Here is a 288,358-nt window from a genome sequence, read left to right as displayed (position 1 = left end):
GTTGTTGTTGCTATTTCTTGGGCCGCTCCCACGGCATATGGAGGTTCCCAGGCTAGGGGTTGAATTGGAGCTGTAGCCACCGGCCTACGCCAGAGCCACAGCAACGCAGGATCCGAGCCGCGTCTGCGACCTACACCACAGCTCATGGCAACGCTGGATCGTTAACCCACTGAGCAAGTGCAGGGACCGAACCCGCAACCTCATGGTTCCTAGTCGGATTCGTTAACCACTGCGCCACCACGGGAACTCCCCAATATTTCTTTATATTCCTTCTATACAAATTAATTTGCTTCTTATTCTTGGAGTTAGGTTTCATCTTACTGACATCAAGCTTTTAAAACATGCAGTAGTCAATGTCTTGTGCTTCTTTGGGTCAAATAAAAAAAAGTAGAACTAAAGTGTATTGAAGTCATTCAAATGCAAGCTACATAGATTCCTTTAAGTTACCAGTATCAAGAAAGGAGGAGTTCCCGTCGTGGCGCAGTGGTTAACGAATCCGACTAGGAACCATGAGGTTGCAGGTTTGGTCCCTGCCCTTGCTCAGTGGGTTAACGATCCGGCGTTGCCGTGAGCTGTGGTTGGCATTGTGAGCACCGCGTTGTGAGCGGCGTTGCTGTGGCTCTGGCGTAGGCCAGGGGCTACAGCTCCAATTCGACCTCTAGCCTGGGAACCTCGAATCTCCATATGCTGCGGGAGCGGCCCAAAGAAATAGCAAAAAGACAAAAAAAAAAAAAAAAAAAAAAGATAGAAAAGAGATGTAGGAAAAAGGACAGCACAGAACTTATAGGTTATCGAAATATTGGTATACAGTCTGTCCTAACAGAGAGTAGCTCTCCCAAGCCGATCCCAAAATACTAGTAAGAAGAAACCAATACAAAAATAAGGTTTTTGGCTAAATTGACCCCGTGTCATAATTATTTTCCACGCCAGAATTCTCAAGAAGATCTCTATGATATAGGCACTAATAACTGCTACATCAAAATCTTCCCACTCTTGATTGTCTGGAAAAAAGAATGCAATGAATTAATTGGGTTAATAATTCAAATAATGAAATGGATTAATTTTTATCCCAAAGAGATATAACACTCCTCAAATCAAATGTTGGTTATTCAAATGGGTTTTGGAACACAGAACACTTAAAAAAAAAAAATCAAAACCAAAAACTTTGTCAGAAAAAAGGAAGAAGGATTAAAATGTATGGAGAATGCCAAATTATGCGTCATTTTGTTATGGTAACAGCTGCTGATTGTCAGTCCGTAAAAATATGTTCCTAGGAGCTTCTTTGTGGCACAGAAGGGTAAGGATCTGGCATTGTCACTGCAGCAGCTCAAGTAGTTGTTGTGGTGTGGGTTTGATCCCTGGCCGGGAACTTCCGCATGTCACTGGCAGCCGAAGGGAAAAAAATGTTCCTCGTGTGAGTTTTCTGAATGCCTTAAATGTTTTTTTTTTTTTTTGTCTCTTTTTTTGTTGTTGTTGTTGTTGTTGTTGTTGCTATTTTTTTTTGGGCCGCTCCCGCGGCATATGGAGGTTCCCAGGCTAGGGGTCCAATCGGAGCTGTAGCCACCGGCCTACACCAGAGCCACAGCAAGGCTGGATCCGAGCCGCGTCTGCGACCTACACCACAGCTCACGGCAATGCCGGATCATTAACCCACTGAGCAAGGGCAGGGATCGAACCCGCAACCTCATGGTTCCTAGTCGGATTCGTTAACCACTGCGCCACGACGGGAACTCCTGAATGCCTTAAATGTGACTCATTCAGCTACTGGGCATTCTTTGCTCATGTATTTGCTCTCTTACTACACGGTATTGTCGGGAGCATCATGTTTGCCATAGCTCCTGAAAAAGTACAAACATAACCCCAGGACTGACCCCTTATTTAAACTATAGGTTTCAGGTGACCATGTGCCCATGTAGGTTCATCAGCCGTAATTATGTGCCCTCTGGTGGGGGATGTTGATAGTGCAGGAGTCTGTGAATGTGTGGGGTCAAGGGGAATACAGGAAGTCTGTACTTTCTGCTCAATTTTGCTGTGAGGATAAAACTTCTCCGAAGAATAATAGATTTTAAAAAAATTATAGACATGAACTGATTTCTCCAGAGTTACTGGAGTTTCAGGAAGTCCTTTCCTCCTCTCCAAAAACACCAGCCAGAGGAGTTCCCTTCTGGATTAAAGATCTGACATTGTCCCTCCAACAACTCGGGTCAGTGCTGTGGTGTAGGTTTGATCCATGGCCTGGGAACTTCCACATGCCATGAGTGCGGCCAAAAAAAAAAAAAAAAAAAAAAAAAAAGCCTTTAAAAGTCATCTTCAGAAAATGATAGTCGTTTTCTTCAAAACTGGTAAGTAAAAATAATTGTGGGTTTTTTTTGTTTTGTTTTGTTTAAATAACAGGAGTTCCCATTGTGGCACAGTGGAAATGAATCTGACTAGTAACCATGAGGTTGTGGGTTCGATCCCCGGCCTCACTCAGTGGGTTAAGGATCCAGTGTTGCCATGAGCTGTGGTATAGTTTGCAGATGTGGCTTGGATCCTGTGTTGCTGTGGCTGTGGCATAGGCCGGCAGCTGTAGATCCTATTTGACCCTTAGCCTGGAAACCTCCATATGCCCTGGGTGCAGCCCTAAAAAGCAAAAATAAATAAATAAGTAAATAAAATTAAAATTAAAAAATAAAAAATAACAAACCAGATACCCACCCACATAAAATTTCTATTTACATCAACTTCCTTCTCCTCAGTTCTCTTTAAACAGAGGAAGTGGGTAGAGATCTCGGTATTTCATAATTGCTATCACCCTCTCCACCCTTTCTCTCCCAGCAGTTATTGTCCACACTCCACCCTTCCTCCTGTGGACCGTGTCTCCACCAGATCCTGTAACTCTTTTCTCTGTCCTGTCCACTCTGCCAAGGTGGACATGCTGGCGGAAAGGAAGGGAATTTGGCTTTAGTGTTGAGAGTCAAGTCACTAATAGGGAGTTCCCATCGTGGTGCAGCGGAAACGAATTCGACTAGGAACCCTGAGGTTGTAGGTTCGATCCCTGGCCTCGCTCAGTGGGTTAAGGATCCACCGTTGCCATGAGCTGTGGTGTAGGTCACAGATGCGGTGGATCTGGTGTTGCTGTGGTGGCTACAGCTTCGATTAGAACCGTAGCTGGGGGAGTTCCCGTCGTGGCGCAGTGGTTAACGAATCCGACTAGGAACCATGAGGTTGCGGGTTCGATCCCTGCCCTTGCTCAGTGGGTCAAGATTCCGGCGTTGCCGTGAGCTGTGGTGTAGGTCGCAGACGCGGCTCGGATCCTGCGTTGCTGTGGCTCTGGCGTAGGCTGGCAGCTACAGCTCCGATTCGACCCCTAGCCCGGGAACCTCCATATGCCGCAGGAGTGGCCCAAGAAATGGCAAAAAGACCAAAAAAAAAAAAAAAAAAAAAAAAAAAGACTCAAGAGGAGAAATAATCATGTAACAAACTGAAAAATTTATTAAAACTTAACTCTATAGAATGTACCAGGCCATAAGGGTTTTAATGGTTGTTACTAAGAAATTGTCAAAAACAAGATATCTCATATGCTTTAAAAAAAAAAAAAAAAAAAGAACCCTAGCTGGGAACCTCCATATGCCATAGGTGCGGCCCTAAAAAGACAAAAAACAAAAAAAAAGTCACTAAGGTTTTTTAATTAATACTCCTGAGATTGGTTGTGAGGAATCTTCCTGGGAATCTTCACTGGCCATCTAAGAAGATGCCAGGGTCCAGGCGAGTCCACTTGGAGCCTAGACACAACTTGAAGCTCCTCCGAGATCTTTGGGTTCCCCATAAGGTGATGCTCAAGACCTTCAAATTGCTACAAAGTAGCCTGAAAAGAACTGTAAAGACTAAAAAGAGTGAGAAAAAATCCAAACCCCAACCAACTGTGGTGAGAGAAAGAACTAACCTCTATATGTAATTTGGAGGAGGCGGGAGTGGGGGGTGGGAGGACTGCCAGATTGTTTTCCACAGTGGCTGCACTATTTGACATTCCCACCAGCAGTGTATGAGGGTTCTAATTTCTCCACATCCTCACCAACATTTGTGTTTTTGGTTTTTATAATAACCATCCTATTAGGTGTGAAGCAGTATCGCATTGCAGTTTTAATTTGCATTTCTCTAAAGACTTGCAAGGTTGAGCATCTTTTTCACAGGGCTGGTTGGTCCTTTGTGTATCTTCTTTGGAGAAACATCTATGGAGGAGTCATTTCCAGTGGAGAGATGATGTCAGCTCAGACCGGAGGAAGAGCAGGGAAGGTAGTGTGATGTGGTCAGCTTCCAGGTATTTTTCGAAGGTGGAGCTGACAGGGTTTGCTGATGGACTAGACATGGATGTGGGAGAAAAGGCAGAGTCAAAGTCTCCTCCAGGATCTCTCCTGAGATGCAGAAGGTTTCTGGGAAGCCAACTTAAATGGAGAAAGGTTTTGTTGGATTCCGAGATCCCTGGAACCTGAGAATTGGAGTCTTAAGAGGAATTTAATGCTTCAAGAAAATGGGCAGAGAGAGAAGAGAGGTTTCTTATATTTCACCACCAAGTTGCTTGTCAAAATCCTCCATGGTCATTGCTTTTTCAATTTCCTATCCATCTGAGCACCCCTCAACCCCAGTTCCATTCTTAGTTTGAGACCTGGAGGGTAGGGACTGTTCCTAAGACTGCAGATCCATCTGTAGCCAGTAGATGACACTGCAGTGCCAGAAATATCAAAACTCCTGCTGGCTGAGTAGACAGAGGACCTGGGACCAAGACCTGGAGTTTTCAAATAATTGAAACGTGTAAAAGCACAATTCTAGAATCTTAGCATCAGCCAGTTCAAAAAATCAAGACAGGGAGTTTCTGTTGTGGCTCAGCGGTAATGAAACCAACTAGTATCCATGAGGATGTGGGTTCAGTCCCTGGCCCTGGTCAGTGGGTGAAGTATCCAGCGTTGCCATGAGCTGTGGTGTAGGTTATGGACACGTCTTGGATCCTGCGTTGCTGTGACTGTGGTGTGGGCTGGCAGCTGTAGCTCTGATTAGACCTCTAACCTGGGAACTTCCATATGCCTCGGGTGCAGCCCTAAAAAGACAAAAAGACAAAAAAAAAAAAAGAAGGAAAACTTGAGACAGGAAATGCCACGCCTGAGCTCTATGAAGGGAAGGGTCCAGTGGGTAGCTAGTTTCACAAAGTGTTTACCTCTGTGGCATATACATGAGTTAATTCCTTGCTTGTCAGTGAGGTTATTCACTGAACACCTGCTGTGTGCCACAAGCTATGTTGAATACTTTGGATTCAGCTGTGACCAGAACAGACCTAATACTTGTTTCAGAGGAGTTTGGAGGTAGAAACATCAACAAACAAATGAAAGACAAAGATAATTATAGATTGTGTCATCAAGGAAATAAACAGGATTATGTGATGGAGATAATGAAGGGAGGGAACTAGGTGAAGGGGTGACATTTGGGGTGAGGCTTGAAGTGTGAGAACAGGGCTGCCCCGCTCCAGGGGTCCTCCTGTAGCCCTTTCCAGATAAGTAGCCAGGGTTGAGAAAGGACTCTCAAGGTCACACAGCTAACACTCCCAAGAGACAGGGGCCTGGGAGCTCTGCCTGTCCCCCAGGAGTGTGAGTAAGGAAAGAGCAGGAGGCCAGGGGCCCTTAGGGCCCAATATGGTGCTGGCCCTGGGCAGGGGAACTTTGGCCTAGTATGACCTAAGACTCCCTGCCTGGGGGCACCTGTCTGGCACAGCCCAGGGTGGAAACAGGGCTGTATCTCCAAGTTGTGGCTCACTTGCCTGTCCAGACCTGCGGGTATCCTCTACACATACACTCATCTCTCTCACACACACACACACACACACACACACACTCATGCATGCACACACTCATTCGTCCAAACATTTACATCCAGATGTTCACACTCCCAGACAATTCACCCACTCAGACATGTGTGCTCACAGCTCACATATATACTCATACATGTGCTCGCACATTACACACTCAAACTTTAATTATCCAATATCCATTCACTCATCCACACATTTGCACACTGCAAATGTATGCACTCATACATACACACTCAAATATTTAAATGCACATTCAAGGGAGTTCCCCTGGTGGTGCAGCAGGTTAAGAACCTGGCACCGTCACTGCTGTGGCACAGGCTTGATCCCCAGCCTGGGAACTTCTGCATGCTACAGGTGCAGCCAAGAAGATAAATAATTAAATAAATACACAATAATACAGCCACACACTTTTACACTCAAACATACTTAAATCTGCTCCCACACACATATGCATCAAGCATTCACACACATTTCATTCACATATATGCATATTCATTTATACACATATACCTACACAAACAGGCACTCACACGTGCTTATATACCTGTGCGCATTGATTCACACACATTTAATTAATACATACTCATACACATGCACTCAGATATTCGTATACCTCACACACATTCAGACTCCCAACACTTATATTTGCACACCCACATTCCATTCCTTAACATGCATTTATTCCGCACAGTTGTCCGTGCGGACATTCATGTGTACATTCATACACACTTGCCAGCATGTTTACTTACACATATAGCCATACACTTATACACACTGAACATTCACACAATTCATATTGAAACCCATATATTTACACACATGCTCAAGCATTACATATTCACACACACACACACACACACACACACATCCATGATCACACACTCAAATATTAACGAGGTCACATATTCACTCAGGGAGTTGTGTCCTGTTGTCAACAGTCAGTAGTATCCAAAAGACATTTTCTTTGTGGTCCTTTCTGTGCCATCTGTGTTATGGGGTTAGTGTGCTGATCAAGTGATGAGAAACTGCCTGAGAACAGGTCCTGGACCCTGCCCAGCTCTGTACCCACTGCCTCTCCCCTAGACAGTGTTTCCCTCAGGGAGCAGCCTCCTCACTACCCATCTCAGGGGCCCTGAGAAAAATCCTGGGCTGAAAGGTGATGGGGCAGTGGCCAGACCCACTGGGAATGGCCATGGTGGTTGTTGATCCCTGCCAGGGGCCAACATGTGTGTGGTCTGATAGATGGGAAGAGACAGGAGGAGAGAAAATCATAAACAGAATATCTTAGGAAGTCTTAGGACCACATTCTATGAAATCTTGTTACTGCTCTCCCCCAAGTGTTAACAACTTGGCACAAATAAATGAATATTTTTAGAGGGCTGTAGACCACAAATCTGATGGCCCACAGACCATCTCAATCTACAGAATCTTTTGTTTCAGCTGCACATTAAATTTTTTTTTCTTTTTGCATATTTAAAAATTTTTAAGTTCAAGAGTTTTTGTGGGAGGGGAGAGAAATTCCAGAATAGTGGAGTGAGTACCCTTGAAAATCCACTCCTGCATAAGAGCAATGAGAATCCTGGCAAAAATAGTCAAAATTAACTTTTTCAGTACTCTAGAAATTAACCAAAGGTGTACAGCAATCCCAGGACATTTATTTTCAGAAAAGCAAATTGAATCTCAGTAAGAACAGGAGCTTGGTGGCATTTAAAATTTTCCTCTTCAGCTCTGCAGTAGCCTTGAAAACCAAGTTTTACAGTTATAGCAGCCATGAAAACAAGCAACTAGAAGAGGAAGAAGGGTTTGGCACTCCCTAAAATACCCTGTCCGCAGAGCATTGTCATTATTTGACCTGCTGGAAGTTACTTGGAAATCCCCACTGTCAGAGTTTGTTTTTATTTGACCTGACTTAGCTCTGTTAGTGTCAACAGCCTTACCCTGGGGGACATTTGTCAATATAGAAAAAAAAAAAAAAGATCAGCAGCGATAATTTAACATCAAAGCAGCCAGTGGCGTGATAACAGATGGAACAAACAAGAAGCTGAGCAAAAAAATTTAAAAGAACATCTGGGGAATGAAATATCCATAGAGGGCTTTGAATAGCTGCAATATATTCTTGGAGATCTAGAAGTACACACACATGGTCAGGGCTGGGTGCTTGCCAGGAAATAGCTGAGATGGCCCTAATCCCTCACCTCTCCTTGAACTTGAGGCTCTGCTGAAGCAGAGAGTGAGGGTTGTACATTGTCTGACAGAACATTAAAAGTGTGTCTCCATACACACAAAGCCTCTCATCAAAGGCTGGGAGACTAATTGGTTCAAGGCATTTCAAGAAATCTCTGTTCGATCATTAGCTGACCACTAACCTAACTAAGCAGAGTTTTTAGTGGCCACACATGGCAGAGAATACAGATTTTACAGTTTGTTTGGGAAAATCACTAAATAAACAGCAGCAGCAGGAACAATGAACAGCAACAATAACAAACCTGGGCAGTGAGGGAATCTGATTTCTAGAGTTGCCATACTTATTATTTACTTTTTTTTTTTTTTTTGTCTTTTCTAGGGCCGCTCCTGCGGCATATGGAGGTTGCCAGGCTAGGGGTTCAATGGGAGCTGCAGCCACCGGCCTACGCCAAAGCCCCAGTAATTCGGGATCTGAGCCAAGTCTGCAGCCTACACCACAGCTCACAGCAACACCAGATCCTTAACCCACTGAGCAAGGCCAGGGATCAAACCTTCAACCTCATGGTTTCTAGTCGGATTCGTTAACCACTGCGCCAGGATGGGAACTCCCCCCATACTTATTATTTAAAATGTAAACATTTCAGCCAAATCATAAGACATACAAAGAAACAGGAAAATATGACCCATACTCAAGGAAAAAAGCCAATTGAAACTGTTTCTGAGGAAGGCCCAACTGTGGACATACTAGACAAAGATTTTATTTTTTATTTTTATTATTTTTAAAAATTTCCTAACAACATTTTATTTATTATTTTACTTCCCTATTTATTTTTTTAATTACTTAATGAATTTTATTACATTTATAGGTGTAAAACAATCATCACAACCAAATTTTACAGCATTTCCATCCCAAACACTCAGTGCATTCCCCCACCCTCCAACCTGTCTCATTTGGAAACCATAAGTTTTTCAAAGTCTGTGAGTCAGTATCTGTTCTGCAAAGAAGTTCACTGTGTCCTTTTTTAAGATTCCACATGTAAGTGATAGCATTTGATGTTGGTGTCTCATTGCCTGACTGACTTCACTTAGCATGATAGTTTCTAGGTCCATCCATGTTTCTGCAAATGCCATTATTTCTTTCCTTTTAATGGCTAACATTCTATTCTGTATATTACCACTTCTTCTTTATCCACTCCTCTGTCAGTGGACATTTAGATTGTTTCTATGTCTTGGCTATTGCATATAGTGCTGCAATGAACACTGGAGGACATGTGTCTTTTCGAAGTCATGGTTTTCTCTGGAGAGATGCCCGGGCGTGGGATTGCTGGATCAAATGGTAATTCCATTTTTAGTTTTCTGAGGCATCGCCATACTGTTTTCCACAGTGGTTGCACCAATTTCCATTCCCACCAACAGTGTAATCCGATCCCTTTTTCTCCACACCCTCTCCAGCACTTATTGTTTGTAGATTTTTTTGATGATGGCCATTCTGGCTGGTGTAAGGTAGTACCTCATAGTGGTTTTGATTTGCATTTCCCTAATAATGAGTGATGTTGATCATCTGTTCATGTGTATTTTGGCCATCTGTATGTCTTCTTGGGAGCATTGTGTGTTTAGATCTTCTGCCCATTTTTTGATGGGGTTGTTTGTTTTTTTGGTATTGAGTTGCAGAAGGTGTTTATAAATTTTGGAGATGAATCCCATGTCAGTTGATTCATTTGCAAAGAATTTCTCCCATTCTGTGGGTTGTCTTTTCATTTTGTTTAGGGTTTTCTTGTCTATGCAAAAACTTTTAAGCTTAATTAGGTCCCATTTGTTTACTTTTGTTTTTATTGTCATTACCATAGGAGGTGGATCTAAGAAGATATTTCTGTGGTTTATGTCAGAGAGTGTTCAGCCTATGTTTTCATCTAAGAGTTTGATAGTGTCTGGTCTTCTATCTAGGTCTTTAATCCATTTGGAGTTTATTTTTGTGTATGGTGTGAGGGAGTGTTCTAATTTCATTCTTTTCCATGTGGCTGTCCAGTTTTCCCAGCACCACTATTGAACAAGCTGTCTTTTCTCCATTGTCTGTTCTTGCCTCCTTTGTCGTAGATGAGTTGGCTGTAGGTGTGTGGGTTTAATTCTGGGCTTTCTATCCTGTTCCACTGATCTCTATTTCTGTCTTTGTGCCAGTACCATATGGTTTTGATAACTGTTGCTTTGTAGTATAGTCTTAAGTCTGGGAGCCTTATTCCTCCAGCTCCATTTTTCTTTTTCAGGATGTCTTTGGCTATTGTGGGTCTTTTGTGCTTCCAAACAAACTTTAAAATATTTTGTTCGAGTTCTGTGAAAAATGTCCTTGGTAATTTGATAGGGATTGCATTGAATCTGTAGATTGCCTTGGGTAGTATAGTCATTTTGATAATACTGAGTCTTCCAATCCAAGAGCATGGTATGTCTTTCCATCTGTTTGTGTCAACTTTGTTTTCTTTCATCAGTGTCTTATAGTTTTCAGAGTACAGGTCTTTTGTCACTTTAGGTAGGTTTATTTCTAAATATTTCATTCTTTTTGATGCAATGGTAAATGGGATTGCTTCCCTAATTTCTCTTTCTGATCTTTTTTTTTTTTTTTTTTTTTTTTGTCTTTTTGCCTTTTTCTAGGGCCACTCCCGTGGCATATGGAGGTTCCCAGGCTAGGGGTCGAATTGGAGCTGTAGCTGCCGGCTTGCATCACAGCAACAGCAATGTGGGATCCGAGCCGTGTCTGCAACCTACACCAGAGCTCACGGCAGTGCCAGATCCTTTAACCCACTGAGCAAGGCCAGGGACTGAACCTGAAACCTCATGGTCCTGGTCAGATTCGTTAACCACTGCACCACAACGGGAACTCCTCTTTCTGATCTTTTGTTGTTATTATATAGAAATGCTGTCGATTTCTGTGTATTAATTTTGTATCCTGCAACTTTGCCAAATTCATTGATGAGCTCTAACAGTTTTCTGGTAGAGTCTTTTTTTTTGTCTTTTGTCTTTTGTCTTTTCTAGGGCCACACCCACAGCATATGACTAGGGGTCTAATTGGATCTGTAGCTGTTGGTCTACACCACAGCCACAGCAACATGGGATCTGAGCCATGTCTGTGACCTACACCACAGCTCACAGCAATGCTGGCTCCTTAACCCACTGAGCAAGGCCAGGGATCAAACCCACAACCTCATGGTTCCTATCATATTTGTTAACCACTGAGCCACAACAGGAACTCCTCTGGTAGAGTCTTTAGGATTCTCTAGGTATAGTATCATGTCATCTGCAAATAGTGATAGTTTTACTTCTTCCTCCCCAATTTGGATTCCTTTTATCTCTTACTTCTCTGATTGCCATGGCTAGGACTTCTAATACTATGTTGAATAGTAGTCGTGAGAGCAGACATCCTTGTCTTGTTCCTATCTCAGTGGGATTTCTTTCAACTTTTCACCATTGAGAGTGATGTTCGTTGTGGGTTTGTCATACATGGCCTTTATCATTTTGATGTATGCTCCCTCCATGCCCTCTTTCTGAAGGGTTTTTATTAGAAATGGGTGTTGGATTTTGTCAAAGGCTTTTTCTGCATCTATTGAGAGGATCATATGGTTTTTATTGTTCAGTTTGTTAATGTGGTGTAACACACTGATGGATTTGTGGATATTGAAGAACACTTGCATCCCTGGGATAAACCCCATTTGATCATGATGTACAATCCTTTTAATGTATTGTCGGATGTGGTTTGCTAGTATTTTGTTGAGGATTTTTGCATCAATGTTTATCAGTGAAATTGGCCTGTAATTTTCTTTTTTTGTGGTATCTTTGTCTGGTTTTGGTATCAGGGTGATGGTGGCCTCATAGAATGAGTTTGGGAGTGTTCCTTCCCCTGTAATTTTTGAAATAGTTTCAGAAGGATAGGTGTTAGCTCTTCTCTGAATGTTTAATAGAACTCACTTGTGAAGCCACCTGGTCCTGGACTTTTGTTTGTTTGTTGGAAGTTTTTAAATCACAGTTTCAATTTCATTTCTTGTGATTGTCGATTCATCTTTTCTATTTCATCTTGGTTTAGTCTTGGAAGATTGTACCTTTCTAAGAATTTGGCCATTTCTTCTAGGTTTTCCATTTTATTGGCGTATAGTTGCATATAGTAGTCTCTTATGATCCTTTGTATTTCTGTGATGTCTGTTGTTACTTCTTTTTCTTTTCTAATTTTATTGATTTGCGTCCTCTCATTTTTCTTGATAAGTCTGGCTAAAGCTGTATCAATTTTGTTGATCTTTCCAAAGAACCAGCTTTTCATTTCATTGATCTTTTCTATGGTTTTCTTTGTTTCTGTTTCATTGATTTCTGCTCTGATCTTTATGATTTCTTTCCTTCTACTAACCTTAGGTCAAGTCTGTTCTCTCTCTAGTTGATTTAGATGTAAAGTTAGGTTGTTTATTTGAGGTTTGTCTTGTTTCCTGAGGTGGGCTTGTATTGCTATCAACTTTCCTGTTAGAACGGCTTTTGCTGCATCCCATAGATTTTGGAGTGGTGTTTTTTGTTTTTTGTTTTTTTGTCTTTTTGCCTTTTCTGGGGCCACTCCCGCATCACATGGAGGTTCCCAGGGTAGGGGTCTAATCAGCGCTGTAGCCGCCAGCCACAGCCACAGCAACACAGGATCTGAGCCACGTTTGCAACCTACACCACAGCTCATGGCAACGCTGGATCCTTAACCCACCGAGCAAGGCCAGGGATCGAACCTGCAACGTCATGGTTCCTAGTTGGATTCATTAACGACTGAGCCATGACAGGAACTCCATGGAATGTTGTATCTTTGTTGTCATTTGCTTCTAGGTATTTTTACATTTCCTCTTTAATTTCTTCAGTGATCCATTGGTTGTTTAGTAGCATGTTGTTTAGTCTCCATGTGTTTGTGTTTTTTACAGTTTTTTTCTTGTTGTTGATGTCTAGTCATATAGCGTTGTGGTCGGAAAAGATGCGTGATATGATTTCAATTTTCTTAAAGTCACCAAGGTTGGATTTGTAGCCCAGGATGTGATCAATCTTAGAGAATGTTCCATATGCACTTGAGAAGAATGTGTATTCTGTTGCTTTTGGATGGAATGTCCTATAAATATCTATTAAGTCTATCTGGTCTAATGCTTCATTCAGGGCCTGTGATTCGTGGTTGATTTTCTGTCTGGATGATTTGTCCATTGCTGTAAATGAGGTGTTAAAGTCCCCACTGTTATTGTGTTATTGTCAATTTGTCCTTTTAAGGTTGTCAGCAGTTGCCTTATATATTGTGGTGATCCTATGTTGGGTGCATAGGTGTTTAAAGTTGTTGTATCTTCTTCTTGGATTGATCCTTTAATCACTAAGTAATGTCCGTCCTTGTCTCTTAAAATATTTCTGAAGGTTTATTTTGTCTGATATGAGTATTGCTACTCCATCTTTCTTTTGATTCCCATTCACATGGCATATTTTCTTCCATCCTCTCACTTTCAATTTGTATGCATCCCTAGAAGTGAAGTGGGTCTTTTGAAGACAACATATATCTGGGTCTTGTTTTTGTATCCATTCAGCCAGTCTCTGTCTTTTGGTTGGGGCGTTTAGTCTGTTAACATTTAAGGTAATCATTGATATGTACATTTTTCTTGCCATTTTATTAATTGCTTTGGATTTGTTTTTGTTGCTCTTTTTTCTCCCCTTCTTCTCTTGTTCTCTCCTCTTGTGGTTTGATGACTATCTTTAGTGCTGTATTTGAGTTGATTTTTCGTATTTGTGTATCAATTGTAGATTTTTGGTTTGCTGTTTTTGAAGTTTTGATATAAGACTCTATATATATATGAGATTGCTTTAAGTTGTTGGTCTCTTAATTGCAAGTGCATCTCCAGTGTCCTGCATTTGTACCCTCCTCTTCTTATGATTTCTGATTTCTGATCTTGGTGGCATAATTGTGCATGGATGATTTTGTATCTTTACTGTATATATACCTTTACTGGTGAGCTTTGTCATTTGGGATATTTTTATTTCTAGTTGTGGCATTTTCTTTTCTTTCTAGAGATGTTCTTTTAGTATTTGTTATAAAGCTGGTTTAGTGTTTCTGAATCCTTTTGATATCTCTTTCAAATCTGAATGAGAGCCTTTCTGGGTAAAGTGATCTTGGTTAGGGGTTTTTTCCTTTCATCACGTTAAGTTTATCATGCCAGTCCCTTCTGGTCTGCAGAGTTTCTGCTGAAACATCTGCCAATAACCTTATCGGGGTTCCCTTGTATGTTATTTGTTTCTTATTCCCAGCTGCCATCAATATTTTCTCCTTGTCTTTAATTTTGGTCAGTTTGATTAATATGTGTCTTAGGATGTTCCTCCTTGGGTTTATTTTATATGGTACTCATTGCGCTTCCTGGATTTGAGTGAGTGGTTCCTTTCCCATGTTAGGAAAGTTTTCGTTTATTATGTCTAAGAATATTTTTTCTGTCCCTTTCTCTCTCTCTTCTCCTTCTGGCACCCCCATAATACGGATGTTGGTGTGTTTAACATTGTCCCAGAGTTCTCTGAGACTCTATTCATTTCTTTTCAATCTTTTTTCTCTTTTCTGTTCTGCATCAGTGATTTCCACTAGTCTGTCTTTCACCTTGCTTATTCGTTCTTCCGGCTCCTGTATTCTGCTGAGGGCTGCTTCTCATGATTTTTTTATTTCAGTTATTGTATTTTGCATCTCTTCTTGTTTAAGTTTTGTATCTTGTATCTCTTTGCTCAGTGTCCCTGAATCTTTGCCTCCAATTTATTTCCAATGTCTTGCATCATCTTCAGCATCAACAGTCTAAAGTCTATTTCCTGGAGGCTGATGATCTCCTGATCACTTAGCTGATTTTCTGGGTTTTTTTTTCTTTCTCCCTCATCTGAGTTATAGTTCTCTGTCTTTTCTTTTCTTTTCTTTTTTGGTCTTTTCTAAGGCTGCACCCATGGCATACAGAGGTTCCCAGGGTAGGGGTCTAATCAGAGCTGTAGCCGCCCACCTACACCACAGCTCACAGCAACTCTGAATCTTCAACCCACTGAGTGAGGCCAGGGATTGAACCCGCAACCTCATGGTTCCTAGTTGGATTCGTTAACCACTCAGTCACAGTGGGAACTCCTGTCTTTTCATTTTTATAGGTTTTTGGTGTGGTGACCTTTTTGTAGATAATAGAGTTGTAGCCTCTCTTACTTCTGGTGTCTGCCCCCTTGTGGCTGAAGTTGGTACAGGGGCTTGCTGTAGGCTTCCTGATGGGAAGGACTGATGTCTGTCCACTGGTAGATAGAGCTGATTCCTATCTCTCTGGTGGGTGGGGCTTTGTCTCTGGGTGAGATTAGAGGCTGCTGTGTGCCTGGGGGAGGTGTCCTTAGGCAGCCTGTTTACTGATAGGTGGGCCTGTGGTCCCCACCTAGATTATTGTTTGGCTTGGAGGTTCTCAGCACTGATGGATGGGCCCAGATTTTCCCCAAATGGCCACCTCCAGAGAAATGCACACTGATGAATATTCCCCAGATCTTTGCCTCCAATGCCCTTCCCCCACAACAAGCCACATTCACCCCTTGTTTTCCCATGAGGTCCTCCAAGAACTGCAGTCAAGTTTGACCCAGATTCCTATGGAGACTTTGCTTTGCCCTGGGACCCAGTGTACGTGAAAGTCTGTGTGTGCCTTTCAAGAATGGGGTCTCCATTTCCCCCAGATCCATGGAGCTCCTGCGCACAGGCTCCACTTTCCTTCAATGCCAGATGCTCTGGGTGGGGGGGAGTCTTTCTCCTAGTGCCGGATACCCATGTGTGGGGGTTTGATATGGGGCTCAGAGTTCTCACTCCTGTAGGTGAGTCTCTGTGAACCAGTTACTTTCCAGTCTGTGGGTCTTCCCACCTGGGAGGTATGGGGTTGTTTATATCATATAATCACCCCTCCTAGCTCTTGATGTGGCCTCCTCTTTGTGTTCTGGAGTATGATATCTTTTTGAAAGTTTCCAGTCCATTTGGTTGAAGATTGTTTAGCATTTGGTTGTAATTTGGTTGTTTTTACGAGAGAAGTTGAGTTCTAGTCCTGCTATGCCATCTTAATCCTGTCTCACTAGACAAAGATTTTAAATCAGCCATTTAAAATATATTCAAAGAACTAAAGGAAACCATGTCAAAAGAAGTGAAGGAAAGCATGAGAGTAATGTTTCACCAAACATAGAGCATCAATCAAGAGTTAGGAATTATAAAGTAAGACAGACAAAAAGAATGAAGTAAAGATTCTGAAATTGAGAAATATAATAACTAAAATGGAAAATTCACTAGAGGAGCTAAACAGTTGATTTGAGCTGGGAGAAGAAAGAATCAGTTAATGTGAAGATTGATCAATAGCAATTATCTAGTCTGAGGAGAAGAAAGAAAAAAAAAAGAATGAAGAAGCAACAGAGCCTTAGAGACCATCAAGGACACCAACATACATTTAATGAGAATTTCAAAAGGAGAAGAAGGAAGAGTGAAAAGAATAAAGGGCATTTGAAGAAATATTGTCAAATGCCCAAATTTGATGAAAAACCACAATATACACAACAAAGAAGCTCAACAAACTCAAAGAGATAATCCCAAAGTAGGATAAACTCACAGAGACCCACACATAGACACATAATCAGACTGCTGAAAGACAAAGAGAAAATCTTGAAAGCAGCAAAAAATAAGAGCAGCTCACCAAATACAAAGGGTCCTTGATAAGCTTGACAGATAATTTTTCTTCAGAAACCATAGAGGACAAAAGGCAATGGGATGACATGCTCAGAAGATACTGTTAATTAAAGAAAACCAGGTATCTTAAATTAATGAATTTAGCACATATCTGTGTATGGAAAGATGCAAGAGTCTGGGATCATTGAAATCATTCCTTTACCTGCTCTATCTAAGGTCAGTATCCTGTGCTTTCCTATCCTGAGTCCCTTGAGGGTGTACCATTGAGAGTGGCTGTGGTGGCTTGATGACTGCAGCATCCTTTGTTTACTGAAACAGCAGATAAAGTGAGAGCCTTCTTCTGGGAGGAAGAAACCTTGGTCTCAGAGTTCTGCCAGAGCCAAGAGGTGGCAACTTTGAAGAGATTGTGGGTTTTTTCTGGGTTTACTGCTCTGGCTGGGGCCTCCCTGGGGAGTGAGGATCCCTAGACTCTGGAAAGAGAACACAGGATTCTGATGGCATGGCCTCGCCCTAAAATGAAAGGCAAACTGAGAGAAGCAGCCAGGAGGGGCCTCTATGGCCAAGTTCTCCAGGATGGGAGCTGGCCAGGGCAGAGAAGCCTGCTGACTAGGTTTCAGCCTTCCTTTCTGTCCCTCGGGCTTTCAGCAAAATTGTGTAATGACTCCAGGCGGACTTGGGTTACTCAGAGGAGTGTGGGAAGGTCCCAAAACAACCAACAGGGCCGCCCAGAGCAGGAGGTTAGAGGCAGCTGATGAATGGGGTGGACATTCAGTTCATCTCTTCATGACGCCTCTGGGACAACAGGCTCCCACTGCACATGGGTGATCGTGGGGGGCTGGGGGTTCTCCTGTCTACTTCAGAGGTGGGTGCATGGTGTGCTGCAGCCTGAAGGGTTGTCAGACTTTGGGGAAGTGACACAGCTTGGAGGCTGACAGGCTCTCTGGAGCCAGCCTACCTGCGGGGAGTCTCGACTCTGCAGGTTAATCCATCTCCCTCTGACCTCCATTTGCTTATCTGTAAAATTGAGGCTGTTGGAGGGTTAAGTGAATGGGTCTTGGGAAGTGCTGAGAGTAGAGGCTGGAGTGTATGCGTTTGTGCAGTAAATAAACTGCTGAGTTAGGGGAAGATGCAGCAGCATGGCCAGGATCATGTAAGTTACAGTGTAGGACCATCCAAGGCCCTAAGTGAGGGTGAGTGTAAGCAGGTGCATGGGTTTTGAGGGCAAGTGGGAGGAAATCCTGGGTCCCAAACAAGATATTTTCAGGGTATCTCAGGCCTCTCATGGGCCCTGGCCTTGCTTCTACTGCTGAGAGAAGAGGGAGGGAAAAAAAAAAATAAGAGGCTGTTTAGCTTTTTCTCAAAGTCTTTCCTTCCCTTTGGTGGTGTTGTCAGGCTAAGCAGGGTCATTCCATTTTTGTTTTTCTCTGATCTGCTTCCAGCCCAGTGGCAGGCGCACAGTGGCTTAAAAATATTGTGAGCTGCTAGACTGGATCACATCAGCCTCTGGCCGCCAGACTGCATGGCCTCTGCTTGGTGCTCAGCCTTGGGCTTCATTCACTGGCAGCTCTGGGGCACCTACTCCTCACCCCAAGAACGGGGGTAGAATTTGGAGGGACAAAGCCTGAGATCTGGGGCTCTGGGATGGGGGTCTCCTTAGGCTGAGGTGGGGTGATGGCCTCAGGGACCAGAACAGACAGTGTCTCCAAGGTCATCTTGGCCAACACTCCCCTTTGCACAGATGGGACCACTGAGTCCTGGAAAGGGGAGGCTTTGTGGTTTTCTGAGCTGCACTGCCTTCCCTTCCCCTGCTTTCCCCACTCTATTCAAAGCTGTTATTTCCCAGAAAAGCTTCAAAGGATTCTGGGGCTGGGAGTTTGAAGTCCTGGCTCCAATCCCCTTGGAGAAGTGGGCCCCCTTGTCACTTGTCACTTGCTTCTGGGCCTCAGTTTCTTGAGGTGAGGAGTGAGGCCCTGGTGGGTTCTGCAAAGATGTGAGGGAGGGCAGCAGCAAACCTGGGGTGAGGGTGGTGTCCGTGGGAACCATCCCTACTTCACCTGCTCCATCTGCTTTCACCTCTTTTCTGTTCTAGGAATCACAAAGTTTTTCTCCTCCTAAAATAGAGAGGTTCTGAGAGTATGAAGTTTCCTTCTGGCTCCCATGGTCTGAGATAAACTTCAGCTGCTGTCACACCAAGTTACGCTTTGAAGACTTGTAGCCCCCAGAGGCTGTCTCACCCTGGTTCTTTCACATGACCCCTGATCTCCTTCACCTTCTCACCCAGTCACCTGGCAACTTCAGCTCATCCTTTTTTTTTTTTTTTTTTTTCTTTCTTTTTTTAGGCTCACGCCTGAGGCACATGAAAGTTCCCAGGCTAGGGGCTGAATTGGAGCTGCAACTGCAAGCCTATGCCACAGCAACCCTGGATCCTTAACCTACTGACCGAGGCCAGGGATTGAACCCACATCCTCATCGATACTAGTTGGGTTCTTAAGCCGCTGAGCCACAATGGGAACTCCCAGCTCATCCTTTAAGTCATAACTCAGGTACCATCCTGGAGACTTCCAGACCTGTCCCAGACCTACCTAAAGACTTTCTGAGCCACTAGGGATTACAAACCATCTCATATCACAGCACTAACTGCCTGCACAGTTGTTTGTCTATCATCAGAGAATACCTGAGTTTAAATTCTAGATCTGCCACTTCCCAGCTGTATAACCCTGAGCAAGTGACCTAACCTCTCTGTGCTTCAGTTTCCACATCTCTAAAATAATATCAGCAAACACAAAATACTTGGTATGTGCTGGTCCCTCTCTCATGTGCTTTATTTATTTTATCCCCACAACATTCCCATGAGATTGGTACAAAAACATTTATTTTTATTTTAAACAAATGAGAAAATTGAGGCATAGAGAGGTTAAATAACTTGCCCAAAGTAACACAGCTTGTAAGTGGCAGGGGCAGGATTCAAATCTTGCAGCCCAACTGCAGAGAGATTCTACTGCCTCTCAGAGCTACCTCAGTGGATGTTGTAAGGGTGATATCACTAAATAAAGTTGCTTGACACGTGTGGGTTCTCAATAAATGCTATTAACTATGTTTCCCTGGGTCCCCTTCTGTCAGTTTATACTTGGGGATTTAAACCTGGGGACTTAAAATAGGAACTAGCCTTATTTTTATAGTTTTTTTTCCCTTGCCATGCTTGGCCATTTATTGTCATAGGATTGTTGCATATCAGCACTGGATAGGGCATATGAAATAATGGAGATAGTCATAATAGCTAGCACTTTTTGAATACTTATTATGTGTTACTATACTGATGCATTTTTAAAAATTAGGCTCTATTTTTTAGGGCAGTTTTAGGTTCACGACAAAATGAAGCAGAAGTTACAGAGAATTCTCATATATTCCCCTGCCTGCCCCCAACTTCCCCACTGTAACATCCCCCACCACAGTGGCGCTTTTGTTACAACTGATAAACCCATATTGACACATCATTATCACCCAAAGTTCATAGTTCATGTTAGGGTGCACTAACATGGGATTGTACAGTCTGTGGGTTTTGACAAATGTGTAATGAGCTATATCCACTATTACAGTGTAATATAAAGTATTTTCGCTGCCCTAAAGCTCCTCCATGTTCCACAGATTCAGCCCGTCTTCCCCCTCATCTCCAGCAACACTGATCTTTCTACTGTCTCCATGGTTTTGCTTTTTTTCAGAACGGCATATGGCTGGAATCATGCACTATGTAGCCTTTTCAGATTGGCTTCTTTCACTTAGTGGTATGCATTTATGTTTCCTCCAGGTCTTTTCACTTCTTGATAGCCATTTCTTTTTAACACTGAAAAATATTTCATTGTCTAGAGGTACTACAGTCTCTCTGTTCACCTCCTGAAAGACATCTTGGTTGCTTCCAAGGTTTGGCAGTTATAAGTAAAGCTGCCATAAATATCTGTTTTTACTTTGTTTCATGGACATAAAATTTCAATTTCTTTGGGTAAATACCAAGGAGCGCAATTACTGGATGGTAATTGGTAAGAGTATGTTTAGGTTTGTAGGAAACCACCAAACTTCTTCCAAAGTGGCTGTCTTATTTTACATCCCCACCAGCAGTAAATGAGAGCTCTCGTTGCTTCATAGCCTCAAAAGTATCTGGTGGTGCCAGTGTTTCATATTCTGGCCAATCTAATAGATATGCAGTGGTATCTCATTGTTTCATTTTGCAATTCCCTAATGACATATGATGTGGAACATCTTTTCATGTGCTTTGTTGCTATCTCTGTATTTTCTTTGATGAGGTGTCTGTTTAGATCTTTTGCTCATTTTTTTAATTGCTTGTTCATTTTCTTATTGTTGAGGGTTTTTTTGAATTATAGTTGATTTATAACATCCTATTACTTTCAGGTGTATAGCACAATGATTTAGTGAATATGTATTTTTTTTATGTACACATAAATATATATATTTTTAGTGAATATATATTATTTTTCACCTTTTATAGCTTATTACAAAATATTGAGTATATTTCCCTGTGCTATAAAATAGGTCCTTGTTGACTTTTTTTTTTTGCTTTTTAGGGCCACACCCATGGCATATGGAGGTTCCCAGGCTAGGGGTCAAATTGGAGCTGTAGCTGCCAGCCTACACCACAGCCACAGCAACGCAAGATCCAAGCCGTGTCTGCAACCTAGACCACAATTCATGGCAATGCTGGATCCTTAACCCACTGAGCAAGGCCAGGGATCGGACCTGTGTGCTCGTGGATGCTAGTCAGATTCGTTAACCATTGAGCCACGATGGAAACTCCATTGTTGACTATTTTATATATGGTAGTTTGTGTATATTAAATCCCAACTTCTTAATTTATCCTAGCCCCCATCTCCCTTTTGGTAACCCTAAATTTGATTTCAAAATCTGTGAGTTTGTTTCTTTTCTTTTCTTTTTTTATGGCTGCACCCACAGCATATGGAAGTTCCCAGGCCAGAGGTTGAATTTGAGCTGCAGCTGCAACAACACCAGATCTGTGTGTTGATCTGGGTTAAAAGTATATAGGAGTTCTTTGACTTATTCTTCCAGATGTTTTGTAGTTTTGAAATTGTTTTCAAAATAAAGAGTAAAAAAAAAAAAAAAAATCCCATGAGCACACAGTTGCCAAGGGTAGAGTTGAGATTTAACTCCAGGCTGTGTGGGCATTTCAGGGGACTCTGCTGTCTCTCTAATCAGCTGGCTCCATCACTTCCATTTTACAGAGGAGGACACGGAGTCCCAAAGAAGGAAGGAGATTTGCCCTGGGTCACAGCCTGAGTTGGTTGCAGCTTAAGGACCAGTCTCTGATCCTCTTCCAGCCTGGTGAGATCCCACTGCTCCCTTGCACCAGTCCTGTTGATGGAGTGACTGTCCTGAGTTGAGAGAGGACTGAGTTTTCCCTGGGGCTTCCTCTGCCCACGTGCTGAGGGGGTTGGCTCTCAAAGGTAGGACCCTGCTGGCCTCATCCCTTGACTGACAAAGTTATGTTTAACTAGTTATGTTTAAGCAGCCCAGACCTCAAGGATGAAGTTGTTCCACTGCTGCCCACCCTGTTCAGCACTCTCACTTCTTTGGTAGTAATACCTTCCTTGGGGCTCTGTTCCTTTCTACTTTCTAACCATGGGAGTTCTGGTGGGTGTTTCTAGACAGAATGGCCATAGTTGATTGGTCTAGGGGTGAACCGGACTCAAAATGGGCCAATCAGAGCCTTTGCCTGAGATTTTTTTGGACTGGATTTAAGGGAAGCAGGATGTGATCTTTCTAGTGCGAGCTTATCATGTGTAAGAGTCAGGAACTGATGGCAGACACATTCTCTATCACAAGGAGAAAGCAGCTCTGAAAGAGTAAGCTAAGAGACGTAGGGAACGTGCCCTAGAGTCCAGGCGTCACTGAGGCCCTTCCCTTCCCTGTTATGTTCCATAAATACACCAGCAGCCTTCCAATATATTGCTCTGCTTTTGTAGAAGCCTGCTTGCTTTGGATCTCTATCATTGAAACCAAAGTAAACCAATACACCTGAGATCCCAAACACTAGAAATTCTGACCCAGCATACTCTTGGCTCTGCTTGGATGAGGTGAGGGCCATGGGTGTGGGCACCAAGGCCTTGTCTCACTGGCAGTGTCTAATTCCCAGGGAGAACCATGGGTAAGGCCACTTGTATACACATCCCCAACTTACCTCCTGTAACATGGCCTTGTCCTACCCCAGTCAGGGTTAAGGCTAGGTCACTGTTAGGAATCTGTGTTTTATTGGGTGCCAACAGAAAGAAACAAGGGGAGGGAGTTCCCGTCATGGTGCAGTGGTTAATGAATCTGACTAGGAACCCTGAGGTTGCGGGTTCAATCCCTGGCCTTGCTCAGTGGGTTAAGGATCTGGCGTTGCCGTGAGCTGTGGTGTGAGTCGCAGATACAGCTCAGATCCCGTGTTGCTGTGGCTCTTGCATAGGCTGGTGGCTTACAGCTCCAATTAGACCCCTAGCCTGGGAACCTCCATATGCCATGGGAAGTGGCCCTAGAAAAGGCAAAAAGACAAAAAAAAAAAAAAAAAAAAAAAAAAAAAAAAGAAAGAAAGGAAGAAAGAAAGAAACAAGGGGAGAGAAATAAAATTTCACCAAGGCTCCCCTCTGAGGTTCTTGGTGGGAGGGAGAGAAAGAGTTGGGGGAAGTTTTTTATGCCAAGATAAAGGAGATTGGTCACAATTCCTTACTTCTGCCTAAATTTAAAAATGAGGAGGAGTTCCCATTGTGGTTCACTGGGTTAAGAACCTGATGCTGTCTCTCTGAGGATGCAGGTTCGATCCCTGGTCTCATTCAGTGTGTTAAGGACCTGGTGTTGTTGCAGGCTGTGGTATAGGTCACAGATGTGACTTGGATCCTGTGTTGCTGTGGCTATGGCGTAGGCCTGCAGCTACAGTTCCAATTCAACCCTACCCTTGGAACTTCCATATGCCACAGGTATGGCCATAAAAAGAGAAAAAAAAACAAAGTTAAAATTACATGCAGTATAGAGTTCCAATTGTGGCTTAGTGGGTTAAAAACCTGACATTGAGAGGATTTGGGTTCAATCCCTGGCCTTGCTCAGTGGGTTAAGGATCTGGTGTTGGCACAAGCTGTGGTGTAGGTCACAAAGGCAGCTTGGATCCTGTGTTGCTGTGGCTGTGGTGTAGGCCGGCAGCTGTAGCTCCAATTTGACCCCTAGCCTGGGAACTTCCATATATCATGGGTGTGACCCTAAAAAAAAGAAAAAAAATTACATTCAGTAAAACACATAGATCTTAATATATTTCTATGTGCACACTCACGTGTGCAGCCACCACCCAGATCAAGATTCAAGATTTCCAATACCCAAAAAGACTGCTGTGTACCCCTCCCAAGTCAGAATGCTGGCCACCTACCCCCTCTATTCTGATCTGCCTCTATCATCATAGCTTTGTTTTGCCTGTCCTTGAACTTCATGAAATAGAATCATACAATACATGGTCTTTTGTGTCTGGTTGCTTTTTAACTCAACTTAATCTAGAAGGTACTTAATCTAGAAGGTAATATTGGCCCTGTCGCTCTTGATCTTCATCGTATTCCTGTATCAATAGCTAACATTTAGCAGGTGCCAGGTTCCAAATGCTTTTCATGTATATTTTCACTTACTTGTCATGTGTATGTGTACCTGAGAGGTAAGAACAAATCAGGGGATTGGAGCCCAGAGAGGTGAGGTCACTTGCCCAAGACACAGGTGTGCAGTGGCAGAGTTAGGACTGGAAGGCATGCACCGCTCCATCTCTAGTCATGCTTGATCTGAGAGGCTGGAGATCTCATATGCATTTTAAGGGCTGAGAAAAGCTAACCAGGTAGATCTGGGTCTTTGGAAGCTCAAATGGGATAACAAAGGAGTTCCCTTGTGGCATAGTGATTTAAGGATCTGGTGCTGTAGCTGCAGCAGCTCAGGTCAGTTCCTGGCCTGGGAACTTCCACATGCCATCCATGTGGCTGAAAATAAAAAAATATGGGATAATAGAAATAAAAGTTTACTAACAAGAATAAAGGGTTGTACACATAGAAGGCAGGGTCATGACTCTTTTAATGTGAATAGAGTCACCACTTAATCATTTATTAACCCAATAAGCATTTATTGAGCACCTAAAGATAAATGGAGGGTCACTGGGCTCAGAATGACAGGGACCAAGTTCTTGCACTATGGAGCTCACAGTCCAGAGAAGAAAGCAGATGTTTAAGGGGAAGTTACACGTATGCTGGGCTAAGAAAGGGGAAGTTCATGATGATCTGGGTGTACGTTAGGAGAAACTAACCTTGTCTGTGGGGTCAAGGAAGGCCTCTCAGGAAATGAAATGAAAGGTCAGCAGAGTTAGGTATACCATGCACAGGAAACAGAAGCAAATGCTGTGAGGTGAGAGACAGAAACTAGCACAGTAATTAGAAGTGTAAAGTCACTAGCATGTGGGAGTTCCCTTTGTGGCTCAGCAATAATAACCCGACTAGTATCCACCAGGATACTGGTTCCATCCCTGGCCTCGTTCAAGTTAAGGATCTGGCATTGCTGTGAGCTGTGGTATAGGTTGCAGATGTGGCTCAGATCTGGTCTTGCTGTTGCTGTGGCATAGGCCGGCAGCTGCAGCTCCGATTTGACCCCTAGCATGGGGACTTCCTTATGCCATGGGTGAGGCCTTAAAAAAAATGTCATTGGCATGTGGCACTTTTCTGTACAACAGTTACTTGTTTTGCTTTTATGAAAATAGGCAGTTTCAGTGCTTACCTGCGCTAATACATCACGGACACTAGATGTGACAGTAGTCTATGGTCACTCTCGACCCTGAATAGTTTTTACCAAATTTTAATTTTGTGAAGCCATGTTCTGTACTGGTTACCCATATTAGTAAAGTTAAACACTTACTGACACGAGAGTATTTGGAAATGTGATAAATTATTGCTGCAAAGATTTTGCAATACTTGAGTGGAATTTAGCTGGATTTTATCAATGTAAGGTTTTTTTTTTTTTTTTGGTCTTTTTAGGGCCACACCCATAGCATGTGGAAGTTCCCAGGCTAGGAGTCAAATTGGAGCTATAGTTGCTGGCCTACATTACAGCCACAGCAACGCTGGATCCAAGCTGCATCTGTGGCCTATACCACAGCTCAAGGCAACTCTGGATCCTTAACTCAGTGAGCAAGGCCAGGGTCAAACTTGCATCCTCATGCATGCTAGTCAGATTCGTTTCTGCTGAGCCACAACGGGAACTCCCCAAACAATTTAAGGTGTTTAGCTCCTCTGCCTTAATTTCTTTTTTTTTTTTTTTTTTTTTTTTTGTCTTTTTGTCTTTTGTTGTTGTTGTTGTTGCTATTTCTTGGGCCGCTCCCGCGGCACATGGAGGTTCCCAGGCTAGGAGTTGAACGGAGCTGTAGCCACCGGCCTACGCCAGAGCCACAGCAACGTGGGATCTGAGTCGTGTCTGCAACCTACACCACAGTTCACGGCAACGCCGGATCGTTAACCCACTGAGCAAGGGCAGGGACCCAACCTGCAACCTCATGGTTCCTAGTCGGATTCGTTAACCACTGCGCCACGACGGGAACTCCCTCTCTGCCTTAATTTCCATCAATATTATTGCTAATATTCCTTAGTTTCATTTGTAAATTTTTAATATTTGTTGCAGTTCATGTTCATTGTAATTTTTCAAATTATATGTCATCTGGCCCAGTGCTTCTCAAACTATAATATGTATATGCATTGCATGGGGGTTATATTAAAATGTTGGTTTAGGAGCTCCCGCTTTGGCACAACGGGATCAGTGGTGTCTTGGGAGCACTGGGACTCAGGTTCCATCACCTTCCCGCCACAGTGGGTTAAGGATCCGGCATTGCGGCAGTTGCAGCTTATGTCTTGGCTGATCCCTGGCCTGGGAGCTCCATGTGCTGTGGGGTAGCCAAAAAAGAAAAAAAAAAAAAAAAAAAAAAAAAGATGGCTTAGCCTATGGTGATCTGGAGTGGGACTGAGGGTCTACGTATGTAACAAGCTCCCAGGTGACATGGATGCATCTAGTCCAGGGGCCACATTTTCTTTCTTTCTTTCCTTCTCTTTCTTTCTTTCTTTCTTTCTTTCTTTCTTTCTTTCTTTCTTTCTTTCTTTCTTTCTTTCTTTCTTTCTTTCTTTTCTTCCTTCCTTCCTTCCTTCCTTTCATTCTTTCTTTCTTTTTTTTTTATTTTTTAGGGCTGCACATGCAGCATATGGATGTTCCCAGGCTATGGGTCAAATCAGAGCTGCAGCTGTTGGCCTACACCATAGTCAGAGCTGCAGCTGTTGGCCTACACCATAGCCACAGCAATGCCAGATTTGAGCGGGACCCTGGCCTCACTCAGTGGGTTAGGATGGAACCCACATCCTCATGGATACTAGTTGGATTTGTTACTGCTAAGCCACAACAGGAACTCACTGAATTTGTTGTTGTTGTATACACTTTATTTGCTGTATTGTTTCATTTAAACCACTCATTTTACTTAGAGCATCATGCCAAGTCAGTACTAGGCTAATACACTTAGACATAGATATGTTTGAAAGTAGATCTTTGGCTGGTATTATGGAACCCATGTTCTTAATTAATATCAACATAAAGAGATATTTGCACACTGTTTGTAATTGAGTTTTTATTGGCATGATATTATCGACTTGACTTTCCCATCATGTTTAACAGTGGCTTCAAATTTATACTCAGTGTTTTTTTGTTGTTGTTGTTGTTGTTGTTTTGGTTTCTTTTATTTATTTATTTATTTTTTGTCTTTTTTCTATTTCTTTGGGCCGCTCCCGCGGCATATGGAGGTTCCCAGGCTAGGGGTCGAATCGGAGCTGTAGCTGCCAGCCTATGCCAGAGCCACAGCAACGCGGGATCCGAGCCGCGTCTGCAACCTACACCATAGCTCACGGCAATGCTGGATCGTTAATCCACTGAGCAAGGGCAGGGACCGAACCCGCAACCTCATGGTTCCTAGTCGGATTCGTTAACCACTGCACCACAACGGGAACTCCTTTTTTTTTTTTTTTTTTTTTTTTTGGTTTCTTTTTTTTAAATATTTTAAGCTTTAAAAAAATTTTTTTAACTCAATGAATTTATTACATTTATAGTTGTACAATGATCATCACAATCCAATTTTATAGGATTTCCATCCCACAACCCCAGCACATCCCCCCACCCTGCCGATCTGTATGTATCCTTTGGAAACCATAAGTTTTTTGAAGTCTGTGAGTCAGTGACTGTTCTGCAAAGAAGTTCAGTCTGTCCTTTTTTTCAGATTCCACGTCATTGAAAGCATTTGATGTTGGTGTCTTATTGTCTGACTGACTTCACTTAGCATGATAATTTCTAGGTCCATCTATGTTGCTACAAATGCCATTATTGCTTTCCTTTTAATGGCTGAGTAATATTCCATTGTGTATATGTACCTCATCTTCTTTATTCACTCCTCTGTCAGTGGACATTTAGGTTGTTTCCATGTCTTGGCTATTGTAAATAGTGCTGCAATGAACATCGGAGTACATGTGTCTTTGCGAGTCATGGTTTTCTCTGGAGAGATGCCCAGGAGTGGGATTGCTGGATCAAATGGTAGTTCCATTTTTTACTTTTCTGAGGCATCTCCATACTGTTTTCCACAGTGGTTTTACCAATTTACAATCCCACCAACAGTGTAATAGGCTTCTTTTTTCTCCACACCCTCTCCAGCACTTATTGTTTGTAGACTTTTTGATGATGGCCATTCTGGCTGGTATAAGGTGGTACCTCACAGTGGTTTTGATTTGCATTTCTCTAATGATGAGTGATGTTGAACATCTGTTCATGTGTTTTTTGGCCATCCGTATGTCTTCTTTGGAGCATTGTGTGTTTAGATCTTCTGCCTATTTTTTGATAGGGTTGTTTGTTTTTTTGGTATGGAGCTGAAGAAGGTGTTTATAAATTTTGGAGATGAATCCCTTGTCAGTCGATTCATTTGCAAAGATTTCCTCGCATTCTGTGGGTTGTCTTTTCATTTTGTTTAGGGTTTCCTTTGCTGTGCAGAAACTTTTAAGTATATAGTCAGTGTTTTTTAATACATTCAAAAGTTTCACTGAAGCTGAAAAGCACTCACATAATTATTGGAAGATATTTATCAAATTCAATAAGTTTTTTTTTTTTTTTTGTCTTTTTGCTATTTCTTTGGGCCGCCCCTGCAGTATATGGAAGTTCCCAGGCTAGGGGTCCAATCGGAGCTGTAGCTGCCAGCCTATGCCAGAGCCACAGCAACGTGGGATCTGAGTCGTGTCTGCAACCTACACCACAGCTCACGCAACGCTGGATCGTTAACCCACTGAGCAAGGGCAGGGACCGAACCCGCAACCTCATGGTTCCTAGTCGGATTCGTTAACCACTGTGCCACGACGGGAACTCCAAATTCAATAAGTTTTAAAGAGATTTTGTCTGCACTAGTCACTATCAAATTTAAAGAATGCTTAAAAAAAGAAACAGAATGGCATATAATTTTTTTCAAAGATATACTGCAATGTTAAATTTTCCACATATATTTGCACCACAATTATATTTCTGGCTTCTCAAATTATTTCTGTCAAGTTCACTATTAGTAAGTATTTAATTTAAAATTTTAAATAAACTTTTCCAGTTTGACAAAAACCTCTTAAAATGTTCAGATATAAAAGTGTTTGAATTTAGAAATCTATAAATCTGATCATAATTATCTGTGCCAGATATATACATTAGGTATTGAATATTAAAATAATGAGTAATATTATTTGGCATCTCTTAACTTATCGCCAAATATTTTCATACCACCTGCTAATGTTTTAATTAATAAGTTTTGGAGTTCCTGTTGTGGTTCAGTAGAAACAAATCCAACTACGAACCATGAGGTTGCAGGTTTGATCCCTGGCCTTGCTCAATGGGTTAAGGATCCGGCGTTGCCGTGAGCTGTGGCGTAGGTTGCAGACTTGGCTCAGATCTGGTGTTGCTGTGGCTGTAGTATAGGCCGGCGGCTGCAGCTCCAATTGAACCTCTAGTCTGGGAACCTCCATATGCTGCCAGTGAGGCCCTAAAAAAGCCAAAAAAAAAAATTGCTTTTGTATTTCATCCCCTGAGTAATATGTAATAGTTTTTTGGTGTGGATAATTTATTTCTGCATAAATGTTTTACCATGATGTTACTAAATTTTGCCAAATGAATAATATTTCAATTTCCACAAACTTGAAATTAATCAGGTAAGGGTCTGAATGCTGTGTTTTGATTCATCAAGAATAGAATTACTTACATGTTTTCAACGAAGACACATTGGTATTTTTTTCCATTTTATTTTAGTCTCTGTTCTGTAGCACTGTTTTTTACTCTGTGCTATATCTCTGATGTTCTTTTCTGTGTTTTCCCTCTTTTTCTCTTTCTGAACTTTGATGAGAATACTTTCTGCTGTGAGTCTTTCAGTTCATTAATCCTCTGTTCTGTTTGTAATCTGATATGGATCCCATCAAATGAATTCCTTTTTTAACAACAAGTTTATTAAGGTATACTACATGTACAATAAACTGCACCTATGTTAAAGAATACAACTTGATGAATTTTGACATATGTATACATCTATGAAACTACAACCACAGTGAAGATACAAATCATTCTTATCACCCTCAAAAGTTTCCTCTTGTGCCCAGGGCAAAACTGAACTGCTGTCACTATAGACTCATTAGCATCTTCTAGAATTTTATATGGAATTATGCAATATGTATCTTTCTGCTTTCAGCTTGTCATTCTTCATAATGATTTTGAGATGATCCACATTGCTGAGTGTGTTGGCATTTAGTTCTTTTAAATTTCTGTGTAGCAGTCCATTATATAGATTGTATGGATTTAAGGCTTTTTTTTTTTGCTTTTTTAGGGTTGTGCCTGAGGCATATGGAAGTTCCCAGGCTAGAGGTCAAATCAGAGTTGTGGCAGCCAGCCTATACCACAGCCACAGCAATGCAGGATTTGCGATCTTGGCTCACAATAACGCTAGATCCTTAACCCACTGAGCAAGGCCAGGGATCAAACCCACAACCTCATGGTTCCTAGTTGGATTCGTTTCTACTGCACCACATGGAAACTCTGGATTTAATGCATTTTGTTCATCCATTTGCAATTGATGGTTCTTTGAGCTGTTTCCAGTATTTTGACATTGTGAACAAAGCTGCTATAAATATTCTTGTACAAGTCTTTTTATGGACTGTTATCATTTCTCATGGGTAAATATTTAGGTGATAGCCTTTTTGAGGTGTCAACTTGGCACTATAGTCCCCAGTTATTCTACACTATTCCACACTAAGTGTTACAGTGAAGGCATTTTTGTAGATATGATTAGAGTCCATAATCAGTTGACTTTAAGTAAGGGAGATTATCCCAGATAATCTGGTTGGGCCTAATCCAATCAGTGTAAAGTCCTTAAAAGCTAGAGTTGAGGCTCTACTGAAAAAGAAATTCTGCCTTGGGACAGCAGCTTTAGTACTGACCTGAGGGTTCCAGTTTGCCTTTCCTGACAGTCTGCCCTATGTCTCAGATCTGCTTAATCAGCCCTCTTTCCCAACCCTAATAAATCAACTTCTTAAAATAAATCTCTTTATATCTATATCTGTATCTATATATATATATATATATATCTTCTTTGGTTCTGCTTCTCTCTTTGAACCCTGACTGAAACAGATTTTGGTACTGGAAGTGTTTCTAGAGGAACAAAATCTTAAGGATGACTTTTCTGAATCAGCTGTGGGTTTTCTTGAGTTGGTTCTCTAATCTGGTTAGATTTTAAGGCACTAATGGTTTTATTTTCAGTGGTAAAGCTGGCACAGGGAGTCCATGGCATGATGAGGCATTGGATACTATTAATCAGATGTCTATAGAAAGTGAGGTCCTGAGTGATGGTGTATTTCCTCCCTTAGAATATTTTAGTTAAACTAAGGAATATCATGGTATTGGCTGGCTGCTCCTAACTGCATTGGAGAAAGGGGAGAAAGACAAGGATGAGCTCAAGGCTTTAGATTCCCAGCTCAAGCCATGCAGAGATGACCTGAAATCTATATCTGCCTTGAAAGAAACACTTAAGGCCAAGATTTCTGAAAACCAGGTAGTTCTGGTAGTGGCATAGCAGAAATGAATCCAACTAGGAACCATGAAGTTGTGGGTTCGATCCTTGGCCTTGCTCAGTGGGTTAAGGATCTGGCGTTGCTGTGAGCTGTGGTGTAGGTTGCAGATGCAGCTTGGATCCCGTGTTGCTATGGCTGTGGCATAGGCCAGCGGCTACAGCTCCGATTGGACCCCTAGCCTGGGAACCTCCATGTGCCACAGGTGCAGCCCTAGAAAAGACTAAAAAAAAAAAAAAAAAAGAAACAGGGAAATGCAAATTTAAACATCAACGAGATCTACACCCACTGGAAAGGCTAATACTGAAAAGACTTTATGTGGTGAGAAGAACGGCCCTCAAAGAAGCCCCCTTTAGTCCCCTAGAATATGATACCTGATGTGGCCGAGGGAATCTGGAATTGGAGAGGTTTTCCTGGATAAGCTGGTGGCCCCATTAATCACATGGTCCTTAAAGTCAGAGAACCTCCTGGGCTGTGGTCAGAGGATGTGTGGCTGTGGGAGAGGGCCAGACAGGAACATGGCTGGGCTTCTTGGAGGGAGGGACCGCAAGCCAAAGGATGCTGAAGAGACATGGCATGGCTTCCAGGGAGGAAGGCTCTGCTAACACCATGATTTTACACTGTGCTAGATTTTTAACCTACAAAACTGTGAGACAGGAAATTTGGGGAGTTCCCTTGTGATGCAGCAGGTTAAGGATGTGGCATTGTCACTGCTGTGGCTCTGATTACGCCTGTGACTTGATTTCTGTCCCTGGCCCAGGAACTTTCACATGCTATGGGCATGGCCAAAACAAAAAATCAAAAGCAAGGGGGAAAACAGCAACAACAGCAAGAGATATTTGGGTTTTCATGACACCAAGTTCATGGCAACTGCTGTGGCAGCCACCGGAAGTGAAGGCAAGTGACAGGACCCGTTCAGGTGAGGCTGTGGGCAGTGGGACTGCACCCTGCTGACTGGACAGGATGATGATCACTGCAAAGCCTACTCAGTGCTTTTTTAAGAACATCCGTGCCTATCCTGCGACCCAGCCAGCACACCAAGCCCTGTGCCCAGGAGAACCGGGCACCCACCTCCACAGAGACGGGCCCCTTCCCAAAGGACCCTCAGCTGCCAGGAGGCGGTGGCCTGAACCTCCCTCCAAGCAAGGCCCTCCTTGGAGCCCCCAGGATCCACTCCGCTCTCCCTGGATTCCGTCCAGGACCTGCACTTCACCCAAGGATCGTCCAGGACTTCCCTTCACCACCACCTGCCAGAGACGTCAGAGCTGCCGTGCCACCTGGAGGCCTGCCCTGCGCACCTCCCATCAATCTCACACCTCCAGCTCTGTCTTGGCCTCTAACAAAACCCCTAATGTTCATCAAGGGTGAGCAGATGGATAACTTGTGGTATATTCTGATAATGGAGTACAACTCAGCAATAACAATAAACTGCTAAGGAGTTCGCTTCGTCGGCTCAGTAGTTAAAGAACCCGACTGGGATCCATGAGGATTCGGGTTCAATCCCCGGCCTTACTCAGTGGGTTCAGGATCCAGCGTTGCTGTGAGCTGTGGTGTAGGTCACAGGCACAGCTCGGATTCTGTGTTGCTGTGTCTGTGGTGTAAACCAGCAGGTGCAGCTCCGATTCGACCCCTAACCTGGGAACCTCCATATGCTGCTGGTACTGCCCTAAAAAATAAACTGTTGATACACATACTGTGGTGAATCTCAAAAACACAAGTGAAAATATAGAGGAACACATATTGTGAGATTCTATTTATAGTATGGTCTGAAACAAATAAAACAAAATCAATCTATGGTAAAAGAACCGCTAACAGTGGGTGCCTCTGGTGGGCAAGGGATTAACTGGAAAGCAGTGATGGGGACTTTATAGAGAGAAATTTTGTTGTTGTCCTCACTGGAAAATAGTGACAGGCACCTAACAACTGTCAGAACCCATTGCTCCATGCACAAGAGACCCGCTCATTTTATTGTGGGTAAATCACACCTCAATAAAGTACGTTTTTAAAAACACCAACTCAGGAGTTGCCTGGTGGTGCAGGGGACTGAGGATTCAGCGTTGTCACTGCTATGGGCTCACGCTACTGCTGTGATATAAGTTCACTCCCTGGCTCAGGAACTTCAATATGCTGCAGGCACAACCTGCCCCCACTCCCCAAAAAATCTACTAACACAAAATACAGGAGCTTCCAATGTGGCAAAGCAGAAATGAATCCGACTAGGAACCTTGAGGTTGTGGTTTCGATCCCTGGCCTTGCTCAGTGGGTTAAGGATCTGGCTTTGCCGTGAGCTGTGGTGTGGGTCACAGACGAGGCTCGGATCTGGCGTTGCTGTGGCTGTGGTGTAGGCCGGCAGTTATAGCCCTGATTGGACCCTTGGCCTGGGAACCTCCATATGCCATGGGTGTGCCCCTAAAAGGACAAAAGGCAAAAAACAAAGTTTTCTGAAAACCAAACTGAGAGCCTCATTCTGCAGGAGGCTGATAAATATGCTAGATAGACTCTGGGCAGGCCCTTCTAGGTGAATCGCAGTGCAGAATCTCAGGATTTTGGAGCAAATCCCTGCCATTCTCTGTAAACATTGTTCTCTTTTTGATGAACTACAGAGCCTTTTTGGTGTACTACAGAGCCTTAGTAGAGACTGAGCTCTTAACTATCAGTTTACCTTGTGAACTGAGCTGCTTACCATGAGCTGGGTGTTGTCTGATCTACCAAGCTATGAACTTGTGTGTGCTCGGCAGCACTATATTATCAGTGAAGTGGCATGTAGGAGACTGGGCTTGAATGAGCCCTAACAGCACAAGAAAGTTGTGTGAGGAAGTGGCCTGAATGCCCATGGCCCCTACTCTTGCTTCAATGTCTTCTCTCTCAGCGCACACCTCTAGTCTCATGTGGCATTCTCTAGGACCTGCTGAATGGGGAAGAGAAAACTCAGTCTTGGTTTATAGCCTGGTTTACGAAGGTCCTACACAATATGCAGGCTTGGTGAGGATATGCAGTGCTGCAGCCCCTTTCTGGGATACTCCTAAAGAACAGCAGTGAAGGAAAAGCTACTGTTTGGCAAAACCTCAAGCAGTGCACCTGCTTGTTCTTTTGGCTTGGAAGGGGAAATGGCCAGAAGCTCTGCTAGTCTAGAGGTCTTAGTTCCAAAGGGAAGAATACATCCATCAGGAGACACAAAGATGTTTCTGTTGAATTGGAAGCTGAGACTGCCACCTGGTCCTGTTGGGCATTTCATGCTTCTCAATCAACAGGCAAAGAAGGGAGTTCCTATACTGGCTGGAGTGACTGATAATGATTACCCAGGGGAAAACCTGATTGCTGCTACACAGTGGAGATATATTAATAATATAGTTAACTTTATATCGTAGTTTTTTGTCTTTTCTAGGGCCAAACCCGTAGCATATGGAGGTTCCTGGGCTAGGGGTCTAATCGGAGTTGTAGCTGCTGGCCTACACCACAGCCATAGCAACGCCAGATCCTTAACCCACTGAGCAAGGCCAGGGATCGAACCCACAACCTCATGATTCTTAGTGGGATTTGTTAACCACTGAGCCATGACGGGAACTCCTATATCACAGTATTAAGTTACAGGATGTCAAAAGCGGAAAGGGAGTATCACAGGAAGGTTGCATCCTCTTTTGGGGAAAGTGTGATGCTTTTTGGTTGTATGCAAGTTAGTTGTATCATGTCAGGTGGGAGTATGACTTTGTTATCATCCGTATTTGGAGCTTGAGTATAGTACAGTAAAGGAGATGTGTAGGGATGTGGTTGGTGGGTCATCAGTCTTTTTCATTCTAGCTACTGTAATGAGGGTAGAGGCATCTCATTTTGGTTTTAGTTTGCAAATCCCTGTATGGCTAAAGATACTGAGCATCTTTTTGTTGCTTATTAGCCATTTTTATATCTTCTTTGGTGAAGAGTTTACTAAAACCTTTTGCTCATTGTTTTGGGTTGTCATTCATTTATATGAGTTCTTTATATATTCTGGATTGTCAGATATATTGTATTCCAAATCCACCCCCTCAATCTTTTCATTTTTTCATGATGTCTTTCAAAGAACAAAAGTTTTAGATTTTAATTAAGTTCATTTTACAAATCATTTCTTTTACGGTTCATGATTATGGTGTCCTAAGAAATCTTTGCCTATCTCAAAATCACAAAGATTTTTTTTTCCTCTGTGTTTTCTTCTAGAAATTTACTTGGTAGTTTTAGTTTTTACGTTTATCATCCGTTTTTAGTTATTTTCCTCAAGGGTCTCCTTCAGAGCTCCTGAGATCTATAAATGCATCCCCACCAACCTCAAATCTAAGAGTCAACCTTGCCTCCTCCTTGGCCACAATCTTCAATCTATCAACTCCTGTCCATTTTACTCCCTAAACAGTGCTCTTCTCTACCATCACCAGTGCCTCGACTGTTCAGGCAGCCTCCTAATTGGTCCCCTGCCCCGTCACACTCCGCTCCACATTGAATGCTCTTTCAGCGCCCCATTCCAGCCACGCCAAGCTCTCACTCCTTGGAGGTAGTTAAGTTCTTCCAAGTCGGCCTTCAGATTCCACAAAATCAATCTCCTACCACCCCCTCCATCCCTCCTCCACCCCGCCCCAAAACAGGCTCTCTGGGAGCCACGCACTTCTCAGAAGAGATGACACTGTTTGCAAATTTAAATTTTGTGTGATTCCCCCATAACAGTGTCTTTAACCCGTTCTAACTTCATGACTTCGTTTCCATGTTGTACTTCCAGTAACTCATACAGGGCCTAGGACATGAAAGGAGCCTCAATACATACGTGACGAACGAATAAATCAATTAGGAAATTGGAATAATAAAGGGATAGGCTGATGACTGCTTCAGTTCCCTTCAGCAGTAATACCAGATGTGAAATAGTGACAGCCCCAGTCCTTTTCCCAGCAGCAGCCGAAAACTTGCTGGATTTGAGCATGAAAGAAGGCCTTACGATTGAAGACAGGGAGAACAGGTGAAAAACCCGGAGCGGCCGCCAGAAATCCGCTGAGCTGCCGTGGGCCTTCGCTCTCCAGAGGAACTGCGTTTCGGGAGCTTTCGCCTGGAACAGCCCACGCGGAACAGCCCCCGGCCACCTGCGCTGGATCGACTCAGAGCATAGCTACCGCGTGGGTGGGCGGGCGGGTGGGGCGGGGGTACGCCTTCCGGAGCTGTGCCCGCCTCCTGCGGCGTGCGCGCGCCCGCCGCCACCGCCTTGCGCGTGCGCCGCCAGCCGGGGGCGGAGGTTGTGGGTGGTGGAGGCGGGCGCGCGCGCTCTCGCCCCCTCGCGCTGGTTCGCGTTCCCGCGCCGGGACCGTGGCGGCGGTGGCGGCTGCGGCGGCTCAGGCGGCGCGGGGGGAGGGCCGGGAGGGGGGTGGTTGGGGGGGGATGGACCGGGCGCGGCGGCCGCAGCGGCAGGAGCCGGTGCTTGAGCACGAGCGACGGTGCTGGCGGAGACGCCGGCTGCTCCTCCCCTCCCCGCCGGTGAGTGAGTGCCCCCGCCCCGGACACGCTGGCGGCGGCCCCTCATTGCCCCTCCGCCCGGGGCGGGGAGAGTCGTGAGGGGAGCGTGGCGGGGTGGCGCCGCCGACGCGGGCCGGGCCTCCAGCTCGCGGCCTGGCGCGGCTCGGACCATCGGTCGCCCCCGTTCGGGCTGAAGCCCCGGGCCTAGCTAGACTCGACCCCCAGCATCCTCCCGGGCCTCTTTCTCCCCTGGTCTGTTTCGCTGTCATCTTGACCCTGGGTTTCTCTCCCCACCCCCTCGCCTCGCCCCCTTCCCAGCACCCCCTCCAGGGCCGCGGGGAGGGAAGGGCGTGTGGGGGAGTTGGGCCCAGGCCCGAGGGGCTGTTCGGTAGCCGACTCTGGGGGGCCTGGGGTCCTACGAGCCCTCGCTCGCCCTAGCGGCCCCAGAAGTTGGCCACAAGGGCTCAGCCATTGCCACCTGAAACCAGTTTTGCACCTTTTGTTTTGATTTTGAACTTGTTCGAGGGGAGAAGGGAGCCCGCTGTACTGGGAACAGGGAGATTAGGAGGTGCGCGGTGGGATGTGAGTCTAAGCTAGCCAGACTTGGCCCCAGGTGCCTTTCTTTAATCCTTTTAGGAAGGGAAAAGGGGCTCATTGAGTTGCATCTTCCCTAAAGGGCCGGAGATCCGTTTACAGCTCGCAGACTCCAGGTTTTTTATTTTTAGCACGGATGTGTAGTCCTTGTCCAGGGGTTGGTTGGTCCATCCCTGACATTGATGGTGAACATCCCCCAGGTGAATTTGCAGCAGAGTTTCTTCAAGCAGCCCCTTGAGCTGTTGGCTAATTCCGACCCCCCACTTCTTTGGTGACACCTTACACATTAAGTCTTGGTAGATCTTAGCCAGTGCTTTTGCACACTGCCTTTCCATCCTGACTTGTCGTAGAGGAAAGGAAGATGAACACACACGCACTAATCCAAAATGGTTGCTGTAAGTCTGACATACTTATCAGAGGTACCTGTACCATAAGCATCTCTCAGGAAGGTCTGATTTCCTAAATTATTAAAAAGCGGGTAGTTGCTTTAAAACAAAACAAAACTTTGTTTATGCCTTCTGACCAGTATCTTATCTTTGGAAGTTATTGACTAAACCCAATTCTTGTCTTTGAAGTACCTGTGTATAGAAATAGTTGCAAAGCCAGGAAGGAAAGAACCTTATGAGAGTGTTAATGACAAGATGCATATTGTGTTAATGACAGTATTCCTGTTATTTTTTCCCTCCACCTGTAGATTAGAACAGTGAGACTCAGATGGTAGTTTTACTAGTGTCATATAACATATGATGCTTATAGGTGGGATTATAATGCAGCAGCACCTTGTCCTCTACTAACAGAGTTTGCTTGTGATTTTTTGAAATCACACACCCACTCTCTGGCTAGTGTAGAAGGATTAAAAAGCTGCTTCTGGTCTGTGGGTGGTAACCTTTTAATTTCTAAAGAGTTTTCAGCTGCTTACAGAATAGATCGCTGATCTGCATAGGAAAAATTCAGATATTAAAATAATTCATTGGCACGCAATCTAGATCTGTTAAAATTATGAGCACTTATTAAGATTTGGCATGGTGTGGGTGCTGTGTACTCTGTATAGAAATGAGATTTCTCATAGTATTTGCATATAGATAAACAGAAGCACAATCAGCAGACAGTGTGACACCTTAGAGTAGTTGAGAGAGTCTTTTTTCAGCACACATACAAAACTACAATTCAATGAAGAAAACCCAGTGTGACCTGCAGTAGTTGGTGACCACTGTTATTTTAAACTCTTTGCTCCTCCCCTGCACTTGAATATTTCCCCTTTTCTGCAGGAGGTTTTTTTTTTTTTTTTTTTTTGTCTTTTTGCCTTTTCTAGGGCTGCTCCCATGGCACATGGAAGGTTCCCAGGCTAGGGGTATAACCGGAGCTGTAGCCGCTGGCCTCTGCCACAGCAAGGCCAGATCCGAGCTGCATCTGCGACCTACACCACAGCTCATGGCGACACCGGATCCTTACTTAACCCACTGAGCAAGGGCAGGGACGGAACCTGCAACCTCATGGTTCCTAGTCGGATTCCTTAACCACTGAGCTGCGACAGGAACTCCTACGGGAGTTTTTTTTTTTTAATACCTGTCATATATATACAAAACCTATAGTCACTGAAAGCTTAAGGTTGAAGTCCTCAGAGTGACATTTATGGATCACTTATTAATTTATTAATCAAATATTCACTGAGCCCTTACTTTGTTCCAGGATTTTTTCTAGGTAAGTACTGGGCTACAGTGGGGGGAAAGTCCCTGCCCTCATTGAGTTTTTATTCTGTGTCTTTGAGAATGACAATAGGCAAATAGAATTTCAGTTAATGCTATGGATTAGCTATTAGGAAACTTTTTTTTTGTAAAGGACCAGAAAGTATTTTAGGCTTTATGGGCCATACAGTCTCTGTTGCAAATACTCTTGTTTTAGTGTAAAAGCAGCCTCAGGCAGTATATAAACGAGTATGTGCACTAATTAAATTTGGACACAAGTTTTAATTTCATACATTTTTCCCATGACACAAAATGTTAGAATTATTTTGGATCTTTATTTAAACCATTTAAAAATGTAGAAACTGGAGTAACCTGGTGGTGCAGTGGGTTAAGGATCTGGCATTGTCACTGCTGTGACTCAAGTTGTTGCTGTGGCGTGGGTTTGATCCCTGGCCTAAGAATTCTGCATGCTGTGGGCACGGTCAAAAAAAAAATGCAAAAAACTGTTTTTAGCTCATAGGCCATACAAAAACTTGGGGCAAGCCGGCTTTGGCTTGTGGTCTGGCCCTTTATAGAAAAAGTGGACTCCTATTGTGAACTATGAAGAAAATAAAACAAGCTTATGTGCCAAGTGAATGACTGGTGGGGTTGGTGGGGAGGCCTCATGGAGGAGAAGATATTTGAGTTGTGACCTAAAGGATGGAAGAGCTTTCTTGGGAGATGAAATAGTAAATGCATACATGTGCATATGGAAATAGGCTTCTATATTCCCCAGCATTGAACTTCTTCACATACCAGGTCATTCTTGCCTTTGTGTTGTCTTCATTTAAAAGTCTATTCATTATAGAATCAAAGACTTGGAGAGTCTTAGCTTCTTACCCAGTTCCTCTCTTCTCATGTATTCTCAGTTTTTTTAGCCTCTGAACACTTGATAACAGAAAATTCATTACTTCAACATTACTTCAACCTGTGCCATTTTTAGGTAGCTCCGATTGTTGTCAGAATATTCTTCATGTTGTAGGATTCAACCTCTTTACCTCCCTGATGTTGCCTTGCAGTGCCCATGGAGTAAGCTTGCAGTGGGGTTGCACCTCATCCCCAGGTTTCGGTTTGAAAGTCAGTGCTTGACACAAAAATCACCTAAGATGAAAGCTATACTGGAATCTCTCTTAAAGTGCTTTAAAAGGGAGTGTGCATATTTTTGGATATATAATAGTGTATAATTCTTATGCACTTTACAGACTGAGAGCCACTAAGCTTGATTGAAGAAAGGAGCAAGAGGAAAAAATTACTGTGTAGTTTTCAAAAATTATTATGTAGCCTTCAAAAATTTTTTCCTTTTTGAGAGCCATCACATCCTTATCAGAGTTGGAGATGGTGGAGAATTAATGTCTTCCGGCTTCCTTTCAGATTCATTTTGTTGTATTTATACATTGTCTTAAGCTATAAATACAAGACACTGATACATGTTTATAGATGTGCTGTAACTATTAAACAAGATAATGTTTATGGAAGCACCCAGCACATGGTAAGTGGTCAATAAATGCAGGATTTGAATCTGAATTTCTGCTTCATTAGATTCACATGCATACTGTCCTTAGAAAAGTTGTAGAGAAGAACTTGGCCACCTGCTTCCTGTCTTTCCAAATTGGCATTTCCTGTTGTGGCTCTGTAGAGCAGCTGTCACTCTCTGTGTCCTTGAGTATTGGTCACATTTTACCAGAGGTCAGCTAGTAAGTTAAATGGGCATATGATGTAACTCAGGTTTGCCACATGACCCTTAAAGTATTTGAACAGTGCTATTGTGTCTCTTATTTAAGTCTTCATTATTCAGGGCGAAATATTTTCATTTCTTTTAGTTTTTCCTTATTTCTTCACCCTTCTGGTTCTTTTAAGTACCAATTTATCATTGTTCTTTTTAACTTTGTTACCCTGAAGTACATTAAGGTACAAATTCAAGTTTTACCTCCTTGATGAATCTTCCCTTACAATTGTAGAGCTTCTCTATATTCCTAAATACCTTTATCTGTATTTCTCAATATTTTCTTATTTTTGTATACTTCTTTCATGAGCATATATCTTGCCTCCCACTGAGCCAGTGAGCTTCTTGAGGCTAAGACCATGTGTAAATGTTTACTCTTTTCTAAAAATAAAACTTTTAGGGAGTTCCCATTGTGGCACAGCAGAAACAAATCCGACTAGGAACCATGATGTTGCAGGTTCGATCCCTGGCCTTGCTCAGTGGGTTGAGGATACAGATACAGTGTTGCTGTGAGCTGTGGTGTAGGTCGCAGACACGGCTCAGATCTGGTGTGGCTGTGGCTGTGGTCGGCAGCTGTGGCTCTGATTCGACCCCTACCCTGGGAACCTCCATATGCCACGGGTGTGACCCTAAAAAAAAAAAAAAAGACATAAAAATAAAACTTTTAAATGTTTTATTTAGAGCAATCTTAGATTAATGAATTATTGTGAAAATAGTACAGAGAATTCTTATCTATCTCACATCCAGTTTCCCTTATTAACATCTTACATTAGTGTGGTCATTTTGTCACAATTAATGACTCAAAATCAATACATTATTACTAAGTCTGTACCTTATTCAGGGTTCCCACAGTTCTTTCCTTAATGTCTTGTTCGTGTTCCAGTATCCCATTCAGGATTACATCTAGTAGTCATGTCTCTTTAGCTGCTGTTGGTTGAGGTAATATGTCAGCTTTCCTTGTTTTTAATGACCTGGGCAATTTTGAAGATAATGGATAAGATGTTTTTGTAGAATTAAATTGGGATATGTCTGATGTTTTTTGAAGGGTTATACTAGATGTATATAATTTTGGAAGGAAGACCACAGAGGTAAAGTGTCATTCTCCTCACATACCAAGAGTACACACTATTGCTATGACTTAGCAGTGTTATTGTTAACCTTGATCACTTCACTTGTGCTAGTGTTTGTTTTCTCTACTGTAAAGCCATTGTTTTGTTCCTTTCTCTACTATGCTCTGGAAGAAACTCACTTTGTATAGCCCACACTAAATGAGTGATGGGTTAATGTTCTGCCTCCTTAAGAGTGGCCTATCTGCATAAATTTCATTGCTTAAATCGTTGCAGCTTTGGCCATTGGGAGCTCTTTCCATTGGTTCATGTATCCTGTCCCTTTGATATATACTCCTATGGTTATGAGTGTGTGTACTTTCTTTCCGGCAACACAAAATACTTCAGGCCCATCTTTTATATATTATGCCCCAGTTGTGCAATTGTTTATCCAAGGAGCTCTGTCTAGTTCCTCTTGTTGGAAAATGGTATTAGAAACCAAGGTCTGAGTGCTAGGTGTGCTGGTTGCAGTCAGAGTGTTACTGCTTTGAGGCCCTCTGAGTGACAGAGCAAGGAGTTAGGTGTATATATTAAGCTGTGTAAATATGCATATCTATAAATATTTCTGTATGTAGCCATTTGTCTCTATTTTAAGCTAAGCATGAATTCATACTGTTAAATCTAACGCCAGTTCCTTACCACATGGATTATTCTAACCTCTTCCACTTTACCAGTGAAAAAATCTGATTCCCACCTTCTGGCATCCATTTACTTAATTCGTCAGTTCCAGTAAACATGTGTAGTGGTTTCAGAATTGTTAATCTGTCCCTCTGTGTGGGAAACAACTTGATCACCTAGAGTACAGTGCTCATGGATAGTTCTTTTGCCTTTAGTCTGATAGACTCCATTTATTCCAGCATCACTTAGGGGTCAGCACTTTATTCCTCCACCCCCCCATATTTGTAATAGATTTAGATTATTTTGTCACATTCTGTCTTCTTGCTTTCCCTCTCAGATGATTATTTTAAAATTAGCATACATTAAGGTTTATTCTTTGTGCTTTAAAATTCTATTTGGAAAGACTTATATTCACCATTGCAGTATCATCTAGAGTAGTTTCACTGCTCTAAGAACTTGTGCCTCACTTGTTTAACTCCCCACTCACAGTTCCCTGGCAGCCACTGGTCTGTTTACTGTCTCTAAACTTTTTCTAGAATGTCAGTATATTAAATTTTTTAAAAGTATTTTTGAAAGATTTTTGTGAACGCAGCATTTTGTTAAATAGTGGGAAATATAGGTACTAAGTAATTAACACTTGGAAACATGCTTCTTTTTTTCCTTTGAGGTAAAATTCACGTAACATAAAATTCATCATTTTAACCATTTAAAATGTGTGGTTCAGGGGCTTTTGTACTTTCATAATGTTGTACAACCACCACCACCACCATCACTATCTAATTCTAGAACATTTTCATCATCCCAAAATGAAACCTCATGTTCATTAAGCACTCCCTTTCTCCATCATCTGGCAATCAGTGGTCTGATTTTTGTCTCTATGGACTTACCTATTCTGTGCATGTCATTTAAATGAAATCTCATATATATATATGATTTTACTTAAGAATGTTTTTAAGGTTCATCTGTGTTGTAGCATGTTTCAGTACTTAATTTCTTTCTTATGGTCAAATAATAATCTGCTGTATGGATATATCATATTTTGTTGATCCATTCATCAATGAGGGATATTTGAGTTGTTCATCACATTTGGCTACTATGAATAATGCTGCTCTGAACATTCGTGTACAAGTTTTTGTTTGAACATATGTTTTAAATTCTCTTGGGTTTATAACTAATGTATTTCTTTTGATATATTTTACTTTTATATTAAAAGGAAAGCTACCTGATGGCTTACTTGGGGTAGAGGCCCAAAAGAATGCTTTTGGGGAGTTCCCGTCGTGGCGCAGTGGTTAACGAATCCGACTAGGAACCATGAGGTTGCGGGTTCGGTCCCTGCCCTTGCTCAGTGGGTTAACGATCCGGCGTTGCCGTGAGCTGTGGTGTAGGTTGCAGACGCGGCTCGGATCCCATGTTGCTGTGGCTCTGGCGTAGGCCTGTGGCTACAGCTCTGATTCGACCCCTAGCCTGGGAACCTCCATATGCTGCGGGAGCGGCCCAAGAAATGGCAAAAAGACAAAAAAAAAAAAAAAAAAAGAATGCTTTTGGCATCATAGTCATCAGTGAATACTGAAATCATATACTTTGCCTGTTGTCTTTATAAAGTAAAGAGTTTTGGTCCACATGGGGTAACAGTCGTAGTTTTTCCTTAGAATTCTTTTAGCATAATATCCTGAATTATGTTGTGGACCATTAAGTTGGATTATAAGATCAGCTTGTGGTCTCAAGGAATCTCTGAGTGTATGTGTTGTGTTTAACATTATGTATTCAGAGGGATAGTAGGCAGGATTCCCATTCTGTAATCTATTTGGCATCAGTGATATTACAGAGGTTTTATTCTTACTAACCACATTCCCTCTGAGGTTTGTACTATAATAGAGTGGCATTAAATATTAGTGTTTTCTTATCTCTATTTCAGCACCCAATCCTGAAACTTTGTTTTGTAGTTACTGCTTTGACACCTCAGATTTGATAAATTCATTTTCCTCAAGAAAACCTGGCAAAAGTTTTCTTCTTTTGCCAGTTTGGGGTAACCTGACCAATTTATTGAAAGCTAATGCTGTTTTTCAGACTTCTTGAAAGCAAGGAACGTTCTTTGCTGTCTTTGTAACTTTTAAGTGACTTTGGGATTTGCTAGCAATGATGGAAAATAGATAAACTATATATTAACCTCCATCACACTTTATTCTAGGGAAATTTGCTGTAGGCAAGCCCTTTAAGGGGGTTTGTGGAGTTTCTGTTGTGGTGTAGCGGAAACGAATCTGACTAGGAACCATGAGGTTGCGGGTTCAATCCCTGGCCTCGCTCAATAGGTTAAGGATCTGGTGTTGCTGTGAGCTGTGGTGTGGGTTGCAGACATTGCTCAAATCTGGCGTGGCTGTGGCGTAGGCTGGCGCCTACAGCTCTGATTAGACCCCTAGCCTGGGAACCTCCATATGCCGTGGGTATGGCCCTAAAAAGACAAAAAGACAGAAAAAAAAAAAGGGGGTTTGGGTAATAGAACACTGGGCTGGAACCAACAGTATTGTAATTTTACTTCTTTAAAAGACTCTCTGTTACTGGATCAATAGCTTGTACCTTGGGTCTTCTATCTGTAAGTATTATAATATTGACTCTGTCAAATTTCTCTGAAGAGGACATACAGATGGTTAAAAGGTACATGAAAAGATGCTCAACATCTTCAATTATTGGAGAAATGTAAATCAAAACTACAATGAAGTACACCTCGCACTGGTCAGAGTGACCATCATTAAAAAGTCCACAAACAATAAATGGTAGAGAGGGTATAGAGAAAAGAGACCCCTCCTGCACTCTTGGTAAGAATGTAAATTGGTGTAGCCACCATGGGAAACAGAAGGGAGGTTCTTCAAAAACCTAAAAATAGAGTTGTCATATGATCCAGCAATACCCTTCCCAGGCATATATCTGCACCAAATTCAAGAGGATACATACACCCTTCTGTTCATAGCATCAGTATTTACAGTAGCCAAAACGTGGAAACAGATAAATGTTCATTGATAGATAAATAGATAAAGATTATATATATTATATATATTATATACACATACATACACACGCAATAGACTACTACTCAGCCATAAAAATGAATGAAATAATGCTATTTACAGCAACATGGATGAACTTAGAGATTATCATACTAAAGCTAAGTAAGTCAGAAAGGCAAATACCATATGATGCCACTTATATATGGAATTTAAAATAAGACACACATTAACTTCTCTGCCTAACAGAAACAGACTCAAAGACATAGAGAACAAATTTGTGGTTGCCAGGGTGGGGTCAGGGTGGGGGAGGCATGGATGTGGAATTTGGGGTTAGCAGATATAAGCTATTATGTATAGAATGGGTAAACAACAAGGTCCTACCATACATCACAGGGAACTATATTCAATATCCTGTAACAAACCAGAGTGGAAAGGGATATAAAAAAGAATATGTGTATTGCTTTTGTGTGTATATGTATATAACTGAATCACTTTGCTATACACCAGAAACTAACACAACATGGTAAATCAACTATACTTAAATAAATAAAAAAAAAAATGGACTAATCATAGGAATGTTGTGATGGAATATGAGTTCTATTAAGGTACTTTATTTTGGAAGACAGATCTTTTGGAAGATATGTGTATTAAGTGTATCATGTGTATCTTGTTAGTGCTTTTTTCCTTTATTTTAACAGTGTAGGTGAATATGCTATCTAATTATGATAAAAACCTTTGTTAAGTACAATATGTGTATTCTATTTACCATTTCCAGTGCTCTTAATTTTTCCATGTAGTTCTTGATTTTTACCTGGTATATTTTCCTTCTGAAAGAAGGCCTTTAACATTTCTTGTGGTGCAGATTTGCTGGTGATAAATCCTTTCATGAATTTCGTATGTCTGAAACAGTCTTTAATTTGCCTTGATTTATAAAGGCTATTTTCAGTGGGTATAGAATGCTATCTTGACAGTTTTTCTTCCTCCCAGTACTTTAAAGTTGTTGCCTCACTGTCTTCTACCTTGCATTCTTTCCATTTAGAAGTTGGCTGTTGTTCTTATCCTTATCTCTCTGTGCATAATGTATGATTGCTTTCTTCTGGCTACCTTATATTTTTCTTCAATTTTTAAGAATTCTGTTAAGGGAATTCCTATTGTGGCTTAGCAGAAATGAACCCAACTAGTATCCATGAGGATGCAGGTTCCATCCTTGGCCTTGCTCAGTGGGTTAAGGATCTGACATTGCTGTGAGCTGTGGTGTAGGTCACAGATGCAGCTTTGTATCCCGTCTTGCTGTGGCTGTGGTGTAGGCTGTCAGCTGTAGTTCTGATTCATCCCCTAGCCTGGGAACTTCCATATGCCACAGGTGTGGCCCTAAAAAGACAAAAAACAAGATAAAATAAAAATTCTTTTTTTTTTTTTTTTGTCTTTTGTCTTTTTTGTTGTTGTTGCTATTTCTTGGGCCGCTCCCACGGCATATGGAGGTTCCCAGGCTAGGGGTTGAATCGGAGCTGTAGCCACCGGCCTACACCAGAGCCACAGCAACGCGGGATCCGAGCTGTGTCTGCAACCTACACCACAGCTCACGGCAACGCCGGATCGTTAACCCACTGAGCAAGGGCAGGGACCGAACCCGCAACCTCATGGTTCCTAGTCGGATTCGTTAACCACTGCACCACGACGGGAACTCCAAAATTTATTTATTTTTTTTTGTTTTTTGTTTTTGTTTTGTTTTGTTTGTTTGTTTTTTTGTTTGTTTGTTTGTCTTTTTGCCATTGCTTGGGCCGCTCCTGCGGCATATGGAGGTTCCCAGGCTAGGCTAGGGGTGTAATCGGAGCTATAGCTGCCAGCCTATGCCAGAGCCACAGCAACGTGGGATCCGAGCCGCATCTGCGACCTACACCACAGCTCATGGCAACGCCGGATCGTTAACCCACTGAGCAAGGCCAGGGATCGAACCTGCAACCTCATGGTTCCTAGTCGGATTCGTTAACCACTGCACCACAACGGGAACTCCGGAAAATAAAAATTCTGATATGATACACGTAACATGAATTTTACCATCTTAATGATTTTTTTTGGGGGTGGATTCTTTCTTTTTAGGGCCACACCACAGTATATGAAAGTTCCCAGGCTAGGGGTCAAATTGGAACTGCAGCTACTGGCCTATGCCACAGCCACAGCAATGTGGGATCTGAGCCGTATATCATAATGCCATTGTGTGACATCACAGCCATCCATCTCCAGAACTCTTTTCATCTTGCAGAATTGAAATGCTATACCTGTTAAGCAATAACTCTCCATTCTCCACTCCCCCCAGCCCCTTCCAACTGCCAGTCTACTTTCTGTCTTTATTATTTTGACTACTCTTAAGTACTCACATAAGTGGAATCATACAATATTTGTCTTTTTGTGACTGGCCTATTTCACTTGATGAGTAATGTCATCAAGGCTCATCCATGTTGTAGCATTGTTGGAATTTCCTTCCTTTTTAAGGCCAAATAGTGTTCCATTATATGTATATACCACATTTAGCTTATCCATTCATCTGTTGTTGGACATTTGGGTTGTTTTTATGTTTTAGCTGTTGTGAATAGTGCTGCTATGAACATAGATTCGCAAATATCTTCTTGAGATCTTTTAATTCTCATGAGTATATAACCAGAAGTGGAACTGCTGAATCATGGTATTTCTATGTTTAAATTTTGAAGAATTGCTATACTGGTTTCCACAGTGGCTGTGGAAATGTGGAATGTTTTACATTGCCACCGACAGTGCATAAGAGTCCTGATTTCTCCATATCCTTGCCAACATTATTATTTTCTGGTTTCTTTTTTTGATAATAGTCATTCTGATGAGTATGAGGTGGTATCTCATTGTGTATTTTTTTTTTTTTAATCATAGCTTTCTATTTATTTTTATTTTATTTTATTTTTTTGTTTTTTTGCTGCCCTGTGGCATATTGAGTTCTTGGTCTGGGGATCAGATCCAAGCTGCAGTTGCAAACTACACCAGTTGCCACCTACCTACAGCTGTGGTGGCAAGGGATTCTTTAACCCACTGTGCTAGGCTGGGGAATTAAACCTGCGTCCTGGTGCTGCAGAGACATGGCTGATCTTGTTGTACCATAGTGGGGACTCTTCATTGTTTTGATTTGCATTTTCTTGAAAAGTTATGTTGAGTATCTTTCACATGCTGATTGGCCATATGTCTTTATACAAATGTATATTCAAGTTCTTTGCCTATTTTGAATTGGGATTGTTTGGTTTTTTTGTGATTGTGGAGTTGTAGACATTCTTTCTATATTCTGAATATTAATTACTTATCAGATACATGTTTTTTTATCTGAGTTCCCGTTGTGTCTTAGTGTGTTAAAGAACCCAACATAGGGGAGTTCGCATTGTGGCTAGCATCCACGAGGATGCATGTTCGATCCCTGGCCTCACACATTGGGTTAAGGATACAGCGTTGCCGCAAGCTGAGGTGTAGGTTGCAGATATGGCTCAGATCTCCTGTTGGTATGGCTGTGGCATAGGCTGACAGCTGCAGCTCTGATTCAGCCCCTAGCCCGGAAACTTCCATTTGCTACAGTTGTGGCCCTAAAAAGAAAAAAAAATTTTCTCTCATTCTATATTCTTCTAGCTGCTTTTAAGATTTTTTTCCCTGATCTCTAGTTTTAAGCATCTTGATTTTGATTATTCCTTGTTGGACTTTTAATTTTCTTCATATTTCTTTTGCTTGATGTTTATTGAGCTTCTTGGATCTGTAGGTATATTCTCTTCATAAAATTTGGAAATTTTTTGAATATTATTTCTTCAAACCTCTCTCCCTTCCACATACACTAAATATTCTAATTGTAAATATATTATTAGACGTCTTGAGTTTGTCCTGTGCCTCACTGATGGTCTGCTCTTTTTTCTCAGTCTTATATTCCAGGTTTCATTTTGGATAGTTGCTTTCATGATGTCTTTGTATCAACTGATCTTTTCTTCTGCATTGTCTTAATATGCTGTTAATCCCATTCAATGTACAGCTGACCCTTAAGCAATTCAGGGGTTAATCCACATATAATTGGTCCTCCATATCTGAGGTTCTTCTACATCCTGGAATTCAACCAGCCATGAACTGTTTAGTACTATAATATTTACTGTCGAAAAACATCCACGTATAGGTGGACCCATGAATTCGTGGACCCATGAATTCAAACTTGTTGTTCAAAGTTCACTTGTGTCTCATTTCAGCCTACACTATATTTTGTAATTTGCGGTTTAATAGAAATGTAGTGGCATGGCAGGTATTAGGAAATACTGCCTTAATTTGTTGCTAACATGTAACAGATTCCTTTTTTTTTTTTTTTTTTTGTCTTTTTGCCTTTTCTAGGGCTGCTCCCATGACATATGAGATTCCCAGGCTAGGGATTTAATTGGAGCTGTAGCCACCGGCCTTTGCCAGAGCCACAGCAACATGGGATCCGAGCCATGTCTGTGACCTACACCACAGCTTACGGCAATGCTGGGTCCTTAACCCACTGAGCAAGGCCAGGGATCGAACCCGAAACCTCATGGTTCCTAGTCGTATTCGTTAACCACTGTGCCAGGACGGGAACTCCGCAGATTCCCAATTCTGTAAAATATCTAACAAGTGCACAAACTACTCTGTGTGTCAAATTGTTTGATGTCCTTCAGTTTCCACATTAACCTTACTTTTTTACTAGACCTAAATTATGTATTTTTTTATATGATTATTTTGTATTTTTTGCTGTCATAGACATCTGCAGAGTAGTTTTGTTTTATAAGGCGCTAGAGTGCTTGGTGTTTTTCCCAGACTACCTAATTTTATTTGTTTATGTTTGTTTGAATGACATATCATTATCTTACTATAAAAACATGAAATAGATTTAAAAATTTTCTTAACTGCTTATTTATTACTAATCAGAGAGCTGGATTACCTGTTGAAATGCACTTTTTTTTTTTCTTTGTACGGCCACACCTGCGGCATATGAATGTTCCCAGGCTAGGGGGTCTAATCGGAGCTGTAGCTGCTGGCCTATGCCACAGCCATAGCAGTGCAGGATCTGAGCTGTGTCTGCGACCTACACCACAGCTCACGGCAAAGCCAGATCCTTGACCCGCTGAGTGAGGCCAGGGATAGAACCTGCAACCTCATGGTTCCTAGTTGGATTCATTTCCATTGCACTATGACCCGAACTCCTGAAATGCACCTTTGATTGCTGCTGTCATTGGTAACCTCAGTGCTGGTTGGGCTTGGCCACTGGTATTACCTCCATGTAATCTTCTAATGTTCTTTATATCAACTTGAAAAATTTTTTGGACTAACAATAGGTAATTGTTTGCCAGGCAGACATTTGCATTCAGTATTATTTCTTTGTCTTGTGGCTCCTCTGTCCCAGCAGTATTACTCTCTTGAGAGGACACACCCTCAGTTAGCATTTTCTTCAGATGCTGACAGTTGGTGAACAGCCACTCTTGATCATAAGATTTAGAAGACAGTCTCCATCTTCCCAGATTGGATCTCTTTCAGATGGATCTATTTCTGTGTCTTTTTTAAAAATAAATTTTTTGGAAACATTTTGGATTACAACTGTTCATCCTCATCTATGCAAAGAAGGGAAAGCTATTGTGCTGGCGTTTTGAGGAGGTATGTCTTTTTTCTTCTATTGCAAAGTTTGCATCACTTAGGCACTCAGAGCAGTATAGCATAACACTGACTCTCCCTGGTAGAACTTGGTTCTCATCATTCATTTATTCTATCTTCCTTTCTCCCATTCTTCCTTTTTTAGCAGGCACCATAGCTCAGTAATAACTTTCTTGATGTACCATATAGTGAAGTCATTTCTTGCATACTTGGTCAATGTCATTGGATTCTGGGTTAGCTTGATCAGTAACAGGAAGAAGCAGTTTGAATTATTCCTCAAGTTGAGACTTTGACTTTAATGAACAGTTTGCTCCCATTCTGCATAGGCACTAAGTGGTTTGGGAAAGCTTACTATCTTCAGCATAATATATGGCTATATGATTTTATAATCTAGTTCAGTATCATTTGCAAGATGAAGTGTGATATTGTTGAGTTTTAAACTAAAAATCGAGAGACTTGAGTCTCAGTTTTGACATTATTACTGCCATACTTTGAGAGTTAAAGTATGTTTGTTTTCTCACTTCTAAAATGTGTCATCATTACTTACTTTACACAAACCTTATGGAATTGTTGAGGCTCAGATGAAAAAATTTGTTTGGAAGGCTTTCATCACTATATAAAGGATTGTTATTACATTGTGGAGAGCTGGAGGCATCTCTCTTTTTTCTTCACTTAAAAGACTCAGTTTTTATTTCTTCTGCCAACTTTTTGATGGTATAGCCCTTTCAAAATCAGATTTTTTTTTTTTTTTGGCCTCACCTGTGGCATGAAGTTCCCAGGCTAGGGATTAAACCCATGGCACAGCAGTGACAGTGCTGGATCCGTAACGGCTGGGTCACCAGGGAACTCCTGTTGAATCAGATTTTCAGGTCATAGTTGAACATTAGTGTTTACAGTACCCAATTGCATAGTAGGTGCTCATCATATTATAAAAAGTGGATCTATGTGATGTAATGCTGAAAAACAGTTTGTGTGGAAAGGAACCCTTTTATTAGATGTGTTGGATTGTGTGTGTATTTTTGTGTATTTTTTTTTTTTTTTGTTTGTGTGTGTGTGTGTGTTTTTTTAATGGCCGCACCCACAGCATATGGAGGTTCCTGGGTCAGGGATTGCATTTGAGCCACAGCTGTGATCTACACTGCAGCTGAAGCAATGCTGGATCCTTAACCCACTGTGCCATGGCAGGAACTCCTGTTGGATAGTGTTTTTAAGAGAGACCTTATTTATTTTATGCATTAAAAATATTTATTTCATATTTATCATGTTCTAGGCACTGGGGAAGAAAACTGACAAAAAGTTCAACTTTTATAGAGGTTATTATTTTTTATATTATATGGGAGATAGAATAAATAAGTAAATAAAAATGCAGTTTTTTAACCTATGATGACAAATTCTAATGAGAAAAGTAAAAGTGGGAAAGAGGAATAGGGCTTATTGAGGGGAGGGATTGAATGTCACAGACAGCCTTACAGAGAAATTGACATTTGACTAAAGTCTTAAAAGAGGTGAGAAAGCAGCCATGTAGAAATGTGAGAAGAACCTTCCAGACATAGCAAATGGCAAGTGCAAAGGTCTTGAGACAGAAGTTTGTATGAGGAATGGCACGGGTTGGGGAGGGTGGGTTCTCATCTTATGGTGCCTTATGGAAGTACTTTTCAATTTTAATGTACATATAAATTACCTAGAATGTTGTCAAAATTCAGATTTTAATTTTGTGGGTCTGAGGTGGGGCCATTTCTTTTTTAAAATGTTTATTTATTTATTTATGCTTTTTTAGGGCCGCACCCATGGAATATGGAGGTTCTAGGCAAAGCTCGAATTGGAGCTGTAGCCATCGGCCTACACCAGAGCCACAGCAACGCCAGATCCGAGCTGCATCTGCAACCTACACCACAGCTCATGGCAATGCCGGATCCTTAACCCACTGATAGAGGCCAGGGACCGAGCCTGCAACCTCATGGTTTCTAGTCGGATTCATTTCTGCTGAGCTACGACAGGAACTCCATGGGGCCATTTCTAGTAAGATTTCACTTACTCTTGGTCCTTTTAGGTCTTTAGCTTTTAAGTTGAGTGAAATGAGAAGTCTTTGGAGGGGGTTAGGCAGTTATATGACATGATCTGATTTCTGTTTTGACATTGTCACTGCCCTGACTGTTGTTTGGGTAGTAGACTGGTGGTGAATTGGGCAAGAGCAAAAGCAGGAATACCAGTTAGGAGATTAATGCACCATCCAAGGGAGAGAAGATAACAGTTTACTGGGGGTAGCAGTGAATGTGATGATACATGGTCTGATTCTGGATATATTTTTCAAGTAGAGTCAACTGGTTTTGTAGATAGATTGGATGTGTGCTGTGAAAGAAAGGAATGAATTAAGGACAACTCCAGCGTTTTTGCTCTGAGTTCCTGGAAGGATGCCATTGCCATTTATCAATGGGGAAGAGCACATTTGGAGGGGAAGAACAGGAGCTCAGTTTTGGACATACATTATAGTTGCCTATTAGACTTGGTAAAGATGTTGAGTAGATAGGTGGGTTTATGAGTCTGAAAATCAGGGAGGAGGATCTGCTGGGTATTGTTGACAGATAGGTTGTATTTATTTATTTATTTATTTATTTTTGTCTTTTTGTCTTTTTTTTTTTTTTTTTTTTTTTTTTTTGCCTTTTCTAGGGCCGATCCCGCGGCATATGGAGGTTCCCAGGCTAGGGGTCTAATTGGAGCTGTAGCCGCCAGCCTACACCAGAGCCACAGCAACGCGGGATCCGAGCCACGTCTGCAACCTACACCACAGCTTATGGCAACGCTGGATCTTTAACCCGCTGAGCAAGGCCAGGGATTGAACCTGCAACAACCTCGTGGTTCCTCGTCGTATTCCTTAACCACTGAGCCGTGATAGGAACTCCCAGATAGTTTGTATTTAAAGCCAGGAGGCTGGATGGGAGCACCAAGGGGTGAATAGAGATAGAAGAAAGAAGAGGTTGAATAACATAATTAACTCTGGAGTAGACCAGAGTTTAGCAGTCTTTAGAGGTTGGAGAGATGACGAGGAATAATCAAAACAGACTCATTACTAGCACCAGCCAGAGACGTGAGGAGGAAACCAGGTAAGAGGCTATCCTGAATCTAAATGAGGAAAATGTTTCAAGGAGTAGGGAGTGATCAACTCTGTCAAATACTACAGTTAAGATGAGGGCAGAGGATTTACCTGGGGGGTGGTCTAGTGGTTAAGGATTCAGCATTGTCACTTCTGTGGCTCGGGTTTGATCTCTGGCCTGCAAATTTCTTCTGCATGTCATGGACATGGTCAGAATACAAAAACAGAAAGATGAGGGCTGAGGATTAACCATTTGATTTAGCAGCGTGAAAATTAATTGGTAACCTTGATAAGAATAGTTTCAGTGAGGCATTGGGGGAAAAAGTCTGATTGGAGGTATTGCCTTTCTAACAGCAGAACATTCCTTGTAGAGGTTGGACACTTATGTAAAAATCTGTAATTCTAGGTAAATGACCTTGATGTGGGAGATTTAAGATGTCTAGTATTATTAACAGCTAGCTCTTATACATAGGATGGATAAACAACAAGGTATAGCATAGGGAACTATATTCAGTATCCTATGACAAACCATAATGGAAAAGAATATGAAAAAAATTATATATATATATATATATATATATATATATATACACACACACACAACTGAGTCACTTTGCTGTACAACAGAAATTAACACAACATTGTAAATCAACTATACTTTAAGAAATTTAAAAAAGAAGTTTATTCCAAACACATGAACAAATAAAAACTGTCTTGAAGTTCCTGTTGTGTCTCAGTGGTAACAAATCTGACTAGTGTCCATGAGGACTCAGGTTCGATTCCTGATTTTACTGAGGGGGTTAAGGATTGCTATGAACTGTGTTGTAGGTCACAGATGCAGTTCAGATCTGGTATTGCTGTGGCTGTGGCATAGGCTGGCAGCTGTAGCTTTGATTTGACCCCCAGCCTGGGAACTTCCATATGCCATGGATGTGGCCCTAAAAAGACAAAAAACAAACAAAAAAAACAAAACAAACAAAAAAAACAACTGTCTCAATTGTTTACTTAAATGGTATGGAAAATGTACTTTGAGATATTTAAGGTATCTCAAATTACTGATTCTTAGTTCCTAAATTTTTTAAAAAATGCTTTCAAGGTTTAAAAAATAACCCTTAGCCGTTATTATGAAAAAGAAGAAATGTCAGGACTGCCTAGGAGCCAGTTGGCTGTCCCTTACTCTTTCCTAGGTTATGGGGCTGAAAAATACTTTAAACACTAATATTTCGTCTGTCAGGCTTGTGAGAACCTCCTCACCGTCATCTGTTTTTTAGTAGAATTATCTAGGGAGTTCCCTGGTGGCCTAGTAGTTAGGTAGGATTCGGCAGTTTCACTTCTGCAGCCCTGGTCTGGGAACTGAGATCCCACATCAAGCTGTCACACAATGTGGCAAAATAAAATAAAATAAAATAAATCTAGTCTTTATAGCATCCTCAGCCAGATGAACTTGTGCACATAACCAAGGTTAGGTATATATAACTCTGGTCTTGGCATTTTTGGAAGACTTCTTTTTCTTCATTTGTTATTTTAAAAGTATTTTTTTGAGTTCCTGTTGTGGCTTAGTGAGTTAAGAACCCAACTAGTATTCATTAGGATGCAGTTTCGATCCCTCCCTTGCCTTGTTCAGTGGGCTAAGGATCCTACATTGCCGCAAGCTGTGGCATAAGTTGCAGATGTGGCTTGTATCTGGCGTTGCTGTGGTTGTGGTGTAGGCCAGCAGCTGCAGCTTCTATTCAGCCTCTCACCTGGGAATTTCCATTTGCTGTGGGTACAGCCCTAAAAAGACCAAAAAAAAAAAAAAAAAAAAAAAAAAAAAGTATTTTTATATATGTTTAGCTCTGTTTTATGTGCTGAAGATACAGTGGTTGGGGCCAAAATTGTTAGTGGTCTCAGACTGCTGCTGGTCTTAATGCTGTGTGGGTGCATGTAAATCCAAAGAGGGCTGTTGTGAGCTGAGCTTTGCTCTCTGACAGGACAGTGCTCAAATATTAGGGAGAATATAGAAAACACGTAAGCAGGAGTTCCTGTCGTGGCGCAGTGGTTAACGAATCCGACTAGGAACCATGAGGTTGCAGGTTCGATCCCTGGCCTTGCTCAGTGGGTTAACGATCCGGCATTGCTATGAGCTGTGGTGTAGGTTGCAGATGCAGCTCAGATCCTGAGTTGCTGTGGCCCTGGTGTAGGCTTGCTGCTACGGCTCCAATTAGACCCCTAGCCTGGGTACTTCCATATGCCGCAGGAGCAGCCCAAGAAATGGCAAAAAGACAAAAAAAAAAAAAAAAAAAAAAAAGGAAAATAGGTTAAAAAAAAAAGAAAACACGTAAGCAATTATCAGACCAACCTTGATTGTGAAGAGAGAGTTTCACATATGTTAAGTTTTTTAAGTTATTTGTTTACTTATTTTCTTACTGTTAAGATTCTTAGATCTGTAAGTGGTATGTATATATGAGATCAAACTACTGTTCAAACAGTTCCATTTTTGTGTGCAGAGCCTTTTTCCTCATAAAATATATCACTACTTAAAAATTTCTGTCATTTTTTTTAAACAGATGCTTAGTGTTCCATGTCATGTATTTACCATAATTTTATTTCTTTAGATTTCCCATATGCCTACATAGCATTAAGCCAACCAGGACTGGTCCAAGACCAACAAGTCTTGGCTCCAAATCTGTTGCTTTATTTCCATCAGAATTTAAGCTGTGTTAGTTTCTATGGAGAGACATGAAGTGTATCGCTTAGAATACATTCAATTGTAAAAGTGGCAGAATACCTAACAGTGACTTAACCAGTAAAGAGTTTAAATTGTTTCATATAAACAGAAGCAAGAAGATAGGTGGCTCACCCCTAATTCATTAGCTAGGTAATACTTAGGACCCACAATTTTTCAGACCTTAATTCTATTATCCTCAGTATATTGCCTTTTCTGTTTCCCCGTGTTGTATAATGGCTGCCTCAGCTCTAAGCTGTGCAACTAACTGCATTCACAATAGGAGCTGGAGGGCAGGATATTTTTCTGCAGGAAAGACCCTGTCATTTTCTTTTTTCTTGTTCTTTTTTTAAGTTATTTTAGTTGGTATACACTGTTCTGTCAGATTTGCTGTACAGCACAGTGATCCAGGTATGTGTGTGTATATATATACATTCTTTTTCTCATGTTATCTTCTATCATGTTCTATCACAAGTGATTGGATATAGTTCCCTGTGCTGTACAGCAGGACCTCATGACTTATCCACTCCAAATGTAAATGGAAAGGAAGTAATTCCCAGAAGTCTTCTAAATAGTGCTTTATGAATTTTAGTGTAAGACCCATCTCACACCCAGGAAGCTTGTTAAAATCACAATTCCTGGGATCCATTGACAGAGATTTAGAAATCTGCAGGTTTTCAGTGGAGCCTGAGATTGATCAGTCCTCCCTCCCTCCCTTTTCCTTCCTTTCTTGCTCTCTTTCTCTCACTCTCTCTCTCTCTCTCTACAGCCGTACCTGCAGAGTATGGAAGTTCCCAGGCTCGGGGTCAAATTGGAGCTGTAGCTGCCAGCCTACATCATAGCCACAGCAGCGCCAGATCTGAGCTGCATCTGTGACCTACACCATAGCTCACGGCTATGCCGGATCCTCGCTGAGCAAGGCCAGGGATCGAACCCGTGTCCTCATGCGTACTAGTTGGGTTTGTTACCACTGAGTCACAATGGCAACTCCCCTCCCAGCTCTAAAATTTTATAATCTAAAGTAGTTTCCTTAGTGCTAATATTGGTAATGATGAGAAAGTAATGAAAAGTCTTATTGACTTAGTTTGTTAATAACTGTGGGAAAGAAAAAAAAATGAAGTGTTTGCCAAGAGAGTACAGCTTTAAAGGTAGCTTTAAAAAAAGTGTGTGAAGGAGTTCCCTTCATGGCTCAGCAGTTAACGAATCCGCCTAGGATCCATGAGGGAGCGGGTTCGATCCCTGCGCCACGACGGGAACTCCTCAAGGCTTTTTAGTTCATAATTTTATTCCACATAATAAAAGGTAAAGGCCTCTGTAGTGTAGAAGAACGCGGGGTTTTGTGTATTAAAACTAGGTTTAGTCCTCAGCTCTGCCAGCTCTTGCTGTGTGCAGTGGAAAATTTAACATTGAGATTTAATTTTCTCATCTACCCTTGGGGACAGTGTCTCACTTTCAGAATTGTGTACACTGGAAGTACATTCTCCTAAATTTAATACTTGGTACAAAGCACAGAGATGGCATAAAAGTAGTGCTAATTATTTTTATTAGCAACTATTCTGATATTGCTTAAGTTTGGAGGTTTTCCATTTATGTGTGTGTAGCGAGGTAAGTTCGGAGATAATATCAGCAAATCCATCTGTGTCTTAAAGTTTTACAAATACAGAATAGGAATTAACTACTTCTGTGTGGGTTTTCCCACACCACAACCAGTTGTCCAATTCTGTGACACTGAGTATCCAGCAATTAAATTCAGTTCAGACATTATCTACCTGATGTTAGCGTCAGATCCTTAAGTTAAAAGGCTCAGTTCCATAAGACTGTCCCCAATGTTGACATCAGTTGTAACACTGCTCTATATTATATACGAATGTTGTTAAGAGAGTAAATCCTGAGTTCTCGTCACAAGAGAAAAATTATTTTCTTCTAGTTCTTTAATTTTGTACCTATGTGAGATGATGAATTTTCACTAAACTTATTGTGATAATCACTTCATGATTATGCAAGTCATTATGCATATTATGCCTTAGTCCAATCCATGAACATGGTATATCTTTCCATCTGTTTGTGTTGTTTTCAGTTTCTTTCATCAGCGTTTTATTATTTTCTGAATATAGGTCTTCTGCCTCTTTATTCCTAGGTATTTTATTCATTTTGATGTGATTGTAAATGGAATTGTCTCCTTAATTTCTTCCCTCCCCTCCCCTTTTCTTCTTTCCCACACTCAGGCTAGGGGTCGAATTGGAGTTACAGCTGCTGGCCTACACCACAGCCACAGCAATGCAGTATCTGAATCACAGTGCGACCTACACTGCAGCTTGTAGCAACGCCGGACCTTTAACCCACTGAGCAAGACCAGGGGTTGAACCTGCATCGTCACGAATACTAGTCTGATTCTTAATCTGCTGATCCATGATGGGAATGCCCCAGATTACTCTTAGGTTGTACGTTTTCTGCATTTATAAGCCTACCCTAACCCACGTGTTTAACCTTTGAGCTTAGAGTAAGGTCATTTTAAGATATGAAGGATGGATTTTGAGAGGTAGAGTTGAAACAAAGGAAATGGGAGGATTCTTAAAAATTAAAGCAGAAGAGTTTAAAGAAGTTGAAACAATTTGAAATTCCATCTCACAGGGATGATTACCATTAAAGTTTTGTTTGTTTGTTTGTTTGTTTGTTTGTCTTTTTGGGGCTGCATGCACAGCACATCAAAGTTCCCAGGCTAGGGGTTAAATTGGAGCTGTAGCTCCCCACCTACACCACAGTCACAGCAATACGGGATCCAAGCCACAGCTTTGATCTATACCACAGCTTATGGTAATGCTGGATCCCCAATGCACTGAACAAGGCCAGGGATCAAACCCACATCCTCATGGATACTTGTCGAGTTTGTTACCATTGAGCCAACTAATGGTAGGGAACTCCTACCATTAAAGATTTTGTAAATATCCTTCCATGTGTCTCTTTGAAAGTATGTACACATATAGATGTATGAATATGAAGTAATTCTACACATATAGACTAATATTGTAATGCTGTTTTCCTTTTGCCTTAGACATAGGTTTTGGAGATTTTTGTGTCAGTAAGAGACTAGTATTCAAGATGGTATATTTCAAGAATGATGAGCAGCCTGCCTACTTGAGAGAGTAAGAAGCTGGTCTGACTCTCTTGATTTTCCAGATTAGAGTAGATGTTGCTCCTCTGGGCTTCCATAGCACCCTGGGTGTCCCATCATGGCCCATGCTGCAATTCTGTTGTTTGTCTACCTAAACCAAAGACTCCCTTATCTGTCCTGTTGTATTCCTTGGGCTTAATGTGGTGCCTGATACCCAGTAGACGTTTCAGTGTTTGATGAATGAATGAGTGAATGAATGTCTCAGGTGAAGTAAGACAGTTTGCCATGAAAGGAACTTGCTGCATATATTCTTTAAAGCCTTTTATCTCTTTTTGCCTTGATTATTCATTTACTAAGAAACCTTTTGGGAGTTCCCGTCGTGGCGCAGTGGTTAACGAATCCGACTAGGAACCATGAGGTTGCGGGTTCGGTCCCTGCCCTTGCTCAGTGGGTTAACGATCCGGCGTTGCCGTGAGCTGTGGTGTAGGTTGCAGACGCGGCTCGGATCCCGCGTTGCTGTGGCTCTGGTGTAGGCCGGTGGCTACAGCTCCGATTCGACCCTTAGCCTGGGAACCTCCATATGCCGCGGGAGCGGCCCAAGAAATAGCTAAAAATGCAAAAAAAAAAAAAAAAAAAAAAGAACCAGAGAAAACCTATGTTCCAACTCAAGTTCAAAGACAGTAGACTGTAGAAAAAATAAGACTTACTAAATGCTACAAATAAAAAAAATTAAAAAAAAAAAGAAACCTTTTGGTATTAATTCAGTTTACCAAGGGGATTTTACTGCTAGAAAAAAAAAAAAAGGTACTGACTGTTACCTCGTTGATAGTTATAATTCTGATTATACATGGGGAGAAGCCGGCTGGATGGCGAGTACAGGCATGGGACCAAAAGCAGTTTTGTACTCCAGAGGTTTTGTTGTAGTTGGAAGATTCTTCAGTCACTATGTCAACTGACACAGAAGTTTCTCTTTCTTCATATGATAGAGATTGGGGTCTAAACTTATCTGAAAAGCTAGAGACGCACCATTTGTCCCCATTGGAATGGCAGGTTTTGCTGCAGTCATTGCATGTGGATTATATAAATTGAAGAGCAGGGGAAATACTGAAATGTCTGTTCATCTGATCCACATGCATGTGGCAGGCAGCTCAAGGCTTTGTTGTGGGAGCAATGACTCTTAGTATGGGCTATTCCTTGTATTGGAAATTCTGGGCAAAACCTGAACCTCTGAAGAAGAGATGCTGTTTTGGTCTTGTTGGTGGTGCTCACTTTAGTTAGACATCTCATATTGAGGTTATATGTTTATGTTGAAAATAAATTGTTTAAGTGCGTCAGACATTAACATGGTAATTTGAATACTGGCTTCCTTTCTTGGCCTGATTTGCCTGGTGACCAAGTTACTGGTGACCAGTTTAGTAGCTGGGTTATTCAGGGGAGTCACATTAGCACAAAAGAAACATGTTACCTTTAAATGCATTTGGTAGTGGTAAAATGTCCACCTTCCTAAACTTTTCTGTTGAAATTAGTTCTAAAGAAAACAGTATGCCAATCCTGAAATACTCCCAGTTGCTGCAGAATATTACATGCTTTTGATGTAGTGTAGAAATCCTATTTATCCCAGTTAATTTAACTCTTTTCTGACTGCCCTGTGGACTGAGTGTTCAGTTTTAAGGGCTGGTGCGCTCTTGAGGAACCCTTTCAGAACAGTGCACGGAATATAACATTATAAGCCTTCCACACAATTGATAGTATGTTTTTAAACCAAGCATAAAAAGCTGGTAACAGAACATCTTAGAAGTATTATTTATTTCGGAGTCATACTTGTAAACATAATAATTTAATTACAGATCCCCATTTAGCTCTTTTGTAATTGTAGTTATATTTTGCTGCTGTTATGTTAGAATAATATTTAACTGTCATCTTGAAATAGAAGTATTTTAAGTGCTAATGCAAATGTAAATGAAAAATACTTTTAAAACATGTCCAGTAAGTTTATTTTCTCTGTAAGAATCATAAATGTTAAAGTAAATAAATTTCCTATAATGGAAGTGATTGATTTATGAGCAGGCTGGTTTGGTCAGACATTATACACAAACTTTGGTATACTACAGAATGCCTTGTTGCATTTGTGAAATTCTTTTGTCTAACCTGAATTTACATTCCATGGTGAGAATATGGTAAATATAGTGTTAATTAAGTGAATACATGAAAAAAATTCTGATTATAAACTGATTAAAATATTAATGTTCTGAGAACAGATGGGTATGAGACTGTGGATAATATGAGCCACTTTGTTTCCCCCCAGAGTATAATTATCACTTTAGATAAGGTGGTAGCCAGCTTCTTTGAGCAGAGTTTTAGGTGTATAAAATGGAAGGCTGGATTCAGCTATGACTCTGCCACTTACCAGCTCTGAGATATTAGGCAAGCCCCTTAATCATTTTAGGATTTTAGTTTCTTTATTCATTAATAATTGGCTGTTCAGATCTAGTCCATCTCTAAAATATTGTGACAATGAAAAAAGAGCCATACTTTATTTAGTCCATTGAGACCTAACCTATATACTCCTCACTATCTCATTTAAGACATGTCTGTGACCAGAAGTAAAGACCAGCGAGTATAGTCCCTTAGACCCTTAGAAAAACTGCAGGATGAAGCAGAAGGTAGATCTGCGATCGTTTTTAGGAGTGTGAACCTGAGGACTTCTTTTGCATTCTTTGCATTATTTCACAACCAGTCTCAAGATTCAGTCTCATTGTCTGTGAGGCACAAAGTTTGGATCAGTGATAGAACAGTTGGGAGACCTGTTTTTCTTCTTCATTTTGGGATAACAAAACAAATTGCTGAACTTTTCCATGCTTGATACTTTTTACTAAAAGAAGACAAAGTCTAACTCTTCTTAGATCATGTGATTTGGGATAATGAGGTAAATCTTTTTTTTTTTTTTTTTTTTTTCTTTTTTAGGGCTATACCTTCGGCACATGGAGGTTCCCAGGCTAGGGGTCTAATTGGAGCTACAGCTGCCGGCCTTCTTGGTGTGCTATTGTGTAACCCTGTGAACAGGACCTAACCTTATTTTTCACCTCTAATATTTATTCAACACTTCTTTGTCTGAGGCACTGTTAATTTTTCTAAAGTGTTGCAGTGTTGCTTTAGCCTACCTTAACTTTAGATGTTTATTATGTGATTTTGTTTACTGATTTATATGTCTGTGTCTTTTATTTTAGAAGTTTTAGATTTATGGAAAAGTTAAGCAAAGATAATGCATAGATTATATCATGGATCTAATTTCCCCATTGTTAACATCTTGTTTTATTAATTTTATGCAGCTACATTTCACGTACTTTTATTTATTTTTTATTTATTTTTTTGTCTTTTTGCCATTTCTTGGGCCGTTCCCGCGGCATGTGGAGGTTTCCGGGCTAGAGTTCTAATCGGAGCTGTAGCTGTCAAGCCTACGCCAGAGCCACAGCAACGTGGGATCCGAGCCGCGTCTGCAACTTACACCACAGCTCACGACAACGCCGGATCGTTAACCCACTGAGCAAAGGCAGGGACCGAACCCGCAACCTCATGGTTCCTAGTTGGATTCGTTAACCACTGCGCCACGATGGGAACTCCTCTCACATACTTTTAAATTTATCAATTTAAAGTATACATTTCAGTTTTTAGTACAACACCACAATCTTATTCCAGAATATTTCACCACTCTCAAAAGAAACTCTGTGCCTAGTTAGCAACCATTCCCCATTTCTGCACCCTGCCCTAGGCTACCACCAAGCTGCTTTCTATTTCTGGATTTGCCTATTCTGGACATTTCATATAAATGAACTTCTATGGTATTTGGTCTTTGGTGACTGGTTTCTTTTACATAGTGTGTTTTCAAAGTTTTTTCATCCTGTAGCATGCATGTGTTCTTTTTCTTATTGCCAAATGACATTCCATTGTATGGATGTGTCACATTTTGTTTGTTTGTTTGTTTCTTTTTCTTTTTTGGCCACCCCACGGCATATGGAGTTCCCAGGCCAGGGATCAGATCCAAGCTGCAGTTGCAACCTATGCTGCACCTGTGGGAACACTGAATCCTTTAATCCACTGTGCTGGGCCAGGGATTGAACCTTTGTCCTGACTCTGTAGAGATGGCTGCCGATCCCCTTGAGCCACAAAGAACTACCTTGTTTATTTGATGGATTTTAATTGATTCCACCACTTTTTGGCTATTATGAACAGTGCTGCTATGAAATTTTTATGTAAGTTTTTGTGTGGACCTGTCCCTGCCTGGAAATGAGTCTTGTGGTAATTCTTATGGTAAACATTTTGAGGAACTGCTTGCCAGGGCCTTACCAGCAATGTATGAAGGTTCCAATGTCTGCATTCTCTTCAGCACTTGTTACTGATTTTAGTCATCCTAGGGTGTGTGAAGTTGTGTCTCACTCACTTTGGCTTTAATTTGCATTTCCCTAATGATCAATAATGTTGAGCATCTTTCTTTCTTTCTTTCTTTTTTTTTTTTTTTTTTTTTTTTTTTGTCTTTTTACAGCTGCACCCATGGCTTACAGAGGTTCCCAGGCTAGGAGTCAAATCAAAAGCTATGGCCTACGCCACAGCCACGTCAGAGCCAAGCCTCGTTTGCAGTCTACACCACAGCTCACTGCAATGCCAGATCCTTAGCTCACTGAGTGAAGCCAGGGGTCAAACCTGTGTCCTCATGGATACTAGTCAGATTCATTTCCACTGAGCCACGACGGGGAACTCTGCGAACTCCCTGATGTTGAGCATCTTTTCATGTGTTTATCAGCCAGTTGTATATCTTTGGAGTAATGTTTTTCAAATTCTTTCCCTATTTTTCAATTGGTTATCTTAATTAAGTTTTGTTTTACCAATGAGATTATAAATCTCTTGAAAGATTGTGGATCACTTGAAAGATTCTAGTTTTAAAGAGTAACTTTAAGAATAATTTTTAGGGAGTTCCCGTCGTGGCGCAGTGGTTAATGAATCCGACTAGGAACCATGAGGTTGCGGGTTCAGTCCCTGCCCTTGCTCAGTGGGTTAACGATCCGGCGTTGCCGTGAGCTGTGGTGTAGGTTACAGACGCGGCTTGGATCCTGTGTTGCTGTGGCTCTGGTGTAGGCCGGTGGCTGCAGCTCCAATTCAGCCCCTAGCCTGGGAACCTCCATATGCTGCGGGAGCGGCCCAAGAAATAGCAAAAAAAAGACCGAAAAAAAAAAAAAAAAAAAGAATAATTTTTAGGTGCTTGCCTTTACTCCCTCTCCCACTTCTCTCAAAGCACTAAGGGAAAGTCATGCAGGTCAAGACCCATAAGCCCATTTAGTTTATTTTCCTTCTTATTTGACTACATATAATAACAAAGATGGTTGGGAAAGATGGTTTGTTCAAATCCTAGATAGTCCTCATATTCCTTGGTTAATGGAGTAAAGTTTTTAAAAAACGCTTTTATTGTTCTTTTGATGAGAAAATAGCAGATTTGCATACCAAATGGCAGAAAGGCCAGATAAATATGAATCAGAAAGTTAAAATTTCTTTGATAACTTTCAGTAATAATCAATATGTATGTGCGCTGTAGAAAGATGCAAACATACCTATAAATAAATGTGTATATATTGTTTTGTTACAAGTCCCCCCACTGCAATTAACAATTTATAATAAGCAGATTTCCATCTCTGTAATATTTTGTAGAGTTAAATTTTCTTTAACATTCTTAAATGATTTTTATTTTTTCCATTATAGTTGGTTTACAGTGTTCTGTCAATTTCTACTGTACAGCACAGTGTCCCAGTCTCACACACACACACACGTATATATACACATTCTTTTTCTCACTTACTCTCTATCACGTTCCATCATAAGTGACTAGATATAGTTCCCTCTGTTATATACAGCAGGATCTCATTGCTTATCCACTCCACATGCAATAGTTTGCATCTATTAACCCCAGACTCCCAGTCCATCCCACTCCCTCCCCGTCCCTCTTGGCAGCCACAAGTCTCTTCTCCAAGTCCATGAGTTTCTTTTCTGTGGACAGGTTAATTTGTGCCATATATTAGATTCCAGATATAAGTGATATCATATGGTATTTGTTTTTCTCTTTCTGACTTTCTTAGTATGAGAGTCTCTAGTTCCATCCATGTTGCTGCAAATGGCATTATATTCTTTTTTACAGCTGAGTAGTTTTTTTTTTTTTTTTTTTTTTTTTATTATTTTCCCACTGTACAGCAAGGGGGTCAGGTCATCCTTAGATGTATACATTGCAGTTACAGTTTTTTCCCCCACCCTTTCTTCTGTGAGTAGTATTCTGTTGTATATATGTACCACATCTTCTTTATCCATTCATCTGTCAAGGGACATTTAGTTTGTTTCCATGTCTTGGCTATTGTGCATAGTGCTGCAATGGACATGTGGGTGCATGTATCTTTTTCAGTGTAAGTTTTATCTGGATATATGCCCAAGAGTGGGATTGTTGGATCATGTGGTAGTTCTGTATTGAGTTTTCTGAGGTATCTTCATGCTGTTTTCCATAGTGGTTGTACCAATTTACATTTGTGGAGTTAAATTTTGACATCAAGTTATGAAAAAAATCTATTTCTATATATGGGTGTTTTTTCCTTCCTCCCTCCCTCCCTTCCTTCTTTCCTTCCTCCTTCCCTTCCTCTCTCTCTCTCTCTCTCTCTTTCTTTTGTCTTTTTAGGGCCACACCCATGGCATATGGAAGTTCCCAGGCTAGGGGTTGAATTGGAGCTACAGCTGCCAGCCTCTGCCACAGCAACACAGGATCTGAGCCATGTCTGCGACCTACACCACAGCTCTAGGCAGTGCCAGATTCTTAACCCCCTGAGCAAGGGCAGGGATCAGGGATTGAACCTGCATTCTCATGGATACTAGTCAAGTTCATTACCACTGAGCCACAATGGGAACTCCTATATATGGTTGTTTCTTAATGAGGACTAGTCAATTCCTGAAAGTGGGAGGGTAGAAACTGTTTAAATGTTTAACCAATGTATTTTTCAAATTAGTCGATGTTTTTGTAGGTTAAATTACAAAATTATTTACTAATTATTTACTACTTTGCTTTATGTCATGAAGTACCTGCTTTGGTGTCCAAAATTATTATTATTTGTTTTTTTTAGTTGTCATTGGTGATGGATAGGTTAAAAATTGTACAGTTGCCCTGACATAGGCAGATAAGCTGCAATGTACCTGTATAATCCTAGAATCTGGATTATGGTATGGTAGTTATTAGTAGAAGTTGGAAGTCTCTTGAGAAGCCTGACATACCTCCTGAGTACCAACTGTGTGTCAGGCACTGTGAAGGGGGAAAAAATTAAATGATCAAAGTCCTAGGTATGTTTCTTTTCCAGGCAGGGATAGGGAGGGAGCCAGTGCCAAACTACATGAGAGCAAAGAAGTCAAAAGATAAATTGCCTAAAATGCTAATTATTTTTATGGTTTATTTTATACTCAAATTATTTGTATTTTTATGTTTGTTTCATTATGACTTATTTTCAGTTCACTTAAACAATATAAATGTATTTACATATTAAAATGTTTCTGTAGTGGCAAGGAAATGTGACTTTGTCACCTGATGTTCCTTGAGTGCTTAAGGCATTAATATGATTATCATATAATTGTCATAGGTAGGCAGGGGGAGGGATGGACTGGGCGCTTGGGCATTGGCATATGCATACTGAGGTATATGGAATGATTGGCCAGTGGGGACCTGCTGTGTATCACAGAGAACTCTACCCAATATTCTCTGATAATCTATGTGGGAGGAGAATCTGAAAGAGCATGGATGTGTGTATATGTGTAACAGAATCACTGTGTTGTAGAGTAAAAATGATCACGACCTTGTAAATCAACTATACTTTAGTAAAACTTTAAAAAAATGAAAAAAATTTAAAAAATAATTGTCTATGAAAATTTTGTGGTGTCTATGTCAAAATGAAGGAAATTATACTATAAATAGGTCATAATCTCAATAAAAAATTTTAAAATAGGGACTACAAGATTATTTTTGTTCCTTCACATTACTTCTGTCAGATTATTGTTTCATCACTTTATTTATGTACTATATTTACATTAAATTTCTGCTTTGACATTTTGAGAAGAAATAAAATTTATGCACATGTACGTATTTTTAAATAATGTACAAGATTCTTTTTTTTTTTTTTTTTTTTCTTTTTTGGCTGTGCCTGTGGCATGTGGAAGTTCCCGGGCCAGGGACTGAACCTGTGCCATGGCAGTGACCCAGGCTTTTGCAATGACAATGCCAGAAACTTAACCCACTGTGCAACAAGAGAACTCTGTAAGATTCTTCTTTTTTTTTTTTTCCTTTTTGAGGCTACCTGCGACATATGGAAGTTCCTGGACTAGGGGTAGAATTGGAGCTGCAGTTGCTGGCCTATGGCACAGCCACTGCAACACCAACACTGGATCCAAGTTACATCTTTGACCTATGGTGTGTGGCAATGCCAGATCCTTAACACACTGAGTAAGACCAGGAATCAAACCTGCATCCTCATGGAGACTACATCATACTCTAAGCCATGAGCCTCAATGGAAACTCCTATTTATAAGATTCGTTATAAGATGCTCAAAGTAAAAAGTCATTAAAGCTATCAGAAAAAATCTTAAATTTGTCTGTGAATAAGAAGGTCTGTTTTTTCCAACAAATATGTTGGAAATCAAGAGGCAGTTGGGAAAATTTGGGGTTTGTATATTTTAATCCTTTTTATTTTTTTTTCTCAGCCCCTTGATCTCCACACATGCTTGCAGATGTTAAAATCTGACACATGAAAAGGGAGTTCCTGTTGTGGCTCAGTTACAAAGCCAACTAGTATCCATAAGATGCAGGTTCAATCCCTGGCCTTGCTCACTGGGTTAAGGATCCGGCATTGCCATGAGCTGTGGTGTAGGTCGCAGACATGGCTCAGATGCTGCCTTGCTGTGGCTGTGGTGTAGGTTGGCAGCTGCAGCTCCAGTTTGACCCCTAGCCTGGGAACTTCTGTATGCCACAGGTAAGGCCTTAAAAAAAAGAAAAAAAAAAGTGTAAACAATTTTTTTTGATTCTGAATACTGGAAAAATTTTCGTCTTATAAGAGCATCATGTAAAATGAGAGATTATACTAATAATGATTATTAAAGTCCTTTATTATTTGATGTTTTTCTAATTTTTCAGTATCTTGAAGTTGTTACTGGTTTGTGGGGATGTCCTGGAGCATTGTAGTATTGTTGTAGTGTTTGCATTGCACAGTGTTCCCCATTTAGAGAGACAGCTGTGGGAGTCTAGAGATTGAGGTTCCAGGTTTTCCACCTGTTGGCTGTGTGACCTTCCTCAAGACACTCAAGCCTCATTTTCCTCATTTATAAAATGATGCCACAGCAAGGACCTCATAGGATTATTGTGAGGATCAAATGAGGTAATGTGTGAAGTACTTTGAAACTTCAGTTTGCTATGCAAATGTGAGGGGGTGTTTGAAAAGAAGTCTCTAAATCTGTAAAGAACAGTAGTTTTATGTTAATAGCTTTTTGTCTTCATTGACCTATTCTTCCTGCTTCCTATAGATTTGTTTATAATTAGTCTTGATTGGTAATTTCTTTTTCTTACCAGATTGAGCAAAAAAACTGTGTGTTAAGGACCTCCCACACAGAACGTAAGGTTATTGTATCCCAGGTAATAAGAAACTCCTGCTGCAGTGTTCCGAGCAGGAGCCATGCCTGTATAGGGGCCCAGCATTTCCCAAAGTAAGGTTGGGCTTTTTTTTTTTTTTTTTTTTCCTTTTTTAAAATTGATGTATAGTTGATTTATAATGTTAGGCAGGTGTACAGCATAGTGATACAAAATTTTTGTAGAGTATGCTCCATTTATAGTTTTAATAAACTGTAATATTATAATATTTATAAAATATGTTGGCTGTATTACCTGTGCTGTACAATATATCCTTGTAGCTTTTTTTTTTTTTAAAGCTAATGCTTATGCTGTACTTACTGCATCCCAGGCTCCACTCAAGTTTTACCTTTAATCTTCACAACAACTTTATGAGAGTAGGTACTTTTGTAACACATAAGGAAATTAAAAGTTAACAAATTACTTGTGGTTGGTGTTTCGAAACCTTTTCAGTCTTGTAGTATTTGCACTTCACACGTTTGCAGTCTTACCACATCTCTGCAAAAGGTTACTTCTGTTAGCTTTCAACAATAGGTTATTGTAAATTTTATCTTTGGGATAAGTAAAGGTCCAGGAGTAGTGTTTCATTCTAACTCATAGTTAGAAAACTAATTTGCCATGAAACTAATTTGCAAATGTTAGGTATGTTAGTGGTATTTCATAGATCCTCTATTTTATCAATCTAAGAGGAATGCTTTTTATTTTTATTTTTTGCTTTTTAAAGGGCCACACCTGTGGCATATGGATGCTCCCAGGCTAGGGGTCCAGTCAGAGCCACAGCTGCTGGCCTACACCAGAGCCACAGCAATGCCAGATCAGAGCTGCATCTGCCACCTACACCACAGCTCACAACAATGCTGGATCCTCAATGCACTGAGCAAGGCCAAGGATCGAACCCACAATCTCATGGTTCCTAGTTGGATTCGTTTCCACTGCTCCATGACGGGAACTCCAGGAATGCTTTTTAAAAGATTTTTTTTTTTTGCATCTTAATGCAAAATTGGCATTATGTGCATTTAATATGGTAGCATTTCCCCTCAAAAAGTTGTTACTTAGCTATAGGTATGCCTTTTAGTCAGTTGATGAGGTCTAGAATCAAGACAGGGTAGTCGTGTTTAGTCCATTTGACTTTATTTTTTTTTTGCTAAGAGCCATTATCAGTACACCTTTTCTTGGCCCCATACATAGTCTTTGTATGTTTGATACTTATTGCTGGATTTGTTCTAGCCAGCTAAGATTGGAGTTGCTGTAGGTTCTGAGACTTGAGTTTGTAGCCTCACTCTTCTTTTTAGACTTTCCTATAATGACATCTTGATCACCCAGAGACAGAAGTACCTCACTGCTTGTTTTTGCCTTACTTGCTACTGCTGAGGGGGAAGTTAGCAGATAATTTCACTGAAGACAGGGCCAGAATTAAAACTTGAAAGTCCAAGGGCAGTTAATGTTTTACAGATAAATTCAAAGCATTTTTATTTTGGGAACCTACTTCTACCCATGTCTTTGTCCTTGTTCCCTGGTGACTCTTAGTCAGTTTTCCATCTAAGTAGTTTTCTCATTTTGAGGATGCTATATAAATGGAATCATAGGGTATATAACCTTTTGAGAATGGCTTTTTTTCATTCGCTAAGCATAATGCCCTTAAGATCTGTCCAAGTTGTTAAGTGTATCAATATCAATAGTTCCTTCCATTTTATTGCTGGGTAGTATTTCATTGTACAGATGTACAGAGTTTAACATTTGCCTATTGAGGGACATTTGCCTTGTTTCCAGTTTGGGGTATTGTTAGTATTGCTGCTATGAACATTTCACATACAAATTTTTACTTTACTTTCTTGAGGATAAATGCCAAGAAGTATGACTGCTGGGTGTATGGTAACTGAATGTTTAATTTTATAAGAAACTACCAAACTTTTCTGTAAGAGTGGTACCATTTTACATTCCTACCAGCAATGCAGTGAGTCCACTAATTTTTTTTATTGCTTGTTCAGTTTTTTCTATCATAGGTGGTGGTAGATGCCAAAAACTTAAGAAAATTTTAAGTGAGAAAAATCATAAATAAGGTTTATGCATATACATAGTTATTTTAGCAGAATATACAGTTTCAGGAGATTAAAAGTATAGTTTTTGTAGGAGTTCCCATTGTGGCTTAGCGGAAACGAATCTGGCTAGTATCCATAAGGATGAGGGTTTGATCCCTGGCCTGGCTCAGGGGTTAAGGATCGGTGTTGCCATCAGCTGTGTTGTAGGTTGCATATGCAGCTTGGATTCTGCATTGCTGTGGCTGTAGCATAGGCCAGCAGCTGCAGCTCCGATTTAACCCTCTCCTGGAACTTCTATATGCTGCATCTGTGGCCCTAAAAACTGAGGAAAAAAAAAAATATATATATATATTTCTAGATTGTTTGCTTTGGCAGTCTTCTATTGATCTTATTTGAAGAGATTAATAACTTTGAAGAATGAGATAGGTTTGTACTAAACTTTCATGCTAAGTCATTTGACCATTTGGAATCTAAAGAACCAGCGTTTCTTTTTCTTTAATAATTTATCTAGAAATGTTTATCTTTTACATTTTTCCATTCTTTGAATACTGTACGTTTTTCCATTTATCTTTTTATTTTGTTGTGAATTATTTTACCCACTGTTTTTAATGTCTTAGAATTGTTGAAACATCTTTGAGAACTGCATGCTTAATCAAGATAGGCAATTCCCTTAAGCAGCCATATTTATATCCAGGATTTGGCAATGAGATGTCTAAAAAAAAAAAGGAAATTTTGCTTTGAAAATGTAATCAAATAGTTTATTTTAATTTAATTTAATTTTATGCTGCACCCATGGCATGTGGAAGTTTCCAAGGCCAGGGATCAAACCCATGCCACAGCAGTGATGCCAGATTCTTAACCCACTGTGCACAAGGGAATTCCAAAATTGCTTTATCTGAGAGGTATTCAATAGACTTTGATCATTAAAAAATTAAAATATATTGAATTTTCATTTTATTATCATTTATAACTAAGTTGCCTTCATTTCTGTTGAGCAAATCTTTGTTTGAAGGGATTTATATGACAATCTTTTTTCTATTTACCCTGCTAGAAGTTTGATCCACTCAGCCGACAGCTTTATTTTTCTTTCCTCAAAAGCCAGAACTAGGCCTACAGGAAGGAAAGGAGCATATGTTGGAGCCAAAGGCTGGTGTTGCATAGGTCTGTGGGGGTGCATATTCAGAAGCTTTGCAGTTGGATGGCCTGGATCTGTCAAATCATGTTTGGTCAGCTCTGGTTCTGCCATGGTTTATTTATATGCCTCTGTGTAGTTATCCTGGTAATGAATGCATTATGAGTACAGTTTGGAAAATTGTTGTATAGATTGAATGGGGAGGAAAAAATAAAACTCACCTGAGAAACCCCACTGAACAGGTCTTAGGTTTACTGGTTTAATTTTCTGTGAGTGACGCCCTCTATTAAACCTTTGCCTCATTTAGTGGAACTGTCAGTATTTTGGATGCAAGTTAGTTCATGGAAGGGACTTTGTGTGATAGGAAGACAAAATGTGAAATAAAATATATCTTAGCTCTGATCTAGGTAGATATTGTTAACATCAATGAGTGGGATATAAAATAAGCTTTTTCTTCTGGTTTCAGGAAAGCATAGTGGAAAAAAAAGGATTCTTTTCTAATTTCTATTGATCTAGCTAGGATACTATACTGTCTTGCATTTTAAGGCATTCAGACACTTGTTTAGTTGAATTGTGGAAAAGGATAGATGAAAGAACAGGACATTCTATGGAGCAGTGTAAGCAGAGGAATATGAATTGATGAGTAGTAGTTTTCCACATTTTTTCCCTACGAAGATTTAGACTTTGTTACAGATCATGTATTTATCTTTATAAAAGAAATATAGACATTTCAGTAAAGTGCTTACTATTTTCAAATAACACCTAATCTGAGTGTTAATTAGAGTAGAACTTACAATTTTGCATTAAATACAACTCTTCTTAAATGTTACCGTTAAAATTATTTTTGATTATTTTAACTGTTTAATAATAGTTAAAAAACAATAGCAGCTAACACTTACTGAATGTTTGCTTATTTCTTGCCAGACACTATATGAAGTATTTTCTTGCATTCATTGTTTCATTTTTTTTTCTTTACAATAGCCTGTGAGATGGGAAGTATTTTTATCCACACTTTAAAGGTCAGGTTAAGTAACCTACAGTTAGCAGGCCATAATAGTAGAATATGCTGCCTGTTTTAAAACTTCACTTCATTTAAGAAATATTGAAAATTCTTATGTGAAAGTCTCATTTCCATAGACCATTTTGTTTCAGCTTTGAAGAAATTTTTGTATGTCAGGATTGTTGAGAATCATACAAAATAAATTATTTAGAGCTACAGAAAATGTTTTGTTATCTAATTGTATGTAGGATCAAGATATATTTTCTTAAGCAGGAAAAATTAGTAGCATTAAGTTTATATGCTGATGGAAATAATCCAGTAGAGGGGAAGAAACTGATTACCGAGAAGAGGGAATTGCTTTTACGTGACGTATATCGGCATGTATGTGGAAAAGGTTGACCACCAGCAGTCTGTCCTTCCTGCCAATTATTTGGACTCAGATCCTAGGTGTAAGAGGAGTATGTTCCTTGTTTTTCCACTGACACATGAAGCTAAGCCATTAAAGGAGTGAAGATAGGAGAGAGGAAGTTAGATTGGAAGAGAGTTAAACATGAACTAGCCCTCTAAGAGAATAGGGGAGTGAACTAGAGAATTACAGAATAGCATCACATGCCCATTTGAGGTTAGTGGATGTGGATTTACAGTGTTATTGGTCAGCAGAGATGCATGGTTTCTTTTTGTCACTTTTACTGCAAGAGTTCACATATAGAACAGGCAGTGTTAGATTATTTAGGATTGGGGTTTTGCCAGTTGTTTGAGGGAATGAGGAGACCAGAGAAGTTTAGGGTGTGTATAAGGGAATGTCGATAATGCTGACACAGGAATCTAAGCCAGGGAGTTGTTTTAGGAGAAAGGGTTAAATAGAATGGAAGCTGAATCATTTTCATCCCATGATTAATTATCTTTTCAACAAATAATATTAGGACAATTAGAAATTCATATGCACAAAAAAGAACCTTAACTCTTACCTCACGCCATTTATATAAATTAACCTGAAATGGACTGTAGACCTAAAGCAAAGGGGCATGTTTGAGCCCATAAAACTTCTGGAAGAAAATAAAGGAGAAAAATCTCAGTGAACTTGGGCTAGCAAGGATTTAAAACACAAGACACATGAAGTATAAGAATGAAGATCACTAAATTGGATTTAATCAAATAAAAATCTTATAATCTTTGAAACTCACAATTAAAATGAAAAGGTATGGGAGTTCCCATTGTGGCTTAGCAGGTTAAGAACCTGGCTAGTATCCCTGAGGATGCAGGTTCCATCCCTGACCTAGCTCAGTGGGTTAAAGTATCCAGCGTTGCCGTGAGCTGTGGTGTGTACATCACAGACATGGCTTTGATTTGGTGATGATGTGGCTGTGGCATAGGCCCGCAGCTCCAGCTCAGATTGGACCCCTAGCCTGGGAACTTCCATATGCTGCAGGTGCGGCCCTAAAAAGTAAAATAAAAAAAGGCAAAAAACTTGAATAGAATGTTCATCAAAGTAGATAAATGGATGGCAAATGAGCACGTGAAAATAAGTTCAGTGTCATAAATTGTTAGGGAAATGTAAAAACCATAATGAAATACCACTACATACTCACCAGAATGACTGTAATTAAAAGGATTAGTCAGGTGTTGGCTTCAAGAGAAATGAAAGTAATTAATCCATGTAAATATCTGTATGCAAATGTTCATCGTAGCTTTATTGGTAATAGCTAAATACTAGAAACAACCATCCATCAACAGGTATATAGATGAACAAATGCTGGTATAGTCATACAGTGAAATACTGCTCAGCAATTAAAAGGAAAGAACTATTGATACTTAACAACATGGATGGATCTCAAAATAATTATGCTAAGTGAAAGAATGTCAGACTAAAGAACGCATGTTGTATGGTACCACTAATTTAAATTCTATAAAATGCTAACTAACCTAAAATGACATGATAGATGATCAGGAGTTGTAGTGGATGAGAGTGGGAGTAGAATGGGTTACAGAGAGGCATGCAGAAACTGGGGGATGATGTTAAAAAGATGCAGTTTATTTTATATCTGTTATACCTTAAAGCTGTATCAGAACTAGCAGAGTAGTGGAATTGGTGGAGCATGGTAATCTTTCCTTCCATGCTCTAAAATATATTGCTTATCACATAAATCATTTGTTTGAGGTCTGTCAGTTATTTTGTTTTTATTACCATTTTTTTTCCATGTTAGATTTTTCAGATTTTGTAAGGGTAGATGCTATGTTTAATTACATGATTTCAGCAGTCCTAGCAAAGTTGGTAAGAACTTGGTAGTTTTTGGTAATGTTGCAAAGACCTAACTTAATAGAATAAAAAAGCTATCCGAATATGCTATATATAAATACCTATATTCTATAAGTATATTGATACCTGTATCCTTGGGCTAGAATTCTGAATTTTATATACTTATTTAACCTAAAGCAATATAATTTTTATTTATTTATTTTTGCTTTTTAGGGCTGCACCCATGGCATATGGAAGTTCCCAGGCTAGGGGTTGAATTGGAGCTATACCTGCCAGCTTACGCCACAGTCACAGCAATGTGGGATCCGAGCCACGTCTGCGACCTACACCACAGCTCTGCAATTCCAGATCCCTGACACACTGAGTGAGGCCAGGGATTGAACCTGCATCCTCATGGTTGTCAGATTCATTTCTGCTGAGCCACGACGGGAACTCCAATACAATTATTTTTTAAAATAACATTTTGAGAAGTTTCCGTTGTGGCTCAGTGGTTAACAAACCTGACTAGCATCCATGAGGACGCAGGTTTGATCCCTGGCCTTGCTCAGTGGGTTAAGGATCTGGAGTTGCCATGAGCTAAGGTGTAGGTCGCAGATGTGGCTCAGAGCCCACGTTGCTGTGGCTCTGGCCTAGGCTGGTGGCTACAGCTGTGATTCGACCCCTACGCTGGGAACCTCCATGTGCTGCCGCTGTGGCCCTAAAAGACAAACACAACAAAACAAAAGCAAAAGAAAACCATTTTGAACATTTAGCAAGTACGATACACACTACTGAAAATATTATTGCCATTTGCCTGAACATTTTTGACGACTGATCTCTACAGTTCACTCAATATATAATTAGGTTTAAAGAGAGAATTGACATGTGAATTGAATTTTATCTGGTTAAGGTCTTAGAAGTGAATGGCACAAAAATTATGGAAATATAGTTGTTATATGGTAGGTCAGAAGCTTATAGTAATTAATTGGCTTGTAATTTCTTTCTTATCATATCTAGATAGTTCTAGTACACTTGTGTAGTTTCCTGCGATTGGGTTGAAGGCAGGGAGAGATGCTGGGGCGGAGGTGAAGGTAATCTGTTATTATGAGAAAGGGAGCCCTATGCTTTCATTTTTTTCCTTCCTACTATTATTTCTTTCTTTTTTTTTTTTTTTTTTCGGTCTTTTTGCCTTTTCTAGGGCTGCTCTGTGGCATATGGAGGTTCCCAGGCTAGGGGTCTAATCGGAGCTGTAGCCGCTGGCCTACACCAGAGCCACAGCAACACAGGATCCGAGCCAAGTCTGCAGCCTACACAACAGCTCATGGCAATACCAGATCCTTAACCCATTGATTGAGGCCAGGGATCAAACCCGCAACCTCATGGTTCCTAGTCGGATTCGTTAACCACTGAGCCATGATGGGAATTTCTATTATTTCTAATACTATTTTGGGACCAGTTAGTTTCAAGAACTGTGAAAAATATCATCTTTATGTTATATACTTCTTAGAACAACTTCAGAAAGTAGGTTTCATTGCTTAATTTATCATTAGGAAACTGAAACTTGACATCTAAGACTAAAGATACACAGATAGTAAATGACTTTAAATAACTGGCTTGCAAAGTCCAGGATCATAAGCACTGTGCTAAATTGTCTTAATTAAAAAGACAGCCCCCTCCAGAATTAAAAAAAAATGTCGCTCTGAATGTCTGTCAACCCTGGATAATCAGTTTGGTAACACATAAGCACACTTGACTCCTTATTGGAGAATTCCTATATAGCATTCTGTTATTTTTGGAATATGCTTCTTGGTTAGGAGAAAGTTTCTTAGAATTGGGAGTACTAGGGAACACAGGTTTCAAAGCATTTTTGTGAGCACATAATTTTTTTTTAAGTCAGGTAATATGTAAAAGGCTTAAATAAAACATAGCCTGTGAATGGAATCCCTGAATTATAAACTACTCACTAGGCAGACTCACTTTGACTATATTTCTCACTCTAATAAGACATTTTATCTTACTGTTTTATATTCTCAAGTTTACATGTTCATTCATTCACAAAATAGTTTAAACCAAGGTGCTATAGCTACCTGTTCTTTGTAGTCACTGTGCTTCTAGTAAGGTCCTTTTTCTTTGGCTGTATATATTGAGTAAACATGAGGACGTTTGATAAAACTATATTCATGACTAAAGAGATTACATTCTTCAAAGTAGTGAATGTCTGTTGAACTTAATTGATTGTGTCTTTCTCTTTTTTTTTTTTTTTTTTTTTTTTTGGTCTTTTTGCCATTTCTTGGGCCGCTCCCACGGCGTATGGAGGTTCCCAGGCTAGGGGTCGAATTGGAGCTGTAGCCACTGGCCTATGCCAGAGCCACAGCAACGTGGGATCCGAGCCTTGTCTGCGACCCACACCACAGCTCACGGCAACGCCAGATTGTTAACCCACTGAGCAAGGGCAGGGATCGAACCCGCAACCTCATGGTTCCTAGTTGGATTCGTTAACCACTGCGCCACGACGGGAACTCCGTCTTTCTCATTTTTGTCTCAACTTTTGGGGTTTCTTGTCTGTGCATTTATAAAACAAGGAGGTCGAGACAAAGATTTGTTTTGCATGTGAATGACTGTGCTGGGAAAAGGTGTTGCTAAATCACAAATTTCCTTAGCAGGTAGCTGGAAAAATGTTGATCCTTAGAAAACAGAAGCATGAGAAGAAATAATGACTTCAAGAGTACAACACTTGAATAAATTTTCAGTGTAGCAAAACATAAAGTATGTATTACCATCAATACCAATATCGAATGACTTCCAGTGAAGGAGAAAGAACATACATAAATTGGAGACTTTTTTTAAAATCTGAAAAATATGGCTAAGTTTTATTTCTATGTCTAAACTTTGTGTTCATCGATTTACTCTAGAGAGATTTAAGATTGGCTCTGGGGCACTTGAACAAAGAGTCATTTGTCAAAATTTGTCATTCTGAAGGCATACTGAAATGTAACATTTTATGTATTTATTATGTGTTTTTTCCTGTTTCTTTTGAATGACAAATTGTGAATTCTTGATGATACAGTGAATTTGAAATTAGGACTTAAAAAAATTGAAGTATAGTTGATTTTCAATGTTGTGTTACTTTATGGTATATAGCAAAATGATTTTTTTTAAGGCCTCACCTGCGGCATATGGGCTAGGGATCAAATTGGAGCTGCAGCTGCTGGTTTGCACCATAGTCACAGCCACAGCAACGTTGGATCCAAGCCACGTCTGCAACCTGTGCTGCAGCTTGTGGCAACAGGGGATTCTTAACCCACTGAGCAAGGCCAGGGATTGAACCTGCTTCCTCATGGACACTATGTCATGTTTTTAACCCACTGAACCATAATGGGAACTCCGATATTTATCTTTCTTTGTCTGACTTACTTCCCTTAGTATTAATCTCTAGGTCCATTCATGTTGTTGGCATTATGAAATTAGAATTTTTAAAAGATAAACTCCTTCAAGATTTAATATAAAAGTGTATTCTAGAAAGTATATAGAATGGATTTTGGCTTTTTCTTGATATTCAATAATTTTTTTTTTTTTTGTCTTTTTGCTATTTCTTGGGCCGCTCCTGCGGCATATGGAGGTTCCCAGGCTAGGGGTCGAATCAGAGCTGTAGCCACCGGCCTACACCAGAGCCACAGCAACGCGGGATCCGAGCCACGTCTGCAGCCTGCACCACAGCTCACGGCAACGCCGGATCGTTAACCCACTGAGCAAGGGCAGGGACCGAACCCGCAACCTCATGGTTCCTAGTCGGATTCGTTAACCACTGCGCCACGACGGGAACTCCGATATTCAATAATTTTAATAGGGATTGTCTTCAGTTGGTTTACTTATTCTGCTCTTTATTCCTCTGCTCTGCAGAGTTACCAGGAATTTCATTTTGATAGACTTTTCTATGCTGGATTCTCTGAAGGGATAATCCCTTGTAAAACTAAGTATGATACAGCAGACATTGTTCAAAGCATTCATTGCTGTAAGTGATGGAAAAAAAAAAAGACAATAAAATAACCTAGAATGCATGATACCTACATTTCTTTTGCATATGTTTGGGGAAAATGAGGATTGCCACAAGGAGAAACCTTGTAGAATTGATTCTTAGTTTGGAATGAACACTCGGAAGAGAAACTTAATTTTTTCCCTTTTAGCTGTCCTTACCCAAAGTATTTAGGAAATACTGACCCTTCCCTGACCCCCTTTCTTTCATGTCACTTGATGTTTTCCTGTTGAGAGTGAAATTAGGTAGATTTTTCTGTGTATTTTCCTTGATATTTCAGGACTCTTATCATCATACACTTTTAAGTTCTTTGGGTTTATTTCTGTGATTCCTTCTGAAGTTGTTAGAACTGTCGTCAGAAATGCTTCAGCCTGAATCATTGAGGGTTGACTGAATTTTCAAATGTTACCTCTTTCATCTTTTGTGGCAACAGTATACCTCTTTCCCTTTAGTGGTTATTAACTATGTGCTTTTGATAATAGATAGCTAATTTGTACTTTATGGAGGTTCCCAGGTTAGGGTCTAATTGGAGCTACAGTTGCTGGCCTACGCCAGAGCCACAGCAACACCAGATCCGAGCTGCGTCTGAGCCCTACACCACAGCTCATGGCAATGCTGGATCCTTAACCACTGAGTGAGGCCAGGGATCGAACCCACAACCTCATGGTTCCTAGTCGGATTCGTTTCTGCTGTGCCACGATGGAAACTCCTAATTTATACTTTATAAATTTATTTTATGTCAGAAGATACTTAGAGACTATAGGCTTCTGAGAGAAGCTGAAGGTTTTTCTTTTCCACACCTTCAACTTGTATAACTAATTACTCATAGGAATAAAGAGTATTCTTTTGGGGAGTTGGAGGATATGTCTGTAGACATGGAAATATCTGTACTTTTCCTCAGGCTGTCACCTTCCTTTTTCTTTCTGCTATTAAAGTGGTTCCTCTGATTTTCATGCTTACTCATTCATTTGCCTTTTTTGTATGTATAAAGTTGGACTTAAGCCCTTATTTATTTATTTATTTTTCTTTTTACTGACACGCTTGTGGCATATGGAAGTTCCCAGGATAGGGGTTGAGTCAGATGGAGCTGCAGCTGCAGGCCAGTGCCACATCCGTAGCCACAGCAATGTCAGATCTGAGCAACATCTGCAAGCTACACTGCCAGGGAGTAGGGATTGAAGCCAGGGATTGAACCCTCATCATCATGGATACTAGCTGGGTTCTTAACCTGCTGAGCCATAATGGGAACTCCTAAGGCCTCATTCTTATGAAAAGAGTTCGAGAACATTCTTAATGGACTGGGATTCATAATCTAGCTTTGCTTTTAAAATAGACTACCCTCTATATAGGCTGGGTGTAACTAGCTTCATATACATTCTTTTCCTTTCATTTTTCACTTCAGGAGGGAACAGTATTTGTTGTCAGAACAACACAGGCATCTAATTTTTAAGTAATAGTATCAAAGAAGAAAGTTCTTTTGAAAGTTAAGGGGAGTTCCTGTCATGGCTCAGTGGAAATGAATCTGACAAGCATCCATGAGGACACAGGTTCAATCGCTGGCCTTGCTCAGTGGGTTAAGGATCCAGTGTTGCCATGAGCTGTGGCATAGGTTGCAGACGAGGCTTGGATCTGACGTTGCTGTGGCTGTGGCCTAGGCCACAGCTCTGATTTGACTCCTAGCTTGGGAACCTCTATATGCTGTGAGTGCGGCCCTAAAAACCAGAAAAAAAGAAAGTTAAGGGCTTTTATTCTTCCTAGTTCATGAGTTAAGTCAGAAAGCAAACATAAAGTTTTCAGTTTTCTGTCAGCTGCCTCCTTAGACCAGATTTTGGGATGAGATCAAAAGATGAATAGTATTAAGAGATGAGCAGTAATAACAGCCAAGGCAGAATCATCCAGGACCTTTCTTGTGGATAACCTTCATGAATGGTGAGAGAATAAGGGAGAAGCAGGGAAGACAAGATAAAAATTACCATTGCAAACCCTGGATTTAGTTTGTGTGTTCCTGAAAATGAAATTTAAAAAACTCCTAATGTTGGTTATTTTCTGAATTTCTTACATCTGCATTATAAGAGTTGTAGGTTTCTAACATTTTAGTTATTTTTCTTTCTGTATAGATATACCTAATATAAACTCTGTGTGGGTGCCAGGTGATGAGTAGTCCACATTCTGCATGTTTATTCCTATATCTAATACAGGGTATCTATGAAGAATCTCTAAAAGCTATAAAAAATGTAGGTGGAAACAACATTGCCATTTACACTTTTCTCTAGACTCTGTCTTTTACCTATATTATTTAGAAGTATATTGTTTAATATCCAAATATTTGGGAGAATTTTCCCCCCAATTTTTTGCATTTAATTTTTTCTCTTTTATGGTTGGAGAATGTGCTTTGTATTTTTTATTTTAGAGGTTTGTTTTATGACCCAGAATATGTATGGTATGTGTTTGTGAATCTTCCATGTATACTTGAAAAGTATGTACATTCAGTGGATTTTGGGTGGAGAATGCTTTAAATGTCACTTAGTTTAAGTTTGGTGATTAGTACTGTTGAGGTCTCCTTCGTGATTTTCATCAATTACTGAGAGATGAGTGTTGAGCTTTTCCAGCTATAATTGTAGATTTGTCTCTTTCTCCTGTCAAATCTATCACTTTTTCCCACATGTATTTTAAAGCCCTGATTTTAGGTGCATACACATTAGGATTGTTATGACTTCTTGGATAATTGACCCCTTTATCAGTATGTAATGCGTCTCTCTATCCTTGACAGTCTTTCTTGTTCTAAAGTCTACTGTGTCTGAAATTAATTTGGCTCTACTGACTTTCTTTTGATTAGTATTTATATAGTATCTTTATTTTTTAGCTCTTTTTATCTAAATCTTTATACTTAGTGGGCTTCTTGGAGATGGCATTTATCTTGATCTTGCTTTTTCATCTAATTTGACAATTTGTCTATTACCTAGCCCTTTTAGACTGCATTTAATTATTAATATAGTTAGATTAAAATTTGCTATCTTGCTAACTTTTCCCCTTTTTTTCTCCCTGACTAGCTGTTTTCTATTTGTTATATTTATTTTTTTTTCTTCTGACTTCTCTGATGTGAATTGAGCTTTTTATTGTTGTTCTTTTATCTACCTTATTGACATATTTCTTTAAAGTGGTTTTTAGTGGTTGCCCTTGAGTTTACAGTATACATTTTAAAATAGGAATTTACCTTCAAATGATATTATACCACTTCACATGTAGTACATGTATCTTATTGTAGTATATTCCTAATTTTTCCTTTTACTGTCACTGTGGTACATTTCACTACATATGCTGTAAATACCCAATGCTTTGTTACTGCTTTAAACAGTCTTTTAGAGCAGTTAAAAATATGAAAAGGAAAACACTCTGTTTTACCTTCATTTATTCATCATTTCTTTTTGTAGATAACAAGCCTCTTTCATTTTCTTTCTGCCTTGAAGAACTTCCTTCAATATCTCTTATATTCTTCAATATATTCTTATAGGGTGGATCAGCTGGCAGTGAATTCTCTTTCTGTTTGTCTGGAAAAGTCTTTTTTTTTTTCTTTTCCATTGTGGTTTATTACAGGATATTGAATATAGTTCCCTGTGCTATAGAGTAGGACCTTGTTATTTACCTGTTTTGTATGTTGTAATTGGTGTCTGCCAATCCCAAACTCTTAACTTAGCCCTCCCACACCCTCTTTCTCCTTTGGTAACTGTAAGTTTGTTTTCTATGTTCGTGAGTCTGTTTCTGTTTTGTAAATAAATTCATTTGTATCGTATTTTATTATTTCTTTATTTATTTTAGGGCCACACCCACAGCATGTGGAAGTTCCCAGGCTAGGGATCAAATTGGAGCTACAGCTGCTGGCCTACACCACAGCCACAGCAATCTGGTATCTGAGCCACGTCTGCTTCCTACACCACAGCTCACAGCAATGCTGGGTCCTTAACCCACTGAGTGAGGCAAGGGATTGAACCTGCATCCTCATGGTTCCTAGTCGGGTTCGTTAACCACTGAGCCATGAAGAGAACTCCCATTTGTATCATACTTTAGATTCCACCTGTAAGTAATGTCATGAGGTGTTTGTCTTTCTCTTTCTGATTTACTTCACTTAATATGATAATCTCTAGGTCCCTCCAAGTTATTGAAAACGGCATTATTTCATTCTTAATGGAGTAGTAATCCATCTTCGTTATGCATTTCTCTGTTGATGAACATTTAATTGCTTCAATGTCTTGGCTATTGTAAACACTGCTACAGTGAACACTGAGGTTCATGTAACTTTTCAAATAATAGTTTTGTCCCAATATATGCTCAGGAGTGGGATTATAGATCATATGGCCACTCTATTTAGGAACCTCCATAATGTTTTCCATAGTGATTGCATCAATTTAAATTGGGAAATTTCCTCTTCACTTATGAAGGATATTTTCACTGGACCTTTTTTTTTTTTTTTTTTTTGTATTTTTTAGGGCCAGACCTGTGGCATATGGAGGTTCCTAGGCTAGGGGTCGAACTGGAGCTGTAGCTGCTGGCCTACATCACAGCCACAGCAGTGCCAGATCCGAGCCACATCTGCTTCCTACACAACAGCTCATGGCAACGCTGGATCCTTAACCCACTGACCAAGGCCAGGGATCAAATCGTCGTCCTCATGGATGCTAGTCAGATTTGTTTCTGTTGCGCCATGATAGGACTCCCTCACTAGACCTAGAATATTGGTTGGGCAGTTTTTTTTCTGTCAGCATTTTAAAGTTGTCACCCCACTATCTTCTTGCTTGCAGAGTTCCGAATAGGAAGCTTGTTATAATCCTTATCCTTGTTCCTCTGCATGTGATGCATTTCCCCATCTTTGCCTGCCTTCACGATTTTCTCTTCACCTTTCAGCGGTTTGCATATGATATGCCTAGGTATTCTTTTTGTTTTGTTTTGTTGAGTTTTTGTTGTTTATCTTGTTTGATGATTTTGAAGCTTCGTAAATCTGTAGTTTAGGAGTGTAGCACAGAGGAAGTGAATCCGACTAGTATCCACAAGGATGAGAGTTTGATACCTGGCCTTGCTCAATAGGATGGGGATCCAGCATTGCATTTAGCCGTGGTGTAGGTCGCAGGCTCGACTTGGATCTGGTGTTGTGGCTGTGCTGTACTCCGGGAGCTATAGCTCCAATTTGACCCCTAGGCTGGAATTGCCATATGCCATGGGTACTGCCCTAAAAACCAAAAAAAAAAAAAGAAAAAAGAAAAGTCTGTACTTTGGTGTCTTGTCATCAATTTTGATAAGTTATTAGCCACACACACGTTTCTTCTGCTCTGTTCTTTTTTTCTTCAGGCATTCTAAGTATGTGGGTGTTAATCTGTTTGATATTTTCCCACAGTTCTTGATGTTCTTTTCTGTTTTGTTTTTCTACTTTTTTTCCTCTTTACATTTCCATTTGGGTAATTTCTGTTATCCTGTCTTCAAGTTTGTGGATTGTTTTTCAGCTGTTTCAAGTCTACCAATAACCTTGTCAAAAGCATTTGTTACCATATTTTTATTTATTTATTTGATTGTTTATTTTATTACTCAATGAATTTATTACATTTATAGTTGTACAATGATCATCACAATCCAATTTATAGGATTTCCATCCCACAATCCCAGCACATCCCCCCACTCCCTGATCTGTCTCCTTTGGAAACTATAAGTTTTTCAGAGTCTGTGAGTCAGTATCTGTTCTGCAAAGACGTTCAGTCTGTCCTTTTTTCAGATGCCACATGCCAGTGAAAGCATTTGATGTTGGTGTCTCATTGTCTGACTGACTTCACTTAGCATGATAATTTCTAGGTCCATCCATGTTACTAAAAATGCCAGTATTTCGTTCCTTTTAATGGCTGAGTAATATTCCATTGTGTATATATACCACATCTTCTTTATCTACTCCTCTGTCGATGGACATTTAGGTGCTTCCATGTCTTGGCTATTGCATATAGTGCTGCAATGACCATTGGAGGACGTGTCTTTGCGAGTCATGGTTTTCTCTGGATAGATGCCCAGGAGTGGGATTCCTGGATCAAATGGTAGTTCTATTTTGAGTTTTCTGAGGCATCGCCATACTGTTTTCCACAGTGGTTTTACCAATTTACAATCCCACCAACAGTGTGATAGGCTTCTTTTTTCTCCACACCCTCTCCAGCACTTATTGTTTGTAGATTTTTTTGATGATGGCCATTCTGGCTGGTATAAGGTGGTACCTCATAGTGGTTTTGATTTGCATTTCTCTAATGATGAGTGATGTTGAACATCATTTCATGTGTTTTTTGGCCATCTGTATGTCTTTGGAGAACTGTGTGTTTAGATCTTCTGCCCATTTTTTGATGGGGTTGTTTGTTTTTTTGGTATAGAGCTACAGAAGGTGTTTATAAATTTTGGAGATGAATCCTTTGTCAGTTGATTCACGTGCAAAGATTTTGTCCCATTCTGTGAGTTGTCTTTTCATTTTGTTTAGGGTTTCCTTTGCTGCACAGAAACTTTTAAGCTTAATTAGGTCCCATTTGTTTATTTTTGTTTTTATTGTCAGTGCTCTAAGAGGTGGACCTGAGAAGATGTTGCTGTGGTTTATGTCAGAGAGTGTTTGGCCTATGTTTTCCTCTAAGAGTTTGATAGTGTCTGGTCTTCTATCTAGGTCTTTAATCCATTTGGAGTTTATTTTTGTGTATGGTGTGAGGGAGTGTTCTGATTTCATTCTTTTCCATGTGGCTGTCCAGTTTTCCCAGCACCACTATTGAACAAGCTGTCTTTTCTCCATTGTCTGTTCTTGCCTCCTTTGTCATAGATGAGTTGGCTGTAGGTGTGTGGGTTTAATTCTGGGCTTTCTATCCTGTTCCACTGATCTCTATTTCTGTCTTTGTGCCAGTACCATATGGTTTTGATGACTGTAGCTTTGTAGTATAGTCTGAAGTCCGGGAGCCTGATTCCTCCAGCTCCATTTTTCTTTTTCAGGATGTCTTTGGCTATTGTGGGTCTTTTGTGCTTCCAAACAAACTTTAAAATATTTTGTTCGAGTTCTGTGAAAAATGTCCTTGGTAATTTGATAGGGATTGCATTGAATCTGTAGATTGCCTTAGGTAGTATAGTCATTTTGATAATACTGACTCTTCCAATCTAAGAGCATGGTATGTCTTTCCATCTGTTTGTGTCATCTTTGATTTCTTTCGTCAGTGTCTTAACAGTTTTCAGAGTACAGGTCTTTTGTCTCTTTGGGTAGGTTTACTCCTAGGTATTTTATTCTTTAGGATGCGATGGTAAATGGGATTGTTTCCCTAATTTCTTTTTCTGATCTTTTATTGTTAGGATATAGAAATGCCATTGAGGAGTTCCCGTCGTGGCTCAGTGGTTAACGAATCCGACTAGGAACCATGAGGTTGAAGGTTTGATCCCTGGCCTTGCTCACTGGGTTAAGGGTCTGGTGTTGCTGTGAGCTGTGGTGTAGGTTGCAGACGTGGCTTGGACCCTGCATTGCTGTGGCTCTGGCCTAGGCTGGTGGCTATGGCTCCGATAGACTTCTAGCCTGGGGACCTCCATATGCTGCAGGAGCAGCCCTAGAAAAGGTAAAAAGACAAAAAAAAAGAAATGCCGTCAATTTCTGTGTATTAATTTTGTATCCTGTGACTTTGCCAAATCCATGGATGAGCTCTAACAGTTTTCTGGTAGAGTCTTTAGGATTCTCTAGGTATAGTATCATGTCATCTGCAAATAGTGATAGTTTTACTTCTTCCTTTCCAATTTGGATTCCTTTTTATCTCTTTTACTTCTCTGATTGCCATGGCTAGGACTTCCAAAACTATGTTGAATAGTGGTGGTGAGAGCAGACATCCTTGTCTTGTTCCTATCTCAGAGGGATTTCTTTCAACTTTTCACCATTGAGAGTGATGTTCGTTGTGGGTTTGTCATACATGGCCTTTATCATTTTGATGTATGCTCCCTCCATGCCCTCTTTCTGAAGGGTTTTTATCAGAAATGGGTGTTGGATTTTGTCAAAGGCTTTTTCTGTGTCTATTGAGAGGATCATATGGTTTTTATTGTTCAGTTTGTTAATCTGCTATTTATCACACTGATTGATTTGCAGATATTGAAGAACGCTTGCATCCATGGGATATATCCACTTGAATATGATGTACAATTCTTTTAATGTATTGTTGGATTTGGTTTGCTTAGTATGTTGTTGAGGATTTTTGCATCTGTGTTCATCAGTGAAATTGGCCTGTAGTTTTTTCTTTTTTGTGGTATCTTTGGTTTTGGTATCAGGGTGATGGTGGCCTCATAGAATGATTTTGGAAGTATCCCTTTCTCTGCAATTTTTGAAATAGTTTCAGAAGGATAGATGTTAGCTCTTCTCTAAAGGTTTGATAGAGTTCTCCTGTGAAGCCTTCTGGTCCTGGACTTTTGTTTGTTGAAAGTTTTTAAATCACAGTTCCAGTTTCATTTCGTGTGATGGGTCTATTCATCTTTTCTATTTCATCTTGGTTTAGTCTTGGAAGATTGTACCTTTTGAAGAATTTGTCCATTTCTTCTAGTTTTTCCATTTATTGGCTTATAGTTGCATAAGCGATTGTACCTTTTGAAGAATTTGTCCATTTCTTCTAGTTTTTCCATTTATTGGCTTATAGTTGCATATAGTAGTCTCTTATGATCCTTTGTATTTCTGTGATGTTCACTGTAACTTCTTGTTCTTTTCTAATTTTATTGATTTGAGTTCTCTCTCTCTCTTTTTTTTGTCTTTTTGCTATTTCTTGGGCCGCCCCTGCAGTATATGGAAGTTCCCAGGCTAGGGGTCGAATCAGAGCCGTAGCCACCGGCCTACACCAGAGCCACAGCAACGCGGGATCCGAGCCGCATCTGCAACCTACACCACAGCTCAGGGCAACGCCGGATCGTTAACCCACTGAGCAAGGGCAGGGACCGAACCCGCAACCTCATGGTTCCTAGTCGGATTTGTTAACCACTGTGCCACGATGGGAACTCCCTCTCTCTTTTTTACTTGATAAGTCTGGCTGAGGCTGTATCAATTTTGTTGATCTTTTCAAAGAACCAGCTTTTCATTTCATTAATCTTTTCAGTGGTTTTCTTCGTTTCTGTTTCATTGATTTCTGCTCTGATCTTTATGATTGCTTTCTACCTACTAACTTTAGGTCTTGTCTGTTCTTCTCTCTCTAGTGAATTTAGATGTAAAGTTAGGTTGTTTATTTGAGCTTTCTTGTTTCCTGAGATGGGCTTGTATTGCTGTCAACTTTCCTGTTAGAATGGCTTTTGCTGCCTCCCATAGGTTTTGGAGTGTCATATCTTTGTTGTCATTTGCTTCTAGGTATTTTTAAATTTCCTCTTTGATTTCTTCAGTGATCCATTGGTTGTTTAGTAGCATGTTGTTTAGTCTCCACATGTTTGTGTTTTTTGCAGCTTTTTTGTTGTTGTTGATTTCCATTCGTATGGCATTGTGATCGGAAAAGATGCTTGGTATGATTTCTATTTTCTTAAAGTTACCAAGGCTTGATTTGTAGCCCAGGTTGTGATCAGTCTTAGAGAATGTTCCATGTGGAGTTGAGAAGAAGGCGTATTCTGTTGCTTTTGGATGGAATGTCCTATAAATATCTATTAAGTCGATCTGGTCTAATGCTTCATTCAGGGCCTGTATTTCCTTATTGATTTTCTGTCTGGATGATCTGTCCATTGCTGTAAGTGGGGTGTTAAAGTTCCCCACTATTACTGTGTTATTGTTGATTGGTCCTTTTAAGGTTGTCAGCAGTTGCCTTATATATTGTGGTGAACCTATGTTGGGTGTATAGATATTTAAAATTGTTATATCTTCTTCTAGTAATCCTTTAATCATTAGGTAGCGACCTTCCTTGTCCTTTAAAATATTCTTCATTTTAAAGTCTGTTTTGTCTGATATGAGTACTGCTACTCCAGCTTTCTTTTGATTCCCATTCACATGGCATATTTTCTTCCATCCTCTCAGTTTCAATTTGTATGCATCCCTAGAAGTGAAGTGGGTCTCTTGAAGACAGCATATATATCTTGTTTTTGTATCCATTCAGCCAGTCTGTGTCTTTTGGTTGGGGCGTTTAGTCTATTAACATTTAAGGTAATTATTGATATGTATGTTCTTGCCATTTTATTAACTACTTTGGATTTGTTTTTGTTGCTCTTTTTTCTTCCCTTCTTCTCTTGTTCTCTCCTCTTGTGGTTTGATGGCTATCTTTAGTGTTGTATTTGAGTTGATTTTTCGTATTTGTTTGCATATCAATTGTAGATTTTTGGTTTGCAGTTATTCTGAAGTTTTGATATAAGACTCTATATGTATATGAGATTGCTTTAAGTTGTTGGTCTCTTAATTGCAAGTGCATCTCCAGTGTTTTGCATTTGTACCCTCCTCTTCTCATGATTTCTGATCTTGGTGGCATAATTGTGTGTGGATGATTTTGTATCTTTACTGTATGTATACATTTACTGGTGAGCCTTGTCATTTGTGGTATTTTTGTTTCTGGTTGTGGCCTTTTCTTTTCTGCCTAGAGAAGTTCCTTTAGTATTTGTCGTAAAGCTGATTTAGTGGTGCTGAATTCTCTTAGCTTTTGCTTCTCTGTGAAGCTTTTGATTTCTCCTTCAAATCTGAATGAGAGCCTTGCTGGGTGGAGTAATCTTGGTTGGAGGTTTTTTCGTTTCATCACCTTAAGTGTATCATGCCAGTCCCTTTTGGGCTGCAGAGTTTCTGCTGAAACATCTGCCAATAACCTTATCGGGGTTCCCTTGTATGTTACTTGTTTCTTTTCCCTAGCTGCTTTCAGTATTTTCTCTTTGTCTTTAATTTGGGTCGGTTGATTAATATGTGTCTTGGGGTGTTCCTCCTTGGGTTTATTTTATATGGTACTCATTGCTCTTCCTGGATTTGAGTGAGTGGTTCCTTTCCCATGTTAGGGAGGTTTTTGGCTATTATGTCTAAGAATATTTTTTCTGTCCCTTTCTCTCTCTCTTCTCCTTCTGGCACCCCCGTAATACGGATGTTGGTGCGTTTAACATTGTCCCAGAGTTCTCTGAGACTTTCTTCATTTCTTTTCAATCTTTTTTCTCTTTTCTCTTCTGCATCAGTGATTTCCACTCGTTTGTCTTTCACCTTGCTTATTCGTTCTTCTGCCTCCTGTATTCTGCTGAGAGCTGTTTCTAATGAATTTTTTATTTCAGTTATTGTATTTTGCATCTCTTCTTGTTTAAGTTTCGTATCTTGTATCTCTTTGCTCAGTGTTCCCTGTAAGTTATGCATCTTTGCCTCCAGTTTAATTCCTATGTCTTGCATCATCTTCAGCATCCACAGTCTAAAGTCTTTTTCCTGGAGGCTGATGATCTCCTGATCACTTAGCTGATTTTCTGGGGTTTTTCTTTCTCCCTTATTTGAGTTATAGTTCTCCGTCTTTTCATTTTTATAGGTTTTTGGTGTGGTGACCTTTTTACAGATAATAGAGTTCTAGCCTCTTACTTCTGGTGTCTGGCCCTCTTTGTGGCTGAAGTAGGTACTGGGGGGCTTGCTGTAGGCTTCCTGGTAGGTAGAGCTGATTCTAATCCCTCTGTTGGGTGGCGCTTTGTCTCTGGGTGAGATTAGAGGCTGCTGTGTGCCTGGGGCGTCTTTAGGCAGCCTGTTTATTGATGGGTGGTGCTGTGATCCCACCTCGATTGTTGTTTGACCTGGGTCTTTTCAGCACTTATGGGTGGGGCCATACTTTCCCCAAATGGCCACCTCCGGAGAAAGGCATGCTGTTGAATATTCCTGAGAATTTTACTTCCAATGTCCTTTCCCCACAACAAGCCACATTCACCACTGTTTTCCCAGGAGGTCCTCCAAGAACTGCAGTCAGGTTTGATCCATATTTCTGTGGAGACTTTGCTTTGCCCTGGGACCCAGTGCACATGAAAGTCTGTGTTCGCCTTTTAAGAATGTGGTCTCTGTTTCCCCCAGTCATGTGAATGTCCTGCGCACAAGCTCCGCTGGCCTTCAGTGCCAGATGCTCCAGGGGCTGTTTCTCCCAGTGCCAGATGTGGGGCTCAGAACTCTCACTCCTGTAGGTGAGTGTTTGTGAACCAGTTACTTTCCAATTTGTGGGGCTTCCCACCCGGGAGGTATGTGGTTGTTTATATCATGTAGTTGCCCCTCCTAGCTCTTGATGTGGCCTCCTCTTTGTCTTTTGGAGTAGGATATCTTTTTGAAAGTTTTTCCGGTTCATTTGGTTGAAGATTGCTCATCCTTTAGTTGTGAATTTTGTTGTTTTTAGGAGAGAAGTTGAGCTCCAGTCCTTCTATTCTGCCATCTTAATCCCATCCTCCACCATATTTTTATTTCTAGTATTTCCACTTGATTCTTTCTTATGATTTCCATGTCTCTGTGAAATTACCTGTCTATTCTTTTATGTTATCTGCCTTTTCCTTTAGAGTCTTTACCATACTAATCATGTTTTAAATTCTCTGTTTTATAATTCCAAATTCTGTATCATATTGGAGTCTATTTCTAATGATTGCTTTGTTTCTTCAAGCTGTGTTTTTATTACTGTCTTTGGTATGCTTTATAATTCCTTGTTGAAAGCTGACCATTTTGTATAGGATAGGAAATACTGAGGTGAATATCTGATCTGCTTGGAAAAGCCTGGAAGTTTCCTTCTACTAGTCCTTTAGGGTAAAATTTGTATTAATCTGTTACCGATTGGGCTATGTTTAAAGTTTATTATTCCTATGGTTACCAGAGTTAACATTTGTTGTTGCCATGGAAACTGGAAGCTTCAGATTTTCCTAGTGTTCCTCATTTCCCTCCTTGGCTTTGGTTTTCGCTTTGTGCTGTTTCACACAGTGAGTCTGTTTCTTGCAGCTATATTCCACTGTTATTTTTACTCAAAGCTTGTTAGCGTGGTAGTGGAAGGTGGGGGCAATTCTGTGATGATGCATTAAGCCTCAGTAGGCAGGCACTAGACCTTGGCTCAGAGGTGTGCCTTCATAAAACTTTGTGCTCCACTTCTAGGAGTGGAGTATTTCCCCTTCTTTCTTTTTTCCCAATGGCAGTGTCTAGGTTAGGTTTTTTGTTTGAATTTTATTTTATTTTATTTTTTAAGTGATTTTTATTTTTTCCCATTATAGCTGGTTTACAGTGTTCTGTCAGTTTTCTACTTTATAGCAATGTGACCCAGTCACACATACACATATACCTTCCTTTTTCTCACATTATCATGCTCCATCGTAAGTGACTAGATATAGTTCCCAATGCTATACAGCAGGATCTCATTGCTTATCCATTCCAAAGGCAATAGTTTGCATTTGGTAACCTCAAATTCTCAATCCATCCCACTCCCACACTCCGGCAACCACAAGTCTATTCTCCAGGTCTTTGATTTTCTTTTCTGTAGAAAGGTTCATTTGTGCCATATATTAGATTCCAGATATATGTGATATCATATGGTATTTGTCTTTCTCTTTCTGACTTACTTCACTTAATATAGAGTCTCTGGTTCTGTCCATGTTGCTGCAAATGGCATTTGTTTTTTGAATTTTAAATTTTTATTTTTTAAAAGAGGAGCAATATGTTAGGTAAAAATAATGCTAATAGTTTATATTATGGATGAGCATGGAATGGAAAAAAGGGAACAATTAGTTCAGAAGAATCAAATAGTTTCTCCTCCACACACATATATCAATACTTTTCTTTTTTGGCTGCACCCATGGCAGGTAGAATTCCCTGGGCCAGGGATCAAATCCTTGCCACAGCAGTAACCTCACCACAGCAATGAAAATGTCAGATCTTTATAGGTTAGGTTTTTTTTAAGCTTTTTCTTCTCTTTTCTTTTTTCTTTTTTTCTTTTTACAGCCACACCTGCAACATGCGTAAATTCCTGAGCCAGGGGTCACATCTGGGCTGCAGTTGGAGCCTGTGTCGCAGCCATGGCAACACTGAATCCAGGCTGCATCTACAGTCTGCACTGCAGCTTGCAGCAATGCTGGAAACTTAACCTGTTGAACAAGACACAGGGATCGAACCCGCATCCTCACAGGGACAATGTCAAGTTCTTAGCCTACTAAGCCACAAGGGGAACTCCAGCCCTTTCTTCTTGAGCTAAAGTTTTTAAGCCCCTTTTAAAGCCCTTTCCCCTGGATTAAGATAGTTAATTTAGAGAGATAGTGGAGATTGGGTGTCAGTCTCCTTTTCTATCTTCCAGCTATAGTAAGAGTCTCTCAGTGTTATCAGGGTACAGGCCTTGGTGGGTTTTTTCTCATGTAGATTATGGCTTTTGTTCCATAGGGAGATAGGGGAAATGGGGCTGGACTGATTGGCATTGGCTGCCAACCTCCACAGGGGTGGGGGCAAGGATGGGGAGCTTTCTTTGTATTCTCTCTGATCCCTCCTACCCCATTAGCCTTTTGATTTTGAGGTTTCTGGAGGAAAAACATGTCATAGGGTGGAAACTATCCTATGCTTGCAGCCCCCAGGGACTTGATACTCCTATGCTAGCCCACATTCAGTCCTTAGCAATTTGTCAAAATTTGTGGTTTAATCTTCCTAAGTGCCCTGTCTTTTATGCTCTCGGGGCTATGTTTCCTTTAGTTAGAAAGAAAGTCATCCCTCCTTAAAGGTTTTAGGGGCTTGTCCATACCTTTGTGTTGTTCCATCCCTGTTGAATTCCCTTGAGGTTGGGTCAGAGGACATTGTGGGTGGTATGCAGATTGTGATTTCATCCACTCTTTCTAAACTTTAAGACCTTAAGAGACCTTAAGAGAATAACTTGTGAGACTTGCCTTGGTGCTCAGCATATGGATTGATTTTTGTAAGTGATCTCTTTGTGCTTAATAGAATATTTATTCTGTAGTTATTGGGTGCTATGTTATATAAATGTCGGTTTAGGTCCAGTTTGTTAACCATGCTACTCAGGTCTATATTTAATTAAATTAATTAATTAATTTTTGCCTTTTTTTTTTTTTTTTTTTTTTTTTTTTTTTTAGGGCTGGACCTGTGGCGTATGGAAGTTCCCAGACTAGGAGTTGAATCGGAGCTACAGTGCCAGCCTATGCCACAGCCATGCAAGGTCCGAGCTGCGTCTATGACCTAAACCATAGCTCACAGCAATGCCGGACCCTTAACCCAATGAGTGAGGCCAGGGATTGAACCCACATCCTCATGGATACTAGTCAAATTCATTTCTGCTGAGCCAGGATGGAAATTCCCCATATCTATATTTTATTTCTTCTTTTTTCCCCCTTTTTTAGGTCAATTATTCTATCAACTACTGAGAGAGATGTCAAAAATTTCCCCAATATAGATATTTTTCACGTTTCCTTGTGTTGTGTTTCTGCTAGGTTGTGCTTTATATATTTGGAGGCTGTTATTGCATGCATGAAAATTTTAAGTTATGTCTTCCTGATGAATTCTGCATTTAATCCTATGAATTACACCTTTATTAATGCTTTTTTTTTTGCATTATGGTGTATTTTGAGAGCTATTAATATAGCTAGAGCAGCTTTTGTTTAGTTTATGTTTGACCTTTTCAATACTTTTTATTTTAATTGTTCTCTGTATTTTAGGTGTGATTCTTATAAACACCATAATAGTTGATTTTTTTTTTTTTTTTTCTTTTTTGGCTGCTCTGTGACATATGGTGTTCCCAGACCAGAGATCAAATCTGAGCCACAGTTGCAACCTGTGCTGCAGTTGTGGCAACGCCAAATCCTTTACCCACTGTGCCAGGCTGGGGATTGAACCTGTGTCCCTGCACTCCAAAGATGCTGCCAAGCCCGTTGCTCCCCAGTGAGAATTCCTGAATTTTTGTTTTTTATTTAGTATAATAATTTTTTTCTTTTGGTCCACTTACATTTAATGTAATTACTAGAATATTTGGGTTTAAACTTGAATCTTATATTTTGCTTTTTTTATGTCCTACCTGTTATCTTACTTTCCCTTCTTTTTGCAATTATTTGGATATTTTAATTCTATTTTTCCTTTCTATTAGCATAGTAGTCATATACTTTTCTACTATTTTTAAAGGTTTACCCTAGAAATTAAAACATGTGCTTACTTTCTTTATTCAAGTACATAAGTTTATTTTTTCCCCAACATAATAATAGTCACAAAGTAAAAATGCAAAATGTAGATAAAGATAGAAAGTACCCCCTCACATCTGCCTCCCAGCCAGTCAATTCTCCTGATGACTCAGAAATGAGTTTCCACCATAGACAGAGATTCCCTTTCTAGTTGGGAAATCTTGGCCCCTATTTTCCTGCTTATTCATCCATCTTCTTATCCTTCTTATCTCTCAGTTGAAGTTTCTCCTTCGTGAAGCTTTTCTGAACAAATCTAACTGATCTTTTTCCTCCCTCACACATTTTAGCAATTATGTTGTTTTGTGCTGTTTTCCTTAAGTTTCAAGCATGTAAATCTTACTTTCTGTCTTAGATTGTGAGGTCCTTGATGGTAAGATAAGATACTTTATTAGGTCTGTATAATGCTGAGCACATGCCAGATGCCCCCCCCCCCCCATAATTGCCTAATAAATTGCTTCTCTGTTAATGGCCGTCAGAAGCTAGTTTTCCAGGAAATTTTCCAGTTTTGGTGAATCTTGAGCCTCAATTATACATTGTAGGTATAGTTTTTAAGACTTAGTTGATTTTGAATGCAAAATTACAGATGCAGAGTTGGAAGCAATGTGAAAAAATACTTGCTTATAAGAGAGTTCCCATTGTGGCTCAGCGGATTATGAACTCAAATAGGATCCATAAGGACATGGTTTCGATCCCTGGCCTAGTTCAGTGGATTAAGGATCTGGTGTTGCCATGAGCTGCAGTGTAGGTCACAGACTCGGCTTGGACCTGGTGTGGCTGTGACTGTGGCGTAGGCCTGAAGCTGCAGCTCCACTTTGACACGTAGCCTGTAACTTCCAAATGCGACAGGTGCAACCCTAAAAAAAAGCCACAAAGAAAAATTGCTTATAAAACTGTGCTGTTTTTCATGTATGTACTTGTTTGGCATTTCATGTTACTTTAAGGTTAGAATTAATGGAATATCCGTTCCTAATTCAGTAACATAGTGTAAAAATATTCATTACTGCTCATGAAATATGCTTTTTTTTCAGTTTTATTGTTCATTTTATTTAGTAAATACACAGAAGTGTCTTATAGAGTGGGGACTGTTGAGGAAACTAAAGAGCAGGGGGAAGGACACGCTTCACTTCTTGCTGGCCTTCCCTGTATGCTTCTTCCTTAAGTATCGACAGATTACCTTTTTTCCAAAGTATTTTTTTCTCGATTATGTTTTTTATTATATCTATGCAAAATTAGAAAATACTGACAAACACTAGAAAAAATTACCCTACTCCTGCCAGTTAGACGTGAACTTAACATTTTGTTATGTGTATACTTGTTTTTTGCGTGTGCATATATAGATGTTTCCCTCTTCTAAGTTTTTCACTTTGTAATTCTTAATGTTTGCTTTTCAGCTTTTCCTAAAAGGATTCCAATGCACCTTAGAAGTGCTTGAGGAAGAATGATAAAGGCAAGTATCCAACTCTTCATCATCTGTGAAGTAACTTGGTTCATAGCCAAACCAAAAGCTTTAGTCATCATATCTATCAAAAAAATTCAAAAAAAGTGGAAAGAAAAACTTAAGGGAAAACAAAGAAAGGTACTGAACATATAATTTGGAATTTTTTGTGTGCAAAACTGTTGTAGAAAAATTGTTAAAAATTCTGAGAAATGCCTAGTGGCTGTCTTTCCCTCCTCTTTCTCACTTTTCATCCCTCCCTGTGCCCTGTTTCTCCCCTGTCCTTTTGTTCCTTTTCTCTTTACCCATTGCCTCTGCTTACTTAAAAGAGTTCTACGTTTTGGAGAAATGGAGTCAATGAAAGAGAATCCAACATTTCCTTCTTAAGAATGCTTACTTAAGCTTTACAGTTGAACTTCTTAAATCAGAGATCTCAATATGGTTATTTGGGAAATTTTATATACTGAGAAACAGTTATTATTCATTTGAATTATACTGTTTTCTTACAGAAGAAATTAGGAAAGTCCTAAAAAAACTTTCACATTGTTGAATTTCTTTGGTGCTTGCTTTCTTACTATCAGCAGTTTTATAGAGTTAATTATTACAGCAAAAATACTTTTGGCATTTTTGGCACAGTATTTGACCTTCCATATAATATTTGGCATAAATTAAAATGTGGCCCTAAAGATTTTCTCTGGGATTATGGAAAATTTTACCAAGCTTCACAGTATTTGACAAGAAATATTTCTTTCTTTTTTTTGGACAAGAAATACTTCTTGTGATGATATCACAGCAGTAATACAGATAATAGGTACAACTACTGGATTACATCTTAGAGTGAAAGCAGCGAGTTGTTTTTCTACATTCTTATCTACCAACTTTGTTTAAAGGTCAGTTCTTTAGTATTCCATGTTAGGCAAACTTCTGTTTGTATCAAGATATGTTTTGCCTTTGGAAATCCCAGAGTTCATTACTGTTCCATTAGGTAATCTTTCCAGTTGTGTGGATAGCCTATATAAGTTTTTTAAATTGATACTTTATTTCTAGGTTTTCCTAGGAATGAAGGCATTTGCTTGTAATTGAGCACCATTTTGAATTATTTGAAAATAAATGATATAAAAATACTAGTGAAATCTCAAATGAAGTTTCTGACATTTAAAATGTACCATATTCAGAGTTCCTGTTTTGGTTCAGCGGTAACGAACCTGACTAGTATCCATGAGGACGTGGGTTTGATCCCTGGCCTTGCTCAGTGGGTTACGATCCAGCATTGCCATGAGCTGTGGTGTAGGTCACAGACGTGGCTCGGATCCTGCATTGCTGTGCCTGTGGTGTAGGCCAGCAGCTGCAGCTCAGATTTGACCCCTAGCCTGGGAACTTCCATATGCCATGGGTGTGGCCCTAAAAAGACAAAATAAATAAATAATAAAGTAAAATGTCCCATATTCTCCATTTTTAAAAAACAAGAAGCAAATGGCCACCTGGTTAGTTTATAACACTGACCAATGAAACATATTAGCTGAGTAGTAAATTCCTAATACCTTTGTGTATATGACAAGTAGGTCATTTGGTTTTCCAGCTAACCTTGACACTATTATTCTCTTCATGGTATCTTTTACTGTCACAGGAGAAACTTATTTTATATAATTTACTTTCAAAACAACAAGAAAAAAATCAGTCGTATTATTTAGCTAATGCAGTATAAATAAGGAAAAAAGTACATTACTTCCTCATTATCAGCCTGCTGCTTCATATCCTTCTATCTTCTCAGGGTTTGAATAGCTCAGTGCAAGAAGAGATTAATTCATGTACACTGTTACTGGATTATCTTGGTTACATAGTCCTTTTTCTTGAGAAGCTCAAAAAGTGGAAATAATTCAGAAACTGCTAGTCTGCCCTACAGATTCATGAGCAAAGGTGAGGAGAATTAAATACAAATACTACTGGCAACACTTTTGCTCACAAAGGTGCCCCAGAAGACTCGAGTACCAGCTAAGACAATTGTTAATTTAGTAAGTAAGGATTAAGGCCCTTAAAGGGAAAAGGAAAAATAAAAGCAGTGCACAATGAGGAAAAGATCAAGAGGCCCCAGTGGATGTGGCTGTGGCAAGATTTTGGTGTGGACACAAAGAATTTGAGTGGAAGACAGTGAAATTTCCCATTCTCATGGCTGCGTAGTTTGAGAGCAAAGAAATTGTGGTATTTAGAGAGTAGGAATGTACTGGTGAGAGAGAAATGTCTTCAACCCTGTCAACACAGTTTATGCTCCTGAGTCATGAAGAAATCAGGCAATGTGAAAGTAGGCATGAAAGAATGTGGTTAGCAGAGCTACAAAGACAGTGTCTGTATACATATAAGAAGGTCTTCTGAGAGTAGTTACCAGGAAGAAAGGCCTAGTAGGTTTGCATATCTGTCCCTTTGGACTCTAGTAGCCTTGAGTTAACAGTAAACTCTTACATCCAGCTGTTTTATGCCTTTTGGATTACAACTTGGTGGCCAGGAGTCCTCATATCCCCAGAAGATGACCACCCTAGTACTGCACTGGTAGTGACTTAGACCAGTCACAGTTCTTGGTGTAGTGTAGGGAGTTCTAAAGCTCTTTGAACCACAAGTTGAAGTAAAATTTGGAGATAAAGAACTTTCTACACCATACTTTGTCCTCTAGCAAGTTCTGTACATTTTTACAATTTTGTTTTATATATTTGCAGAAACTCAATATTAAAAAACAATGCTTTCTGTTATGAACAATCTCATCCCTATCATCTCCTCTTACTCTCTCTCTCTCTTTTTTTTTGCATGTGATTTCTGTAACCATGACATCTCTTAGTTTCAGCTTCCTTTTAATTTCCTGCATTTAATATTGGTGTGTGGTTGCTATTTGACCTTTCCTTTTCTCTGCTTTTCAGTCATACCCATTTATTTTATCACTTCTTTGCCTTTGAATTTGTGATACAGTTGTCCCTTGCTATCCTCAGAAGAATGGTTCCAGGACCCCTGCAGATAACAAAATCCTCAGATGCTCAAGTTCTTTATATATAATGGAAGTATGTACATTCTCCCAAATACTTTAAATCATCTCTAGATTATTTATAATACCTAATGCATGTAAATGCTATGTAAATAGTTTCTGGCCACATGGCAAATTCAGGTTTTGCTTTTTGGAACATTCTGGAATTTCCTATTTCTTGCCTTACCCTAATCCCTCAATATTTTTGATTTGAGGTTGGTTGAATCTGTAGCTATGGAACCTGTTGATGGATACACAGGACTGACTGAATGTATAGGAGAAGCCTCTGTCACAGATGACACTATTGAGAGAAAGGGATTTCTTTGAGTCTCTTTGGCTTTTTCTTTTCCAGGCCAGGGATTGAACCTGCACTGCAGTTGCAGCCTGCACCACGGCTATGGCAACGCAGTATTCTTAACCTGCTGCCCCACAAGGGAACTCTCTTGAGTCAGTCTCTCTCTCCCTCTTTTTTGGCATGTGGAAGTTCCTGTGGCATGTGGAAGTTCCTGGGCAAGGAACTGAACCCATGCCACAGTTGCAGCCTGTACCACAGCTTTGGCAATGCTGGGTCTTTCATAACCTGCTGTGCCATAGGGAAGTTTTTCTCTCTCTTCTTTTGCTTTGTTCCTTCCTTCCTCCCTCCCTTCCCTCTCCTCCTTTTCTTTTCCTTTCTTTCTCTTGTCCTTCTGTCCTTCCTTCTTCTTCCTTCTTTTCCTTTCCTTTTAAAAAATTTTTATGGGCATATGGAAGTTCTGAGCCAGGAATGAAATCTGAGCTGCAGCTGTAACCTATGCCGTGCTGGATACTTTAACCTATAGTGCTGGCTGGAGATTGAACCCGTACCTCCACAGCAACCTGAGCAGCTGCAATCAGATTCTTAATCCACTGTGCCACAGAGGGAGCTCCCCTGAAGTCTTTTGTTAGCTGGTACTGAGCAAAGTTTTAGTCTCTCATAAGATAGGTTGTCTAGATGATTCACTCATATGGTGCCAAAATGTGATTTACTCTTTAGCAGAGAATTCAACTTATAAGAGTTTAATTTCCATTTTCTTCTCAAAAGAGCAAACCTATCACTTCTAATTGCCAGCGACCTTGATGAATATGAAAGGTAACTGGACATTCTTTTCCATTAAAATCCATATACAGTTAGGTTGAGATATCCACTTCTCATTATTATTTTTTGAATTTACAGAGTTTCAGCATACAGATAATTAACTGTGGTTATGAATGAAAGAAATGAATTGCTTCATCTAGATTGTACATATTGAATGTTCTGTTCTCTTCTGATTTCCTAAGTAAAGGCTGTTTTTTAAACTATTATGGTTTCGAGTCCAAGAAGATTTCTCTAGTATTCAATTCTTTATATTGAGACTTGTAGGGATTTTTTTTTTAACATTGCTATTTTCATTTCCTATGTACTTGTTTCTGAGCTTTTTCTCCTATTCTAGAAAATAATCATACTCACTATCTAGAAAACTATCTTTTAATCTTCTGATTAAAGATTGCTAAATGATAGTGCTTCTTTGTTTGGCTAATGGCATGTTTTTCTTTGTTTTAACACTGGAGTTTCTGCTTGGATTTATAATAGGTTCCCTTTTTTTTTTTTTTTTTTTTTTTAACATTAGATAGGCATGAAGCCTCCGTCTCAGAGCTGCATGTGTAGTTACTGTTGAAGCAATGCCTACCTAATTTGACAGTCTTGGTGTGTTTAAATTTTTTTGAGTTTGCAAATAATCATATTAAATCTACTGATGGAGCCTTCGGGCAGTGAACAGTTATTTGAGGACCCTGATCCTGGAGGCAAATCCCAAGATGCAGAGGCCAGAAAGCAGACAGAATCAGAACAAAAGTTGTCTAAAATGACCCACAATGCTTTGGAGAACATTAATGTGATTGGCCAAGGCTTGAAGCATCTCTTCCAGCACCAGCGCAGGAGGTCATCAGTGTCTCCACACGATGTACAGCAAATTCAGGCAGATCCAGAACCTGAAATAGATCTGGAAGGCCAGAACGCGTGTGCTGAGATTGATGGTGTCCCCACCCACCCCACAGCTTTGAATCGTGTCCTGCAGCAGATCCGAGTGCCACCCAAGATGAAGAGAGGGACAAGCTTGCATAGTAGGCGGGGCAAGCCAGAGGCCCCAAAGGGAAGTCCCCAAATCAACAGGAAATCTGGTCAGGAGATGGCAACTGTTATGCAGTCCGGCCGACCCAGGTCTTCATCCACTACTGATGCTCCTACCAGCTCCACTGTGATGGAGATAGCTTGTGCTGCTGCTGCTGCTGCGTGTCTGCCAGGAGATGAGGCACCTGCAGAGCGGGTAAGTCTGTTAGATTTTCACTTGACTTATTCTTTGTATTTAGGACGCTGCAAACTTTGCTTTTTGACTAAAAAGAGGTATCTCATCAAGTACTTCAAAGTTGTGGCAAAAGATAGCTTCCCTTTTCATTAAATAAATGGGATGAATAGTAATCATTATAGCTGATAATGAATGTTATAATTATATTCCTGTTTACTTCCTAATATATTGTTATGTTTTATTTTACTCTTTTGCTAAAACTTTGCATATACTCCATGTGCTCTTCATGAATGAAAAGGCTCAGTTTTCTGGTAGAGAAACAAAGATGCTTTGTTGTTGTTGCTTTAGTTTTGCACATGAACTGGCTTTTTTACATTAGTGAAGATAATGAAGTTCTAGTTTCTCTGTGCTTAGCATGGGAATATACTAAATTACTTCTAATTTCTGTACACATTGTCAGCATTTAGTATACATTTTGCCTTCCACTATGGAACATAGGCATCCTTAAGATGTACTCTTAATGAACAAGTGTTTTTTGGTCTGCCTAGAGAGGAGACCTAGGCATAAAAAATGTATGAGAAACTCCTTTCGTGTCACTCTAACTTCACTTCTCAGTTATGGTTAGTTCACTTCTCAAACTTCAAACTATTTCAAACTGGGGTTTGAAAACTCAAATGCATGTAACCAGGCAGGTAGTGACAGTGAGTGAATTCAAGTGTCTAAGGGCTTGGACAGACTAAAGAAAGAGTATGTACCCTTTGTAGTGGGGGGCATGTCTTCTTAGCTTTAGCTGATTGTTGTAATTTAGGATGGTAAGCCCAAGTCTTGCCATGGCTTCTCAGTTTTCAACAGAAACTAAATTAGATGAATAATCACTTTATTTTTAATATATTATGCAAACCAAACAGAATACATTTGTGGGCCAAGCCTGCTCCTTAGTTACCATCTTGGTATCTTTTGGCTTGGTTTGTATGTATTCCTTGAGACTTTTATGATAGTCGCTTTCATTCTGTGTCTGATTCTGGCACTGGTAAGTTCATTTTACAGGATATTTTAAATACCTTTAAATTTCTCCTCCCTAAGTGTGACACTAAAAACAAACAGATAGTGGACAGTAAATCACTCTAAGAAATTAAAGATGTCAGCAAAACAGATCCACCAGAATAACAGAATCATCAGAATAATGATTCCCTCTTATTAAAATTAAAAATATAAATGAGGGAGTTCCCTGGTGGTCTAGTGGTTAGGACTTGGTGCTTTCACTGCTGCAACATGAGTTCAGTCCCTGGTCTGGGAGCTGAGATCCCACATCAGGCTGCTGCACAGTGAGGCCAAAAAAAAACCAAAAGTATAAATGGGGAAAAGTAGCTTATATTTATGGTATAATATCTTTCAAGTAAAAAGGACATTTTGTAATGATTATGCAATCTAGTTGGCAATAAAAACTAGCAATGTAGCTAGGTAATTTTTCTTAATTTGTACCGGAGAACATTAAGAGATTTATTACTGGTGATTCTAGGACTGCAGACTTGTATGTTATGAAAAGTATAGGAGTTTCTGCCATGGCACAGTATGTTAAGAAACCAACTGCAGGAGCTTGGGTGGCTGCAGAGGCATGGGTTTGATCCCTGGCCTGGTGCAGTGGGTTAAAGACTCTGGGTTGCCACAGCTGTGTCTTGGATTGAGTCTCTGGCCTGGGACCTTCCACATGCCTTGTGTGTGGCCATAAAGGAAAAACAAAGAAAAAGAAAAAGTATAAGTAAAGCATGTTGTGTGCATTCATATTGTTTTGGAAAACTTTATAGAGACGGAGGCAAGGGAGAACATTTTTTTTCATATATTTTGTTAATATTCTTTGTCAACTTTATTGACATGTACTTCATATATGTCAATAAAGTGATTTTAAGTGTGCAGTTTGATTAGTTTTGAAAAATGAATAGTCATATAACAACAGTCATAATATAGAGCATTCCCATCACCCCAGAATGATTTCTCATGCTCCTTTGCTGCAAGCAGTAGTCTTTTTTTTTTTTTTAATTATTTAAAAAATTTTATTATGGTTGATTTAACAATGTTCTCTCAATTTCCGCTGCACAACAGAGTGACCCAACCATGCATTTTTTATCACATTATCCTCCATCATATTCCATCACAAGTGGCTAGGTATATTTCCCTGGACTATACAGCAGGATCTCATTGCTTATCCACTCCAAATTCAATAATTTGCATCTGCTAACCCCAGACTCCCAGTCTGTCCCACTCCCTTCCTCTCCCCCTTGGCAACCACAAGCTTGTTCTCCATTACTATAAATTGTATCTACTCTTGTGTACAGTGATGTAATATATTTTATTTCAATTACTCAGATGTATATTTTTCTATGTACTTAATAAGACACGTGTATACATGAATATAGTCATAAGTATTCTAATATTTTTAAAAAAATCAATAAAGCAATACCCAGAGCCTGATCAGGATGCTAGAAAGCTGTCTTTTACAATGTCTGAAAATTACCTTGTGTATTTAATTTAGTCTTTGGGTTTTATAGGTCACATGTATTCTCATGTGACCTATAGAATCTTTGGATTTTAGTCATTGCTTTGAGTACTGGTTTGTCTCTTTAAAATCATTTCTACTATCATCCTCTTCCCAAAGGTAATTGGCTCTTTTCCTAAGTCACCTCTAAGGGTATGCGTGTTCTTTTTTTTTTTTTTTTTTTTTTTCAAGCAGTCCTCTTTTCTCTAACCAAACCTTGGCTCCTGGCAAGCACTGATTTACTTCCTATCATTATTGTTTTGCCTTTTCTAGAATTTAATTAAATGGGATTGTACAGTGTATTGTCTTTTGTGTTTGGTTTCCTTCACTTAGCATAATGCTTTGGAAATTCAGCTATATTGTTGCATTGTTTTTATTGCTGAGTAGTATTCCATTGTTTATCTATTTGTTTATACATTAATTACTTGATGGATGTTTGAATCATTTCCATTTTCTGGGTATTATGAGTGAAACTGCTATGAACTTCTGTATATGATAGATTGACAGTAAAAGTTATTAGCCACAAATTATCAAAAATGATACATTTTTTGAATATTTTATTTTAAATTAAAACCAAGGTCTTACATTTTACTTGCCTTTTTAATTGAAGTATAGTTGACATACAATATTTGTTTCAGGTGTACAACATAGTGATTTGGCATTCCTATACTTTATGAATTGATCATCCAATAAGTCAAGTAAACCATCTGTCATCATATAAGGTTATTACAATATTATTGATTATGTTTCCTGTGCTGTACATTACATCCACTTCACCCATTTTGCCCACTTCCCCACCACCTGTCTTTTGGCAACCACTAGTTTGTTCTCTGTATCTGTGTGCATCTGTGTTTTATTTTTTAGGTTCCACATATAAGTGACATCACATAGTATTTGTCTCTCTCTGACTTATTTCTCTTAGCATAGTACCCTCTAGGTCCATCCCTGTTGTTGCAAATGGCAAGGCTTCACTCTTTTCTATGGGCGAGTAGTATTCTATTGTGTATATATCTTCTCTATTTATCAGTGGGCACTTAGATTACTTCCGTATCTTGCCTGCTGTAAATAATGCTGCAGTGAACATAGGGGTGCATATATCTTTTCAAATTAGTATTTTCATTTTATTTGATTTACTCAGAAGTGGAATTGCTAGATTTTATGGTAGTTATATTTTTATTTATTTTATTTTGTTTCTTTAGAGCCATACCCATGGCATATGGAAGTTCCCAAGCTAGACGTCAAATAGAGCTGTAGCTGCTGCCCTACGCCACAGCCACAGCAATGTGGGGTCTGAGCTGCATCTGCAACCTATACTATAGCTCCCAGCAGTGCTGGATCCTTAAACCACTGAGTGAGGCCAGGTATTGAACCCACATCCTCTTGGATACTAGTTGGGTTCATTACTGCTGAGCCATGACAAGAACTCTGGTAGTTCTATTTCTGATTTTTTGAGCAACTTCCAGTGTTTTTCATATTGTTTTCACCAATTTTCATTCCCATCAGCAGTGCATGAAGGTTCCCTTTTCTCCACACCCCTGCCAACACTTTTTATTTCTTGTCTTTTTGATAATAGCCCTTCTGAGAAGTGTGAGGTGATACCTCACTGTGGTTTTGATTTGCATTTTCCTGATAATTAGTGATGTTGAACATCTTTTCATGTATCTGTTGGCCACCTGTATGTCTTCTAGGAAAAATGTCTCTTCAGTTATCTGTCCATTTTTAAAATCAGATTGGGGTTTTTTTGATATTGAGTTGTGTGTGTTCTTTATATATTTTGGATATTAACCCCTATTGAATGTATCATTCGCAAATATCTTATCCCATTCAGTACATGGTCTTTTCATTTTTGTTGTTGGTTTCCTTCCCTGTGCAAAAGCTTTTGAATTTGTTGTAGTACCATTTATTTTTGTTTCCATTGCCCTTGCCTGAGGAGACATTAAAAAAAAAAAAAAACACTAAGACTGATGTTCAAAGGGCAAAGCATTTTATTTATTTATTTTGATTTTTATTTTTTCCTTTATAGCTGGTTTACAGTGTTCTGTCAATTTTTGCATACCATTTTAAAAGTGTAAATATAGGAGTTCCCTTGTTGCTCAGTGGGTTAAGGATCTGCTTATAGCTGTAGCACATGTTCAGTCTTTGGTCTGGGAAGTTCTTCATCATGCAGGCACAGCCAAATAAGTATAAATATAAATTTACTGATTGGACTTCTGTTCTTTTCTTGTACTTATTGCTTGGACTATAGCAATAAGTACAAGACCTTTGTGAAGCAGTTGGGGACAGAATCTTAGATTTTAATAATCTCTTGAAACGTCTTACCCAGCTTAAATTCATTTTTTAAAAAGCAACTTATCTTTATTGAGTCTTAAAGTGCTTAACTTAGTTTTCATAGAAATAGCAGCTCTTTTTCTACTCATACCTGATTGATTTGTATAGTATTTAATTAAACTATTTAATTATAATGAGTATAACAAACTGATGTGGGAGCAAGATATATGGAAGTAGTACCGTGAACATTGATTATCCTGTGGGCATGCAGTCCCACATGTCTTTTGGAGAAAATGGAGAGTTTAAAAATAATACGATGAATCAGTTAAGTGGAGACTGGTCTGGAAAGCTTCTACTCTGCTGTGTCTCAGGGTATAAGACTGTTTTGAATTCTAAATATTGGCTCCTCTATTTTTATATCTTTTCTCTTTTTAACTCAAAAGTCTGAGTATGAAAGTGTTTTCGTACTGGTTATAAACATTTAAATACATTGGTATTTCTGTCCCATCGAGTTAATGTCATTCGTACAGTTGTGCACATGCTGATGCCTGTGTGCACACACAGCCCTAAGACAAATGTTGAGTTGATTTTCAAGTGTATCGATTGTGCTTGAAAGCACTTGCTTTTGCTAGCCATCTGCTACACAGTCAGTCTAGTTTTTAAAGTAGATTCTTGGCCTTTCAGCTTGATTTCTTTTTTTTTTTTTTAATTCAAACTTGGCCAGTATTTATTTGTGCCTAATATGTACAAAGCATGGCTTTGACCATTGTTGCAAATGGAACCTGGTTGGAACAGTTGAATATAAAGGTTTGGTGTTCTCTTTTCAAGTTTACTAACATCAGTCCCCAACCCCAAGGCATATGGAGTTCTGCTGAGGGATTAGATCTGAGCTGTAGTTGCCAGCTATGCCACAGATGCGGCAACACCGGATCCTTAATCCTTTGTGCCAGGCCAGGGATCGAACCTGTATCCAGAGGTGCAGAGATACTGCTGATCCATTGCACTACAGTGGGAACTCCAATGTCAGTCTTTCCCACAGAAAAATTTTATTGACACATCTAGTCTGCTGAAGTACTTGAAATGTTTTCGTTCTCTTTAAGTCAATGTATATATACTTAAATATATGCCGTATATACTTGGTCAATTTATATAGTTTAAAGGATCATCTTTATTTTTTTGTTTTTATAGCCACACCTGTGGCATATGAAAGTTCCCAGGCTAGGGGGTGAATAGGAGCTGCAGCTGAGGCCTATGCTACAGCCACAGTAAATGCCAGATCTGAGCTGTATCTGTGGTGTATGCCACAGCTTATGGCAGAGCTGGAAAGGATCATCTTTATTTTTTATTTACTTATTTTTTTCTTTTGTCTTTTTGGGGCCATACCCGCGGCACATGGAGGTTCCCAGGCTAGGGGTCGAATCAGAGCTACAGCTGCTGGCCTACACCACAGCCACAGGAACACCAGATCCAAGCTACGTCTGCGACCTACACCACAGCTCACCGCCATGCCAGATCCTTAACCCACTGAGCAAGGCCTGGGATTGAACCTGCAACCTCATGGTTCCTAGTCGGATTTGTTTCTGCTGCGCCATGACAGGAACTCCCCTGGAAAGGATCATCTTTAAATTCACAAAGTCAGACTGATATATTCAAAAGCAATCTTACCTATAAATGCTTTGTCATTTGAAAGTTAGTTTTTTAGAATTTGAAAAAAATATGCTCAATGTAGAAAACTTTGAAAATACAGAAAAGTAAAAGAAGAAAAAAGCTATTGTCTGTATTTTAGTGTGTTTTCTCAATATAGTACCTACATGAAGAAAATTAAAATTTATTTTTATTTAGTTTTAGTAAGATTAACATTTTAAAATAAAACCAGAATCTTATTAAATGCATAGTTTTGTGTTCTTGTTTTTTTTCCCTTTTTTTTCAAGCTGCTCCTGCATCATGTGGAAGTTCCCAGGCTAGAGGTCAAATTGTAGCTGCAGCTGCCAGCCTGTGCCATAGCTACACAGCAACACCAGATCCAAGTCGCATCTGCAACCTATGCCACGGCTTGTGGCAGCACTAGATCCTGTATCCACTGAGCGAGGCCAGGGATCGATCCCACATCTCCACAGACTAGTGTCACGTTCTTAACCCGCTGAGCCACGACGAGAATTCCTATATTATTTTTGATTAAAGTTCTATCATGAATGTTTTTAGATACTGATACATATTCTTTATAGATTTTTACTGATCGTATAATATTACAGCATATTTTGTTGTAATGCCATAATTTGTATTATATATATTCAGTTGGAGAGGGAGAAATAAATTTATTTGTATTTTCAATTAATTTCCTTTATGTAAATAATACATGAACTATTAGTCAAGAGATATTTAGGAGTACCTAGTGGTGGTGATGATAATGATAGCTGCCATTCATTTTATGCTTATTATGTGGCAGGCTGTGTGTTTAAACACATTATGTAATTTTCTAACTTGTAAAACAACCCTCTTTTGTATTTTCTCTTTTTTTGTTGATGAAATAGCAGAAGCATAGAGCAGTTAGTTAGCAGAGGCATAGAGAGTTAAGTATGTCCCTGGTTTCATAGCATATTTTGCAACTAGACTGTTTTAGAACTGAAATAATAAGTCTAGGCCAATTATATTTTGATTAGATATGTTTTAGTAACTACTGCGTGCTAGACATTACCTGATTCAAAAACTCTTATCTATTTATATCAAATTCTTTCTCCATTTTTGGAGTTCCCATTGTGGTGCAGTGGAAATGAATCTGACTAGGAACCATGAGGTTGCGGGTTTGATCTCTGGCCTCACTCAGTGGATTAAGGATCCGGTGTTGCCATGAGCTGTGGTATAGGTCGCACATGCGGCTCGGATCCAGCGTTGCTGGGGCTGTGAAGTAGGCTGGCAGCTATAGCTCCAATTAGACCCCTAGCCTGGGAAGCTCCATATGCCATGGGTGCAGCCCTAAAAGCAAAACAAACAAACAAAAACTCTCCATTTTTGTGTATTGGGCATTGTAAGTTCTTGGGAGATGCAAAGAATATACAGGAACTATATTTTTTTCTCTCTGAACCTTAGAATATTAACAGCTTCATTTGTAATATGACAGAAACAATCAATTATTGGCATTTAATTTTTGAAAATTCAAGTTTAGCATTTCATTCATACGGTGGCCTTATTTCAGATTCTCCATCCGATTTTAAATGGCTATCACATAAGACTGTTTCTGTTGTACCTACTCTTCACAATTAAAGTTCCTCAAGGTATCTCTGGAAATGTTCTGATTTGAGACTCAGTGAACTAATAGGCTAGGTGGAGATATGGCAAACAGTAGGAAACAGTGTTTATATGATAAATAGTACAGACAGGTTGAGAAGAGAAAGATAACTGAATAAAAAACATAGAGGAGATGGTAGATGCTTTGATTTGGGTCTTTTAGGAGAAATAGGATTTAGATACATGAGTATGTGGGGGTAGGAGAAGAGATTATTTCAGAAAGAGGAGTGATGTGAGAAAGGGAAGTGAAGTTTATTAATGAAAGAGTTAACTAGTGTGGTCAGAGAAGCATGCTTGTCAGATGACTTAGATCCTATTTTGAATGAGTAGGCTATAAACTTGTCTTCTCTTTTCAGTTCATATATATTCTATATATTTGATCAAACTTATGAATGCCTCTTATATGCAGGACAGTCTGAAAAATGCTGTTGGTGGACACAGAGGTGCATAACATCAACCTTACTCTTAAATTTTTAAGACTAGTGGAAAAGATAAGATGGGCACATAGAGGAGAAAGTAACTTGTGAAATTTTTTTTTTCTTTTTTGCTTTTAGGGCTGCACTTGGCGACATATGGAAGTTCCCAGGCTAGGGGTTGAATAAGAGCTGTAGCTGCTGGCCTACGCCACAGCCATGGCAACACAGGATCTGCGCTGTGTCTGCAACCTACACCACAGCTCACAGCAATGCCAGATCCTTGACCCACTGAGCAAGGCCAGGGATAGAACCTGCATCCTCATGGATGCTAGTCAGATTCGTTAACTGCTGAGCCATGACGGGAGCTCCTAACTTGTGAATTTTAATAGAGCACTTTAAAGTTAATTGTCTCACTTGGTCTTAATAATTCTGTGAGATGATAATAAAGGTATTTACTGTCATTATTTCATAGACGAATAAACAAATGATTTTGGAGTCACACAACTTGTAAATAAGGGATGAATTTTTATTTTTGTAGACTAGTTCTCCTTCTGAAACATTATGCTGCCTCCACAGTGTAATTCAACAAAGTATACGATAAATGCCACAAGAAATGCAAAGATGTGTGTGTTTAGAGAAGAAGCAGTTAATTCTGTCCAGAGGAATCTCAGAAAGCTTTGAAGGAGGGGCTGTAGGATATTGATATGGATAATAGGGAACAAGGTTATCCTCTACATTAAAGACTTTAGGAATAGGAGTTCCCATCGTGGCTCAGCAAAAACAAATCTGACTAGTATCCATGAAGACCCAGGTTCAATCCCTGGCCTCGCTCATTGGGTCAAGGATCCGGTGTTGCTGTGAGCTGTGGTGTATGTAGGTTGCAAACGCGGCTCAGAACCTGCATTGCTGTGGCTGTGGTGTAGGCCAGCAGCTACAGCTCCGATTGGACCCCTAGCCTGGGAACCTTCATATGCTGTGGGTGCGGCCCTAAAAAAAAAAAAAAAAGACTTTTGGAATAAAACTAATTAGTGTTTTCTTAGTAAAGTTACACTCTTTCAGGGTATTTTTTTTTTTTTTTTTTTTTTTTGGCTTTTTGCTATTTCTTGGGCCACTCCTGCAGCATATGGAGGTTCCCAGGCTAGGGGTCGAATTGGAGCTGTAGCCACCGGCCTATGCCAGAGCCACAGCAACGCGGAATCCGAGCCGCATCTGCAACCTACACCACACCTCACGGCAACGCTGGATCGTTAACCCACTGAGCAAGGGCAGGGACCGAACCCACAACCTCATGGTTCCTAGTCGGATTCATTAACCACTTCGCCATGCCGGGAACTCCTTTCAGGGTATTTTATCGACTTGAACCAATAAGACCTGTGACATTTTGGATGATGTGTTGAGAGAAGGCTTTGTGTCCACAGGACTTGTAAGACGGGTGCCATGTCTTAGCTTTAACACCTAGCTCTTTAGCTCCCAGCACCTAGCAGAACATTTTACACAGAAATATCTCATGCAAAAATAGTGTTTTAAGAACAAGTTCTCATCTCTCCCTACATCTTTGTGTGTGTGTGTGTGTCTATGTGCGTGGTGCGTGCATGCGTGTTTTTTTTTTTTTTGGCTGTGCCTGCAGCATGTGGATGTTTCTGGGCCAGGGATCGAATCCGAGCCATAGCAGTGACAGTGTTGGATCCTTAACCCAATGAGCCACCAGGGAACACCTTTGCTTACATCTTAAGTCTTGTATCCTTTCAAGTTTAAGCATAACACTCTTTTTACTCTGTTGTGAGCTTAAATGCTGTCATGCTTCAGCTTCCACAAAACTTTGGTCTCCAGGCTGACCAATCCTATGATCTTCAGAATCTAACTACCTGTTAGTTGTCTGCACAGACAGTTCAAACTCATCATTTACAAATTTAAATTCTTCATCATCTCTCATAAACCTTTTTGCTTTGTAGTGTGTTTTCTGTCTCAGTTGTTTCCATACTTGAGTGAATACAGTGAAAAGCACTTAGGGTATTAGTTGAAAATAAGAGTTCCATGCCCCATTCCTAAAATTTCTGATTTAGAAGGTCTGGTAAACTTCTAAGTGAGAACTGCAGGTGCAAAGGTGCTAAGATGGAAGGAAGTTTACTGAGTACTGAGAATGGCAGGTGTGTGTGTGTGCACAGGCAAGCACACACTGGTTAAGGCTGGAAGTGTAGATAGGAAGCAGTTCATACCGAGGTTTACAGCCAGTGTTAAGGAGATTTTCTCCATCTAAGAGAAGTGAGTGACGTCAAAGTACTTTAAGCAAGGGGGTTTGTATTAATTTTGTGATTAAAAAAAATCACCGTGCTTATAGCATGGAGTATGGATTAGACTAGTTTCAGATGGAATGCAGGTGGATGAGCCAGAAGGCTATTGTGTCCTGGTGAAAAGTGATAGTAGTTTGGGTCAAAAAGAGATGGTAATGGAGAATAGAGTTTCTGGAGGGCAGGGCTGTGTCTTTTTCATATTTGAACTCCCATGCCTAATACTTTGGCCCTGGGGTCATTTGTTTGATGCATTAGTATTAATAGAGATAGGGAGCAAGAAAGGATGTCTAATTAGTGAGTGTGAAAATGTGTATGAGTAAGTTTTTGAAATGGAGTAAGCTTTCATTCAGTCATTCATCAGTACTTACTAAAATGCCTACTGTGTACTTGGCAATGTTCTCAGTAGTTAGAGTACACCAAAAATGAAGCAGGCAAAAATTTCTGCCCTATGGAGCTTACTTTCTATTGAAGGAGATAACATATGATAGATACAGTAAATGAATGATATGTTATCTTGGAAGATGATAAGTATTATGGAAAAAAAGAAAAAATTTAGAGCATGATAAGAGAGACCAGGAGTGTGTAGAGAGGGCAGGTGAGTTGCAGTATAAAGTAGGTTGATAAGGGTAAGCCTCACTGAGAAGGTAACATTTAAACGTAGGCTTGAGAAGATGAAGGGGTTAGTGATGAGGCTGGCTTTCCAGGGGATAAGTACTTGAGGCAGATTAAGTCACTCCAGGGTCGGAGCCTGCCAGACATGCTCAGGGAATAGAAGGAGACCAGTGTAGAAAAGCTGAGTGAGCAGGGGACAGTAGTAAGAGATGAGGTCAGAGAGGTTACAGTGGCCAGATCAGATAGGGCCTTATAAGCATTGTAAGGACTTTGAATGTACTCTGAATGAGATGGGGAGCCGTTGGTGGGTTTTGAGCATGAGGGTGATGTGATCTGACTTATTTTTTAAAAAAGATCCATCTGGCTGCTATGTGAATAGACTTCAGGGGGTCAAAGGTGGATACTGGGAGGACCTGTTACAAATCTGTTGTAGGATTTCATCAAGAAAGGATGGTGCCAGGAGTTCCCTTGTGGTGCAGTGGGTTTAGGATCTGGCGTTGTCACTGCAGCAGCCCAAGTCACTGCTGTGGCACAGGTTTGACCCCTGGCCTAGGAACTTCCACATGCTGCCAGAGCGGCCAGAAAGAAGGAAGGAAGGAAAAGAAAAAGAAAAGAAAGAAAAGATGATGCAGAAAGCAGGGTCTTAGTTGCTTAAACAGAGTGATCAAAGCAAGAGAGTAACAATGATCAGTTCAAAAGATTTTGAAGATTCCAGTAGGATTTCTGTAGAAGGCAAGTGTAATTAGCAATGTATTACATCAAGAAAGGGATTCTCTATGAAGGAAAGAATAATGAGCCTTCTGGTAATAGCTGTGATGTGGGTTGTATCCCTGGCCCAGGAATTTCTGCATGTCATGGGCGCCCTCAACCCCTCTTAAAAAAAAAAAAAAAAAAAAAGTCATGAGCCTTGATGTAAATTTTCTGCAACATCATGAAACATTTTAGAAAAACTACTAAATTATTGCAGCAGGAGACCCAATGAAAGAATTGAAATTTAAAGGAGAAGACAATTGAATATATGTTTTCACAACAGTAGGTTAGAGATAGGCTTTTGTGTTTGTTTGTTTGTTTTTTTTTTTTTTTAGGGCCATACCAGGCTAGGGGTCAAATCACAGCTGCAGCTGCAGGTCTACACCACAGCTACAGCAAGATCAGATCTGAGTGAGCCACATCTGCGACCCATGCCACATAATTTTTAAACATTATTTAAGTAAATGTTTTGAAATTCCAATGTAGTTGACCCTTTCACAGAGCAGAGGTTAGGGGTGTCATTTCCAGCGTGGCAGAAAATCTACATACTGCTATCTTTGCCTCAAAACAAAGGAATTGATAAATGATTCACCTAAGGACAAGAAGCTGAAGCAGTTTGGGTAGAATCAGGACTCAAACCTTAATGCTTTTGATTTCACATATTGTGATCTCTAATCAAACACAAATTTTCCCCTACACTTAGCATCTGTAAAATGAAAATACAGGTACTATATTTATTGAAAAAAATCCACATATAAGTGGAACTGTGCAATTCACACCATGTTGTTCAAGGGTCAACTTTATGTAAATGTGCCACAGTATTAGGGTAGTGTTAGTGTTTAAAAATAATGTGGTAACATCAAGGGGAGAAATGGATGGTAGACTTAGAGGAGAGAGGAAGCCTGCTAATTCAGAGTAGTTTCATTTTGGTTCAGTTCCTAAAGTTTTTACATATTGTAATTGTTTTATGGTGATTCAGACTTTTAAACACTCAAGTTACTTATAACATTATAAAGACAGGTTTTATATCTCATTCTCAAAAGAGTGAAAAATAATTATTTCATTAAAATTTGCTTGATTATAATGGAAAGCAGTTTTTAAAAAAAACTTCTGTCCTGGATTTGCCATTTACTAGCAAGTGATTTTAGGCAAGTCACTTTACTATCTGATTTTCAGTGTTTTTGCCAAACTTTTTCTTTGTCTATGATGTGGGCCATGAAAAATTGTACAGATGAAAGTGCAAACCTGGTTAAGGGTACGAAAAGCTTTCATGGTGATAGAAGATTAAATACTCTTCTTCTGTATATCTTCTTTATAATACAGTGGGATCAGAAATGTTTTCCTCTTACACATGTTTGTTCATAGATTTGAAAATTATTTTTTGAGTGTTTGATCTCACATTGTTTTAGGTTAAGGATCTGGAGACTTTTTCTATAAATAGTAATTATAAATATTTACAACCATGTGGTCTATCTTGCAACTATTCAGCTGTGTGTTGGCATGAAAGCAGCCCACCCATAATATGTAAATGAATGGGCATGCCTGGGTTTTACTGTGGTGAACAGTATTCTGGGCCTTGGCCCATACTTTGCCCATTACAGTTTTAAGTAGCGAGAGTATGTGAGTCAATAAAACAGACAAAAATACTCACCCTTGTGAGGTTTAAGAGGAGGTAAAAAACCATGTAAATAAAATGCACAATGTGATAGTTGTGGAAGGAGAAAAAGAATTCTAGGGCAAGAAATATTAAGCAGAGTGGTTAGAGAAAATCTCACTGATACATGAGCAAAGACCTGAAGGATATGAGGGAACAAACCAAACCACTTAAGGGATATCTGCAGATAGAACAGACCAGGCAGAGGGAAAAGCAAGGGGAAAGGTCCCAAAGGCCTGTACTGTAAAGGAAATGTTACTGAAATTTGGATTTTTTTGGCATTGTTAAGGAGAGAGAATGATAATGCACTTCAAGGCCGTAAGTCACAGGCTTCTGTCCACATGTGCCAGATGGGTGAACAGTTCTTACTAATGAGAATTTGATCTAAGCGTATTATTTAAACTTACGTTGTGTGGTTTAAGTGTTAGTGATTTTCATCTTATTAAGAAACAAAACTTGGAGTTTCCGTTACCAGACATTGGAAACAAATCCAACTATTATCCATGAAGATGCAGGTTTGACCCCTGGCCTGGACCAGTAGGTCGGGGATTTGGCATTGCCTTGAGCTGTGGTGTAGGTCGAAGACTCTGCTCGGATCCTGCGTTGCTGTGGCTGTGGCATAGGCCGGCAGCTACAGTTCCAGTTTGACCCCTAGCCTGGGAACCTCCATATGCCATGCATGTGGCCCTAAAAAAAAAAAAAAAAAAGAAAAATCTACTGAGTAAATTTAAAGGTCCTACTGGCTTTATTCAGTGATTCATGAATTAGGCAGCATATGGTCTAGCAAATAGACAGGAACTCTTAAAAGCTATACAAGATGAAAGATTTTGATAGACAGAAGGGAGCAGGAACAAGGTAATACTAGGCAAAAAACTTAATGTTTATTTCTAGGTTACTTTCCCTATAGAGGTTGGCAGGGGTTACCTAACTGATGCTAATTGGCCCATTTCTGATTGACTGGTTTGAATCCATATCTGAGATAGGCAAAACTGTAATTTATTTAACTCCCACTTTGATGATGTGAGGATTAGCATTAGCGACTCCATTGGGGGCCTATTGTCTTGTTTTTAACAAACTCAAGTGCTTATATATAGATTTTAGAGTAGTCATGTCAATTTACCTATTCTAAGGTATAGTTTCTTTTTTTTTCTTTTTTCTTTTTTTTTGTATTTTTGCCTTTTCACCTTTTCTAGGGCCACTTCCTGCAGCATATGGAGGTTCCCAGGCTAGGGATCTAATCGGAATTGTGGACACCAGCCTACACCAGAGCCACAGCAACATGGGATCCGAGCTGCATCTGCAACCTACACCACAGCTCACGGCAACGCCAGATCCTTAACCCTCTGAGCAAGGCCAGGGATCGAACCCGAAACCTCATGGTTCCTAGTCGTATTTGTTAACCGCTGCGCCACGACGGGAACTCCAACTAAGGTACAGTTTCAAGTCACCCTTTCTTCCAAAGTGTATTTGTCCTCTCTCTCACATTTTATTTGTGTATATATATGAATACAAACAAATATTTATACTGTTCATACAAATTTCCAAATATATAAATTAAAATAATCTTTTTATTAAATGGGACATTTCTTTATAACAAGTGCTTTTTATCCCAGCAATAACTATTCTTTAAGTACCATATTAGCACTTTGAGAGAGATAAGAACTGTATATAAATCATCTTATAACCTTATTTGGAAAGACCTTACAGTCTTGTTGGGATGGCAAGATTTACATAAGTGGCAATTGAAGAGGTAGTATGGGGAGTTCCCTGGTGGCTCAGCAGGTTAAAGATATGGTGTTGCCACTGCCGTGGCTCTGGTCTCTACTCTGGTGCAGGTTCCTTTACTGGCCCTGAAACTTTTGCATGCTGCAGATGCAGCCTAAAAATAAAATTAAAAAAAAGAAGCAGTGTGATGTGGTATAATCAACCCCAGAAGTCAAGAGCCTGTAGTTTTAGATTCTGAGGATGTCTTATTTCTGTCATTTAATATCAGTGTTACCTTAAACAAATTGTCTAGGTTTCATTTCCTTCATTTTCAAGATGAAGTCATTGTACTAAATAGTATTTAATATTACTTCTCATTTGAAAATTTGGAGCAGGACAAAATGATGACGTGTTTACAGCTGAGGTGGTTGATGCAGTCACTCTAGAGGGCTAAGACGATCAATATCTATAGCATTTTATAACTCTTTCTTAGCATTTAAAAGCTTTGATAGAGAACACTGTATAATCAGCTGTTACTGAAATTAAGGACACTAGAAGTTTAGAAAAGGGAAAGCTAAGTATAGGGTCAAGTGTTGACAGAAGCTTTACAGAGAATGTTCTCCTTGGAGGATGTTTTAGGGTATAGATCTTCTCTGTTGTAAGACAGCCCAATACATGCAGATTTCAATTTTCAGAATAGCTGAGATGAGCTTTAAAAAGGATAAAGAAAAAAACCCCAATTGTGAACCTTTCAAGTCTAGGACCATGTGTTAGTTACATTTATTTATATCTCACAAGGAACCTTAGGGCCTAACCACTATGAGGACTAGTAAGACATTTAAGGAAGTAATGAGAGATAAGATTGGAAGAGTGCATGATTATATGTAGCTGATTTTAAAGTTTTTAGTTTAGGGTAGAGGTTTTTGATTTATCATTAAGAATATGACACTAGGAGTTCCTGTCATGGCTTATCAGAAACAAATCTGACTAGTATCCATGAGGATGCAGGTTCGATCCCTGCCCGTGCTCAGTGGGTTGAGGATCCAGTGTTGCCGTGAGCTGTGGTGTAGATTGAAAACATGGCTCAGATCTGGCATTGCTGTGGCTATGGTGTAGACCAGTGGCTCTAGCTCTGAATCGACCCCTAGCCTGGGAACCTCCATATGCCTCAGGTATGGCCCTAAAAAGACCCCCCCCCCCAAAAAAAGATGACACTAAATTTTGATGATGTGGTTTGATATAGGGACCTCCTATTACAGATTTTAATTTATTTATTTTATTTAATTTTTTTTTCCTTTTTTTGGCTGCCCTCCGCAGCAGTGCCAGATCCTTAACCCTTAACCCACTGTGCCAGGCCAGGGATCAAACCTGCGTCCCAGTGCTCCTAAAATGTCGCCAATCCCATTGCATCACAGCGGGAACTCCTCATTATAGATTTTTAAAACAGGGATTGTGTGTTGAAAATACAGTTGAATTTTTACATAGTTATATTCTTTTTTTTTTTTTTTTCTTTTTAGGGCCACAGCTGTGGCATATGGAGGTTCCCAGGCTAGGGGTCAAGTCGGAGCTGTAGGTGTGGGCCTACATCACAGCCATAGCAACGCCAGATCTGAGCCGTGTCTGCGACCTATACCACACCTCATGGCAATAACCCACTGAATGAGGCCAGGAATTGAACCCGTGTCCTCATGGATGGTAGTCAGATTCTTTTCCAACGAGCCATGAACAGGAAGTCCCACATAGTTATATTCAAGGTAGAATAAAATAGGAAAAAAATAGCTGTTGTATCAGGGAGTTCAGCTCAGAAGTTACTGTCATGTAGTGTTAGGACCTGCCAACTTCTAAGACAGCATTTAGTTGTGAAGGAATACTTTGAGTTTAATGAACCTGATTCTCTGTTTAAAAGTTAATATCACTTCAGAGCTCACACTATCATTTTCCTCTTATAGATGAATTTAGAAAAAGTAGTATACCTTTACTAGGCTGCAGTTAGGGTAATTTTGTGGGTTGCTCTCTGTTTGGAGAGGGAATTTTTTTTTTTTTTTTTCTGTAATGCCTAGCTAAATCTGAAAATTAGAGAAGAGGAAAGGGTGGGGTCAGGCAGGTGGAATAGAAGGGGCAGGTGGGATAACTCTTCCTGGGGTAGTTTCCACTTTTTGGTGGCTAAGGGGCCAAAATATTGGGATGTATTCGCACTGAATAGCTGAACTACCCTTGGTACTATGATGGTTTCCAGCTCTGTAAATTCCAGGTAGTGAAACTAGATAGCTGTGGGCATGGCGCAAGGAAAGGCACAACTTGTCTGTCACCTTTCTCCTGTATTGGAGGTCCCATGCAGCCCTGTCCCAGCTGCTTTCTCTGCCTCGAGACTGGCACCTCAGGAGCAGCAGGAGCTTCAGACTTCTGTCCCCATTGGCCCATATCTCCACAGAGTGGAATCAGGGCTGTGCAGGCCCAGAAGGACTTTGTAGCTGAGACCAACACTGGAAAAGGCACATAGAGCTCAGCACTTGCTGATCTCTGGAGTTCATCTTTGAAGTAGCTCTCAAAACCCCATTCTTTCTCTTTCTTAATTCAGTAACACATAATTCTTAAGAGTTTAGATTACCCCAAGTTTATAAATAAGGAACTCTACCCTCTGTAGTAAATTACAGCAGGATAGCATTCTTCTCTGTTCGAATGAGAGAGAGACTTATAAGATTGAATTAATTGGACTTTTAGCAAAACCAGAAAGCCTAGGTGTAGCAGTCTCCCAAGGGGGAAAAAAGTGACTTGAAGGATAATTCTTGTTGCTGACCACAAGATGGTGCCCCAAGGCCAGGCTCAGTAGGTGAAAGTGAGGGGATGACTGCTACTAGACAGGCCCTTAATGATAAGGGGGTTATTACCTGAGAAGTAACTAGTATAGGAACTCATAAGGAGATGGGATGGTTGAGTAGTGACTATCATGTCGTAGTAATAGGTGCTTTTAAAAATACTGAGCTGAATTGATAACTCTGGGAATGGAACAGACAGTGGAAGAGTAGGTAGGATTTAATGACAATGTTAGAATTAAAAATAATTAAAGATAAAATTTAAAACCCAAAGATCTGCTTGGGTGAACTAGTATTGTTTGTTTTCCTAAAAAAGAGTTGAAAATTATATTTTTTAAAATGAAAACCAATCAGGATCTCTCTTATTTGTGTTTTTAGTGTCAGGTAGCTGAAGCTGTCAGGAATATTTTATTCCCTGTCAAGGGCATCATATGAGACTGGAAAAGAAGGAATAAGTGAGAGATGAAGGTGTATTTGGGCTTTTTTAGTTGTTTTGTAGTAAAGGTATTTATAGAGCAAACCATGGTTGCCAAAGCAAGTGATTTTTAGGTTTATTGATCCTAGCTCAAAGGTCCAGAATGTGTATGTTTCCTTTAATACAGTTGAAGGTATAGATGGGGTGTTCTTGACCTTGGTGAGTTTGTTATGCACAGTTACCATCAGAGACTGCCTCTTTAAGTTTTGTTTTGTTTTTTAAATATGACTTGTATTGCCTCTGTTCCAAGCAACAGCTTTTATGATGAGGGCTCTCAGCATAATAGAAAGTCAAGTAAACTCTTTAAGTTAAATTTATCCTCCTTTTCCTTTATATTGCAAAAGGTATATAGACTTTAGAGTAATTGGACCGCTAAAGGAATGTAGTATGTGAATTTACTTCTGCTTTCCCCTTTTTATTCATAAGATATTTAAGTACTTTATCAGGAGCCTTGAATCTTAGGAGTGAGGGAGAATTTTAGCACCCAAATTGCACTGCTCTTTTGTTTATCCAGAATGTTGTTACATGGATTTGCCTTGTGATCATTAGCTTCCAAAGACTCATAGTAAATAAAAAGACAAAGGACAGACCAGCAGCATTTATTATAGAAAGTAGGCACTAGAACAGGTTGGTTTTTCTTTAGCAATCATAGTATAGCATTTTGTCTAAAAAAAAATTGGGAACTTTGGCAAGTTAGCACAATATTGGCCTTAGTAGGTATTTGTTAAAAGGTAATTTATTTTGGAGTTCCGTCTCTGGTGCAGTGGGTTAAAAATCTGACTGCATCAGCTCGGGTTGCTGTGGAGGTGTGGGTTCTCTCCCTGATTGGCACAGTGGGTTAAAGGATCTGGTGTTGCTGCAGCTATGGTGTAGGTTGCAGCTGTGACTCAGATTCAGTTCCTGGCCCAGAACTTCCATGTGCTGTGGGTGCGGCCATAAAAAAAATTGGTTTATCTTGATGTTATATCATCGTGACCTGTGATCTTGTCAGTCAGTGGGAACAGACCAGATTTCACTTTTTTTCTTTTCTTTTTTAAAAATTTTACAATTATTTTAATTTTTTCTGTTATAGCTGGTTTACAGTGTTCTGTCGATTTCCTACTGTACAGCAAGGTGACTCAGTTACACACACATGTATACATTCTTTTCACTTTTGAGCTTCAGGGTCAGAACATATATATTGTACATTAATTTTTATTTCTCATTTTATGTACAGACATTTTTTTTTTCTTTTTAATTGGGCCAGACTCAAGGCATATGGAGGTTCCCAGGGTAAAGGCCGAATCGGAGCTGTAGCTGCAGGCCTACACCAGAGCCACAGCAACACAGGATCTGAGCCGCTTCTGAGACCTACACCTCAGCTCACAGCAATGCCAGATCCTTAACCCACTAAGTAAGGCCAGGGATCGAACCTGCAACCTCATGGTTCCTAGTCAGATTTGTTTCCGCTGCACCATGATGGAAAATCCCTGTACAGACTTTGAAAACATCTTTTTTTCCTAATAGAATCATTTGAAATATATGATGAAAGATGTTTGATTTCAAAATTAGTCCTGTGACAAATCTCTTCATAAACAGAATTAGTGAGAATTTATTGCTTCATTATAAAAATACTCATATCTTCAGCCAAAGATCAAGTCATATTTATTAAGAACTGACAATTATGTTTTATTTTCCCATAACATCTTATTAGGGTAAAGAGCCCTGACACAGATTTCGAAATTGTAATAGTGAAGAAGCTAAGAATTTAGAAACTCTGGGTTACAAAATGAGTGCCTTGCAACACAAATGATTTTTAGCCAATAGATCACTGCCTCTTGCCAAGTGATTAGCAAAGACTCATAGCCTGTTATGCCTTTGCGCTGACCCTCGTCAAACTCCTCATTTTACGTGTCCAAAAATGTTAAAAGCTGCTGGAGGAACATAGCTAATTATGAATGACATGAGGACCAGACCCCTGGGTTCCTTCTGATTCTGTGTTCAGCATCCTTGCCTCTTTATCCTGTTGACCATGTCAAAGAATTGAACACCAATTCTGTTAAGTAGAGGACAAGAAAATTTTTACTTTTTCCAAATGCTGGTAACTAGATCAGCTTTGTGAATGAGGGCAGAAATCAGTGACAAAGGCTGATTTCATCACTACCCTTGTTTGGTTTTATATGTTATTACTTTAAAATAACTTTTTTTCTTTTACAGATGAGTAACAATGGAAATAGTATACTGTAATGATTCCCTAGACGTATTTTAATACTGTTCATAATTAAAATATCGGCATTAACATTCTGGATTATCAGAAATCTAAATGAAATAAAAAGAAAAGAGTAATTGATAATTTATAGTTTGTAAGAAATGCTTCTTCTATTTAGGGAGATAGGCAGTTAAACATGGAGTTAAAATAGCTCCATGGAGCTATTTCTGCTTGTGAAGTTGAGGGTGAGGTAGAAAAGAGAGCTCATAAGTCTCATATTAACCACAATACAATATTGGAGAATTACGGTTTAGGGATGAAGGTGAGAACTATCCCCTATCGTGTTTCTTAATGCCTTGATACCAAGAAGCCTGCCCTCAGAATACTGGGTTTTAATGACTCACTTTATAACTGAGAATCTTTTCCTTTTAGTTGGCAGTGATATTTGCAAGAGTATTTTATGGAAGTGAACTTGTTTTAATATCATTATATGGGATTATACTGTTTTGTTGAGTATCTAGTATATGTGAGGCCTTTTTTACCCACATTATGTAGTTTAAGTTGCATGTCAGCTGTTTGGGGTAGGTCTGATTTCCTTTTTTACAGATGAGGTAAGTAGGACTTAGGGAAAATTTTAAATTTGCCTAAGACCAGAGAGCCAGTACATGACCGAGTCTAAGTTCTTTGCTCGTTCTCCTAAGCACAAATGCTTTAATATTGTAAAAATCATGTACTAATCATGTACTTAGTGTGAGGAGTGTAATAAGATAAAGGCAAAGAGTGTGGAAGTTCTTAGAAGGCTCTAGACTGCCAAAAAATTGGTAAGCTGCTAAGTAGTTGGAAGGTATATCTAAATAGACAAATTTTCCTGAAACACCTTAGAAAAAAATTAAACAATTGGTCTTAACAATTAAAGCAAAATTTGAAGCCTGATAACTCTTGTTAGAAATGAATAAAGTAGAAACTTAAATAAAAGAAAGAAGTAAAGGTTTCCCACTGCTTTTCGTATCTTGTGTCAAAAAGCCTCAGTGAACTTGTTGGAAGTCCACAAGTAACCACAGTCTTACTAACCTCCACATGCTGTTTTAAAGTAGGAAATGAGAAATAACTAGCTGATTTATCTTTGCCTCCAGGTAATCTAACTGGAAGGAAACCTGGCAGTTAGTAGAAGTGGTTTTTTTTTTGTTTGTTTGTTTGTTTTAATTCTGTGTTTTTGTTGTCATCTTGTTGTCACCTGCCCTGCCTAGTTACTCAGGCTATCTGGAGGGGTAAGGCAAGAGTACAGGAGTATTTTCCTAAGAAAGGTCTCCTTCTCTTGAGCCTTAAATTAATGTCTTGTGTTGGGTGGTACTTCTATAGTCACTCAGTTTGGTAACATTATCCCCAAGTGGTTATCTGGCCTCCCAGAGAAGCCCGTTCTACTTGTGGATGTCTGTATTAGACAAATCTAACATATTAAACTGAAATCGGTTTCCTTTACTTCTCTGTTTAGGGCTAATCAGAACGTGTAATGCCTTTGCAGGAATTCACAGCATATTGTCTCTAAGTAGTTCCTTCTCTAGGGTCATAATCCCTAGTCCTTGGTATATTCTTTTTTATTTTTTAATTCAACAAACCTTTATTTATCCAAGCATTCTACATGCTAGGATGCAGTAGTGAGTCCTCACAAACATTGAGTTCTGCAGTATTACTATGTTTTTAAGTGAGGAAACAGAAAATTGAGGTTGAAGTGGCTTGTCAGATTCACACAATTGGTAAAAAGTTTACCGGATATCAGAACGAAGTCTTTCTAGCGTTAGAAGTCATGCTTTTGACCACTACCCTTTGCTGCTGTAGATCTTGCCAAAAATAATCTGGTAGCCATCTATAAGGCTTGGAGTAGATAGCTTAAGGAGAAAGATGACCTAAACAATGGCCTTCTAGCTGTAGATTCTTGGATACTTAATGAATTTGGAATCTTCCTAGGCTCCACTAGGAAATTCCAAATCAGGTAGATTCTTGGTAGTCATGTATTTAAATTTGTGGTTTAAACAATTCATTAAGGACTCCAGAGGTCCATGAAAAGTAGAGCGCCTCATGAATTCGGATGTCATCTTTATACAGAGGCCACATTACTATGTTCCAAGTTTAGTATATGTGCTGCTGAAGCAAGCACTGGAGTGTTCTTTCATACTGTAATTTTGAATACTTAGTCATACCACTCTAGGTATCTAATATAAATGGAGTCACACAGTGTTTGTCTTTTTCTGACTTATTTCACTTAGCGTAGTGTCTTCAAGTTTTATCCATCTTGTAGCATGTTACAGGATTTCCTTCCTTCTTAAGACTGAATAGTATTTCCTTGTGTTTATAGACCACATTTAAAAATTTTTTTATTTTATTTTATTTTATTTTATTTTTTATTTTATTTTATATATATTTTTTATTATTCAAATGAATTGATCACATCTGTAGTTGTATAATGATCGTAACAATCCAATTTCACAGGATTTCCATCCCATAACCCAAGCACATCCCCACACCCCCCAAACTCTCTTCTCCGGAGACCATAAGTTTTTCAATGTCTGTGAGTCAGCATCTGTTCTGCAAAGAAGTTCAGTCTGTCCTTTTTTCAGATGCCACATGTCAGTGAAAGCATTTGATGCTGGTGTCTCATTGTATGGCTGACCTCATTTAGCATGATAATTTCTAGGTCCATCCATGTTGCTGCAAATGCTGGTATTTCATTCCTTTTAATGGCTGAGTGATATTCCATTGTGTATATGTACCTCATCTTCTTTATCCATTCCTCTGTCAGTGGACATTTAGGTTGTTTCCATGTCTTGGCTATTGTATATATTGCTGCAGGGAACATTGGACTTACATGTGTCTTTGCGAGTCATGGTTTTCTCTGGATAGATGCCCAGGAGTGGGATTGCTGGATCAAATGGTAGTTCCATTTTTAGTTTTCTGAGGCATCTCCATACTGTTTTCCACAGTGGTTTTACCAATTTACAATCCCACCAACAGTGTAATAGGCTTCTTTTTTCTCCACACCCTCTCCAGCACTTATTGTTTGTAGACTTTTTGATGATGGCCATTCTGGCTGGTATAAGGTGGTACCTCATAGTGGTTTTGATTTGCATTTCTCTAATGATGAGTGATGTTGAACATCTGTTCATGTGTTTTTCGGCCATCCGTATGTCTTCTTTGGAGCATTGTGTGTTTAGATCTTCTGCCCATTTTTTGATGGGTCGTTTGTTTTTTTGGTATGGAGCTGTTCATAAATTTTGGAGATGAATCCCTTGTCAGTTGATTCATGTGCAAAGATTTTGTCCCATTCTGTGAGTTGTCTTTTCATTTTGTTTAGGGTTTCCTTTGCTGCACAGAAACTTTTAGGTTTGATTAGGTCCCATTTGTTTATTTTTGTTTTTATTGTCAGTGCTCTAAGAGGTGGACCTGAGAAGATGTTGCTGTGGTTTATGTCAGAGAGTGTTTGGCCTATGTTTTCCTCTAAGAGTTTGATAGTGTCTGGTCTTCTATCTAGGTCTTTAATCCATTTGGAGTTTATTTTTGTGTATGGTGTGAGGGAGTGTTCTGATTTCATTCTTTTCCATGTGGCTGTCCAGTTTTCCCAGCACCACTATTGAACAAGCTGTCTTTTCTCCATTGTCTGTTCTTGCCTCCTTTGTCATAGATGAGTTGGCTGTAGGTGTGTGGGTTTAATTCTGGGCTTTCTATCCTGTTCCACTGATCTCTATTTCTGTCTTTGTGCCAGTACCATATGGTTTTGATGACTGTAGCTTTGTAGTATAGTCTGAAGTCCGGGAGCCTGATTCCTCCAGCTCCATTTTTCTTTTTCAGGATGTCTTTGGCTATTGTGGGTCTTTTGTGCTTCCAAACAAACTTTAAAATATTTTGTTCGAGTTCTGTGAAAAATGTCCTTGGTAATTTGATAGGGATTGCATTGAATCTGTAGATTGCCTTAGGTAGTATAGTCATTTTGATAATACTGACTCTTCCAATCTAAGAGCATGGTATATCTATCTTTCCATCTATTTGTCTTTGACTTCTTTCATCAGTGTCTTAACAGTTTTCAGAGTACAGGTCTTTTGTCTCTTTGGGTAGGTTTACTCCTAGGTATTTTATTCTTTTGGATGCAATGGTAAATGGGATTGTTTCCCTAATTTCCTTTTCTGATCTTTTGTCATTAGTATATAGAAATGCGGTTGATTTCTGTGTATTGATTTTGTATGCTGTGACTTTGCAAATTCGTGGATGAGCTCTAACATCCATGACTTCTGGTAGAGTCTTTAGGATTCTCTAGGTATAGTATCATGTCATCTGCAAATAGTGATAGTTTTACTTCTTCCTTTCCAATTTGGATTCCTTTTATTTCTTTTTCTTCTCCGATTGCTGTGGCTAGGACTTCCAAAACTATGTTGAATAGTGGTGGTGAGAGCAGACATCCTTGTCTTGTTCCTGATCTCAGCGGGAATTTTTCTGGCTTTTCACCATTGAGAGTGATGTTCGTTGTGGGTTTGTCATATATGGCCTTTATTATGTTGAGGTAGGTTCCTGCTGTGCCCACTTTCTGAAGGGTTTTTTAATCAGAAATGGGTGTTGGATTTTGTCAAAGGCTTTTTCTGCGTCTATTGAGAGGATCGTACGGTTTTTGTTCTTCAGTTTGTTAATGTGGTGTATCACACTGATGGATTTGCAGATATTGAGGAACCCTTGCATCCGTGGGATATATCCACTTGAATATGATGTGCAATTCTTTTAATGTATTGTTGGATTTGGTTTGCTTAGTATGTTGTTGAGGATTTTTGCATCTGTGTTCATCAGTGAAATTGGCCTGTAATTTTCTCTCTTTTTTGTGTGTGGTATCTTTGTCTGGTTTTGGTGTCAGGGTGATGGTGGCCTCATAGAATGAGTTTGGGAGTGTCCCTTCCCTCTGCATTTTTTTGGAGTGGTTTCAGAAGGATAGGTGTTAGCTCTTCTCTAAATGTTTGATAGAATTCGCCTGTGAAGCCCTCTGGTCCTGGACTTTTGTGTGTTGGAAGGTTTTTTTTTTTCCCGGTCATTTTGCCTTTTCTAGGGCCGCTCCTGTGGCATATGGAGGTTCCCAAGGTAGGGGACTAATTGGAGCTGTTGCCGCCAGCCTACGTTGCAGCCACAGCAACTGGAGGTCCAAGCCGCATCTGCGACCTACACAAGTCACGGCAATGCCAGATCCTTAACCTGCTGAGCAAGGCCAGGGATCGAACCTGCAACTTCATGTTTCCTTGTTGGAAGTTTTTAAATCACAGTTTGAATTTAAGTACTTGTGATTGGTCCGTTCATCTTTTCTGTTTCGTCTTGGTTTAATCTTGGAAGATTGTACTTTTCTAAGAATTTGTCCATTTCTTCTAGTTTGTCTGTTTTATTGTAAATATTGCATGTAGCAGTCCCTTATCATCCCTTGTATTTCTGTGATGTCCACTGTAACTTCTTTTTCATTTCTAATTTTATTGATTTGAATCCTCTCTTTTTTTTTCTTTTCTTTTCTAGGGCCACATCTGCAGCCTATGGAGGTTCCCAGGCTAGGGGTCTAATCAGAGTTGTAGCCATCGGCCTATGCCACAGCTACAGCAATGCAGTATCTGTGACCTACACTACAGCTCACGGTAATGCCAGATCCTTAACCCACCTAGCAAGGCCAGGGATTGAACCTGCAACCTCATGGTTCCTAATCAGATTTGGTAACCATTGAGCCATGATAGGAACTCCCCACCTCTCTTTTTTACTTGATCAGTCTGGCTAAGGGTTTACCAATTTTGTTGATCTTTTCAAAGAACCAGCTTTTCATTTCATTGGTCTTTTCTATAGTTGTCATTGTTCCTATTTCATTGATTTCTGCTCTGTCCTTTATGATTTCTTTCCTTTTACTAACTTTAGGTCTAGTTTATTCTTCTCTCTCTAGTTGATTTAGGTGTAAGGTTAGGTTGTTTATTTGAGCTTTTTCTTCTTTCCTGAGGTAGGCTTGTATTGCTGTAAATTTCCCTCTTAGAACTGCTTTTGCTGCATCCCATAGGTTTTCAAGTGTTGTATCTTTGTTGTCTTTTTCTTTTAGGTATTTTTAAATTTTATCATTGATTTCATCAGTGATCCATTGGTTGCTTAGTAGCATGTTGTTTAGTCTCCACGTGTTTTTGTTTTTTGCAGTTTTTTTTCCTTGTTGATTTCTAGTTGTATAGCATTGTGTCCGGAAAAGATGCTTGATATGATTTCAGTTTTCGTAAAGTTACTGAGGCTTGATTTGTGGCTCAGAATGTGATCAGTCCTAGAGAATGTTCCGTGTGCACTTGAGAAGAATGTGTATTCTGCTGCTTTTGAATGGACTGTCCTATAAATATCCATTAAGTCCATCTGGTCTAATACTTCATTCAGGGCCTGTATTTCCTTGTTGATTTTCTGTCTAGATGATCTGTCCATTGCTGTAGGTGGGTGTTAAAGTCCCCCACTATTACTGTGTTATTGTCAATTTCTCCTTTTAAGGTTGTTAGCAGTTGCCTTATATATTGTGGTGATCCTATGTTGGGTGCGTATATATTTACAGTTGTTATATCTTGGATTGATCCTTTGATCACTATGTAATGTCCATCCTTGTCTCTTAAAGTATTCTTTATTTTAAGGTCTATTTCGTCTGATATGAGTAGTGCTACTCCAGCTTTCTTTTGATTCCTGTTTGCATAGCATATTTTCTTCCATCCTCTCACTTTCACTTTGTATGTGTCCCTAGAAGTGAAGGGGGTCTCTTGAAGACAGCATATATATGAATCTTGTTTTTGTATCCATTCAGCCAGTCTCTGTCTTTTGGTTGGGGCATTTAGTCTGTTAACATTTAAGGTAATTACTGATATGTGTGTTCTTCTTGCCATTTTATTAACTCTTTTGGATTTGTTTTTGTTGCTCTTTTTTCTTTCCTTCTTCTCTTGTTCTCTCCTCTTGTGGTTTGATGGCTGTCTTTAGTGTTGTATTTGAGTTGATTTTTCGTATTTGCTTGTGTGTCAATTCTTGATTTTTGGTATGCAGTTTCCTTGAAGTTTTGATATAGGAGTATGTGTATATACATGAGATTGCTTTAAGTTGTTGGTCTCTTAATTGCAAGTGCATCTCCAGTGTTTTGCATTTGTACCCTCCTCTTCTCACGATTTCTGATTTTGGTAGCATAATTGTGCATGGATGATTTCCTACCTTTGCTGTGTATATATATGCCTTTACTGGTGAGCCTTGTTATTTGTGGTATTTTTGTTTCTGGTTGTGGCCTTTTCTTTTTTGCCTAGAGAAGTTCCTTTAGTATTTATTGTAAAGCTGGTTTAGTGTTGCCGAATTCTCTTAGCTTTTGCTTCTCTGTGAAGCTTTTGATTTCTCCTTCAAATCTGAATGAGAGCCTTGCCAGGTAAAGTAATCTTGGTTGGAGGCTTTTTCCTTTCATCACATTAAGTATATCATGCCAGTCCCTTTTGGTCTGCAGAGTTTCTGCTGAAAAATCAGCTGGTAGCCTTATTGGTGTTCCCTTGTATGATATTTGTTTCTTTTCCCTAGCTGCTTTCAGTATTTTCTCTTTGTCTTTAATTTTGGTCAGTTTGATTAATATGTGTCTTGGGGTGTTCCTCCTTGGGTTTATTTTATATGGTACTTGTTGCTCTTCCTGGATTTGAGTGAGTGGTTCCTTTCGCATGTTAGGGAGGTTTTTGGCCATTATGTTTAAGAATATTTTTTCTGTCCCTTACTCACTCTCTTCTCCTTTTGGCACCCCTATAATACAAATGTTGGTACGTTTAACGTTGTCCCATAGATCTCTTAGGCTGTCTTCATTTCTTTTCAATCTTTTTTTCTCTTTTCTGTTCTGCATCAGTGATTTCCAGTGTCCTCCACCTCGCCTAATCATTTTTCTGTCTCCTGCTTTTGGCTGCTTCTAATGAATTTTTTATTTCAGTTATTGTATTTTACATGTCTGCGTGCTGAAGTTTTAAATCTTGTATTTCTTTCTTTCTTTCTTTTTTTTTTTTTAAAGGGCTGATGCTTTGGCACATGGACGTTCCCAGGGTAGGGGTCCAATTGGAGCTGTAGCTGCTGGGCTACACCACAGCCACGGCAACGAAAGATCTGAGCTGCATCTTTGGACCTACACCACAGATCATGGCGATGCTGGATCCTTAACCCAGTGAATGAGGCCAGGGGTCAAATCTGCAGCCTCATGGTTACTAGTCGGATTCACAACAGGAACTCTTAAATCTTGTATTTCTTTGCTCATTGTTGTTGTAAATTATCAGTCCTTGCCTCCAGTTTATTTCCAATGTCTTGTATCACCTTCAACATCATCAGTCTAAAGTCTTTTTCCGGGAGACTGATAATCTCCAGATCACTTAGCTGTTTTTCTGGGTTTTTTCCTTGCTCTCTTATCTGAGTTATAGTTCTCTGCCTTTTCATTTTTATAGGTTTTTAGTGTGGTCTCCTTTTTGCAGACAATAGAGTTGTGGCCTTTCTTACTTCTGATGTTGTTATGGGCACTTGCTATAGGCTCCCTGATGAGAGGGACTGGTGCCTGCCAGTAGGGCTGATTCCTTTCCCTAGGGCTTTGTCTCTGGGTGAGATTAGAGGCTGCTGTGTGCCTAGGGCGTCTTTAGGCAGTCTGTTTACTGGGTGGGGCTGTGGTCCCACCTGGATTATTGTTTGGCCTAGGGGTTCTCAGTGCTCATGGTTGGGGCCAGATTTTCCCAAAATGGTCACCTCTAGAGGAACACACGTTGATGAATATTCCCAAGACCTTTGTCTCTAGTGTCCTTCCCCCACGATGAGCCACAGTCACCCCCTGTTTTCCCAGGAGATCCTCCAAGAACTGCAGTCAGGTCCGACCCAGATTCCTTTGGAGTCTCTACTTTGCCCTGGAACCCAGTGCACATGAAATCTTTTGTGTGCCTTTCAAGAACAGGGTCTCTGTTTACCCCAGTCCTATGGAGCTTTTGTACACAAGCCCAACTGGCCTTCATAGCTAGATGCTCCAGGGGCTCTTTCTCTCAATGCCAGATCCTCAGGAGTGGGGACCTGACATGGGGCTCAAAACTCTCACTCCTGTAGGTGAGTCTCTGTGATACAGTTATTTTCCAATCTGTGGGCTCTCCATCCAGTGGGTATGGGGTTGCTTATATCACATACTCGCTCCTCCTACTTTCTTGGTGTGGCCTCCTCTTTGTCTTCTGGAGTAAGATATCTTTTGTACGTTACCAGTCCATTTGGTTGAAGGTTGTCTAGCATTTGGTTGTAAGTTTGTTGTTTTTATGAGAGAAGGTGAGCTCCAGACCTTCTGTCTGGATGGTCTGTTTCTTTGCCACTTGTTCTGTACTCTTTTGTTAAGAAAGTCGGTGTATTGGCATTCTCTTGTGGCACCTTGGTTTAAGGATTCAGTGTTGTCACTGCAGCAACTGGGGTCACTTCTGTGGCACAAGTTCAGTCCCTGGCCTGGGAACTTCACATGCTGTGAGCATGACTGAAATAAATAAATGGGAAAGAAAAGAAAGTCAGTGTATTATTTTGAAAGTTTATTTGGGTGCCCTTAAATTCTGACCCTATACAGAGGAACTGAAATTGATATAACCTCCCCCACATGGATGCTCTGTGGAAAGTGTTTTCTAAGAATTTAGAGAAATAAAGACTTATTAGACATATACAGTCTTAAGGGAGCATACTGTTCATTTATTAATAAATGTCTCATATATTGAGCAGCTTTGCAAATGTACATTTAAATAACCATCTAAACATAGTGTCTGACTGGAATATCTTAAACATTGCTTTCTGGTTTAAGCTTACCACAGGCTTTCCAACAACATTAGACTTGTTTTAAATGATTGTAAATTGTTCAGGACACAACGTACATTCTTCTAGGCAAAAGAACAGGCTCTGTTTTCTACTCCTTGGAACTGTTGTCTGGTACAAGAATGCAAAACAGCTGAAGAAAATAATTACCCCATTTTGTTAATGTAAATGTAATTGTTTATGAGTTGAAATATTTCTTTGATAAGCTTTCTTCCATTTTCCATATTCCCAATTGTTTTTACATGATTTGTGTTCAGCTACACCAAACCTAGAATCAGATTAAGCAGATTAATCCTTGTGAGACTAATATATACTTCCTAGGAATGTTAGGCCAGAGGGCCTTAGGATATAAGGTGACCTTGCTTAAATTTCTCTGTATAAAGACGGAATTCAGGCTATTTTCTGTTGTCAGAAGTTTAGCTTTGTGAGAATGGGAATAAAGATTTTATGATCCAGTTATGGCTGAGGAGAATGTAGCTATAAATTTACTGCCTTGGGTCTACATACTAGTTTGTGACATGTATACCTTTTTTTTTTTTTTTTTTGCTTATGCTTCTATGTCACTATCTTTTGTTGCATTGGAGTACAGAGATTGGTAGATTGGTACAGAAATTCAGACAAGCTTGACTTTTTCATGATCATGAGAATTTATGGCTCTAGTATTTTCCTAAATAAAATCAGTTGAATAAAATAAGTCACCTTCCTCCTTTAGATGAGTCACATTTTGTCACAGCTAGACTAACTTGATTGAATAGTTTTTTTGAACTCTTTTAGTGGGACTTCCCTTAAAATGAGTTTTAAAAAATTAGCTACCATTGAAACTGGCCAAAAATCTTTGCAAAAGCTGTTAATGTTTGTATAAGGAAAAAAATAATCCTATGTGTCTCTCATTTACCATTCACACAGAATACTTCATTTCAGTCACCAAATGTATGGATTTTTTTACCCCCACACCGTGTAATTCTCTGTGACACTTGTTGCGTGTCCTATAATTTAATGCAGTTCTGACACTATCTGAGACTAGCATCAGATCCCATGGGTTAAGGGCTCAGTCCCACAAGACTGCCTTCCATCCCCGTTTAGCTGCCCATTTCAAGTCCAGATTGTCACCTTTGTTTCTGACCAACTAGCTATAGAACCTTTCCATAACCTACTCCTTGAGCTTGATTAATTTACGAGAGTGGCTCAAAGAACTTGGGGAAATATTTTACTTATTAACTACAGCTTTATTACAAAAGGATGTAACTCAAGCACAGCCAGGTGGAAGAGATTCATAGGGTAAGGTGTGTGGGAAGAGAAGTAGAGCTTCCATGCCCTCTCCTAGGACCTCCATGTGTTCACCAGCCCAGAAGCTCATCAAACCCAATGGTTCAGGGATTTTTATGGAAGCGTCATTACATAGGCATGTTTAATTAAATCATTGGCCTCTGGTGACTGAGTGCAATCTCTGGTCCCTCTTTCTTTACCCGAGGCGGTGGGGGGAGGTTTAGATTGTGTTGGGGAAAGTTCCAACTCTCTAATCACAGGTTGGCTCCCCTGGCAACCAGCGGCATCCATGGGTTACCTAGGGGCCTTATAAAAGTCAACTCATTAACATAAATTTAGGTGTAGTTGAAAGGAGCTTGTTATGAATAAGACGACGCCCATTTCACCTTTATACTCTGCAGCTATTTCAGGAACTGAAGACAAAACACCAGATACTATAATAAGATGTTCCCATTGCTTTCACCCCTTAGGAATTCCAAGAGTCTTGGGAGCCATGATGTAGGAACCATGGACATAAGGCCAAAATAGACATGTATTTTAAATCACAATATCCTGAGTTCACTGTGAAAGATAACAAAAGCCATTCTTTTGGTATAATTTGAATGTTTTAAGTATATTTCTGTAAATACTATTTTTATCTTCCTTAAGATTTGTATACTTTTGATTTTTTTCTTTCCTATTAGTTTGCTTCTCTTATCATTTATGGTCTGTGGCTTCACAACTCTGTATTATCCTAGTACCATTTTTGAAATCACAGCTGGAAGCACTGGAAAGTATTCTGACAAAGGAAGACTGAGTTGTGACTTTAGGACAACAACAAGCTTCAGGAACAAATGATGTTAAAAAATTTACATTATTTCAATATGTATCTGTTTCTTCAGTCCTCCAGAGAATTATTGAAAGCAAGAATTTAAAAGTCATCGCTACCTTTCAATACAGTTAGAGAAGTATAAAACATTCTATTTGCTTGTGGATCTGTTTTACATTCTTTGTGATGAAGTTTCCATAGACTCATTTACTGCCACCTTTTAGGTTCTCAGAGTTCTCACAAACGTGTATTTTCTTCAGCACATCCTACCCAAGGAAAATTTATTTTAATATTCATATTTATCATATATAAAGTATTTTTTTTAAAGCCATACTGTACAAGATTCTAATAATTGGAACACTCTATCCTATTTCCTGCTTTCCTCGGGCAACCGTATTTAATTTTCACTTTTTTTTTTTTTTTTTTTTTTTTGGTGACCATACCCACAGCGTGCAAAAGTTCCTGGGCCAGGGATCAAACCTGAGCCACAACAGTGCCAGTGCTGAATCCTTAACTGCTAGGCCACCAGGGAACTCCTAAACTTTCAGCTTTTTATTTTAGAACTTATTAGCTAAATATTTTCTAAATAACATGCTTAACAGTATTTTCTGTTTTAGGTAATATTTGTTGATTTCCTACAATGAAGATGATGATTTTGCTCATATTATTTCTCCTGACCATATCTTAGTAAAATTTTAAATTTCAATATATTGTTTACATTATGCCAGTGAAATTTTTTACACCTTGAACCTTACAGTATATGATTATATTTCCTTTTTATACAATTTTTTGTTATCTATGGAGTTAATTGGTTCAGTTTTTATTGTTCTTTATAGCTGTAATTGCTTCATCTCCAAATCAGTAAGAACTTTAAATCTTCTCTCAATTCTTTCAGAAACATCATGTGTTCTTCTCAGTTTTGTCTTTTTCTTGGTGTTATGCCTTCTGGAGCTCTCATTTCTCCTATAGTCTGAATTGATTGCTCATCAAGACTGCACACCTTTTGTTAGAACCCTTTCATCTTTTAATAGAAAAATCCCTATTTCCTTGGTTTCATGTTGTCATCTCTATTGACTTATTCCTTTCTTTTTATGAAGTACATTCTTTTTTTTTTTTTGCTTTTTCTAGGGCTGTTCCTGTGGCATGTGGAGGTTCCCAGGCTAGAGGTCAAATTGGAGCTGTAGCCGCCAGCCTACGCCACAGCCCAGCAACACAGGATCTGAGCTGCATCTGCGACCTACACCACAGCTCACAGCAACGCTGGATCCTTAACCCACTGAGCAAGGCCAGGGATCGAACCTACAACCTCATGTTTCCTAGTCAGATTCATTAACCACTGTGCCACGATGGGAACTCCTTTATGAAGTACATTCTTCACAGAACTTTATAAAAAGGATGAATGAGAGATAGGTTTTCAGAAATAATGCACATTTCAAATTTTTTTACTTTATTCTAATATTTAATTTACTCTAAAACTTCATTGATTTGATGTGGAATTTTAAGTTCAAAATAATTTTCTCATAGACTTTTGTGAAGTGTCTTTATCTTCATGTATCACCAGCACATGGTATCATACTGATTCTCAATCCTCTGGGTAGCAATTTTAAAAAGTCTTTTATCTCTGGTGTCCTGAAGTTTTACAGTGATGTGCCTTGTTGTGAGTGTTGGCATTTGTTGGGCTGGATACTTGTGAGTCCTTTCAGTATGGACAACTCAAGACTGGCTCTAGAAACATTAGTTTTAGAACATTTTTTTTTTAACTGCTGTACCTGCGGGATATAGAAGTTCTCAGACTAAGGGTTGAATTGGAGCTGCCGCTGAGGGCTACACTACAGCCGTGGCAGCACTGGATCTGAGCTGCATCTGCGACCTGCGCCACACCTTACGGCAATAGCAGATCTTTAAGCCACTGAGTGAGGCCAGGGATCAAACCCGCATCTTCACAGAGACAATGTTAGGTCCTTAACCTGCTGAGCCACAGTGGGAACTTGTAGAAAACTATGTTATAATATTAATTGCTATTCCACCCAAACCATCAAATTTGTTTTCACCACACCTCCCACTAAACTGCTAAGCACTTACCTGGTTGGAGAAAAGCTGATTTTGCTTTACATTTTTTATTATGTAATATTTTATTCATAAAAATTAATTTATGTGTTATGACATAGTAATAAACAAATGACCTGTGAGTATACCACATAACTAAAGAATGGGAACATTACCATGCTCTTGGAACCGTATATGAGTCTCCACTTCAATTTTTTTATTTCATTCACTTACAAAATAATAATTACATATGTATGTGACATTGTTTAGTTGTACTTGTTTGGAGGCTTTTAAAAGTACTTACGTATTCTGTGACTTGCTTTTTATGCGAAATTATTTTTCTGATGTTGATCCATGTTATTATATATAGCTGTAGTTCATTTGTACTGTTCATTTAATTTCTTCCCCACTTCTGTTCTCTTTTTGTTAGAGATTGGAGCTCCTGATGTAGCCTTTTGTTTTGTTTCTTTATTTTCTGTCTATCTTTTATTCTTAGATATGAAATTTTCTTAAAACTTATTTTCCAATCCTTCCATTAAATATTTAATTTCTATTATATTTTTAATTTTCTAAGTGCTTTTCCTACTTCTCTGAATACCTTTTAAAAATAACATCAGGCTTTTACTTTATAGGTTTCGTTTTCTTTTGTTTCTGAAGATATTTTCTTTTGCTTTCTGCATATACATGTACATATATATGTGTGTATATATATATTTTTTTTTTGGCTGTACCCCTGGCATATAGGTATATAGAAGTTACCAGGCCAGGAATCGAATCTGAGCTGTAGCTGTGCCTGCACCACAGCTGCAACATTGCCAGATCCTTAACCTACTCTGCCAGGAAGGGGATCAAATCTGCACCGCTGCAGACTACCGATCTATACAAGATTTCTGTACTGGACTAGTATTACTTAATTTTGTTTATTCTGTATACAGCTTTCATGTATACTTCCTTAGGTTAGTTGATAGTTGAACTTTAAAATGATAATATGACTATCAGGTATAAAACATTTTAGAAATAAAATATACAACAACAGTGGCAAAAGGGATTGAGGGGAGGATTGGTTTGTTTGGAATGTGGTTAAGAATGTATATTGTAATTCACAGCATTACCACTAAAAGAATAACACAAAAATGCATAAAAAACTAATAGAGATGAAATGGGATATTAAATTATTTGATTAATAGAAAGGGAGAATAAAGGAATAATGAACGTTTGGGAAAAATTTAAAACAAAGAGCAAGATGGAAATAAAGAGATAGGAAAAGAGAATACTATGCAAATACTAACTAAAAGAAATCTGTTAAAGCTATGTTATTATCAGGTAGGTTAGACTTTAAGGCAAGAACTATTGGTAAAGATAAAGAATGCCATTTCATAATGCTAAAATGGTCCTCTCCACAGGAAGACAATCTGAAACAGCCTTGGTTTGCTAACCATTCATGTGTGGTCTCTGGGTCTTTTCTTTTGAGTACTTTTCTTTTGTCATTTTTCACTGCTGGAGCATTTCTGTGGTTTGTGAGGGAAGAGTTATTCTTTGTCTCTCCGAATGTGGCAATGTTCATGTTCAGCAAGCTTTGGGCATTGTAAACAGTTGTGTGGGGGTAACACTTGAGAGAACAATACCTCAGAATTGTAATTACTTCATTTACTGTGGTAGTTATTTTAATGTAATTATTGCCCTTTGAAAAAAAAAATGCCACATATAAGAAATAGATTTTAGATGAGGACTAAAGAATTCTTTTTTAACGTTGTGAGACTATGAGTAATAAGGTATTATGAAGAACAGATCACAAAGGAGTAACTGTTTATTCATTTATAAAGATTCTTGGCGGTAAACCATTTTTTGGTAGTAGGTCTTTAAAGCTCTGAAGTGATGTGTCATTGTCAAAACTCCCTTTTCATCTGGAGAGAATGTCCTGCCATTTAGAGAATATTCCATTTTTCTGGAAAAAGATCTGTTGGTTAATCTCCATTCCTAAATGCAAGAAAAGGAGAGAGGTTTAAGGAACCAAAGTGTTGAATCAAGAACCATACTTGGAAATAGAAATACAATTAGTGTAACTTTTAAAAAATTGTGGTAAGAAACACATAACAAAATTTATTTAACTGTATGTAAGGTTTACAGTTTAGTAGTGTTAAGAATATTCACATTGTTGTAAAATACATCTCCAAACCGTTTACCTTGCGAATCCGAAACTCTGTACTCATTTAAAAACTTTCTTTCTCCTCTCCCCTCAACCATTGGTATCTACCATTCTACTTTCTGTTTCTATGAGTTTGACCACTCTAGGTATCTAATATAAATGGAGTCACACAGTGTTTGTCTTTTTCTGACTTATTTCACTTAGCATAGTGTCTTCAAGTTTTATCCATCTTGTAGCATGTTACAGGATTTCCTTCCTTAAGACTAAATAGTATTTCCTTGTGTTTATAGACCACATTTAAAAATTTTTTTATTTTATTTTATATATATTTTTTATTATTCAAATGAATTGATCACATCTGTAGTTGTATAATGATCGTAACAATCCAATTTCACAGGATTTCCATCCCATAACCCAAGCACATCCCCACACCCCCCAAACTCTCTTCTCCGGAGACCATAAGTTTTTCAATGTCTGTGAGTCAGCATCTGTTCTGCAAAGAAGTTCAGTCTGTCCTTTTTTCAGATGCCACATGTCAGTGAAAGCATTTGATGCTGGTGTCTCATTGTATGGCTGACCTCATTTAGCATGATAATTTCTAGGTCCATCCATGTTGCTGCAAATGCTGGTATTTCATTCCTTTTAATGGCTGAGTGATATTCCATTGTGTATATGTACCTCATCTTCTTTATCCATTCCTCTGTCAGTGGACATTTAGGTTGTTTCCATGTCTTGGCTATTGTATATATTGCTGCAGGGAACATTGGACTTACATGTGTCTTTGCGAGTCATGGTTTTCTCTGGATAGATGCCCAGGAGTGGGATTGCTGGATCAAATGGTAGTTCCATTTTTAGTTTTCTGAGGCATCTCCATACTGTTTTCCACAGTGGTTTTACCAATTTACAATCCCACCAACAGTGTAATAGGCTTCTTTTTTCTCCACACCCTCTCCAGCACTTATTGTTTGTAGACTTTTTGATGATGGCCATTCTGGCTGGTATAAGGTGGTACCTCATAGTGGTTTTGATTTGCATTTCTCTAATGATGAGTGATGTTGAACATCTGTTCATGTGTTTTTCGGCCATCCGTATGTCTTCTTTGGAGCATTGTGTGTTTAGATCTTCTGCCCATTTTTTGATGGGTCGTTTGTTTTTTTGGTATGGAGCTGTTCATAAATTTTGGAGATGAATCCCTTGTCAGTTGATTCATGTGCAAAGATTTTGTCCCATTCTGTGAGTTGTCTTTTCATTTTGTTTAGGGTTTCCTTTGCTGCACAGAAACTTTTAGGTTTGATTAGGTCCCATTTGTTTATTTTTGTTTTTATTGTCAGTGCTCTAAGAGGTGGACCTGAGAAGATGTTGCTGTGGTTTATGTCAGAGAGTGTTTGGCCTATGTTTTCCTCTAAGAGTTTGATAGTGTCTGGTCTTCTATCTAGGTCTTTAATCCATTTGGAGTTTATTTTTGTGTATGGTGTGAGGGAGTGTTCTGATTTCATTCTTTTCCATGTGGCTGTCCAGTTTTCCCAGCACCACTATTGAACAAGCTGTCTTTTCTCCATTGTCTGTTCTTGCCTCCTTTGTCATAGATGAGTTGGCTGTAGGTGTGTGGGTTTAATTCTGGGCTTTCTATCCTGTTCCACTGATCTCTATTTCTGTCTTTGTGCCAGTACCATATGGTTTTGATGACTGTAGCTTTGTAGTATAGTCTGAAGTCCGGGAGCCTGATTCCTCCAGCTCCATTTTTCTTTTTCAGGATGTCTTTGGCTATTGTGGGTCTTTTGTGCTTCCAAACAAACTTTAAAATATTTTGTTCGAGTTCTGTGAAAAATGTCCTTGGTAATTTGATAGGGATTGCATTGAATCTGTAGATTGCCTTAGGTAGTATAGTCATTTTGATAATACTGACTCTTCCAATCTAAGAGCATGGTATATCTATCTTTCCATCTATTTGTCTTTGACTTCTTTCATCAGTGTCTTAACAGTTTTCAGAGTACAGGTCTTTTGTCTCTTTGGGTAGGTTTACTCCTAGGTATTTTATTCTTTTGGATGCAATGGTAAATGGGATTGTTTCCCTAATTTCCTTTTCTGATCTTTTGTCATTAGTATATAGAAATGCGGTTGATTTCTGTGTATTGATTTTGTATGCTGTGACTTTGCAAATTCGTGGATGAGCTCTAACATCCATGACTTCTGGTAGAGTCTTTAGGATTCTCTAGGTATAGTATCATGTCATCTGCAAATAGTGATAGTTTTACTTCTTCCTTTCCAATTTGGATTCCTTTTATTTCTTTTTCTTCTCCGATTGCTGTGGCTAGGACTTCCAAAACTATGTTGAATAGTGGTGGTGAGAGCAGACATCCTTGTCTTGTTCCTGATCTCAGCGGGAATTTTTCTGGCTTTTCACCATTGAGAGTGATGTTCGTTGTGGGTTTGTCATATATGGCCTTTATTATGTTGAGGTAGGTTCCTGCTGTGCCCACTTTCTGAAGGGTTTTTTAATCAGAAATGGGTGTTGGATTTTGTCAAAGGCTTTTTCTGCGTCTATTGAGAGGATCGTACGGTTTTTGTTCTTCAGTTTGTTAATGTGGTGTATCACACTGATGGATTTGCAGATATTGAGGAACCCTTGCATCCGTGGGATATATCCACTTGAATATGATGTGCAATTCTTTTAATGTATTGTTGGATTTGGTTTGCTTAGTATGTTGTTGAGGATTTTTGCATCTGTGTTCATCAGTGAAATTGGCCTGTAATTTTCTCTCTTTTTTGTGTGTGGTATCTTTGTCTGGTTTTGGTGTCAGGGTGATGGTGGCCTCATAGAATGAGTTTGGGAGTGTCCCTTCCCTCTGCATTTTTTTGGAGTGGTTTCAGAAGGATAGGTGTTAGCTCTTCTCTAAATGTTTGATAGAATTCGCCTGTGAAGCCCTCTGGTCCTGGACTTTTGTGTGTTGGAAGGTTTTTTTTTTTCCCGGTCATTTTGCCTTTTCTAGGGCCGCTCCTGTGGCATATGGAGGTTCCCAAGGTAGGGGACTAATTGGAGCTGTTGCCGCCAGCCTACGTTGCAGCCACAGCAACTGGAGGTCCAAGCCGCATCTGCGACCTACACAAGTCACGGCAATGCCAGATCCTTAACCTGCTGAGCAAGGCCAGGGATCGAACCTGCAACTTCATGTTTCCTTGTTGGAAGTTTTTAAATCACAGTTTGAATTTAAGTACTTGTGATTGGTCCGTTCATCTTTTCTGTTTCGTCTTGGTTTAATCTTGGAAGATTGTACTTTTCTAAGAATTTGTCCATTTCTTCTAGGTTTTCCATTTTATTGGCGTATAGTTGCATATAGTAGTCTCTTATGATCCTTTGTCTTTCTGTGATGTCTGTTGTTACTTCTTTTTCATTTCTCATTTTATTGATTTGAATCCTCTCTCTTTTTTGCTTGATAAGTCTGGCTAAGGGTTTATTAATTTTGTTGATCTTTTCAAAGAACCAGCTTTTCATTTCATTGATCTTTTCTATGGTTTTCTTCATTTCTGTTTCATTGATTTCTGCTCTGATCTTTATGATTTCTTTCCTTCTGCTAACTTTAGGGCTTGTCTGTTCTCTCTCGAGCTGCATTAGATGTAAAGTTAGGTTGTTTATTTGGGCTTTTTCTTGTTTGCTGAGGTGGGCTTGTATTGCTATCAACTTTCCTGTTAGAACGGCTTTTGCTGCATCCCATAGGTTTTTTAGTGTCATATCTTTGTTGTCATTTGCTTCTAGGTATTTTTAAATTTCCTCTTTGATTTTTTTCAGTGATCCATTGGTTGTCTAGTAGCATGTTGTTTAGTCTCCACCTGTTTGTGTTTTTTTTTTACAGATTTTTTTCTTGTTGATTTCCAGTCGTATAGTGTTGTGTAGACCACATTTTGTTTATCCATTTATCTGTTGGATATTTGGTTTGCTTCCATCTCTTGGCTATTTTGAATAGAGTTGCTGTGGTCATGGGTATGAACGTACCTTTTCGAGGCCCTGCTTTCAATGCTTTTGCATGTACACCTAGAAGTGCTATTGCTGGATCATACACTGATTCTATTTTTATTTTTTTGAGAAACTGCCATACCATTTTCTCATAGCAATTTCACTCTTTTACATCAGTTTGCAAGGGTTCCAGTTTCTCCACATCCTTGTGAATGCTTATTTTCTGTGTGGGTTTTTTTGTTTGTTTGTTTTTGGTAGTAGCCATCCTAATAGGAATGAGGCAATATCTCATTGTGGTTTTGATTTTCATTTTCCTAATAACTAGTGGTGTTGAGCATTTTTTCATATGCTTGTTGGCCATCTTTTGTCATCTTTGTAGAAATGTCAGTTTGTATTCTTTGCTCATTTTTAATCAGTTTGATTGTTTTTGTTGTTGAGTTGTATGAATTCTTTCCATATATATGACTTGTAAGTATTTTCTCCCATCCAGTAGTAGGTTGTCTTTTCATTTTGTTGGTGGTTTCCTTTGCTGTGTAGAAGCTTTTCAGTTTGACATATTCCCACTTGTTTATTATTACTTCCTTTCCCTTTGCTTTTAGTGTCAAATCCAAAAAATTATTACCAAGACTGGTGTCAAGGAGCTTATTGCTTATGTTTTTTTCTAGGAGTTTTAAGTCTTAAGTTCAAGTCTTTAATCCATATTGGGTTAACTTTTGTGTTAGTCATCTCATTTTATTCTTTTGCATGTGACTGTTTAGTTTTCCCAAACAACATTTATTGAAGAGACTGTTAGGACAGTTATTTAAAATCCATTAGGCATCTAATCTGTGTTTCTTTAGAGTCTGTTTCTGGAGTTCAATTTTGTTCCTTTAGTTGAACCATACCCTTCTGTTTCTTTATATGCTTTGTAGTTTTTTTGCTGGAGCATTTAAAAAAAACCCAACCCTTATTCTGGCCTTTGCAATTCTGGATTCCTTTTAGGACCTCTCAAATCTTTTCTTATCTTAGCTCCCTCTGGGATTTTCCTGTAGAACTGCAGCTCTAAGTTGCTTCTTGCCTCTTGTTTAGTGTCTTCCAACTCTGGTTCCTATTCTCTTAGTGCTCTGAGTTACTCAAGGCAGAAACCAGTCCCTCAGGCAGTCCCCAGACAGGCCACAATAGGATGTCTGTTTTGTTTGTATTCCAGAGAGAAGAACCCTGGCATGAGGAGGTCCTTCCTTGTTGCTCCACACTGTGCTGCGCACTGGGCCACTGAACATCCAGGACAAGATTCCAGTGAAAGGAGTAGGAACATTCATGATGTTTGGCATATCCATTCATACTGTTTCCCTTGAACAGCATAGCATGGAGCAACCAGGAAGGAATTCCTCAGGCATTATTACTGCTGTGACTCTTGCTGCTGTGGCTCAGGCTCAATCCCTGGCCTGGGATTTCTACTTCTTGTGGGTGTGGCAAAAAGGTCTAGATCTGAGAGCCAGCAGTTATTATTTTTAAAAAAAGGAGCTCCCATTGTGGTTCAGCAGTAACAAACCCATTTTGTAACCATGAGGTCACAGGTTTGATCTCTGGCCTTGCTCAGTGGGTTAAAGATCTGGTGTCGCTATGAACTGTGGTTGCACATGTGGCTCAGATCTGGCATTGATGTGGCTGTTGTGTAGGCCTGTGGCTATAGCTCCCATTCAGCCCCTAGCCTGGGAACTTCTATATGCTGCAGGTGAGGCCCTAAAAAGACCAAAAAAAAAAAAAAAAAAAAAAAAAAGTATGGTATGCTATTAGTTGGGTTAAAAAAACAAACCAAGCTAGCCTGCAGATAATAATGCATACTTAAACAGTGTATAAATTCATAGTAAAGGAAAGATAAACTGATTACAGTGGCTACAAGAACTAAGCATTCATAAATTACTTATATAATTAAAAATAAAGAAAAAAAGCTCAGATGAAAATTGATCAACACTAATAGGGGTTACTTCTGCATAGTGATATTAACAAATTTTCTTTGTATTTTCTGAATTTTTACAGGAAACATTTTATTGGAAAATGCTAAATTATAAACAATCATTTGTAAGTGGAGATAAGTAATTGACAAATGGGTAATAAAATCAATTCTTACAAAATGGAATAGAAGAATTAGTAGAATGAGATGGAAAAACCGGGGAGTTTTTGGGTAAGGGTGATTGTTTAGGGGAAGAGAAGAAAATCTGGAATGTCTTAGAAACTTTGAAAATTTATAGTGTAATTAAGCACTGCCTTGTATTTTTAAGCCATTAATTCAATAAGTATTTAATAAATATTTGGCCTAATAGGTGTCAGTGTCCCTGCCCCTGAGAAGTTTATGTTCTGATGAGGGAATGCAGACAAATAAATTATAGTACACAGTATTAAGGAAGAATCAATTGGTAACACAGAGAAAGGGGTGGTTGTGGGTTGATAGAAGAGGCTTTCCTAAAGAACAGAAGTCTAAGCTGAGATTTGGAGTTAAGTTGAAAATAATATGAGATACCTGGAGAGGGAAAGCAGGGATCAGCACAGGAAACCCATTGTAAACAACTTTAAGAGCATAATTGTATGTTAATATTTTTATATGAAATATTTCATATGCATAATCTTGCTGGGTGTTTGCAACATAGCAAACAATAATTATGTTGGTTGTTTGATACTTAGTAGTAGGCACATTATAAGCTCTCTTCCTCCCTTCCTCTCTTCTCCCTTTACTTTTCTCCCTCTCCCTTGCATGTATTCACTGCAGGTTATGCATGACATGAGTTTTTGGGGGAAGAAATAAGCATAAAACCTAGAAACATTGCTGATGTAAAAGGAGGCACCCTTAATTTAGCATATTTTAAAAAGCCATGTCCAGTTCGCCAAAATAAAAATATTACTTTGACATGGTTGACAGCTCTTTAGATTCAGCCATCCCAATGAGTTAGTTACGGAATGTGATTCAGTGTTCAAATTTTTTGATCATCAGGATCTTTTAACATCCTACTAAATAAATTGTAATACTTCGAGGGTTGTATATATTGATGGTGGCTTGGACTTTTGTAAATAACTTCGCAAGTTACTTAATCTTTCTTAGTTAGATAAAATGTAATTAGAATCTGTGTTGTTTTCTTTTGTGGGCCTCCCCAAAGAAATTTTATTTCTGTAAGACAGAGAAATTTCCTATCATTCAAGGGGCTTTAATTGCCACAGGGAATCCTGAAACTGATGACATTCTTCACTAAATTTTTCGAAATAGACTTTTCTCTCCCCTTGCTTTAAAGGCAGACAGTAACTAAAACAATCATAACTTCTCTAAAGAGAGAACCTATCGTTATTATTCATTAGTGATGGGCTGCCATTTGGGCAGTTTATAGAAAAATAGTTAACAAACATGTGCAATTTAAAAAGAAGGAATAAGTGAACTTTGTTACAATTTACATTCCCATCCCACAGAGAAAAAGTATTATGAAAAATAATCAGACTTACAACATATTGCCTTATTAGTGTGGAAAAACTAAATTTGACTTATCATTTGATTTGTCCCTCTGTAACTTGTGTTTTTTCTGCTTCATGAAATGCCCTTTCCCTTTTTAGTCCATTTGCAGAATTTCTATCCAGTCTTAACGACTCCAACTTTAAGACTTCTTGTCCCACACAAAGTTCATCTCTCCCTCCTTTGTGCCACCACTTTCCCTGTATTATATAGCACTTGCCACATTTGTGACAGTTGTTTAAATATTCTGTTTCCTTACTAGATTGTTACCTTCTTAAATAATAGGAATGTTTCATTTTTTACTGAGTGGTATCTAAATGCTTGTTTGGCATGAATGAAAGGAGGCTTTCTGCAGTGACATGGTGTTACATAATGAAAGCCTAACTTACAGTTTTATTGATTGACTGGTAGCTGGCACTGAGTAATTACTTCTACTGGGTCATCACAAGAAGCCAGTTAAAACTCACAGTAGTATAATAGTGTTTGAACAATGAGATTTATTTACTAGAACTCTGTTACAAGACTGGACACTAGAGATAAGGGAAGGAACTATAATGCATATAACTTCAGGTGTGCCAGACTTTACGGAAACTCATAACAAAGTATAAAGAAGAGGGGACAGGTTGGGAGGGATTGACTGGGGGTTAGGGACTGGCGTATGCACACTGAGGTATATGGAATGATGGCCAATGGGGACCTGATGTATAGCACAGAGAACTATCCAGTATTCTGTAATAATCTACTGGAGGAAAGAATCTTTGAAAGAGAATAAATGTGTACATACATAACTGAATCCATTTGTTGTATAGCAGAAATTATCACAATATTGTAAATCAACTATACTTCAATAAAACTTTAAAAAATAAAAACGATGTATAAAGGTTCAAGTTTTTAAAATAATTATGCAGTTTGCAAAAAATGTTTACTACATAAAAATGTTTACTTTATGTAGTGTTCGTTGTAGTGCATTTTAAATTACTAAAAATAAGAGGAAATATAATATAATGGGAAAAGCAGTGTTGTGAAACCTGGGTATTTGGGATTCTAGCCTCAGTACCAATGCTGTGATTTGAGGCAAGTTTGAACATTTCTCTGAACTTTAGTTTCCTTTTCTGTGCAAGTGTACTTTGTAGTACATGACGTTCAATAGTACAGACGTTAATGTCAGTTTAGTTTTTAAATATGTTTACAGAGAACTTTAGACTTAAGCTGGTGTAAAGGGAAGGGCAAGTGTTTTGAATATAGAAACCAGCTAAATTGGGATGATTATTTAAACTTAAATTTTTATCCAGGATTTTTGTGATTTTTTTTTTTTTTTTTTTTTTTTTTTTTTTTTTGGTGATAACAGTATAGCCCTAGTTTTGTCAAACAAACAAGTAAGGAAAACATACACTTCAATAAGTATTAATATTATCCCCAGTGTGGGGTTATATATGATAAATAAAACAAGGAGAATAAAATATTTTCCTTTTCTCTTTTTTTTTTCTTTTTTGTCTTTTTTGCCTTTTCTAGGGCCGCTCCCGTGGCATATGGAGGTTCCCAGGCTAGGGGTCTAATAGGAGCTGTAGCTGCCGGCCTTTGCCCCAGCCACCAAAATGCGGGATCTGAGCCGCGTCTGCAACCTACACCACAGCTTAATGGCAACACCAGATCCTTAACCCACTGAGCAAGGGCAGGGTTTAAACCCCCAAACTCATGGTTCCCAGTCGTTTTCGTTAACCACTGAGCCACGACGGGAACTCGAATATTTTTTTTTTTTTATAATGATAAGAAAAATTAAAAGACCATTTCATAAAAAGCATTTGTGGCTTTGGAAGTAGGTTACCTTATAAGTAAGGAAAATATTTTGGGAGCCTGGATCAGCATGTCAAAGACAGGCTTTTTTTTCCCTTTCCCATTTCTCCATTTATAGTTATTATAAAATATTGGCTATATTCCCTGTATTGTACAGTATATCCTTGTGGCTTAATTAGTTATTTAAAATTGAAGTATAGTTGATTTACAGTATTGTGTTAGTTTCACTCAAACAGCACAGTAATTCACTTACACATAATGTGTGTGTGTGTGTGTATTTTCAGAATATTTTTCCTTATACTTTGTTACAAAATATTGAGTATAGTTCCTTATGCTAAACAGTAGGTCCTTGTTGAATATCTCTTTTACATGTAGTAGTGTGTATGTGTTAATCCCAAACTCCTGATTTAGACCTCCCCTACCCCTCTTTCCCTTTTGGTAACCATAAATTTGTTTTCTATGTCTGTGAGTCTCTTTTTGTTTTGGAAATAAGTTCATTTGTGTGTGTGTGTGTGTGTGTGTGTGTGTGTGTATTTTTTTTTAAGATTCCACGTATAAGTGATATCATATATTTGTTATTTTTGATATTTGATGTTTGCAACTGATATTTAATGGGCCTGTAGACTTTTGACTTTTTCCAATTCCTTTTTGGCTTTTTTTTTTTTTTTTTTGCTGGGTGTGGGATTAGAATCTTATAGCAGCGATCTGGGATTCTAGTTGCTTATATCAGAAACATTGCGTGTTTATGTTTAAAGACACTGTTTTCCTGTAAGGAATTTCATTGTTTTCACATTAGTATCTTATTGATTCTTCAACATTCCCGGGATACTTTTTTTCTGTGGAGGAAAAAAATGGAGTTATTGATACTCTTACCATTAAAACCAAAACAAAACACACAGAACTCAAGTTCTCTGTTAACCTACTTTTCCACTTGGAATTAAATTTCAGTTAGTTTAAATATTAGGTTACATTGCTTACTCTGAACCTAGATATGAAGGAGTTTTCATTTTGGAGCTATTGATCTGATAATTTTTTTAGTTTTGGATTGTCACAAAAAGTTTAGTTAAATATGTTCAATCCTTTTCCATTAAAGGCTTTTGGAATAAAAGTGTTAGATATGCATTTCGGTTAGAGTGATTTTTTTTTGGCATCCTTTTATTTGTTTGAATTTGATAACTCTTTTGTACTCTTCCTAAGGTACTGTGAAATGTGTGTGTGTCATCTTTCAGGTGAATTTTATAAAATTGTGCAATGTATTTGATGATAATTGGAAACAGTAGTGTATGATATGGGCATAGTTGAGAATAACTGTTACACAAAGATGTCTTTTCAAATCATTTTTCACTTTTCTCAGCTGAAGAGAAAAAAATTAGTAACACTATGGTTTGCTTATAATAATATTTGAGGTTTTGGAAAGAAGATCCCTGCTTATCTGAGTTGGATATTAATCCATATTCACAGGATTATTTAAGAAATCAGTGGGATGGTAGATGTAAAATTCTTAAATGGGATGTAAGGTGGGATGTACTATGTACGTGGGATTTACTATGGGTTGACTGCACAGAGTAGGTTCATTTCAACCAAGGCTATATGTAGCCTAACGCATTGTCATGCTTACAGGGAATTGAGAGTCACTGGAGCAGGGAAAAATTAATGTATATCAAAGAGTTCTGCCTTGGTCAGTTGTTAAATTCATTCAGAAGTAATGAAAAATGCGGAGATAATCTTCTGGAGTGGAAAGTTTCATTAAAATGAAGCTTTATCCTCCCATTGGCTGTCTGGAAGCAGAACTAGATTGATAGGAAGAGACTGGCAAATTATAGCAAAACTTTTGTCTTTGGAACTGCTCTCTCGGTTGCTAAGTTTCATACCTCTTTACCTGCATTAATTCAGTCTAGTCTGTTCCTTCTGTTTTGTGTGTATATTTTTAAAAATACCATTGTTCTAATGAGAGAGCACAAGCACCTCATGAGACGGCTTTAAGTTCCAAGCGACGTTGAAGTCTCTCTCAGAGTATGCGTCTTTGCACCTGATATTCCCGCCCGAGGCTGTCAGCCCCTCCCTGTGAGTAAGAGGAAAGGCTTGGCCAATTACTGAGACAAAGCCGGCCGGTTGCCTGAGGCGGAGTTTCCTTCTCCGGGTGTGGAGCGGGGCTTCTTTCACAGCATTCGTCCAGTGGATTACCTGGGTGGAGGTTGATTAGGGGGTGCTGTTTTTGCCGCCGACCCCCTCCCCAGGAGGGTCGGGCGGGAGGAGTTGTTGCCGTTGCCAGTTTCTCCTGGAGGCAGATGCCTTCTGACCCCAGCGCGCTGGTCCTCCTCCCACCCAGACCAGAACATCAGGTCCATCCCCTGGAGTCTCAGGTGGCACCGCGGCGGCAATCTCGGGGAGGATTTGGTGGAAAGGGAAGGGGTGGTCCTTCTGCCCGGACCCCTCTCGGCTGACTCACAGGAAGTGGTAGCTGGGCGCTGGGCGCAGCAGCTCCAGGATTCCGCCTTCCCCGCCGGTCCTCCGCCCTCGCCCTCCACCCGGGCTTTGCTGTGTCTCGGTAGAACAATGAAGGGCTTCCAAGTTTGCCAAGACTCCCAGTCACAGTCTTTGCACTTCTGTGACAGTCTTACAAATGTTTTGCCACCGACTTTTGCCAGAAGCTGTTTTTAAAAAAGCCCTTCCCTTCGTGGATTGCTTTGTCTGAAGATAACTCAGGGTGACCATGGTTCAGCGCTTTAGCCTCAGGAGGCAGCTATCCAAGGTGGGTAGCTTGGGTAGCTTTGTGTGTGTGTTTAGGGGAAACTCTAACTAGCTTTGGCGTGGTCTTCTTTTTCTCTACAACTGTTCTGTCAAGCCTGCCTCCTCCAGTGCTAAGGAGGGGTAGAGGGAGGAAGCGCTGTCTTTTGTTCTTTCCTCAGACAGACACAAAGGTCTGAAGCTGACTGCACTGGAAACCCCAGGTTTTGTTCCCCGAAACTAGAGTTATCATCTGTGAGTCTGGAGAAAGTTGTAGTCTGCTTCTCAGATACAATTTCCAGAGGGTGTGTGTGAAAGAGAGAATAGTGGGTAAAAAGTGCATATTTAATTAACAATTCATGTAGCAGCTTTTGACCAAAATGAGAAAGCATTATTGGTCCGTGGAATCAGTGCTTTCACACAAGATTTAGTATTAAACTGGGGAAAACTACCATAAAATAGTTCAATAAGCAAGACCTGCATGAAGATGTTACTGTGTGTGGTTGTGATCAAGAAGGAGTGTGTGAAAGGCAGTAACCAGAGGCTTAGGAATCAGTTTTTACAGAATTGTGCTTAAAAAAACAGGTTTCATGTGTGCAGTTTGGGGGGGGGGTCTTTTAATCTAAAAAAAAAAAAAAAATCAAAACTTAAGAAGAAAATGAAGCTTCTTAGAAGAGGGGGCTGCTGATTTTATGAATCAGCCTTGGCAGTGGCCAGCCCTCTGTTGACCCAGTCATTGACCTCTCTTCTTAAGCGAATACAGAAACTGGTTTGGAAAGAAATGTGGTGAGTGTTGAGCTTTATTTCTAAAGCCATTCTGTTTTTTAAAAGCTCTGTTTTAAAAATGTGCAGTTGGTGGCTAAATTGTGTTACAGTTCATTCTCTGCAGACGGAAGCTTAAACAAATAGTAAATCAGTAGGCATTCTACACTTCCTTAGTTACTAGTCAGAATTGTTAAATCCTGAAATGGGTTATTAAAGGGAAACCTTTAGTTCCTTATGGGACCTCAGTGTAGAATATGTGCATTCAAGCAAAAATGAGCAAAGCTTTTGCCTCCATCCCCATGTCAAATTTCATCTTTTTTCTTGGATCTCCAAACCTAACAGGGATTTTTTTAGGAGCTCTGGAGTGAATTTCCCTTGCTTCTCTTCTCCTCATTCCAGGTGTGTGTGTATTGTGGGGGGAGTGAAGGACCTCGAATGCCTCCACATTTCTCCTAAATAATAGAATCGTTTTTGGTTCTCCTTCACGTGAACCTCTAGATCATATATTTTCAGGTATGTAGTACAACTAAAAAGCAGGAGATGGGTAGATTGTCAGGGCAGTAACATTTCTGCCTAAGTGTTTGAAACAGGTGAGAACTAAATTTCTAATTAGAAAATAACTGCAGCCTAGCTATTTCGCTGCCAGTATTTCTCTCCCAATTATTTTGTGAACTCTTAGTTCTCTTTTCACTCTCTGCTGTATGCATGATTGTGATTTATATAAAAAAACACTTAGGGAAATTGGGAGCACATCTTCTTTAAAACATGAAGAAATAGAAGGTACATTATATAAAAACAAAAAGGCAACTTCTTTAAATTTCTTTTTCTAACATCCCTTTCCACTTTAACATAGCTTCTGGGACCTAAACTGGATGGTTAGGACCAAATCTATTTTCTATCAAGTATCCTTAACATAGTAATGAATTGAAAAAATAACATTTGTCATTGTTTCAGTCTGTATGACACTGAAATATGGAGGAGAAAATGAATAGTTAAGTCAAAAAGTTTTTTTAAACTCCGTGATAGCACTGGGCCTCTATTCTGTCTTTTTGGCTAAATCCATATGCTACCTGAGAACAGAGGCCCTGTCGAACCCCAGTGTATGGTATTTCTATTGTATATGTCAAAGTGCTGTTGGTTTTTTCAGGTCAAAACAGTTGAACGGTGGCAATTTCATATAAGTTCAACTTTAGAAAGAAGTCTTTTTGCCAATAAGAAATAATCTTCCACAAGTATACATTTGTTTTAAGATGATCTCATATTTTAAAAAGCAGTTTCTCATTTTGACAAGAAGAAAATACTTATGTGATCATCTTTAAATTCTGTTGGAAATTTTCTGAAAAAAAATTTATAAATGTTTGCAGCGATTTAAAACAATTATCTGGAGATCCCCTCGTGGCTCAGGGGAAATGAATCTGGCTAGCATCCATGAGGATGCAGGTTCGATCCCTGGACTTGCTTAGTGGGTTAAGGATCCGGCGTCGCCATGAGCAGTGGTGTTGGTTACAGATGTGGCTTGGATCCCTTGTTTCTGTGGCTGTGGCATTGGTGGACAGCTATAGCTCCAATTCGACCCCTAGCCTGGAACCTCCATATGCCTTGGGTGCAGCCTTAAAAAGACAACAAACAAACAAATCCCCACCCCCCAAAAAAAACCCACTAATTATCTAATTTAGATGCTTTTTATCTGTAAGTTTCAGAGTCATGTTTACTTACACCAGATATGTCCCCTTGATTATTCAGATGGTTCCTCTGGGCTAATGGATATTGACACCTGAACTAAGTAAAAATGAGGACGTAAACTAAGAAATAGATCAAGTTAAAAAAATCTTCATTTAAAAAATTTTTTTTTTCTTTTCTAGGGCTGCATCCGTAGTATATGGAGGTTTCCAGGTTAGGGGTCTAATCAGAGCTGTAGGTGCCTGCCTACACCACAGGTACAGCCACAGCAACGCAGGATCCAAGCCAAGTCTGCAACCTACACCACAGCCCATGGCAACGCTGGATCCTTAATCCACTGAGCGAGGCCAGGGATTGAACCTGCAACCTCATGGTTCCTAGTCAGATTGGTTAACCACTGAGCCACGATGAGAATGCCCCCAAATTCTTCATTTTTGGAGAGAGATGCTCACTTAATTCTCTTTGACTAGATCCCAGTTACCTGACTCCCAGAAAAATACCTTCTCCTTGCCATTTTAGTTCCTTTTCGTTGCCATTTTAGATTATTTTCTTCCCTTATAGTTTTTCTCACATGTGACTTCAAAAATATTTACTAAGCAAAGCTTTTTCTCCCTTCCCTAAGTCCTCTACATGAGCCAGCCAAAATAATGTGAAACCTGCCAATGTGGACATTTCATTTAATTCTCCTGATAATTCTTCAGATTAGGTGGTATCAGCTTCATTTTGTCATTAAAGAAACAAATTCAGAGACATTCATTTTCCCAAGATCAGCAGGAAGTGGTGTCAGGTTCAAACTTAGGTCTAACTCCAGATCCATTCTGTTTCCCCATACCAACTCTTGCCCTAAATTTCTGGTGTATGAATCTAGTGTCATGATCTCTGATATTTCTTCATGCTTGTAGAAAACAACATAGTAAACAATTGAGGCAAAGAACTTCTTTGGAGTTGCAGTTCCCCATTGAGCTGAGATTAATGTCTGATAGGATTGGAATCTATCAGTCAAACTTGATGTTTTCCACAAAGTTGTTTTCTTTGGCCAGAGAAACATCAATTTGAATAAGATAATTGATTTAATAAAACCATATTAAATGTAATTGAAGCTTAATTTTATGCACTTATATGAAATTTGATAAACTATACTGCTTTTTAGAAAATGCCTTTATTAAAGAGAAGAATTTACTCTTGAGTTTCTATAATAATGTTTAAGGGATGAAATACAATGAATTAAATGTTCGGAAAGTCTTGTCTTAACTCACTCTGGCTCTGTTGTCCCTCCCCTCTTTACCCAACCCCATCAAATCTTTTAAATGGGTAATAGAAAATGTTTTTTCCTTTTCCAGGGACTTGTTTTTTAGAAAGTATGATAAATGCTGAGGAGGCTTTGAGAAAGTAGTTTTAAGATTAAAATTATTACATTTAAAAAATTTTTTAATGGTAATCATTTCTGTAGTTCACAAATGAAAAAAATATGTAACTGTGAACTCTTGCTTCCCTGTCTTTTCACCTGTTTCATATCCTTGACTCCATAGGTAATCCGTTTTTTATTTATCCTTCCCTTGTTTATTTACGCATATGTAAGAACATGTATTTTTTGACCTTTCTAAAATGAAAGATGAATGCTATACAATTTGTTCTAAGATAATAGTTTGGACTTTAATTTTCCAGAAATGGATCCTGAATAGTTATCTTTGTTTAGGGTTCACATTTATTTTCACATTTTCATGGGAGGCTTACTTTGTTTAGGACAGGTATAGCTCACAGAAGCTACCTTCTATATCAAAGATAATTAAAATAATGGCAAGTCATGAGTTACTGCCCTGGCGCAGTGGGCTGAGAATCCGACTGCAGTGGCTGTGGTTTCTGTGGAAGTACGGGTTTGACCCCTGCCTAGGCGTGGTGCTTTAAAGGATCCTGTATTGCCACAGCTGTACCTCAGATTGCAGCTGCAGCTCAGATTCAGTCCCTGGCCCAGGAATGTCCATATACTGAGGGTGTGACCTAAAATAATAGTAGTAATAATGGCAAATCAGTGGTGACTTGATTCTTTTTCATTCATAGCGCATTTCTTTCCTACTTAGTTGGAGAGCTTTCTTTGGCTATTTTAAAGTTTTTCGTATGGTGAAAAACATAGAATGTAAAAATCATCCCAGTCTATTCTGGATTGGTTTGTGAAGAGATTAAGGGCTGAGAAATAGAAGTTGTGGGACGTTTACCCCTGTTCTCCTATTGATTTTTTGAAATAATTTAATTCAAACTTGTAGAGCACTTGAAAATATTTTTGTCAAAAAGTATTATTCTTGTCCTTTCTACATTTGATAGTGTCTTATTATTTGGTACCAGTTTGGTACCACCTTAAGAAATTCAAAATTTAGAGAAGTGTTGATGTTGATCATAATCTGAATTCCTGATTTTCAGAATTTTCAATTAGATTTTCAAAAGTGGTTTCCTTTTAATTTCTACCTGATTTCTTTGGGGTTATGACCTGTGTTAATATACATGATTGACTTAATCTATGTATATTTTCTTATTAAAAGGAATAGGGATCTCTCATTTCCATGTTAAGTAAATAACTTAGAGCCTTTTAAAAGTATTTTGATGGTAAAATGGTAAATTTTATGTATTTTTACCACAATTGAAAAGAAAATATTTCAAACTTTTTAATGCTAAGTACTGTATGGGTACAGTGAAGTAGTATTTTATGTAATTAAACAGCTCAAATTCAGGAGTTCCTGTCACGGCACAGCAGAAACGAATCCGACTAGGAACCATGAGGTTTCTGGTTCGATCCCTGGCCTTGCTCAGTGGGTTAAGGATCCAGCATTGTGATGAGCTGTGGTGTAGGTCACAGACTGGGCTTGGATCCTGCGTTGCTGTGGCTGTAGCTTAGGCCGGCAGCTACAGCTCTGATTAGATGCCTAGTCTGGAACCTCCATATGCCGCTAGTGTGCCCCTAAAAATGGAAATGTATATAACATTTCTTTTTCATGCTTTTAAAATTTAATTTTCTCTCAGTTACTTCAGACATCAACTAGTTTCATACTTGGAAATATAATGTTTTGTATTTATATTTTGCTAGCAGTTAAATGTTACATCTTCCTGTTAATCATTAGCCCACTTTTAGGAAGCTTAAATCGGTCATAGTAGCATCAGCATTATAGGATCATTCTGATATACTGCATAACTGAAATAGGAAGGCTGATGGATGCTGCTCTTCTATTATATGAAATGAGACCCTAGTAAAATCAGTTCCAAATATTGTGGATGTGGTGGGATAGATAAGGAGTAGAGAATGGCTTTCCTGTTCAAACATATTGGTAGTAATAGGCCAGAATAGAGAAACTAATTTAGAAGTATGTGCATTATAATTGTGAAATGTTTTCATGGCGTTGATGCAGTTTAAATTTTAAAAATATCATAAAGTTATTGACTGTAGATCTGAGAGAGTGGAATATGCTTCCAAGAGAAGATAGTTAAATCTTCTTGGAAATGTGTTACTTTTTTGTTTTTTTAAGTATACTACTATCATTTGGTGTTGATTTGAGAATCATTTTCCTGAGAAAGATGGCTTTGTTAAATGATTCAGTTAGATTCTTTAAAGTTGGAATATGTTTATTAATTTTGAAGGTCAGTGAGCTGATGTGCTTGAAAGTACTTTGAAAACTATGAAGCACTGTATTAATTTAAGGAAAGATTATGGTGTTTTCATTACTTTGTCATTCTGTAAGTATTTTTGAAAAGAAATGACTGTTCTTTAAAACTATACTTTGAAATATGCATACATAATACACAGGCTGTTTTTCAGATACTTAGGCTGAAAAAAATGAAAGGAAAGAAAAGAGCCATCCTGAATTAAGAGTATAACATTCCATAGAATATTGTATTTTATTATCAAAGAGGAATCTTAGTGTTTAGCTTTTTTCGAAGTGATTCCATCATTTCCCTTGAATGTAACAATAACCACAAAACTATCCTTTTGCCTAGTCTCAGCCTAGGGGTAGAATTGGAGCTGTAGCCTCCAGCCTACACCACAGCTACAGCAATGCCAGATCCAAGCTACATTTGCAACCTATACCACAGCTCACAGCAACCCCACATCCTTAACCCACTGAGCAAGGCCAGAGATCGAACCTGAGTCCTCATGGACCCTAGTTGGGTTTCCTACTGCTGAGCCATGATGGAAATTCCCTAGGTTTTTTTTTGTTTTCAATAATGAATCTCTAGAGATATGTTCTTTCCAACAAGAAAAATCAAAGTTATTCACGTTTCGTATACAGTTTGATCCTATGAACTAGATAGAACAAATGTTATTATCCTATTTAGTAGATAATATAAAATAAGATTTCAGTGTTTATTTCAACTCTGATTTTAGTTAAATTCACTGGACATTAACACAGAAATATCTCCTGTTTTGGTAGTAAATGCCAGATTCCTTAAGTAGATTAAGTTTCAGTTGGGAAGGTAAAGCATTTAAGAAGACAAAAAACTAAGTTCTATTTAATTGTATCCAAATGTGGGCTATATACTAGTTCTCTGAGGACTTAAAGAGGGAAACATAAGCTAGGAGAGCTTAAAGGAGATGGACTTTGAACAATAGATAGGCAGAAACTCAGACTAGAGGAAACAAAGACTCAGTCCAAAGATTATTGTTGTCTGTTTTCTTTTCTGCAGTATTCCCGAAACCTGTGTCTCATATGTAGTGAATGAAAGAATGAGTAAATATGATAATGAGAGCATGATCTCCTACATGATGAATGAGAACAGTTTGGCCAACAGAGTATGTGTTGGCAAAACAAAAATTTATGCAGATGTTTCGTGAAGCCAAGCCTAAAAGGTTTAGGTGCTGGGACAAAGATTTCAGACTGATTTGGTGTTAGTGCTAGCAATCTAGCCCATGTTCTTAAAAAGAAGAAACCCATGTAAATAGTGTGCTAAGAAATTTTGTCTAAGATGATACCTCCTTGCAGAAGAACTTTCTGTGACGATGGGAATGTATCTGTGCTTCCAATATAATAGTCACTTGTCACTTGTGGCTATTGAGCACTTGAATTGCAACTGATGCAAATGAGAAACTGAATTTTAAGTTTTATTTAATTTAAAAAAATTTATTAAAGTATAGTTGATTTACAATGTTCCTTCAGTTTCTGCTTTATAGCAAAGTGACCCAGCCACCCATACAGATCCATTTTTTTTTTCTTTTCATTTTCTATCAGGTTCTTACCCAAGAGTTCCCTGTGCTATATAGCAGGACCCCATCACCTATCTGTTCTAAATGCAACAGTCTGCATCTGCTAACCCCACACTCCCCATCAGTCGCCCTCTTTTCCCTTTCCCTGCAGGCAAACACAAGTCTGCCCTCCATGTCCGTGATCTATTTCTGTTTTGTAGATGGATCATTTGTGCCATATTTTAGACTCTACATATAAGTGATAGAGTACAGTGTTTGTCTTTCTAACTGACTTCAGTCAGTATGAGAGTCTCTAGTTCCATCCATGTTGCTGCAAATGGTATTATTTTGTCCTCTTTATGGCTGCATAGTATTCCATTGTATATATGTACCACATCTTCTTAATCCATTCATCTGTCGATGGACATTTAGGTTGTTTCCATGTCTTGGGTATTGTGAATAGTGCTGCAATGAACATACTGGTGCATGTATCTTTTTCAATGAAATTTTTGTCTAGATATATGCCCAGGAGTGGGATTGCTGGATCATATAGTAGTTCTCTGTTTAGTTTTCTGAGGTACCTCCATGCTATTTTCCATAGTTGTTGTGCCAGTTTACATTTTTTTTTTCATGTGCCTGCTGGCTATCTGTATGTCTTCTTTGGAGAAATGTCTCTTTAGGTCTTCTTCCCATTTTTCAGTAGTTGTTGTTGAGTTGTATGGGTTGTTTGTGTATTTTGGAGATTGAAACTATGTCAGTTGACTGATTTGCAAAAGATTTTCTCCCATTCTGTGGGTCATCTTTTTTTTTTTTTTTTTTTTGAATGGTTTCCTTTGCTGTACAGAAGCTTTTGAGTTTAATTAGGTTCCATTGGCTTATTTTTTTTTCTTGTTATTATTCTAGGAGGTTGATCAAAGAAGATGTTGCTGTGATTCATGTCAAAGAGCATTCTGCCTATGCTTTCCTCTAGGAGTTGTATAGTATCTGGCTTTACATTTATGTCTTTAATACATTTTGAGTTTATTTTTGTTTATGGTGTTAAAAAATGTTCATATTTTCAATTTCTTCCCAGTTCAGTCTTGGTAGGTTGTACCTTTGTAAGAATCTGTCCATTTCTTCTAGGTTGTCCATTTTATTGGCATACAGTTGCCCATAGTAGTCTCCTATGATCCTTTGTATTTCTGTGGTATCAGTTGTAACTTCTCCTTTCTCATTTCTAATTTTATTGATTTGAACCCTCTCCCTTTTTTTCTTGATGAGTCTGGCTAAAGGTTTATCAATATTGTTGACCTTTTCAGAGAACCAACTTTTGGTTTCATTGATCATCTCTATTGTTTTCTTTGTCTCTGTTGTTAATTTCTGCTCAATTGTTTTTTTTTTTTGTTTTTTTTTTTTTTTTGCTTTTTAGGGCCACATCTGCGGCATATGGAGGTTCCCAGGCTAGGGGTCCAGTCGGAGCTACAGCTGCCAGCCTATGCCATAGCCACAGCAACATAGGATCTGAGCTGCACCTGTGACCTACACCACAGCTCATGGCAATGCCAGATTCTTAACCCACTGAGCGAGGCCAGGGATCGAACCTGCAACCTTATAGTTCCTAGTTGGATTCATTTCCGCTGTGCCACAATGGAAATTCTGTTTTTTCTGCTCTAATCTTTCCTTCTACTAATTTTGGGCTTTGTCTTTTCTCTCTAGATGTTTAAGGTGTAAGGTTCGGTTGAGTTTTTTCTTCTTTCCTGAGATAAGATTGTATTGCTCTAAAACTTCCCTCTTAGAACTGCTTTTGCTGTGTCCCATAGGTTTTGGATTGTTGTATCTTCATTGTCATTTGTCTCTAAGTATCCTTTAATTTTCTCTTTATTTGATGATCCATTGGTTGTTTAGTAGCATATTGTTTAGCTTCCAGAAGTTTGTGGAAGTTTATTATTCTAGGAGGAAGTTTATTATTATTAAGTGTATTATTCTAGGAGGTTTATTATTCTAGGAGTTTATTATTCTATTTTGCTGTTTTTTCCATATAGTTGATTTCTAGTCTCATAGCACTGTGGTTGGAGAAAATGCATGGGATAATTTCAGCTTTTTAAAAAACTTCCCAAGGCTTGGTGTTCCTATCATGGCATAGTGGTAACAAACCTGACTAGTATCCGTGAGGATGCAGGTTTGATCCCTGGCCCTGCTCAGTGGGTTAAGGATCTGGCATTGGCTTGAGCTATGGTATAGGTTGCAGATGCGGCTTGGATCTAACATTGCTATGGCTGTGGCATAGGTTGCCATCTGTAGCTCTGACTTGACCTCTAGCCTGGGAACTTCCATATGTGGCTGCGGCCCTTAAAAAAAATTACCAAGGCTTAGTCTGTAGCCCAAGATGTGATTTATCCTGGAGAATGTTCCATGTGCATTTGAGAAGAAAGTATATTCTGCTGCTTTGGGGTGAAAAGTTCTATAGATATCAGTTAAGTCTGTTTGGTCTAAGGTATCTTTTAAGGTCTGTGTTTCCTTGTTGATTTTCTGTCAGGATGATCTGTCCAGTGCTGTAAGTGGGGTGTTAGAGTCTCTCACTATTATTGTGTTACTTTCATATTCTCCTTTTATAGCTGTTAGTTGCATTAAATATTGTGGTGCTCCTATGTCGGATGCATATATTTTTATAATTGTGATATCTTCTTCTTGGATTGCTCCTTTAATAATTATGTAATGTCCTTTGTCTTTTGTTACCTTTATTTTAAAATCTGTTTTGTCTGATATGAGTATTGCTACTCCTGCTTTTCTGTAATTTCCATTTGCATGTAATGTTTTCTTCCATCCCCTCACTTTAAGTCTGTATGTGTCCCTAGATCTGAAGTGGTCTCTTGTAAACAGCATATATATAGGTCTTGTTATTGTATCCATTCAGCCAGTCTGTGTCTTATTTCATATTAATTTAAAAAGCCACCTGTAGTTAGTGGCTACCATATTGGCTAGTACAGGAGACTCTTGGATGGTTTGGAGGGTAATCAGACTAGAACTGGGAAAACAAGTAATATGCTTTTAGAGTAATTGAGCTGTGAATGATGAAATTTAGAAAGGAAGAATATCTGCACTCTAGAAAGAAAGCTCAATAGGATTTAATAAAAAGGAGAAAAGAAGGAAGACTTAGATTTGCATTTTAAGCCAAGACCCTGCCTGGTTAATGAGGAATGAAAGAATTAAGGAAATAAGATATTTGGGGCAAGCTGAAGGGTGGTTTGTTGTTTTGGGTGTAAGTTGAAGTTTGGGTATATTATGTCTCTGGTGAAGGTAGAATGACTAAGTAGAGAGATTTTGTATTTGGAAATTGAGAATTTGGGTTTAGGTAATGATGGTGATACAAACTTAGAGGTAATACCTGAAATCATGAGTGGAAGAGTTTTGAGAAAACAATAGAGAAGTGAAGGTGGTGATTAGTGTCAAATGCCAAACAGAAATTAAAGATGAAGACCGAGGAGTTCCCGTCATGCTCAGCGGAAAGGAATCTGACTAGTATCCATGAAGTCAAGGGTTTGGTCCCTGGCCTCGCTCAGTGGGTTAAGGATCCTTCGTCACGTGAGCTGTGGTGTGGGTTGCAGATGTGGCTTGGATCTGTTGTGGCTGTGGCAAAGGCCAGCAGCTACAGCTCCCATTTGACCCCTGGCCTGGGAACCTCCATATGCCATGGGGGTGGCCCTAAAAAAGACCAAAAAAGGAGTTCCCGTTGTGGCGCAGTGGAAACGAATCCAACTAGGAACCACGAGGTTGTGGGTTCGATCCCTGGCCTCGCTTAGTGGGTTAAGGATCCGGCACTGCTGTCAGCTGTGGTGTAGGTTGCAGACATGGCTCCGATCTAGCATTGCTGTGGCTTTGGGGTAGGCCAGAAGCTATGCTCCGATTAGACCCCTAGTCTGGGAACCTCCATATGCCATGGTTGCGGCCCAGAAAAGACAAAAGACAAAAAAAAAAAAAAAAAAAAAAAATTAAGACTGAATTTATCATAAAAGTATAGGTCTAGTACAGGAAGGTACTGTAAAAGTTGTCATCTAATCATCGAGGAAAGTGTTGCTTAGTGATGGGAAAGGCTTAAATATACACAACTTGTAAATGTCAAGTTGAGGGTCAAACCTAAATTCTGTGCTGACCTGTTCAATTTACTGCTTTTCTCATTATGTTGGCAAAACAGGAAAATTTAATAGAGGAATATAATTTCAGTAGAGTAGGATGGAACCTAGTTAACAGAGTGATAAGTGGAATGTGGGATGGAGAAATGGAATTTAGAAATTGTGGACAGTTTCTCTTAAGAAGCCTTACAGTGAAACAAAGGGGATTGCAACATGATACAATCAGAAGAGGCGGTAATATCAAATAAAAAAAAATTTTTTTTTTCTGGTTACAAAAGTATCACTGAATAAACCATTCTGGCATGCCAGGCAAGGGATAAAAGTGACAAAGTGGTCTTGTCTTCTTCCTGCTGCCTAGGAAGATTGAGTAAATGACTCAAGATTGTAGGATCTATCTTAGTGGAGCCAGAAATAAATAGTCCTTAGATCTGCTGAAACTGTTTAATGACCAAACCTTCTCTGTGTATACAGAAAAAGAGTCATGCCTTATTGCTTATTATTCATTATTCTGTTTTTATTTAAGATGTAGATTGTTGGTGTGATTGGTGTTTTACTTGGAAAGATATGATTTCATAGTATTGCCTATTGTTTAGGCCAGTTGATCTGCTAGGATCTAAAAGGAATTCAGAGACACAAATTTTTACCATGAATACTTTAAATTTTAATTACCTAACCACTACTATTTGAGCAAATTACTTTTTAATTTTTTAAGTTAGTTTTAGTTTGAGGATATTAAATTAAAAAAATTTTAAAGTCTTTTTAGGACTGCACTCAGGGCATGTGAAAGTTCCCAGGCTAGGGGTCAATTCAGAGCTGTAGCTACCGGCCTACACCACAGCCATAGCAATATGGTATCTGAGATGTGTCTGTGACCTACACCACAGCTCATGGCAATGCCAGATCCTTAACCCACTAAGCAAGGCCAGGGATCAAATCTGTATCGTTATGGATCCTAGTCAGGTTCGTTCCTGATGAGCCACGAGGGGGACTCCTAATTTTTGATTAGGGCATTAAAGAACCAACCCCTATATAAGTTAAATGTGCCACAATATGTCAGTTATATCTCAGTAGAGCTAATAAGGTGAGGAAGAAGTGTTCCTGATTCCCTCTACCCCAAAAATCTACGACAAGTGATACTTTATTACAATATGATGTCATACTAGAGAGAGAACTTTTACTGAAATGGTGATTGCAGATGATGAAGTGATAACTTGGAGAAGGAGAAAGAATTTAAGGTTGTTAAGGACCCAGAAGATTGATTTATATTATGGTTGTTATTAGAAAAAAATGATCCTAAGAGACTTCTAGGCTTTAGCCTGTTGTAGAAAATTAAAAGGTAAACTATAAGAGCTTTTTAATTTTGCAGTGATGTATTAAAAATAAAAACTGACAAGAGATTAAAGCTGAGAATTACATCTTGGTGTTTAATTTCTGCTACCAATTTATTTCTGAGAGTACATGCCCACTCTTAGTTGATAGTCTCTGACTTATAATGGAGAATGAATGTTGTGCTTCTGCTGTAAGTCATTAAATGCCAAAAGAATTGCCAAAGCAAGATACAGTTGTTTGATGCCAGATTCTCGGAAGAATCTCCCCCAACCCCCAACAACAGAACAAAGCCCTGTTAGGATGGAGTTTGGCTGTTCCATTAATTTTTTTAAACGAACATATTACCTTGAAAAAATAGTACTTCTGGCAATTATGCTGTACTATGAGGAGATCAGATATTAGGAAATTCCCAATCTATATTGAAGACAGAAAAAGGGAAAGTATCTTTAGCCCTATTTCATCAGTGAGTAAACAAAAGACACAAGCTCAGTTGCATGGTGGTAAAATCATGATTAGGATTTCTTTCTCCTGTTTTACAATTTCATCCTCTTTTGGCCTTAATATTAAATAGAAATTTTTGCTCTGTGTTTGAATTTTTAAAAAATTCTAGGCCTTAGGAGTTCCCACTCTGGTACAGTGGGTTAATGATCTGGCTTGCCTCTGTGGAGGTGCTGGTTCGATCCCTGGCTATGCAGTTAAGGATCCGGCCTTGCTGCCACATACGTCATAGCTTTAGTTCGGATTTGATCTTTGGCCCAGGAATTTCCATATGCCACAGGTGTAGCCTAAAAAGAAGAGGAAGAAAAGAAAAATCCAGATCTTAGTCCATTAATATTCTCTAGTAAATAGACCATTTGCCTGAGTATATTCGGAAGCTTAAATTCTGTAGTTTGCTTTTTGAACATTTCAGCTTAGAAAAATGTGTCTTTTTTACTTTTTGCTTGCTAAGCATGTGTGACTGGCAGAAAGCCTTTTAGTCCTGCTGCCCACATGGTCTGGACAAAAGAACTAGCTGTCTGTTAGAGAAGAACAAAAGAGAAACAAGGAAAATAATTTTCCTCTGGACAGAAGATATTACTGGAGGCTTGATCTCTAGAGTTTAGGCAGCAACCAAAGTAGTGAGAAATCAATGGAACGTAGTGTGTGCTGGTAGGAAGGAGGCATTTCGGTTGGGGGTTGGATTGCATGGCATGCAAAATAAAGGTTCCTATTGGTTAATGGTATTTCAGCCTCATGTTCCTGGTTGGAATTTAAGTGTGCAATAGTCTGACATTTTTCTCTTGTTTCTGAAGAATCTGTATTCTTTTAGCCCAGTTTACTTTTGTTCTTTACTTGAAAACAAGCAAACCTCTTGACTCTAATGGGGTAACTGAAGAATTAATCTAACAAAATCAAAACACAGAACATGAGATATAACTGGGCTTGTGATACTTTTCCTTATGACCTGTCTAGTTTTAAAAAGCCAAGAAAGTCTTGTTCTAGAATAAGATAAGCTCAAGGAGCTTGTGTTTTGAGGGGAAAGGCAGGTATGTGATCTTTATCTCTGAGTCATATATGGAGGGTGAGGAACTAAAATAGTTATGTACTGAAGTGAGTCTGTTGACTTAAGTCACTTAAATGCATCTGTGCCTATGCTAAAACCAAACTGAAATCTTGGAAAAAAACCTTGAATTGGTACTTCTCAGTAGTTTCCCTATAAAGAATCCTGTCCCTTTACTTATTTTAGTGTTCTCAGAATAGGTATGGATTTTTAAATCAGATTATTCCCCAAGGAAGATTACTGTAAATTGCTATCATGTGCTGTTATATTTTGTTCATTAAAAAAAAAATCAGTGAAAAGGAGGTAGTTTTATAGTAGTAGCTGTGATTGATTGGGTACCTATAGTGTTACAGAAATTGTGTTCAGCAGTTTGTGAACAAGATCTCATTTAATCTTCTTAGAAGTTGCGGTAATTAAGATTCAGATTGGGACTTGCTCACAGCACATTTAGAGAAGATTGTACCATATACCAGTCTTTGAACCGTCATTAAATAGTGTTTGATCTATTGTCTTGTTTAATTTTATGTCTCAGCTCCTAGCATAGTTCCTGGCACATCATAGACACTTAATTTTTTTTTTTTTTGGTCTTTTTGCCATTTCTTGGGCCGCTCCCACGGCATATGGAGATTCCCAGGCTAGGGGTCGAATCGGAGCTATAGCCACCGGCCTACGCCAGAGCCACAGCAACGCAGGATCCGAGCCGCGTCTGCGACCTCCGTGACAGCTCACAGCAAAGCCAGATCCTTAACCCACCGAGCAAGACCAGGGATCGAACTCGCAACCTCATGGTTCCTAGTCAGATTCGTTAACCACTGCGCCACAACGGGAACTACATTTTTTTGTTGTTGTTGTTTTTGTTTTTTGTTTGTTGAATATATGTCTGACTTCAGTGACTACATACTTTTTCTTAAAGCAACACGGAGTTTCTAATAAAGAATGTACTTCTACAACATCCAGCACTTTGGGATATTTTCCAGTTTTCTTTCTTTTTCTCTGGTTCTTCCTTTTTGCTCTTTTTGGTGTGCCTGTCTTTAAATGTTGGTGTTCCTCCAGGCTCTGTTTTAAGCCCTCTTCTCTCTCTGTTCTTCCCCTGGGAAATACCTGGTTTTTTTGGCATCATTTGTCTTACACATGTGGAAGATGCCTGAATCATGAGCCCCAGCTGAGATTTTCCTTCTGTGCTGAGCTTCAATTCCGTTTACTTTATTGATTTATTCACTTGTTAATTTATTCAGCAAACATTTATTAAAGATCAGCTCTATACATTCTACACAAAATTTAGCAATGAAGAGGATAAACGAAGTTTCACTTCTTATAGAGCTTATAGTGAATAGGTTAAACAAACTAGATTACAGATTGTAGTCCAGTAAATCACGGCAGCGTGGTAGAGTGGTTAAAGACACTTTGAGGAGGTGATATTTGAGAGGAGAGCTAAAGGCAAAGAGTAAGACTTGTGTATTGAGGGAGAAAAGAGGAATAAAGGGAAGTGAGGCAGTTCCCTAGTGCAAAAATTCTAAAAGTAGAAGAGAACTTGGCCAATGTAGATAAGGCCTAATAAGTGAGAGCAATTGATGAAAGATGAAAAAGGGTACATATCATGGAGGAATTTTTTGGTATGGTAAGGAGTCTGAAGAAGAAGGACCTGCAAGAGTTAAAATAAGGAGTAACATGATCTGACTTATATAGTTTTAAAAATTTTCTTTTTTTTTTTTTGAGCCTTCAGCAAGGTGTATTTTTTTTTCTATCATAGTTTGTTCGTTTATTTATTTATTTATTGTCTTTTTGCCTTTTCTAGGGCCGCTTCCCACAGCATATGGAAGTTCCCAGGCTAGGGGTCTAATTGGAGCTGTCTGTAGCCACTGGCCTACACCACAGCCACAGCAACTCCAGATCGGAGCTGCATCTGTGACCTACACCACAGCTCATGGCAACACCGGATCCTTAACCCACTGAGCAAGGCCAGGGATCAAACCTGCAACCTCATTGTTCCTAGTCGGATTCGTTAGCCACTGCGCCACGTTGGAACTCTTCATAGTTGATTTATAATGTTCTGTCAATTTTTGCTGTACAGCAAAGTGACAGAGTCATACATATACTTACGTTCTTTTTCTCATATTATCTTCCATCATGTTATTATCACAAGTGATTAGATAACAGCAGGACCTCATTGCTTATTGTTTTATATTTTTATTTTTTTATTATTATTTTTTTTGTCTTTTTGCCATTTTCTTGGGCCGCTCCCTCGGCATATGGAGGTTCCCAGGCTAGGGGTCGAATCAGGGCTGTAGCTGCCGGCCTACACCAGAGCCACAGCAACGCGGGATCCGAGCCTCATCCTGTTTTATATTTTTAAAAGATTACTCCGGCTCTAGAAACTAGCTAATAGAAGTGGGTGGATATATGGAGACCATTGAGAGAAGTAATAATGCTTTGCAATAAGGTGGCTAAAAAACAGTGGAGATGAAAAGATATGTGCTATGTTGGGGTTTTTTTTTGGGGAGGGAGTTGTATTTTTGTCTCTTTAGGGCTGCATCCACGGAATATGGAGGTTCCCAGGCTGGGGTCCAGTTGGAGATGTAGCTGCCAGCCTATGCCAGAGCCACGGAAACGCGGGATCCCAGCTGCATCTGCAAACTACACCACAGCTCATGGCAACACCGGACCCTTAACCCACTGAGTGAGGCCAGGGATTGAACCTGCATCCTCATGGTTCCCAGTTGGGTTTGTTAACCTCTGAGCCATGGCAGGAACTCCGATGTGTGCTATGTTTTGATTTTTGAAAGTGGGCTTGACAGGATTTGGTGATAGATTGAATGTGGAGAATGAGGAAAAGAAGGAAAAGATCTGGTTGCCTACTTACCATCTCTTCTGGGATGTTTCACAGTCACTCAGTATTTAACCCTTCTTTCCCCAAACTTGTTTCCCAGTATTTCTTGTTAAATGTCACCCCCTGGAGTTCCCGTCGTGGCGCAGCAGAAGCGAATCCAACTAGGAACGATGAGGTTGTGGGTTTGAGCCCTGCCTCGCTCAGTGGGTTAAGGATCCGGCGTTGCCGTGAGCTGTGGTGAAGGTTGCAGACGTGGCTTGGATCTGGCGTTGCTGTAGATGTGGTGTAGGCTAGCAGCTGTAGTTCCAGTTCACCCCCTAGCCTGGGAACCTCTATATGTCTCAGGTGCAGCCCTAAAAAAGCAAAAAAAAAAAAGTTACCCCATGTACCCAGTTACTTATGACAGAAGCCTAGAGTTATCTTCAGTTTCTTGTTTTCTTCCCTGCACACATCCCCCACAACCAGTAAAATCCAATTCCTAAATATCTCTCACACAGCAAGTATTTGGATGCACATGTCTCCATCCCAGCATCTCATCTGAATTCCTACATCAGTCTTCTAACTGGTCTCCTTGACTCTTCTATCATTCCCCCATCTAATCTGTTCTGGATGCTGCAGACAGATCTAAGGCTTTTCTCTGCTGAAAATTTTTCATTGGCTCCCTCAGGATAAAGTTAAAACTTCCCTCATATCATCTGTAGAGATTCCTTATGACCTGAGCTCTTTCCTCTTTAGCCTCATCGTTCACACTTCCCATCCTTACTCTCCACCAGCCACACTAAATAACTATTTTTTTCTCAGTGAGTCTTGCTTTAGCTGTTCTTATACTTGTTTCCTTCCCCTTTCATGATCTTCTTGCTACTCAATCCTCACTATCCATCCCTGACAAATAAGTGAACATACAAAAACTCTTGAATGTCCTTTGAGTCACAGTTTGGATGTCATTTCCCCAGAGAAACTTTGTGACCCATCAGCTTCAAGCTATTTGTCCCTCTTTTCTGTTCTCTTAGCACCTTGTACTTCCTCCCACCAGACTACTCTTTCAGTATTTTGAATTGCCATTGTTTTCCACTAGACTGTAAGCTTTGTGAGGGCAGAGGCAAAGTCTTCCTTGTTCACTGTTGATACTTCCAACTTATAGATTCTTAATACACACTTCTTGGTAGGCCAGTCATTCCATTGGGCAGGAGGATGGTGGCCTTGGGCGCAGAGCCGAAGATGCTGATACACTATGTGGTGTTATGGAAGGATCTCTCATAGGCTCCATTTTCCTGTCCAGTGGGCGTATTGGTAGCACAGGCTTGTCACGCAGCCATCACGGCCTTGCACATTCACCACGGCCACCTGCATACTGCCACTTACCTCCAGGAGCTGGAGTGCATGTGCACAGTGGTCCTCAAGGCCCCAGATGAAACCACCTTAAAGTTGCTGGCCGAGATGTTACAACAGAATACTGACCAAAAGCTGTGGCTGGAGCAGCCAGAGAACACGTGCATTGCGCTCCATCCCTACCCCAAGGAACAGGTGAACCAGTATTTGAAGAAGTTCTGATTGTTCAAATGACCAGTGTTATCAATTGCTTTGATGTTTGAATATCACCTGGATCCAGATACTGCACAATACCCTTAAGCATCATGTACTCCTTTTTTTTCTTTTTTCTTTTTTTTTTTTTTTTTTTTTTTTGCTCTTTAGGGCCACACCCGCAGCATATGGAGGTTCCCAGGCTAGGGGTCGAATTGGAGCTACAGCTGCTGGCCTATGCCACAGCTCACAGCAATGCCGGATCTTTGACCCACTGAGCGAGGCCAGGGATCGAACCCTCATCCTCATGGTTTCTAGTTGGATTTGTTTCTACTGTGCCACGATGGGAACTCCCATCATGTACTCTTAATGGCAGTTCCTTCTTCCTTTAAATTTTGACAGTTTCTTGAGAGTCAAGCACATGTTCACATTAAAGTCATTAATAATTAATGTGTGTTTGTGTGTGTGTGAGTATACACATTTTTTGAAGGTGATCTGTGGTAGTAAGAAATGTAGTAAATTAATATAAAAATGTGAAAAAATAATAGAACATTCATAGCATTTGGGAGTATGATAATTTATTAAGCATACTGACATTTTTATAGAAATAATACTCAATATAGATAGTTTGTAAATAAACTGATACCTATGGCTAAATGATAATCTGAAGAGTACTCTAAATAATAGACTTTTTTTTTTGTCTTTTTGCCATTTCTTGGGCCGCTCCCGTGGCATATGGAGGTTCCCAGGCTAGGGCTCTAATCAGAGCTGTAGCCACTGGCCTACACCAGAGCCACAGCAACGCAGGATCTGAGCCGCGTCTGCAACCTACACCACAGCTCACGGCAACGCCGGATTGTTAACCCACTGAGCAAGGGCAGGGACCGATCCCACAACCTCCTGGTTCCTAGTCGGATTCGTTAACCACTGCGCCACGATGGGAACTCCAATAATAGACTTTTTTGACATGACCCTGGCTGTCCTTATGTAACATAAAAGCCAAGAAACTTTCTTCTCCATACCTAGATTCAACTATATTCTTCCAAGGAGCCCTGGATCCTTTTAGTGGGAAATAGTAGTGACCATTTTGGGCTGTAAGTTTGCTCATTGCCTCTCTGTTGTGTCATTACAACAACTAAAAACAGTTTAATATTTCTTTGTAGTTCTTTTTGTCTTTAAGGTACAAAGTACAGTAAAAATACATTTTAAATTCACCTGAAATAATTTTATTTTCTGTGTTGTTATCCTATAACTTGATGTTGTAGGGCTTCTTTCATTTGATTTTTTACATTTAGTGGGGTCTTTTTTCCATTCTAATTTAATGTCATTTTATAATCACCTAGAACATTTACATGTTTCCAAAGTCAAATTTGCAAAATAAGGTACATTCAGAGAAGTCTAGCTTTTTAACTGTCCAGCTTTGCCTTTCCCATATCTCTTTTGCCCATTCACCACATAAATCTTTCCAAACTGTCTCTCATAGTACTAATCTGCCATATTCAGTTGCTCCCTCAGTACTCAAGAGTGAAATTCATATTCCTCAGCTTATTATTTGAGTCCCTTCATGACATAGCACTAGCTAGCCTAACTTCATTAGCCAGTGAGCCTCATGTTCAGCTAAATTGAATTGTTCATTGTTTCCTTTACAGGCTCCATATTTGTTCCCTCTTGTTTTTCACTCAGGTTTTTCTTACAGCCTGGATCACTTTATCCTCCCTTTGCCTTCTAGCCCACTCCAGTCACCAGTCTTACCTATTCCTTAAGCCAAGATCAGATGCTTCCTTCCTATAAAACTTCTCCTCTACTAGTCTCACAACTCTTAATACAGTCAGGTTGATTTCAGAGAGTATCCTAGTTGGGGACTATTAGAATTAAGTATTAGTGCCATCAGAGATCCAGAGATTTTGATAAATTGTGTTCTGGTAATATCCCATTGATACAAGACTTTTACCAATAGCACATACGTTTTCCTAATTAATCTCCCAAGGGCAGTGCCAGTGACACTTCTGTTGTCCACATCTCTTCATTTTTGTTAGAGTGCTTAGGTGACCAAAATTTAATTTTAGTGTTAACCTAACTGTATTCCATCTTTTTTTGTTTGTTTGTTTGTTTTTTTGGCTTTTGTCCTTTTAGGGCCGCACTTGCGGCATATGGAGGTTCCCAGGCTAGGGGTCGAAGCAGAGCTGTAGCTGCTGGCCTACACCACAGCCACAGCAATGCCAGATCCTTAACCCACTGAGCGAGGCCAGGGATCGAACCTGTAACCTCATGGTTCCTAGTCGGATTCAATTCTGCTGCGCCACGACGGGAACTCCTCATCTTTTTCTTCGAGTATACAAATTGCATTTGTAAATTCAGTTTTACCATGTAGTATTCCTGAACCTAAATTGAGAATGTGTTTCCTATGGGTGTGGGAAATTTTTCACACTCTCTAAACTGATAGGTTTTAGAATTAAAATCTGTAGCTTGGGAGTGTTTTGGTAGTGTTTAAAGTATTCAAATCTGTTTTCTTAATACCTCAATAAATACATCTACAGTTTTAATTTTTTTGCTCTTTCATTTAATTGGACCTGAGATAATTACAGAATCCCTTGGAGCCCCAAATAGTTACCAGCCTCGGACAAAATTGTTTGGTTGCCAAGGACAGAAAGTCTCCCTTTAATAATGTAAGGGAAATGAAAGTTCCAGTTTGCACCAAATATGCAGTGCAGGATAAGTCCATTTGAATTCTTGACAAACATAGTAAAGTGAGAAAGTAAAGAGTATGTTGGCTAAAATAATCCTTTGGTAATTATCACCTTATGAAAAGACCTTTAATTAATTGCTAAAGGAAAGCAAAATATTCTTCATTACTTTAGATCAAGGCAGCATTTCTGATTAATAAATAAAGAACATTTAAAAAATAAATTTTACAGTTTTGTTCCCCTCTTTAAATCGGTATAGCTTATGTGCTCCTAAGAAGAAAAGTGTGGTTTAATTATTCTTGGTTTATTTTTACCCCTGGTCAAGAATAAATATGTAAAACTTTACAGCATTTCCAGCTGTTAGTGTAAGGACATAAGTGTATGAGGACTCACCTAGACTGTTTTATAAAATAATTGTACTTGGCAGAGAGATGTAAAGGACTTGAAAAAAGAAAGGGCAACATTCTCAGCTCTTACTTACTCTTTTCCTTCTCCTGGCTCTGTGTCTAAATCTGTCACATCCATTACCATTCACTTGTCTTCCCTCCTCTCCTTGACTGTGAACTCTTATGAGGTCAGAGCTGAGTCTCACTTCTTTGCATATCCCCAGAGAATACAGGGAAGAATCAGGATGAATCTAGCCTTGCTGTCAAGCTTCCCTTTAGTCTCAGGCAAGTCATAGTACAGCTCTTTATGCTTGTTTTCAAAAGGATTAGAGAGAAAAATCATAGCGTCTTAGAGATGGAAGAGACCTTAAAGATTACATGATCCAACCCCTTATTTTATGAAGAAACCCTGCCTGCCTGACTCTTCTAAATGTGAGAATAGAAATCCTTTGAACAAAATAAATAGCTGTGTTCTATTTTATCCTGATTTTCTCTTGTGGGATAGATTAATTTCATTTGAGACTATAGTGTAAAGCCTTAAACCAGATTCATTTTCCTTTGCAATTTAGTACTCAAATCTTATTGAGTTAGAATAAGAATTGGATGGTTTAAGTTTCTCAGGGCAGAGGACAATAGGAGGGGGAAAGAAATGTCTATACAATAGGATTTTTGATACATGGAAACAAAATACCTAGGTCTAGTTTCTTAAATCTTTTATCTTTCGCTAGGCATCACTCATTAAACTTAATTTTGTTTTGTAGTAAACTCATGGACACATTAAGGTCCTTATGTCTAAATATGTAGGCATTTTAAAAATTATTTTTTAGAAGTTTAGATTTGAGGACTTTAGGATTTTATTTTGTAATGAAATATCTTCACACTGGATTATGAAGAAGAGCTGTGTCCTGGCTTTTTTTTCAGGGCTGCACCTGCAGCATATGGAAGTTCCCAGGCTAGGAGTCGAATCAGAGCTACATCTGCAGGTCTACACCATAGCAGTGCCAGATCTGAGCTGCATCTGTGAACTATACCACAGTTCATGGCAACACTGGATCCTTAACCCACTATGCAAGTCCAGGGATTGAACCCAAATCCTCATGGATACTAGTTGGGCTCTTTACCACTGAGCCACAATAGGAACTTCCCTAGCATTTTTTATAAGAATAACATACTTCAGGGGAATTGAAATATTTATTGTTAAAATAAGAGTGATTATTTGCTTTTCAAATGAAGGCTTCACTTTAACAGCCAAATGAAGTACTTATATGCGCTGCAGCAAGAATGAACCTTAAAAATATGTTAAATTAAAACAGCCAATTACAAAAGACTGCAAGAGTTCCCATTGTGGCTCAGTAGGTTAAGAACCCGACTAGTATCCCTGAGGATGCAGGTTTGATCCCTGGCCTCACTCATTGGGTTAAGAATCCAGCGTTGCTCCAAGTTGCGGTGTAGATTGTGGATGCAGCTCGGATCCTATATTGCTGTGGCCATGGCATAGGTCAGCAGCTGCAGCTCTGATTTGACCCCTAGCCTGTGAACTTCCATATGCCTCAGAAGTGGCCCTGAGAAGAAAAAAAGAAGCAGCAGAAAGAAAAAAAGAAAAAAAAAAAAAAAAGCAAAGACCACACGTTATATAATTCCATTTATATGGATTATCTGGAATAGGCAAGTCTATAGAGACAGAAAGTATATTAATAGTTACTTAGGGCCAGGAGGGTGGTGGCTAAGGGGTATGGGGTTCTAAGGTGAGGAAAATGTTCTAAGATTGATTGTGGTGATGGTTGCACATTTCTGTGAATATACTAAAAATCATTGAATTGTACACTTTAAATGGGTGGATTATACTGATTGTGAATTATATCTTAATAAAGTGGTTTTTAAAAAGAATTTTTCAGGAGTTCCTTCTATGGTGCAGTGGGTTAAAGATCCAGCACTGTCTCTGCAGTGGCATGGATTTGATCCTCTGCCCAATGCACTGGGTTAAGGATCTGGCATTGCCACAGCTGTGGCATAGACTACAGCTGCATCTCAGATTCCATCCCTGGCCTGGGAACTTCCATGTGCCTCAGATGTGGCAGTGGGGTGGGGGGCATTTAACATAAGAATTGTTTAGTGAATCTTGTTATATCATCTAAATAATCATTTGATTTTTGAGAATAGTGGCTAGTATTTGTTGATTGCTTATTACGTGCTGGGCATTGTGCTAAATATTTGAAAACCTACTTTCTAGATTTTCTAGAAAACCAACATTAGGCATTAGTTTCCATGTGGCTTTGCAACACCACAGTCATCTTTGTATTCTCCATACCTACTAGCACAGAGCCTTACAAAGGCCATAAACTCAGAATATTTGGATGAATGACTGTATATGTGGATATATGAATGAATGAACTTAGCAGTCTTGTCGTGGCATTCCAGCATAGCAGGCTTATGATTTCTCTTTATCTTTTCAGTAGTCTAGTCCCAGACCTACCAGTCAGTTCTAGCTCACTTAGGGATTAATGGTTGTATGAAGTGTAAGAATTACTCTGATTTGGTTTTGCCATTTCCACAGGAGTAAGGAAAGGGAAAGGCATTTATTGTATTGCCCTCCTTACCTTTGGTCCTTATTTCAAGTAGTTGGTAAACCTTCTTTAGCTTCTTGTCTTTATGTTTACTCCTGGTGGAAGTGGTTTTATCTTCCTATAGGTCTTAAAGGAGAACACTAGCCCAAACAAATTTGACTTGAAGTATGCTTGAATCAGAACAGAGTCCAAGAAAATGCCTTTCAAAATCTTTTGTAGGTGATTCCCTGCCCCTGCCCCCAATTTGGAATAAAAATAAGAGATCCCCAAACTCTTACAGTGAAGGTCACAATTTCTTCTTAACTTTTAGACAATTGAAATAATTAGTTGGACGCTAATACAAATAATGTAGTTCAGCTCTACAACCCAGAATGCTCTGGGATGCTCATGATCTTATATACTGGTAGAAATTGTTCTAATACTGTAACATCAGTAATTCCTTAGAATTCTGAGTCAGCTAGAAAATGCCTCTCTCTATAGCCTATACTGCTAATCACTGAATTATGAGAAATTACAGTTTTATTCATCACTCATAGTTAATCCAGACTTGCTAGACAGTCTTTTAGATATCACTTATTAAAAGGAAGAGTCAAGTAAACTTTTCCAGAATTCTAAAAATCTGGAACACTGCAGTGTTGACTATAAAGCCTTCTGTCATAGTCTGTTCAGGCTGCTATAACAGAAAAAAAAACATAAACTGGGTGGCTTATAAACAACAGGAATTTCTTTCTCACTGTTGTGGGAAATCCAAGATCCAGTGCTGGCAGATTCGGTTTCTGGTGAGCACCTGCTTCCTTATATCCTGGAATCTTCTTACTGTAACCTTACTTGATAGAAGGGACAAGAATGCTTTCTCTGGCTTCTTTGTAGTGCTGCTTTTATAAGAGCACTAATTGCACTCATGAAGTTTCCACCTTTGTGACCTAATCACCTCCCAAAGACCCCTGCGTCCTAATACCATCACTTTGGGGTTTAGGGTTTGACATATGAATTTAGTGAGAGGAGGGTCATAAATACTTAGACCAACAATAGGATCTCCCCCCAACTCCCTACTTTTACAAGAAAGTTGTTTGCCGATAAATACTGAATCTTATGCTGAAAAATGTCAATATTAAAAGCACTTTTTAACCCATTATTTCTTTCTCTTCATTTTCTAGAGTTTTATAGATAGCTATTTTTCATAACAGATTCAGAACCATTTTATCATTTATAAGATTTGTGCCTGATTTCTTAAGGTACAGTTTAATGGTGTCATTAATAAAACTCTTGCTTAATATCTTAAAATTTCTGGGTTTTTAAGTAGAGGCCAAGGTTTTTGCTTGTTTCCTGAATATTTGAAACTTTGGAATTAAATCACCAACCAGATGAACCAAGCCAACCAGAGATAACTTGAAAATTCATTTTGTAATATCCAAAAAGGATAATTTCTTTTGTGTGTGGATTGCTAAATGATTTATAATTCCATTTATAGTATTCGCTCCCACTTTTGGTTACGGTTCTCCTCGCAGGGACTATATCAGCCTCCTTTCCCTTTATGGTATTATTACCATAAGGAAGTGGGAGGTTTGACCATTGTTATCACAACCAAACTGAAAGGAAGCACTTAACCATATAGTAGCATTGGGGAGATGACAATCTTGTATGGTATATCAATGAATAGATAAAGGAAGACCTTGGTTCAGCATTTAATTTACTGTGACAGCTGGTCAAGTTTAAAATCTGAAGAATGATTTGTAATCTTTATATTGAGGCCTAGAAAATCATGCCTTCTTGCTTTCCATTGGTCAGCCCCAGTGTCTGAGTAATGATGCTACCCTACTAGGTATGGCAGATGGCAGAGATATTAAATATTACAGAGTTTTAAAAAATCTAGTTTTTAAAGAATCCTGTTGGTTTTCAGTTTTGTCTGCCATGGAGATTTTGACTTCAACTTTAGGCCCAATTTAAACAAATACTGTGATATCTAATACTGTAATACGATAAGCTAAGTTTATGAATTATTTTTGTATTTCCTTATATGAGTACATATTAGCCTTGTTTTGTTGTGTTTTTGTTTCTTATTGTAAACCATCTTTAACATTTTTTTAAAGAAGTGGGCTGGGTAAAATTAAAACTGGTTCTATACTGACGTCCTTGTTAGGTACAAGTTTATTTCCAAAAAACCAAATTTAGTCAGTTTAAAATAACTGTGGCAGGTTAGCTCAGTTGTTTAGCTCGTTGGTGGATTGTGAGTCCAAAACTTCAATGGATTTAAAATTTCTCTGTTTGCTTTGCTTTTGTAATGCAAGTCTCCTTTCTTTTCTTCATTGTATTTCCCCTCTTTAATCCTGCAGTGCTTTGTGTTTATCTGTATTAGACTGTGTATATTAATAGTCTGTTTACTTGCCTGTCTCTACCATTAAACTGTAAACTCTTTGAGGCCAGGAGTTGTGCTTTGCTCCTGGCATAGTGTCTGTCATATTGTGGATACTCAGTAACTTTCAACCAGCAAATGTTTCATGGTGATGTATGGTACCCTGAACCTTACACATTCTCTCTGAAACTGTTTGAGGATGAGCACAAAGGGACAGAACAACTAAATTTGAATGAGTTACTCTGATTGTATCTCTGAATTATAGAATTCAAAATTCTAGGTTAAGAATGCTATTATATAAATCAGGTGAGTGAACTATGCCTGGCCAACTGCCTGTTTATGTAAATAAAGGTGTTTTGAATCACAGCTATGCCCATTTAGTTACCTTTTGTTTGTGAGGCTCTTTTCATACCTATACCTATATGTATTGGTTGGCTACGGCTGCTTTCCTGTAGCATCAGGTAGGCAGATTCAGGTAGTTGGTATAGGGACTCGAAGGCTCAAAAAAAAAAAAAAAAAGCTTGAAATATTTACTTATCTGGCCCTTAATAGAAAAAGTTTTACAACCTTACTTCTATATGAATGAAGGGAATAGTATATTATCTAGAGACAATTATTTCTAAAATGAGCTAACTCCAGAACATTATAAATCAACTATAATAAAAAAAATTTAAAAAATAAAATAACTCCAGGGATGGTATGAGGAGTAAATTAAATGTGTGATTAGTGCCTACCACTGTATCTGGCTTATATTAAATTGTGTCTGTAATTTATTAAATATTATTAAATAATGAAGACAAGTTTAATAACAATAACTTTCTCAATGTTTGGTTGAGCACTCAAAACACTCAGAATGTAAGATATGCTGTTTAACCAAACAGTTAAAAATTTTTTTATGTATTTAAAAACTCCAGGTATTTTCTGTCAAAGAAAACGTGAGAAGGTGGAAGAGATCAAAGCAGGAGAATAGCCATCTGGCTGGTTAGGTACAGAGTTCACATGATCAAGCAGTGTAATTACACCCTTGAATGAATTAGTTGCTGGGGTTGGGGTAACAATACTTGGTCATAGAAGTACTGAATTTGCATTAAAATTGTAACTGAATAAATGTTTATATTCTTTGGCTAAAATACAAAATGTTTTAGGAATTTAGGGCTCCTTAAAATGAGACTTACTTTACGGCCTTAACCTACTCTCAACTTGAGTGGAGTTCCTTTAAGCCTCCAGAAATAAAAAACAAATCTAAACTGTTTTTTTTTTCCCCTTAGACTGTGACAATTCCTCCCAACCCCCCACCCTTAAAAAAACCCCTCCTTATCTTAAAGACTTTAATGTACCTTCTTCTTCTTTTTTTTTTTGTCTTTTGTCTTGTCTTTTTGGGGCTGCACTCACAGCACATGGAGGTTCCCAGGCTAGGGGTCTAATCAGAGCTGTTGCTGCCAGCCTACACCAGAGGCACAGCAACACCAGATCTGAGCCACATCTGCGATCTACACCACAACTCAAGGCAACGCGAGATCCTAAACCCACTGAGGGAGGCCAGGTATCGAACCCGCAACCTCATGGTTCCTAGTCGGATTTGTTTCTGCTGCACCACTATGGTAACTCCCTAATGCACCTTCTTTGATATTCTACCAACACCAACCTGAAGAATGTAGAGAGAGGACAGGAATAGGACATGGGTAAACATAGGCAGATGAAGGGGCTCTATGGCATAGTGGTTAGAAGAGAGGATATGGAGTCAATTGCTTCGAGTTAAAATTTCGGTGCTTTTTACTTGGTAGATGTGTGATTTGGGGAAATTCTTCAGTATCCTAAAGTCTTAGTTTTCTGAACTATAAAATGGGGCTAATAATAGAACTTTCTTCATTAGGTTGTTGTAAGAATTGCATGAGATAATCCATGTGAAATAAAGCCCCAGGCATATAGGAAACAAGTGTTATTTACTATGATAGTGATGATGAAAAGGAAAATTTCCTCCCTCCCTCCTATACAGCTTATTCAAAGTATTATGAGAATCACATTGGCAGAATGATGTGTTTTTTCTGCTTTTCACTTAGTTTTGTTGAGTTCTACATGACATGTTAAAAACTGAAAAGTAAGACAGCAAACCAAATACTTTTTGAGGGCAAGTTTAAGAATTTTAACCTCTTTCTACTAATAATCTTGCCTGTTTTTAATCAGTTCTTGGAATCTCTTTTCTTTACCTATGACTCAAGAAATAAAATTAAATAGGAGGTATAGGGCTATTATCTCCGAAATCTTCAAGATCCAGAAGGACTAACCCTAGAGAGTGAGAAATGATGTGAGTTCCCTGGTGACACAGTGTGTTAAGGATCTTACATTGTCACTGCGGTGACTCGGGTTGCTGCTATGGTATGGGTTTGATCCCTGGCCCAGAAACTTCCACATGCTGTGGAAAAGAAAAGAAAGTCAGAAATGATGGTATCTGCTGGAATTATTGATAAAATATGGTAATTTAAGAATCCCTGGAGTTCCTGTCATGGCACAGTGGTTAAAGAGTCCAACTAGGAACCATGAGGTTGCAGGTTTGGTCCCTGGCCTTGCTCAGTGGGTTAGGGATCCAGCATTGCCGTGAGCTATGGTGTAGGTCGCAGATGCGGCTCAGATCCCATGTGGCTGTGGCTCTGGTGTAGGCCGGCAGCTACAGCTCCGATTGGACCCCTAGCCTGGGAACCTCCATATGCTTCAGGAGCGGCCCTAGAAAAGGCCAAAAAAAAAAAATCTCAAAAATGGTCATATGCTAGCTAAGTGTAAGAATTTAGTGGTTGATGTGTCAAGTCATTTGAAGGTAGAAGTTATGCAAGAATAATAGGGTAAGCATTGAGATACCTGGTATTTTGGAGAAGTAAATTTGTTTTGTATGTTTCAGTTTTTTGAAACCACTTAATTTAAGGGGCCTTCAAGGTCTTTTGGTACAAGTCCCTAACCTCAGGCTAGGTACTCTCTCGTTAATTTTGTTTTGTATATGAGACAACTGAAGCTCAGAGATGAAGTGAATTGTTTAAAGTACCAATGTCTTCATCTTTGTATTTATCGTAACTTCTAATATCTGTATGTCCTCTTCTGATTTGTTAAGGCCTTGCTAAGCTGAAGATCCTTCCCATTGTAAGATATCAGCAGGAAGTGCCTATCACTTCTATACCCAGACATAAATACTATTCATTTTTCTATCCCAGGTACCTAACAGTCTCTCATGTAGTTAGCAGTATACTTGTTGAGTGAATGAATAAAAGAATAAGCTGACATCAGAGTATATAAAAAAGCGTTAACTTTTAACTGTTGTAGATCAAATAGTATTCCATTGTATGGATGTGCACAGTTTGGTTACTTATTCTCCCATTGAAGGACCTCTTGGTTGCCTCTAGTATTTAGTGATTATAAAGAAAGCTACTATGAACATTCATATACAGGTTTTCCATTTCATTTGTGCAAATGTCTAGGAAGCTGATTTCTAGGTCATGTTGTGAATCTGTTTAACTTTGGAAAACATTTTGACTGTTTCTTAGAAAGTAAATGTTCTATTTTGCATTCCCACCAGCAATGATTGAGAGTTCTTGTCCCTTCACATCTTCATCAACATTTGTTATTGTCAATTATCTGGATTTTAATTATTTAAATAAGTGTGTAGTGGTATCTAGTCGTTTTAATCTGCATTTTTATTAGTAATGTTGAGTGTCTTTTTATATGTTTATTTGCCATCCACATTTGCACTATGGTGAAGTGTTTTTTCAGGTCTTTGGCCCATTCGTTTAATTGGATTATTTGTTTTCTCAGTGTTGTGTCTTGAGTTCCTTATATATTTTAGATAAGGTCCTTTATCAGAAATGTGATTTGTTTTCTCCCAAGCAGATATTATGGCTTGTCTTTTCATTCTCTTATACTGCCTTTTACAAAATAAAAGTTTTAAAATTTTGATGAAGTTTAACATCAAATTTCCCTATAATGGATTGTGTTCTTGGTGCTGCATATAAAAACTTCTTACCAACCCTAAAGTCATGTAAATTTCCTTCTGTATGTTAAGAAGTTTTATGATATTACATTTAATATTTAGGCCTATGAGCCAGTTTGAAGTAACTTTTGTATAAGATAGTATGTATTAAGTTTCTTAAATGTTTTTTTTCCAGCACCATTTGTTTAAAGGACTGTCAAGTCCATTGACTTGACTTTGTGCCTTTGTAAAAGTTTAGTTGACCGTATTTGTGAGGTTCTATTTTAGGCTCCCTGTTCTATTGCATTAATTTATGTGTCTGTCCTTTTACCAATACCATACTGTCTTGATTATTGTAGTAAGTCTTAAAGTCAAGTGGTATGAATCCTCCACTCTAGTTCCTTACCTTTTCATAATTTTAGAATAAGCTTGATGATATCTACAAACAGCTGTTTGGGACTTTGGGATTGTATTGATCAAACTGGGGAGAATTGACATCTTAACAATATTGAGTCTTACAATACATAACATGGTATTATTTTTCTTTAGTTTCTTTGTCAGTGTTTCACAGCTTTCCACATATAGGTCCTGCACATATTTTGTTGGAGTTATACCTAAGTACTTTTGGGGGTTTTTTGGTGTTCTCCTGAATTTTTTTTTTTAAGTTTGACATTTCAGTTGCTCTTTGCTAGTACATAGGAATATAGTTGATTTCTGTACATTTGGTCTTGTATCCTGTAACCTTGCTAAACCAACTTTTTTATTTAGTTCAAGGAGTTTTTTCCTTTGTGTTTGTGTTGATTTGGGGTTTTTTGTTTTGGGTAAATTTTCTTCTACCTAAGTAGCCATATTGAAAAAGAGTCGTGAAAAAAGGCATGCTTGGTTTTGTCCATTTCTTAGGGGGACGTGTTCATTCTCTCACCATTAAGTAGGATGGTAACTGTAGGTTTTTCATAGATACCCTCATTTAGTTTAAGGAAGTTCCTTTCTGTTTTTAGTTTGCTGAGAGTTTTATCATTAATAGATGTTGAATTTTAATGAAGGCTTTTTCTGAATCTATTCATAGGACATCTGTTTTTTCTCATTTAGCCAATTGGTATGGTAAATTACATTGATTGATTATGTTGAACTAGTCTATCATTCCTGAAGTGAATCCCACTTGGCGGTAATGTGTTTTTTTATGGGTTTTTTTGTTTTGTTTTTGTTTTTTTTTTATGGTTGAACCCACAACATATGGAATTCCCAGGGCAGGAATTGAATCTGAGCTGCAGCTGTGACCTATGCTGCAGCTGTGGCAATGTGAGATCGTTTAACCCACTGTGCTGGGCTAGGGATCGAACCTACACCTCTGCAGCAGTGTGCTACAGTCAGATTTTTAACCCACTGCACCACAGTGGGGACTCCTGGTGGTAATGTTTTAATTATCTTTTTTATATATTAATTTCCTTGATTTTTTTGCACCTATGTATTGCTTTTTAAAAGTAAAAAATTACCTCAGATTATTTCATAATTTGGAAGATTAACTATATGTATTTAGGACATCAGATAAAAGTCTGAGTCATTTGTAAAATTATACACTTTTAGATAATCATTTAACAAAAAAATGTGAGACTATCCTTTCTTCTAAGAGATGCTCTTTGGAGTTCCTGTCATGGCTCAGCAGAAATGAATTCAACTAGGAACTGTGAGGTTGAAGGTTTGATTCCTGGCTTCGCTCAGTGGGTTAAGGATCTGGCGTTGCTGTGAACTGTAGTATAGGTCACAGATGTGGCTCAGATCTGGTGGTGTTGTGGCTGTGGTGTAGGCTGGCAGCTACAGCTCCAATTAGACCCCTAGACTGGGAACCGCCATATGCCACAGGTGCAGCCCTGAAAAAAAAAAGATTAAAAAAAAAAAAAAAGAGAGAGAGATGCTCTTAAAAGTTCTAGGTTCCTTTGTAATAGTGTGTTTTAGGTTCCTTTTTCTTTTATTGTGTGTTTTAAGTTACTTTTTCTTTTAAACGATTTTTTTTTTTCATCTGGACATTTCAAGCTTATTGTTTTAGTGGATTAAATTAACTTCATTAATATACTTTTTGAGCATTCAGTGATGATTTTCAAATGACTAAAGACTTGGGATGTATTCAATCCAGAATAGAGCTTTAAAGAATGACTTCTGGAATTCCCGTTGTGGCTCAATGGAAACGAATCTGACTGGTATCCATGAGGACATAGGTTTGATCCCCGGCCTTGCTCAGTGGGTTAAGGATCCAGCATTGCTGTGAGCTGTGGTGTAGGTTGCAGATGGCAGCTTGGATCAGGCGGGGCTGTGGCTGTGGTGTAAGCTGGCGTCTACAGCTCCAGTTCGAGCTCCAGTTCAATCCATAGCCTGGGAACCTCCATATGCCATGGGTGTGGCCCTTAAAAAAAAAAAAAGACAATCAATCAATAAATAAAGGATGACTTCCTAAGAAAAACACAGATCTGGTGTTGATTCTGGTAATGAAATCCTCTGCAGAAATCCTCTGCAGAGATATATGTAATGAATCACCAACAATTCTGTGCCAGTGAATATGAAGATATTAATATCATGAGTGAATGGTTTGACAACTCAAATACAGGTATGAAGGGAAGGGATAGGATCACATAGCTCAGAGAATGATAGAAAGCAGCCCTGCGATACCATCATTTTCCCTTCCAGAACAGTACCTAGAGAACTGGAATAGTTTCACTGCTGACATCTGGGTAATGGAGAATTGCTGTGTAGTGCGGTCAGGATTCAGGTGATCCTTTTAGAGTGTAAACATTCACTTCTGTTTAATGAATAAGCATTGAGAATGGATAAGCAATGAGATCCTGCTGTACAGCACTGGGAACTATATGTCTAGTCACTTATGATGCAGCATGATAATGTGAGAAAAAAGAATGTATGTGTGTATGTGTGACTGGGTCACCTTGCTGTGCAGTAGGAAATTGACAGAACACTGTAAACCAGCTATACTGGAAAAAATAAAAATCATTATAAAACTAAATAAATAAATAAAGATTCCTTTCTCCTTATTATCCTATTTTATCACTCCAAAATAAAACTTTTATAATAATACTCAAAACTTAGCCTTGACAAACTAAATTCAGGATTAGTCTAAATTTATGAGCCAAGGTCACAAACACTAGATTAGCTTACTTGTCACATTAAAACACCTTTATGTCTTTTCTTCTCTGAAGCAATGAAGATACCTTGGATTTTTTTGTTGTTGTTTTAAGAGATGAAAACAGGACAAAACACCTTGCACCTATCTTAAGCTGCCGAGAACCTCAAATCTCTTTTCGATTCTACTTTGTCTACTCATAGTTGTCTAGAAGAATATTGTGTTTATTTATTTCCTAGGTCTGCACCCATGACACATGGAGGTTCCAGGCTAGGGGTCTAATAGGAGCTGTAGCCACCAGCCTACGACAGAACCACAGCAACGAGGGATCTGAGCCGCATCTGCGAACTACACACAGCTAATGGCAACACCAGATCCTTAACCCACTGAGCGAGGCCAGGGATCGAACCTGCAACCTCATGGTTCCTAGTTGGATTTGTTTCTGCTGCACCACAACGGGAACTCTGAATATTGTATTTAATACCTATACTGTGACCATAGCCATTTATTCTCATCTTATTAATACCATTAACTAGAAGTAGTGGACCGTTTCTTCTTTGGAGTTTTTTTATATAATATCAGAGCTTAAGTTATTCATATTTGGTATTTGAGAACCTCCTCCCAGAGACCTTTTATTTTTGAACTGTTTTGCCGGAGTTGGGAGATTTGCTTGATTTTTACCCAGATTCCTTGTATATTTTGAACAAGTAGGTTTTTTTTTTTTTTTTTTTTTTTTTTTTTTTTAGGGTAACTTTCAATAAGTATTTCTCTAAATCTCAGTTTCCTTGTGGGCAAAGAACTCATTGGATCATTCCACGTTCTGGAAATGCAAATTAGGTAGGTATATAGAGCACCTACTACAGATCTCAGTGTATATAGTAGGTATTCAGTAAATGGTAGCTATTATAATGATTTACAAATCATTATATGGAATTGCACCAGAAGTTAATTTAATTCCCATTTGGCACTTCTTTCTTTTAAAACAGATCTCATCCATTTACACATATGTCAAAGTCAAGAACTGAATGACAGGGTGCCAGAGAGGTGGCATGATGGCATGACCATTTATTTCAGTACAGTTTGGGGACAAATCTAGCTTTGGGTTTGCCAGAATACCGGGTCTTTTTAGATAGTACCCTCAAAATGTCTTTAGGTATATCTAAGTGCCACATAAGGCCATGTCTTCCTAAGTATTCAAAATGATATAATGCCAAATCTCGTTCTGTGAAAATGGTTTAAAGTTCATTTTTTTTTCTTCACATTTTCTTCCCAAATGTTTCCAAAGATTTTCCAGGATAGTATTCAGCTAAAGGGTTCTTTTCTAGTTAATGTAAGAGAAAAAAGTGTTTCAGCCACTGGCAGGGTTGGGGACTGGTGGGGATGATACTGCTGTGTCTCAGAGCCTAAGAAGGGAAGGGGAAGTAGTCTGTGTAGCTGGATGCCAGAAAAGGGATGTCAGAACTGTACTAGGGTGAAGAGTGCATCAGGTGGGGTGTCGTAGCCTAGAGTAGTATGTCAGAGCCCAAGTGGGGTGGGAAGGGCATTCACACCGGGGATGGGGTAGCTGCACAGATATGAAGTTGGCTACATACAGAAGGATGGTGGATTGATAAAGTAGAATATTGAGGATAATGGAGATCAGACATATCACTTTAAGAGAAAGGAGTTCCAAATTTGGGAAGGAAGAGAACTACAGTGAACCTTATGGTATTGGATTGGAATATTGTGGTGGTTTCAAATTTTACGAATTTTAAAAGTAATGAAAAAAAAAACTATGAATATAGTTTGAAAAATAACTTAAAAACAAAAAATATTTCAGTTTATAAATGGGACCAAACATTATTTCTATACCTCTTAAAAATGACTGCCAACATTTACTAAGCTTTGGAAACAACCATGTGATTTTTGGAAAAAATCATGTGATTTTTTTTAAAGCCAATCCTAAAAGCTTAAGGAAAAACTTTGGCTTCTGAATTTGCAACTTAGCATGAATTGACTAGTATAAAATCTAAAATAAAATCCTCTAAATAGATCTAATATACACAAAAACTTCTTAAGTATGTAATAGAGGTTTTTAAAGAAAAGACAAGGAAAACATCAGAACATAAATGGTTTACCTGACAACTTGAATTACAGTTTGGACTGTGAACTCCCTGATATCCCAAGCAAAAAGTTACATATGGTGATTTTAATTTTGGGTCCCTAAAATTTTCAGGTTTATATGTAAATTTGTCTGTGTCCGCATGTTTTTCTGAAGAAAGAATGCATAGTTTTCATCAAATTTTCAAAAGAGTATGTGATCCAAAAAAGATGGAACTGTTGTATTATATTTTTAAAAGAAGGGTGGGTAAAAGAACCTGAGGAGGCTCTATAAATTCATTTTTTAGGAATCTTTTGCAACCTACATTAATGGAGCATGTGTTACAGGGTTAAATTTATGTCTTAGGTTAAGTTTCAAGTCTGTGGGGGATTAAAATTTTATTGATTGCCTTTTATGTGAAGAAAAGGTCTTGCACATTAATTCATTTCATTCTCACCGCATTTATACAAAGTAAATATAATTCCTGTTTTACTGGTGAGGAAACTGAGACTCAGATTCAAAAAGCTTGCCAAAGATTACAAATCAAAGTAAGAAAGTAAGTTAGGTGATCTTTTTGCTCTTCCAAAGCTTACCCAAGGTTATAGAGCAAAGTAAGAAAGTAAGTAGGTGATCTTTCCTGCTTTTCCATATGTCCAACTGAGTGCCTGTGATGTACTGTATTGCACAGGTGCTAGTGCCATAATGTTGAACACAACAGACCTTTGCCCAGTGCCCCCCTCTCTCAAAAAGAAGGTAAGAAAAGTAAGTATATAGAATAATACAACTGGTGTGACTTCATCCAATTTTAAAGCAAGTGAGAATGTATTTCAGATCTTCTCCATAGTGGTCCATTTTCTCTTTTAAGAATGCTAGGAATGCTTTATTGAATTTCCTTAGCCTTCCAGTATCCTTATGGGAAAACATCTATTGTACAAATGCATAAGCAGGGCTGAGTATAAATATCATTGTTTCCTTAATGAGTTTATCAACGGGATCACTTTAGGGTGAGGTTTTCTAATGCTTGATATTACACAGTAGTCAGCAGTCTGCATTTTATAAAGAAAAAAAAAAGCAATTTTTAAAGCTACATGTATATTCATTACATTTTCCTTGAGAATACTTAATTTCTTTTCCTCCCTTTCAGGGATTTTAAAAAATAGGTGAAATTTTGGGTCTTTTTGGGTAGCAAGGACATGCTTTGTGGTGCCAAAATGGAGAAAGAGAGAGAGATGAATACTCTCAGGATCCGGAATGTCTGGCAACGCTGCCCTAGAGGCTACACACCACAGCTACAGATGCACAGGGTTTCCCATCAGGGCATTTGTTCTGAAGGGGGAGGACTCTTGTGGAAACAACTAGGCTTAGAGAATTGTGAAGCTGCTTTTAGAAGAGGTCGAGCTGGGAAGTGAAGTGCTCTGCTTTAACACTGTGGCTGAGAAGATGTTGATGTTATTCTAATTATGAGCCCTCAAGAGAAGGTGTGGAGCTGGTGCAGGACATGACAATGACAACAAAATGTTTTATAATCTCATCATACAAGTCAAAGAGAAGAGTGAGTTTCAAAAAATGTGAATGCATGTTTAAAACTAGTGGGAAATTTTTTTTCGCTTTGTGTTTTTGTTCTTGTACTCTTGAATAAAAGAATTTTCCTGTTAGATCAGTGCCTCCAACACTGATAACTGGTACCTTGAAATCTAGTTTAATTAGATTTAGCACATGTCAATGAAGTCTTTTTTCTAAGAAATTTTATTTTTTAGGGTCGCATCCATGGCTTGTGGAAGTTCCCAGGCTAGGGGTCAGTCGGAGCTGCAGCCACCAGCCTGCACCACAGCCACAGCCACTCCAGATCCAAGCCGCATCTGTGATCTATACCACAACTTACGGCAATGCCAGACCCTAACCCACTGAGCAAGGCTAGGTATTGAACCCGTGTCCTCAGGGATACTAGTCAGGTTCGTTACCACTGAGCCATGATGGGAACTCCTCTAAGAAATTTTATTCTTTTCATATTGTATGATAATGAGGATGTGCTCTAAATGATTATCATACAAGTTTGAAGCACAGCTAGGCTTTTTAAGCTGAAAAACCTAGGTTCAGGTGCTTTTTTCATTACCTGTCAGTTCTGTTACCTTGAGCAAGTTTTTTATCCTCTCAGCTTCATCTTTGAGTTGAAGATAGTATGAGTAACGACTTCCTCCTAGGGCTGTTACAAGGATTATATTGAGTATATGTGAAACTGTCGATATAGTAACATATTAAGGTTATGTAACAAGCCTTTAAAAATTTTTTAGAAAGTGGTGAAGATAAATATGTTTTCTCTCAACTTAAAAATACTTGATTTTCTAAAATCCTCTACAGTAAACCAGCCTCCTTGCCACCCTTACATCTTTCCCTGAAGTTGCTGTAAGAGCTCCCTGACATTTAGATACCTACTTAGTTTAAAGTTACAAGGCGAAATTAGGATTTAAATATCACATCAGCAATATGAGCATCCATTTTGCATTTACATGCATTGGTACATAGAACACAATATTAGTCAAAATAGCTCTAGAGACTTGGATAATTTCAAAGAAACACTTTTAAAGTCATACTCTTTGGGAGTTCCCGTGTGGCACAGTAGGTTAAGGATCTGGCATTGTCATTGCTGTGGCTCGGGTCGCTGCTGTGACTAGGGTTCCATTCCTGAAATGGGAGCTTCTGTGTGTGGTAGGTACAACCAAAAAAAAAAAGTCAAATCTTTGGTGTCACAGAAGTAAAGAGGCTTTTCACTGTGTACAGTTTCATTAGATGCTGTTATGACTATAATTTTTTTTAATGAAATGAAACTTGGCTGTTGAATCCTGCCAAAGTGCAAGAAAAGCTTTGATTTGGGCTTTATGAAACAGTGAAGGTATTTTTTAAAACCTGAATTTTAGAGCTTTCTCTCGTGACTCAGTGGTTAAGGATCTGACGTTGTTAGTATTGTGGCTCGAGCTCAGTCCCTGGCCCGGGAACTTCTGCATGCTACGGGCACCACCAAAAAAAATTTTTTTTGAGAAAATAAAAAGATGTAATAAATGACTGTCAAAACTAAAGTCCTTAGTGATTTTATATTTTTTATTTATAAAAAAACCCCATGAATTTTAAATAAGTTAATAAACAGCAACCAGGTTATGAATTGCAAGTTTTTCTTAGAGTTAAGAAACTATACTTAGCAATGGCTCTCTCACCCTCCATATCTTTGTTTTTGAAGCTTTGATAAAGATTTTTTTTTTATCAGGGCAGTGCATTTTGTAGACTGTTTAGCCTGTTAGCCAGTTTTTTATACACTGAGTGAAACATACGTACAATTAATTTCCTCTTTTTCACCATCTAGTAAATAAGTAAATATAGGGAGTTCCCATCATGGCTCAGTGGTTAATGAATCCGACTAGGAACCATGAGGTTGCGGGTTCGACTCCTGGCCTTGCTCAGTGGGTTAAAGAGCCGGTGTTGCCGTGAGCTGTGGTATAGGTCGCAGACGCGGCTCGGATCCCAAGTTGCTGTGGCTCTGGCGTAGGCTGGGTGGCTACAGCTCCGATTTGACCCCTAGCCTGGGAACCTCCATATGCTGTGAGAACAGCCCAAGAAATGGCAAAAAGAAAAGAAGTAAATATAACTAACTCAATGCCTGTCAGAATATTTGGCTCACCGTAGGATTTCCTCAAAGGGAACTTAGAGAAGGCTTCATGGGAGCATTGGCATCTGGGCTGTTAAGATCATGGTAATCTTGGCTGTAGGAAGAGTTAGAAGGGCATTCCAGTGTGAGAGAGGTCTAAGAGCCTAGGCCCAGTGGTAATGGATACCACTCGAATGTTGTCCGTTGTTTACAAACCATCCAGTTCTTCTGAGCTGCTGTTAACACAGTGTGGCTCTAAAGACATTGCTAGCAAGATAACTACCTTCCTTTAGGATACTTAAAATAAAAGGAAACATCCCCCTGAGATTTGGTTTGTCATTTGAGATAGGCCAATCAATGAGAACATCAAAGATAGGTTGAATAGCAAAGGTAAGGAGCTTACCTTCTCCGAGCCTTAATTTCTTCATCTTTAAAAATGAAGCCAGTAAATGGAGTTCCCATTGTGGTTCATTAAAGAACCTGATTAGTATCCATGAGGACACGGGTTCAATCCCTGGCCTCGTTCAGTGGGTTAAGGATCCAGTGTTACCTTGAGCTGAAGTGTAGGTTGCAGACATGGCTTAGATCTGGTGTTTCTGTGTCTGTGGCATAGGCTGGCAGCTGCAACTCTAATTTGACCCCTAGCCTGGGAACTTACATATGCTGCAGGTATGGCCCTAAAAAGAAAAAAAAAAGTCAATAAATAAATAAGTAGAATGTGTGGTACTTTGAGGACTAAATGAAGTAATGTATATGAAGAGCCTGGTACATAGAAGTCACTATTCTTTTGGTGGTACTGATAATGGTGGTTGTAATGAAAATAATAATACATTGTTTGGAGTGAACACATTTTGTTATCTGAAAGACTTTATGGCGCGTCACTGTATAACAGCTTTATGAGTGTTTCTGACTCTGCTGTCAATCACACATACTTCACAGTACAATTTGTATAATGTAAATACAACTTTGCTTTTCTTATTTCATGATAAAAGTTTTTACTCTGAATACTTTTATATAACATATAGAGGGTTAACTGCACATTCCAAAGATTCACCATATTAGACACCATGAAGTATAAATGGCACTTTACAGAAGTGTTTTATAGGAATATTTAATTCTTTCCTTATCCCTTATCCCAGCCTCCCTAGAATTCTCAGCTGCTGATCAAGTTCAAATTTGTCCAAATTACAAGATCTTTCTAAGAGAATTGATTAAGCCAAGAATTTTATTATAAGAGGCTTCAGAGATAAGATTACTTGGGCCTTAGTGAGACTTGTTTACACAGGTTATTGGTGCCCAAACTGAGAATCAGTGTGATTCTTCTCTCCTGGGCTAGGACTCTTTCTTTGGTATGTACCAGCTGAAAGCACAAGTCCTGTTAGAAATATTTCATGAAGGAGTGATTTTTAAGTTTTAACAGCTTTTAGCAAGTTTTAACAGGTTTTTAAAAATCTAATTCACATACTATACAACTCACCCATTGAAACTATACAATTTTATGACTTTTTACTATATTCAGAGTTTTGTAACCATCACCACACAGTTAATTTTAGAACACTTTTATTACCACAAAAAGAAACCCCCATACATCTTAACCATTTCTGCCCAGTCTCCCCATTGCCCCCACCCTAGGCAACTAACCTAGTTTCTGTCTTTATAGATTTGCATATTCAGGACATTTTATGTAAACCAAATCATAAAATATGTGGTCCTTTGTGACTACCTTCTTTAATGTAGCAAACTGTTATCAAGATTATACTTTGTGTTGTATATCAGTATTTCCTTTTTTACTACCAAATAGTATTTCATTATAAAGATATATTACATTTTATATATCCATTCATCAGTTGATAGACATTTGAGTTGTTTCTAACTTTTTGATACTGTGAATAATACTACTCTGAGTATCTGTGACAAGTTTTTGTATGAATATATGTTTTATTTCTCTTGGGTATATACCTAGGAGTGGAATTGTTGGATCATGTGTTAACTCTGTTTGATCCTTTGAGGAACTGCCAAACCATTTACCAAGGAGATTGCACCATTTTACGTTCCCACCAATCATCTAGTAATTTTCTCCACATTCTCACCAACTCTAGTTATTTATCTGACTCTTTTATTATAGATATTCTAGTTAGGTGTGAAGTGATATCTCATTGCGTGTTTGATTTGCATTTCCTTAATGGCTAATGATGTTGAGCATCTTTTCATGTGCATATTTGTACACATTTGTGCATCTTTTGAGAAATGTCTATTCAGGTCCTTTGCCCATTTTTAAATTGGGTTTTCTCTCTAATATTTAGTTACAATAGTGCTTTACATAATCAGGTACAAGTCCCTTTTTTTTTTTTAGGGCCATACTCGCAGCATATGGAGCTTCCCAGGCTAGGGGTGGAATTGGAGCCATAGTCATTGACCTGTGCCATAACCACAGCAATGTCAGATCCAAGCCGTGTCTGCAACTTACACCACAGCTCACGGCAATGCCGAATCCTTAACCCACTGAGCAAGGCCAGGGATTGAACCTGAGTTTTCATGGCTACTAGTCAGGTTTGTTAGTGCTGAGCCACAACAGGAACTCCAGCTCTTACATTTAGATCCTTGATCTATCTAGTCAATTTTTGCATATGGTGTGAGGAGGAATTCAACTTCACTCTTTGGCATGTTGATACCCACCTATACCATTACACTCTTTTTTTTTTTTTTTTGTCTTTTTAGGGCCACACCATGGCATATGGAGGTTCTCAGGTTAGGGGTCGAATTGGAGCTGTAGCCGCCATTCTGCTCCAGAGCCACAGCAATGAGAGATCCGAGCCGCACCTACCACCTACACCACAGCTCTTGGCAATGCCGGATTCTTAACCCACTGAGTGAGGCCAGGAATTGAACCTGTGTCCTCATGGATGCTAGTTGGGTTCATTATCCCCTGAGTCACGACAGGAACTCCATCATTACATTCTTTTTGGAAAGACTATTGAGTTGTCTTGGCAAGGGAAATGATTCTTAAACATTGCTTTAAAAGGAGAGATGTCAGTGACAAATGAAAGTGTTCTAATCTGGCTTCTAGGTAAGTTATGTTTAGATCAGAGAGTCCTTTGCTCATGGCAGGCAATTGGAAACCATTCCTCTTCTGCTAAGGAGGAATTACAATATCAAATTGGAAAATGAAGTTGTAGTGTTAGAAGTCTGTCAAGAAATGACCTGGTGATCTAGTGGTTAAGGATCTGGTGTTATCCCTGCTGTGGAGAGTGTCACTGATATGGCGAGAGTTCTATCCCTGGCCCAGGAATGTCTGCATGCTGCAGGTACAGCCAAAACCAAACCAAAACAAAACAAATGATCTGATGGCCGTGATTTTTTTTATCATGGAAAGAATGTTAAGGAAGAGTCAGGATTCCTTGGTTCTAATCTTGACATACACTATGTATGTGACTTTGAATAAGTCAACCTTCAGAATAGTAGCTGACATTTAGGCCCCACCATATTCAGAACCATGTGCAAGCTTCAACCTCCTTTTTTTGTAAAATGGAGATTTCTGTCAAATTAATTACCTCAAGCACTTCTGTAAAGAGCCATGTACATAAAAGGGATTATTCTTAAAATTTGGTTTTATTCATGTAGTAGTAGAGTGGCAGCAGCAGCATCTGAAAATATGTGTGTCTGTCCTCAAAACAATTCTGAAAGATGTGCTGTATCCTTACTTTGATTATGAAGAAACTGATGTTCAGTGGTTTTGAAAGTTGTACAAGAGTTCCTGTCGTGGCTTAGTGGTAATGAATCTGACTAGGATCCATGATGATGAGGTTCAATCCCTGGCCCTGCTCTGTGGGTTAAGGATCTGGCATTGCTGTGAGTTGTGGTGTGGCTCACAGATGCTGCTCGGATCCTTTGTTGCTGTGGCTGCGGCTGTGGCCAGCAGGTACAGATTTGACCCCTAGCCTGGGAACCTCCACATGCCATGGGTGTGGCCCTAAAAAGACAGAAAGGAAGGAAGGCAGGCAGGCAGAAAATTGTGCAGTTAGTAATCCATAGAGTAGTGATTCTGATCCAGTTCTGCATGATTTCTTTATACCACCTTGACTTTGGCTGGAAAGATAGTAGATCCTGGTGGGTGGAGTAGGAGGAGGGAATATGGTAGCACCAATGAAATTTAATTTATTAGACACCAAAGCTTAAGCTGTAATTCTGAAGGGGTGATTAGTCCTGAGATTGGTGATCTCAGAGGTGAGGTGGGACAGTACCATCTGAGATTGGTGATCTCAGAGGTGAGGTGGGACAGTACCATATGTTTATAGGTCAAAAGTATATCCCATTAGCTTAACTTATACATACCAGAAGAGCTAAATGTTATGAAGCATGGTCATATAATAGTTTATCCATGTATCTGCTGGAATCTTAAGAGATTTTTCTTCAAGAGACAAAGGAAAGACAGAACACCAGAGAGGTAAAGAAGTCTGGAAAGCAGAGGTAAGTGCAAGAGGCCAAAATTGTACAGTAGCTTGTGAAGATGGGTGAACATTGCATTGAATCATGAGGAGGTGACTTCTTAGAATTAATTCTCATACTCATGGCCTTTGAGGACCCTTCTCACCCGACCAGCAAAGTGCTTATAGTTAATTCCAAATGCTGTGGAACTAAGCAGATCTTGAGTGCTTCAAAGCTCTGCTCTTTCAGCTCCTTCCCGGGGTTGAATTGAAAACTACTATTTGGAAATACAAGACTAATAGACCAGGAAAAGAGTAAAAGAAAAGAGCAGAATGGTTTTTTTCCTTGGTTGATCCTCTGCCATTATCTTCGTGATGACAGGTACAAAGTTCAAGCTTTAGTTGTTATCCTGCTGCTGCTACTAAATTAATAAGCAGTGGACATGCTTCTCTTTGCTGGAGTTTAGCTATTGGCGATGTTGTCAGCTGGCACAGGGGAAACAAAGAACTTTGAACTCCAATTCTGATTTGCAGACTTTCAGTTTCTGTGTAGAAATCCATAGCGGTTGGTGTTTATGAAAATAGATCTGTGAGGAAATATGAAGACAAAAAGCATATAATTGGGTCTGTACTTTATGTGATGAAGCACTGGAAAATGAAGTAAGAGTCTCAGGTCACAAAGGCCTGAACCATTTTCATTTATAATACCATGCTTCTTAGAAATGGCAGAAGTGGGATTCAGAAGAAAAGTTGAGAGACATTTGAGATAAAGGTGATGGCTCTGTTCTAATTTTGTATGTTCACGTGTATTTAATAAATGATGGGGAGTAGGAAAAGAGGAAACCAGAGGTTTAATTTCTAGATCTAGTTGACCTCTCTCCTATTTAGTATTTAAGAGCAGGGAATCTGAAATTAGACTGCCTAGGTTTCCAGCGTCTTTCTTCCTTTCACTGTCTTATGCAACAAGGTGGTGCCAGACTTCTTATCCCTTGTGAACACAGGGCATCGAATCTTTTTGGTGTGAAGGCAAACTAGAATTGGGAAAAAATTTTTATTAGGCTGTTACTACATGGAGATTATAAGCTTATTGACAGACTACTTAGCACTGAGCTCAACCTTGTGTGTACTTTGTTTTCAGTAAAAAAACCCAGATTAGGAAGTTCCCATTGTGGCTCAATGCTAACAAACCCAACTAGTATTCATGAGGTTGTGGGTTTGATCGCTGGCCCCCACTCAGTGGGTTAAGGATCCAGTGGTGTGGTGAGCTGTGGTGTAGGTCCCAGACACAGCTCAGATCCTGCATTGCTGTGACTGTGGCATAGGCCAGCAGCTACAGCTCCAATTCAACCCCTAGCCTGGGAACCTCCATATGCTGCAGGTGTGGCCTTAAAAAGCAAAAACAAAACAAAACAGAAACAACAAAAAACAAAAAACAAAACAGATTAGATCCTTGATATTTAATAATAATATGCTAATGGATATGCTACCTATTTGTCCCTCAGACATTCCTAGCCCTCTTCCAGTATCAAGTGAGATTAGCAAAAACTGCAGGCCTCAACTGTGTTGTTTTAGCTCTTAAAGAAATGCATTCATTCATCTTTGGTTTTATTTATTTATTTATTTTTTGCTATTTCTTGGGCCGCTCCTGTGGCATGTGGAGGTTCCCAGTCTAGGGTTTGAATCGGAGCTGTAGCCACCAGCCTACGCCAGAACCACAGCAACTCAGGATCTGAGCCGTGTCTGCGACCTATTCCACAGCTCACGGCAATGCTGGATCGTTACCCACTGAGCAAGGGCAGGGATCAAACCCGCAACATCATGGTTCCTAGTTGGATTCGTTAACCACTGCGTCACGACGGGAACTCCGCATCTTTGGTTTTATAATAAGCCCTTGACTTTTGTTATATTTGGATATAATACGCACCTACAAATAATGTTTTCCTATCTTTTGTATTAATCATTGTAAAAGATTTCAGTTATTAGTACATTTTTCTTATATAAAAATCCACATGCAAAATTCTCCGATTAAATATGCTGATAACTTCTTGAGCATTTTTTTTTAAACAGCTAACAAAAAAGTATAACATATTTCCATTTTTGCTTTGGTTGCCAGAAAATTCAAAAGTATTCTTTAAAAAGTTTTTTTTTTATTAAAGTATAGTTGATTTACAGTATTGTGTCAGTTTCTGCTGTACAGCAAAGTGACCCAGTCATTCATATATATACAGAAATTCTAAAGTACTCAATTGCAGTGACTAGCCTTAGTTTGTGTTTCTAATTCAGTTACCTGTTTCATGTATCCCAATATATCTTTTGTTCTTTAATTATAACTTTCATTGTTTATTAAAAATGTATAAATTTTATAAAACATATCAAGTTCTTTTTTTGGAAATAAGGTAGATTATGAATTAGTAACTGGTATTACAGCAGAATTATGTAATAACATATAGAAATCCATTCCAGGCCTCAGTTTCCTAGTTATTATAGCACCTGATCAGAAATGTTTCTTTTGAAACAGTAGTATAATATTATAACTGAGGAGCCAAATGTGGAAGTTAAAAACACTTTCTTTAGAGAAACAAATACAGTTCTGGATTTTTGTTTGATTGTTTTCTTACCCTAAGACATATGATTATGACCAGTGTTTTTTAGCTGTGGCTTTGTTAGACTCTTGGTGATAGTGAAACTGTTGTGAGTAATCCATATGTCCTATATGTATTTTATTAAAACTATAATCTCTATCATCTGAAGGTTTGTATACTTTTTAACCTTTCAGTATGACTAGATATTGATGATGTTATTGAATTAGCAAATTTGGTAGGCATTACAGTGATATTTTATTTAGGAGAATGGCCTTAAATTTTGGAGATATATGCTGAAGTATTTTGGTATAGAGTATCATATGTAATTTACTCTAAGTGACTTAGCTGTGTGTCTGTGTGTGTGCGCACGTGTGCACGCGCACGTGTGGGTTTAAAGTAAAAGGTTAGTAGTTGTTGAGTCCAGGTGTTGGATATATGGGTTCCTTGTAACATTCTTTCTACGTTTTCTCTATATTTGAAAATTTTTATAATTAAAAGTAAAAAGCAGACAGTGTGCTAAGACTTGAAAATAGTCAGTACTTGGTCCAACCTTAACTTTTTAAAGGAGGAGACATTTCATCAGAATGATTCAACTTCATAGACTTGTTTTTGCCTAAGATTACACTGGTAGCATAAGCAGATAAGTAACCTAAGTATTAGACAGCTGTGTGCTAAAATTACTGCTGTCATCTTTTCTATCTTAAATGACTCTCCACATTCTGGCAGGCTACCTAGGGGAAATAGCTATGTTCTGCCAGTCTATATAGATGCAGAGGAGTCAGTAGAATTGATAGTTTGAGATTCATGCTGGTACAAAATGAACGCAATGATCCTGGAGTATGTTACCTCCCACTTTCTTGTAAGAGATTTGTAGCCTTGATCCAGATGACCTGGAAGACTTCTGGGTTATTAATAAGGTTGGAAAGAGAGATTCCCTACTCTTCTCCGTACCAAGTCATATGAAAACCAGCAGAAGACGGTGTATAATGAGTTAAATCCCCATTTCTGCTTTCACCATAGTATGCCGCTTGAGATCTACAGACAAGAGCAAGTCTTTTGGTCCTACTCAATATATCCCACCCAGAATTTCTTTTCTTTCTTTTAGGGCTGCACCTGCAGTAAATGGAGGTTCCCAGGCTAGGGGTCCAATCAGAGCTGTAGCCACTGGCCTACACCAGATCCATAGTAACATGAGATCTGAGCTGCGTCTGTGACCTACACCACAGCTCACGGCAACGCCGGATCCTTAACCCACTGATTGAGGCCAGGGATTGAACCCACGTCTTCATGGATGCTAGTCAGGTTCGTTAACCTCTGAGCCATAACAGGAACTCCACCACCCATAATTTTTAAGAGCATTAGTTCCCACCTCTGAGTAGAATCATTGCCAGGCTATATGTGCCAAATAACCTGCTGTACTATATTGCGGCGGGTGATGTAGGGGAAAGGAGAGGGCTCATAGACAGCTACAGCTCTCCTTAGAATCTTGACTCATGAGATCCTTTCCTAGGATATACCAGAAATGAGGCTGCTCATCAGCTTTCTCACACATGCTAACATTCACTCACTCCCTCATGTGCTTACTTTTAAAATGTACTTGAACCTTCCTAACTACTGGTTCTCTTAACCTTCTTAAATACAGATTTTTGTTGTATGTATGTTTAGCTAACGCATTTTCAGAATATTATTCTTTCATTAGACATTGAAGTGTTCACAATGAAACTAGTGTATATGTTCTTAGAAGTTATTTTCTTTTTGCTTTTGTGTTACAAAATATTTTATACAAACAGAAACAAAGAGAAAAATTCCCTTGTGGCTCGGTGGGTTAAGGATCCAATTGTTATTGCTGCGGCACAGTTTTGATCGGCACAGTTTTGATCTCTGGCCCCGGCACTTCTGCATACCGCGGAAGTGTCCCCGCCCCGAAAGGAAAGGAAAGGGAAAGGGAGAAGGAAGGAAAGGAAGGAAGGACAGAAGAATAGCATAAACACCCAAGGACCATTACCAGACTTTTTCAGACGTACTCTTTGGCTATGTTTGCTTCACATAGTGTTTATTTTTTATGTACTACTCCTCAATCCATTTCTCCCTTCTTTAGAGATAACTACTGTTTGTCATGAACGTGTATGTTTGTGTACTTGTATTGCATATGCATGTATCCATAAATAATATATAGTGTTATTTTACGTAGTTTTAAATTTTATGTGAATGATTCTGTGTGTATGTGTGTAAATTCTGTAACTTATGTTATTTTACTCAGTATCTTGCCTTTGAAATTTATTCACATTGATACAGATAATTTGGATATTTTTATTTTAAATTGTCACATAATGTTCTTTTGTATGACTATACCATTATTTAGATAGATTCTCCTGTTAATGAATATGGAATATATTTTTAATATATCATTGTTTCATAAAACAGTACTGAAATGAATGTTCTTGAACATGTCTCCTTGCACAGATGTATAAATACCAGTTTCTCTAGTATATATGCCTGGGAAGAAATTACTGGGTTGTATAGTGTATTCATCTTCAGTTTAACTAGACATTGCCAGATAACTATTCAGAGTGATTGTACCAATTTAAGCTTCTGTAAACAGTGTACGAAAATTCCCAATGCTTCACGTTTTTACAGACACTTGAAATTTTGCCTTTCCGTGGCTGTGAGACAGTAATCTAAACAGCTAATTTCTTCATAGTTAATTTGCCTGTGTGGGCAAAGCTTATGAAAAGCTGGTGGAGCTGATTAACACTCTAGAATTTTCTCTCAGGAAATATCAGTGCTTGATTTTGCAATTGGTTAGTAGGCTGCTCTGAAAGAAATGCTGCCTGCTAGTGAAATTTTTTTTTTATTTTAAAGAGCATAAAAAACCTTCTTCAATGAATTCTTTTTAAGGATAACCTTGAGGGAAATTTTTCCCATAGGGCATTTTCGCTTTCCAAACTTATCCTTGTCATTCCAGTTTCCTCTTATGATTCTCTTAGCCCTTTGACCAGTGATCAATCAAGGCATGAAAGTATATGTCAGGACCTTACCTTCATTGCTAAATTATATCTGACAGCAGAATATACCCATATCTACTAAGTAACCAGCTTCCATGGGTTTGTTGCTATCATTCTGTTTACTCTAGTAATGAAACTGAATCTGTTTCTTAGGAGCCAAAGTAAGAAAGCAGAGAATATCCCACTAATGAGTTGAAGCAGCTACCTCATAATTATCTGGTGACTTCTCTAGAGAAAGGGTATAAAGAATATGCTATTTCATGTATACTGCACTTAAATGATTGCTACTTCTGCTGGATTGTATTCTAGTTATCTATTGCTGTGTATCAAATAGCCTCAAAATTAAGTGGTTTAAGATTACAGTTCTAGGTAAGATGGAACCAGCATACTTCACCTGGTCTCCCCCACCGAATGTAGCTATAAAACCTGGCATAGAGCAGGAAGATTGTAACAGGTGAATCAGGAAGGGAGAGCAGATTTTGAAATACTGCAGAACTAGGGTTGAAATTATAATTTTTCTCTCTCTGGCACTCCCACGCCTGAATTCAACACAGCCTAAAAGCCAAAAGTGGACATCCAATATGAATAGAGAGTACTCCAAGAGAAGCCATCAGTTCTGGTGCAAGAAATAGGAAAGGGATATCCTGGAGTTCCCGTCATGGCTCAGCAGCAACAAACCTGACTAGTATACACAAGGACGTGGGTTCAATCCCTGGCCTCACTCAGTGGGTGAAGGATCTGGCATTGCTGTGAGCTACGGTGTGGGTACCAAACGTCAGTCAGATCCTGTGTTCCTGTGGCTGTAGCGTAGGCCAACAGCTACAGCTCCAATTTGACCCCTAGCCTGGGAACTTCCATGTGCCATGGGTGCAGCCCTAAAAAAAAAAAAAAGATATCCTAATGTTCAAAGAAGGTACATAAACCTTCCTTCCTCCTTTCTTCTCTCCCTCCCTCTCTTTCTCTTTTCTTTTCTCTGATGTCTTAGCTACTTGTGGGATGGTGACAGAGATCTAAGATTCATGTCATCAGAGTTCCAGAAGCAGAGGTAAAGAAGAGGTCTGGAAAATTGATTTGAAGAAATAAAGACTGGAGAAATCCCCAAATTTGGCAGATGATCTTAAACCTATAAGGTCAAGAAGCTCAGGAAATCCTGAATAGGATAAAAACCAAAAAAAATCCCTCATACTGAGACGCATTATAACTAAAACCATCGTAATGTCAAAACTAAAGACAAGGATAAATTTTGAGAGTAGTCAGGGAAAAATGATGTGCTACTTATAGGGGAACAACAATTCAAATGACTGCAGGTTTCTCATCAGAAATCTTGGAAGGCAGAAGGAAGTGAAATTACATTTTTAAAGTTCTGGGGGTAGGATGTCAATTAAGGTTTTATATCCAGCAAAAATACCCTTGAGGGATAAGGGTAAAGACATTCTCAAATAAAGGAAAATTAAAAGAAGTTTTGGCCAGTAGACCCTACAGCAAAAGAATTGTTAAAGGAAGTTTTTAGGACAGAAGAAAACTTGGAGCACCAAAAATAAAGGAAGAACAATGGAAGTGGTTGATATCTGGATATATATTTATACTTCTCTTGAATTCTTCAACTGATAGTTGAAAGCAAAAAATTATAGCATCGTGTGACTGGATTTTACAGTGTATATAGACATAATACGTTAAGGAGGGAGAATAAAATAATCTATAATTTTACCTTTCACTTGAAATGGTAATATATTGATTCTAAGTAGTCTGCAGAAGGTTACATATGTATGTTGTGGTCCTTAGAGCAACTACTTAAAAAAAATTTCCAAAAAAAAAAAATAGAAACACAATAGATAAATTAAAATGAAATACTAAAAGATAATTCAAGTAACCAAAAGAGAAGAAAATGAAATGAAAAACAAGACAGGAAACAAATAATAAAACAGAAGAACAAACATATCCATACTTTACATCAAATGTAACTGGTGTAAACATGCCAACTAAATGACAGATTTTTGAAATGGATTTTAAAGCACAATGTGATCAGTCTCCTATTTATTAAAAAGATTCACTTCAAATACAATATAAATAAGTTTTAGGAAAAATGATATACCATGGAAACACTAATCAAAAGAAAGGTAGGATGTTTATACCTAATATCAGACTAAATAGGCTTTGGAGCATAGAAAACTACCAAGATAAATATAATACAGAAGGATTAAAAATTAGTTCACCAAGAAAACATAACAGTTCTAAAACTGTATGTGTATATATAATATTAAGTACTCTAATAACAGCAGAGTTTCAGAATACTGAAAGAAAAATGGAAGAACTGCAAAGAGAGATCCATGCTTAGAAGTTGGTGAGTTCAGTACTCCTCTCTCAGTAATCAGTAATCTGTAGAACCTAGTAGACAGAAAATCAGCAAGGATGTAGAACTAAATAGCACCTTACACCAGCTGGATCTTGTTGTTACTGGCTTTTTGGTTTTGTCCGCACCAACAGCATATGGAAGTTCCTTGGCCAGGGATAAAACCCGTGCCATAGCAGTAGCCCAAGCCGCTGCAGTGACAAGGCCGGATCCTTAACCCACTGTGCCACAGGGGAACTCTTTATTTTGGTTTTATTTTTTTGTTTTGTAGATCTTTTGACATGTGTGAAATATTTCAGACAACAGCAGAATATGTATTTTTTTCAAGTGCCCATGAAACATTAAGACAGGCAATATCATGAATCATAAATCTAAATTAATGAGAAGATATCGAATAGAATTAAAAATTTAAAAAGTTTTGTGACCATAGGAAACAGTAACATAAAGGTAACAGGAAAATATTCAAACATTTAGAAATTAAACAACATATTTCTAAATAATCCATAAATCTAAGAGAAGTTCTTGGGAAATTAGAAAATATTTTGAGCTGAGAGAATATGAAAACACATCATCATATCAAAATATTAAGTATGCACCTAGAGTAGTGGTTGAGGGAGATTTCTAACATTGAATACTTATATCAGAAAAGAAGAAAGGTTTTAAGGTGTCAAATTAGTAATGTAAGATATAAGTATCAACCTTAACAAACTAGAAAGAGAAGAGTAAAATAAAACCAAAGCAAAGAAATATACCAGTTTTTTTTGTGATCTCTTACAGAAAATAGAAGAGGAGGGAACTCATTTTATGAGAACAGAATTACCCTGATATCAAAACAAAAGCTGTCCAAAAAAAAAAAATCCCTCATGAGCATGTAATTATTATTTAATATATATGTATAATAAATAATAAATGAAATAGAACAATATGAAGAATAATGTGGTATGTCCAAATATGTTGCTAGTTCAGTATTTGAAAATCAAACAATGTAATCCACAATGTTGCAGCCCAAAGAATCAAACCTATTTGATAATTTCAGTTGATACCCAAAAAGCATTTGAGCTCATTATTTAAAACCCTCAGCAGACTAGGAGTAGTAGGGAATTTCTTCAACTTGATAAAGGTCATCTAACAAAAAAATTAGAAAAACTGCAGCTAACTTCATACTAAATGGTGAAAGCCTGTATCTTTTCATTTTGAGACTGGTTAAAAAGGCAAGGATGTTGTCTCTAACCAGGGCTATTTAACATTGTACTTGAAATCATCAAATCCTTATGTTGTACAGCTAAAGCTAACAATGTTATTATATATATGTCAATTATATTTCAATAAAACACACACAAATATACACTCACATGCTCAGGTAGCACTTCAGACAACTTCAGTAGTAATTTTGGCACTGGAAAGGAACCTTGTTGATCCTACAGTCAGCATCCAAAGAAGTAATTCGTTCCAAAGAATCCTACACAGAGATTTTGTGTAGCGAAAGTATAAAGCAGGAATGCCATAGCAGATGGGGCTTAGAAAATGAGTATATTGCAGAAATTGAGGGTATTTTTGGTTTTTACTTACTTATTTATTCTTTTGTTTTAAATAATGGTAAACAGAAGTCAGATTGTTATGACATGAAGGAAGGAAAGGAGGGAGGAAAGGAAAAAAGAAGGCGAGCAAACAGAATGGTGTAGTAGAGAGAACCCAAATGGAGATCCTAAAACAAGGATTCTAGGTCTGACATGGCCACTACTGCATTCTCACTTCTCCTTTCAAAACCTTGGATTTCACACTATAAAATGAGGTGTTCGATGTGAACAGTGCTTCTTTTTGGTGGGGGGGGGGGGCAGGGGCCGGGGAGGCTGTGCCCAAGGCATGTGAAAGAGATCCTGATAAAATGACGTAAAATCGGAGTTCCCGTCGTGGCTCAGTGGTTAACGAATCTGACTAGGAACCATGGGGTTGTGGGTTCAATCCCTGGCTTGCTCAGTGGGTTAAGGATCTGGTGTTGCTGTGAGCTGTGGTATAGGTTGCAGACGTGGCTCAGATCCCATGTTGCTGTGGCTCTGGCGTAGCCCGGCGGCTGCAGCTCCCATTCAACCCCTAGGCTGGGAACCTCCATGTGTCCCAGGAGCGGCCCAAGAAATGGCAAAAAAGACAAAAAAAAAAAGACCTAAAACCAAAACTTATTAATATGGGAACCTGTATGTCTGTTTTATAGTATTTAAAACTATCTATTTGAAACTACTTAGTAATTTTTTTTTTCTATTTGGTGATATTTTTGTTTCTGAGACATAAAAATAAGATGCTGGGCTATATCTTTAAGATTCTTAAATAATGAGGAAATTGTGTTAGAAGTTGTAAGATTATATTTTACGTGTTTGGGTACAAATAGAGATCCCAAAAAACTATTAGAAACTTGAAAATCTATAAATAATCATATTATATAATCTCCTTTTTAAAGCTGAAATTAGTAAACTACTAGTTATAAAATTAAAATTTTATAATGCATCTTGTAAGTGAAAAACCTTTCTTTTATATCCTTTATTTCTTTTTTCTCTAATACTGTAAAACTGACTTTTTAGGCATGCATACAGTTCCATGGAGTTTTTCATTCCCATAGATTCATATAGCCTCCAGCACAGTTAGAGCTCTAATTAGTTCTGTCACTTTTGTGTAGTCACACCTAATCCTACCACTAATCCATAATTCATTCTTTTCACCATAGATTTGTCTTTTTGAGAATGATAAAAGGATTGGGTCATTTTTGGTCTAGAGTAAACTTTCATAATGTAAGGGAGACCAAGATGTAAAGAATTATTTACATTGCCCTGTGATTTCTCCTGACAAATTCTACCTTCTGGCTCCTTTTCCTATTTAAGATCTTTTTTAGTGTTTCCCTTATTTCAGAGAAGAATTTCTAGCACTATTGCTGTATATTGGTGACCTAAAAAGAAACAGTAATTAATATACGTTAAGTTTGTGGCAGCCTCTGCTTTTTGGGAGTATGTGAGAAATGAGATTTTTTTTGGTTTTTGGGTGTGTGTGTGTGTGTGTTTTTAAACCATATCTTCAGTTCTGGCATATATCCATTCCCAAAACTACTTTTGTAGAATATTCTTGCTTCTCCCTCATATAGGTCACAGTATCCAAAAGACTATGCTTCATCTTAGATTACAATCAGTATATTATTTGTGATACAGAACCAATTAACAATAGTTCTTCAGCTTTCCTACTTCCTTTTCATTTCTTCTAGACACACAATAGATTTGAGGAGAAAAGTTTCTTCCTAATATTTTGAACGACCTGTGTTTGGGATTCAAAGTTTTTTTTGTACTTATTGCTTGACTGGACTGAAGATTATCTCATGTGACAGCATAGATCTCTTGTTTTAGAATTGCCATTACTTTCTAGAATAGCCACTCTGTATAGCAGCCAACATGCCCTGGATCCTCTTGCTTCATATTACAGTGATACTGCTTTGTCAGGGTAGAATTCAGCCTCACAGGGCTGGAGCCAGTCTCTGCTGACCTCCTGCCACAGTACAGCATGTTCAAATCTGGGAGAAACCCGAGGCTTATTCGGCATATTCCTCCTCTTTCTCCCTCACAAGCATGGAACCCTCACTCTCTTCGGAAACCGTATGTTGTATATGTGTGTGTATCTGTCTTTTTTTTAAATCTCTTACTTAATCCTATAATTCTACAGCTTTAAGTGGGGCTGGTTGAATAGACAGACACAGGAAATGCTTTGAGCTGCTCAAACTTAGAATTTTTCAGCAGTAGAGCTCAGCCACCGGCATTTGCTATTTTTGGACTGACTTGTGTGAGGTTGCAATAATATTGCAAAGCATATTATGTGTTTCCTATTTGTTCATTTTATCCAGAGCTATTTAAGCAGAATGCACAGAGTGTTCTTTGGCTATGTGGGCATGCTCAGATCATACTGGAGTGTCCCCACTCTCCTGTATGATGGGCTGCTTCATTGCAGAGTAATGTCGTTATTACTCTTACAGGCTAAATAGTTATCCAAAAATAAGTGTTTCCTTCAATGAACAGAAGAGTTTTATTTGCCTTGTACAGCTTGGGAAAAGCTTGGGTTAAATTTGAAGACGTCAGGCATGCATAACAAATGAGAATTTGGATTAAAGCCATCTGAAATATTTCTCACATTAAAAAAAAAAAAAAAAGAGGTTCCTATTACTCAGCTACTTGTTTGCAGTATAGTTTTCCCAAAGACTTGGCAATTTTCTGAATTGTAAGGCAGTATGCACATATCTTGGTTCTAAATTCATGTCTCCAGATCAGCAGAGAAAGTCCCTGAGATACAATTCAATAAGAGGCTGATCCAGTTTATGCATTACAACTACCACTTCCCCATTTTATCTGGAGTCATGAGTAGAAAACTTGGTCTATATCTTAATTTTTGTGTGTGTGTGTCAGCTTTATAAATAATATTCTAAGAGATAAATGCTAAAGCAAAAGAGGTTTTTTAATAGTTTGACCTGATTCTAAAGCTCATGTGCATTAATATTGTTTGCTGTGAGCTGTTGGATTGAAGATCTGAACAGATTTTTCACTCTGAAGTTTGATGTTAAATTACTCTTATTCCTTATGGTTGATAATTTAAATGCCAACTTTGTTAACAGACCTGTACCTCTGCTCTGTACCCGTTTTTTTTCTTCTGTTTGTTCTGTAACTTGGATTTTAAAACATTGGCACATTTCTGTTTGTTCTAAGGTTGTAAAAGGTCAGTTTACTTATCTGTGTTTTATTAAGAATGCCAGCCCAGGTTGAATGGGGTGATCAGAAGAAAGGAATTCATAAGAGAGCCCTCAAAGGATAGGGAGTAAAGACTGAGTAAAACAGAAGTTAACTCCTTTTTCTCCATTATGGAGAGGAGAAGAGGGAGGAGGGAAACTTAAAATATAATCGAAACATTTTTAATTGATTTTTATTACCTCCATGTATTGTATTAATCCATGAGTAGAGAAAGTTTGCCCCAAATGGTTGTAAATTAAACTGTTTCTTTGCTTCGCCACCCATGTGTCTCTCTCACTTAGCTAAACTTTTAATCAAATCTAGTGAACTAAAATACTCTCATTGAAACAACAATTAAAATGTTCAGAAATGAGGTACTTGATTTAGCTCCTGAAATTCTTAATATTCTTAATATCTATCCACATAAAACTGCTATAGATAGGGGGTTTATATATTACCTCATTGCACTTTGTGAAAACTGCAGATTAAACATTTTGAAGGAAGAGGTTCTAAAAGGGAAAATTTATCTGACACTAGGAAATAAATGGAGAGTTTCAGGAAGTGGGATACTATAGAACACGTCCTATATATGTTGAACTAATATCTATATTTTAAATACATAATATTCCCAGATATCAACCAGTTTTAAAGATGATAATTTCCTTTTTCCTTTCTTAATAACCCTGCGACACATCTGTATAAATTGCCTTAGTTTACTATACAAATGCCCAGAATTTATAGTGAGTTTAGAACATAGCATGTGTAATTATTTGGTTCTGTATAGATGGTATCTATATCATTTACACACTTGTTATTTGCATTTAATTGTCACTTTATTAAATGGTGTGCTTTTGAAAGATCAAACAAAACTCGTCTCACATCTAAACCCTCATACTGTTGCTTGACCTAAATCTTAGCATTCTGTAGGTCTCAGAGTGCTGCATAAAGGTCAGATCCCATAGGAACAAAGCAAAGGTCTGCCCACATTATTTTATAATTGTAGGATTTCTTTTGAATTGAGTTCCATTCAAAAGAAATAGAATAGAAATTTGAATGGTAGTTGGGAAGTACACATGGGAATTCCCATTGTGGCTCAGCAGTAATGAGCCCAACTAGTTAGTATCCATGAGGACGCGGGTTCAATCCCTGGCCTCGCTCAGTGGGTTGGGAATCTGGCGTTGCCATAAGCTGTGATGTAGGGTACAGGTGTGGCTCAGATCCGACATTGCTGTGGCTGTGGTGTAGGTTAGCAGCTGCAGCCTCGATTTGACCCCTAACCTGGGAACTTCCATATGCTGTGGGTGTGCCTCTAAAAAGCAGCAGGAAAAAAAAGTATACAACATGACAGCGGAAGGAGATTGTTTCATGTTGCAGTCTTTCCCCGTTACTTCCATTGCTCAAAACAGATCAAGAACTCTGACTTAATGCTTAAAAACATTTGCCATTGATTATTTTAATTCATTGCAGAAATTATTAAATGCCAGAGTTCTAGTATATCCTGTCTGAAACAGAAGGTGGTGGAGACCAATCTCTCTCTCTCTCTTTTTTTTTTTTTCTTTTTCTTTTTTAGGGCTGCATTCCTCTAATAATTACTGATGTTGAGCACCTTTTCATGTGTTTTTTGGCTGTCTGTATGTCTTTGGAGAAATTTCTATTTAGGTCTTCTGCCCATTTTTCGATTGGGTGGTTGTTGTTGTTGAGTTGTGTGTATATTTTGGAGATTAAGCCCTCGTGGGTTGCATTCTTTGGAACTATTTTCTCCTTCTCCATAGGTTGCCTTTTTGTACTTTTTTATGGGTTCCTTTGCTGTGCAAAATCCTGTAAGCTTGATTAGGTCCTATTTTTTTATTTTTATTTCTCTTGCCTTGGGAGACTAACTTAAGAAAGTATTTGTACAGTTTCTGTCAGAGAATGTTATGCCTGTGTTTTCTTCTAGGAGTTTTATGGTGTCATGTCTCATATTTAAGTCTTTAAGTCATTTTGAATTTATTTTTGTGCATGGTGTGAGGGTGTGTTCTAGTTTCATAGATTTACATGCAGCTGTCCGGTTTTGCCAGCACCATTTGCTGAATAGACTGTCTTTTTCCCATTTTATATTCTTGCCTCCTTTGTCATAAATTAATTGACCATAGGTGTGAGGGTTTATTTCTGGGCTCTCTATTCTGTTCCATTGATCTATATATCTTTTTTTGTGCCAATACCACACTATTTTGATTACTGTAGCTTTTTAGTATTGTCTCAAGTTTGGAAGAGTTATGTCTCCTGCTCTGTTCTCCTTCCTCAAGATTGCTTTGACAATCCTAGGTCTTTTATGGTTTCATATAAATTTTAGGACTGTTTGTTCTAGTTCTGTGAAAAACATGGGTATTTAATAGGGATCACATTAAATCTGTAGATTGTTTTTGGTAGTATGGCCATTTTAACAATATTCTTCCAATCCAGGAGCATGGGGTATTAGATTCCATTTCTTGATGGGAGTAATGAGAAAGTCATATTGTAAAGGGAAGGGCATATTAGGTTGGATGAATTTTTGCTATTAATCTGCCACAAAAGAGGACCAGATCAGGCATGCCTTGAGGGCCATTTTTGAGAACTGGCTTTCTCTTTTAGTATAAAGGGAATACATAGAAAAAATTTAAGGAGGAGAATGACATGATTTGACTTAGGTTTTTAAAGGGTCATTCTAGGTGTAGTATTGAGAATAGATTATGAGGCAACAAGGGAGACCAGTTGTTGGATAACTACAAGACCATTGTAGTGATCCAGACCAGATATGATCATGGCTCATACTAAAGCAGTGGAAGTGAAGGTAATGACAAGCGGTTAGATTTTGGATGTGTTTTCTGTGTAGAGCCTACAGGATTTTCTGATGGATTGGTTATAGGAGAGAAATTGATGACTACAAGGATTTCCACTTGAACAGCTAGAAGAATGGATTTTTCATTAACTGAGATAAAAAGTCTTTGGAGTGGAAAGTTTTGTGGGAAAGAGTAAGAGTTTAGCTTGAAAAATCTATTAGACATCCAAGTGGGGGTGTCAAATAGACAGATGGCTGTATGAGGCTAGAATTTAGAAGTCTAGGCTGAAAATATAATTTAAGGAGGTATCACAATTAGATGCTATTTAAAGTCATGAGACTGGGTGAAGTCCAGTCTCAAGAAAGAGAATGAGTGTAAAGAAGAGAAAAGGAAAAGGGACTGAGCTCTCTAGTTTGAGAAGTGGAAGAAGAGCCTATGAGGGAAATGGAAAATCAAGCGAGTATGTGTACTTTACTGGAAGCCAACCGTAGAAACTTCATAGAAGGAGAGAAACATCAACTGTGTCAAATGCTGCTGATAGGTCAAGCTGAGGACTAAGAACTCGCCTTTGGATTTAGTAATGTGGAGATGATGGGTTACCTTGACAAAAAAATTTTGGTAAATGATGAGATAAAAGCTAGTTGAGTGTCTTTGAGAATGGGAAGAAAGCAATTTGGAGACAGTGACCATTTTTATGAGTTTTACTGCAAAAAGGAGCAGAGAAGTGGGGAGTGATGGTGGGGAAATGAAGTGAAAAAGAAGTTTCTTTAAGGTGGGAGATGGGAAAAATCATGCTGATAGGAAGAATTCAGTAGAGAAGAAAAATTGATATTTCTTTCATTTATAATATTTCATTAATTTTACTGGCACTTGCATGTGCAGGCACTATTCAATGCACTTTGCAAATGTGAACTCATTTAATGTAAGAATGAAACTGGCCACTTTATACTGGCCACTCAGTATAAAGTGCTTTTGGTGGGTGCTATGAAGAGTTCAAGGATGTGTAGGACACAAACTCTCATTTAAGGACTGTGGTATCTATTAGAAGATATTAAAAAATAACTGAAAATATTTTCAGAAGGTAATATATAACAAAAAGTATATGGTTTAGAAGTTCAGAGAAGGGAATTACTTTCAGCAGAATAAGTAATGCCATTAATTGGATACTAATTAAATTAACAACAGGACTTTAAACTAAAGGTGGACCCATTTGGACTTAAATTCATGTATGTTTCACCTTGAGCATGGAAAGGAGAGAGAGAAAGAGAGAGTGTGTGTGTTTGTGTGTGTGAGGTAAGTTGGGATGGGGACAGAACAGAGTTAGAGGTAGGAAGGAAAACATTTTCTCCTTAATAGTCTCCAGAGGTCCAAATACAGAAAAGACAACCTCAGAGATACTCCTTTCTGTATCACCATAATTGTTGTCTTCATGTTTATAATCCTAACTTCTATGCATGAGAGGTGGGGGGAGTGGCAAGGGAAATATGTGTGTACGTGTGTATGACCTGCATGTGCATCTCTCATATCTAAAGTACAGAGATTGCTGTACTAGTTAGATACATGCAGGAGCCTGTTTTTGATTTTAAAGTAGTTTGGGGAACAATCCAGAATTCCTTTTTTTTTTTAATTTAATTTTGTTGGGGTATATGATTTACATTGTTGTATCAGTTTCAGGTGTACAGCAAGGTGAAACAGTCATATACATAAACATATCCATTCTTTTTTCCCATATAGGTTATTACAAACTGTTGTGTGGATTTTCCCATGCTATACAGTAGATTCTCATTAATCATTTTCTTTTATACAGCAGTATGTATATGTTATTCCCACCCTCCCAATTCTTCCCTTTGTAGAAGGGTTTTACCTATGATAACCATAAGGTTGGTTTTGAAATATGTGAGTTTGTATTTTTTAAATATTATCTTTTTATCATCTTATTAGATTCTTAATATGTGATATCATATATTTGTCTTTGCCTTGCTTCATTCAGTATGATAATCTGTAGGTCCATCCATGTTGCTGCATTATTTCATTCTTTTTTATGGCTGAATAATATTCCACTGCATATATGTACCTTTTTTTTTTTTTTTTTTTTTTGCTCTTTAGGGCCACACCCTTGGCATATGGAGGTTCCCAGGCTAAGGGTCCAATCGGAGCTACAGCTGCCAGCCTATACCACTGCCACAGCAACATGGGATCCAAGCCGCGTCTGCAACCTACACTACAGCTCACTGCAACGCTGGGTCCTTAACCCACTGAGCGAGAGATCAAACTGGCAACCTTGTGGTTCCTAGTTGGATCCGTTTCCGCTGTGCCATGGCGGGAACTCCAGAGTTTGTAATTTTAAAATGAGAAGAATATGTTTTGATGCCCACTTGAAGTTCAGCAACATTTGACATCCTCTGCTGTACCAAAGATAGTGTAGCCTTCTTACTTTAGGGAACTGGACCCTGAATTGTCCTGTCTTAGAGTTAACCAGTAGGTTCACAGGAATTTTTTAAGTTCCCTAGAGTTAAAGCCTTCTCATTTATTCTGTTAATGGCCATCACTGGAGATGAGGTATTCAGGATGAAAGATCTAATACTCCAAGGTAATTCTCACAAAAGAGCTATTAGAAACAGAACGGATGGAGTTCCCTGGTGGCTCAGTGAGTTAATGGTCTGGTGTTGTCATTGCAGTGGCTCAGGTCACTGCTGTGGCACAGCTTCGACCCTTGGCTTGGGGACTTTTGTATGCCACAGGCACGGCCAAAAAGAAAAAAAAGAAATAGAATGGGCTACAGTAGGAAGCTATTAATAGAAACAGATCTTTAAGAAGTAAAGACTACATGGATTAGTATGTGAGAATGAAGTAGGGAAGTGGGTAGTCTAGAGGAAGTTTACCATAATTCTAGGCCTTCACATAGTTCTTTTATATACATATTAGGGTATGGTTGATTTACAATATTATGTAAGTTTCAGGTGTACAACATAGTATTCACAGTTTTTAACAGTTATACCCCATTTATAGTTATTGTAAAATACTGGCATGTTTCTTGTGCTGCACAATACATACTTGTAGCTTATTTATTTTAAACACAGTAGTTTGTACCTCTTAATCCTTTCTCCCTGTGGTGCCTCTCCCCTCTTCCCTCTTCTTACTGGTAACCGCTAGTTTGTTATCTCTTTTCAGATAATTCTTATAATTTTTAAACACTGTTTTCATTTTGAAGAATGGAACTGCCATCCAGGTCACAAATTTTGCAAGAGCAGCAGAGGAAAATAGAACTTTTATTACATACTTCTTCCTAAACTAATGCTGCTTTTACATTCTGTATCATTGAATTTGCATTTATTATACATACATTTTATTATACATGTTTTATCAAGTATAGGTTATTATATGAAACAGTCTAGTTTTTGTCTATTTATCTTGTTTCCCTGGTACAAGCTATAGTAAATTGTATCATTTGACTCACTGTTATTCTCCACTGAGTTAATTATATGCAAGTTACCTCTGAATTTTGGAGCTGAATAGGGAGAAATAGTAAAGGCAAGTGCAAAACATCCAGGTGGCAACCTATACCTTATGCAGTGAACAAGATCTAAAAAACTACATTCACTTAATTAATTCTTTGGGGGCATGAAAGTGGGATTAGAGTAAAGCAAAAATCTTACTGGTTCTCGCTGACCCAGGGGGATGTGGTCTCGACTGATGAGAGTGAATATTTTCACCTTGGAGGCAAGAGTTCTAGATTCTTTTACCAGTTGAGCCTCAGTTGTCTCTAAAAAGGAGAATAATACTAGCCAGAGACTGAGGCTCAAGAGACCTGGTTTATAGTCCCAGCCCTACCACAACTACATAGGGACTTGGGGGATGCAGTTACTATACGAGAGCTTTTATTCTTCATCTGTAAAACAGGCTATCTCACAAGATAACCTCTCAAGATCTTTTAGGAGGTTCAGAATATACATGTACAGACATGTATAGATTGATTTTTTGAAATAACACATTTTCCTATGACTCAGGAATGGACAGAAACACAGGTCTCAAACTTAGCATATAGTCTTTTTTTTTTTTTTTTGGCTTTTTGGCTTTTTGCCTTTTCCAGGGCCACTCCCTCGGCATATGGAGGTTCCCAGGCTAGGGGTCGAATCAGAGCTATAGCCACCAGCCTACATCAGAGCCACAGCAATGTGGGATCCAAGCCACGTCTGCGACTTACACCACAGCTCATGGCAATGCCGGGTCCTTAACCCACTGAGCAAGGCGAGGGGTTGAGCCTGCAACCCATGGTTCCTAGTTGGATTCATTAACCACTGTGCCACAATGGGAACTCCTCAAACTTAGCATGTATTTTGTTTCTAGTCAGTTATTAAATTTAAAAAATTTAAAAAGCAACTTCTTATTATTCTTTAATTAAAAACTACTTATAAGTAAATGAGAGGCATTGCCATACTTAAACCAAAACTACTAGTATATTGGAAAATCTGGATTTAGACAAAACCTTATAACTTTGAGTAGGGTGATTATTTACTTTCAAAAGCATTTGTTCAGATTCCTTGAAATAACAATTTTTAAGTCCACTGTAATAAAGTATAATAAGTATTATTCTATATGTTGATTCTTAATACGCATATTGCTGAAACAAAATCTGCCTAGAGAGTAGCATATCTTAATTTATAGGAGATTAATCTCTGTGGCCTGCCAATTAACATATTGGAATTTGAAATGAATTAAAAATGTACAGTAAAATCAGCGTAACCATATAGTATGTATGTGTACTTTAAATGTTTACTTGATGATGATGTAAAGTTTCTAAAACATTAAGAGTCTTAAGGTAAAACTTTAATGCTTCATTTTTTTATTAATGCTGAAATTAACTGTAAAAAGGTATTTTCTGGGTGCTGTTTATTCTTTGGAAAATAGACAAATTTGCAGTCTCTTTAGCATTAATTTGTTACTCTTAAAGGCCAGTGGTTAGGAGTACATAAATAAGTACTTTATAAAAGAAGCCCTAGTTACTAAGGTATTAAACAGATTTTCTAATTTAAATTATCCCAGACTAAACTCATTTCCTTTTTTTAATAGGACTACTATACCAGTAGAATTATTCTTTTTTTTTAATTACTCAATGAATTTATTACATTTATAGTTGTACAGTGATCATCACAATCCAGTTTTATAGGATTTCCATCCCACAACCCCAGCGCATCTCCCCCACTCCCCGAACTATCTCCTCTGGAAACCATAAGTTTTTCAAATTCCGTGAGTCAGTATCTGTTCCGAAGAGAAGTTCATTGTGACCTTTTTTTCAGATTCCACATGTCAGTGAAAGCATTTAATGTTGATGTCTCATTGTATGGCTGACTTCATTTACCATGATAATTTCTAGGTCCATCTAGGTTACTAAAAATGTTGGTATTTCGTTCCTTTTGATGGCTGAGTAATATTCCATTGTGCATATGTGCCACATCTTCTTGATCCATTCCTCTGTCGATGGACATTTAGATTGTTTCCGTGTCTTGGCTATTGCATAGGGTGCTGCAATGAACATTGGAATACATGTGTCTTTGCGAGTCATGGTTTTCTCTGGATAGATGCCCAGGAGTGGGATTGCTGGATCAAATGGTAGTTCTATTTTGAGTTTTCTGAGGCATCTCCCTACTGTTTGGCACAGTGGTTGCACCAAGTTACAGTCCCACCAACAGTGTAATAGGGTTCCTTTTTCTCCACACCCTCTCCAGCACTTATTATTTGTAGACTTTTCTCTTTTTTTCTTTTTTTTTTTTTTTTGGCTTTTTGCCATTTCTTGGGCTGCTCTCATGGCATATGGAGGTTCCCAGGCTAGGGGTCTAATCGGAGCTATAGCCACCAGCCTATACCAGAGCCACAGCAATGCCAGATCCGAGCCATGTCTGCAAACTACACTACAGCTTACAGCAACACCAGATCCTTAACCTGCTGAGCGAGGCCAGGGATCGAACCCACAACCTCATGGTTCCTAGTCGGATTCGTTAACCACTGAGCCATGATGGGAATTCCAGTTGTTTGTAGACTTTTTGATGATGGCCATTCTGGCTGGTGTAAGGTGGTACCTCATAATGGTTTTGATTTGCATTTCTCTAATAATGAGTGATGTTGAACATCTTTTCATGTGTTTTTTGGCCATCTGTATGTCTTCTTTGGAGAACTGTGTGTTTAGATCTTCTGCCCATTTTTTGATGGGGTTGTTTGTTTCTTTAGTACAGAGCTGCAGAAGGTGTTTATAAATTTTGGAGATTATTCCCTTGTCAGTTGATTCACGTGCAAATATTTTTCTACCATTCTGTGGGTTGTCTTTTCATTTTGTTTAGGGTTTCCTTTGCTGCACAGAAACTTTTAGGTTTGATTAAGTCCCATTTGTTTATTTTTGTCTTTACTGTCATTACTCTTAAGAGGTGGATCTGAGAAGATGTTGCTATGGTTTATGTCAGAGAGTGTTTGGCCTATGTTTTCCTCTAAGAGTTTGATAGTGTCTGGTCTTCTATCTAGGTCTTTAATCCATTTGGAGTTTATTTTTGTGTATGGTGTGAGGGAGTGTTCTAGTTTCATTCTTTTCCATGTGGCTGTCCAGTTTTCCCAGCACCACTTATTGAACAAGCTGTCTTTTGTCCATTGTCTATTCTTGCCTCCTTTGTCATAGATGAGTTGGCTGTAGGTGTGTGGGTTTAATTCTGGGCTTTCTATCCTGTTCCACTGATCTCTATTTCTGTCTTTGTGCCAGTACCATATGGTTTTGATGACTGTAGCTTTGTAGTATAGTCTGAAGTCCGGGAGCCTGATTCCTCCAGCTCCATTTTTCTTTTTCAGGATGTCTTTGGCTATTGTGGGTCTTTTGTGCTTCCAAACAAACTTTAAAATATTTTGTTCGAGTTCTGTGAAAAATGTCCTTGGTAATTTGATAGGGATTGCATTGAATCTGTAGATTGCCTTAGGTAGTATAGTCATTTCGATAATACTGAGTCTTCCAATCTAAGAGCATGGTATGTCTTTGCATCTATTTGTGTCATCTTTGATTTCTTTCATCAGTGTCTTATAGTTTTCAGAGTACAGGTCTTTTGTCTCTTTGGGTAGGTTTACTCCTAGGTATTTTATTCTTTTGGATGCAATGGTAAATGGGATTGTTTCCCTAATTTCCTTTTCTGATCTTTTGTCATTAGTATATAGAAATGCGGTTGATTTCTGTGTATTGATTTTGTATGCTGTGACTTTGCAGATTCATGGATGAGCTCTAACATCCATGACTTCTGGTAGAGTCTTTAGGATTCTCTAGGTATAGTATCATGTCATCTGCACATAGTGATAGTTTTACTTCTTCCTTTCCAATTTGGATTCCTTTTATTTCTTTTTCTTCTGTGATGGGTGTGGCTAGGACTCCAAAACTATGTTGAATAGTGGTGGTGAGAGCAGACATCCTTGTCTTGTTCCTGATCTTAGTGGGAATTTTTCTGGCTTTTCACCATTGCGAATGATGTTCGTTGGTGGGTTTGTCATACATGGCCTTTATCATGTTGATGTGTGCTCCCTCCATGCCCTCTTTCTGAAGGGTTTTTATCAGAAATGGGTGTTGGATTTTGTCAAAGGCTTTTTCTGTGTCTATTGAGAGGATCACATGGTTTTTATTCTTCAGTTTGTTAATGTGGTGTATCACACTGATGGATTTGCAGATATTGAAGAACCCTTACATCCTTGGGATAAACCCCACTTGATCATGATGTACAATTCTTTTAATGTATTGTTGGATTTGGTTTGCTTAGTATGTTGTTGAGGATTTTTGCATCTGTGTTCATCAGTGAAATTGGCCTGTAATTTTCTCTCTTTTTTGTGTGTGGTATCTTTGTCTGGTTTTGGTGTCAGGGTGATGGTGGCCTCATAGAATGAGTTTGGGAGTGTCCCTTCCCTCTGCATTTTTCTGGAATGGTTTCAGAAGGATAGGTGTTAGCTCTTCTCTAAATGTTTGATAGAATTCTCCTGTGAAGCCCTCTGGTCCTGGACTTTTGTGTGTTGGAAGTTTTTTAATCACAGTTCCAATTTCAGTACTTATGTTTGGTCTTTTCATCTTTTCTATTTCATCTTGATTTAGTCTTGGAAGATTGTACCTTTCGAAGAATTTGTCTATTTCTTTTAGGTTTTCCATTTTATTGACGTATAGTTGCATATAGTAGTCTCTTATGATCCTTTGTATTTCTGTGATGTTCACTGTAACTTCTTGTTCATTTCTAATTTTACTGATTTGAGTCCTCTCTCTTTTTTTCTTCATAAATCTGGCTAAGGCTGTATCAATTTTGTTGATCTTTTCGAAGAACCAGCTTTTCATTTCATTGATCTTTTCTATGGTTTTCTTCATTTCTGTTTCATTGATTTCTGCTCTGATCTTTATGATTTCTTTCTACCTACTAACTTTAGGTCTTGTCTGTTCTTCTCTCTCCAGCTGCTTGAGATGTAAAGTTAGGTTGTTTATTTGGGCTTTTTCTTGTTTCCTGAGGTGGGCTTGTATTGCTGTAAACTTTCCTCTTAGAACGGCTTTTGCTGCATCCCATAGGTCTTTAGTGTCGTGTCTTTGTTGTCATTTGCTTCTAGGTATTTTTAAATTTCCTCTTTGATTTCTTCAGTGATCCATTGGTTGTTTAGTAGCATGTTGTTTAGTCTCCACGTGTTTGTGTTTTTTGCAGTTTTTTCCTTGTTGTTGATTTCTTGTTGTATAGTGTTTTGGTTGGAAAAGATGCTTTATATGATTTCAGTTTTCTTAAAGTTACCAAGGTTTGATTTGTAACCCAGGATGTGATCAGTCTTAGAGAATGTTCCATGTGCACTTGAGAACAATATGTATTCTGTTGGATGGAATGTCCTATAAATATCTATTAGGTCCATCTGGTCTAAGCTTCATTCAGGACCTGTGCTTCCTGGTTGATTTTCTGTCTGGGTGATCTGTGCATTGCTGTAGGTGGGGTGTTAAAGTCCCCCATTATTACTGTGTTATTGTTGATTGGTCCTTTTAAGGTTGTCAGCAGTTGCCTTATATATTGTGGTGAACCTGTGTTGGGTGTATAGATATTTAAAATTGTTATATCTTCCTCTTGCATTGATCCTTTGATCGTTATGTAGTGACCTTCCTTGTCCCTTAAAATATTCTTCATTTTAAAGTCTATTTTGTCCATTATGAGTCCTGCTACTCCAGCTTTCTTTTGATTCCCATTCACATGGCATATTTTCTTCCATCCTCTCAGTTTCAATTTGTATGCATCCCTAGAAGTGAAGTGGGTCTCTTGAAGACAGCATATATATCTTGTTTTTGTATCCATTCAGCCAGTCTCTGTCTTTTGGTTGGGGCGTTTAGTCTATTAACATTTAAGGTAATTATTGATATGTATGTTCTTGCCATTTTATTAACTACTTTGGATTTGTTTTTGTTGCTCTTTTTTCTTCCCTTCTTCTCTTGTTCTCTCCTCTTGTAGTTTGATGGCTATCTTTAGTGTTGTATTTGAGTTGATTTTTCGTATTTGTTTGCATATCAATTGTAGATTTTTGGTTTGCAGTTATTCTGAAGTTTTAATATAAGACTCCATATGTATACGAGATTGCTTTAAGTTGTTGGTCTCTTAATTGCAAGTGCATCTCCAGTGTTTTGCATTTGTACCCTCCTCTTCTCATGATTTCTGATCTTGGTGGCATAATTGTGTGTGGATGATTTTGTATCTTTACTGTATGTATACATTTACTGGTGAGCCTTGTCATTTGTGGTATTTTTGTTTCTGGTTGTGGCCTTTTCTTTTCTGCCTAGAGAAGTTCCTTTAGTATTTGTCGTAAAGCTGATTTAGTGGTGCTGAATTCTCTTAGCTTTTGCTTCTCTGTGAAGCTTTTGATTTCTCCTTCAAATCTGAATGAGAGCCTTGCTGGGTGGAGTAATCTTGGTTGGAGGTTTTTTCGTTTCATCACCTTAAGTATATCATGCCAGTCCCTTTTGGGCTGCAGAGTTTCTGCTGAAACATCTGCCAATAACCTTATCGGGGTTCCCTTGTATGTTACTTGTTTCTTTTCCCTAGCTGCTTTCAGTATTTTCTCTTTGTCTTTAATTTGGGTCGGTTGATTAATATGTGTCTTGGGGTGTTCCTCCTTGGGTTTATTTTATATGGTACTCATTGCTCTTCCTGGATTTGAGTGAGTGGTTCCTTTCCCATGTTAGGGAGGTTTTTGGCTATTATGTCTAAGAATATTTTTTCTGTCCCTTTCTCTCTCTCTTCTCCTTCTGGCACCACTATAATACGATGTTAGTGTGTTTAACGTTGTCCCAGAGTTCTCTGAGACTTTCTTTATTTCTTTTCAATCTTTTTTCTCTTTTCTATTTTGCATCTGTAATTTCCGCTAATCTGCCCTCCACCTCTCTTATTCGTTCTTCTGCCTCCCATATTCTGCTGTTGGCTACTTCTAATGAATTTTTTATTTCAGTTATATTTTGCATCTCTTGTTTAAGTTTTATATCTTGTATCTCTTTGCCCAGTGTTTCCTGTAAGTTATGCTTCTTTGCCTCCAGTTTAATTCCTATGTCTTGCATCATCTTCAGCATCCACAGTCTAAAGTCTTTTTCCTGGAGGCTGATGATCTCCTGATCACTTAGCTGATTTTCTGGGGGTTTTTTCTTTCTTCCTCATCTGCGTTATAGTTCTCCGTCTTTTCATTTTTGTAGATATTTGGCATGGTGACCTTTTTGCATATAATAGAGTTCTAGCCTCTCTTACTTCTGGTGTCTGCCCTCCTTGTGGCTGAAGTTGCTACAGGGGGACAAGGGACTTGCTGTAGGCTTCCTGATGGGAGGTACTGATACCTGCCCACCAGTAGGTGGAGCTGATTCCTATCCCTCTGTTGGGTGGGGCTTTGTCTCTGGATGGAATTAGAGGTGGCTGTGTGCCTGGGGGTTCTTTAGGCAGCCTGTTTATTGATGGGTGGTGCTGTGATCTCACCTCGATTGTTGTTTGACCTGGGTCTTCTCAGCACTTATGGGTGGGGCCATATTTTTCCAACATGGCCACCTCCAGAGAAAGGCACAGCTGCTGAATATTCCCAAGAGCTTAGTTTCCACTGTCCTTCCCCTGCAAGCCACATTCACCCCTGTTTTCCCAGGAGGTCCTCCAAGAACTGCAGTCAGGTTTGATCCATATTCCTGTGGAGACTTTGCTTTGCCCTGGGACCCAGTGCACATGAAAGTCTGTGTTCGCCTTTTAAGAATGTGGTCTCTGTTTCCCCCAGTCATGTGAATGTCCTGCGCACAAGCTCCACTGGCCTTCAGTGCCAGATGCTCCAGGGGCTGTTTCTCCCAGTGCCAGATGTGGGGCTCAGAACTCTCACTCCTGTAGGTGAGTGTTTGTGAACCAGTTACTTTCCAGTCTGTGGGGCTTCCCACCCGGGAGGTATGTGGTTGCTTATATCATGTAGTTGCCCCTCCTAGCTCTTGATGTGGCCTCCTCTTTGTCTTTTGGAGTAGGATATCTTTTTGAAAGTTTTTCCGGTTCATTTGGTTGAAGATTGCTCATCCTTTAGTTGTGAATTTTGTTGTTTTTAGGAGAGAAGTTGAGCTCCAGTCCTTCTATTCTGCCATCTTAATCTCCTCCCAGTAGAGGTATTCTGAAGACATCAGATACCTAGATATCAGCAGTACATTTAGCAGTTTTTCATGTTATCTTTGAGGGGAAATTATAACTGAGCAAATGAATGAATGAGTAAAAAGAGTACTAATTTGGATAAATATCAGGCTGGAACATGGTCTGTGATGGTTTTCTGCAAGATACTTCCTGCCCTGTTCAGCCTGTTCATTTTTTAATTCCTTAAAGACATTGCCATGTTTGCCAGAGTTGATGTCAAGCAGCTGAAAAGAATAAAGTATTAAGTTATAAAGTTGGAATCCAGTGGTTTTCTCAAATGTAAAGCATAAGTCACCACATTATGTGATTCAGCTGTACCATTTTGATTTATGAAAAAGTCACCTGTTCTTAACACCATTTTTAATTAAAAAGGAAGCAAACACAGGAACTAAATTAGATGCTGTAACTAGGTTCTCTAGAAAATTTCTTAATTTTTAACAAGGTAATTTAGATACTGTACCAAAAAGAAAGTCTTTACCTAGTGGAATCAGACAAAGCTCTTGTTACATTGCAATACATTTTAATGTTTACATTGTCTTAGTCATTCCTTGAAATTAAAATTCTAGAAAGGAAGGATTATTACAGTTACCTTAATATTAGTATGTTATGCTAGAAACATTATTGTTGATATAATTACAACATAAAGCTCCCTGAGAGATAACAGAGTTCCTAGTAGTTGAAAAGAGTAAGAGATGCCTAACAATATCCCCATCTCAATGTTGTTTTCAAAGAGCCACTAAAAGAATGTTAGCAGTTGATCGTGGGCAAATTTGTCTTATTAAAGTTTTCCCCTTAGTGTGCAAGACAAGGCGCTGAGTTACTAGGAATTTTAATTAGGACTTTTCCTTTCCAACGCCCTAAATTAGTGCTCCTCCAATTCTATAATACCCTATAAAGCCTTAGCAGTCATCTCAATTTTAACTTTAAAGTGTTTTGAAAATTATTTTTTGTCAAATCATAAGAAGATAAAAGTATTTTGTCAGAACATGCTATAGGAGTATAGAAAAAAATTTTTTTCCCTGAATGGGTGCCAAAATCAAGAGCAAACTACAGACAATTCCAGATTAATTTTCTAAATAATAACTTGAAAACAGAGGTCTCCCATATTTATTGCTTCTTAGTCTTATATGAGAAATTTGTCTCAATTTTAATTGTGAATGAGTTTTTCCTCAGGCATTTCTAATAAATTTCATTTAATCATGGGGTAGGCTCTCTTTTAAGGTTTCTTACAGCTCTGGTTTGGAATTCTTTGGAAGTAAAATTTTTATAACTTTACTCTTTATGTGGTTGTAGAATATAAAAAAACTAACTCAATCCTTAGAGGACTAAAATTAACTTGTAAGCAAATGCTTTCTAATAATCAGGGGTGGCTCAGTAAAATATTGAATACCCCCCCCCCAAAAAGGAAGATTCCAGTTCAGAAATCAGCCACAGCTAGCTGTAGATTTAAATAACATAAGCATGTATTTGATATGATTTATCTTCTTATTTCTTATGTAATCCTTCAACAGACATTTAAAATGTTTCCAGTAGGTTGAGCCTAAGGAGGTCAGGCTAGTGAACATGATGGCTTCTATCACTGGATTCTGACAATAAAATCAAGATCGAAGTCTTACAGGTATTCAAAGAATGAACCATATTTTGTGAAGATTCTTGAATTGTAAAATTCAGATGTCCAGAAACTTATTGTACCCCACCTCCACCTTCCACTTCACTGCCCACCCCAGATTTTGGAAATGTGAGAGGATATTTTGGTTGTCACAAAGACTTGGAGAGGGGAGTGATGCAGGCATTAGTGAATAGAGCCCATGGAGACCATAATGGCTAAAACATACGGAGTAGCCATGGTTGGGAGCAGAGTTCCCAGGCATACCCCATCTCTCTCTGCCCTTTCCTCTTCACCTTTTCTTTGCTTACGAGAAAGTGAGAGTGCCAGTCCTACAGACATTAGAGAGAGTGCTGTGCCATTAGCTGCCTAATGCCTGGGCACAAAATTTATTTAGTATTATTCCCTCTTTTACGGCTAAGATTTTTTTTGTGAGGCAACATTGATGATTTAATTAGTATCTAAAGAGACATTAATTCTCTGTACTTTGTGTATTAGAACATATTTATTGACCCCAGGGGAAGGTGTCCTGTTAATCTTCCTTGTCTTCTTCCTTTTCCACTTTATGATTATAATCATAAGCATACTACTACTGTGTATACATCCATTATATGTATGTTGATCCATTTATTGAAGCTCTAGGAGTGAGTTGTTTCCTAGCTTCAGCTTTGATAGTAGACCTGTGCTTGTGCTATTTTTCAGAAACAGTGCACATTCTCATTCAGCCATTTTGATTACTATAAGCTTGATATGAATTTGGAATTTAGAAAAGTTAGTTGCTTTGACCTCAGCGGTCTTGTTCATTTATACGTGCTATTCCCATTTAATGTAAACACATTTGGGCTTTGTATTTGTCATCTTACATTAAATATTGACATTACTTATAGAAATATCTCTAGGAGATCCTTTGTTTTGTTTTTGTTTTTGTTTTTGTCTTTTTGCTATTTCTTGGGCCGCTCCCGCGGTATATGGAGTTTCCCAGGCTAGGGGTTGAATCGGAGCTGTAGCCACCAGCCTACGCCAGAGCCACAGCAACGCGGGATCCGAGCCGCGTCTGCAACCTACACCACAGCTCACGGCAACGCCGGATCGTCAACCCACTGAGCAGGGGCAGGGACTGAACCCGCAACCTCATGGTTCCTAGTCGGATTCGTTAACTGCTGCGCCACGACGGGAACTCCTCTAAGAGATCCTTTGAATCAGAATTCCAGCTTCACATTCTAACCTTTTCTAAATGATTATCTTTTCCTTATTATAATTGAGAATATCTAAATTTGAATTCATAATTTTTTTTCCTAAAACTAATTTTGTTTTTCATTTTCTCTATTGTATCATCATTCATAGACTGGAAAATTAAGCCTCATCTTTTATTCATTCTTCTCTCTCTCTCTCTCTTTTTTTAATGGCCACACCTGTTAGTTCCCGGGCCAGGGATTGAATCCTAACCGCAGCTGCAACCTAAGCCTCAGCTGCAGCAATGCCAGAGCCTTTAAACCACTGCTCAGGGCTGGAGAGCAAACCTGTGCCTCTCCAGAGTCTGAGCTGCTGCAGTTGGATTCTTAACCCACTGTACCACAGCAGGAACTCCTTATTCTTCTCTTTCATCTCCAACATCTAGTCAACAAATGCTGTTGGTTCCTTCTCAGAAGAATTAGTAAGCATTTCTTTTACATTTCCTCTGCAAGTACTATACTCCAGTCCTTATCTTGTTTCAGTAAGAACACCTCTAGTTTCTCACCTGTCTTCTTCAAGCTCTTGATCTCTCAGGTTAAAACTACCAAAGTAGGAAAGCAGAGTGCATGATATAATGGCTCAGGAAGAAATGGGAGACAGGGGAATATTAACTCTGAAATCTTCTGATCTGTAACAGAGTAAAAATTTTCCTTGTGTTTTGTCCTAAATTTTAACTAATTCCAAAGATTTACTTATTTATTCCTTCATCTAATAAATATTTCACAGTATTTATTAAGTATATGTTTGGTGTAAATAAATATTATGCTTGTCTTTTCATTCTCCTTTGATAATTTATCTGTTATCATCAACTATCCTATTTATGCTTTCTCTAGGTTTTCATCTCCAACCTCAATCCTACAAGCCCTAGTCCTGTTTCTTAGGTACGAAACCCTGATTTATTTTAAGCTTCCTAAATCACACAAGTTCCAAAACTGATAGGTTGCAAAGAAAGGACTTGATTCCATCTCATCTGCAGACCAGTGACCTTTGAACCCCATCTTACTAATAAAACAAGGCCTGTTGTCTAAGCTTAATGATTTGAAACAGTAGAATACTACAGTGTGATAGTATCTCAAAAGAAAGTGTAAAGGAATGAGAAATTGTCCCTTCAAATTTTTTTTTAAATAGCTAACTTTAAGAAGCTTGGGGTTACCTTCCCATAAGTAACCAGTTAATAGTGAATCTGTTCTCACCTTGCTTTTTATTCCTTCTCAGTTTTATCTTTATTTTGAGCCATGTGGCTATTCTTAAAGATATTTGGAACCACTAGGGCTCTATGCAGTTTAGTGGGAAATTAAATAGCAAAGAACAATGAAGCCAGGTTATTAAAAACGTATATAATAGTTTATCTTCCCCTTGCCCAAGCCGTCTATAGCTAGTAACATTTTGGAAATAATAAATTGAGATAAATCCTTGTTCTTCTCACATGGATTTGAAATAACCCACAAATGCCATTTTCTTGCTCTTTTATCAGTTTTCATATTTTCTGAGAATGTGAAAAATGTGTTTATTCATTATTCCTGAGAGCCCCAATATGGTCTGTTCTTCCCCTGGGACTGGAAGGTATAAAATAGATATTAAGTAAGGATTTTCAAGAGATGGTTTAAGTAGCCCTGACATTCATGGAGCATAGTAACAAAACCCAGCTCCTTATGGTGGTGAATAGCATTTTTGAAACAGTATAGCATTACATATATATTTCTTCCAGGTGGTAGTTTTCCAGACATAGAATATGCTTGAAGATGTTCTAATGATTTACCTTACACTTTTGAAATTTCTGAATTGTTTTATTTTGTCTTGGCTTTTTAGCATTGAAGGTGTGAGCTGGGGTTAGAGGGAAATGGGAAATTATTGCTTAATGGGTATAGAGTTTTAATTTTGGGTGATGAAAAATTTCTGAAAATAGATAGTGGTGTTGGTTCCACAACATTGTGAATGTAAGATCACTGAATTGTACACTTAAAAATGGTTAAAATGGTCAATTTTATATTTTGTATATAAAATTGAAATCAACCTGATCCCGCCAAAGACATTATATTTTTTCTACCTCATAAGCCTACTGTTTTGAAAATGTTTGTTTATAAATAGCATATATTATTTTTCCTTTAAAAAAAGTAATTAGGAACTAAGAGCCAGTCAGCATTTTTGAAAAGCACTAGTATAGTGATACCACCTTGAGTACTTAAAATTCTAGATAAAATTAAATATTTGTCATTTAAATCTGCCTGTACAACTTTATTATGGGTGAAGGTACACTTTCCATTGGGCCTTTGGAAATTCTGAAAACAGCTTGACCCTTTTGTGCACCTCAGGTTGGAGACCACAAATACTGTTTTATTATATCACCTCATTTTATGAAATAAATTTTTATATGATTCTGCACTTACTTTGCAGGTGGTACTTGGGGTTTACCTGGCCCCTTTTTTTTTTTTTGTCTTTTTGTCTTTTTGCTATTTCTTGGGCCGCTCCCATGGCATATGGAGGTTCCCAGGCTAGGGGTCCAATCGGAGCTGTAGCCACCAGCCTACGCCAGAGCCACAGCAACGCGGGGCCACAGCAACGCAGGATCCGAGCCGCGTCTGCAACCTACACCTCAGCTCACGGCAATGCCGGATCGTTAACCCACTGAGCAAGGGCAGGGACCGAACCCGCAACCTCATGGTTCCTAGTCGGATTCGTTAACCACTGCGCCACGACGGGAACTCCTGGCCCTTTCTTGAGTGGAGGCTGATATTCCCATCAAGGCTTTATGGTACTTTACAGTCGTGAAATAGCTTTGAGCCCCTAAGGTGTTATGTGACATTGTGGTACATGTTTCCTTTGAGGTAGGCAGAGCCTAAGTAAGCAACCTTTGCTTATTGTACTTCTTCAGTTAAGTGTCTAAAATAGCAAGGTGAGGAGTTCCTGTTGTGGCACAGCGGAAATGAACCTGAGTAGGAACCATGAGGTTGCGGGTTCGATCCCTGGCCTCACTCAATGGGTTAAAGATCCAGCATTGCCGTGAGCTGGGGTGTAGGTTGCAGATGTGGCTCAGATCTGGCTTTGCTGTGGCTGTGGTGTAGGCTGGCAGTTGTAGCTCCGATTAGACCCCTAGCCTGGGAACCTCCATATGCCGCGGGTGCAGCCCTAAAAAAACAAAAACAAAAAACCAAAGAGATAAAATAGCAAGGTGAGTGCCTATATTCTTCCTTCTTAAAACCTCATAATTCTGATACTGGCTTTGACACTAAGCAAAAACTTCTGTTACTCTCCTCCCTGAATTAATTGGCTCTAAGCAGTAAAAGAAAATACTTGCCTTATTTAGTGGTTCATATGACTATACTAATCTCAAAAGATTTTAAATCCCTTTACAGTTCCTTGCTTTGTCATTTTTCTGCCCCCGCCCCACTGGCTGGTTACAGGGGTTTGCTTTTGCATAAAGAAAGCTGCTGAAGTCAAACAAAACCTACCTCTTATTGAATCCCGTAGGAGGTTAATACAGTTGGGGACTTTTTAGCTGAGCTGGTTGCCGGGTGGAAGAAGGCAAGAGACTCCTTGAGGAATGCACAGCCCACTGATGCAACAGGTTTTAACTTCAGTGCCTTCCTTGCTTTTTCTTGGCTTTCTATACCTGCAAAGTGTGATTGATTTTTTAGATTTATCATTTTTCTTCCTTGCTTCAGCTTTACTTTTCCCATCTTGGACACTTTGGGAAAAACTTATCCAGTCGGTCATCAGGCATCAGCACCAAGCAGGTCATTCTAAAGGAACAGAACAAGTTCCTTGGTCTTTGAACATTTTTCCCCAGTGGATCCTTCATGACTAATGTATAGTAATGGGTGAAAGGGTTTTTATCTTTTGTCAGAGATTTGCTTTCACATAATTGCAGGGGAGAGAGGAGGTACTGGCCGTGAGTTTATTATTGAAGCTGGATAAAGCATGCACAGGATTCATTATCCTTTCTACTTTTATTTATGTTTGAAATGTTGTATAACAAAGAGGTTTTTAAAAGGCATCTTTTCCCTAGGAATTTTTAAAGGATAAAATCTATTTCCTTATGAAACTTTCAGCATCCCTCCAGTACCCAACAGTGTTGAACATAATAAGGATACTCTAATAGATTTGTATTACTAAGGGAAAAAATATTTTTTATTAGATATAATTCTGAATTTAGTAGGGTTTTTTTGGTTATTGTCTAGATTGTTGTATTATGTAACAATGTGTGAAATTATTTCTTAGATTCTAATGAGGCTTATGTTCAGCTTTGTTTCTAAGGACATATTCAGTAAACTTTAATCAGCATTGAGAAGGTTGAAAAATATGAAATGAATATTTTATTAAAAACCGTTTTTGGAGAGTTCCCGTCTGGCGCAGTGGTTAATGAATCCGACTAGGAACCATGAAGTTGCGGGTTCAGTCCCTGCCCTTGCTCAGTGGGTTAACGATCCGGCGTTGCAGACGTGGCTCGGATCCTGCGTTGCTGTGGCTCTGGCGTAGGCCAGTGGCTACAGCTCCGATTCGACCCCTATCCTGAGAACCTCCATATGTCACAGGAGCGGCCCAAGAAATAGCAAAAAAAAAAAAAAAAAAAAAAAAAAAAAACCGATTTTGGGAGTTTCTGTCGTGGTGCAGTGATTAACGAATCCAACTGGGAACCATGAGGTTGCGGGTTCGATCCCTGGCCTTGCTCAGTGGGTTGGCGATCCGGCATTGCTGTGAGCTGTGGTGTAGGTCGCAGATGTGGCTCGGATCCCGAGTTGTTGTGGCTCTGGTGTAGGCCCGTGGCTACAGCTCCGATTAGACCCCTATCCTGGGAACTCCATATACCGTGGGAGCAGCCCTAGAAAAGACCAAAAAAAAAAAAGCTTTTTTGGGAGTTCCCTGTGGGCTTAGCAGGTTAAGAATCTGGCTTGACTGCTGTGGCTCTGGTTACTGCTGTAGCACAGGTTCCATTCCTAACCCTGGAACTTCTGCATGTCTCGGGAGTGGGCAAAAAGAAAAATTTCTTTATAGAGTAACACTTAAATGTTTTTTTTAAAGGAAACTCGTTTGTGTTCTCAATAAAATATCCCTAATAATATCTTTGGGTGTTATTTAGTAAAGGAACTTGTTTTCTTAATCTGGGTCTTAACTTGACTTTGCCGCTAAGATGCCAACTTAAGAGTCTTATGCTCTACCAACTGAGCTAGCCAGGCAGGTGAGATGCCAACTTAAGCCTCAGTGCCTTCTGTTTTGTGAAGTTGATCACTCATATTAAAATATCTATGCCAACTGAGATGCTATAACTTTGATTTAAAGCAAGGATTAGCAAGCTTTCTTTTTTTTTTTTTTTTTTTTTTTTTTGGTAAAGGGCCAGATAATAAATATTTTATTTTAGGCTTTGAGGGCCACAAAAAGTGATCTGTTACATGTTCTTTTTTTTTTTTTTTTTCTTTTTTTTTTTTTGTACTTTAAAAGTGTTAAAGTAGTTCTTAGCTCTTTTGTAAGACAAATTGCTTTTTGGTTTTTGTTTTTTAGGGCTGTACCCGCAGCATAGGGGGGTTCCCTGTCTAGGGGTCTAATCAGAGCTGTAGCTGCCAGCCTACGCCACTGCCACAGCAGTGCTGGATCCAAGCCGTGTCTGTGACCTACACCATAGCTCATGGCAAAACCAGATCCTCAACCCACTGAGTGAGTCCAGGGATCAAACCCATGTCCTCATGGATACTAGTCCGGGCTCATTAACCACCGAGCCACAATGGGAACTCCTAAATGTTATTTTTAAAGGTAAAATTATGACTCTCACACAAAATGAACACAAGTCAAAGATTTTATTTAACTCACTAATTAACCAATTATTAGGAACCACTAAGATGTTAAAATTGGTCCAAATAAGAATTGGACCTAAGGAAATTTATATTTCAGACAGAATTCATTTGCATTTCATCACCAACACTGTCCACAAGGTAATTTTCATCTTTACAGAGTTTCAGATAACCTAGCCAAAGACAAAGATGCAGACCTTTATATAATCAGATAACTCCAAAAGATCCAATACACAACACTGGGTAATCCCTTGAAAGGACACTTAAAATTTTCTTACCATTATAGTCTTTCACAGTTTCTGCTGACACTCTTCTATCCCTCATGTGATCATAAATCATTTCCATTGCTGTGGTGCAACAGGATCAGCAGCATCTCTGGAGTCTTGGGATGCAGGTTCACTCCCTAGCTGGGCATAGAGGATTAAGGATCCAGCCTTGCTGAGGCTTAGATCTGATCTTTGTTCTAGGAATTCTTCATGATGGCCAAAAGAGAAAAGAAAACAAGACGGAGTTCCCGTCGTGGCTCAGTGGTTAACGAATCCGACTAGGAACCATGAGGTTGCAGGTTCGATCCCTGGCCTTGCTCAGTGGGTTAACGATCCAGCATTGCCGTGAGCTGTGGTGTAGGTTGCAGATGGTGGCTCAGATCCCGCGTTGCTGTGGCTCTGGCGTAGGCTGGTGGCTACAGCTCCAATTGGACCCCTAGCCTGGGAACCTCCATATGCTGTGAGAACAGCCCAAGAAATGGCAAAAAAAAAAAAAAAAAAAGGAGACGAAGAAAGAAAGGAAAAAAACAAAACATAAAAACTTGCCAAAGATTTTTCTTGATCACAAAATGGTTGGTCCCATTAGGTTTGACCTGATTATTGTGCAGTAATAGTGCTAATTAATCGTATAGATACCCTTGAATTTTCGTTGCAAATACAGTGATGGAGTTTTGAGCAGTTCCTAAGGCTACAAAGATTAACATCTGTATGGAAGTTTTCATAAAGAAGCTTAGATTGGGCTTTTAAACACCTCTGTAATTTACTACCTCAAGGTTAGGAAAGATACCTAAGAAACTCTCTGACAAGATTTCATCTACAGTGCTGATAAATTTGGATGAGTTAATCTCATCTTTAAGTCCTCAGCATTTGCTAAGCCTTGCCTGTAAGTAAGTGATCTTCCTTATCACTTATAACCTGGGACCCTCTATATCAGGCATCAGGTCAATTTTCTTAGGAGGGCTTCTTTGTAGGCATTGGCTCCATATATAAAGTCAACAATTGTTACTTGATGTGGTGTTTCATGTCTGATTAAATGAGAGTCATTCTCAAATATGATAATCCAGGTATGTATGGTTACAAAATCCAATTATATCCCAATAAACAGGAGATATAAGTTACTGTGGTAGCTCAGCAGTAACAAACCCAACTAGTATCCATGAGGACTTGGGTTTGATCCCTGGCTTGCTCAGTGGGTTGGCGATCCAGCATTGCTGTGACCTGTGGTGTAGGCCGGCAGCTACAGTTCTGATTCAGCCCCTAGCCTAGGAACTTCCATATGCCGCAGGTGCAGCCCTAAAAAACAAAAAGATACTAGTACTGATCCTATGCAAATAACTGTATTGCCATAAAAACTTTAAAACTCAGTAAGTTTCTGAATGCTGTGGACTCAGTGAAAATCACATAGATACCACTTAATGTTTTGTTTCAGATCACAAAAGCAGAACCTACTAAAATGTGGGTTAGAAATAGTTTAAGAAGAAAGTAAAAGGGCTTCCTCATGTAGCGACAAAAAAAAAGAACATTAAGATAATATCAACAATAGTCTAAACAAATAACCACAATAAAATTTCCTTCATTAGTTATTCAGTCCTATGTAGTTAATTCTTGCTCAAATGGAACTTGAGTCAACAGTCTGCTTTAGTAAAACATCTGCTTCTGGACTGAGAAGCATCCTGGAAATCCTGATAAAACTCACTGGTAAAATCTGAAAGTTGTGTAAGATATGTCAGCTTAGAAGCATGTACCCCAGAGTGTTTCTTGGAATAGCAATAGTTTATAGTACCTTGTACATTCCTTAAGACTCTCAAAGATAATTTCAGGTATAAAAGTTATCCTGAAAGTTTCATTTTTCTGTATTTAGGAGCCAGTCTTGGGAAGGCAAATTGAGAAAGTTGTTGAAGGAGATTTGGGCCCTTGATGAAGAGAGAATCATGGGTGAGAAACAGTACTTGGTTATTTAATCAAAATGACAATAAAATATTATAATAAACATGTAAGGGAAAGCAATTATAAAAAATTTTCATGAGTAAAAAAACTTTTGTTCTTTCTAGGTTGGTTGGTTTGTTTTTTAATTGCTAAGAACATAGTAAATCCAACTAAAGCCAGAGAGTTAACTAGTGTCTAGACAAGTCATACAGAAGATAAAGAATAATCTTTCATATTGTAGATAAAGACATTAATTAATAAGCCAAAGAAATAAGCCCATCAAAACTAAATTTTGCCAAGATTTGAACATATTTCATGTTTTCTTTTCAGATCCTAGTAGTATAAACCAAGGGAAATCAAATTCAGTTTCTAAGATTTGTCTATTTTTTTAAATTAATTAATTAATTAGTCTTTTTGCCTTTGCTGGGCCGCTCCCACGGCATACGGATGTTCTCAGGCTAGGGGTCTAATTGGAGCTGTAGTCACTGGCCTACACCACAGCCCCAGCAACACTGGATCCTTGACCCACTGAGCAAGGCCAAGGATCGAACCTGCAACCTCGTGGTTCCTGGTCAGATTCATTAACCACTGAGCCACGACGGGAACTCCTACACTTTCTTAAAGTGGCAACATGAACCTGATTATTAGCATGTCCAGAAGTTATAGCCACTCTAACAGCATATACAAATACGAAGTAGTGAGTTCCTGTCGTGGCTCAGTGGTTAACAAAGCCAACTAGCATCCATGAGGACATGGGTTTGATCCCTGGCCTCGATCAGTGGATTAAGGGTCTGACATTGCTGTGAGCTGTGGCGTAGGTTGCAGACATGGCTCGGATCCCATAGCCATGTGGCTGTGGCTGTGGCTTAGGCCGGCAGCTACACCTCCAGTTTGACCCCAGCCTAGGAATTTACATATGCTGCAGGTTTGGCCCTAAAAAGACGAAAACAAACAAAAAAAACCAAATAAGAAGCAAATGTATACAACTTAAAACTATGTTTAATAATCAACACTTCGTATTCTATTTTACTTAGAATTTTATCTGGGCACCCAAGAATTATTTCTTAATTAGCTCTATATAACATTAGTCTAAGATTTTAAATTGCCCTAAGATCTTGGAGTTATTTAAGGTGACACATTATTGCTGTTGAGATAGAAAGTTTGTCAACATTATGATTCAATTTAGGTGAGCACAAGTTTTTTAATTTTTCTAAATAAATATTTAGGAAAAATAATACTAATGTATTTGATCAGTAAACCTATATAAGTAAATTAAGGAAGTTCAGATTAGTTTTAATCTGAATTAAAAACAAACCCAAGTAAATTAAAATGTGTGCAGTATTATACTTAACTGACAAAACTAGTCTTTTTTTCTTTGTTTTCTGTTTTTGTCTTTTTTGACAAAACTAGTCTTGATTTGCAAAACTAGTGAATTAGGACTTTTTGTTTTTGTTTTTTTGGACACCCCACAGCATATGGAGTCTCCCTGCCAGGGATCAGATCTGAACCCCAGTTTTGACCTATGCACAGCTGCAGTAATGCTAGATCCTCTAATCCACTGTACCAGGCTGGGTATCAAACCTGCATCCTGGTGCTTCAGAGATGCAGCTGATCCCGTTGTACCACAGTGGGATTTTTAAGATGTTTCTGAACTAATAGTTTCTGTAAGAAGGATTTTTTTCTTTGTTAAACGTATTTGAAGTTTTACATGTTCAGTTTGTTTTCTTGGACTTGTAAGAATATTTGATGTATAAGTGCTCATTTATCTTTATAAAACCGCTGAGACCAGAACCCCTTTTAAAAAAAAAAAAAAAAGAAAAGAAAAAGAAAACTTGGAGTTCCCGTCGTGGCGCAGTGGTTAACGAATCCGACTAGGAACCATGAGGTTGCGGGTTCGGTCCCTGCCCTTGCTCAGTGGGTTAACAATCCGGCATTGCCGTGAGCTGTGGTGTAGGTTGCAGACGCGGCTCGGATCCTGCATTGCTGTGGCTCTGGCGTAGGCCGGTGGCTACAGCTCCGATTGGACCCCTAGCCTGGGAACCTCCATATGCCGCGGGAGCGGCCCAAGAAATAGCAACAACAACAACAACAACAAAAGACCAAAAAAAAAAAAAAAAAAAAGGAAAAAGAAAATCTCCTAAAAATAGGAAAACATTTTATACAACAAGAAGTTAAGTTCTTTCTGAATTACAGATACAAATACTCAGAGGGCTATGACTTCACTTCTACAGCTTCAGCCATAGGTTAAAAGTAAGCACAGACCTCACCAGTACACATTGCAAAGAGATGTTCTTAATTGAGTTGAGCTCAGTATAAACAGATGGGCAAAGAAAGTCTAACAAACTGAATTCTCTTTTGGTTTCTGACTCAACAGGAAGTAGATCTATTATCATTCTTATCCACATGATCAAATCATTAAAATCAAATTCTCAATCATTGTTGTCATCAATGAGGAATAACTTACCAGCTGTACATTAACCAGAAAGAAAAAACATCAGCAAGAAAAAAATACTGAGAGAACCAGAAAGTGGCAAAAGTAATGTTCTCTTGCCAGTTGAGATTTACTTTGGGAGCCAAAAAGACATGTATCCAGAATAAGGCAGCCAATGAGGGGTGCTTTTCTGGCAACTTAGGCAAATTGGTGTCTTGGTAGAACCTCAAAAACTTTCAGTTTAATTTTTTATAAGGTAAGATTATGACTCTCATGCAAATATGTAGTGAACATTTCTCATATGCAAGGTCTTACATACCCCGGAGACTCCTCAGGGCTACTCTCTCCCTGTGGCAGTTGTGGTCTTAAGGCACCTTTTCTTAGCACTTGCTTCACTGACCTCAGCTGTAGGGAAGGACGACAAAAGAGCCTCAGAACAGTGTTTGGTTTGGTTTTCTCTGAATGATGAGATTACAGGTAATTTTGATTTCCTTTGTGCCCACTCGTGTTTTCAGAGTTTTCTACAGTAAATATGCTTGTCTTAAAAGATATATTAAAAATGCTAATAAACAGAATTAAAACTAATCAGCTAATGTTGATACCAGCAGTGCAGGATTGTTTGTTGTTGTTGTTTTGTCATTGTTTTTATAAAAAGAACTATTTACTCTATTGAAATTTTACAACTTAATTTTTTTGTTTTGTTTTTGCTTTTTAGGGCCTCACCTACAGCATATGGAAGTTCCCAGGCTAGAAATCAAATCGGAGCTACAGCTGCTGGCCTACACCATATAGGACGTATATATACCCTATAGCCAGGCAGGATCCCAGCCGCCATCTGTAACCTACACCGAAGCTAATTGGCAATGCCAGATCCTTAACTGTGTGAGGCCAGGGATTGAACCTACAACCTCATGGTTCCTCATTGGACTTGTTTCCGATGTGCCACAACGGGAACTCCACGGCTTAATTTTTAAGCAAAGATGAAACTTGTATTAAGTCATAAAACACTATTAATTTGTTCTAGACAGTCAAGGTCTGAGTTCTGTGCCTCTCGAGATAGAAGAGGAATTTCTGGAGCCATGGTTTTAACCCAAAATTTTGTTCAAATTCATTCAAGATACATTGGATTCCATTCAGAGGGCTTTATCTGATTTAAATGAAAAATGCTCATGAATCTTGGTGAATGCTGATAGACCTTTGTGGGTTTTTTTCTTATTTCTTTTTTTTATTAAAGTATAGTTGATTTACAATGTTGTGCCAATTTCTGCTGTACTGATAGACCTTCTCTGACCTCCCAGTACTGTCCTGGCCTGAGCTTACAGCCCCATACTTAAATAAAAGTATAGAAATTATCACAGCTTTAGGCTTATAGAAAGGACTCTACTGCCCTATGTATTATAACAGTTCCTTTCTGTATGTTAACCTGAGAAAAATGTCACTAGCTATTATACATTGTATGTGCTACACTGTATTTTGTAATCATTAAAATTCCTCCTCTGTGCATTCCCTGAAACTAATTTTATAAATGAAGAAATAAAGTTCAGATCTGATAGCTTGCCTAAATCCCATAGTGACTTTTTCAGGGCAGAAATAGTGTCTTTAAGATGTTGAGGTCTTTCAGGCAGTAGCATGGGTATTCATTTGATAAATAGTATGTGATGGCATGGGGGCTGTGCCTGGGTTTTAATCTGTTGCTTAAATTCAGAGAATTTAACACTTTTTGTTCAGAAGCTTTTTTTTCTTTTTTTGCCTTTGTCCGTAATGAAAAGGACATTGCACAAGAAGTGTTTCTGAAGTCTTTTGTCTTGCTCAATTTTCATTTAAATGACCTTGTGAACCTAAAATGAAAAATAAGAGAAGAAACATTACAAAAGCATAGAAACTTATTTTGACATTCTTCTAGTCCTTTATCGAAACATAGGGAGATGTTTGTTTGTTTGGGTGGGTGGTTTTTGGTATTTATTGAACCAAGCTACCTAAGTGTTGTTTTACTTAGAATATTTTTAGCCTTCTTTAAGCTATTCTATAAACCTTATCTGGTTTTAAATTGAGGCTGCAAATGTGGATGGTGAATTAATGCCCTGTAGCTTTAAATTCAACCGATTTGATGCTTTTGTCTTTTATAAAAGATGCTCACAGCTCGAGAAGAGAGGCAGATACTGTCCATGATCTCCATTCTCAGAGTCAAACTATTCATTTGCATTAGCAGCTCTAGCAAACTGCACCCGCACCAGGCGTGTGTGCATGTGCGCGCGCGCACACACACACACACACACACACACAGATGCTTGTTTGGCAGAAGCTTTCTGTTTATTCAGCACAGAATCCTCCCTGGCTTCCAGATGTAGATAGCTCTAAGAGTTGATGCAGGAGACAGAACCGGAACTGTGTGTAGGCTGAGGTGGGCACTGCAGAGGCTTGGCTATGCGGGGATGTTGATGTGGTGCGGCCGTACCTGCCTGTTCTGTGAAAGGCACTTCTCTGAGGCTGTGAAGGTGAGAAGCCCAGGGATCAGCTAGAAGCTTCATTTCGGCTGGCTGTTGGTGGGGGAGTGTGTTCCCAGTGGTAGCTGTCCTCATTTACAGCGTTATTCTCGGAAACCAAGTATGTGCAGCCGTGACAGACTATGCCACAGCTCCTCTGCAGTTTGGAAGCTGGAACAAATGGAAAAAAAGAGCTTATAGCCCAAAGAGGTTGTGATTGTTTACAAGATCCAGGCTTGCTCTGGCAGTGCACAAATGAAGGATGAGCTTTGTGGCAAGCAAAATCAGCAGACTGCCTGACAGGGGGTTTTGGTAAGATAAATGTATTCCTTGTGTTTTGGTTCCCCCCACCTTTTTTTTTTTTTTTTTTGATTTTTCTATATCTGCTACATAGAATTGCTTGTTAGCAATAACTAAAACATTTTTCAGATTTCACATTTGATAAAAAGGAATAGATAGCCGAAGGAGTCAGAAAAGGAAACTTGTTATTTCTGGTCATTCAGATGTGACCTTCAGAAATAAGCATCAAGTTTTCTCAAATATCCGTGAACAGGCAGAATCCAGGAATTTCCAGAGCACAGAACGCTAACTAACAATTAGATACCCTTTCCCTTCTTTGAACAGTCATAATTACCCACACAACCTAGCTTTTTTTTTTTTTTTTTTTTTCTTCCAGCTTTCCCTATATCCAGAAGAGGAAAAGAAAAAATAAAGGCTTCCTGCTCTTATTAAGTTGTTGCTGCCACTGGGACAGTAATAGGCTGAGAATATAAGTATAGAGGTGGAAGAGGACAGGATGAGGCATCTGCTATTTTCATAGCTGTGCGTTGGTGGATGTTTGTCTTGGATTCATTATCATTGCTCTTCAATGTCAAATGGTTGTTAGTGTTGTACCTCCTTGCCTGTACTGTGATTTAATCCCTTTTATGTTCTATTTTGTATATTGTTATTTGCCAGACTCAGTTTTATCATTATAAATCCCCTTTCTACTACAGTTAATACATATTAGCCTTTATTAGAGAAAAGATAGTTGTAGAAATACTTATGGACCCCAAGAAAGATGTTTTCTCTTTAAAATATAGGGTTTGTTTTCAGATTTTGGAGTCTTGGTTTTGGGATCTTTAATAAGCATTTTATTACAAGTTAACAAAATAGTCACATTTGGTCTGTGAAATCCTACTAGAATCATCTTACTCTAATCTGCTTCAAGTTGGATCTTGTTTCTTTTGTTTTTCTAAGCATAAAGGTTTACTTTTCCTCATCACAGCAAGTATTGCTGGATGGTATGGTGACTGTTTTATAACATACCTCAGATCTTGTCTTTGGGCCCCTCTTCTCACCAGTAGAGAAAGCCAAGTTTCCTAGCTGCTTAGAATGGGCACAGAAGAGATCCATTGACACCTGGCTTTTTGCTGACTCACTGCTTATATAAGCCTTATAAATACATCTATCCATATACTCTATTAGGTTCCTAGGCAAGTGGCCCCCTCCTTCTTTACGGGCCTTTTCCTCTCTCAGCATCCTTCTGCTTCTTCCTTAATCCTTTTCTGTAACATAGTCTCAACCTTTCACCAAGTGAATTCTAAGAAGCAGTGAATATACAAATCTTTTTTTCTTTCTTCTTTTTTTGAACTGTTTGGTTAGCTGTGTATATTTTTTCTTGACTATAAGATTCCAAATTCTGTATTTTCTTGGCACATGAAACCTACAGCGATAATGCTTCTCTTCCTTTGTGGCCCGGTTAAAGTAACGACTTCCTTTTCTATCATTGAGAGTGCAGTTTAAATGCCCCTGTATAGAATTATGTTATGACACTCCTCCAATCTAGAGTAGGTTTCCCTGCTTTAACATTATTCTTTTTCTCACAGAACTTTGTTCTTTTTCTTTGTAGCACTTTTCACAATCTTTGTTTCTTGATTACTGGTTTTTCTGTCTTTACCACTTTTCCTCACTGAGCTAAGCATCATTGAAGGCAGAGACTTTATTTTATTTGTTAATATGTGCCCAAGTACCTTGCAGAGTGCTGGCTGAGAGTTGAAAAAAGGATGGTAGGCAATATTACATGTGCAAAGACCCTGTAGTGATTTTGACTGAAAAAAATGCACAATGAGAGAATTGTGAATTTAATTTTATTTGGGGCAAAATGAAGACTGTAGCCTGGGAGACAGCCTCTCAGATGGCTGTGAGGACTCCTCTGAAGAGATGGGCAGGGAGGTCAGTATATATATGTGATTTTAGTGAAGGCAAGCACATACGTTAGCAGAAGGTTGCTTCTAGTCATAATAAGGCTGCTCCTAGTCACCAGGAGCAGATGTCTCTGTTAATGATTTTAGTGCTTTTCTAGATATGAGAAGAAACAAGAAATTGGGCTCATAAAATCTTCCCCTGAAAAACATCTAACCATCTGAGGGCCTGTTCTGCCAGTTTTTCCCAGAGCACAGAGTGCCTCATTCTTGACCTCTACCCTGAACTCCTTTGAGGTTGTGTTGAAGGTCAGAGATTACAGTGGCTAGTGACTTCATCCTTGTAGAGGCAGGTGGCAAATGACAATTTTTTATCCACAGTGAGAAGGAACAGGATGAAAAGCAGGGTCTAAAAAAGGCTCTTGTGAGGTTCCCGCTGTGGCACAGTGTAAGAATCCGACTCCAGCAGCTCAGGTCACTGCAGAGGTACAGGTTTGATCCCCAGCCTGGTGCAGTGGGTTCAGGGATCCTGCATTGTCACAGCTGTGGCTCAGATTCACTCCCTGGCCCAGGAACTTCCTCAGGTCCAGCCATTTAAAAAAAAAAAAAAAATTGCTATTGTGGCTATAGTGGGAGAAGCATGCTAAAGCTAGAGAGAGATCCAGAGCCTAGTCACATAAAACTTTATAGACCATGTTCAGATTCTTGTTCTTAAAATAAAATTCTAGGAGTGTGGAAACTACTAAAATAATTTAAGCATTGGTTAATTTAGGATTAAAAAAAAGAAAATTCCAGTTAAACTGAGAGCTTAAATGAATGTAGATCAGTCAGAGTAGAGGGATCCAGAAAAGATGACTGCAGTTTGTCCTAAGACTTTGACAGTAGAAATAAGTAGAGATAGGTGGAGAGTATTGTAATTTGATGGACATTTGGAAAGTAAAATAAGGAGTTCCCATTGTGGCTCAGCAGTAACAGACCCGACTAGCATCTATGAGGACACAGGTTTGATCCATGGCCTCCCACTTAGTGGATTAAGGATCTGGCTTTGCCATGAGCTGTGGTATAGGTTGCAAACGTGGCTCAGATCCTGTGTTGCTGTGGCTGTGTTGTGGCCTAGCAGCTGCAGCTTCAATTTGACCTATAGCCTGGGAACTTCCATATGCCGAAGGTGCGGCCCTAAAAAAAAAAAAAGAAAAAAAGAAAGAAAAATAAATAAAACTTGGTATTGGGTTGGATATAGGTAGAAGGCAGATGATGTCAAAAATGATTGCTGGGCTTTGGCATGGTTTGGTTGGGCTTGTGTAACCTGATGGATAGTGATGCTTTTCCTGAGGTGATAATAGAGGATTGTAAGAGAACCAGGGTTAGAGGAGGATTGTGGTGTTTGGTTTTGGTCATGATGATTTTGATATAGTCAAGTAGCTTTTTGGATCTCTAAATCTAGATTCCAAAGGAGATTATCCTACTTTTATCCTACTTTTACCATTGGGAAGCCTTTAGTGACAATCCTTGGAATAAAGTCCAAAACGGTAGTGTAGACCTACTGTGGGAGCCTTGCTCCCACCACAGCCCTGTCCTGTGCTGTACGTTTATAGCCTCAAGAACCATTCAGTTATCTTAAAGACACATTTACATTTCTTTCTTCTGGGCCTTTGCTCAAACTGCACTGTCAGCCTGAAATGCCTTTCATTACCCCATCTCTTTTTTATCACCAACTCCCTTCAAGGTTCATTTTATTTTTCACCTCCTCCAAGAAGCCCTCTCTGTCCCCTTTCCCTTCTTCTCCTTCCAGACTCCTTCCTGGATTCAGGAAGTACTTTGTCTTCATATCTGCTGTATCATTTACTTAATCAGATCTATGTTTCATTTCCTTGTCTCACCAACTAGATCATTGTTTCTTGAGAGCAAGGATTCCACCTTTATTCAGTGCTTTAGATAAGGAAAACAAAGGATAATTGCAAAATTAATTAAATAGGCACCTTGGTCTTTTCTACACTCTGCTTCCTCGGTATCATAGCACCAGGATGTCCATTGATCTACTCCTAGTATTCTCTGGGCTATCCTGCATTTGTAACCAGTAGATGCCACATATGTAGTAGAACAGTTCTTCCTTTCACATGCAAAATCCCTAAGCTGGTCACTTTCATCATACACCTTTTAACTTTTATTTTATTTGTAATTTATCAGAAAAACTGAGATCTTACTATTGCTTATCATGTGAAAGAACTGACCAAGACAGAAAGGACCAGTATCCATAACTGATTTTTTTTAACTTTTATTTCTTTTTTATTTTTATGACCGCACCTATGGCACATGGAAGTTCCCAGGCCAGGGATTGAATCCGAGCCTCAGCTGTAACTTGGTGTTGCAGCTGCAACAACGCCAGATCCTTTAACCAACTGCACCGGGCTAGGGTTTGAACCTGCACCTCCACAGCAACCAGAGCCACTGCAGTCAGTTCCTTAACCAACTGTGCCATAGCAGAAACTCCTTGGTAGCTGATGTTGTTCTCTGTCTTCTCTTTTCCCATTCTCTGAAATAATTTCAGAATCTATGCAGTATTTTTTTTAGTAAGGTCACTACTGGTATTTAACACTAGGTATGACCATGTGTTGCATGTTATTTCCTGTTGTTCCCTGATAGGACAGTACTGCCCCTAGCTGAACTAGCCTCCACCCAGGGAACTGACTCTAAAGATGGAGAAACAAATTATGAAAGGTGGTTCCCTCCCATTTAAGTAATTGTTTCACAGAGGCATAAGCATTCAATTTGCTCTTTAGAAGTCTTTAAATAGTTGAATTTCCTTCTTATTATCTCAGTCAGCATTGGTATGCATTGATCTCCATTCTTTAGAGGCCTGAATTTCAGTGATTTCTTACCCTTTTTAGGAGTTATAAATACCTCCATTTAAAAACGTGAGAAACAAACAAAAAAATAAAGTAAAAACGTGAGAAACAATTGGACAGTCCTTTGAAATCCATACTAGTCATATATTTATGCTATTTTTTTCATAGATGTGTTTAATTTAGTCCTTATTTAAGTTGCAGGCTGTCCCATTGTAACTTGGAAACGTAAACTAGATTATATCCTTATGTTCTTTTGAGAAAGTTGGTTTATCATCCATTGTAATTACAGATCTTGAAAGAGGGAAATTTAAGCAACTTAAAACATTATAGTGCAAAAGAATGGCTGTAGTTCTGACATTGCTTGATTACCTGCAACTGAATAAAAATTATTTTAAGAGAAATTTAAATAGAGGGAACATCATTATTGCACTCTTAATGAACTCTTCTCAGTAGATCAATGCTATGCATTTTAAAAATAAAATCTCTGACAAGTGATACTCCAGTGGATTTGGCAAATGATCACCTAGGCAAATGCTTAACCTTTCTTAGAATTTGTACTTAATTTTGAGAACATAGCTACTTTTTTGTGCAGTGGCATAAAGCAGATATACCTATGAGGTTGGTGTAAATACCTGCTATTTATACTGTCTCTCCAATGTCTTAAGAGTCATCAGTTTTGGCTTTTTTTTTTTTTAATACTTTTTTTTGGAGTATACTGACTCAGAAAGTTGTGTCAGTTTCAGGTGTATGGCAAAGTAAGTCAGTAATTTATATACAGATAACCATTCCTTTACTGATTCTTTTCCCATATAGGTTATTACACAGTGTTGAGTAGATTACCGTATGCTGTATAGTAGGTCTGAGGAGTCATCAGTTTTTAAAGATCCTGGAAATTTTAAATTACCTTTTGCCTGTACTTAACATTATATAAGCCGCTTTGGAGTAATACCAAACTACTACTGCCTTGAGATCTCTAATGGTACCTCACTTCATGCTCCATGTATGTGATAGACTTTAGGGAGGAAGTTGTAAATCTAAATATGAGATTCCCATCCAGAGTCTAGCTTTGTAGAAATAATCAATGCCTCCTTTTTTATGTTGCTCCAAGTGGTGTTAGTCATGGCTATTATGAAGAGCATTGTAGCAAAGTAGTGACCAACAAGGACTCTGAAGCCAAATCCTCTGGGTTCAAGTCCCAGTCGTGTTGCTGACTGGTTGTGTGACCTTGGGCAGGTTGCTTAACTTCTCCTAATTCAATTTCCTCAGCTGTAAAATGGAGATTATAATGTATGTATTTCCTAAGGTTGTTTTGAGGATTAACTAAGAAAATATAAACAATGCACTTACAGTAACACCGGGTACATAGTAAACAATCAGTTACTACTGTTTTTGAGACTATCACCATCATCATCAACTTTACATATAAAACAGGTTGAACCTTGAGCTTTTGTTGTTGTTGTTGCTTTTTAGGGCTGCACTCATGGCATATGGAAGTTCCTAGGCTAGGGGTCAAATCAGAGCTGCAGCTCCAGCCTGCATACACCACAGCCACAGCAACACCTGATCTTTAACCCACTGAGCAACGCCAGGGATCGAATCCGCATCCTCATGGTTACTAGTCAGGTTCATTACTGTTGAGCCACAATAGGAACTCATTTTAAAAAATTTTTTTATTATAGTTGATTTATAATGTTCTGTCAATTTCTGCTGCACAACAAAATGACCCAGTCAAACATCTATATACATTCTTTTTCTCACATTTATCCTCCATCATGTTCCACCACAAGTGGTCAGATATAGTTCCCTGTGCTATACAGCAGAATATCATTGCTTATCTATTCCAAATTTAATAGTTTGCATCTACTAACCCCAAACTCCCAGTCTCTCCAACTCCCTCCCTCTCCCTCTTGGCAACCACAAGTCTTTTCTCCATGTCCATGAGTTTGTCTCTTTTCTGTAGATATGTTCATTTGTGCCATATTTTAGATTCCAGATATAAGTAATATCATATGGTATTTGTCTTTCTCCTTCTGACTTATTTCACTTAGTGTGAGTATCTAGTTCCATCCATGTTGCTGCAAATGGTATTATTTTCTTCTTTTTTATAACTGAGTAGTATTCCATTGTGTATATGTACCACATCTTCTTAATCCATTCATCTGTCAATGGACTTTAGGTTGTTTCTATGTCTCAGCTATTGTGAATAGTGTTGCAGTGAACATAGGGGTGCGTGTATCTATCTTTTTCAGTCAAAGTTTTGTCTGGATATATGCCCAGGAGTAGGATTGCTGCATCATATTGTAGTTCTATATTTAGTTTTCTGAGGTGCCTCTATGCTGTTTTCCATAGTGATGGTACCAATTTACATTCCCTCCAGGAGTGTAGGAGTGTTCCCTTTTCTCCACACCCTCTCCAGCATTTGTAGACTTACTAATGATGGCCATTCTGACTGGTGTACAGTAGTACTTCATTGTAGTTTTGATTTGCATTTCTTTAATAATTACTGATGTTGAACATTTTTTCATGTGCCTGCTGGCCATCTGTATGTCTTCCTTGGAGAAATGTCTATTTAGGTCTTATGCCCATTTTTCAATTTAGTTGTTTGTTTTTTGGTGTTGAGTTGTATGAGTTGTTTGTATATTTTGGAGATTAAGCCGTTGTTGAATGCATTGTTGGCAGCTATTTTCTCCCATTCCGTAAGATGTCTTTTTTTTGGGGGGGGGGCTGCACTCACAGCACATGGAAGTTCCCAGGCTAGAGGTCAAATCAGAATTGTAGCCACCGGCCTACATCACAGCCACAGCAATGCGGGATCCAAGCCTCATCTGCGACCTACACCACAGCTTACGGCAATGCTGAAATCAAACCTGCACCCTCATGGATACTAATCAGGTTCGTTACCTGCTGAGCCATGATAGAACTCCTTTTTTTTAAATGGTTTTTTTTTGCTGTGCAAAAGCTTGTAAGTTTGATTAGGTCCCATTGGCTTATTTTTGTTTTTATTTCTATTGCCTTGGGAGACTGACCTAAGGAAATATTTGTACAGTTGATGTCAGAGAATGTTTTGCCGAAGTTCTCTTCTAGTTTTATGGTGTTTTGTCTTATGTTTAAGTCTTTAAGCCATTTTGAATTTATTTTTTTGCATGGTATGAGGGGGTGGTCTAGTTTCATTGATTTACGTGCAGCTGTCCAGTTTTCCCTAAAGTACCGCTTATTGAAGAGACTGTCTTTTTCCCATTTTATATTCTTTCCTCCTTTGTCAAAGATTCATTGATCATAGGTGTCTCGGTTTATTTCTGGGTTCTCTATTCTGTTCCATTGATTTGTTTGTCTTTTTTTGTACCAATACCATACTGTCTTGATGCCTGTAGCTTTGTAATATTGTCTGAAGTCTGGGAGAGTTATGCCTCCTGTTTGTTTTTTTTCCCTTCAGGATTGCTTTGGCAATTCTGTATCTTTTATGGTTCCATACAAATTTTTGGATTGTTTATTCTAGTTCTGCAGAAAATGTCATGGGTAATTTGATAGGAACTGAATTGAATCTCTAGATTGCTTTGGGTGGTATGGCCATTTTTACAATATTAACTTTTCCAACCCAGGAGCATGGAATATCTTTCCATTTCTTTACATCTTTAATTTCCTTGATTAATGTTTTATACTTCTCAGCATACAAGTCTTTTACCTCCTTGGTTAGGTTTATTCCCAGGTATTTGATTTTTTGGGGGGTGCAGTTTTAAAAGGAATTGTATTTTGTATTCCTTTTCTAACATTTCATTGTTAGTATACAAAAATGTGACTGATTTCTGAATGTTAATCTTATATCCTGCTACTTTGCTGAATTTTGGACAGTCTATTTGTACATTCCAGGAATAGCAGGGAGGCTGGTAGCAGTAGAGTGAAAAGATGAGTAGTAGGAAATGAAGCCACAGAGGTTATGGATGCGATGCAGGTGCCAGATCATAGTCATTTAGACCATTGTAAGGACTTGGCTTTTACTCTAAGATATGGAGCCCTTGGAATGTTTTAGATGTCAAAGACCGTTGTGATCTGACTTATGTTTCTAAAGGACCCCTCTGGCTGCTCTGCAGATAATTTATTATAAAAACATTATTGCAGTTTAGGAGACTATTGCAGAAGTCCAGGTAAGAGCTGAGAATATCTTATACCAGCGTGACAACAGTGGGGATATAGTGAGAAATAATCAGATTCTGCATCTCTTTAGCAAGTACAGCCCAAAACATTCTGCTGGGGCAATATAGTATGCATAGCAGGTAACAACACAGACTCTGTAGCCAGACTGTCTGGATTCAGACAGTGGCTTTGCCTCTTATTTCTACTTTGTGTTTTTGTTTTTTGTTTTTTTTTGTCTTTTTGCCATTTCTTGGGCCGCTCCCACGGCATATGGAGGTTCCCAGGCTAGGGGTCGAATCTGAGCTGTAGCTGCCAGCCTACGCCAGAGTCACAGCAACGCAGGATCCGAGCCGCGTCTGCGACCTACACCACAGCTCACGGCAATGCCGGATTGTTAACCCACTGAGCAAGGGCAGGGATTGAACTCGAAACCTCATGGTTCCTAGTCGGATTCATTAACCACTGCTGCCACAACGGGAACTCCTATTTTGTGATCTTGGACAACTTAAATTCTTTATGCTTCAGTTTTCTTAGCTGTAAAATAGAGATAATAATATTCATCTTGTAGTGTCATTGTGGGAATTAAATAATTTACTAAACTTAAGAAGGATTTAGAACAGTGCCTGGCACACTGGCATACAACAAGTACTGTGTATGTACTTATATGTATGTGTGTATATGTATGTATTCGCAGCTGTCGTAATGCTCTTGTTAACTAGGTAAGATATATGAAATAAAGAGGAGTCAAAGATGACTCTTAAGGCTTTGGATCTAAACACATGGATCAGTTAGGTAGCCATTAACTAAGATGAGAAAAGTCCTCCATGCAGGAGGAGCAGATTTGGGGGGTGTCAGGAACTTAGTTTTATTCCTAGTAAATTTGAAGCAGGGATATTGAGTAAGTAATTAGATATATGAATCTAGAGTTAAGCAAAGTATGGACTGATGGTATGTATATATTTGGAAGATGTTAGCAAATAAATGATATTTAAGACCATTTTAAGAAAAGGAAGAGTAATTAAGCCATAAAATGGAATTGGAGATGTATAGTTTGGACAGCCCTTCCTTAAGCCTCTGCTCTTCACAAGCCTAACGATAGCCAGTTCAGAGAGAGCCAGATTATCACAAACCACATGGAGCTTTCCAAAGACTTTCATTGCTTTTTAGAATTTTGTTCTGTCAAAATAGCTTGAAATAAATAGAATTAATCTTTTATCTTAATTAGATTGTGCCATTAAAGTATTGTAGGGATAGTTTTGTCGTGGCTCGGCGGTAACAAATCCAACTAGTATCCATGAGGATGCAGGTTCGATCCCTGGCCTTGTTCAGTGGTTTAAGGATCCAGCAATGCCTCAAGCTGAGGTATAGGTCGCAGATGCACCGCAGATTCCACGTTGCTGTGGCTGGCAGCTATAGCTGTGATTCAGCCCCTAGCCTGGGAACTTCCATATGCCACAGGTGGGCCCTAAAAAGCAAAACAACAACAACCACAAATATATATGTATGTATATATATATATATATATGGAGTTAACTTGTAAAGGGGAACTCATTGGTGGCAGTTTTACAAATTGGCTTATCCATGCATGGATTTTATATGTATCTTTAAATCCTCAGCAGTGAAAATGTATTTTTCTATGTCACTTTATTCTCTTGCTGGTTTTTAGCACTTGCTCAAAAAATAGAAACTAATTTTAGCATTAGCAGTCTGCATGCTTCAGACAAATCATTCTTCATTCTTAGGTTTTGTGAGAATGATTTTTGAATAACCCATACTCCAAGCCACTGTATCTTTTTTTTTATTATTACTTTTTATTTTTTTTCTACTGTACAGCATGATGACCCAGTTACACATACATGCATACATTCTTTTTTCTCCCATTATCATGCTCCATCATAAGTGACTAAACATAGTTCCCAGTGCTGCACAGCAGGATCTCATTGCTAATCCATTCCAAAGGTAATAGTCTGCATCTATTAACCCCAAGCTCCCAGTCCGTCCCACTCCCTCCCCTTCCCCCTCCCCCTTGGCAATCACAAGTCTATTCTCCAAGTCCATGATTTTCTTTTCTGTGGAAAGGTTCATTTGTGCTGTACATTAGATTCCAGATATAAGTGGTATCATATGGTATTTGTCTTTTTCTTTCTGACTTACTTCACTCACTATGAGAGTCTCTAGTTCCATCCATGTTGCTGCAAATGGCATTATTTTATTCTTATTTATGGCTAAGTAGTAAGTATTACATTGTGTGTATATACCACATCTTCCTAATCCAATCAACTGTTGATGGACATTTGGGTTGATTCCATGTCTTGGCTATTGTGAATAGTGCTGCAATGAACATGTGGGTGCATATGTCTTTTTCAAGGAAAGTTTTTTCCGGATATATGCCCAAGAGTGGGATTGCTGGATCATATGGTAGTTCTATGTATAGATTTCTAAGGTACCTCCATACTGTTCTCCATGGTGGTGGTACCAGCTTACATTCCCACCAGCAGTGCAAGAGGGTTCCCTTTTCCCTCTTTTCCCACACCCCCTCCAGCATTTATTATTTGTGAACTTATTAATGATGGCTATTCTGACTGGTGTGAGGTGGTATCTCGTGGCAGTTTTGATTTTTATTTCTCTAATAAACAGGAATGTTGAGCATTTTTTCATGTGCTTGTTGGCCATCTGTACATCCTCCTTGCAGAAATATCTATTCAGGTCTTTTGCCCATTTTTCCATTGGGTTGTTGGCTTTTTTTGCTGTTGAGTTATATAAGTTATTTGTGTATTTTAGAGATTAAGCCCTTGTCAGCTGCATCATTTGAAACTATTTTCTCCCACTCTGTAAGTTGTCTTTTGGTTTTCTTTTTGGTTTCCTTTGCTGTGTAAAAGCTTGTCAGTTTGATTAGGTCCCACTGGTTTATTTTTGCTTTTATTTCTGTTGTTTTGGGTACTGTTTCTTTTTAACAAAAGTTAAAACCTTAAAATTAGAAAGAAACTTCCAACTGTCAATCGGAATAACCTCATATCACATTCTTTTTTTTTTTTTTTTTTTTTTTGGTCTTTTTAGGGTGGAATCTGCAGCATATGGATGTTCCCAGGCTAGGAATCCAATCAGAGCTGTAGCCACTGGCCGACACCACAGCCACAGCAACACCAGATCCTTAACCCACTGAGTGAGGCCAGGGATCAAACCCACGTCCTCATGGATGCTAGTCGGGTTCGTTAACCACTGAGCCACTATGGGAACTCCCTCATATCACATTCTTAACATGGAAGCATTAAGTCTCTACTTGAATTTTTTTGGGGGGGGCCTTGCCTGTGGCATGCGGGAAATTCCTGGGCCAGGGACTGAACCATTGCCAAAGCAGCGACCTGAACTGTTGCAGTGAAAATGCTGGATCCTTAACCCACTGCACCACAAAGGAACTCCTGTCCCTTATTTATTAGGATTAGATTTATTAAAATCTGCTACTCATCTATAAAGTAAATGTTAACTGGATGACCTCTTAGGTTCCTTTCTAGCTCAAAGAATCTGTGCCTGTAAAAGTAACTTCTAACTATAACAAAGCAGCATATTATTTTATTATTTTATATTTACACCATCAATGCTGTGATTGTAGGCTCCTTATGAAGTTTTTTTTCCTTTGCTTTTTCTTTTTTTTTTTTTCTTTGATTTGTTTTGTTTTGCTTTGTTTTTTGGTGTGATACCTCTAGTGCTTAACATAGGCCCTTGTGTATAGTAGACATTTTGCAAAGTTTTGTTAAAAAAACGGTAAATCATCTAACTCGTGAGTTCATTAAATCCAAACATCAGGCCTGAAGTACATCTGGCAGTGCTAATCTTCAATGATGTGCTTCATGTAAACCAGGAAAACAGCCCTCCTGTGACAAAGCAATTCTGAGCAATAGCCCTAGATTCCATAATGGATATTTTGCTGTTGGGTTGAAGTAGGGTAAGCTGGATAAAATGTTAATAATCTAAACTGACAGTCAATTCAGTCTGTAGTTTTTCCTCAGCAGCCTTGGAGGGATGAGTATCAGCTTTTGGAAGCTATTTTTCTCATAAGAATTCTGGGCCTTTGTTCCATTCACAGTAACACAGGCTCAGTCACTGTAGTGTGTAAGATCTAAAAGGATGATGTTGAGGAGAGCTGGTGAGCATTTATATTAAACATTTGCTGAATATCTATTTTGTACAAGGCATTGTGGTAGCTTCTTGGGGCAAAAGATGAATGTGACATGATCTCTGCTTTTGGGACTGTCAGTGGAGGCACTGCACTCAAGCAGTCATTTCAGCATAATGTGATAAGGACAGTGATACAGATACATAGATATATGGGAACATAAAGGCAGAGTCATTAATTTAGCTGGGAGAGGGAGGTTGTCAGGAAAGATTTCCTGAAGGAGATTATGCCTGAGGTGAGTTTTCTTTAGTCAGAAAAGGAAAGGAGGACATGCCCAGGACTGGCTGAGGGAGCCGTGTGGGCAGAAACCTGAAAGTGTGAAACAACGGACAGATCAGGAGAACCAAGTTTCAGTTGCCACCCTTAGCCTGTATGGATTTAAATTTAAGGTTTGCATTATTCCCAAGTGATCCATGACATAGTTTTTTGTTCGTTTGTTTGTTTGGGTTTGTTTTGTTTGTCATTTTGCTGAGGCACATGGTAATATCTTTAGCTTCAAAGCTAGTGAGCAAACCCTGTCAGAATTCACATTTTAGTCAATTGTCATATATGCATTATCACCATGAAATGATTTTAAAACTTTGTTACTTATGAAGATGGAGCTGAAAAGTGCCAGTGGTAGAAAAGAGAATGGGTTCTTAAGTAGTTCTTAGCAGAAAAAGAAAGTTTGAGACAAACTAGACTGTATTGCCAAATTCAGAAGTGACCAGGATTATTGTCGTGAGTATCACTTGAATATCAGTGTTTTTCAGACTTTTTTAAAAGTGTGGTTTTGTGTGTCTGTATGTTTTAATTGAGATAACATTAGTTTATTTATAACATTGCATAAGTTTCATGGGTATAACGTTGTATTCTGTATTCGGTGTTCTGTATACACTCCATCTTGCTCACTACCAAAGTTTAGTTTCCATCCAGCACCATACAGGTGAACCCCTTTCACTCTCCTCCTACCCCCTTCCCCTCTGGAAACCACAAATCTTTTCTCTTCATTTTTGTTTATTTTTGTTTGTTCATTTTTTTTTGAGTTTTTTTTAAATATTCCACACATGAGTGAAATCATACAGTATTTGCCTTTTTTCCATATGACTTATTCACTTAGCATAATATACTCAGGGTCCATCCATGTTGTCACAAATGGCTTGTAAGTAATGCTGTAATGAACATAGGGGTGCACATATCTTTTCAAATTAGTGTTTTCTATTATTCTGGTAAACACCCAGAAGTAGAATAACTAAATTATATGGTAGTTCTATTCTTAATTTTTTTGAGGAATCGCTGGTGTTTTCCATAGTGGCTGCAACCATTTTATATTCCCACTTAACAGTGGATTCCCTTTTTTCCACTCACCAACACTTGTTATTTCTTGTCTTGTTTGTTTGTTTGTTTAGGGCTGAACCCACAGCATATGGAGGTTCCCAGGCTAGGGGTTAAATTGGAGCTGTAGCCACAGCAATGCCAGATCCAAGCCACCTCTGCAACTCAAACCACAGCTCACGGCAACGCCGGATCCCTAACTCACTGAGTGAGACCAGGGATTGAACTTGAGTCCTCATGGATGCCAGTCAGATTTGTCTCCACTGAGCCACGGGAACTCCTTTCTTGTCTTTTAGATAATAGCCATTCTTGTGATATTGTGGTTTTGCTTTGCATTTCCCTATTAAGTAATGAAGTTGTTTGAACATCTTTTCATGTGCTTACCGGCTGTCTGTATGTATGTCTGTATGGTTATCTGTACGTCTTTTGAAAAATGTCTCTTCAGATCCTCTACCCATTTTTTGATCAGATTGTTTATAGAGTTGTATGAGTTCATTTATTTTAGGTATTAACCCTTTATTGTTCATATTATTTGCAAATGTTTTCTCCCATTCATTAGGTTGTCCTTTGTTTTGTTGATGGCTTCCTTTGGTGTACAGAAGCTTTTTAGTTTGATGTAGTCCCATGTGTTTTTGTTTGTTTTTGTTTCCCTTCCCTGAGGGAAACATCCAAAAGACATTGCTAAGACTGATGTTAGAACATATAGCCTATGTTTTCTTCTAGGATTTTTGTGGTTTTAGCCCTTACACTCAAGTCTTTAATCCATTTTGAATTAATATTTGTGTAATGGTATAACATAGTTCTGGTTTCATTCTTTTGCGTGTGGCTGTCCAGTTTTCCCACCACCATTTATTGAAGAAGCTGTCCTTTCTCCGTTGTATATTCTTTGTTCCTTTGTCATAAATTGTTTTTACATGTATGGGTTTACTTCTGGGCTCTCAATTCTGTCCTGTTGATCTGTGTGTGTGTTTTTCTGCCAATACCATGTTGTTTTGGTTGTTGAAGCTTTGTAGTATAACTTGCAGTCATCTTTGTGATACTTCCAGCTTTGTTCTTTCTTCTCAGGGTCACTTTGGCTATTAAGGGTCTTTTGTGGTTCTATACAAATGTTAGGATTTTTTGTTCAGTTTCTGTGAAAAATGTCTTTGGGATTTTGATAGGAATTACATTGAATCTGTAGGTTGCTTTAGGTGATACGGACATTTCAACAGTGTTAATTCTTTCAATCCTTGAGCATGGAATGCTTTTCCATTTCTTTGTGTCTTCTTTAATTTCTTTCAGCAACATTTTATAAGCTTTCAGTGTACAGGTCTTTAAGCTCTTGGCTTAAATTTATTCCTGAGTATTTTATATTTAGTTGTGATCAAAAATGGGATTATTTTCTTAATTTCTCTTTCTGCTAGTTCATTATTAGTGTATAGAAAAGCAGCAGATTTTTGATTACTGATTTTGTAACCTGCAAATTTACTGTATTCATTTATTCTAGTAGTTTTTTGGTAGCATCTTTTGGATGCTTTCTATTTCTCTTTCTTATTAATTTTCTGGCTATAATTTTTTGACTAGAATTTCCAATGTCATGTTGAATAAGAGCAGCAAGAGTGGGCGTCTTTGTGTTGTTCCTGATATTCGAGGGTTAGGTTTCTTTTTTTCCACTGATGAGTAGATGGGTTTGTCTATAAGGTCTTTATTATGTTGAGGTATGTTCCCTTTATACTCATTTTATTGAGAATTTTTATCATAAATGGATGTTGAATCCTATCAAATGCTTTTTCTGCATCTATTGATACTATCATACGATTTTTTATCTTTCATTTTGTTAGAGTGGTCAGTCACATGAATTGATTTGCAGATGTTGAACCATCCTTGCTTGTATCCCTGTCAAACTTTTTTAAAACCAGCAATAAAACATTGTTTCCTTTTCTTTTCCCAAGCAAAAATTTCCTGGAATACTCACATAAGATAGATAAAAGAAGAGTCAATCAGGGTTCCAGGAGCCCTGCTCACTATTCACTTTTGTGGTGGTCCAGACACATCTCCATAGACCCTAGAGTTGTTCTATGTACCAAAGTTCTATATTAAAAAGTTCCAAGGTAGAGTTTTCTTGTGGCACAGCAAGTTAAGGATCCAGCATTGTTACTGCAGCAGTGGCTTGGGTTCTGTCCTGGCCTGGGAACTTCATACACTGTGGGGTTGGCCAAAAAAAAAGCAAAGATGATTCCTAGAACTTAAAAATACTTTGGTTTGTATAAGAATTATTTATCAATGAGAAAAAATTTTATCACAACTGAAAAGGCCTGTTTTTTAGACTGTAAGTTGAATCTTGGTTTTAGCTCCAAAGTAGAAAATGGAATGCTTAGAAAAAAGGTTTGCTGACTGTGAGCTAGTGGAACTTAGTCCATTTTTATTTTCTATTACACCCACTTGAGATCTCCTCTCCATTTCATGGCACAGCAAACTGAAAATCAGGTCAGAATTGCACATAAGGAATTTGCTCAACAGAGTTGTGCTTACTGTGAGGAGGGAGGGGCATTCATTTCTACAGTGAGATTTTGGAGATAAGTAGAATGCATTGTCATGATTAAGATATGCTTTCTGCAAAAAGTGTTAATAGACCATGGGATTTCTTTTCATTTTGTTTGGGATGAGATGTGGGGGAGGTGACAAAGGCAAGCCTCAAGGAGATGATGCAGAATTCAAACCCAGAACTGTAAAACGCCTAGGAGAGGAGTCTTCCCTCTGTTTTACATCCTCCACACAATCTGCCTGGCAGAAAAAGAAAAGCTTGTAAGACCAACCAGAGCATGTTTGTTAATGATTAGAAGGTAGATTCCCGTGTAGTTCCTAGGACCAAGAATAAAAATCTCTAGGGACTACCATTTGTATGGGATTTGAGGGGGTAGTCTACCCCAAGTCAAATATTCTAACCTTTTGCCCCACTAAACATACTTGACTTGAACCACACACTCCAATTTTGGTTCAGAAACATGGCTACTGTATCTCTCAGAAAATACCTGGCAGAACAGTGGTTTGCAGGTGCTCCAGCATCCATTTGCATAGGTCCCTGCACAATTCATTCTACGAAATTGGCCTTGGAAAAGAAACACTTTCAGAAAAACCAAAATAGTCAAGCTTCTGCTTATTTTCTGATTGTTCACAAAGACTTCCTCACTCTCTACCCTCTTCTTTTACCCTAAAATTCTCCCTTCATTTTCTCAGAAATAATGTGGATTATTTAGTGTACAGAGTATGAGGTTTCCTGAAAGAGCCAGTACTCTATAAAGCGTAGATGACTTCATCACACTAAGTAAACAGAGTGGAACAGTCGCTTTTATTGAAGATAGCAATGTCAAGTCAGTGGTTTCTGAATCTTTTTTTTTTTTTCTTTTCTTTTCTTTTCTTTTCTTTTCTTTTCTTTTCTTTTCTTTTTAGGGCCGCACTCGTGGCACATGGAGGTTCCCAGGCTAGGGGTCCAATCGGAGCTTCAGCTGCCGGCCTATGCCACAGCCACAGCAACAGCAAGGCCGGATCCGAGTTGCGTCTGCAACCTATACCACAGCTCACGGCAACGCCGGATCCTCAACCCACTGAGCAAGGACAGGGATCGAACCTGCAATCTCATGGTTCCTAGTCGGATTCGTTAAGCACTGAGCCACAACGGGAACTCCTCTGAATCTTTTTTAGTTAAAAATTATACTTGGATTTTGAGTAATAAACCAAGGAAGGAATAGAAAAAGGTGATTTCTTGAATGCTTGCCATGTTTAGTAGGCATAACACACATTTAACATCTTTTCAGATAATCTCAGGAGAAAGTGATAACCCCATTGTATGGAAGAGAGAATATAGGCTTAAAGAGAACAAGTAGGTGGCCCAGAGCAAGACATACATCTAGTGAGGTGATGGGTCAGATTTTTTTTTTTTTCCCTACTGTACAGCAAGGGGGTCAGGTTATCCTTACATGTATACATTACAATTACATTTTTTCCCCCATCCTTTGTTCTGTTGCAACATGAGTATCTAGACATAGTTCTCAATGCTATTCAGCAGGATCTCCTTGTAAATCTATTCTAAGTTGTGTCTGATAAGCCCAAGTTCCCATCCCTCCCACTCCCTCCCCCTCCCATCAGGCAGCCACAAGTCTCTTCTCCAAGTCCATGATTTTCTTTTCTGAGGAGATGTTCATTTGTGCTGGATATTAGATTCCAGTTATAAGTGATATCATATGGTATTTGTCTTTGTCTTTCTGGCTCATTTCACTCAGGATGAGATTGTCTAGTTCCATCCATGTTGCTACAAATGGCATTATGTCATTCTTTTTTATGGCTGAGTAGTATTCCATTGTGTATATATACCACATCTTCTGAATCCAATCATCTGTCGATGGACATTGGGTTGTTTCCATGTCCTGGCTATTGTGAATAGTGCTGCAATGAACATGCAGGTGCATGTGTCTCTTTTAAGTAGAGTTTTGTCCAGATAGATGCCCAAGAGTGGGATTGCAGGGTCATATGGAAGTTGTATGTATAGATTTCTAAGGTATCTCCAAACTGTTCTCCATAGTGGCTGTACCAGTTGACATTCCCACCAGCAGTGCAGGAGGGTTCCCTTTTCTCCACAGCCCCTCCAGCACTTGTTATTTGTGGACTTATTAATGATGGCCATTCTGACTGGTGTGAGGTGATATCTCATGGTAGTTTTGATTTGCATTTCTCTTATAATCAGCGATTTGAGCATTTTTTCATGTGTTTGTTGGCCATCTGTATATCTTCTTTGGAGAAATGTCTATTCAGGTCTTTTACCCATTTTTCCATTGATTGATTGGCTTTTTTGCTGTTGGGTTGTATAAGTTGTTTATATATTCTAGAGATTAAGCCCTTGTCAGTTGCATCATTTGACACTATTTTCTCCCATTCTGAAAGTTGTCTTTTTGTTTTCTTTTGGGTTTCCTTTGCTGTGCAAAAGCTTTTCAGTTTGATGAGGTCCCATGGGTTTATTTTTGCTCTAATTTCTATTGCTTTGGGAGACTGACCTGAGAAAATATTCATGATGTTGATGTCAGAGAGTGTTTTGCCTATGTTTTCTTCTAGGAATTTGATGGTGTCCTGTCGTATATTTAAGTCTTTCAGCCATTTGGAGTTTATTTTTGTGCATGGTGTGAGGGTGTGTTCTAGTTTCATTGCTTTGCATGCAGCTGTCTAGGTTTCCCAGCAATGCTTGCTGAATAGACTTTCCTTTTCCCATTTTATGTTCTTGCCTCCCTTGTCAAAGATTAATTGACCATAGGTGTCAGGGTTTATTTCCGGATTCTCTATTCCGTTCCATTGGTCTGTCTGTCTGTTTTGATACCAGTACCGCACTGTTTTGATGACTGTGGCTTTGTAGTATTTCTTGAAGTCTGGGAGAGTGATGCCTCCTGCTTGATTTTTGTTTCTTAGGATTGCTTTGGCAATTCTGGGTCTTTTGTGGTTCCATATAAATGTTTGGATTGTTTGTTCTAGTTCTGCGAAAAATGTCATGGGTAATTGGATAGGGATTGCATTGAATCTGTAGATTGCTTTGACCGGCCTACGCCAGAGCCACAGCAACGCGGGATCCGAGCCGCGTCTGCAACCTACACCACAGCTCACGGCAACGCCGGATTGTTAACCCACTGAGCAAGGGCAGGGACCGAACCCGCAACCTCATGGTTCCTAGTCGGATTTGTTAACCACTGCGCCACGACGGGAACTCCGATGGGTCAGATTTGAACCCAGGTCCTTTTTCTCCCATCCGTGCCGTTTCCACCACATTGCCTTTACGTATAATTGTTGTCAGAGCTGGGTGCTGCCATGTTCTAACACTTTTATCCACTGAGAGGGAGTAGACATATCTTTAATATATTTGCAAATAAAAGTTGAAAGCCATTATAAAGCTTTATGGAATACTCTGCCCTACGTGGCTCCAATTCTGTCCTTAGCTAATTGGTATTTTGAGGTGTAAATGTTGAAATTTTCTCTTTGGCCAATCAGATAATAGATAACAAAATAATAGATAACTTTAACAATGAATTATTTTTACTTTTTTTTTTTTTTTTTGTCTGTCTTTTGAGGACCACAGTTGTGACATATGGAGGTTCCCAGGTTAAGGGTCCAGTTGGAACTGTAGCTGCCGGCCTGTGCTGCAGTCACAGCAACTTGGGATCTGAGCCGAGTCTGCAACCTATACCCACAGCTCACGGCAACACCAGGTCCTTTACCCACTGAGCGAGGCCAGGGTTCAAACCTGTGTCCTCATGGATGCTAGTTAGATTCATTTCTGCTGAGCCATGATGGGAACTCCAACAATGATTTTTTAATAGTAAGAGACAGAGTTTAAGCAGAACAGTATAGTCAGCTTCTTTTAGCAACAGTTAGCTATTAATCTTGGCTTCTGACCATGTCTCCCAGCTTTGTAGCATGTTCCCTAACTTATAATAAGTAGTCAAAATATATTTAACTGACTGACTTTTGGTCATGGCTTTTTCTATACTGATTCTGTGCTAGTTTCTATACTAGTTCTAACCTCAGCAGTAGATGGGCTGGAAGTTGCTACACTGGCAGGTGTGATTAGACATGAAAGCCCTTTAGGATCTGGTCATAGGAAGCCCTGTTGTGAAGGTGATATTGCTGCTGCTACTGTCAGATTGTGATAAGGTAAGAGGGATACCTCGAAGTCAGTCATTTGTAAATTAGTGAAAACAATGCCTACTTTATAGGGTTGTTGGGAGAACTGGAAGATCAGGCAGTAGACAATAGCTGCCTAACCACATGACCAGTTAGCAAGAAAGGTGACTGTTGTTACTTTATGTAATGTTGAATTACATTATTCTTTTGTTTGAACTCTTTGTACTCCTTATTTATACCTGCAATGTGTAAGATCTTGGATAGAAGTATATTCTGGAATCTTTAATGTTTGAGTTTTTTAAAAAGAACCATTTAGGAGTTCCCATTGTGGCTCAGCAGGTTAAGAACCCGACTTGTATCCATGAGGACGCGAGTTCCATCCCTGGCCTCCCTCAGTGGGTTAAGGATCCCGCATTGCCATGAGCTATAGCATAGGTCGCAGATGTGGCTCAGATCTGGCACTGCTGTGACTGTGGTGTAGGGTGGCAGCTGCAGCTCTGATTCAACCCCTAGCCCAGGAATTTCCATATGCCGCAAGTGTGGCCATAAAAAAGGGGAGAAAAAAAGGAGCCACTTACATGGTACAAAAAGAATAGCCAGTACTAATAGCTTACTTTGTACCCAGTACTGTTTTGATAGCTTATGTGTTTATTGACTCACTTCATCATCACAGCAGTCTTCTGAAAATGGGCATTGGTACTATCCCTATTTTACAGTTGATGAACTGGATACAGAGGTTAAGTAACTTGCCTAAGGTTACATGGCTAGTAAGTAGCAAAGCCAAATTTGAACCTCCTCAGTTTATGCCAGAATCCTTGCTTCACTGCTATAGTAAATATAGCCAGGCTTAATAGTCTTGTTTTTCTGAGCTGTGCCTTTTCCTGTATAAGAAAACTATTTGCTATTTTCCAGTACTGCTTCTAAAAGGTTTAAAATTAGCTCTTCACATTTGCAATATAGTTGTTTGTCTTGAGTGAAGTAGGAATCTAATTTTATATTATATGTGGATAGCCAAGTGTGCTAGCAAAAGCTATCGGAAAAGAGAATTTTCCAGTTGGTACGTATACAGCTCATGGCTAAATCAGGCGGTACCAGTGCTGAGTATTCAGGCCACCGTGGACTTTGTTCACAGCTCAAAAGATACCGAGAAAGTATTCACAGCCCTGTTCTGTAATTCTGTAATTGAGTATATCTTTTTCTCTCCTCTCTTTTGCCCTACCCACTCCTCTGCCTATTTCTCCCTCTCTTCTCTCTCCTTCCTTTTTAAGAATAGTGTCTGCCAAAATTGGAAGGAGTTACTGAGTAATCCAGTGATTCATGGTTTCAAGTGTTAAACTATTCTCCTGCTGGAGGCGTGGGTTAGCTTTCTTTCCCAAAGCTTAGGACAGTGGGTTCTGTCAACTGTGCCCTTGCAGGCATGTTGATGTTTCTAAGTGGGAGTCGCATACTGAAAGGAAATAGTGTGGCTCCAAACAGCCCAGGTAGGACTGTAAAGACAGTCTGGCTTATTTCTTTAGTTACTGTGTAGGGAAATAAAATTACATCTAAACTAAGATCATTTGTAAATAATTATATTGAAACTTTATTTTGAGTTTTTTTTTTCAATTTTAGAGATGTAATCCAACCTTAATTCTAGTCCCAAAGCCTTCTTTTTAGCAGTATGATCAATTTATGTCCTCCCAGAGTAACAGTTAAATATGACCTCCATGTCTACACGTCTTCTTCAGACAACAGAATGCATATAAGTTGATATTCAAATTAATAAGAAAGAACCTAAGAAAACTAGACCATGCATAAGCTTGAAGTCTTAGATCTAGCAGTATTTCATATTTGCTTTCCTTTCATACTGTGGTAGATTTTGAGCTGTTAAACATGTACACAGTCAGGGTCATATTACACACATTAGTTATGGGATCTGAAATCCCATTCAGAAAGAAAATCACACAGTGGGCACTTTGTACAACCTGAGTGAGCAAGCCTCAGGCACCGAAGAGAGTAGGTTTCCAGGAGCGTCTGTTACAATTCTTGGCAACTTGGTTATCTGGAACTCTGGCTCATCCTCCCTCTGCTGCTTTCCCTATGGCTCTTTCACTGCTTGTTAGCCTGCACCTAGAGATGAACAGGGCAGATGGAGAAGTGACAAAATAGTTATTGTGCAAACCCTTAACTATGCTGCAGAGTTTTATTAGTCATTTTTGTTATTCATTTCAGTTTTCAGTTATTTTTTGCTTTTATTTAAATGTATGGTATTTCTCAGATGTTCATCAAGAAGGAAAATCGTATTGTTTTTATTCACATCGGTAGAAATATATTGAATCCAGTAATGTACTACAGGTGTTTTGAAGTTAGATGTCAGCGTAGTCCCTGCTCACACAGCAAATGGATGAGATACAACCACGATGACAAAAGAGAATGCATCTTAGACCAACAAGTTAATTATCAGCCTTTCATAAATATTTCATATTTGGTATATTATTGTCATTACAGAATTAATTAATTCAACCTTTTAACTGTAACCTTTATACAGTTCTTTCTAGCAAATTGCTGCTGGTAGCAGGTTAGGGTTTGAGAATCAAGAAAAAGAGTACTCTTAATCTCCAGAATGGTAAACTTGTAAATTGTCACTCTCAGTATTATTATTACCATGAGATGGTGGGGTTTTTTTTATTATTATTTATTACTGTTACTGCTCCATAGAGAGCAGTTTCTAAAGTCTTCTTCCATGTGCCTTACCCTAATTCACCACCACAGGCTGCACCCAGGTCATCTTCCTGAAGTAATTTTTTTCCTGGGTTAGGGAAACGTGACCTCCCCTTAGCTTTGGCTAATGGCTTTGCAGTATTAAGTTTTCACATCTGAACAATTTGTCTTTTTCTTCAACTCCCTTGAATGATTGCTTACGCATACCAGAAGTTCTTAGTCTTTGTATGTCTTTGGAGTGAGTCCCTTGCTTAATAAAGATCTTTTACTGGATGGAACTCACAAAAATTTGAGTTTCAAAAGGCCTGAACTTTATCATTGGCTTGTCTAATTACTTATCTCTTACTGTCCCTGTCCCTGACTATACATGTTATCTTTCCCACATTTATCACAGTTACTTGTGATCTGGGATTTTAACTCTCAAGAGCACATTCATGCGTGCACTTTCAACAGTACTGTCTCGTTCTTACTGTCACTTGTCTCCAGATACCAATTAACTGTCCCTACTGGAAGAAAATGATTACATCACGCTTGGTATGATTTGAATAAAAAGATACAGTGATAAAATGGGATTTTTATATCTAGCTACTTAAATTACTAGCCAACATTTTCAGGTGACCATAATCTAAGTGCATGAATTGGAATTCAGTGTATTCTTAATTTTATGCTTTTCATGTAATTAAGTTGAAATGCATATGTACCTTGTTGTACATAGATTTGCTTCTGAACAAAAGTATGTGTAGAGAATGTGAATTAATGCTTTACACTCCGTAAGGGAGCTTTGTTATTTAAAGAAATACTGTAATAAATCCTCTAGCAAAGGAAGAGGATTACAGTTTACTTTGCATGAGAATCTTTTTTCCATATATCTGTTTTGCTAAATGTACTTATATGAGGACAGTGTCCAAGAGGGACACTTACAAGGAATTGTACAGGACAGGAGGAATTAGGTCAGCTATACGTGCTGAGGAGGTAAATGTTCAGTACATTTGGACCCATTGATTCTGGAGAGCTAGTCCTCTTAGGCTCCTTCTAACATCCACCTCTTGCTTTTACGCTAGATCGAGCGGTTGGAGGTAAGCAGCCTCGCCCAGACTTCCAGTGCAGTGGCCTCCAGCACTGATGGCAGCCTCCACACAGACTCTGTGGATGGAACACCAGACCCTCAGCGCACAAAGGCTGCTATTGCTCACTTGCAGCAGAAGATCCTGAAGCTAACAGAACAAATCAAGATTGCACAGACAGCCCGGGACGACAACGTTGCTGAGTATCTGAAGCTTGCCAACAGTGCAGACAAGCAGCAGGCTGCCCGTATCAAGCAGGTCTTTGAGAAGAAGAACCAGAAATCTGCCCAGACCATCCTCCAACTACAGAAGAAGCTTGAGCACTACCACAGGAAGCTCCGAGAGGTGGAGCAGAATGGGATACCCCGGCAGCCAAAGGACGTCTTCAGGGACATGCACCAGGGTCTGAAGGATGTGGGGGCGAAGGTGACTGGCTTCAGTGAAGGTGTAGTGGACAGTGTCAAAGGTGGACTCTCCAGCTTCTCCCAGGCAACACATTCAGCAGCAGGGGCTGTGGTCTCAAAGCCCAGAGAGATTGCTTCATTAATTCGGAATAAGTTTGGCAGTGCGGACAATATCCCTAACCTGAAGGACTCTTTAGAGGAGGGGCAAGTGGATGATGGGGGGAAGGCTTTGGGAGTGATTTCAAACTTCCAGTCGAGCCCCAAATATGGTAGTGAGGAAGATTGTTCTAGTGCCACTTCAGGCTCAGTGGGAGCCAACAGCACCACTGGAGGCATCGCTGTAGGAGCGTCCAGCTCCAAGACAAACACCCTGGACATGCAGAGCTCAGGATTCGATGCACTACTCCATGAGATCCAGGAGATCCGGGAAACCCAGGCCAGACTAGAGGAATCCTTTGAGACCCTCAAGGAACATTACCAGAGAGACTATTCATTAATAATGCAGGCCTTACAGGAGGAGCGATATAGGTAAGTTACATGCAGTTCAGATCCTAAATTACTTATGTTTAGGTTCCCCTTCCTTTGGATACTAGGGAGTACCTTTAAAAGGTCTTTGTAGAGTGTCTTTCTATAGAGACTTTATAGCACTTGAGACATTATGTGCTGTTTGTGTGAGTTCTGATCATTGAGAGCAAAATAGAGACACAGCAAAGTTAGATGACACCCAAGATGATACACCAATAAAGTGTTTTAATTGGGGTGATGATTACTGGAGTCCTCCAGTCTTTGGCTTTCAAATGAAGCCCAAGCTTTTAAAGCATCCCACCTAATGGCTGCACCTACGGCATATGAAAGTTCCCAGGCTAGGGGTCTAATTGAAGCTGCAGCCGCTGGCCTGTGTAACACCGGATAACAGCCATAGCAACACTGAATCCAAGCCACATCTGCAACTTACACTACAGTTTGTGGCAGCGCCGGATCCTTAACCCACTAAGCAAGGCCAGGGATTGAACCTGCATCCTCACAGAGCTATGTCAGGTTCTTAGCCCTCTGAGCCACAACAGGAACACCTGTAGCTATTTGACTTTGAACACACTTATCTGAGCAATTGCTATGGACAGATTAGACTGGAAATAAATCCAGGTAAACCTGTCTGTTACATTTTTTATGAATCAGCAAATGTCTGAATGAGGGTGAACTTAAACGTGAAACAGGGGAGTTCCTATCGTGGCTCAGAGGTTAACGAACCTGACTAACATCCATGAGGATTCGGGTTCAATCCCTGGCCTTGCTCAGCGGATTAAGGATCCGGCGTTGCCGTGAGCTGTGGTGTATGTCAAAGATGCGGCTCAGATCCTGTGTTGCTGTGGCTCTGGCGTAGGCCAGCCACTACAGCTCCGAATGGACCCCTAGCCTGGGAACCTCCATATGCCGCAGGTGCAGCCCTAAAAAGACAAAAAAAAAAAAAAGTAGTAGTTAGCAAATTCTCAAAGGACTAAATGCTTTGAGTCATAATCTGTGCTCAAGATAGAAGCTGGTCTCTTTTTTGTGTTTCATATGTCACACTGTGTTCATTTTAGACCACCCTTAGTTCTCCAAAGGTATGTCCTTTCCCCTTGTTTCCATCACATGCAGATAGAAATAATATCCATATGGAGTACTCATTCAGACCAGGGTAGGCCACCTCACTGATACAGATTAAGGGCATGATATTACAGAAACCACAGGGCCTGTTTACAGCCACAGGTTAAGCCCTGGAAGACCCCTGGGTTCTGGTCCTGTCCCAGTTGCTACCTAGAGGGAATCCTCAGAACTTCTACCACAATATCAAAGTTTCAACAGACAGTCTCTTAAGGTCTCTTTACTTTACCTCTTGTAAAAAATAAACAAAAGTTTGCTTTTATGAGATAATCCCAGCGCCTGAAATAAATTGTTCATATGTATCAGTTAGCTCTGAGAGGAGTTAACAGCAGCAAGCTCTTCCCAGATGATGAAAATGCTCATCAGTCATTCAGTCCTACCTCTTATCCTTGCTCTTCTGTCCTTCAATTCTGACTTAAGACTTTAAGGGAGAAGAAAAAGAAATGTAGGAAAGAGGAATGAAGTTCTAAAAGCAAATATTCTTATTTTAGTGTTTGATACATTCCTTTTTTTGCTTTTTTTAGGACCACACCTGCAGCATATGGACGTTCCCAGGCTGGGGGTTGAATCAGAGCTGCGGCTGCCAGCCTATGCCACAGCCACAGCAAAGCCAGATCCAAGCTGCGTCTATGACCTATGCCATAGCTCACAGCAACGCCAGATTCTTAGCCCTCTGAGAGAGGCCAGGGATTGAACCTGCCTCTTCATGGATACTAGTTGAGTTTGTAACCTGCTGAGCCTGCTCTTTTTTTTTTAATATATTCTTTAATATACTTAGACAATATCTAAACTAGTGAGTGATCTAACAAATACTCATATGGACTCTAAAGCACCCGGTCCTTTGTACCAAGGTAAACCTAATTCCCAGGTTCCAATTCTAGTCCTGCTGTACTTACTAATCTTGAAAACTGGGCAAGATTCTTAAATTCCCTAAGTCTTGGTTTCTGCACCTCTAACATAGGACAATAGTAGTCCTTCATAAGGTTATCATGCCATTTAAGTGAACTGATTTATGTAAAGCACATAGCTCAGCATCTGGTCCCATAGTGTTTGATTGATGTTAGGTAGCAGCTGCTACTGCTGCTATTAAAACATACCCCTCTGAACATGGAGACCTGGGTGTTCCAGTCAGTTGCTCAGAAAAACAACTGCCTGCTTTGACCTCTTTATTTTGAAAATGTAACAAAACATTCTAGTTTTTAAATTCCTCCAGAGTTTAAAATTCATATAGAGTTTATTATGTCTTCAAGTCAGATGTAGGCCATTGTGAGAAAATCAATTAGGAAAACAGGTCTCTGAAGCCCCTCTTGCGTTCATTTAAAATAATTGTTTTGGAGTTCCCGTTGTGGCGCAGTGGTTAATGAATCCGACTAGGAACCATGAGGTTGCGGGTTCGGTCCCTGCCCTTGCACAGTGGGTTAACGATCCGCGTTGCCGTGAGCTGTGGTGTAGGTTGCAGACGCGGCTCGGATCCCGTGTTGCTGCGGCTCTGGCGTAGGCCGCTGGCTACAGCTCCGATTGGACCCCTAGCCTGGGAACCTCCATATGCCGCGGGAGCGGCCCAAGAAATATTAAAAAAGACAAAAAAATAAATAAATAAAATAAATAAAATAAAATAAAATAATTGTTTTAAGTTCCCATTGTGTCTCAGCGGAAACAAACCCATCTAGTATCCATGAGGATGTAGGTTTGATCCCTGGCTTCACTCAGTGGGTTAAGGATCCAGAACTGACGTGAGCTGCAGTGTAGGTCACAGAGATGCTTGGATCTGGTGTTGCTGTGGGCATGGCATAGGCTGGCAGCTGCAGCTCCAATTGGACCTGTATACTGGGAATTTCCATATGCTGCAGGTGCAGCCCTAGTTAATTAATTAATTAAATACAATAATTGACAGACTGGACAGAACTTTAGCTCCTCATTATCACTTCATTATAAGAGTCAAGTCCTAGCCACTTACGACATAAGGAGAAGTGCATTTCTTTCATTGCACTTTGGATTCCTGGTAGTAAGTGAATGATGTTTTTTTTCTTTTTTGACCTCCCCATGGCATATGGGGTTCTGGGGCCAGGGATCAGATCTGAGCTGCAGCTGTGACCCATGCCACAGCTGTAACAACACCAAGTCCTTTAACCCACTTTACTGGATCGGGGCTGAAACCTGCATCCTGGCGCTGCAAATACACCACCGATCCTGTTGCACTACCTTGGGAATTCCTATAGTTTATTTTTTGAAGCACCAAAACTTTTCACATTTTAAGCATTCTTGCAGAATTTCTGTATCTTCTTTTAATAGAGTAGTACATTGACCCTAACATGTTTGGAAATAGCTTAAAACCATACTATTCTAGCTTAGAGTTTTACTCTCAGGGTAGTGAGAGTGTAAGCTTACATGTCTCTGCATGGTCCTGGGCATCTTGCTTTTAAAATTTCCTTTATCTGCCTTTTTAGTTTGTTCTTTCTTCTTTCCACATGTTCTCCACAATGTTAGTGAGCTGCCTGCAGCAGTTTCTCTTTACTAATTTCTTTTTGGGCAGGGGAACTGTACCCACAGCATGCAGAAGTTCCCAGACCAGGGATCTAACACACACCTTAGCCATGTCAAGCAGCTGCAGTGATAAGGCCAGATCCTTAACTCACTGAGTCACCAGGGAACTCCTCTTTACAAAATTTCTATGTTTACTCTGTTACAGGCTTGACTTTTTGTCTAGGAAGAAAGTGGGCTAAGAATGGACCTAAGGGACTCTTCTGTGACAAGAAACCAGTTAATGTGTACATGACTGCTCTAGACACACTTCTGCTTATTTTCTCTGCTTTAATTCATTTTACTAATATCTGAGTCGACAGGAAGGAGGCCATGCACAGTGTTGTGGCTTGTTATTTAAGTGAGGAGGAGGACACTACCACCAGCAGCATTTGCTGAATTCCTTTGACTGTACATAGTGCTAAGTACTGCATGTATATTTGCTAATCCTCACAGTGGCCCTGCAGGTAGATTATATTACCGCATTTTACCATCAATCTTCTGCTGAGAGATTGAGGCCCAGTGAGGTTTTAAATTTTGCCAAAGGTTACTCTAAGTGATAGAGCCAGGAATCAACCCCAGTTTTATCTGACTCTGAAGCCTATGTTCTTTTCATACTAGGACAGGTTTTTTTCCAAATTCAGTCCTCAAATCTGTATGATTGAAAGACTAGTCAATAGTCTAGTTCTAAGGAGCTCTGACTTCATTAGCAATGAGTATTGGGCTTTTTCAGGTCAAAATGTGTATTACTCTTTTGGTTATCCCTATTTTTAACATTCTGTAAAATTCTGTGAATGTGCAAGTCTGGAAAGTTTTCACAAGCTGGTACAGCAGTGTAGATTTAGGGCACATCTGCTTAGGGAAACCTCCATCCCATCCTGATTTCCCCCGTTTCAGAGTCCCGTCTCAATAGTGTCACTCAATGTGCTTCCCATTGGTCTCCACCGCAGTGACTAGCACCAGGTAAAGAGTTTTCCCCAAGACTATCTACTTCGGAACAGTCAGAAACATTCAGAAACATGTAGAGGACAGTGTCTCTCTCCACTTACGTGCCGTGACTAAAGAGTGTTTCTTCAGCACCCACATGCACTCAGCCCAGAAAGTCATTGTAGCAGAGCTTGGATCTGAACTCCACCTCAACCTTTGACCAGTAACTGCGTGTTCAGTCTTTGTGCTTTGCATTGGACTCTCAGCTATGAGTGGGGTCATATATTTGAGAAGGTAAGAGACAAGATTAGAGGAAGTCTTTTGTGGCACAGCAGGTTAAGGAACAGCGTCACCACAGTGGCTTGGGTCACTGCTGTGGTATGAGTTCGATCTCTGGCCCAGGAACTTCCACATGCTGCAGGTGTGGCCAAAATGTTTAAAAAGACAAGAATTAGACATTTCTTTTAGTGATGGGTCTATGCTGACTTTAGCTTCTTCTTCTTTAGCTTGCTCTTCATACTGTTTAGATTATTACTACAGATTTGTTAGTGGCAACTGGGTTCACTTAGTATTTCAAGAGATAGAGGGGCTGGTAGAGATCTAGTTTTATCTCATCTACAGATGAGTGTACTGAGGCCCAGAAAGATAAAGGGACTTTTGTCGGGTCGCACAATCAAATGGTTTAACAAACATTTAATTTGCTGCTAAAAGCTGGAGGGTTAGTCCTGTTCCCCAAATGGGTATACTATATTGAGCTATCTTAGGAGAAGTCCGGCTGTGACAAAATGCATTTAAAATAGGAGATAATTAGGAAAACATTTCAGCCATGGTTCTGCAAGTTCCTTTGTGGTTTTTCCCTTAGGGAATCTGTGCCAGGATTTTACTCAGCTACTGCCTGTGTAAAGCAGGGTCATGTGGGACAGGCCAAAAACCCCCTGGTGTTGATGGGCAGTAATGCCATTTTGAAAACTTCTATTTTAAGAGGATTACTATTCTTTGGAAATCAGCTTCTGAAACTGTATGAAGCCCAGGGATATTTTAAATTGCACTGAGTCATAAGAGTAAAAATACAGCAGGAGGCAGTCACCAAGAGCAGTCATCACATGCAGTAGAGTAGCTCAGCTAACCCAGTTAGGTCCAGGCCATTGGAGTTCTAACGAAAGATATCGTTGTTTAAGTATGGGTTTACTTTTCTATCTTTGTACATAAGACAGAGATACAGCCAGATAAAGCTGTTTTAGCCCCGTGTTCCACGTGTTAGACCTGTTTTTCAACTGTAAATTGATCTGAAAGTCTCCAGAGGATATGAGAACATTGAATCAGATTAGTTCCTTTTTTTTTTTTTTTTTCTTTTTTTTGGGTCTTGTCTTGCTGCACCTACAGCATATGGAAGTTCCTAGGGTAGGGTAGGGGTTGAAATGGAGCTGCAGCTGCTGGCCTGCGCTGCAGCCACAGCAATATGGGATCTCAGCCACCTCTGTGACCTACACCATAGCTCATGGCAACACCAGATCCCTAACCCACTGAGCAGGACCAGGGATGGAACCAGTGTCCTCATGGATATTAGTCGGGTTCATTACTGTTGAGCCAAAAGGAGAAGTCCCAGTTCTTAATTTTTTTTTTATAATTTTTTTTATTTTCCCACTGTACAGCAAGGGGGTCAGGTTATCCTTACATGTATACATTACAATTACATTTTTCCCCCACCCTTTCTTCTGTTGTAACATGAGTATCTAGACAAAGTTCTCAATGCTACTCAGCAGGATCTCCTCGTAAATCTATTCTAAGTTGTGTCTGATAAGCCCAAGCTCCCAGTTCTTACTTTTTAAGAGAAAAAAAAGCCCAATTGAGAGGTGCTTATAAATGGTGCTTCATTAGAAGATTACCTTCCATTAAAGAGGCCTTCTGTATAGATGGACTCTTCCTGGTAATGGAGGGAAAAGGGGAGGAAGGAGGGAGGAAGGGCAAAGGAAGAGAGGGAAAACAAATAAATTAATTACTTATTTAATTGAGGTTGGACAAGGCTGAATTTGCTTGCCAGTTCTGACGCTTACTGGCTATGTGACCTGCACCTCATCTGAGCCTTAGTTTCCTCTATAAAAACAAGGTAAATGATACCTGTTGTACAGGGTTGTTGAGATTATTAAATGACATACTATTAAATCTCCAGATTGCTCAGAAAGCCCCTGTAGCTTTTATTTCTTCTCTGTATCCTTTAGGCATCTGCTGCTTTATTGTCTTTAAAATAAGGCAGGGCCTGTCCTGAAAGTGTGGGGATTGCTTGCTAACTGGCGAATGATTTTGTGCATTTTCCTGTTCAGCTGAAGGCTAGTTCAGTGTTTCCCAGCTGCTTTTGGGGCTTCAGCAGAAATGAGGTGACAAAAGATAAGGAGGGAAGATCCACTTGCTTTTCCCCAATTCAGCTAGAAATATATTCCGGCTCCCATTACATGTCATATCTCCTAACCAGCCTGTATGTCCATTCTGGTCCAACACTGGCAGAAACTACCTCAGGTCTCTTGTATGCATTTGGGAAATAATGCAGTAGTCTGCTTTCATAGTTGCCTGTTGGTTTTCAGCCCTGGAACGTAGTTCTTCCTGTTTCTCTCAGTACCTGTTCTACAAGATTCCCTAGCCCTCCTGTCCTAGTAAACTATTGCCCAACTAAGGAAGAACCACCAGCTTTCCAACTTTGAGCCACACCAAAGAGTGATGCATTATATTAAGCATTCCCAACCTGTGCACTCACCAAAGTTTCTCATTCATCAGGAATTTGCCCCAAAAGGGCCCTGACTTGTCTTTGATCTGGGACCGTGACTACTGTGTTGATCAATCCAGTGTATGAAATTGGACCAGTTTCCAAGACCATTTGTAATTTCCATTTTCCAAGACCAATATTCATTTATGAATTGTAAGCGTACAATAAAATCTAGATTTTTTTTTTTTTTGGCCTTCATAGTTGCAACCTGTGCCACAGCTGTGGCAACAACAGATCCTAAACCCTCTGCACCACAGGGGAACGTCCTAGATGTGTTTTAATAATTCTTTGGGGGAAGAATTTCACCTGCCCAAATATGATATAACCTACTTTTTTTTGTTGGCCACACCCATGCAGCAGTTCTTGGGTCAGGGACCAAACCCAGGCCACAGCAGTGACCTGAGCCACAACAGTGATAGTGCTGGATCCTTAACCTGCTGAGCCACCAGGGAACTCCCTGACCTACTTTTTTTAAAAAGATCTTATAATGTTCAGGATGTCTGTTTACTGATAGTTAAACTCAAATCATATTAGCTGTCTACATTCCCTTTGAGTTATAATGATTCAGGAAAGATTTTTAAGTAAAAAGTTTCTAAATGAGTTATTAATCTCATGCTTCTTTGTATACTAGATGGAATCACATGAAAAGCATGTGCCAGTCAAAATCATTTACTTATAGGAACAAGAACCACTCCCCACTTCATGTCCAGAGAGTTTTTTATTAGTGTCATAAAAAGGGGTTAAAATCACTTACAAGGAGCTCTTTTTTTTTTTTTTTTTTTTTGCTTTTTTTGGCATATAAAAGTTCCCAGGCTAGGGTAGAATCGGAGCTACAACTGCCAGCCTACACCACAGCCACGGCAGCATAGGATCTGAGCCCCATCTGCAACCTACACAACAGCTCTCGGCAACGCCAGATCCCTGACCTACTGAGCAAGGCTAGGGATCCAACCCACATCCTCCTGGATACAAGTCAGGTTTGTTTCTGCTGCGCCACAAGGGGAACTCCAAGGAGTTCTTAGTTTTAACAAAAGTCACATGTGAAAGGCTGTACACAATTTACTTTACCTTTCTTCCCTCCTAGTTTGGTGTTAATATTTAATGAGAAACTAGAAGTGCTCTTTCTATGAATTCTGGGTGCCTGGCTTCTCCATTTTAGGAGTCAGCTTGGAAGTAAACAGTAGCAAGTAAAGTAAGCACAAGAGTTTATAATGTTAATAACAGAGGTGTGGAAAGTGTTTCTCTTCCTTTCATTGTTCACATTTTGAGTTTGTCTAATAGTATGGGGGGAATGGTTTTATAAAAAGACAATAATAAAACAAATATAAAAATCAAGAAGGCTGAATCAAGCAGTTCAGATCCTCCCTACACCTTACCAGCAGGGGAAAATTACAGCATTTTTCTCAGTTTCCCATTTCTTTTCCCTTTTTCGGGGGGGGCACCCCCGACATAATGGAGTTCCCAGTCAGGGTTCAGATCAAAGCTGTAGCCTCGAACTAAGCTGCTGCAGTGCCGGATCCCTAACCCATTGTGTTGGGCTGGAGATCAAACCCGCGTGGCAAGACACTGCCAATCCTGTTGCACCATAGCGAGAACTCCTCCCATTTCTTAGTTATAAATGGAAGTACCTCCCAGGGAGGGAGGAGGTGAGGATTAACGTAGAAATGTCTTCATGAGATTGCTACAGATGCTACCCGTAAAAAGACATAGTGGGCAGGTAGCTATTGTTATTTGTGGTGCTAGTATTCTGATGTTCTGATGATTACAATGACTAAGTAGATTACATCAAACCCTAAATTCCCCACACTTACATTCTTCCACTCAGAGTAACACCATTTCATTTTTACTGGGCTCTTTGCGTTAGCCTGTTGGCATACTATTATTTCACATGTGGATTATGTAAGCTACACAGAGGCTGATGGCACTGATAAAATGTTTGACCAGGTATTCCTAAACACAGTCAGGTTTGTGCTTTCAATTTGCAGGTTGTGAGACTGTGAAAAGAGCTTTCATGACCTAGGTGAACAAATTAGGACAAGTGTTTTAATAATGGTGAGCCAGTACCATTCTTTCAGGGCACTGAGGCAACCCAGAGGACCTCCACTGCAGGACACCAGGGGCGTCTTGCCAACCTCTTTGTTCATCATATTTTGCAAAAGCCTCAAAGTTTATGGCTTTCTCAGTTTCCTCCCTGATGTTTCCTGTAGATTGGAAGTGCTTACTATGGTAACGCAAACACAACTATTAGTGTGAGCGTAATAGAATTTCAACTACAAAATAACAGCTGCAACTTTTCTGTTCTTTCAGAAAGTCATCATTCTCCAGGTAATTCTTCTGACTTGAAGAGGGAAACAAATGCTATTGGTTATTAGTAGATGAATTAATGGGGCTGTTTCAACTGGACCCTTTGTGAGTTTTGCTTCAGCCCTGAGTTCTACAGCTTTGTATCACCTTGGCAAGTCTCCTTACCTGTTTGTGTTTCATCTGTGGGGAAATGCAGCTCATTCTACTTACCCAAAAGCTACTTTGCTATCTGACTACTTACTAATAAAGTGCTGTCTCTGGGAACAATAGTTGTATTTTCCCATTTAGGAAGACTCAGATCTTGAGATCTTGCTGTTAATTTCCATGTAACTGTGAGTAAATTCTTCAACTTCTAAAAGACTTCATTTTTATGCAAGGGCATGGTAATCCATGGTAAGGATTAGCACTTTATACTCAGCACTTTCTGGAAATTTGCAAATATCAGATAAGATTTTCTTAAGAGACTTTCCCTCATACACATACAAAACAAGGAAGGTAGATAGGAGAGTTTTATCAATTTAAAGGACTGCTTGGAACAGTCCAGTGCATGGAAGTCGTTGAATTATCTGGCAGACCTGAGCCAGGGAATTGCAGGGGCCCATTTATATGCTTGTGCTGGCCCTCTTGATGAGGAAATAAGAGTTAAGAGGCTCATGCCCAGCTAAGAAGGACAGAATGTATGCCCAGTAAACCCATTTATGCAATGTCATAGGGAAAACAACATGAATATACTGGAAAAAGTGAAAATTTCAGAATATATAAAATTGGGAATGTGGAGATAAGTGAAGAAATGGAGGGTTAGAAAAGAAATCAGAAGTAGGAAGCTGTGGGGAGTTCCTGTTGTGGCTCACTGGATTAAGAACCTGACTAATATTCATGAGGATGCAGGCTCAATCCCTGGCCTTGCTCAGTGGGTTAAAGATTGCTGCTAGCTTCAGCCTAGGTCACAGATGCGGCTGGGATCCCGCATTGCTATGGCTGTGGTGTAGGCTGGCAGCTGTAGCTCTGATTGGACCCCTAGCCTGGGAACTTCCATATGCCACAGGTATGGCCCTAAAAAGAAAAAAAGACAAAAGTAGGAAGCTTTGAACAATGGAGCCACGTACATGTGATCAATTGGCAGTCAGCAAACAATTCTTTTGAACCACCTCACTAAGGATTGTTAGAACTCAGAAAATCAGAGAATAGAAAAACAAAACCGAATGTACACTTGTGGTACATCTCTCCCACCAAGTACCTTTTTTGTGCCAGGCATTCTACATCTCTCTCCTATTGAGTCTTCACAGTTGCCCTTTGGAGCAGAAAGATTTCTTCTTAACAGAGGAACAAGGTTACTCACACCAGTGTGTTGCAGAGCCAGGACTGAATCCAAAACCTGGACTGAGTAGATACATCAGCTGGTACCAACTGCATAAAACAGCATGAAGACATTTCCAAGTGAAAAGCTGCTGCAAAGCAGAAGCAGTGAAGATGGAGAGCCTTTAACTTTGACATGTTTCCAGTGAGCATGATATGATGAACAGTGGTTTGTAAGCTTCAAGAGTATTAGAAACAAGTACCTGGGACTTTTGCAAGTACTCTCTGATTCATATGTAGTATCACATATTCATATACAGTGTTACATAATTATAGAATTTCCTCTTCTGCAAATAAAAAATCTGAGGGGCAGGAGTTCCCTTTGTGGCTCAGCAGTTAATGAACCTGACTAGCATCCATGAGGATGAGGGTTCAATCTCTGGCCTCGCCCAGTGGGTTAAGGATCCAGTGTTGCCATGAGCTGTGGTGTAGGTCACAGATTCGGCTCAGAACCTGCATTGCTGTGGCTGTGGTATAGACCGTCAGATGTAGCTCCGATTGGACCCCTAGCCTGGGAACCTCCATATGCTGCAGGTGCAGCCCTAAAAAGACCGAAAAAAAAAAAAATCTGAGGGGTAACCTGTGGTGTTATAAATCATCTTAGCTGTTCATAAGCGCAAGTATCCAAAACATGTCTTATCACACGACCCAAAGCTGTGAAACAGCCCAAAAAGTAACCCAAACAAGATACATGCAGGAGAGAAGTCATAAAATACTCTCAAACAGAAGTTGCAGATGTCACAAGGAAATCGATTTGATGAAAGAAACGCATTGTGGAACAGACCGAACAAATGAGAGATTATACCATCAGTGGACAACAGAATTCTACCTTCCAAGTGCTAGGGAAGAGTAAATGTAGGCTGTTCTGTCCACCTGATTTGTCATTCAAGAAAGAGGATGAAGTCAAGACACTTTCAGACGTGTGGAGGAAAATTGCCTCTCATGAAACCTTGCTGAAAGAAATAATAAAGGATATACTTCAAGAAGAAAAAAATGGATCAAACGGTGGGTGAAATAAATCAATAAAGCATGTTGGCAAATCTGATTAAGTGGGGGCTTAAAATTATATATATAGAAAATTTTTTTTTTTCCTTTTTTTTAACGGCCACACCTGCAGCACATGGAAGTTCCTGGGCTAGGGGTCAAATTGGAGCTGCAGCTGCCAGCCTTTGCCACAGCAACACCAGATCCAAACAGCATCTGTGACCTACACCGAAGCTCACAGCAATACCAGGTCTTTAACCCACTAAGCAAGGTCAGGAATTGAACCTGCATCCTCACAGACACTGTGTCAGGTTCTTAACCCACTGAGTCACAATGGGAACCTCTATATTGAAAATTCTTAATGTCTGCATCAATTTGGATCTAAAATTCTGGAGGAGAATATAGACTTCAAGGGTTGCATTTTAAAGGAACATTGAAGTGTTAAAAATCAAAGGGAAAACATATCTTGTACTCTTATCTACCTGTCATGTGTCACCTGGCAAGTTTCTGTTCACTTTATTCCTGTCCCCTTAAACTGATGGATGCTTATGGGAACACTAGGATAAATAAAACACAAATGCAATTTTGCTTTTCAACTAAATGTATGTGTATGAATCTCCCTGAGCCCTGGCAAAACTGGCAAAGATAGGTCCACATCCCTTCATCCCCCAACATGGACTTCCTACCACAAAGATAATTCACAGGGGCAGGATGGTTCTCATGGTCCTTTCTTCTTCTCACCCAGCCTTTTATAATATACAACGAAATGTTTTATCACCCTGCTGCATCTCAGATTCGGTCCCTGGACTGGGAACTTCCATATGCCACAGGTGCAGCCATAAAATTTAAATAAAAAGAAAAAAAGAGACTCTGCCACTTGGAAGTGTTCAGGGAGAGATTGCTTGTCAGGGATGTTGTAGAAATAGTTTCTTGATTGAAAGAAATTTAACTAGACTTTTTCTAGTCCCTAGAATTTAAGATTCTTTTTAGTCAGGGCACTTATTTTTATCTTTCAAATAATATTTTAAATATTTGTGGTGTATTTCTCTTCGTAACATAACCGATTTTTAAAAATTTAAAGGGTTAAGGAAGTGCATGTAATAGTGATAATCTTAGAGACATGTAAAATAGGGTGTGAGCTACTTGTATTTATTTTGTAGTTAGCTCAGTGATGTGGACTGCTGATGAGCCTAAAATGAGACTGAGGCCATGAATCACAGGAAATATTTGATTAGTTTAAAAGGTTTTCAAATTGCCCTTGAATTCCTTTCAGGGAGCATGTATTCATGCAAAACCTTTTTTCATTATGAAGTAGAAACATTTTCAGAAAGGCCCATGTGTTCCTTGGTAGACTGTGAAGATGAAAAGGAGAAAAACAGACATTTTTTAACACGTCCTGTGTGCTCAAATGAATACACAAGATAGAGACTATTACCCTCAGTTTGTAGATGAAGGACCTTGCTGTGCAAAGTGAGCTAACCTAAGACCATGCAACTTAGAGAGGTAGAACCAGGGCTCAAACCCACGTGCTCCTGGGTGTCACACCTTTAATCATTTTTCCCACTGTTTATTATAAAACTTTCAAACACACTGCAGACTTGAAAAAAATAGTACAGTGAACACCCATGTACCCACCTCTTAGATGCTAGATTTCATTGTGACATCTTATTGTGTATCTTTCCACCTATCCCTCCTTTATCTGTTGTATTTTTGGATGCTTTTTTTTGGCTTTTTGGCTTTTGAGGGCTGCACTCTCAGCATATGGAGTTTCCCAGGCTAGGGGTCTAATCAGAGCTGTAGCCACCATCCTACGCCACAGCAACACCAGATCCGAGCCGTGTCTGTAACCTACACCACAGCTCACGGCAACACCTGATCCTTAACCCACTGAGCGAGGCCTCATGGTTCCTAGTCGGATTCATTTCCACTGCGCCACAATGGGAACTCCTGGATGTATTGTTTAAATTTTTATTTTTTCCATTGTAGTTGGTTTATAGTGTTCTGTCAGTTTTCTACTGGACAGCAAAGTGACCCAGTCACACATACATGTATACATTCTTTTTCTCACATTAGCCTCCATCATGCTTCATCATTAAGTGACTAGATATAGTTTCCAGGACTATACAACAGGGTATCTATCATTGCTTATCCATTCCAAAGGCAGTAGTTTGCATCTATTAACCCTATATTCCCAGTCCACCCCAATTCCTTCTCCTCCCCCTTGGCAACCACAAGTCTCTTCTCCAAGTCCATGAGTTTCTTTTCTGTGGAAATGTTTATTTGTGCTGTATAAGATTCCAGGTATAAGTCATATCATATGGTATTTGTCTTTCTTTTTTTGACTTACTTCACTTAGTGTGAGAGTCTCTAATTCTATCCATATTGCTACAAATGGCATTATTTTGTTCTTTTTATGGCTGAGTAGTATTCCATTGTGTATATGTACCACATCTTCTGAATGCATTCGTCAGTGGGCATTTAGGTTGTTTCCTTGTCTTGGCTATTGTGAATAGTGCTGCAATGAACATATGGGTGCATGTGTCATTTTCAAGGAAAGTTTTGCCTGGATATATACCTAAGAGTGGGATTGCTGGGTCATACGGTAGTTCTAGATTTAGTTTTCTGAGGTACCTCTATACTGTTTTCCATAGTGGTTGTACCTATTTTTGGATGCGTTTTAAATTCCAGACATCTGTAGTCTTTTTTAACAACTTTATTGAGATTTAATTCGTAGATAATACAATTCACCTATTTAAAGTATGCAAATAGTTTTATTATCTTCACAGATAGGCAACTGTCGCCATAATCAATATAGGACATTGTCATCACTCTCCAATCTTCTCCACCCTGCCGCAGTCCCTGACAACCATTAATCTTTCTGTCTCTATAGACTTGTCTGTTTTGAACATTTCGTATACCTGGAAATGGAATCATACAATTTACAGTTCTTTTTTACTGGCAATCTTCATTAAGCATAATATTTTCAGGGCTCATCCATATTGTAGCACATGTCATTACTTCATTTCTTTTTCTTTCCAAATAATACTTCATTGTGTGAATAGACCACATTTTATATATCTCTTCATCAGTTGATCGACATTGAGTTGTTTCCACTTTGGGGCTGTTATGAATAATGCTGCTGTGAACATTGGTGTACAAGTTTTGAGTGGAAATAAGTCTTTGAGTGGAAATAAGTGTATACCTGGAGTGGGATTTCTGGGGCATATGGTAACTTTAGCTTTTTGAGGGGCTGCCATACTGTTTTCCAAAGCAGTTGCACAATGTTGCAGACCCACCAGCAGTATACTAGGGTTCAGATTCCTCCATATCCTGCCAACATTTGTTATTACCTTCTTTCTTATTCTGGGTCCTTTTCTCATTGACTCCACCTTGACATAAAGCTTCAAACCATCACGTCACTGTAGTACCCATCCAGGCTCCTTTAGCTCTGTGATTTGGATCAGCTTTAGACCTGACTCACATTTCTTACTTTCGAAGGAAATTAGCTTATCTGGGCTTCTTGAGTAGTTTCAAAGCAGCATCAAAGCATAGAGATTAAGAACTTTGGTTTTAAAGTCAAACCAACCTGGATTTAAATCCTGCTCCCCTACTTATTTCGTTGTGCTCTTAGGCAAGCCTCTTCACCTCTCTGAGCTTCAGCATCCTCATCCGTAAAATGAATATAATACCTACTGCCTTCTTGGGGTTGTAGAGTTAATTGCATAATAGGCACTGAATAAATGGTAGTTGCTGCTTTTACTTTTTAATCTGTCCTGATGGTATTCGTGAGCTATGTTTAATATCGAATAAGATTCTCCAACATCCTGAAAGGCCTGAAAGACTAAATAACTTGTGGGCGAAGAGGTGGAGGTGGTATCCTACGGAACACATGCCAGCAATGTCACCTGGGTCTGCTTTCATTAGCATGCAGGCTGCTTGCCACTACTACCTGCCACCCCACACCAAACTTAGCTTAGGAGAATTATTTGCTGCCAGGCCCAGCCCATTCCTTAAAATCCAAGGGACACAAACACAGTGGAACACCCCTCTTAAAAAGTCTCTAGCCTTTCTGTGGTGAGGAGAGAGAAAAATGAAATCATCACACTAAAAACCCCACAAACAGTGGGCTTAATAGGACAATCATAAAAAGGTAATATTGTTAACATAATCTTGTGGCATTTGGTGAATTCAAAATATGGTAGGAAATCAGCTCCAGAGGCGGCACCTGTTTCTGAGCACATGCCTAAGGCAGCAGTTAAGGTGAAAAGGCAGCAGAGTCACAGAGAACATTGGCCTCGTTACAGGCAAAAAGGGAGACCTTCCTCATCACTTGTCAGTCACTTTAGTGACAGGGTTCAGTGGGAAAGAAAGTGAGACAGAGATGCCTATCAAGGACAGAGAAGAACTAGGATGCATTAATGTAGTAAAAAGGGTCAGCTGTGCCTTTTTTTCCCCCAATCCTCATTTCATAGAAAAGGAATGGAGTTTCGGGTATAATTATTGTATAATTATTAGAAGCAAGAATATTGATGATACCACCAGATGGAAGTTACCTTGAACAGAGAACTTCCATGTATTCCTTAAAAGTTTGTGTACTGTACATGTGGTTAAAAAGAGGAAAGTGGGGGGGTAGTTTTAAAAATGTTTGAGTTCGTTCTAACGTTTTATTTTTCCAATACAAAGTCTACTAAGACTCACATGCTGGTGTTGTTGCCTGAGTAGCACTCGTTGTAGCATCTGCGGGAGTGGGTTACAGGACACGCATTCCTCCACCTGATCCCCACAGACACCAAAGTTTGCAGATGCTCTAGTCCCTTATATTACCCTGTGCACACCCTCCCATGTGCTTAAAATCATGCTAGAGTTCATATAATGCTGAATACAATGTAAATGATGGGTAATTAGTTGCTGGTGCACAGCAATTCAAATATTAAGTTTTGGCACATTGTAGGTTTTTTTTTTTTCCTAGATATTTTCATCTGCAGTTGGTGGAACCTGCAGGATGCAGAGCCCTGACTGTATCTTCTCCTTTGGAAGGCACCCTCTGTCTGAGTGAGAGGCGTCCATTCTAGTTACCATGAGCTAGAGCTGTGTTTCTTCTTCCTTTTCCAAGTTTTTAAATGTGTAGTCTTCAACATTTGTTCTGCTTACTTAGCCCTCCTTTTGGTTCCTCAGACTCCACCCACAACCTGCCCCAGGCTTCACCACTACCAGACAACCCATTTTCTTAAAGCACTCTATTCCTCATGTCACCGTCTCCTTCAGCAGTCTGCTTTGGGCCCTTGCGCTGCCTAGTCCAGAACCCCCACTCCTCTGCATACCTTTTAAGGGAAGATTCCGTTTTTTTTCTCTGCCTTAGAGCCACTATGCCAGTTATCCTGTGCATTTCTGCCTCCTGCCCTTTACCTGTGTTCTTTCTCCAACAGGAATCTCTGATCCCATCCTTTAAAACTGTCCCAATCCTACTGACCTTTGGATGCCCTGCCCCATCTTTATGCAGAGTAAACCTTTCCTATGTAGTTCTAAATGCTAGAGGTATAAGATGAACAGAATGATCCCTGCTCCCAAGGAGCCCTCTCTCTCTGCATTCTCCCTGTTTTTTACTCAGCTACAGCCACACTGGCCTACTTTCTGTCCCTAAAACTTGCCAAGCAGATTCTATCTTGAGAACTTTATAGACACCCTCACATCTTCACATGGCTGGTTCACCTCATCACCCATGTTTCAGCTCTCACTGTTGAGGAGACTGAAAGGGGAAGAGGCCTTCCCTGACCACTCCAGCTTAGTCAGCCGCCAGGCACTCTGCTTTATACCCCTACTGATCTTTCCTGGTTTACTTAGCCATACCTGCAGTTGTCCTGTTTTTTCTGCCTTCCACCTCCACTTTAGAATCTAACCTCAGGAGGGCAGGCATTCTGTCTTGCTTACCATAGTATTCCCAGTACTTTGAACATTTCGGGCACACAGCAGGGTGTCATTAAATATTTGTTGATACTGTCCCAGACTCTGTACTTGGCCATAAGGATGATGGGCTTTGAATCATAAACATCCAGATAAGTGACTTGCCCAGTGTCAGAATAAGCTACTGGTGATTGCTAGATAATCAGTTTCCATTTATGTGCTGTTTATCTTCTGGTGAAACCTGCTTAGTGTTACTCTAGTTTTTGCTCGGAGCAAAATAAGAACTGCCTCGTTTACAGTGGGTATGCTCAAATCTAACCAGGGCTGTGGCATCGCTGCAAGTACCATGTGTTGAGAAGAATGTCAAGAGCCGTGTTGCTGCTGTGATATGGCCTTGTGACAAGCTGTCCACTCTAGGGACTAAGCTGTACCTATTAGCATGCCTTAGGCCACTCACTCAGTTTCTTTGTGCTTTTACTTTCTTCCTTTGCAGAATAGATTTGGGGGATTGAATGTGAATAATACTAGAAAAAATAAGGAGTGCATAAAAAATTTCACTTTTCCCCCCTTCTTAGATGTGAACGATTAGAAGAACAACTAAATGATCTAACAGAGCTCCACCAGAACGAAATCTTGAACTTGAAGCAGGAATTGGCCAGCATGGAAGAGAAGATTGCATACCAGTCGTATGAACGGGCCCGGGACATCCAGGTTGGCATGAAGGATCAGGTGTAAAAGCAAGAGGCTAATAGAATATAGAACCGTGGTTTCTGAGGTCTAAGGGGCAGGGGGCATTTGGGGGGTTATTGTTTAATGGATCCAGAGTTTCAGTTTTACAAGATGAAAGGAGCTGTGGAGCTGGAGGTGGTGATGGTTGCACATTATGAATGTATTTAATACCACTGTACTGTACACTTAAAAATGGTTAAGATGGTAAATTTCGTGTTATATGTATTTTACCACAATTTTAAGAAAAAGGAATGAAGTCCTGACACATGCTGCAACATGGATAAATCTTGAAAGCATTATGCTCAGTGAAAGAAGCCAGTAACAAAAGGCCACGTATTCTGTGATTCTATTTATATGAAATGTCCAGAATAGGCAAATCTTTTCTTTTTCTTTTTTTCTTTTTTTGCTGCACCCACAGTATGTGGAATTCCCAGCCCAGGGATTGAACCTGAGCTATAGCTGTGACCTATAGCACAGCTGCAGCAATGCTGGATCCTTAACCCACTGCACTATAGCAGGAACTCAGAATAAGCAAATCCTTAGGGACAGAAAGTAGATTCATGGTTGCCAGGGGATAGAGGAAGGGGAAGTGACAGCTACAGAGAAGGGCTTTTTTTTTTTGGAGTGATGAAAGTATTCTGGAATTTAATAGTAGTGATGGTTGTGCAACACTGTGAATTTACTAAGTGCATCTGAATTTATACACTTTTAAAGGGATTAAAATGATAAATTTAAATTATTAAAATCGTAATTTTATGTTAGGCTTATTTTGCCACAATTTAAAAAAAAAAAAATGTTTGGGGGAAAAAAAAGATGGGGAGGACAGACTGTCAGGAGAAGCTTATGCCAACTGCGATAAACCGGCCCTTCAGAGGAGGCGCATTTCATTTCTCAGAAGTCTCTGCTTTGGAGGTAGTACGCTTGCTTGGGTTCTTGGGAAGTGTTTCTTAGGATGACAGGAGTCTCAGTATATAGAAAAGCACATGTGTTACGTCTGATGGTTACTGCTTCAGGAGCTGCTCTGACAAGTCTCGTAGCCATCTTAGCTATCTTATTATGTGGCAAAGGGGCTTTTGTCCTAGCTGCCAACTCCAAACCTTTTACAGCTGCTTTGCCATGCAGTTTGCAAGAGTAACAATGAGACTAAGGCTAATAGCCCTCCAGTATGGGAAATGTATGGGAAAATAGAATATTTAACTTTTCTCTCATCTCAGTTGGGAGGTATTTATTGCTGTGGAAGCAGTTGGTGGTTCATATGAAAGTATCTTGAAATAAGCTAGTCTTAGAGAAGGGAAGTAGTCCAGGAAACTTGTACTACAGCAGCCTCAAAGAATCAAGGGAGTGTCTAGATCACGAACCCTGCTGCCATCTTCTCCAGGCCCCAGAATTCTACTTATATTTTAGGTTTTTTTTTTCCTAAGACCGTTCTGGGCCGGGATGTATCTGTTGTATGTCCATTCTCTAGCTTAGCTTCAGTCTGAAGTTGCCTGGCCTTCACCTCAAATCCCAGGAAACCAAGACCCACTGAAGCCAAGGCCGGAAAAACCCAGGGCTCCCACCACTGCTGAACTTTGAAGGGAATCTGACCATTGCTAAGGAAATAGGTTCTGTCCTCTGAATGTCGTGGTACATTTCATATGCACTCATCAGTGAATGTTCTAGCCTTGAGGGAAGCAGATCACTTGAAATGTTTGGTCAAGTATTTGGGCATAGTGTCTGTCCTCTTCCCAGAGATCAACTCTTCTCTTTGCTGCTGTCAGGGAGTTACTTAACTTGAAAACACCAAATAGTGGGTACAAAGATGTCCCTAGGATGTTCACCTCTCCATTGTAAAGTGGGAAAGTTGGAAATAACCTAAATCTCTCCAGTAGGGAACTGGCTGAATAAACTGTGACATAACCGTACTGCAAAACGCTAGGTGGCTGTTAAAAAGAACCAGGTGGCCCTTACGCATCGCCATGGAGAGAGAGCTCCAGGACCAGGACCCACAGTTGAGTGGAAAAAAGGCCCACTGTAGATCATTCCTATAGTACAGTACTCTTTGTATTAAGGTAGAAAATTTGACAGTAATTCCAAGCATATCCCTTGGGACATTTGTGTATAGACTTAAACGTGGGTGAAAAGATGAACACACACCAAACTGACAGAGTTATTTCAAGGGCAGGGATTGTAATTAAGAAAAATACCAAGAGAAAGTGTGTGTCCTGTTTGAATTTTTTTTATGTTGAACAAGTATGTGTATCCAGTGCAACTTAAATTAATATTTTTTAAATGAAAAAAGAGAGAAAATCATGTACTTGAGGTCTGGTTATAAAAAGGTTCAAGACCAAAACTAATTGTGGCAGCTGCATCCTGTGAACCCTGCACAGGAATGCAGTGGTGGGCAGTTTAGGGGAATCGTAGTCCCTTGAATAGTGAGTTATGCATCTGGCCTCTCCAGGACTCCAGCATGTTTGGAATCGTTGGCATAGCTCAGGATGCATCCGGCTTGCCCAAGGGGCATGTCAGTTACTCAGTGCTTGTGAACAGAGGCTTACCTCTCCCCATTCTGGCCCACAGGAGGCCCTGGAGGCATGCCAGACCCGCATCTCCAAGATGGAGCTGCAGCAGCAGCAGCAGCAGGTGGTACAGCTGGAGGGGCTGGAGAATGCCACTGCCCGGAACCTTCTGGGCAAACTCATCAACATCCTCCTGGCGGTCATGGCAGTCCTTTTGGTCTTCGTCTCCACAGTCGCCAACTGTGTGGTTCCCCTCATGAAGACTCGCAACAGGACGTTCAGCACTTTATTCCTTGTGGTTTTCATTGCCTTTCTCTGGAAGCACTGGGATGCCCTCTTCAGCTATGTAGAACGGTTCTTTTCCTCTCCGAGATGATGCTGGCACAAGAAGGCAGTGCTCCCTTACCCTCTGGCGAGTGCATGCAGTGAAGAATTAGACAGCAACTTACCTACTCTGAAGTTTTCTACAACAACAAAAGAGTTGAGTGAATCTGTTTACATTTAGAATAATGTTTTTTTCTTCAAAAGACGCAATTGCAATAGTATTTTTTAGATTTTATCCAAGAAGTTTTTTGGGCAAAAATCTTGGATCATTTTTATGTAGCATGATTTTCCTTGGGATGCAAATCTTAAACAGTCCTTTAACATGAACCAACAATCTGGAGCACACTGAAGGGCATTCTAAATTGTGGCTTGAAGGACTGCACTAAAACCCACTAAAAAGATGCGAAAACCTGACTAGGGAAACCAGTTAAACCTAACCCCCTGCCTTGTCTGGGCTCACCACCTCTCCCCTTCCCAGACTAACTTTACTGTGAAGTCCTACCACATTCCATGTCTGAATATCTGGATTCAGGGTGGATTTCCTTGTCCGTGGAAGAACACATGGATCTCCCTGGCTTTTTCACCCAAGTTGGCCACTTGTGCCAACCCTGGAAGTATGATCACTTTTGAACCTGGTCCCTTAACCTTCGCTAGGATAAAAGTGAGAGCATCACGCCCAAGGATCACTGCACAGTCCTACTACAGTATTTTGAAGTATCCCTCTAAATACTTAATTTTAAACAAACCCCATGGCCGCACTTTTATGGTTTTTTTTTTAAATATGTGTATAGTCACCATTTAAAACAAGATCCAAACAGCATACTTGAAGAATGTAATACTCAAACTCTCAGTGCTTCCTTATGGTTTCTAATAGGATTTTTTATTATTGTTATTATTATTATTGGGTTTTTTTGGAAAGGGTTGGGAGGGTCTTTTATTTTTTCCTTTGAAATAAAGAAGTGATGTTTTTAAATGAAGAAATGTGTGGATATTTAAGTGTGCTGCTCCTTCTTGTCTTGACATAATTTGAGTAAAGGAAGACTTGCTGTAAAATGCCACCCTCTGACGCCCTTGTTTTGAGATGCAGCTTACATTTCCTCCTCTGGCTGCTGCTGCTGCTTTTTGGTGTCCTGCCACCCCCACACCACCACTTTATGGGCTTGGCTTGGTTGGAGAGGAAAGGGGTGTGCAGGGAGAAGGGGAGGCTGTTTCCATGAACCAACATGAAAGGATAGAGATTTCTTTCACCCCAACAACATG

At 39.1% G+C, this 288,358-nt stretch overlaps 1 protein-coding gene, 1 long non-coding RNA gene and 2 pseudogenes across 2 annotated transcripts; 3 read left to right on the top strand and 1 right to left on the bottom strand.

Moving 5' to 3' along the window:
- The first annotated feature begins 61,472 nt into the window (after positions 1-61,472).
- LOC146397437 (HIG1 domain family member 1A, mitochondrial pseudogene) lies at positions 61,473-62,091 on the top strand (annotated as a pseudogene).
- Positions 62,092-103,354: 41,263 nt separating this feature from the next.
- Positions 103,355-288,071, top strand: TMCC1 (transmembrane and coiled-coil domain family 1; the record flags this gene model as incomplete). Its single annotated transcript, NM_001258443.1, is given in 4 exon segments — positions 103,355-103,669; positions 264,750-265,684; positions 284,123-284,258; positions 286,836-288,071. Coding segments are annotated over 4 exon segments (1,614 nt in total). The 3' UTR covers positions 287,151-288,071.
- LOC146397436 (putative peptidyl-tRNA hydrolase PTRHD1 pseudogene) lies at positions 167,099-171,803 on the top strand (annotated as a pseudogene).
- Positions 180,465-185,466, bottom strand: LOC146397435 (uncharacterized). Its single transcript, XR_014823851.1, has 2 exons — positions 182,312-185,466; positions 180,465-180,995 (listed from the first exon to the last, which is right to left on the bottom strand). It is a non-coding gene; the product is annotated as an uncharacterized LOC146397435 (long non-coding RNA).
- Positions 288,072-288,358: the final 287 nt, after the last annotated feature.

This window comes from Sus scrofa, chromosome 13 (assembly GCF_054392235.1).
Source record: "Sus scrofa isolate SSC_HxYL_T2T_F1_AM1 chromosome 13, Sscrofa_HxYL_maternal_Yorkshire_Landrace_v2.0, whole genome shotgun sequence".
Taxonomy (NCBI): Eukaryota; Metazoa; Chordata; class Mammalia; order Artiodactyla; family Suidae; genus Sus; species Sus scrofa.
Note: the sequence above shows the minus strand (reverse complement) of the source record. Positions and strands in the feature narration are given on the sequence as shown.